This window comes from Pan paniscus, chromosome 1 (assembly GCF_029289425.2).
Source record: "Pan paniscus chromosome 1, NHGRI_mPanPan1-v2.0_pri, whole genome shotgun sequence".
NCBI lineage: Eukaryota > Metazoa > Chordata > Mammalia > Primates > Hominidae > Pan > Pan paniscus.
The window spans coordinates 52,581,040-52,822,261 of record NC_073249.2 but is presented as its reverse complement, the minus strand read 5'-3'; the positions used below and the strand labels follow the sequence as shown (position 1 = coordinate 52,822,261).

The following is a 241,222-nucleotide window of genomic DNA, read 5'->3' as shown; positions in this document are numbered from 1 at the left end:
CAAATTAGAAGAATGGAAGAAATATTCAGCAAAAAAATTGGAAAATAATTGTTGAGTACTGCTTCAAAAAAGAATAGACAAGAGAAGATACTGTTAATTCAACTAAAAATTGGCACTAGCTCTGTGAAAATTAATTCTGTGCTCATAAATAAATGATAACATCCCCTAGATTCAGACAAGCCAGTATTTAAATGTCAGAGAGTTTAGAAGAAGCCATCAAAAGATTGACATGGTGAAGCCTTTCAGACAGAAGAGAAACCAGGAGAATGTGTTGTTCCATAGACCATGTGAAGCAGGTATTTCAAAATGGAAGGATGGGAAACTCATGTGAATTTTTGCTGATTATTCAGTTTCAACCAATGGATTTGATTACAAAGAAGATATTGATGACTGTTACAAGAGAGGTTTAAGTGTAGTGGTGAGAATGAAAAAATGAAATGAGGCAGAAATTGTAGCTAATACATTGGAGTCATTGTATTATAAAATGAGAAGAGAATTGGGAGGTTACTAGAAAGAGATTTGGTTCCACAAAGGATTTTTTGAGCTTTTTTTGTTGTTGTTGCTCTCTAAGATGGAAGATGTTTGGTATTTTTGCATATTGGCAGAAATAATTTGAAAAATGGAGAAATTAATGATACAGTTGAGAGGGAATAATTGAAAGAGCAAAATCCTTGCATAGAAAAGAGGGGATCAAATCTGGTAGAGACCATAACAGGATAGGAGTAAGGATCAACATCCAGTGAAACAGGAGACAATGCAGAAAAGTATGTGTGTGAACAGCAGGTAGTTTTCTTCTGATTGCTTCTATATCTAGATGAAAAAAAATGAATAAAGTCATTAGCAAAGTACAAGGTGAGGACTGATGGTTAAGGAGGGAGATAATAAAACAGAGGAGGAGAAAGGAAGTGTCAAAATCATTTAGGCCCGTGATCATTAATTTAAAGCAAGGCAAGTCAGCACCGTTGCATTTGGTTTTTTTTTTTTCAACTCTTCATAATGTAAACCTTTATTTATTTATTTATCTTTATTATTATGCTTTAAGTTCTAGGATACATGTGCACAATGTGCAAGTTTGCTACATAGGTATAAATGTGCCATGTTGGTTTGCTGCACCCATCAACTCGTCATTTACATTAGGTATTTCTCCTAATGCTATCACTCCCCCTGCCCCTCACCCCATGATAGGCCCTGGTGTGTGATGTCCCCCGCCCTGTGTCTAAGTGTTCTCATTGTTCAATTCCCACCTATGAATGAGAACATGCGGCGTTTGGTTTTCTGTCCTTGTGATAGTTTGCTGGGAATGATGGTTTCCAGTTTCATCCATGTCCCTTCAAAGGACATGAACTCATCCTTTTTATGGCTGCATAGTATTCCATGGTGTATATGTGCCACAGTTTCTTAATCCAGTCTACCATTGATGGACATTTGGGCTAGTTCCAAGTCTTTGCAATTGAGAATAGTGCCACGATAAACATACGTGTGCATGTGTCTTTATGGTAGCATGATTTATAATCCTTTGGGTATATATACCCAGTAATGGGATGGCTGGGTCAAATGGTATTTCTAGTTCTAGATCCTTGAGGAATTGCCACACTGTCTTCCACAATGGTTGAACTAATTTACACTCCTAGCAACAGTGTAAAAGTGTTCCTATTTGTCCACATCCTCTCCAGCATTTGGTGTTTCCTGACTTATTAATGGTCGCCATTCTAAATGGTGTGAGATGGTATCTCATTGCCGTTTTGATTTGCATTTCTCTGATGACCAGTGATGATGAGCATCTTTTCATGTGTCTGTTGGCTGAATAAATATCTTCTTTTGAGAAGAGTCTGTTCTTATCCTTTGCCCACTTTTTGATGGGTTTGTTTTTTTCTTCTAAATTTGTTAAGTTCTTTGTAGATTCTGGCTATCAGCCCTTTATCAGATGGGTAGATTGCAAAAATTTTCTCCCATTCTGTAGGTTGCCCGTTCACCCTGATGGTAGTTTCTTTTGCTGTGCAGAAGTTCTTTAGTGTAATTAGATCCCATTTGTCTATTTTGGCTTTTGTTGCCATTGCTTTTGGTGTTTTAGTGATGAAGTCGTTGCCCGTGTCTATGTCCTGAATGGTATGGCTTAGGTTTTCTTTTTGGGTTTTTATGGTTTTAGGTCTAACATTTAAGTCTTTAATCCATCTTGAATTAATTTTTGTATAAGGTGTAAGGAAGGGATCCAGTTTCAGCTTTCTATATATGGCTAGCCAGTTTTCCCAACACAGTTTAAGAAATAGGAAATCCTTTCTCCATTTCTTGTTTTTCTCAGGTTTGTCAAAGATCAGATGGTTGTAGATGTGTGGTGTTATTTCTGAGGTCTTTGTTCTGGTCCATTGGTCTATATCTCTGTTTTGGTACCGGTACCATGCTGTACCATGCGCTGTTTTGGTTACTGTAGCATAGTTTGAAGTCAGGTAGCGTGAAGCCTCCAGCTTTGTTCTTTTTGCTTAGGATTGCTTTGGTAATGAGGGCTCTTTTTTGGTTCCATATGAACTTTAAAGTAGTTTTGTCCAATTCTGTGAAGAAAGACATTGGTAGCTTGATGGGAATGGCATTGAATCTATAAATCACCTTGGGCAGTATGGCCATTTTCACAATATTGATTCTTCCTATCCATGAGCATGAAATGTTCTTCCATTTGTTTGTGTCCTTTTTTATTTCGTTGAGCAGTGGATCATAGTTCTCCATGAAGAGGTCCTTCACATCCCTTGTGAGTTGGATTCCTAGGTATTTTATTCTCCTTGTAGCAATTGTGAGTGAGAGTTCACTCATGATTTGGCTTTCTGCTTGTCTGTTATTGGTGTGTAGGAAAGCTTGTGATTTTTGCACATTGACTTTGTATCCTGAGACTTTCCTGAAGTTGCTTACCAGCCTAAGGAGATTTTGGGCTGAGACGATGGGGTTTTCTAAATACACAATCATGTCATCTGCTATCAGAGACAATTTGACTTCCTCTTTTCCTAATTGAATACCCTTTATTTCTTTCTCTTGACAGAAATTGCCGGCCAGAACTTCCAAAACTATGTTGAATAGGAGTGGTGAGAGAGGACATCCCTGCCGTGTGTCAGTTTTCAAAGGGAATGCTTCCAGTTTTTGCCCATTTAGAATGATATTCGCTGAGGGTTTGTCATAAATAGCTCTTATTATTTTCAGATACATTCCATCAATACCTAGTTTCCTGAGAGTTTTTAGCATGAAGGGCTGTTGAATTTTGTTGAAGGCCTTTTCTGCATCTATTGAGATAATCATGTGGTTTTTGTCTTTGGTTCTGTTTATGTGGTGGAGTATGTTTATTGATTTGCATATGTTTAACCAGCCTTGCATCCTAGAGATGAGGCCAACTTGATCGTGGTGGATAAGCTTTTTGATGTGCTGCTGGATTCCGTTTGCCAGTATTTTATTGAGGATTTTCGCATCAATATTCATCAGGGATATTGGTCTAAAATTCTATTTTTTTGTTGTGTCTCTGCCAGGTTTTGGTGTCAGGATGATGTTGGCCTCATAAAATGAGTTAGGGAGGAGTCCCACTTTTTCTATTGATTGGAATAGTTTCAGAAGGAATGGTACCAGCTCCTCTTTGTACCTTTGGTAGAATTCAGCTGTAAATCCATCTGCTCCTGGACTTTTTTTGGTTGGTAGGACATTAATTATTGCCTCAATTTCAGAACCTGTTATTGATCTATTCAGACATTCAAATTCTTCCTGGTTTAGTCTTGGGAGGATGTATGTGTTCAGGAATTTATCCATTTCTTCTAGATTGTCTAGTTTATTTGCATAGAGGTGTTTATAGTATTCTCTGATGGTAGTTTGTATTTCTGTGGGATCAGTGGTGATATCCCCTTTATCATTTTTTATTGCATCTATTTGATTCCTTTCTCTTTTCTTCTTTATTAGTATTGCTAGGGGTATATTAATTTTGTTGATTCTTTCAAATTTTCAGCTTTTCTGCTCTGGTTTCTCCCCGTCTTTGTGGTTTTTACCTACCTTTGGTCTTTGATGTTGGTGACCTTCAGATGGGGTTTTGGTGTGGATGTCCTTTTTGTTGATGTTGATGTTATTCCTTTCTGTTTGTTAGTTTTCCTTCTAACAGTCAGGTCCCTCAGCTGCAGGCCAAAACACAGGATGCTTTATGTGAGATCCAAAAACTTCTCCACAAGGAGAAACTGGGTTTTTGAGATTCCTTTTCTAATTGTGTGGTGCAGTGAACAAGGCTGGGGTCCATGCTCCATTGTGTTGCAACTTTTCTTACTTGTTCAATGTGAAGGTTGTCTTTGTTGCCTGGTAAGTAGGAGTCCCTTTACTGGTCTTTCATTTTCTTTCAGGAGGAGTTCATTCATGAATAGATGTTTGTTTAGGACATTCTTGGGTGGAAGAAGAGTCAGGAGCTTCCACTTCTGCCATTTTGCTGACATCACCCCCTACCTAGCTCTTTATTTTACTCCCAGGAAACTAGAGTATTGCAGGTATCGTTAAGTGCTCCTACACAAGCAAGAGAGAAACCAGTACTTTAGGATGCTCCCCCAAAAGCTAGGATGATAGATGCTTAGTTCACTCTTATCTTTCCTCTCTGAGGGAGAAGCAGTCAAAATATATTGGTCTCTGTTTACTTTAGGGGATTGCAGGAGGCTTTGAACTGGTTTCTTGATTTCTCATAAAGGGAATTGTTTCCAGTATCGTCATTGAATCAGTGTGCCTGTGGGGGGAAGGGAGAGTGGTGGCTTCCTATACTGGCATCGTGCTGATGTCACTGCCCTCTTTCATCCTCAATATTGATCATTTTTTAAATCTTGATCACTGTTTTTACTTTGTCCTCAATTTTATTAATATTTTCAAAAACCAATTGTAATGCCTTTAAATTTTCTCCATTTGCTCTGTATTTTTTAGTTTTCTTATATTTTACTGATTTTAGCTTTGCTAATTTTCTCCCATCTCTGTGTTTCTTTGTCCGTTTTCTCTTCTTCACTGATTTTACTGTTTTCTTCCTTCTGATGACTTCAGTTTTAATTTCACTTTTCTCAATCTTAGGGTGAAAAATGAAAACATGGTCATAAACTATCATACTTTGAAAATATAAAACTTTAAAGCTCTATTCTTTTAAGCACTGCTTTAGCTGTGTCCAAAAATGTTACACACGTGTGTGTGTGTATGTTTTATGTGTCGGGAGACAGAGAGAGAGAGTTCATTTTTATTTGATTTGAAATATTTTCTCATTTGTCTTGCGGTTTGTCTGTTGATGATTAATTATATGGAAGTTTATTGTTTAATTTCAAAATATTTGTTTTTTTTCTAGATAAGTGATTTTTGCTGGTTTCTAATTTAATTCTGTTGTGAAAGAATACTGGGAAAATTTCAATATTTTGAAACAGTTTTTTAATTGCTCAGCACATATTCTACCTTGCTGATGGTTCTATTTACAAATAAAAATATGCATAACACTAAATGTAGAATTAGGCTATACTGGGTCACAATGTTCTTTAAATTTATTTGCCATGTCACAAAATGTTAAATAATCTCTTTCTTAATTGTTTACTATCAGAAAATACTTTAAATTAAATAATAATGATTGTGGTACACATTAAAATCAATGGGATACAGCTGAAACAGAGATGTATTTAGCATTATAACATGCATCAGAAAAAAAAATAAAAAAATAAAAGCAACAGGTACTACAATCTAGAAGGTAGACAGGAATGTACACCCAACAAAAATAGAAGGAAAGAATCATTCAAGCATAAATAGTTGACCATTAATCTTAAGAAAAATAAATTGATGAGGATGTTAAAAACATGTCAAAATATTGAAAAACAGAAATAAGCAGAATACTTTTGATAAATATGAAATACTTTATCATAAGCGAAAAAAGAAAACTCGACATTATCAATAACCTTTAATGAAGTTTTATTCACCCAAACGTCTCCCTGAATTGATAACAAAATGTCAGACACTTAAAATCATTGCCATGATTTCCTATAGTATGATTACATAAAGCTTTAGGTGAAGTAGAGCGTACACTATGATAGGAGAAAGGAAAATCAAGGGATTATAGAATGCTGAATGCTCCCAGATGCTTCTAAACTCCCCCATCAGTCAAACAGGACATGCTTCATTTTCATATTATGAAAAAATGAGATATTTCTGATGTATCGCAGTTTAACAGGAGCTTAGCTGTGAGTTTACAAAGGTCTCTTTATATGTGATTATACAACTAAAGCCAGGCTGTGCAATGCATTAAACTGGGTGCATAACATCCATTTAAATATCCCTAAACAGTACAGGTAAGCTAGTAAATAAAAGCTCTAGCGGAGTTTCAAGTTTTAAATAGCACACTATAAATCACTAGTGATTATATTTAATGCTTATATTGGTCAAGTGTCAGTACCAAATTGATTATTAACTACATATAATTCTACTTCTGGCTAATCAGATTCCATTGGCAGAAAATTTGTGAGTGTTTTAATCCAATCCTGATACATTTGATTATAGATATCAATTTTTATTTAATGCATGTAATTAAGAGTGTGTAATTCCATTAAAACATTCTAAAGGCTCAAAATAATTAAAATCAATATTACATAAATTATGCAAATTTATTAAACAAAGAATATATGAAAAAACTACAAGAAAGTCTATGAGAATACAAGCCAAAAGTTCTATTGTTTAATGTAACTGTTACACAGCTGAAAAGTATAATATTTGCATACAAAAACATCATAATTAATGTGATAATTTATGAAACAGTTATTGAGCTTTCTATTTATTCTATTTTAATCATATAAATTATTTTTCATCAAAAAGCCTAATTTTAATATTTTTATTTTTTATTATAAAATTAATTATATTTTTAATATTTTTTAGTGGCACAAATACAATTATGCCCACCTCCACCTCAGATTCCCAATTCTCACAATATGACAACCACACTGAATTATCGGGATGGAGAGAAAGTATCTGTTCTTTGCCAAGAAAATTTTCTAATTCAGGAAGGAGAAGAAATTGCATGCAAAGATGGAAGATGGCAGTCAATACCACTCTGTGTTGGTCAGTAGTGTATAATTTGTTTTACATAATTCTTTCAAATGAGGTTAATATTCTCTTGTGCTTCGTGTAAACAAGAGAGAAGTTCTTTCTCTATGTCTATTACTTTATCCTGACAAAATAAATTAGGACCTAGGCACATTAATCAATCACCGCTCTTTCAGTTTTTTGAACAAAATACAGCCAAAATCTTTGGAATATTATGTAAATGTCAGATAACATTTCCATTCATGCATATTTTAATCCTTATGATGAACAAGACATGAATGAAGATGATTATTGAACAAGAGGATGGTAACATAGATATGGTGGAGGAATATATCTTTGCGAGTTTCTAATATGTTTTTGTTTTTAAATAATTTTATTTGTTCAAATTATACTCACTTTAAAATCCGAAATAGTATTTAGTTTTATATTTCAATTTAAGTATTTTATTTGTTTTTGACCCTTTGATTTTCATTCCTCATTTAGAAAAAATTCCATGTTCACAACCACCTCAGATAGAACACGGAACCATTAATTCATCCAGGTCTTCACAAGAAAGTTATGCACATGGGACTAAATTGAGTTATACTTGTGAGGGTGGTTTCAGGCTATCTGAAGAAAATGAAACAACATGCTACATGGGAAAATGGAGTTCTCCACCTCAGTGTGAAGGTTAGGCCAATATGAATACTCAATTTCTGTTTATAGTAGAATTCATAAAAATAATCTCTTGTTATCAAAGTGAGGGGAAAGAATAATTGAGATTACTGCATATATAAAATAATTTATATATTATACCATTAAAATACTTTTTGCATGATTGAATCTATTCTATTTATGTTAATTTTATTTGTTCATGATAGAGTCACTTTGTATTCCGGCATTAAAAAATAATATCTAGTGAAATTAAACCTATCCGTATTATTCTCATGCTGCCATAAAGAACTGCCCAATACTGGATAATTTATACATACAAAAAAAAGTTTAATTGGCTCACTGTTCTGCATGGCTGAGGAGTTCTTAGGAAACTTACAATCATGGTGGAGGGAGAAGCAAACGCATGATGGCAGGAAGAAGAAGTTCTGACCAAAGAGGGAAAAGGCCCTTATAAAACCATTAGATCTCATGAAAACACACTCACTATCCTGAGAACAGAAGCATGGGGATAATTGCCCCCATTATTCAATTACTTCCTACTGAGACCCTCCCACAAAATGTGGAGATTATGGGAAGTACAATTCAAATTGTTATTTGGTTGGAGATACAGTCAAATCCTATCATTCCACCATGGCCTATCCCAAGTCTATGTCCTCACAATTCAAAACACAATCATGCCTTCCCAACAGTCCTCCAAATCTTAACTTATTCCAGCATTAACTCAAAAGTTCATATCCAAGTTCATGTCTCATCTGAGACAAGGCAAGTCCTCTCTGCTTGTGAGCCTGTAAAATCAAAAGCAAGTTGGTTATTTCCTAGACACAGTGGGGGTACAGGGATTGGGTAAATGTTTCCATTCCAAAAGGGAGGAAATGGCTGAAACAAAGTGGCTATATGCCTGATGGAAGTCTGAAATTTAATAGGGCAGTCATTAAACCTTAAACTTCCAAGATTATCTCCTTTGACTCCATGTCTCACATTCAGGTCATGCTGATGCAAGAGATGGGCTCCCACAGCCTTGGGCAGATGTGGCTTTGTCCCCCTCCTGGTTGCTTTCATGGGCTGGCATTGAGTGTCTGTGGCTTTTCCAGGAACATAGTGCAAGCTATTGATGGATCTACCATTCTGGGGCTTCAATGATTGTGGTCCTGTTCTCACAGCTCCACAAGGCAGTGCCCCAGTGGGGACTCTATGTGAGGGCTCTGACCCCACATTTCCTTTCCTCAATGGCCTAGCAGAGGTTCTCCATGTGGGCTCCCCCCTGCAGCAAACTTCTGCCTGGACATCCAGGTATTTTCATATATCCTCTGCAACCTAGTTGTAGGTTCCCAAACCTCAATTCTTGACTTGTGTGCACCCATAGGCCCAAGACTACGTGTAATCCACCAAGGCTTGGGGTTTCACCCTTTGAGGCAATGGACCAAGCTGTATGTTGGCCCCTTTTAGCCACAGCTGGAGCTGAAGCAGCTGGGATACAGGACACCATGTCCTGAGGCTGCATAGAGCAGCAGGGACCTGATCCAGGTCCATCAAACCATTTTTCCCTCCTGGGCTTCTGGGCCTGTGATGGGTGGGGGTGTCATGAAGGCCTCTGACATGCCCCGGAGATATATTCCCCATTGTCTTGGTGATTAACTTTGGCTCCTTATTATTTTTGCAAATTTCTGCAGCAGGCTTGAATTTCTCCCCAGAAAAACGAAGTTTTATTTTCTACTGCATTTACAAGCTGCACATTTTCCAAACTTTTATGCTCTGCTTCCTCTTGAGCTCTTTGCCACTTACAAGTTTATTCTGCCTGATACCCTAAATCATCTCTCTCAAGTTCAAAGTTCCACAGATCTCTAAGGCAGGGCAATATGCCACCAGTCTCTTTGCATAGCAGGAGTGACCTTTACTCCAGTTTCCAACAAGTTCCTCACCTCATCTTCATCTGAGACCACCCCATCCTGGACTTCATTGTCCATATCACTGTGAGATTTTCGTCAAAGCCATTCAACAAGCCTCTAGGAAGTGCCAAACTTTCCCACACCTTGTCTTCTGAGCTGTCAAACTCCCTAGGAAGTTCCAAACATTTTAACATTCTCCTGTCTTCTTCTGACCCCTCCAAATGGTTCTAACCCCTGCCTGTTACCCAGTTCCAAAGCTGCTTCCACATTTTTGGTTATCTTTACAGCAGCACCCTACTCTCTGCAGTACCAATTTACTGTATTAGTCTGTTATCATGCTGCTATAAAGAACTACCCAAGACTGCCTAATTTATAAAGGAAAGAGGTGTAATTGACTCACAATTCCACATGGCTGGGAGGCCTCAGGAAACTTACAACCCTGGTGGAAGGGTAAGCAAACATGTCCTTCTTCACATGATGACAGGAAGGAGAAGTGCAAAGCAAAGACAGAAAAGCTCCTTATAAAACCATCAGATCTCAGGAGAACTCATGCAGTATCATGAGAACAGCAGCAGAGGAATAACCGCCCTCATGATTCAATTTTCTCCCACCAGGTCCCATCCACAACACGTGAGGATTATGGCAATTGCAATTCACGATGAGATTTGGGTGGGGACACAGCTAAACCTGTTCTGCAAGTTGTCATGTTTGCTTTGCCACTATGTTTTAAAACTTCTTTTACATTCTTCCCACAATGCCCCTTCTGATTTCCTACAATATATTATGTTTTACCTGGAATCGTTAACTCTCAATGTGTATCTTATTATCACTAGTAAGTTTACAGAGGCATTGCTTACCAGGCATAGATGATCTCTTTCTGAAATGTATTGCTATTTTTAGTTTCAAGTCCTTCTTCAGTTGGTGACAGTCCGATAGACAGACAGACACCAGAAGGCTGGTTTTAGGAAACATTTGTGTTACTTCTCTGTGATGTCATAGTAGCTCCTGTATTGTTTATTTTCAAATAAAACTACTTAATATTAAAACAGGCATATAAAATTAAATTTCTGAGTTAGTGAAACCTGAATTCATTCTTTTTTTTTTAGGCCTTCCTTGTAAATCTCCACCTGAGATTTCTCATGGTGTTGTAGCTCACATGTCAGACAGTTATCAGTATGGAGAAGAAGTTACGTACAAATGTTTTGAAGGTTTTGGAATTGATGGGCCTGCAATTGCAAAATGCTTAGGAGAAAAATGGTCTCACCCTCCATCATGCATAAGTATGGTGCATTGAATTTTATTATATGTATGATAAATATTCTTCATTCAAAGTGTAAGTGGTACCAATAAGAAAGTAAACAGGGACTCTAGAAATTCATAAGGTTTTCTTGAATATTCTGGACTGTTGTGGGAAATTATAGCTGTAGTAATTTAAAAATTTGACATTATAAGCCAAATTAGTTCATTTTCGCATCATCTTGTGTGAACTTTAAGCATCCTCTGATGTATATTCTCAGACTTCTCATCTCTGTTCTTAGGGCACAGCTGCCTCTACTCATCAATCTCCACATTATTCAATCTTCTGTCAGTTTATCAACAATCTCCCTATAAGTACATTTTCTGAAATATTTAAAAAAATCATTATAAGTATTTCACATTTGATAGAAGCAAAAAATTTGGAAATACACACACAATATAGGTGGTGTATTATTCCGTTTTCACACTGCTGTAAAGACCTTCCTGAGACTGGGTAATTTATAAAAGAAAAAATTTTAATTGATCACAGTTCCTCATGACTGAGGAGGTGTCATGAAACTTACCATTACCGCTGAAGGGGAAGCAGGCACCTTCTTCACAAGGTGGCAGGAGAGAGAGGAGTGAGTGAAGGAGGAACTTCTAAACAGTTATTAAATCATCATATCTTGTGAGAACTCACTCACCATCATGAGAACAGCATGTGGGAAACTGCCACCATGATCCAATCACTTCCCACCAGGTCTCTCTCTCAACACCTGGAGATTATTATTCAAGATGAGATTTGGGTGAGGACACAAAGCCTAACCATATCAGGTGGCAAGTATGGACAAAAAATAATGTGAACAAAAAAATGTGTAATCTCAATTGCTACGGCTACCAATATCTCTTCAGGCTTCTAATATCATTTCTATCTTGTATTTTTAATAGATTTAGAAGAATTTAATGTAATTAAGACAAAATGGCTAATATATTTTCTCAAGTTATAAGAAAAATGTTGTACAGTATTCATTGATTCTATATATCGCTATTTTAGAATCCATTACATGTATTGTATGTAACCTATTTTTAAAGATTTGCTGAACAAATACATATTTTTCCTATTTCAGAAACAGATTGTCTCAGTTTACCTAGCTTTGAAAATGCCATACCCATGGGAGAGAAGAAGGATTTGTATAAGGCGGGTGAGCAAGTGACTTACACTTGTGCAACATATTACAAAATGGATGGAGCCAGTAATGTAACATGCATTAATAGCAGATGGACAGGAAGGCCAACATGCAGAGGTACTTTGGTGAATTTTTAAAATTTATTTATATAATGTGTGGGCCCAGCCCAGTGGCTGGCGCCTGTAATCCCAGCACTTTGGGAGGCCGAGGTGGGCGGATGACTTGAGGTCAGGAGTTCGAGACCAGCCTGGCCAACATGGTGAAAACCCGTCTCTACTAAAAATACAAAAAAATAGTGGGGCATGGTGACATGCATCTGAAGTCCCAGCTACTCGGGAGACTGAGGCAGGAGAATCGCTTGAACCAGGGAGATGAAGATTGAAGTGGGCCAAGATCATGCCACTGCACTCCACCCAGGGTGACAGAATGAGATTCCGTCTCAAAAAAATAAATAAACCTAAAATAAATGAATATATAAGTACAATTTATTTATATAGAGTGTTTTGGGAATAAAATATAGAATTGTCTCTAACATCATTAAAATGGACATAAATTAAGTTTTTACGGCAGGACAAAGTAGTCGTATGCCTAAAAATAAAAAGATGGAACTGAGTATTTGATGATTAATCTTAGCTCAATAGTTCTCAAAGTGTGGTCGCTAAACCGGTAGCATCATCATCTTCTTGGAGACTGTTTGAAATGAAAATAAAATTCCATAAGCTCATTCTAGACATACAGAATCAAAAGTCTCAAAGTAGAACCCTGAAACTGTTTTACCAACACCTCCAGGGAATTCTATTTACACTTCTGAGTGAGAAGCATTGCTATAGTCTATTCACTACACATGGATATGAAACTCTCTGATGAATTTTGCATTGTTCAGCATAATATCCTTAATCATTGGCAATTAAATTATCTGAGGTTATTTTTATTATTAGAGGCTTTTTAAAAAAATTTTTTCCACATCTCCAATTTGGATCCTTTGATTAACCCTTCTTCCTCTCTTTTAACTTGGGTAATTTTCAAAACGTGTTTTTAATTCTTTGCATATTCGCTAAGAAAATGCCTATTTGTGTTTATTTTTAAGAGGCTAAAATGTATAAGCAGGATGATTGCAAACAAAAATTTGATATCACATAATCTATGCTGACTTTTTGTATTTTATAAATTAATGTTAAATAAATAGAACTAGTAATATTTGTTTACTCAAACTCAAAGAGAGATATCCAGGAAAACTTTCGTTTACACTGGCTTCCAGAAGGGAAAACAAAAAAAGGTCTATCAGTGTTCTAGCGAAGGATGAAGAAGAAATTTAAAACATCAACGCTTGTACCTGACAAAAAATAGTTTCATGTCTTTTCCTCAATATTACATTTAAATTTATTAAAATCAACAAAATATTTGATGAGATTGTCTACTTATTTTAAATTCGTCTTGAAATATATTTGTAACTGTTATCAGTTGATTTGCTACTCAAAATGAACACTAGGTGGAACCACTTCTTTTTTTTCTATTCAGACACTTCCTGTGTGAATCCACCCACAGTACAAAATGCTTATATAGTGTCGAGACAGATGAGTAAATATCCATCTGGTGAGAGAGTACGTTATCAATGTAGGAGCCCTTATGAAATGTTTGGGGATGAAGAAGTGATGTGTTTAAATGGAAACTGGACAGAACCACCTCAATGCAAAGGTAGAGTATTATATTTCTTTTAACATTTTGGGGGAGTATAGCAGGGTTAAAATATGTTGATTTAAATAAAATGAAGTCATTTTTATTAATAGATTTTTCAAATGCAAATAAAATGACTGACGGTGCTTAAAATTCAATTCTTCCTGTGAACAGAACACAAGTAATAGGGTATATTATTTTCGAGAAAGATTCGACCAAATTAAGAGTTGGAACCTGAAAAAAAATACTTTTTAAGCATTACAACACTTAGTTCCTTCTCAGGAATACGTGTAATAAAAGATACATTATGTGCATTTGACAGCCATAAGTGATGTGCATTCTAAGATATGGAATAGGCAGTTGAAGAGAGGTCATAGATTGTGATATAAATGTGGGCATCTTCAGTATATAGATTATATTTAAAGGTGTGTGACTGACTGTATTTATAAAAAGAAGTCCGAGCACATAGTCCTGGGTCATTCTAATATAAAGAGATGAAGTAAGGGAAACCAAAAAAGGAAATTGTATCTTACTCACCTTTATGTTTTAAAATTAATGTTTTTCTGTGGTTCTTTTTTTTTCCACTATTTTACTTAGACTCTACCTATGTTTATTATTGAAGTGAGTTTTTGTAGACAGCATATAGTTGGGTCATGTTTACATATCCATTCATCTTTTCATGGCCTGTTAACTGGTGCACTTGGACCATTTACACTTAAAATAATTACTGATATATAGGACTTAAATCTCTGTCATTTATTTGTTTCTGCCTGTTTCCTCTGGGTTTCAGTCCTATTTCCCTATTCCTCCATTCCCTGTAGGGAAAATTATTAAGGAGATTAATTTCGATTCATATGTATTGTTTTCCATTGTATCTCTTTGTATAGCTTTTCTCCTCCTTTTAAAAAGTTGTTGCTCTAGCTAATACTATATATATGTAATAATATATTACTGTCTACTGGCACTGACATTTAAATCTACAGCTGGAATATGGAAACCTTACTTTCATGTAGATCCATTTATACTCTCCACGTTGTAAGTATAAATGCCACTAGTATTTTTCTCTGCATACATTGAGCACAATATTAAACTCACTTGCTTCAAATATCAAACATAATTGAAAAAACTTATGAGGAAAAAGATATCCTGTTATATTGACTCCTCTGTTTATCCATTCTGTTTTTCTATTTTTTCAGGATCCTAAAGTCTCAAGCTCTTTCTTTTATCTTTCTTATTTTAATTTGAAGAATTCCTTTAGTTAATCTTTAGGCATAGGTCTACTGGAGACAAATTCTCTTGGTATCCCTTTCTCTGAGAATGTCTGTATTTACCCCCTTACTTGTAAAAGATAGTGTTACTGGATATAAAATTTGGAGTTGACAGTTCTTTGAACACTTGAAAACTGTGCCACATGGTTATAGATGAAAAACTCAGCATCACTGGAATTGTTGATCCCCTCGAGGAAAAGCATAGTTTTTGTCTAGTTGCTTTCAAGGTATTTTTTTCTTTTTTTAAAGTAGTTTTATTTTAATGTATATTGGTATAAATTCCAATGTTTTTATCCTCTTTGGAGTTCACTCAGCTTCTTAAATATAAGTTTATGCCTTATGGTCAAAATGGGAAGTTTTCAGGCATCCTTTTATTTATTCATTTTTCCAGCCCAATATCCTTTCTCTTCTTTTTCTGCATCTGCATTATTTGTTGTTGTATTTTTCTGAATGTCTCAGTTCAGTTTTTTGTTTTCAGTCTATTTTCAGAGTGGGTAATTTATATTGCTGTATGTTCAAGTTCATGGATTTATTTGTCTGTCAGCTCCCCATGTATTATTAAGTATATTCAGTGTTTTTAAAAAATTTTTGTCATACTTTTCCATTTTATAATTCCTACGGGATTTTTAAGAACCATCATGAATTTCAAACCCCGTGTCCTCTTAGTGTTACTCCAAAGAATGTTGAATATGAAATAAGAAACTTTCTTTGTCATAGTTTTCTATGTTTAGCATGTATTCATTCGGAAAGATATTTCTTAATCCTGATCTACCATAAGCAGCAATATTTGTTAATGTTTTATGTGTTCTTTCAGTAAGGAGAAAAGAACTTAAATATATTACTTTCAGTTTAAAGGGTTAAAATTTCTTCCAGGACTCATTTCTTTTACCAGAAATCACAAAACTGTTGATATTATATAAAGTGCTGTGTTTGTATTTGCCTTATTTGAACTTGTATTTTGATTTGCTCTCACAATAAATCAAGTGATGAAATGATGTTTTTTAGATTCTACGGGAAAATGTGGGCCCCCTCCACCTATTGACAATGGGGACATTACTTCATTCCCGTTGTCAGTATATGCTCCAGCTTCAACAGTTGAGTACCAATGCCAGAACTTGTATCAACTTGAGGGTAACAAGCGAATAACATGTAGAAATGGACAATGGTCAGAACCACCAAAATGCTTACGTAAGTACTTTAATATTCACGTGGCTGGAAAAATCAGTGTGATGAGTCTGATATTTTGCTGTTGGTAACAAAATAATCACAGATTATTGAACAACCATTCTGCTGAATGCCTGCCTACCAAAAATTTCTTTTAGAAAGTAAAGTTTAGAAATTTTTCTCTTTAGGGCTGGGTGCGGTGGCTCACACCTGTAATCCCAGCACTTTGGGAGGCCGAGGCGGGCAGATCACGAGGTCAGGAGATTGAGACCATCCTGGCTAACACGGTGAAACCCGGTCTCTACTAAAAATACAAAATAATAATAATAACCGGCATGGTGACGGCACCTGTAGTCCCAGCTAGTCGGGAATCTGAGGCAGGAAAATGTCGGGAACCCGGGAGGTGGAGCTTGCAGTGAGCCGAGATCGCGCCACTGCACTCCAGCCTGGGTGACAGAGCGAGACTCCGTCTCAATAAAAACAACAAAAAGAAGTAATTTTTCTCTTTATATTTATATTTTATTTTAAAGCATTTAGTTGACAAATAAAAATATATTTTCATGTTTGACAATATGCTGTTTTGATATATTTATGCTACAATGATTACCACAAATTAATTAGCACATTCTTCATCACCTATGCTTACCATTGGGTGTAGGTGGATGTGTGAGTATGTGTGTGTGTGTTTGTGGTGAGGACACTTAAAATCTGCTTTCTTACCAATTTTCAAATAAACAATACAATATTATTAGCTCTAAATATCACTAGATCTCTATGTTTGATTCCAAGTTCTTATTCATATTATAGCTGAAAGTTTGTACTCTTTGACCAATATCTTAATCAAAAGTAGCAATGATAAGTTCTAAAATGCAGGGATCCTAAAATGACAACTGATGTAATGAATCATTGATAATACACCCCTAATTCTCATACATTAAACATCGAACCTCATTTTCACATCGATTACCATTCTAAGTTTATTCAAATCAATATGATGTTTCTACATAGTTGGTTTGGATAGTGTTTTGAGAAATAATTCCTGAACCATCATATAACATTCTACTTGAAAACCTGAAAGTCTATGAAGATTTGCATACTACTTAATGTTTTATGTTTACTGTTTTGTATTTTCAGATCCGTGTGTAATATCCCGAGAAATTATGGAAAAGTATAACATAGCATTAAGGTGGAAAGCCAAAGAGAAGATTTATTCGAGAACAGGTGAATCAGTTGAATTTATATGTAAAAATGGATATCGTCTTTCACCAAGTTCTCACGCATTGCGAACAGCATGTTGGGATGGGAAACTGGAGTATCCAACTTGTGTAAAAAGATAGAATCAATCATAAAATGCACACCTTTATTCAGAACTTTAGTATTAAATCAGTTCTTAATTTCATTTTTTAAGTATTGTTTTACTCCTTTTTATTCATATGTAAAATTTTGGATTAATTTGTGAAAATGTAATTATAAGCTGAGACCGGTGGCTCTCTTCTTAAAAGCACCATATTAAAACTTGGAAAACTAACGGTTGTGTCCAGTTCATAAAATGTTTGTGGCAAGAAATTAGACGCAATTTTTCAGACTTTATTTCTGTTCATCACTCTTAAATCTCCCAAAGCTTTCTCCACAGCTTCTGAGGCTCACTGTTTTACAGAAAATGGAAAACATATCATTGTCTCTGATTTCAAAATTACATCACTTTACAAAGATGTAAAAACCAAGTCAAGTCTTAACTCACGTTGGTAATGAGATATAAGTAATTACTATTTATCAATATATAAATGCACCAAAAGTGATATCAATACATAAATGCACCAAAACTGATGAAATGTAGATACTTCTACAAGATGTCAATCTAGCACGTGTGATAATGCAAACTAATCATAAAGAGGAGTTAAAACGTAATTGGGTATATAAATATTACAACATAAACATACAAAAAATAAAAACACAGTAACAGTTATAACATACTCACTTGCATGCACTCACTTGCAAACACAGAAACACGATACTTTTGCCCTGAATTAACGTTTATAGAAAAAATATTGCCAGGAAATTCAAAACTATAGATAAATGTGTGTGTGTGTGTGTGTGTGTGTGTGTGTATATACATGTATATGTATGTGAGTGTGTGCGTGTGTGTGTGTGTGTATTTAGAGATACTAGGGGTAAAAGTTAGGGTTTAATTCTTTTGTATATATCGGTATCCTCTGATTTTTCTACCTTTAACATATATCACTTTGGAAACAAAAGCACAATTTATTTTAAAATAATGATGTCTAACAAGCAAGGCGGTGCATGTTGAGAATGATAAAGATTTCATCAGTAATGATCTTAACATCAAATAGCCTCTTAAGTATTTTTGGAGTAGAAGAGTTTTGGAAATTTCAATAGTAAGGTTCTGAAATGTAATTTTTATATTCATTCTTTTTAATTAGCACTAGTTAGGTAAAATCATTTTTGATTAGGAACATTTTAAACTTATAAAGGAGGTGAAGCCATTATGTGAAAAATAAAGATATCAATAATACAACACAAATATTATTTAATGATACCTTATTACTTCTTACTGTATAAAATCAGGTGGCTCATATACTCAGGCTGTCTCCTTGTTAGTGATCCTGATTTAGATAAATTGCTTGAGTTCGGGAAAGCCAGATTTCAAAAATCTAAAGGACATTTGTTATACTTAGCAAGTTATGTTGATAGTAATGTTAACACTTAGGAATATACGTTTATTCCTAAATTGTTTTAGTACATTTGAGCAACTATAAGAAATTTACCATAAACTGGCTAGTTTATAAAAAATAGAAATTTATTTCATACAGTTTTAGAGGCTGAGATTTTCCAGCTTAAGATACCAACTGATTTGATGTCTTGTAAGGGCTTGCTCCCTGTTTTGGTGCCTTCCCACTATGGTGCCTTCCTACTATGTCCTTACAATGTGGAAGGGGCAAGGGAGTTCCATGACTCTTCTTTGTAAAAAGACTAATCCAATGTATTAGCGTGGAATCCTCATGACCTAATCACCTAAAAAGTCCTTACTTCCTGATACTATCACCATAGTGATGAGGATGTAACATACATATTTTGAAAGGGTACTACTATGCAGACCATAGCACAGCATAGGGATAAACAAATATGTTCCATGTAAATGGAAACCAAAAAAAAGCAGGGGGGCCATACTAACATTAACTAAAATTGAATTTTAAGTCAAATCTGTAAAAAGAAACAAGGAAGGTCGTTATACAAAGGAGTCAATTCACAAATAGATTATAACTATTGCAAATATGTATGCACTCAACATGGGAGCAATGAAACTTATAAAGCAAGCATTAATACATCTAAAGGAAGAAATAGACAACAATGCAGTAATAGTAGGGGACTTCAATAACCCACATTCAACAATGGATAGACAGTCTATACAGAAATCAATAAAAACATTGGACTTGAACTCTATGTTAGACCAAATGGACCTATCAGACCTATATAGAACATTCCATTTGACAACAGTAGAATAAATATTCTTCTCAAGCACACAAGATATAATCTCCAATATAGATCATATGTTGGGCCACAAAACAAGTCTTAAAAAATTTTTAAAAGATTGAAATTACATAAATTTTTTTAACATTGTCATATGAAACTAGAAAACAATAGCAGAAGAAATGTTGGGAAATTCACAAATACATGGAAATTAAACAACATGATCCTGAACAACCAATGGGGCAATGAAGAAATTCAAAGGGAAATTCAAAAATATCTTGAGAAAAACAAAAATGGAAAAGCAACATACTAAAAAACATATGGTATGCAACAAAAGCAGTATAAAGGGATGTTTAGAGATATGAATGACTCCATGAAGATCCTAATAAAGCAAGTAACTTTGTATCTGAGGAAACTAGAAAATGAAGAAAAAAATTAACCCAAAGCAACTGGAAAGAAAAAAATAGTAAGGTACAGAACAGAAATAAATAAAACAGACTGGAAAAATAATAGAGGATCCACAAAACTAGAAGTTGGCTTCTGAAAATATAAACAAGATTGACAAACCTTTAGCTGAACTAAAAAAGAGAGAAGGAACAAATAAAATTAGAAATGAAACAGGAAACATTGTATCTGATAGCACAGAAATACAAAAAAACAGAAGAAACCGCTATGAACAGTTATATGCCAACATGTAACTGTTGGATAACCTAATGGAAACAAATATATTCATAGACATCTACAACCTACCAAGATTACTGAAACATAATGAAATACAAAATTAATACAGAACAGTAATGAGTAAGAAAAATGAACAAGTAATAAAAAGTCTCTCATCAAAAAAACAAAACAAAACAAAAAAAAACTCACGGCTTCATGATGGATGGAATCCTACCAAACATTTAAAGAATCAACACTAATCCTTCTCAAATTCTGTCAAAAATTTAAGAGTGAACTCTCAGTTTTATTATATGAGGTCAAAAATCATACCGACACCAAAGCCACACATGGACACTACAAAAAAAATTATAGGTCAATATTCTTCATGAATATAGACGTAAAAATGCTCAACAAAATACTTCCAAAGTGAAGACAACATATTAAAAGAAACATTCGCCATAATGAAAGGTAATGTATATCTGGGATGTAAAGATAGTATATATACACCAATCAATTACTGTTCCACACCGAATTAAAAGAATGAAAAGCAAAAATTGTATATTCATCTCAATAGATACAGAAAAAGCATTTAGCAAAATCAACATCCTTTCATGATAAAAAGTCTCAACAAATTAGCCATAAAAGAAATTACCCCAAGACAATAAAGGCTACATATCACAGGCCCACATTTAACATTATACTCAAGAGTGAAAAGTTGAAACATTTTTGTCTATGATCAGAAAAAAAAAAAAAAAAACAAGGAGGCTCACTCTCACCACTTCTGTTCAACATAGTGCTGGAAATCCTGGCTAGAGCTGTTAGGCATGGAATTTGGAAAAGAAGACAGTTGTCTCTGTTTGCAGATGCCATGATCTCATATACATGGAAAACCCAAGGACTTCACCAAACTTTGCTAAAAGTAATAACCAATTCAGTAAAGTTGCAGGGTACAAGATCTACAGACAGAGCCAGTTACATTTCTATACACTAACAGCAAGCTATTGAAATAAGAAATTGAAAACAAACATCTAATTTACAATAGCATCAAACATAATAAAATACTTGAGACTAAATCAAAGCAAGGAGATGAGAGTTCTGTACTCTGAAAACTATAAAATATTGATGAAAGAAATTGAAGAAAACACAAATAAATGAAAAGATGTCCTGTCTTCAAGGATCAAAAGAATCAATATTATAAAATTGTCTTCAATACCTAAAACTCCAGATTCCATGCAATATTGTCAATACTCTAAACACATCTTTCGCAGAAATGGAAAAAAAATTCTAAAATTAATATAGAACAAGAGACACCAAACAGCAAAAGCAGTCTTACAAGACAAAAAAGGAAGAGACAGCGCACTATCACTATCATGCTCTCTGGTTTCAAATTACACTACAAATCTATAATAATCAGAACAGTTTAGTCCTGATACAAAAAAGATACATAGACAGAATTAAAAGCTCCTAAATAAAATCATGCATATATAAAGGCACTTCCAAATATTCATGGAAAATTGAATTAAAATAAGAAAATTTTAAAGCTACACTTTATTTCTTAACATAAGCTCCATCAAGTTCAACACACTTTTGAAAACAGTGATACAAGCCATTTAGTCCATCCCTAAAGACTCGATGGTTCTGGGAATATAGCCATGTTAAGCAGTCTTTTTCATATAATTAACCGAAACAATGGGTACCCTTTGTAAGATTTTTTAAAATTAGGCAAAAGAAAGAAGTCAGGAGAAGGCAAATCAGGACTGTAATGTAGGAATGCTCAAAGATTTCCCATAAAAATTCTCACAAAATTGTTTCTGTCTGTTGAGAGGAATGAGCAGGAGCATTGTTCTGGTGGACGAGGACCATCTGATGAAGTTTTCCTGGGCATTTCTCTGCTAAAGCTTTGAAAACTTTCTCAAAACATTCTCTTAAGAAGCAAATGTTACTCTTTGGCCTTCCAGAACTCAACTAGTAAAATGCCTTGGCCATCTCACAAACTGTTGCCATGATGTTTTCTCCTGACTGGCCTGCTTTTGCTTTCATTGGACCACTTCCACCTTTGGTATGCCATTGCTTTGATTATGTTTTGTATTCAGGATCATACTGATAAACTCATGTTTCAGCTTTTGTTACAAATCTTTGAAGAAATGTTTCAGGTTCTTATTCCCACTTGTTTAATACACTTTCCGTTAAAAACTATTCCCTTGCTGGCCGGGCGCCGTGGCTGACACCTGTAATCCCAGCACTTTGGGAGGCCGAAGCGTGAGGATCACGAGGTCAGGAGATCGACACTATCCTGGCTAACACGGTGAAATCCCGTCTCTACTAAAAACAAAAAAAAATCTGCGGGCGAGGTGGTGGGCGCCTGTAGTCCCTGCTACTGGGGAGGCTGAGGCAGGAGAATGGCCTGAACTCGGCAGGCGGAGCTTCCAGTGAACTGAGATTGCCCCACAGCACTCCAGCCTGGGCAACGGAGCCAGACTCAGTCTCAAAAACAAAACACTCTTCTCTTGTCTACTACACCTGATCTGAATGCAACGGTCATGGCTCTCATTGAATGGAAATTTTGCTTTAACATTGATTTTCCCATCAGAATTTGTAAGGTGAACTAACTATGGTGTTGACTATTGATTCTGCTCTTAGTCATCAGTCGTCTTTAATCCAGATGTGAGCAAAATTATTTTTTTCTCACAAATTAGTGTGACTAGTCTGCCGCTGTGGGCTTCATCCTTAACATTGTCTTGCCTCTGCCTAAAATGAGTTATCTGTTTCTAAATGGCTGATTTCTTTTGGGGTGTTGTCCCCATAAATTTTTCAATAATTTCACTGAAGCTCCATGACAAGTGTTGGTTAGGATGTGGAAAAAAGGAAACACTTGTACATTATGGGTGGGAATGTAGATTGTTACAGCCATTGTAGAAAACCATATGGAGGTTCCTCAAAATATTAAACATAGAACTATCGTATGACTCAGCAATTCCACTTCTGGGTGTATAAACAAAGAAAACAAAATCAGTATGTCTAAGAAATATCTGCACTCTCATGTTTTTTGCAGGATTGTTCACAATAGCTATGATATGGAAACAACTTATGTTTCTGTCAAAGATGATTGAATAAAGAAAATGTGGTGCATATATACAGTGGAACACATTAAATTCTGCCTTTAAAAAGAAGGCAAATCTGCCTTTTTTAACAACATTGATAAACATGGCAGATATTAAGTAAGTGAAGTAAACCAGACACAGAAAGACAAATGCTGCATGATGTCATTTCTATTTGGAATCTAAAAAACACCTGAGCTCATAGATATGGAGAGTAGAAGTATAGTTACCAGGGGTTGCACAGTGGGAGAAATAGAGAGATATCAGTCAGAGGATACAAGTTATAAGACAAATAATTTCTGGAGACCTAGTGTAAAGCATGATGACTATAGTTATTAATAATATATTATATATTTGAAATTACAAAGACAATAGTTCTTAAGTGTTCTGAGGTCATTCATACAAAAGGTAACAAGGTGAGATATTGGATATTTGATTAGCTTCATTATGATAATCATTATAAAATGTTATGTATATCAAAATAATATGTTGTATAACGTGAATATAAAAATTTGTATTTGCCAATGATACTTTTATAGAGGTGAAAAAATTGATTATTAATCGGTAAAAATGGAAGTTAACGGACCAAAATATTACTTCTAGGTTTTGAAATATAAATCTGTCTTTTTGTAAAAACAGAAAGGTTTTTTGTTTGTTGTAGTTGTTTGTATCACCTTGGAGTCGTGTATTTTGATTTATTCAATCTGGATATCTCTGGAAACTGGCTCCTCATTGCTTCTCATGTGCCCTAATTTTATCTGAGTATTTCTCTCTTTTTTTTCAGCATAACATGTTCTAAGTTCACTTTATATTTCCTCTGCCCAACATTCAAAATCATACACCTTTCCTAGAAAGTCTGATTATTTTTAAAGCAGAATAAAATTTAGAACTCAAGAACCATGAAGTATTGGTAATAGATGGGAATGTCCAATACTTTGGAAATATAATCATTTTCAGGGATTTTTGGTGGTAAAATCTTTGAAATATAAATAAAATATAAAAGTTTGTTGTTCTCACTGGATTTTACAATTCAAATTTAATAATACATCTGTGAAAACAACTTTAGTATATACATGTTTTCGTTTTTGTGAGTATATGGTACGTCTATGTATGTATGAGGTACATAAAATATTTTGATACAGGCATACAAAGTGTAATAATCACATCAGGGTAAATGAGGTATTCATCATCTCTAGCATTTATACTTTCTTTGTGTTACAAACAATCCAATTATCCCTTTTATTTTAAAATGTGCAATAAATTACTTTTGACTATAGTCACCCTGTTGTGCTATCAAATACTAGATCTTATTTATTCTATCTAACTATATGTTTATGCTCATTAAATATATTCTTCTCTCATTTGTCTTTACTGACTCATTCATGAAAATGTCAAAAGTGTAATGAAACATTGCTATTAGTAGTTAAACTACTAAGTGAAAATTAAAATTTCTTTGTATTTATTTTGCCCCTAGATAGTTGACTCTGAGTGTGAATCTTCTTTTCAAAAATGATTTAAATACTTCTTGTCTCTGGTTCACCCTATTACCGAATCCATAGAGTTGTATATTAATTTTCACTTGTTTTCTTCATTCTTAGATTTTGCTTTTTTCTTTCTTATATACTAACAATAAACTGTCTGAAAAAGAAATTTAAAGATCTATTCCTTTTCTGATAACACCAAAAAATAAAATTGGGAGTAAATTTAACCAAGGATCTCAAAAATCTATATATTTTAAACAATACAATATTGATGAAACAAATTGAAGAAGACACACATACACAGAAAAATAGCCCATGTTCAGGGACTGCAAGATTTAATATGGGTAAAATGTTCATATTACACAAAAAGATGTAAGGATTTAATGCAGTCCCCATCAAAATTCTAATGTCATTTTTCACAGAAAAATGAAAAACAGTTCAAAAATATGTATGAAATGACAAGAGATCCCGAAGGTCAAAGTAATTTTCATTAAAAAGAACAAAGCTGGAGGCATTACACTTCTAAATTTTGAATTATGATATAATGCTATTATAGGCAAGATAGCATGACATTGGCATAAAACAAGACACCAATAAAACAGAATAGAATTCAATATATTTTCAATAAAGATGACAAGAACTCACATAGGGAAAATAATAGTCTCTTCAATACATCTTGTTGGGAAAATGGGATATTCACCCATAGAAGAATGTAATTGATCTGCTGTTTCACACTACATAAAACTACTCAGAATATATGTAAGACTGACATGTAAAGCTTGAAACTATAAAACTGCTAGAGGAAAATAAAAGAGAAAAGAATACATGACATTGGTCTGGGCTATGATTTCTTGGATTGGTTCCCCAAGCATAGGCAACAAAAGGAAAAATACACACATTGTATTACATCAAACTAAAAAGCTTCTGCACAGCAAATTAAACAATGCCCAGAGTGAAGAGACAACTCATGAGTTGGAAAAATATTTGCAAGCCATATATCTGAAAAAGCGTTAATATTCAAAATATATAAGGAACTCAACTCAATGGCTAATAAAAAGGAATTAACCAATTTAAAAATAGGCAATTTACCTGAATGGACATTTCTCAAAAGAAGACGTACCAATGGCCAACAAGTATTATTATCAACAATACAAAAAAAATCAAATGTTATCAAACGTGGAGAAAAGGACACACTTGCACATTGTTGATGGAAATGTATATTAGTATAGCCATTATGGAAAATACTATAGAGTTTGTCAAAAATGAAAAACAGAACATATAATCAATCCAGTAATCCTACTACTGAATATATGTACAAAGAAAAAGGAATCAGTATGTCAAAGAGTTATCTGCATTCCCATGTTCATTACAGCATTATTTATAATAGCCAAAATATGGAATCAACTTAAGTATCCATTACAGATGAATAGATAAAGAAAATGTGGTCTATATACACAATGTAATACTATTCAGCTTTGAAAAAAGGAAATCCTGCATTTTCAAGAACATAGAATAAACAGGGAGGACATTAAGTTAGGTGGAATAAGACAGACAAAACCACATGATTGCACTTATACGTGCAATCCGTTGTAAAATATGGTGACTTTAGTTAACAATAATATGTTGTATTCTTGAAAACTACTTAGTGTAGATTTTAAGCAGTCTCACCACACACAAAAATGAGAAGTATGTGAAGTAAAGCATATATTTATTAGCTTGATTTAGCCATTATCTAATGTATACATATTTCAACACAATATGTTTTACATAATAAATATATGCAATTTTATTTGCCAATAAAAAATAAATGAAAATGTTTACAAAAAGAGAATATGTGGTATAGATACACAGTAGAATACTATACAAACTAAAAAGAAGACAATTTTGTCAATAGGGAAAACATGGATGAATCTAGTGGATATTATGCTATCTAAAATAAAGTCAACACAAAGAAAAATCCTGCATGATCTTATTGATATGTGGAATCTAAAAAATTCAAATTTACAGAAGGTGAGAGTAGAGTGGTTGTTACCAGAAGCTGAAGGGATGGCGGTGTTTCTAGGAGGTGTTGGTCAAAGGGTATAAATTTTCAGTTAGACTAGAGGAATACATTTTAATATCTATTTCACAGCATGGTGATCACACTTAATAATAATAAAAGTGATAACAATATATATTTCAATATTGCTGTGAGTACATATATTCTATTTAATATATTTAAGCCTAGCCTTTCTAACTACTACAGAAAGAGCAGCTAAATGTCTGTTGTAAGTATGCTTATCTTACAAAAAATAAGTTCATTTGATATTCATGTAATAAATCTAATCTTTGTTTTATTGATTTTCAGATTAACAAAGACCTTATCTATTTTTTTTTTAATTATACTTTAAGTTTTAGGGTACATGTGCACATTGTGCAGGTTAGTTACATATGTATACATGCAGCGCACCAGCATGGCACATGTATACAAAGACCTTATCTAAATACTCTTTACAACTTTTATGTAAATCTAAAATTATTCCATAGGAGAAATTTTATGTAAAAAAGATAAAAGTATGAAGCATGTTCAGTTTGGGTATTTCACTTTGTATTCACTGAATATTGAAAAAATTAAAATACTATCAAGTAATACATAAAGTCATATAACCTCCTAAATATCCGCTGAGGAACCTACTTACTTTTGTGTGTCATTTTGGATAGTCAAGGTTTTTTGCTATGCTATACTTTAAAAAGTAATTAATGAAGGGGCTGACTTTTTTTGTTAATAGCACACTTAACAATATTAGTGGATTCCTGGTGTTCTTCACTAAGGTCCTTGGTCAGTAATTTCTGATTATATTTTATGCAAAGAACTTTGAAAACACCTTGTGCTGTATTTTAAAGTTTATTATTATCCATATTTCTGACCAATCACAGATGTTGCAAAAGGTTGGGACACTTGGAAAGATAAAATTATTTTCAAAAAGATTATTTTTTTATAGAATTTCAAAAACAACCATCTTTAAAATACTAACAATAGTTTAAAAAATTATAATACTTTTATAAAGTTTTTACAAACACTACTTACAGATAGAGTAAAATTTCATTATAACTGAAAATGTTTTCAGTAACCTGTTATACTTGGCTAAATGTCATTATTCAACTGAAATTCCACCTCTCTTCAACATTTACGTATATATTTTCCTGAAGATTTTTGTCTTATGTTTTGCAGTTATTTTAAAGTTATGGAGGAGGTTTTGCTTATTTTACTATATTTATTATATGGTTTGTCTTTAGCATTATTGATAGATCTTTTTCTTCCAAATATGGGCCAAATTTTCTGCTTCTTTACATATCTAGTAGTGTTTTATTCTACTTTGGTCAATGCCAATAAAACATTGTGATGACAGCCATGGAATATAAAAGTTACCTATGGGTTTGTCATATATGCTATTTATGGTATTGGGGTACTTTTCTTCTATATCTATGTTTTTAAATTTTCATGTGCACATCATAGGTGTACAGTAGGTGTATGTATTGATGGAGTACTAGAATGTTTTGATACAGGCATACAATGTGAAATAAGCACATCATGGAGAATGGGGTATACATGCCCTCAAGTATCTATCCTTTGAGTTCCAACCATCCAATAATACTGTATAAGTTATTTTAAAATGTATAAGTAAGTTATCATTGACTATAGCCAACCGATTGTGCTGTCAAATAGATGGACTTATTTATTTTTTCTATTTTTTTTTTCGTACACATTGACCATCCCCATCTCCCCTCTAGCCCTATACCACCCTTCACAGTCTCTAGTAACCACCCTTCAACTTTCTATGTCCAAGAGTTCAATTGTTTTGATTTTTAGATGCCACAGATAAGTGAGAACATGTGAGGTTTGTATTTCTGTGCCTGGCTAATTTCACTTAAAATAATGATCTCCAGTTCCATCCATGTTGTTGCAAATGATTGGATCTCATTCTTTATTATGGCAAAGTAGTACTCCATTGTGTATGTGTGCCACATTTTATTTATTCATTCATCTGTTGATGGACACTTTGGTGGCTTCCAAATCGTAGCTATTGTATACAGTGAGGCAACAAACATAGGTGTGCAGATATCGCTTCCATACACTGATTTCCGTACACTGCTGGTGTATACACAGCATTAGGATGGCTGGATCATAAGGTAGCTCAATTTTTAGTTTTCTAAGAAACCTCCAAACTGTTCTCCATAGTGGTTGTATTAATTTACATTCCCACCAACAGTGTACAAGATTTCCCTATTCTCCACATCCTCATTAGCGTCTGTTATTTTCTCTCTTTTCCATATAAGCCATTTTTACTGGAGTGAGATGATATCTCACTGTAGTTTTGATTTACATTTCTCTGATGATCAGTTATGTTGATCATCTTTTCACATGTCTGTTTTCCATTTGAATGTATCCTTTTAAGAAATCTATATTCAGATCTTTTGCCCTTTTTTGATCTGATTATTAGATGATTTCTGATAGAGTTGTTTGAGCTCTTTAATTATTCTGGTTATTAATCCCTTGTCAGATGGGTAGTTTGCAATATTTTGTCCCACTCAGTGTTATTTCTTCACTTTGTTCATTGTGTCCTTTGCTGTGCAGAACATTTTTAACTTGATGTGATCTCATTTGTCCATTTCTGCTTTGCTTGCCTGTGCTTGTGAGTTATTGCTGAAGAAATTTTTGCCCAGAACAAAGTCCTTGAGATTTTCCCCAATGTTTTCTGGTAGAAGTTTCATAGTTTGAGGTCTTAGACTTAAGTCTTTATCCATTTGATTTGATTTTTGGATATGGTGAAACATAGAGGTCTAGTTTCATTCTTCTGCATATGAAAATCCAGTTTTCCTAGAAGTGTTCATTGAAGAGACTGTCTTTTCCACAGCGTCCCTTTGTCAAAAATGCATTCACTGTAGATGTGTACATTTGTTTCTGTGTTCTCTATTCTGTTCCATTAGACTGTATGTCTGTTTTTATGCCAGTACTATGCTGTTTTAGTGGCTACAACTCTGTAGTATAATTTGAAGTCAGGTAATGTTATTCCTTCAGTTTTGTTTTTATTGCTTAGGATAGCTTTAGCTATTTTGGGTACCTTTAGCTTTTGTGGTACCATAAAAATTTTAGGATTGTTTTTCTCTATTACTGTGAAGAATGTCCCTGGTATTTTCATAGTGATTTCTTGAATCTGTAGATTGCCTTGGGTAGTATGGACATTATAACAATATTGATCCTTCCAGTCCATGATCATGAAATATCTTTTTTTTTTTTTGGTGTCCTCTTCAACTTCTATTTTTAGTGTTTTACTGTTTTTCTTATAGAGATCTTTGACTTCTTTGGTTAATATCTAATTATTTATTTTTATCTGTGGTTACTGTAAATGGGATTACCTTTAGGATTTTTTTCAGATTGTTTGCTGTCAACATATACAAATGCTACTGGTTTTTTATGTTGATATTATATCTTGCACCTTTACTGGATTTGTTTATCAGTTCTAATAGTTTTCTGGTGATTACCTTACGTTTATTGAAAAAAAGTTATACCATCTGCAAACAAAGATAATTTGGCTTCTTTCTTTTCAGTTTGGATACCTTTATATCCCTCTCTTGTCTAACTGCTGTAGCCAGGACTTCCAGTATTATGTTGAATAACAGTGGTGAAGTGGGTATCCTCGTCATGTTCCAGTACTTTGAGGAAATGATTTCAGACTTTCTCCATTCAGTATGAGAGTAGCTGTGTGTCTGTCAAATGCAGCTTTGATTATGTTTGGGTGTGTTCTTTCTATCTTCAGTTTTCTTTAGTGTTTTATCATGAAGGATTTTGAATTTTATCAAATGCCTTTTTGGAATCAATTGAAATAATCATGTGGTTTATATCCTTCATTGTGTTGGTATGATGTATTACATTGATTGAGTTGTGTATGTCGAGCCATCTTTGCATCTCAAGGATAAATCCCATTTGGTCATGTTGAATGATCTTTCTAGTATGCTGTTAAATTTGTTTGCTATTCTTTTGTTGAGAATTTTTACAATTACATTTGTCAGAGATATTGACCTGTAGTATTCTTTTTTTCATGTGTCTTTGTCTGATTTTCTTTTCAGGGTAATATTAGCCTCACATTGGAAGTATTTGCTCCTCCTCCTCCTCTATTTTTCAAAATAGTTAGAGTAGAATTGGTACTAGTTCTTCTTTAAATGTTAGGGAGAATTCAACAGTGAAGCCAATATGTCCTGAGCTTTGCTTTACTATGAGACTTTTTATTCTGGCTTTGATCTCATTACTTGTATTAATAATTGATCTGTTCAGGTTTTGGATTTCTTTCTGCTTCAATCTTAGTAGGTTTTATGTGTCTAGGAATTTGTCCATTTCTTCTAGATTTTCCAATTTATTGGAATATCATTCCACATAGTGGCCAATAATGATTCTTTGAATTTCTCCAGGATCAGATGTAATGTTTCCTTTTCATTTCTGATTTTATTTATTTGAATTCTCACTCTTTTTCTCTCAGTCTGGATAAAGGTTGATCAGCATGTTTAATATTTTAAAATAACAACTTATGTTTCATTGATCTTTGTATTTTATTCATTTCAATTTCAAGTTTATCTGCTGTGATATTTATTATTTATTTTCTTCTAATAATTTTGGATTTGGATTGCCCTTCCTTTTCTAGTTCTTTAACATAAGTCACCAAATTGTTTATTTGAAGTTTTTCCTTTCTTTTTTATGTAGTCACTTATAGCTATAAATTTTTCTCTTGGTACTAAAACTGCTATATCCCATAGGTTTTGTGTTTCCATTATCATTTGTTTCACAAAATATTTTAATTTCTTCATTGATCCACTGTGCATTCAGGGGCATATTCTTTAATTTCCAGATTCTTTAATTTTTTGTTTCAACTTACCATAAGGATTGCAAATACTATCTTATAACCAGAAAACAACTTAACACTGTTTGCATAAACAAACAAGCCAAAGAAAACTCATAAATACTCTCCACCTTAATTTTCCCTTCTGCTTTCAAACTTTTTGTTGTTTCTATTTTTATCTTATTGTACAGACTATGTCTTGAAAATCTGTAGTTATTATGTTTCATTAGTTCATTATTTAGTCTTTCTACTTAGGATATTAGCTTACACAACCCAGTTGCAGTGTTTTAATATTCTGTATTTTTCTATGTACTTACTATTACCAGTGAGATTCGTGTCTTCAGGTGATTATTTATTGTTCATGAATTTCGTTTTTTGATGGAAATATTCCCTTTAGCATTTCTTGTAGGACAGGTCTGGCATAATAAAATTCCTCACCTTTTCCTTATCTGAGAATGTCTTTATTTCTTCTTTATGTTTAAGGGATATTCTCACCAGATATTCTACTCTAGGATAAACGTTATTTTTCTGTCAGCATGTGTCATATCACTCCTGTAAGGTTTCCTCTAAAAAGCCTGCTACCAGATGTATTGGTGCTCCATTGTATGTTATTTATTTCTTTGTTCTTACTGATTTTAGAATAGTCTCTTTATCCTTGACCTTAGAGAATTTGATTATTAAATGAGTTGAGGTAGTCTTCTTCGGGTTAAATCTGCTTGGCATCCTATAACCTTCTAGTACCTGATATAGATATCATTCTCTATGTTTGGGAAGTTCTTTGTGATTATCCATTTGAATAAACTTTCTACTCCTATCTCATTCTCTACTTCTTCCTTAAGGTGAATACTCTTAGATTTGCTTTTTGGAGGTTACTTTTTAGATCCTGTAGGCATACTTCATTGTTTTTAATTCTTTATTTTTTTGTCTCCTCTGACTGTGTATTTTCACATAGCTTGTCTTCAAGCTCAACAATTCTTTCTTCTGCTTGATCTATTCTGCTATTAAAGAATAGCACGTGTAATATCTTCTTCAGTATGTCAATTGCATGTTTCGGCTCCAGAATCTCCGCTTGATTTTTTAAAATTATTTCAATCTCTTTGTTCAATTTATCTGATAGAGTTCAGAATTCCTTCTCTGTGTTATCTTGATTTTCTTTGAGTTTCTTCAACAAAACTATTTTGAATTCGTTGTTTGAAAGGTGACATAACTCAGTTTCTCTAGGATTGTTCCCTGGTGCTTTGTTTAGTTCATTTGGTGAGGTCAGGTTTTCCTGGATGGCGTTAATGCTAGCAGATATTCTTCTGTGTCTGGGCACTGAAGAGTTAGGTATTTATTGTTTTCTTCACTGTCTGGGCTTAATTGTAACCATCCTTCTTGGCAAGATGTTCTACATGTTTGAAAGGACTTGGGTGTTGTGACCTAAGCTGTAATTTCTTTACAGGGTGTCAAAATCCCAGCAATGCAGTGGTTCTTGCAGACTTCTAGGGGTACTGTATTGATGCTCTTGCACATGATCTGAGAGAATTCAGGGTGATGAGGGCCCCTGGACCAGGGTAGTTTCCAGGGGACCAGTTTCAAAAACCTTAGATGTCTGCTTGATGTTATATGGTACTGTATCTTGGCTGGCAGTCATATTGCAAGTTAAAATGTTGTGGGGTGGGGGGAGGGGAGAGGGGGGAGGGATAGCATTTGGAGATATACCTAATGTTAAATGACGAGTTACTGGGTTCAGCACACCAACATGGCACATGTATACATATGTAACTAACCTGCACGTTGTGCACATGTACCCTAAACCTTAAAGTATAATAATAAAAAAAAATCCTCCTCACTGTTCCCTCCCCTTTCCAAAGTCAGAGGAGCCTCACCCTACGGTCTAACACCACTCCAGGCCATGAGGAGTACTGCCAGACAACTGCTGATGTTCCCTTAAGGTTTAGGTGCTCCTAAGTCAGTTTGTGGTGAATGCTGGCTAGCCTAGGATTCACCCTTCTGGGAACTGGGCTCCCATCTGGTCCACGGTATGTCCAAAAATGCCACCCACCAGTCAAGTCCAGGAACTGGGGACCCTGGGAGCCCAGGTGGTTCTCTACCCCCTGTGGCCATGCTGGTACCTGAAGCCAGCAAGTCTCAGAGGCTCACCTAAGGCCCTCAACATAGTATCTGGGTATCACTGCAGGTTATTGAGGGCCAAGGGCTCTTCAGTTAGGCTGGGTGAATGCTGCCAGGACGGCATCATTTCCTTCAGGGCATTGGGTTCCCTTTTGGTTCAGGGTATGTCAAGAAATGTCATCTGGGAGCTAGGGCTTAAAGCAGGGGCCTCATTCCTTTGACAGTTGCCCTATCCTGCTTTGTCTGAGCTGATATCCAAGATGTAAGACAAAGTCTTCCCCGTTCTTCCCTCTCCTCTCCTCAAGCAGAAGGAAGGGGTTTCTTTTGGAGCTGTGAAATGTGAAGCCTGGGGTTAGGGGTTGGGTGATGCCAGCACGCTCTTGGCTGCCTCAGCTGGTGCAGTTGGTGTCTCTGAATATTCTGTGTCTTCCCCCAATCCATAGTCTCTGAGCCTAGTTCAGCACTAGGACTCACATACGTGTGCAGTCCTTATGTCCTAGACTGTCTTTCTAGTTTATTTAGAGACACAATGCATGGTAGGTAGCCCTAGGTGGCAAGATTTGTGGGAACTTGATTTCAGACCCCTGCGGTCAGCAATACTGTCATGGCTAGCATTGGTTTAAATACTCCCTCCATGGGAAGGGGTTAGCTCAGTTTGGTTTGGTTTTCCTTTCTGCTCTAACAGCACAGCATTTTGTTCAATGCCTCACAATTGCTATGTTCTCCCTCCCTCAGTGCCTAGAGCAAGGCTCTGTACACCATGGCACAGCTGCAAGTGTGGGGAGAGGGGAAAGGGTAGTGTCAGTGACTCAAGATTGTCTTACCTATCTCTTAACGTGCCTCTTTCAGGGATATGAAGTTAAAACCATGTACTATGAGTGCTAATCTGTTAATGTTTTCATTTTATGAGGTTTTTTTTTTTCTGTGTACATAGTTGTTAACTTGGTATCTTTGAAGGGGAATGGTTGGTGTCTCCTATTCCACCATCTGGCTCTGCTCTGCCTAATTTGTGGAGACTCTTTATCATGAAGAAATGTCAAAGTTTCTCAAATGTTTTTAGTACTTCTATGAAAATGATCATATAGTTTTGTTCATTCTGTTATTGTGATATGTTACATCTATTGGTTTGTGTATGTCTACTCATCTTTATTTTATGCATAGTTTGAAAAAAAAATACTACCAGTTTTTTATACTGTTTGGTTGAATTCAGCAGTGAAGATAACAGGTGTTGGGCTTTTTTGATAGGTGAATTTTATTACTGATTTAATCAACTTACTCATTATTTGTTTGTTTTGATTTTCTATTTATTCCTAATACGATCTGTATTAGTAATTCTTATTTAAGCTTGTATTTGATTTTACAAGCTATTTTATTTTTAGCTTGTATTTGTATTTGTAGCTGTATTTGTATTTTAGCTTGCTTCTCCCTTAGATTCCCCCATGAGATGTACCTAAAGAAAACTTGGACCAAGTGAAAGACAAGGCATTATCTGGTAGCAGCTGCTGGTAGCAGCTGAGATCACCAACAGTAGCTTTCCTTGCTTCTGGAAGTTTTCCTAAGAAACATCCACTGCAGTACAATGGATAATTAGTGGGGCATCACTAAGATTCCTGAACTTCGGAATTTTCTGGAAATAGCATTTATGACCTTTGTTCCCTCAGTTCTTCCAGTAGTTGCAGAAGCCTTTCGTTCCCTTTATTGATACTCTCTTTACTCAAAAAATGAGAAATAAAATAAATTAATGTTTTATATTACTTTTGGATTCAGTCCATTACTGTCCCTAAATAATATTTTACAAGTACATTTCAGGGAATCAATTCCACAGATGGTTGTGAAACCACTAACTGGAATTATTGAAGCATTTTGCAAAACTCTCTGAACTTTGATATTTACTAAGTGACCTTAAAGGCCTAGCTTCGTGGTAGTTTCCTCAAATTCGGAATCACACTTGGTAACTAATAATGAAAGATTTCAAACTCCAAACAGTACAACTGAAACTTTTGCATTACTATACTACTGAGAATATCTAACATGTTGTTACTAATTAATGTCATTTTCACCTTGTGGGTTTCCTATGCTAATGGACAAGGTAAATTGAAAGAGATCTAAACACTCAACTCCCATCTTAAATGTAACTTCATGTAATATGTAGCTTCCTATGTCTCCATGTCTACAATTTTTTATGAACCAAAGAGGATTTATTCACTATGCTAGTAGAAATAGCATATTTTGTAAGACTATAACAGAAATTAATTTTATGAAAAATTATCTCATTTTAACTTAAACAATGAATAATATTTTCTTTGTTTTATAAGTTCTACAGTGTAAAAGACATTTAATATTGATTATGGAGATATGTGAATATACTCATGAAACTTTAAGTAGGAAACATGTCACTAGACAGATTCTAACCTTAAAATGTTCAGAAGTTTCTTATTTGTAATGCAAGGCGAGTGACTGATATTTTCATAATCTTACAGATGGTGATTTTTTATAGATTCATATATCAAAACATCAAATAATACATTTTAAATTCTGCAGTTTCTTTTATTTCTATAATACCTTAAGAAAGCTGCTAAAATGAATTAACATTAATATGAACTTAATATTTCAACAAGATTAGCAACATGTAAATCACAACATGAATATAATCAAAAAGTAGACTATATACTTAACTTACTTTTAAATGACAGTAAATTTTGCATTTCTGAGCTCACTAGCAAATGTTCAATAAATAAATACATAATTATTTTTTATAGCTTTATGTTATTGTTCACTGATTTGTTTTCTCCTCAACAGTCATATATTTTCTATACTAACTATCTTTTTGAATGCAGGCCTTGCATATTAAAGAACTATCTCGTAACATTAGCAGTGGAACCACATGGGTCAAAAGTCATGGACAATCAAGGGTGTGTGGCCATTAATGAAGAATACAAATTTTGTAATTATCTAAAACTTCATAATATTTCAACAAATGTAGTGGAGGGTAATACTGGAAATCCAATTATCAATTTATGAGAGTATCTTTTCCCTCAGCCTCTCTTCTCAAAGCTATGCCACTTTATTTGATTCTAGGTAAAGAGCTTTAGGTTTTACAGTATTATCTATCACATGATTTGATAGTTTTATTTGTTGTGCAAAATCAAACTTGATCTGTGCCAAAATGGAAAAAAAAGGAAATTCTCCTGTTATTTCCTTTGTTAACTGAACTGATACAGGTACATTTTTTTCAAATAAAGATTAAATAGATTAAAGTAGAATGAAAAGAATAAAAGTAGTATCATTTTGAAATGACTGGAATTAGAGAAGCATATGCACTATACTTTCTTACTTACTTTCTTAAAAGCACTATAAAAAAGAATGATGACAAATTCTTCCTTATCTGATATTCCAGTTGAAAACTTGTCTCCTCCAATGAACTCTTTGTAAGAGCAAACTTGAGCAAAATGTGTTGTAAATTTGGGTCGCACCTATATTTCTCAAAGGAGAAAGTAACTCATTGGGTTACTTTCAACGTCTTGGTTAGAGAGAAACATCTTTGTGTATTCAGTAGCATTGGCTCAACTGCATCCCGCCAAAATTCATTTGTTAAAGTCCAAATTCCCAGTACCTGAGAATGTGACTGCATTTGGAGAAGGAGTGCTTAAAGATGTAATTAAGTTAAAGGTCAATGATTCAGGTGGGTCCTACTCCAATATAACAGGTGTCTATATAAGAAAAGAAAATAAGAACACACCATATAGAGAAAGATCACGCAAGGCATAGAAAGAATACAACCATTTACAAGGCAAAGGAAGAGGTCTCAGAAGAATCCAATCCTGTTGACAGCTCTATCTCAAACTATTAGCCTCCAGAACAGTGAGAAAATACATTTCTATGAAATCAGTGGTACTTTGTTATGGTAGCTCTAGCAGATGAATACCATGATATTTATACAATTTATTAAAAGAACATTAATAACTAAAAATAATTTTTTACTTTTTACTCAAGAATATATATATATATATATATATATATATATATATATATATATATATGTAGCCACCACACAGATTTTAGAGGCTATTCATCAGAATTTGGTAATTACCTCTTGGGTGTATTTTCCTGCTGATTTTTGTCTTGTTGAATACTTTATGTGTATATTTATCTCTATTCATCTATATTCAGAATCTAGTAAATCAAATCTAAGAAATATTTTTCATATCATTAATGAAGGGCATACTTTGTGAATTGCTTATGCTAATAAAATTTTTTTTTAATGGTAGTTGATATTTCAGTTCTGAACAATAAAATCGGCACACCAATTCTTTTGGAAACCACGCTATTTGAAAGACAAACTTGACAGAAAATTTGTAATTGTAACCTATTATAATGTTCATTGAATTTGTACTGGCCATTATTTCTTCCATCAAGTCATAAGTTATTTACACTTATTTAAAAATAGGTTGTCAAGAACATTATTTTTAATTATGAATATCCTTTCAGAATTGTATAAATTTTATATTCATCTACTAGAGTTGCCATAACAAAGTGTCAAGAGTGACAATTAATATTGTAGAGCAGGGTTGCTTTTAAATCCCTTTTAAACTGATCATTACAGTACCAAATGCATTACAATTAATTGCCATTGTACTTCTTTGGGATGCTCAAATTTGTTTCACATCTCACTAAGAAGATGGCTTCTGTGTATATTTCATGTGCCCCCATTAAGCTTTGGCATAACATAAGAGCCCATTCTTTCCTTGACTTTTCCTACTACAGACTAAGTTTCAATAATTTCTCTATGAAATTCCAGTGCCTTTTAGTGGGAAGAACGATTTTTAGAAACAAACCTAAACCATGAAAAACTCACTTCAGGTTTGAAATTATCGTTGACTAAGAAAAATAATTTTTGGCCGAGCAGGATGGCTCACACATTAATCCCAGCACTTTCGAGGGCCAAGGCGCACAGATCACTTGAGGCCAGGAGTTGGCCAACATGATGAAATGCTGTCTTTACTAAAAGTTAAAAAAATTAGCCGGATGTGGCGGCACACACCTGTAATTCCAGCTTCACAGGAGACTGAGGCAGGAGAATCACTTGAACCCGGGAGATAGAGGTTGACGTGAGCCAATATAGTGCCACTGCACTCTAGCTTTGGAGACAGAGCAAGACTATTAAAAATAAAAATAAAAATAAAGAAAAAAAGAAAGATTTAAATGATTTCCTTTAGTTTATGTCCCTTTCTACCTCGGACTAAATATCCTGCAATCGTAAGAAAATGTAAGAGTATCTCAGGAGGTTACACAGGGCCGGGAAGTTTCGATTTTCCAATACGGAGGAGACACTCAGCAGAAAACTGTGCATCCATGCTTCAGGGACTGGGTCAGAGAAAGTGTCATGCGTCGCCCAACAAGCCTCTGGAGCCAGTTCTGTAACTAGCAAACGCTTCCCTCAAAGTAAAGATGTCACTTCTCTGAACTTAGTCTTCTCATCTGCACACTAAAGCTGTTGTGCCGCTAGCCTCTTTCTAGTTCTCTCTGATTTATGATGATTCAAACTTTTTATTTAATTATATTCTTAAGTTTTCATAACAAATAGAATGTAAATACTATTTTCTATCACTTGTTCCATAATTATAGAGTAAACATAAATGATATGCTATTTAAATTGTGGTGTTGTTCAACATTCTATAGGTATATATACCTATAGAATGTAAGAATATATACATATTTGTACATTCGTCTATGCACTTATTTTGTATGTCAATAATATATCTCATCTGACACATGAATTCTAACTATGGTAAGAATGCATGCCATCGCATACAAACAAAATGCCACAAAACTAAACAAAATGTTTTATATCTGGAGATAATTTGCTACATCTCAGATTTTTTATGTTACAGTCATATTTCTTGTCTCTCTTTTCCAAAAAACAATCATTGCTAATGTGTGCACCCTGAACTGGCAGCTTGAGCTTAACTTGGTATAGTTGTAGATAAGCTCAGTTTAAATTAATGCTGATAAAACCTCCAGAATTGCTGAAGAGACCATACTATGTTAGTAGAAGTAGAGAAAGTGAAATGAGGTTCTTGTCCTGTTAGCTGACTTGAGATCCATTAAAGATTTTAAGTGGAGAAATAAAATGACCAGATGAAAGGTCATTAATTTATACACAGGGAAATAGATTACAAAGATGAGAGGTCAGGATCAGGAAACTAGTTATGATTGCTGTAATCTCAGAAGAAAATGGTTGAGAGACGATGTTTATCAAAGGTTATTGCCAGGGTTTTTTTGCGCCTGTTTGTTTGTTCGTTTTGACAGAAAAAAATTGAGTGAAAGGGAACACCACAATTGCAGAAGTTCAGTTATTATTGAGAGAGGTAATGAGAATGATTGACATGAATTTCCCCCAAAAAATGTTCTGTCAATAATTACTATATTACGAACAAATAGAGCATGGAATATTTTTATAGCTGACTCAGCGAAAATAGCTATTACAGCAAACCTATGTCTATATTGAAATTCATATATACATTCAAAGAATATTACTCTATACCATTTATCTCAAGATAACTAATCTTCAAAGCAAAAGAAATCAGCAACATGTTTTTAATTAAAATTTTAACTTCCTTCAAAAATGTCTTTTTGGCCGGGCGCAGTGGCTCACGCCTGTAATCCCAGCACTTTGGGAGGCCGAGGAGGGCGGATCACGAGGTCAGGAGATCAAGACCATCCTGGCTAACAGGGCGAAACCCCGTCTCTACTAAAAAATATACAAAAAAAATTAGCTGGGCATGGTGGCAGGCGTCTGTAGTCCCAGCTACTCGGGAGGCTGAGGCGGGATTATTGCGTGAATCCAGGAGGCAGAGCTTGCAGTGAGCGGAGATCGAGTCACTGCACTCCAGCCTGGGCAACTGAGCAAGATTCTGTCTCAAAAAAAAAAAAAAAAGTCTTTTTTATTTATCTGTTAAGAACAGATAAATCATTCATGAGGCATTCAAGTCAAAAAAGAATTTTTATTTTTTTGTTGGCAGATTTACTTAGTGGAAACAACATTTGTATTTAGCTTTAAAAGTAAATTAGGTGGAGGAAAATGAAGATTTTCATTAATAACCCTAATATTAATAGACAATGGTGGTACTGAGGAGAACATCTATCTCTTTTAGGCTTCATGAGGAAATGATGTTTTTCAGTGTCAACAAAGTACTCTCAACTGTGTGGTTTGCCCACCAAATATCATGTCTGTAATAATATACCGTACTTAGCCTACCACGTTTTAAAATGATTGGTTTCCAACTATCATGGCATAGAAGAGAATATATAGATAGTTGAAGAGTTAAAGAAATTATAGCATAAGAAGCATGCAAAAAGATAGAGTTATAGCATTATAATGACTGTCTTGAGATATTTCAAAACATTTATGAGGGGGAGTAAGTTAGCTTTTGATGAGGACTGTCACAGTCAGTGAAGCAGGTAACAGTATTATCCAACATCGAATCAGAGGTCAAGTGATTTTCTAAAAGTGTGACCTATACGGATATTGCCATACGTCGGGGGTGGGGGTAGAAGAGTTGATCTCTTCTGAGCCCTCCACGTTTTAAGTTGTATGATTCAAATTTGTACATACAAACCTTGTTTTAATTATACTCTATTTTTAAAAACTGCAGTTAGCTTTTGAGTTAGCTGGGTGTGTTGACACAGGCCTATAGTCCCAGCTACTCTAGAGGATGAGGTGAAAGGATTGCTTGAGCCCAAGAGGTCGAGGATACAGGCAGCCAGGATGGCGCCCCTGCGTTCCAACCGGGCTGACAGAGAGAGACCTCTTCTCAAAAACAAACAAAGGAACAGAAATTCACTTTTTTTTTAAATTTATTTTTATTTTTATTTTTTTAATTTTTAATTTTTAATTTTTTATTTTTTATTATTTTTTTTTAGTATACTTTAAGTTTTAGGGTACATGTGCACATTGTGCAGGTTAGTTACATATGTATACATGTGCCATGCTGGTGCGCTGCACCCGTAGGGACATGGATGAAACTGGAAACCATCATTCTCAGTAAACTATCGCCAGAACAAAAAACCAAACACCGCATATTCTCACTCATAGGTGGGAATTGAACAATGAGATCACATGGACACAGGAAGGGGAATATCACACTCTGGGGACTGTGGTGGGGAGGCGGGGGGGGGAGGGATAGCATTGGGAGAAATTCACTTTTTTGTGTATTTTATTAAGAATTTTAACACCTCTGTTCAACAGGGACATCAGCCTGTAGTTTTCTTTTTGTGTTGTTTCCTTGTTTGGTTTTGGTATCAGGGCAATGCTGGCATGCTACAATAAGTTGGAAAAATTCCATTATCTTTGCTTTTGGCATAGTTTGAGAAAAATTACTCTGAATTTTATTTTTTTAATATTTGGTAGAATTCAGCAGTGACGATAACAGGTTTTGGGCTTTTTTGATGGGTGAATTTTATTACTGATTTAATCAACTTACTCATTATTTGTCTGTTTAGATTTCTATTTATTCCTAATTCAATCTTGGTATGTTGTATGTGTCCAAAAATTTATCCATTTCTTCCAGGTATACCAATTTATTGGCAAACAATTGTTCCTTATAGTTTTTATGATCCTTTGTGTTTCTGTAGAACCAGATGTAATGTCTCCCTTTTCCTCTCTGATTTTATTTATTTGGAGCATCTCCCTTATTTTTCTTAGTCTAAGAAAATGTTTGTCAATTGTTTTTTAAATCTTTGCTTTACTGATTTTGTCATACTTACATTTAGTCTCTGTGTTGTTTGTTTCTGCTCTGATCTTTATTATTTCTTTTTTGACTTGTTTTTAGTAATGTTGTTCTTAAATTTCTAGTTCCTTAAGGTGCAATGTTTGATTGTTTATTTGAGAGATTTATTCTTTTTGATAAGGCATTTATTGCTATAAAATTTCCTCTTAGAACTGGTTTTGCTGTATCTCATCTATTATGGTATGCTGTGTTTCCATTGTCATTTGTCTCAAAAACTTTCCAAATTTTTTTTTAGTTCCTTCATTGAGCCATTGGTTTTAAATGTACATGTTGTTTAATTTCCAAGTGTTTGTAAAGTTTCCAAGTTTTATTCTGATATTAATTGTTGTATACCATTATGATCAGAAAAGATTCTTGATATAATTACTATTTTTTTCAACCTGTTACAACTTGCTTTATGACCTAACTTATGATCTATTCTGGAGGATATTCTATGTGCAGTTAAGGAGAATGTGTTCTGCAGCAGTCGAATTAAGTATTCCGAAAATGTCTGTTAGATCTATTTGGTCTAGAATGTTCTTTAAGTCCAATGTCTTTTTGTTGATTTTCTGTGGGAATTATTTTTCCATTGCTGAAAGTGGGGAGTTGAAAACTCCTACTATCATTGTATTGCAATCTCTCTCTCTCTTTAGACCTATTAATATTTACTCTCTCTCTCTCTCTCTCTCTCTCTATATATATATATAGGTGATCTAATGTTGAGTATATATACATATATATATATATATATATATATATATATATATGTTTACAATTCCCATGGGTATATGCTGATTTGATGCCTTTATCATTATATAATGACTTTCATTGTTTCTTTTTCTGTTTTTAGTTAAAGTCCATTTTATCTGATTTACATATTTCTGCTCCTGCTCTTCTTTTCCAACAGCATGGAATATCTCTTTCTCTCCTTTTACTTTCAGACTATGAGTCCTTAGAGGTATCATGTGTCTCTTGTAGCAAGCATAGAGTTGAGTGTTTTCTTTTTAATCCACTAACCGACTCTATGTCTTTTAATTGAATAATTCAATCCATTGACATTCAAGGTAATTATTGATAGATAAAGATTAACTATTGACATTTGGTAATTATATTCTAGTCATTTGGCAGATTTTTTTTCTTCCTTTCTTCTTCACTCTTTTGTGGTTAAATGATTTTTTTCTATCAGTGTTGTTTGACTCTTCTCTTTTTACTTGTAGTGTAATTATTATGGATTTGTGCTGTGGTTATTCTGAGGCCCACAAAATTCTTATATTTATAACAGCTTATTTTACCATGATAACAACTTGTGATTCACTTTTTAAAAGAAAAAAACAACTCTACATTTTTACTCTACCTTATCACACATTTTGAATTTTCGATGTTACAACTCACAACTTTTTAAATTGCATATTCTCTAACCAATTTTGTAGCTATTATTTTTAATTGTTTGCTATATTATAGCTTCACTTCTAAGTTCTAGGATATTCAGGGTGGTAATCTTGGCTCTCGGTGGTTGCTTTTAAGTTTCTGTAGGAGGGAGAGAGGCTGGAGAACTCCTACACTGCAGTTTTGCTGATGTTATTCTCTCCATGATTCTCTTATTTTAATGAACAGTATCTTAAACCACGGCAAGTATAGTAATGTAAAATAAAGAATAAACAGAAGAAGTCAATGAGAGAACATGTGTGGACTTGAGTTATATTTTTCCAACAAAACAGAAAATTATATATATATATATATATGAATGTATTGTACTAAAAATAAAAAATACCCCAAAACACAACTTTAAAAACATTTAAATATCAAGAATATGCTGAAACTTTTGTACTCAGTATGATCTATTGTGAGTTCTGAAAATCAGTATGCTACTCTAAACACATAAAATTACAGAGAGTGGAATGGGATCCAGACACACCGGTTTGTTTTCATACAACCTTATGTAATTAAGTTGGGTACTGGAAAGCAAAGGACAACAGAAAATTTTAGAGACATGGACCCTGAGAGTTACTCATTAATGATTCATCTGTATGTGGAAGAAACTCACCTATTTTCCAGTGTTTAATTTTAAAATTAGTGTTCTCATTTTAAGAAGAGTATGTGGGATAAGAGTATTTTGACTATTTGTGGGGGAAAAAAAAAAACCGTGCCATGCCAAACAGCAGGATTTTCACGAGATGAGTGTGCCAGATGTTTATTTTCAACTTGAAATCAACCCAGTTCCTATCTTCATTTTCTTCTGCATTGCAGAAGATCAGCCTGAAACTACAGTTTCTGAAGTTCCTTTCTCCATAGCTTGCTTCTCCCTTAGATTCCCCCATGAGATGTACTTAAAGAAGACCTGGAAGAAGAGAAAGACAAGGCATTATCTGGTAGCAGCTGCTGGTAGCAGCTGAGATCACCAACAGTAGCTTTCTTTGATTCTGGACGTTTTGCTGAGAAACATCCACTGCAGCACCATAGATAATTAGTGAGGGCATCACTAAGACTCTTGAACATCAGAATTTTCTGGAAATAGCATTTTTGACCTTTGTTCCCTCAGTTCTTCCAATAGTTGCAGAAGCCTTTCGTTCCCTTTATGGAAACTCTCTTTACTCAAAAAATGAGAAATAAAGTAAATTAATGTTTTATATTACTTTTGGATTCAGTCCATTACTGTGCCTAAATAAAATTGTACCAGTACATATCAGGCAATCAAATCCACAGATGATTGTGAAACCACGAACTGGAATTATTGAAGCATTTTGTAAAACTCTCTGAACTTTGATATTTACTAAGTGACCTTAAAGCCCCTAGCTTCATGGTAGTGCACTTAAATTCAGAACCACACGTGGTAACTAATAATGAAAGATTTCAAACCCCAAACAGTGCAACTGAAACTTTTGTATTAGCATACTACTGAGAATATCTAACATGTTGTTACTAATCAATGTCATTCTGACCTTGTGGGTTTCCTGTGCTAATGGACAAGGTAAGTTAAAAGAGACCTAAACACTCAGCTTCCCTCTTAAATGTAACTTCATGTAATATCTAGCTTTGTATGTCTATAATTATTTTATGAACCAAAGAGGATTTATTCACTATGCTAGTAGAAGTGACATATTTTGTGAGAGTATAACATAAATTAATTTTATAAAAAATTATCTCTTTAACTTAAAGAAAAAATGAATAATGTTTTATTTGTTTTCTAAGTTCTACAGTGTAAAAGGCATTTAATATTGATTATGGAGATATGTGAATATACTCATGAAACTTTAAGTGGGAAACATGTCATTAGACAGATTCTAAGCTTAAAATGTTCAGAATTTTCCTATACGTAATACAAGGGGAACATTGGGAGTGACTGATGTTTTCATAATCTTACCTATGGTGATTTTTATAGATTTATATATCAAAAAATCAAATAATACATTTTAAATTATGCAGTTTCTTATATTTCTATTATAGCTTAAGAAAGCTGCTAAAACTAATTAACATTAATATCAACTTACTATTTCAACAAAATTAGCAACATACATATATAATGAAAAAATAGAATATAAACTTACATTGGAATGACAGTAAGTTTTGATTGGCATTTCTGAGTTCACTAGCAAATGTTCAATAAGTAAATATACAGAAAATACTTTTCATAGCGTTATGTCATTGTTCACTGATTTCTCCTTGAAAGTCATATATTTTCTGTATTAATTATCTTTTTGAATGCAGGCCTTGCATATTAAAGAACTATATCATAACATTAGCAGTGGAACCACATGGGTCAAAAATCATGGACAATCAAGGGTGTGTGTCCATTAATGAAGAATACAAATTTTGTAATTATCCAAAACTTCATATTTCAGCCAATGTAATGGAGGGTAATACTGGAAATCCCATTATCAATTTATGAGACTATCTTTTCCCTCAACCACTCTTCGCAAAGCTATGCCACTTTATTTGATTCTAGGGAAAGAGCTTTAAGTTTTATAGTATTATCTATCACATGATTTGCTAGTTATATTTGTTGCGCAAAATCAAACTTGATCTGTGCCAAAATGGAAAAAAAAGGAATTTCACCAGTTATTTCCTTTTTTAACTGAACTGTTACAGGTACATTTCTTCAAATAAAGACTAAATAGATTAAAGTAGAATGCAAAGAAGAAAATACTACTATTTTGAAATGACTGGAATTAGAGAAGCATATGCACTATATTTTCTTACTTACTTTCTTAAAAGCACCATAGAAAAGAATGATGACAAATTCTTTCTTATCTGATATTCCAGTGGAAAACTTGCCTCCTCCAATGAACTCTTTGTAAGAGTAAACTTGAGCAAAATGTCTTGTAAATTTGGGTCGCACCTATATTTCTCAAAGGAGAAAGTAACTTATTTAGTGGAATAACATCTTGGTTAGAGAGAAACATCTTTGTGAATTCAGTAGCATTGGCTCAACTGCATCCCGCCAAAATTCATTTGTTAAAGTCCAAATTCCCAATACCTGAGAATGTGACTGCATTTGGAGAAGGAGTGCTTAAAGATGTAATTAAGTTAAAGGTCAATGATTCAGGTGGGTCCTACTCCAATATAACTGGTGTCCATATAAGAAGAGAAAATAAGAACACACCATATAGAGAAAGATCACGCAAGGCATAGAGAGAAAACAACCATTTACAAGGCAAAGGAGGAGGTCTCAGAAGCATCCAATCCTGTTGACAGCTCTATCTCAAACTAGTAGCCTCCAGAACTGTGAGAAAATAAATTTCTATGAAATCAGTAGTACTTTGTTATGGTAGCTCTAGCAGATGAACACCATGATATTTACACAATGTATTAAAAGAATATTAATAATTAAAAATAACTTTTTACTTTTTACTCAAGGATATATATATATATATATATATATACCCACCAACACAGATTTTAGAGGGTATTCATCAGAATTGGGTAATTATATCTTGGGTGTATTGTCCTTGCTGATTTTTGTCTTGTTGAATACTTTATGTTTACATATTATCTGTATTCATCTATATTCAGAATCTAGTAAATCAGATCAGCAAATATTTTTCATATGATTAATGAAGGATATACTTTGTGAGTTGCTTATGCTAAGAATTTTTTTTTAATGGTGGTTGATGTTTCAGTTCTGAACAATAAAATCAGCACACCAATTCTTTTGGAAGCCACGCTATTTGAAAGATAAACTTGACAGAAAATTTGTAATTGCAACCTATTATAATGTTCATTGAATTTGTATTGACCAATATTTCTTCCATCAACTCATAAGTTATTTACACTTATTTAAAAACAGGTTGTCAGGAAAATTATTTTTATTCATGAATATCCTTTCAGAATTGTATAAACTTTATATTCATCTACTAGAGTTGCCATAACAAAGTGTCAAGGGTGACAATTAGTAATGTAGAGCAGGGTTGCCTCTAAATCCCTTTTAAACTGATCATTTTCAGTACCCAATGCATTACAATTAATTGCCATTGTACTTCTTTGGGACGCTCAAATTTATTTCAAGTTTAACTAAGAAGCTGGCTTCTGTGTATATTTCACGTGTCCCCATTACACTCTGGCATAACAAAAGGTCCCAGGATTTCCTTGACTTTTCCTACTACAGACCAAGTTCGAATAATTTCCCTATGAAATTCCAGTGCCTTTTAGTGGGAGAAACGATTTTCAGAAACAAACCTAAACTATGAAAAACTCACTACAGTTTTGAAATTATCACTGACTAAGAAAAGTAATTTTTGGTCGAGCCGGGGGGCTCCTGCCTTAATCCCAGCACTTTCGGGGGCCAAGGCGCGCGGATCACTTGAGGTCAGGAGTTGGAGACCAGCCCGGCCAACATGATGGAACGCTGTCTCTACTAACAATTCAAAAAATTAGCCGGAGTGGCGGCACGCACCTGCAATCCCAGCTACTCAGGAGACTGAGGCAGGAGAATAACTTGAACCTGGGAGGCAGAGGTTGCAGTGAGCCGAGATGGTGCCACTGTACTCTAGCCTTGGTGACAGAACAAGACTGTTAAAAAAAAAAAAAAAGAGAAGAAAGAAAAATTAAAATGATTTCCTTTAATATATGTCCCTTTCTTCCTCAGACTAAATAGCCTGCAATCTTAAGAAAATGTAAGAGTATCTCAGGAGGTTACACAGTGCAGGGAGATTTAGATTTTCCAATATGGAGGAGACACTCAGCAGAAAACTGTGCATCCATGCTTGAGGGACTGGGTCAGAGAAGCTGTCATGTGTCACCCAACAAGCCTCTGGAGCCAGTTCTGTAACTAGCAAACACTTCCCACAAAGTAAAGATGTCACTTCTCTGAACTTAGTCTTCTCATCTGCACATTAAAGCTGTTGTGCCGCTAGCCTCCTTCCCATTCTCTCTGATTTATGATGATTCAAACTTAAAGATTTTTCCTTAGTGATATTCTTAAGTTTTCCCAATAAATAGGTTGTAAATATTATTTTCTATCACTTGTTCCAGAATTATAGAAGAAACATAAATTATATGCTATTTAAATTATGGTATTGGTCAACATTCTATATGTCTACATACATATAGAATGTAAGAATATATATATATATTTGAACATTCGTGTATGCACCTATTTTTTTTATGTCAATAATATATCTCATCCGATACATGAATTCTAACTATGGTAAGAATGCATGCCATCGAATACAAACAAAATGCCACAAAACTCAAGAAAATGTTTTATTTCTGGAGATAATTGGTGCATTTCTGATTTTTTGTTAATGTTTAGAGTCATATTTCTTGTTTCTCTTTTCCAAAAAACAATTATTGGTAATGTGTGCACCCTGAACTGACAGCTTTAGCATAACTTGGTATAGTTCTAGATAAGCTCAGTTCAAATTAATGTTGATAAAACCTCCAGAATTGCTAAAGAGACCATACTACATTAGTAGAAGTAGAGAAAGTAGAATGAGGTTCTTCTCGTCCTGTTAGCTGATTTGGGATCCATTAAGGATTTTAAGTGTAGAAATAAAATGACCAGATGAAGGGTTATTAATTTATACCCAGGAAAACAGATTATAAAGATGAGAGGTCAGGATCAGGAAACTAGTTATGGTTGCTGTAATTCCACAAGAAAATGTTTGAGAGAAGGTGATATCAAAATTTATCTCTAATATGATTTATTACAGTAAAAATTATTTATACTTTTTTGTTTGTTTTTTATTGCAAGTGAAGCCTTGTGATTTTCCAGACATTAAACATGGAGGTCTATTTCATGAGAATATGCGTAGACCACACTTTCCAGTAGCTGTAGGAAAATATTACTCCTATTACTGTGATGAACGTTTTGAGACTCCTTCAGGAAGTTACTGGGATTACATTCATTGCACACAAAATGGGTGGTCGCCAGCAGTACCATGTCTCAGTAAGTAAACCTCTGAACTGCTACACATGTATAAAACTTTAAAAGATTAAAGAGAGGAGAGCACGTAATTGATTACTCTTGTCTTATGTAACAGAAATAGGGCCAAGAAATGAGTTGTTCAAGCAAAATGACCAAAATAGATCTTTTCTATTATGAGTTCTTGAAAATCATATGAAAAATAAATATAGAGACTTTATGAGAATATCTATATAGTTTATACATATTTTAATTATGAAAACTAAAGAGAAGTAATATTAAATATTGACATTTCCTCTTGTACAACCTTTGTTAGTAATTTTAGTTCATACTAAGTTGTACATTATTTTTGGATGTTTATGCGATCTTATTTAAATATGGTAACAATAATTTTAATATACTTTTTGTGCAAATTTATGTTTCTCATTTACTTTATTTATTTATCATTGCTATGGTCCTTAGGAAAATGTTATTTTCCTTATTTGGAAAATGGATATAATCAAAATTATGGAAAAAAGTTTGTACAGGGTAACTCTACAGAAGTTGCCTGCCATCCTGGCTACCGTCTTCCAAAAGCACAGACCACAGTTACATGTACGGAGAAAGGCTGGTCTCCTACTCCCAGATGCATCCGTGTCAGTAAGTACACCGCTATGAGATCCCAGCATGTTCATGTCTTTCTAAGTAACACGGATGACAATCTCAGACTTGTCTATATTAACTGTGGCAAAATGTTGTTGTCAACTTGTTTTGCCAACGGACCTATTTAGTTTTACTTTTTTAATTGTGTGAATATACAAATTTCTTGATAAGTACATAGCAAAATAAATGCTCCTATTAATGGGCATTAGTCAAGAATACAGTAAAAGAATTAGAACACAATACTTGTTGGTTAAATAAAGTCATATTGAAGCGGCATCAATGTCTCGGGTAAATACCCGAGGTTCGTCATCTTGAACCAAGAAGATTAAGTACAAATGGGTATTCTGGGATCTTGTACATATTCTACTCTAGAAGGTTTCCTACAGTATTTATTCGAATATACATTTATATAAACAGTTCCTTCTTTTTTCACATGTTGCTAATGATTGGTGATGTCACATTTTAATATTTACAAGTTGAGTGGCTATAAAATGGTATAGCATTGTAATGTAAATTTGCATTTCTTTTACTACCAGCTGGATTTAGAATACATGTTCACAGTTTAATTGGTATTTAATGATTCTAAAATTTGGAAATGCAGTTTGATTTCTTTTATTTATCTTTTTGGGAGTTTTGGTCGTTATTAGTTGGAATCATCTTAATAATTCTGAATGTAAAATCTCTTTTAATTATATGTAATGCAAATGCATTCTCTTTGTGGCTAGTATTGTTCTTTCCTTTTTTTCTGCATTATGAACAAGTTGCTCATTTTACTAAATAATTGTCAATCTTTTTTCATGATGAATATTTTTTGGTTCTTTTTTTATATTTTATTATTATATTTTAAGTTTTAGGGTACATGTGCACAATGTGCAGGTTAGTTACATATGAATACATGTGCCATGCTGGTGTGCTGCACCCATTAACTCATCATTTAGCATTAGGTATATCTCCTAATACTATCCCTCCCCCCTCCCCCGACCCCACAACAGTCCCCAGAGTGTGATGTTCCCCTTCCTGTGTCCATGTGTTCTCGTTGTTCTGTTCCCACCTATGAGTGAGAACATGCGGTGTTTGGTTTTTTGTCCTTGCGATAGTTTACTGAGAATGGTGATTTCCAGTTTCATCCATGTCCCTACAAAGGACATGAACTCATCATTTTTTATGGCTGCATAGAATTCCATGGTGTATATGTGCCACATTTTCTTAATCCAGTCTATCATTGTTGGACGTTTGGGTTGGTTCCAAATCTTTGCTATTGTGAATAATGCCGCAATAAGCATACGTGTGCATGTGTCTTCATAGCAGCATAATTTATAGTCCTTTGGGTATATACCCATTAATGGGATGGCTGGATCAAATGGTATTTCTAGTTCTGGATCCCTGAGGAATTGCCACACTGTCTTACACAATGGTTGAACTAGTTTACAGTCCCTCCAATGGTGTAAAAGTGTTCCTATTTCTCCACATCCTCTCCAGCACCTGTTGTTTCCTGACTTTTTAATGATTGCCATCCTAACTGGTGTGAGATGGTATCTCATTGTGGTTTTGATTTGCATTTCTCTGATGGCCAGTGATGGTGAGCATTTTTTCATGTGTCTTTTGGCTGCATAAATGTCTTCTTTTGAGAAGCATCTGTTCATGTCCTTCGCCCACTTTTTGATGGGGTTGTTTGTTGTTTTCTTGTAAATTTGTTTGAGTTCATTGTGGATTCTGGATATTAGCCCTTTGTCAGATGAGTAGGTTGCAAAAATTTTCTCCCATTTTGTAGGTTGCCTGTTCACTCTGATGGTAGTTTCTTTTGCTGTGCAGAAGCTCTTTAGTTTAATTAGATCCCATTTGTCAATTTTGGCTTTTGTTGCCATTGCTTTTGGTGTTTTAGACATGAAGTCCTTGCCCATGCCTATGTCCTGAATGGTAATGCCTAGGTTTTCTTTTCGGGTTTTTATGGTGTTAGGTCCATCGTTTAAGTCTTTAATCCATCTTGAATTAATTTTTGTATAAGGTGGAAGGAAGGGATCCAGTTTCAGCTTTCTACATATGGCTAGCCTGTTTTCCCAGCAACATTTATTAAATAGGGAATCCTCTCCCCATTTCTTGTTTTTCTCAGGTTTGTCAAAGATCAGATAGTTGTAGATATGCGGCGTTATTTCTGAGGGCTCTGTTCTGTTCCATTGATCTATATCTCTGTTTTGGCAGCAGTACCATGCTGTTTTGGTTACTGTAGCCTTGTAGTATAGTTTGAAGTCAGGTAGTGTGATGCCTCCAGCTTTGTTCTTTTGGCTTAGGATTGACTTGGTGATGCGGGCTCTTTTTTGGTTCCATATGAACTTTAAAGTAGTTTTTTCCACTTTGGTGAAGAAAGTCATTGGTAGCTTGATGGGGATGGCATTGAATCTATAAATTACCTTGGGCAGTATGGCCATTTTCATGATATTGATTCTTCCTACCCATGAGCATGGAATGTTCTTCCATTTTTTGTATCCTCTTTTATTTCCTTGAGCAGTGGTTTGTAGTTCTCCTTGAAGAGGTCCTTCCCATCCCTTATAAGTTGGATTCCTAGGTATTTTATTCTCTTTGAAGCAATTGTGAATGGGAGTTCACTCATGATTTGGCTCTCTGTTTCTCTCTTATTGGTGTATAAGAATGCTTGTGATTTTTGTACATTGATTTTGTATCCTGAGACTTTGCTGAAGTTCCTTATCAGTTTTAGGAGATTTTGGGCTGAGATAATGGGGATTTCTAGATATACAATCATGTCATCTGCAAACAAGGACAATTTGACTTCCTCTTTTCCTAATTGAATACCCTTTATTTCTTTCTCTTGAAGGAAATCCCTGGCCAGAACTTCCAACACTATGTTGAATAGGAGTGGTGAGAGAGGGCATCCCTGTCTTGTGCTGATTTTCAAAGGAATGCTTCCAGTTTTTGCCCATTCAGTATGATATTGGCTGTGGGTTTGTCATAGATAGCTCTTATTATTTTGAGATATGTCCCATCAATATCTAATTTATTGAGAGTTTTTGGCATGAAGTGTTGTTGAATTTTGTCAAAGGCCTTTTCTGCATCTATTGAGATAATCATGTGGTTTTTGTCTTTGGTTCTGTCTATATGCTGGATTACATTTATTGATTTGCATATATTGAACTAGCCTCGCATCCCCGGGATGAAGCCCACTTGATCATGGTGGATAAGCTTTTGGATGTGCTGCTGGATTCGGTTTGCCAGTATTTTATTGAGGATTTTTGCATCAATGTTAATCAAGGATATTGGTCCAAAATTATCTTTTTTGGTTGTGTCTCTGGCCGGCTTTGGTATCAGGATGATGCTGGCCTCATAAAATGAGTTAGGGAGGATTCCCTCTTTTTCTATTGATTGGAATAGTTTCAGAAGGAATGGTACCAGTCCCTCCTTGTACCTCTGGTAGAATTCGGCTGTGAATCCATCTGGTCCTGGACTCTTTTTGGTTGGTAAGCTATTGATTATTGCCACAATTTCAGAGCCTGTTATTGGTCTATTCAGAGATTCAACTTCTTCCTGGTTTAGTCTTGGGAGGGTGCATGTGTCAAGGAATTTATCCATTTCTTCTAGGTTTTCTAGTTTATTTGCGTAGAGGTGTTTGTAGTATTCTCTGATGGTAGTTTGTATTTCTGTGGGATCGGTGGTGATATCCCCTTTATCATTTTTCATTGTGTCTATTTGATTCTTCTCTCTTTTTTTCTTTATTAGTCTTGCTAGCGGTCTATCGATTTTGTTGATCCTTTCAATAAACCAGCTCCTGGATTCATTAATTTTTTGACGGGTTTTTTGTGCCTCTATTTCCTTCAGTTCTGCTCTGATTTTAGTTATTTCTTGCCTTCTGCTAGCTTTTGAATGTGTTTGCTCTTGCTTTTCTAGTTCTTTTAATTGTGATGTTAGGGTGTCAATTTTGGATCTTTCCTGCTTTCTCTTGTGGGCATTTAGTGCTATAAATTTCCCTCTACACACTGCTTTGAATGTGTCCCATAGATTCTGGTATGTTGTGTCTTTGTTCTCGTTGGTTTCAAAGAACATCTTTATTTCTGCCTTCATTTCGTTATGTACCCAGTAGTCATTCAGGAGCAGTTTGTTCAGTTTCCATGTAGTTGAGCAGTTTTGAGTGAGTTTCTTAATCCTGAGTTCTAGTTTGATTGCACTGTGGTCTGAGAGACAGTTTGTTATAATTTCTGTTCTTTTACATTTGCTGAGGAGAGCTTTACTTCCAACTATGTGGTCAATTTTGGAATAGGTGTGGTGTGGTGCTGAAAAAAATGTATATTCTGTCGATTTGGGGTGGAGAGTTCTGTAGATGTCTATTAGGTCCGCTTGGTGCAGAGCTGAGTTCGATTCCTGGATATCCTTGACTTTCCGTCTCATTGATCTGTCTAATGTTGACAGTGGTGTGTTAAAGTCTCCCACTATTATTGTGTGGGAGTCTAAGTCTCTTTGTAGGTCACTCAGGACTTGCTTTATGAATCTGGGTGCTCCTGTATTGGGTGCATATATATCTAGGATAGTTAGCTCTTCTTGTTGAATTGATCCCTTTACCATTATGTAATGGCCTTCTTTGTTTCTTTTGATCTTTGTTGGTTTAAAGTTTGTTTCATCAGAGACTAGGATTGCAACCCCTGCCTTTTTTTGTTTTCCATTTGCTTGGTAGATCTTCCTCCATCCTTTTATTTTGAGCCTATGTGTGTCTCTGCACGTGAGATGGGTTTCCTGAATACAGCACACTGATGGGTCTTGACTCTTTATCCAATTTGCCAGTCTGTGTCTTTTAATTGGAGCATTTAGTCCATTTACATTTAAAGTTAATATTGTTATGTGTGAATTTGATCCTGTCATTATGATGTTAGCTGGTTATTTTGCTCGTTAGCTGATGCGGTTTCTTCCTAGTCTCGATGGTCTTTACATTTTGGCATGATTTTGCAGTGGCTGATACCAGTTGTTCCTTTCCATGTTTAGCGCTTCCTTCAGGAGCTCTTCTACGGCAGGCCTGGTGGTGACAAAATCTCTCAGCATTTGCTTGTCTGTAAAGCATTTTATTTCTCCTCCACTTATGAAGCTTAGTTTGGCTGGATATGAAATTCTGGGTTTAAAATTCTTTTCTTTAAGAATGTTGAATATTGGCCCCCACTCTCTTCTGGCTTGTAGAGTTTCTGCTGAGAGATCTGCTATTAGTCTGATGGGCTTTCCTTTGTGGGTAACCCGACCTTTCTCTCTGGCTGCCCTTAACATTTTTTCCTTCATTTCAACTTTGGTGAATCTGACAATTATGTGTCTTGGAGTTGCTATTCTCTAGGAGTATCTTTTTGGCGTTCTCTGTATTTCCTGAATCTGAATGTTGGCCTGCCTTGCTAGATTGGGGAAGTTCTCCTGGATAATATCCTGCAGAGTGTTTTCCAACTTGGTTCCATTCTCCGCATCACTTTCAGGTACACCAATCAGACGTATATTTGGTCTTTTCACATAGTCCCATATTTCTTGGAGGTTTTGTTCATTTCTTTTTGTTCTTTTTTCTCTAAACTTCCCTTCTCGCTTCATTTCCTTCATTTCATCTTCCATCACTGATACCCTTTCTTCCAGTTGATCACATCGGCTCCTGAGGCTTCTGTATTCTTCACGTAGTTCTCGAGCCTTGGCTTTCAGCTCCACCAGCTCCTTTAAGCACTTCTCTGTATTGGTTATTCTACTTATACATTCGTCTAAATTTTTTTCAAATTTTTAACTTCTTTGCCTTTGGTTTGAATTTCCTCCTGTAGCTCGGAGTAGTTTGATCATCTGAAGCCTTCTTCTCTCAACTCGTCAAAGTCATTCTCCGTCCAGCTTTGTTCCGTTGCTGGTGAGGAACTGCATTCCTTTGGAGGAGGAGAGGTGCTCTGCTTTTAGAGTTTCCAGTTTTTCTGCTCTGTTTTTTCCCCATCTTTGTGGTTTTATCTACTTTTGGTCTTTGATGATGGTGATGTACAGATGGGTTTTTGGTGTGGATGTCCTTTCTGTTTGTTAGTTTTCCTTCTAACAGACAGGACCCTCAGCTGCAGGTCTGTTGGAGTTTGCTAGAGGTCCACTCCAGACCCTGTTTTCCTGGGTATCCACAGCAGTGGCTGCAGAACAGCGGATTTTCATGAACTGCGAATGCTGCTGTATGATGGTTCCTCTGGAAGTTTTGTCTCAGAGGAGTACCTGGCCGTGTGAGGTGTCAGTCTGCCCCTACTGGGGGGTGCCTCCCAGTTAGGCTGCTCGTGGGTCGGGGTCAGGGACCCACTTGAGGAGGCAGTCTGCCCATTCTCAGATCTCCAGCTGCGGGCTGGGAGAACCACTGCTCTCTTCAAAGCTGTCAGACAGGGACATTTAAGTCTGCAGAGGTTACTGCTGTCTTTTTGTTTGTCTGTGCCCTGCCCCCAGAGGTGGAGCCTACAGAGGCAGGCAGGCCTCCTTGAGCTGTGGTGGGCTCCACCCAGTTCGAGCTTCCCGGCTGCTTTGTTTACCTAAGCAAGCCTGGGCAATGGCGGGTGCCCCTCCCCCAGCCTCGCTGCCACCTTGCAGTTTGATCTCAGACTGCTATGCTAGCAATCAGAGAGACTCCGTGGGCATAGGACCCTCCGAGCCAGGTGCACGATATAATCTCCTGGTGTGCCGTTTCTTAAGCCCGTGGGAAAAGCGCAGTATTAGGGTGGGAGTGACCCGATTTTCCAGGTGCCGTCTGTCACCCCTTTCTTTGACTAGGAAAGGGAACTCCCTGACCCCTTGTGCCTCCCAAGTGAGGCAATGCCTTCCCCTGCTTTGGCTCACGCACGGTGCGCTGCACCCATTGTCCTGCGCCCACTGTCTGGCACTCCCTAGTGAGATGAACCCGGAACCTCAGATGGAAATGCAGAAATCACCCTTCTTCTGCGTCGCTCATGCTGGGAGCTGTAGACCGGACCTGTTCCTATTTGGCCATCTTGGCTGCCCTCTATGATATCTATTTTTATAGTTAGTGCTCTGTTGCTTTAAATTAAGGCTCATCTTCAGTTACAGCTGACTTTTACTTTTTAAGTAAAGGGGACTCTGAAAGTTGTTTGTGTGTATTGTTTGCAATTTACAAAACATTCCATTATAGAAACCGCATGATAATTATGGAATAATTGAGACGTAAGATAATGGGAATCTTCCTACAACATTATAGGAGCAACTGTCTTCAACAATAGCCTAGGCCCCTGAAAGAAAAGTCCCTTTTTCTCCTGCCATAGGCACCAACTCTATCATTAATCCACCTAATAAATATTGTTGTGTGTCAAGCACTTTGTAGATATTGAAAATAAAGCTGTTTACAATAGAAACTGAACACTGTAGTTTAGACGCTGGAGGAGATTAATAGGAAAGTAGGCAAGAATAGATCAGAAAACTCATGATTATGACAAATGCTATATTATAAATATGCATCATCTTTAACATGATTTCTTTTTCTTTCAGATAGTGAAATTGGTCCATTTACATTTGTTTTCTAATTACTAATTAGAAAAGAACATATTAAAGAACATATACATTACTAATATCTTAAAACATATACATTACTAAAATAAGTACTACCTTGTACGTATACCCATTAGTAATGTATAGAACACATACGTTACTAATATATAAAGAACAAATACATTGCTAATATATTAGAACTTATTTTTGCTATCTTGTTTGCTTTCTTTTTTCTGCTTACATTTCCACATGCCTCTCAAACACCACGTCTATATGGGTTTAAGCACCCACTTAAGATGACAACCACTTTAAATTCTTGGAGACAAAGGATTTACAAAATTACTTTCTTGCCTATGGTAGCAGTGTGTATCATATCTTTGCCTGGGAAATGGCATTTGACTTAATGAGGTTTAAGACCCCTTAATAGTACCAAAAATACTCAGGCTGTTGCAAAGTAGCCAGAAAGTCTTCCAAAATTTCATTAGGGACTTGAGAGTCTCCTAGATCTGCATTCCTCAAGGCCTGCCAGAGCTCTGTTGACAGTCTCAAGGATTCTTTGCTTTCATTTTGCCCTTCCCTGTGTTCAACATTTCCTTCAGAAATTCGTGGTTTCCTTTAAGAACACGGATGTCTAGGAAACTTCCAGTTTTGCTGTTTTCAACTCATTAACAAATGTTTCATTGTTTTGCCATATTGCCATGTTTTTACTTGTTCCCTCCTATAAAAGAACTACTCAACAAATATTTACTTTTTTCTCTACTTTTTCTATTTTAGGAACATGCTCAAAATCAGATATAGAAATTGAAAATGGATTCATTTCTGAATCTTCCTCTATTTACATTTTAAATAAAGAAATACAATATAAATGTAAACCAGGATATGCAACAGCAGATGGAAATTCTTCAGGATCAATTACATGTTTGCAAAATGGATGGTCAACACAACCAATTTGCATTAGTAAGTGATTTACATATTCCCATTCAGTTTCTGTCAACTTCGTTCCTCTCTTTGAGATGATAGTGTTTTACTTAAAATTATAGAAAACAATTTTAGGAGTAAAGAGATACAAATACTTCTAAAACCATTCAACACTCTGTGCCAAATTAAGTCTTTTGCATGTTTAGAGTAATGGCTACTTGGGAAGATGATCATTTCATCTCTTACAACTCAATCTGCCTTTACATAAAAGCAATCTTATCATGTACAGACTAGTTAGGGAGCTGCATGAGAATATCAGCAAAATATGTTAGTTGCCAATAAAAACTTTGTTGTCTTCCCTTTCTTTGTATTTCAAAATTATCAGCTGCTTGTATTGCATTCCGTGCTCACGCTCAGAAAAGTTGTACATGTCGGGGGAGAAATGAATGCTTAATTCTGAATTTCTGCTAGTGTCAGGAGAATCAGACCTTAAGAATTTGTATCAATGATGCTACTGAGGATATCCAATCAAAAAATTATCTCTACCCTATTGTTTACTACAGAGAAAACAAGTAAAGGAAAAGGGTAGGTGGGTGGGCTGAATGTTTACAAACCTCCTACCTGCCAATGGATTCTTTACATGTAAAGTTCTCTGAACATGCTCGACCTTTACTTAGTATGATAAAGAGATTGCATAATGAACAAAGGAAATCTTTCAGTGGCAAAAGTTGATTTTTTTTCTTTCCTCTTTATATATTCACAAAGAGTTTTAAAGACAAATTGCTGAATGTATTTTTAACCCAGATACTGTTGTATAATTTACATACTCCCAAATCCACTTCATTTTCAAGGGTACAATTCAACTATTTTTAGTCATGAGATAATATGGAACCTTGATACATAATACAACATGGAAGACTCTCAAAAATATTAAGCTAAGTGAGAAAAAAGATACACTTACAAAGTGATTATCTCAATGTTATCATGAGTTTTGGGGGTTATATGAATTCCTACATTTCTAGAATACTGTTTTCAATTTCTATACTTATCACGGGCTCTGTGTAAAGAAAAAGGTGTATACTTCAATTTTACTCAGCTTTGATAAATGATCCACTTTAAAACTTGTGAAATAAAAGACAGGATGCTTCATAAATTTTATAGAACTTATATCCAATTAATATAATTTTTATCTAATATATACACCCTTACTGTTAGTAAATCGTTACATAACTACATAAATGGTTACATTAACCTTTAAATTCACAAAATGTTATCGTCTTTAAAATAATATATTGTAGCATCATATTAGTAGACTTTAATAACAGCCAATGAGATTTTTCACAAATAAAAATAGGTCTGACCAAATGTTTCCAATATATTTTCACAGGATTTGAATGATAAGAAAGAATATACAGAGAGAAATATATTTAACTATTGTAATTATTATAGCACAAAAAGCACTGATTGTCAGACTGTTTTGAATAGTACTTAATTTATTAGCACACACTGATTGGTAAATTTTATCCCTACAATGGGTCTTTCTTAGTTGAGTTGTGCATCGCATGGCATAGAAAAGCAACCCTCAATTTTATTTTGTTTCAGAATTTTGTGATATGCCTGTTTTTGAGAATTCCAGAGCCAAGAGTAATGGCGTGCGGTTTAAGCTCCATGACACATTGGACTACGAATGCTACGATGGATATGAAATCAGTTATGGAAACACCACAGGTTCCATAGTGTGTGGTGAAGATGGGTGGTCCCATTTGCCAACATGTTATAGTAAGTATTTTATTCAAGTATTTTTTATTAGAATTAAATAAAATAATAGACACCTACATATGTATACGTACACATATGTGTGTACATATATGTACATACATATGTAGTCCTCCTATGAGTGTGAATTATCTTGAGACTTTAAAAAAAAAAACAAGGTTGAAAATGCAAATGTCTTCCTAAGAAATCAAATAAGATACAGTTAAGAGTATATAAAAAGCTTTATTTAGAAAGTTTCCAATAAGACTATTGATTTTTCCCCACATATAAAGTATTTTTTTTTCAGATTCTTCAGAAAAGTGTGGGCCTCCTCCACCTATTAGCAATGGGGGTACCACCTCCTTTCTACTAAAATTGTATGTGCCACAGTCAAGAGTCGAGTACCAATGCCAGTCCTACTATGAACTTCAGGGTTCTAATTATGTAACATGTAGTAATGGAGAGTGGTCGGAACCACCAAGATGCATACGTAAGTTCTTAAAATTCTAGATCCGGAGAAAATCAGAGTAATAAGTTTGATATTTGCTTTTTTATACTAGAATTTTTATGGGTTATTACCCTAGAACTGTGTTCACAAATAGCTATTCTGCTGAATATTTGCCTTTCAGATCTTAATATACAAGTGTATAAGCTTGGAAAATTCCATGTAAACAATGACCAAGTTTCTTTTTTAAAACAGGAATGTCGGCCTGGGGTGGTGGCTCACGCCTGTAGTCCCAGCACTTTGGAAGGCCGAGGCAGGCAGATCATGAGGTCAGGAGTTCGAGATCAGCCTGACCAACATGGTGAACCCTGTCTCTACAAAAAATACAAAAATTAGCCAGGCATGCTGGCATATGCCTGTAATCCCAGCTACTCAGGAGGGTGAGCCAGGAGAATCATCTGAACCCGGGAGGCAGAGGTTGCAGTGAGTGGAGATTGCGCCATTGCCCTCCAGCCTGGGTGACAGAGGGAGACTCCGTCTCCAAAAATAAAAAAAATAAAAAATAAAAAATAAATAAATAAAACAGAAGAAGAAGAAAAGAAAAAGAGAAAAAGAAAAAACCAAGAATGTTCAGAGTCTTCAATTTGTTAATGGATACAATGAGTCTTCAAGAATGACATCCATTTATTGCGCACATATGAAATATGGCATCTCAGCTTAACACCAGTAATCATTTTCACATTATTAACACTGAGATAAAGAGTTTTCAAACAGTTCTGAAAACATTGTTTCAAAAAACCACTAACTGGTAAACCCTACTTGAAAACATGAAATTTTTCCTGATAGAACACATAGCTGGTTAACACTGAGAAGTTCTTTCTCTGATTATTATTCTTACTTATATTTTATCAGTATTCCTAGCAAGAAAGAAAGAAATTAACGAAACTTCAGCCATTTCCATAACCCATTGCTTTTCCATTTTTACCTTATTCTCCTCTTCCCTTACACCAGAACCAAAATGAATACACTAAAAACCCCTCAAGCCGGTAATATAGGTATACTTCCAGAATTTTGTCCCCCAAGTACTATGAACTTGAAGCAACACAATTCAAAAAATATAAGCCACAATGATTATGGCAACAACAAGAAAACCTAAAAGAAAATTTGCCACAAGTTTCTACTAGCCTATGAGGTAGAGCCCTGGGATACCCATCAGTCCCTGCATGTCAGATAACCTATTCCTATCACAGCTCTTAAACTATAAGTTCATGAGTTTTTCAAGTGCTCAAGTTCCTAAGTACAGGATGATACAAGCAGTTCTTTTCTGTGACGTGACTCATTTCCTTTATTTTGATGCTATGCTACCTTTTACCTTTCATATTGACTGATGACGCTGATATTTTGGCTGATCTTACAATGGGCTAAACCTTAATTACTGTCCCCTACTTAAGTATCCACTTCTGTAGATGATCATGTCCAAGTTTGAGCTCCAAACTATGCAAGTGGCAAGACTGAAGAAGAAATTAGTATCCTCAAATCAAAATAGTTTACAAGTATCTTCAAACTTGATTTCATAGAAAAGTGTTAGGTTTCAGAGATAAATTCTGAGTCTCAAATTTGATTGAATGAGGAGATGGACACTCCTAAGATGGGTTTCACAGCAAAAGCATTACCTCTTCTCACAATCAAGAACAGGAAAGGATTATAATTATCTGAAGATATAAGATCAGTTCTATGATACAAGCAAGACTTTCAGTCTTCAAAACTAAGGAAGCAAAGAGCATTCAAGCACAGAATTCTAGGGAAAAAGGCAACCTTATGGAAAATATTACATATACATATGGCATATTAAAGCAATGAGGAAAACTTTCCCAGGCAGCAGGAAACTTTAGAAAGTTTTGGAAAATATGTTTGGAGAAGTATTTACAGTTCAAATAATATTTATTTTTGAATTGTAAACAGCCCCTGAATGTATTGAAGAGATCTTAAAAATTTTTGGATTTCAAAAGTGATATGTACTATGTTAAGAAATTTATTTAAGTAAGTACTTGAAAGATGTATTAAAATATGATTGGGGAAATTTCTAAAGAAATGCTAATGCTAATAAGGGCTAAACGAGAATGCAGAATACTTGAGTCAAAAGAAGAGATAGGTGAGTGAATGATATCATCAAAAATGAAAAGCTTGCTATGTAAGAACTGACACTTTTATCATGTAAGAATTAGGCTTAATACCTAGGGTATGGGTTGATAGGTACAGCAAACCACCATGGCACACATTTACCTATGGAACAAACCTGCACATCCTGCACATGTACCCTGGAACTTAAAAAAAAATTATAAATTTTTTTACAAAAGAATTTTATAAAAGAAAACCCATATGTGGAAGTAACATTATCTTACTGATTTTACAGATGAAGGCATAGTGAGATAGAGTAATTTGTCCATAATCATGTAGGGATTCATATTTACTCTGTGTGCTTATCCTTGCCTCTCTTTAAAATAGAAAATGAAGATGACAGGGATAGATGATGGTGATAGAGAGAGAGATAACTGATAGATATTGAGGTATATGTATGTATGTATGTATGTATGTATATATAGTTTCATTTTAATAGATGACTATTAGAAAGATTATACCTTTCTACAGTTCTGTTTCTACATTGTGGGCATAAGAGAAAAATACAAACATAGAATTAAATTAGCAAAATGTGAGTACATTTGGAGTGCTTGTAGTCACGGCTTGTCGAATGGGGGAAAGGAGGATAAGTAACCATGACTCCAATGGAACATGTTAGCATAATCCTTTTTGATATGAAGTCACTAGGGTGGACACAACATGTTTTAGGGAAGAAGAGTTCAGCCTCTAGAGAAAGACTGCCAGGGTTCACGTTTATCACCTCACCTGATGATCTCTGCTGTGACGTTGGGGAAGTGCAACTGAACTTATTATATTTGTGAAATGCTAAAGTCAGTATGTAGCACAAGTTAATAACTATTAACTATTTGGATTATTTTATAATTTTATTTTATCCTAAACTACTCATTAGGATGCATTTTATTTGCTCATGAAAGAGAAGATTATGATTGTTAATTGTTTTTTTCTGCTTTCAGATCCATGTATAATAACTGAAAAAAACATGAATAAAAATAACATAAAGTTAAAAGGAAGAAATGACAGAAAATATTATGCAAAAACAGGGGATACCATTGAATTTATGTGTAAATTGGGATATAATGCAAATACATCAATTCTATCATTTCAAGCAGTGTGTCGGGAAGGGATAGTGGAATACCCCAGATGCGAATAAGGCAACATTGGTACCCTAAATGTATGTCCAACTTCCACTTCTTCCACTTCTCAGTCTTATGGTCTCAAAGCTTGCAAAGATAGCTTCTGATATTGTTGTAATTTCTACTTTATTTCAAAGAAAATTAATATAAGAGTTTCAATTTGCAACTTAATATGTTCTCAAAAATATATTAAAACAAACTAAATTATTGCTTATGCTTGTACTAAAATAATAAAAACTACTCTTATATTGGACTTCTTATCAATGAATTAGTAAGTATAGTAAGTAAGTAAGGCAGACAGCTGAATGGCTTTCTGCATATTGTATAGTATACCTAGACATAGAAACAAAATGACTTGGATTTTATTTGGGGAAGTAATAATACCATAAAATTAGATATTAAAATTAGATATTAAAAAAAAGTGAAAATAAACACACTATAGTATTCCCTTATTGCAGCCATGGTCCTCTAGACGCAGTTAACCAAATAGGGTCATTTTTATTAAAAGTAGTGTTTCCTGCCAAACACTGACATTACATCATTATCATGATTTAAAGGAAATAGTACTAAAGAAGGTGAATTATTATCATTTTCCTGTGAAAAAAGAAAAGAGGTTTTGCTAACCCTTTCAGAGCATTGGGAACACAGCCAGAAGTGCATTAAATGTATATATTAACTTGGGCCATGTTGACACTTTAGGATGCTGAAGCCAGGTGCAGTGGCACACGCCTGTAATCCCAGCACTTTGAGAGGCCAAGCTGGGAATCATCAGAGGTCAAAAGTTCAAGACCAGCCTGGTCAACACGGTGAAACCCTGTCTCTACTAAAAACAGAAAAACTAGCTGGGCATGATGGCGTGCACCTGTAGTCCCAGCTACTCAGGAGGCTGAGGTGGGAGAATCACTTTAACCAGTGGGGCAGAGGTTGAACTGAGCCAAGATAGTGCCACTGCACTCCAGCCTGGGCAACAGACTGAGACTCTGTCTTAAAAAGAAATAAATAGGATGCTGAAAATTCCTATTTAAGGAAATAATTCTTTTTCTGATTTGTTTAAGGCTACATTTGTATTTTCTTAATACAAATATTTTGAAAGTTTCTTCATATATGGTTTTTGCATTTCTTATTAAGTTTTGCTTCAGATTTTTTTTTTGTCTTTTCTCCTGTTAATTGCCTTCACTCTCTGTTCTGTACTTTTCTTTGTATATAAGGAGTTTTTGAAAAGATTGTATATCCCTGTTAACAAATTGAAATCCCTATTCACTTTAATAGATTTTTACCCCCAGTTAGCATATGGTTAGTGAGAAGTTGCAGGGTAAGAAGAAAACAATGTTCCCTTTCCCAACACTTTTCCTGATTATAGAGAAAAAAGCATGAACTTGTATAATGATCTAGTCCTGTACAGAATGAGAAATATTAATTGCTAGACTGAGAATGTTTTGGTGACTAAAGCTAGGAATAACTTTTTAAGACTGAAGAATGATATAAGCTATCAAATCTAACTCAGTTTTCAAATAACAGGTTTGCAGAGACTGGAGAATAAAAAGTAAAAAATTGTTTTATTAATTCCAGTGACTAATTCTACTTCATCAACATATATCATAAATAAAATTTCAAAAATAATTGCTGATATGGTTTGACTGTGTCCCCACCCAATTCTCACCTTGAATTATATAATCCCCATGCATCAAAGGTGCAAGCCAGGTGGAGATAATGGAATCATGGGAGCAGTTTCCCATACCCCACTCATGGTAGTAAATACGTCTCATGAGATCTAATGGTTTTATAAATGAAAGTTCCCCTGGACAAGTTCTCTTGCCTGCCACCATGTAAGATGTACCTTTGCTACTCATTCACCTTCTGCCATGATGGTGAGGCCTTCCCAGCAATGTGGAACTGTGAGTCCATTAAACCTCTTTCCTTTATAAATTACCTAGTCTCAAGTATGTTTTTATTAGCAGTGTGAGAATCAACTAATACAGTAAATTGGTATTACACAGTAGAGTGGGGTGCTGCTGTAAAGATAACCAAAAATGTAGAGTGACTTTGGAACTGGGGAACAGACAGAGGTTGGAACAGTTTGGAGGACTCAGAAGAAGGCAGGAAGATGTGGGGAAGTTTGGAACTTCTTAGAGAGACTTGTGAAATGGCTTTGACCAAAATGCTGATAGTGATTTGGAAAATGCAATCTAGGCTGAGGTGGTCTCAGCTAGAGATGAGAAACTTGTTGGGAACAGGAACAAGGTGATTGTCACTATGTTATAGCTCAGAGACTGGTGGCATTTTGCCACTTCCCTAGAGATGCGGAACTTTGAACTTGAGAGAGATGATTTAAGGCATCTGGTGGAAAAAATTTCTGAGCAGCAAAGCGTTCAAGAGATGACTTGGGTGCTGTTAAAAGCATTCAATTTTATATATTCACAAATATATGGTTTGGAATTGGAAATTATGTTCAAAGGGAAGCAGAGCATAAAAGTTCAGAAAATTTGCAGCCTGATGATTTGATAGAAAAGAAAAACCCATTTTCTGGGGAGCAATTTAAGCTGGCTGCAGAAATTTGCACAAGTAATGAGAAGCCAAATGTTAATCACCAAGACAATGGGGAAAATGTCTCCAGGGCATGTCAGAGGTCTCCAGGGCATGTCAGAGGTCTTCAGGGCAACCCCACCCATCACAGGCCCAGAGGCCTAGGAGAAAAAAATGGTTTTGTGAGTAGGGCCCAGGACCATGCTGCTTTTTGCAGTTTCAGGAGTTGGTGCCCTGCATCCCAGCAGGGGCTAAAAGGGGTCAACATAGAGCTCAGACCATTGCTTTGGATGGTGCAAGCCCCAAGCCTTGGTAGCTCCCATGTGATGTTGAGATTGTGGTGCACAGAAGTCAAGAATTAAGGTTTGGGAACCTCTGCTTAGATTTCAGAAGATGTATGGAAATGCCTGGATGTCCAGCAAATGTTTGCTGCAGGGGTGGGGTCCTCATGGAGAACCTCTGCTATGGCAGTGCAGAAGGAAAATGTGGGGTGGGAGCCCCCACACAGAGTCCCCACTGGGGCACTGCTTAGCGGAGCTGTGAGAAGAGGCCCACTGTACTCCAGACCCCAGAATGGTAGTTCCACCGACAGTTAGCATCGTGCACCTGGAAAAGATGCAGACACTCAATGCCATCCCATGGAAGCAGTCAGGAGGGAAGTTGTACCCTGCAAAGCCACAGGGGTGGAGTTGCCTAAGACCATGGGAACCCACCTGTTGCATCAGCGTGACCTGGATGTGAGACATGGAGTCAAATGAGATCATTTTTGAGCTTTAAGATTTGACTGCCCTGCTGGATTTTGTACTTGCATGAGATCTGTAGCCCCTTTGTTTTGGCCAATTTCTCCCATTTGGAACAGGTTTACTTACCCATTGTCTGCACCATTGTCTGTACCATTGTATCTAGGAAATAACTAATTTGCTTTTGATTTTACAAAGGGACTTGCCTTGTCTCAGATGAGACTTGAGACTGTGGACTTTTGAGTTAATGCTGAAATGAGTTAAGACTTTGAGAGGCTTTTGGGAAGGCATAATTGGTTCTGAAATGCGAGGACATGATATTTGGGAGGGGTCATGGTGGAATGATATAGTTTGACTCTGTGTCTCTGCTCAAATCTTACCCCATGTTAAGGGCAGGGCCATGTGGAGATAATTGAATCATGGGGACTATTTCCCCATATTGCTCTCATGGTAGTGAGTAAGTCTCACAAGATCTGATGGTTTTATAAATGGGAGTTCCCCTGCACAAGCCCTCTTGCATGTCACCATGTAAGATGTGACTTTGCTCCTCATTTACCTTCCACCATGATTGTGAGGCCTCCCCAGCCATGTGGAACTGTGAGTCAATTAAACCTCTTGTTTTAATAAATTACCTAGTCTCAGGTATGTCTTTATTAGCAGCATGAGAACAGACTAATATGATTGCCTTAGTTTCCTAAAATGGTACAAAAATAAATGGCAGGAAACCACAACTGTAGGAGCAACAAGCAATATCATCAGGAAGAGGAAAATAAAATGTGATATAAAAGCATCAGTGGGGTTATTAAAGAGAAGAGTATGCACCTAGCAAAGTGAATTGGTGTGATAGATAAGAAATTTGGTGTAGTGGGTTTTCAAAGGGAAACCATAGAGAAATGAATGATTACAGAGATTATTAATCTGGAGAATAAACCATAAAAATCTAAGTCTAGGGAAGAAACCAGTACAATTGCAATAAGTACAATCTTCGAAATGTTCTTACATTCCTTTCTAAACAATTATTCCTAGTGTATAGCTTAATGTGGTTCCAGGCAAAGTGAGAGATAAAATCTCACAGAAACATAATCTAGCCAATTGTTTTTTAATTATAAGACTAATGAACAAATCTTACAAATCTTTAGGCAGGAAAATAAAAATGACTGAAAATGAAATCTTAGGGAAAATAGAATGATTGTTATATTAAAATGTAAATATAGTGGGTGTGATATTTATCAAGCAAAATAGCTATTTATGGGCCAGACATAGTGGATCATCCTGTAATCCCAGCACTTTGGGATGCTGAGGTGAAAGGGTTGCTTGAGGTCAGGAGTTTGTGATCAGCCTGGGAATCACAGCAAGATCCTGTCTATAAAAACAAAGAAAACTAATTAGCTGGGCGTGGTGGTGCATGCCTGTAGTCCCAGCTACTAGAGGAGGATGAGGTGGGGCAATTGTGCCACTGCACTCCAACCCAGCGACAGAGCCAGTCCCTGTCTCAAAAAGAAAATAAAACAAACCCCCCCATTTATTATTCATTAATTTGTGCCTAGAAATCAATTGTTTTAACACACCCATTAAGAATCATTATATGCCAAGTCTTTTATCTAGATAGGAAGCACATTTTGAATTTGAAAATACTATTGCTTGATATGAAGTTAATTATAACTTCTTTGAAGATACAATGCAAACACAAAATTCAGAATACAAAAATATGTAGACAGTATGTTGTTAACAATAAGGGAAGAAAATATAGTGGGGAGATTGGCAGGAAAAACAAGACATTTTGATTTTATCACTTTGAGGTTTCTTCTACTTAGCAGTTATTTTATTTATTTATTTATTTTTAATTTTGTGGGTACACAGTAGGTATATATATTTATGGGGTGTATGAGGTATTTTGATACAGGCATGCAATGTGAGATAAGCACATCATGGAGAATAGGGTATCCATCCCCTCAAGCATTTATCCTTTGAGTTACAAACAACCCAATTACACTAAGTTATATTTAAGGTATACTATTAAATTATTGTTGACTATAGTAGCCTTATTGTGCTATCAATTAGTAGGTCTTATTCATTCTTCTAATTATTTATTTGTACCTATTGAAAATAGGTACCCACCTCCTCCCTGACACCCCCAACCACTGCCTTCCACCACTAGCCCCTTGCCTCTGGTAATAACCATTCATCTACTGTCTATGTCCATGAGTTCAATTCTTCTTATTTTTAGATCCCACAAATAAGTGAGAATATGTGAAGTTTGTCTTTCTGTGCCTGGCTTATTTCACTTAACATAATGATCTCCAGTTCCATCCATGTTGCTATAAATAACTAGATCTTATTCTTTTTTATGGCAGAATACTACTCCATTGTATATACGTACCACATTTTCTTGATCCATTCATCTGTTGATGGACACTTAGGCTGCTTACAAACCTTAGCTATTGTAAACAGTGCAGCAACAAACATAGGGATGTAGATGTCTCTTCCATATACTGATTTCCTTTCTTTTCAGTATATGCCCTGCAGTGGGATTGCTGGATCATATGGTAGCTCAATGTTTAGTTTTCTGAGGAACCTCCAAACTGTTCTCCATAGTGGTTATGCTAACTTGCATTCCCACCAACAGTGTACGAGTGTTCCCTTTTCTCCATATCCTCCCAAGCATTTATTACTGATTTTTGGATATAAGCCATATTAATTGGAGTTAGATGACATCACACTGTAGTTTTGATTGGCATTTCTCTGATAATCAATGATATTGAGTACCTTTTCATATGCTTGTTTGCCATTTATATGTCTTTCTTTGAGAAATGTCTATTCAAATCTTTTGCACGTTTTTAATTGGATTATTAGAATCTTTCCTATAGAGTTGTTTGAGCTCCTTATATATTGCGGTTATTCATGCCCTGTCAGATGGGTACTTCACGAATATTTTCTCCTGTTCTGTGGGTTGTCGCTTCTCTTTGTTGTTTCTTTTACTGTGCAGAAGAAGATTTTTAACTTTATGTAATCCCATTTGTTCATTTTTGTTTAGGTTTCCTGTGCTTATGGGATATTGCCCCCAAAATTTTTGAACAGACCTATATCCTGGAGATTCTCTGCAATGTTTTCTTGTAGTAGTTTCATAGTTTGAGGTCTTAGATTTAAGTCTGTAATCTACATTGATTTTTTTTTATATGGTGAGACATAGGGGTCTAGTTACATTCTTCTGCATATGAACATCCTGTTTTCCCAGCACCATTTATTGAAAGACAGTCTTTTCCCCACTGTACATTCTTGGCACTCTTGTCAGAAATGAGTTCACTGTAGGTGTGTGGATTTACTTCTGTGTTCTCTATTCTGTTCCATTGGTCTATGTGTCTGTTTTTATGCCACTATTATGCTGTTTTGATTACTATAGTTGTGTAGTATAATTTGAAGTCAGGTAATATGATTCCTCTAGTTTTGTTCTTATTGCTTAGGATAGCTTTGGCTATTCTGGGTCTTTTGTGGTTCCATATACATTTTAGAATTGTTTTTTCCTACGTCTGTGAAGCATGTTATTGGTATTTTGACAGTGATTGCACTGAATCTGTAGATTGCTTTAGGTAGTATGGACATTTTAACAATGTTGATTCTTCCAATCCATAAACATAAAATATCTTTCCATCTTTTTGTATCCTTTTCAATTTCTTTCATCAGTCTTTTATAGTTTTCATTACAGAGCTCTTTAACTTCTTTATTTAATTCCTAAGTATTTCACTTTATGTGTGGCTACTGTAAATGGGACTACTTTCTTGATTTCTTTTTCACATTGTTCACTGTTGACGTATAGAAATGCTACTGATTTCTGTATGTTGATTTCATACCCAGCAAATTTATCAAATTTATCAGTTCTAATAGTTTTCTGGTTGAGTCTTTAGGTTTTTCCAAATATAAGATCATATCATCTGCAAACAAGGATAACTTGGTTTCTTCCTTCCCAACTTGGATGCCCTTTGTATTCTTCTCTTGCCTGATTGCTGTAGCTAGGACTTCCTGTATTATGTTGAATAACTATGTAACAGTGGGCATCCTTTTCAAGTTCCAGTCCTTTGAGGAAAGGATTTCAGTTTTTCTCCATTCAGTATGATACTAACTGTGTATCTGTTGAATACAGCTTTTGTTACTTTGAGGTGTGTTCCTTCTATCCCCAGTATTTGAGGGTTTTCATCATGAAGGATATTGAATTTTATCGAATGCTTTTTCAGCATCAACTGAAATGATCATATGGTTTTTATCCTTCATTCTGTTAATATGATGTATCACATTGATTGACTTGTGTATACTGCACCATCCTTGCATCCCACAGGTAAACCCCATTTGGTCATGATGAATGATCTTTCTAATGTATTGCTTAATTCAGTTTGCTAGTATTTTGTTGAGGATTTTTGTATCGATATTTATTAGAGATTTTAACCTGTAATTTTCTTTCTCTTTTTTGGGTGTGTCTTTGTCTAATTTTGGCATCAGGGTAATACTGGCCCCATATATTCCGCCAGCATCTGCCATACCTCAGTACCATATCAGAAAGAAGGAGCCTAGAGTATTATTCTGTTTCTCTGGGATGTTCTCTCACATACATGCATTCCCTCATCATTGGTCACACTTTTTGCCATTTTCTGTTTACTATCAATCTTAACCAAGCTTAGCATCTGTGGATGGAAGTCCATAGGGGAGCTATAATACCCACCCATAGAGTGCAGCAATAGCCCCTTGCATCAATAGCCTTTCCAGAACTTCCCTCTATGAACATTCCCAATAAGAAAAAGTACAGTTACAAATATAAAATATGGAAGGAGTATCTCTACCACTAGTCAGGGGGCAGCATCTAGGCAGTCTTAGTTTAGTGAGAGAAATAATCATTCCTCAGCCCATTGTCCCTTTAGTAATGTACACTTAAATTCAGAGGACTTGAAGTAATGTTTTCAGCTGCAATGACTTCTTGTGGTAAAATCTGCAGCTGTAATTCTAAATTGGTAAAAATGGATCTGGCAAAACAGAAACAGTTTACGGGGTTGGAAATATGTAAGATCTGACCATTCATGGCATTTGCCATAATCCATGTGTCTGTACATCTCTAAGCATTGCCTTTGGGATAACCACTCAATTCTTTCAAACTTCCAGATATATTGCCTTCAATGTTATTTACCATGAATCTTGCCTTGTAATCTAGATTTTATTATCTACAAGGTGATTGCTTCACTCAAATTGGGACGTGCTGTCAGAAAAACGGGCAGATTGCTTTGCACAAGGAGAAGAAGAATCACAGAGTTTAGACCATTTCAAAAAAGGAGCCAGAAGTTCTTTTGTGGATTATATCATTGGTCAAAAATGCTGGCTGCAAATTGCTTATGAATGTAACATACACCAAGAGCAACCACCAGTGGAGAGCTGCTGCATGTGTCATTTCCATATTATTAGTTTTTCTAAACTGTTCCATGCTAATTGGAATGTTTGTCTGATATTACCTATGAAATAATAGGCATTTTGAGTTTTAGATTTATTAACCACAATGGTGAGGGCTATCTTCATCAAAGCTCGGTAATGAACAAGGAATTGTCTTTTAATCCCCCTTTAAAAATTCACAAATAATAACCATACATATTTATGGGGTGCATAGTAATGTGTGTGTGTGTGTGTGTGTGAGTGTGTGTATATATATACAAACACACATATATATACACACACATATATACACACACACATATATATACATATATATATACACATATATATATAATGTATAGTAGTCAGAGTAATTAGCATCTCCATTATCTCAAACATTGATCATTTCTTTCTGTTGGGAACACTGAATATTCTCCTTCCAGCTAGTTGGTACTATAAAGTATATTCCTGGTAACTGAAAAAAAATTACATCTAAGTGTTAACCTCAGGTATCTTGAAATGCCAACTCCTAACAGTCATAGCCTGGGAGTTCATGTTAGCCTTCTTGCAACTATGCGTATCCACATAATTAATCAAAATCATTTGTGTTTTGGTGAGAATTAGCATCTGCAATGGTGAGTTTTATGTGTCCGCTTAGCTAGGCTATCAATCCAAGTTATTTAATCAAATATTAATCTAATTGTTGCTGTGAACAAGGTATTTTATAGATGGAGTTAATAACATCTACAATAAGTTGCCTTTAAGTAAAGATTACCCTTGATAATATGGGTGGGTCACATTCAATCAATTGAAGCAATAAGAGTCAAAACTTCGGCTTCTCAAAGAAGAAATTCTACCTTAAGACTGTAACATCAACCCTTGTCTGAGTTTCTACTCTATTAACCTGCCCTATGAATTTTGGACTTGCTTATACTCACAAATCAAGTAAACCAATTGCATAAAACAAATCTCTATCTCATCTATCTATACACACCTCACACTACACATTCTGTTTCTCTGGAAAACACTAATACATCATCTTACCACTTCACATTTTTAAGCAATTAAAATCTCTCACTATCTTCCCAAGATTTGGTATTACTTAATCTTCACTAGAGAGGCTGGTTTGACTGATTATAAAATTCCCATTTAACAAGAACAACTAAGACCAGGTGAAGAGAGCCCTTTTCCAAAATCTGACTATAAGTCGGTAATTGAATTCACTACCAAATTACAAACCATTTATTTCAAGGACTCTGTGGAAAGATTAACCCGGCAGGCACCAATACTTTTCTGTTTTGCAAAACAGACCACATATTTAATGTTATTTCTCTAGTATTGATGGTCATCTGGTCTTTAAATCCTGGCGCTTGGAAGGTAGGATCTGTTGATGAAGGGTCAGAGTGAAGGAGTGCCATGATTTAACCTGTATCTCCCCAAGTCTCCATCAAAACCTTTGTCACACATGAAGCCAATTATATTTGGTTCAGATATTTATCTCAATATTGCTGGGGTTGATTGTTCATTTGCTTTACTTTCCACCATGAGATGTTTTAATATCACCGAACTTGCTAGCAGCAACCAAGAAAATGTATTTCTAGTAATTTCTCCATCATTTTGTATCACATTCTAAATACATACATATATATATATATATATATATGTATATAACAAACTCTTGAGTCAAAGTCATATACTCCAAACTACACTCCTACGATTCATTCCAGATAATCTTCCTCTGAGGATTTTCCCTTCAGACAAAGAGTGGATTGGTAACACCCTGGCAATAAACGTTTGTCGGACCCTTCATCCTATCCTGCTTAAATTTCATGGTGCCTTTGCCATATCATGAAGAAGGAAAGAAGCTCAGTGTCCACTTCTGATACCACTCTGCCACTCCTACACTGCTAAGCTAACAGCAGTGATCTTGCTTTCAGAACTAGCAATTCACATTTTTACCTATCATTATGTTAACTGTTGAAAATTATTTAACACAGCATTAACGTCAAAAGCATAGTGAGAATTGTGACTCATGTGTAGTGTCTGATTATCCTAATCTTCACCTTGAATTCATATGTTTAAGGGAGATGACTCAATGAGTGTCTGTGACCTCTGAAGTTCTTCCATCTCCTTTCCTTTATTAGTTGATGAGCTCCCTCAGCTGCATCTTATGAAATCCAGTTATTTATTATACTTATTTTAGATGAACAACCTAAAAAATGTGATTTGAGCACTTAACTCAGATTCTTATTTATCTTCAATCTGGTGTACACCTAAAGATTCTCTTGCAAGAATTTTAACAAGGGTCAAATTATCAGTCTTCTATGAAATTACAGAAAATATCACAGACTTGTTTTTAAAACTTTTCTTAAAGAAACAGGCAGAAAACTGTCAAAAACATGGGTGAGCACTACCTAGGTAGAGAAATAAAACATTACTCTTTCATTAGATACAATTAAACTTTGAAAACACATTTAAATATGATTTCTAAAATAGTTAAGACTTGGTTACATTTGATGACATCAATAAAGATGAACTAGGTAAGTAATCATAATGGAGTACATTCTTAAATGCAATTATTTTTATGACACATACGTACCTCAGAGTGGAGATAAATTAAAATATTAGTATGTAATGTATCATAGTTACTATGTTTTGCAGATTAAAGATGTCCACAAATAATTTGAAAATCCTCTGATTAAGTGACCTATTTCCCCATCATCTTGAACTTGTGCTAACCCATGACTTTTCTGACCAATAGGATATGGTATAAGTATCTCTATGCCAGTTACGGATGTAAGCTTTAAAAAAATAGCAGCTTCTGCCTTGGTGTCTTGTAGCTTCTAATCAGCATGAGAGAATTCTGGGTACCCTGTAGAGAGGCCCTGAGAGTGACAGGAGTCACCTGAACCCCAAATTTCACTTGTTGCTGGCAAAGCACCAAATATGTGACTGAAGACATATTGAACCCTCCACCGCAGAATATTAACCAGATGAATAACAATGAATGTCTCCATTAATACACAGAAAACAAAAGATTTATCCATTTGAACCCCACAAAAATTCTATGCCCCATAGAATTGTGAGATGTCATTAAATGGCATATTAGAAAAGAAGAAATATCTCAAAACACTAACCTAAGTTCCAACTTAAGAAGGTAGGAAATCATGAATATTAGTGTATAAATCAATGAAGCAAGTGCAATATAGAAAAAACTGTTTTCTTAATCTTCTCAAAGAATGAATAAAACCAATCAAAGTTAGTTCTTTGAGAAGAATAAATGATATATTTCTAGCAAGAACAATGAAGAAAAAAAGAAGAAACAAATTACCTGTCATTTGGCATAGTATAGGGCATTGATTGAAATGGTTCCAATAATTGAAGGGTATACAATTATTTTAACTTTTGAAATGTCCAAAGTGTCAGGGTTTTGTCTGAAAAACACACCAAAAAAAAGAGAATACCCAAAAGAGTTCCATTATTAAATGGAAATTTTATATGAAGGAAAATTCTACAAGAAGGTACAGCAATGGCCTTGGTCATATTCATGAGTAAATACCTCCTCTTTTTCTGGGACTCACTCTAGAGACTGCTGAAGCTCTGTCTTAGGCTACTGAAGGAAGAGTTTAAAGGGATTCTCCATTAGAACACCTGCTGCCAGAGGCTAGATGATTATCCTGTCTTTCTGATGGCAGTTCATAAATGAATGGTTACTACTCTACCTGGAAAGTTGTGGCAGATCCTCATGGGAAAATATAAGACTAAAGGAATTCAATAGGGTAAACTTTAATGTGTTTTCTCAGCTATTATGGAAGACATTGAGGACATAAAAGGCCAGATCACATGGGTTGATACCAATTCATGACCAGTGATTAATTAATGCAAAAATAGTTGATTCAAGTACTTGTTGCCTGAGATACTACCTTTATGGGAATTAAAAAGACAAATCAAACTGGGACAAGCTGATGCCCACCAAAATAAAAACTCTACCAGGATTGGAAAGCGACTGGAGTCAACAAATAGGTATTTCGGTTCCTTACCTAGAAGCAACTACTTATATACATGAAAGGAATGGTCACAGAAGGACCTAAACCAACAGAAGCATCAGAAAAGGTATAAATTGTTTACCATAATGGTCCAGTTTCTTAGCAAGATAGGTAAGATTTAAAAATTCATTAGGACATATCCACTGGGGTAATGGCCCAGCATACAGCTAGTAAATAGATTATATTTGATGTTCGTTCTTAACACCAGGAAGATTTAAGCAAGCTTTGAAGGCCACTGAAACGTATTTGAGACTTGGTTTTTTTCATGGAAGTTAAATCTAACGTACGGAAATTAAATAATCTGAATTGTTTTTGCCCACCAAGTTACATTCTTCTGATCAAGGAAGCTATTTTACAGCACGTGATATACAACAATGGGCAAATAAACACCACATCGAATATATATATCATATCCTTTATCTTCTGCAGAGTAGTGGAAATATTTGAAATCATTAATTGAAATACCTGCCAAAAAAAAAAAAGACTGGGGTAGATAGGTCAGTAATAAAGGATGAAAGAGCTGGTTTACTTGTTTTCAAGTTGTGCATTAAAATTAAACATGAGATAATCATGTGGTTTTGTTTTTAGTTCTGGTTTATGTGATGAATAACATTTATTGATTCATGTTTGTTGAGCCAACCTTGCACCACAGGAATAAAGCCTACTTGATTGTGGTGTATTAGCGTTTTGATATGCTGCCAGATTCAGTTTGATCAGATTTTGTTGACTATTTTTGCATCTATGTTCATCAAGGATATTGACCAGAAGTTTTCCTTTTCAGCTGTGTCTCTGCCAGGTTTTGGCATTAGGTGATGCTGGCCTCATAGAATGATTTAGGAAGGAGTCCCTCCTCCTCAATTTTTTGGAATAGTTTCAGTAGGAATGATACCAGCTCTTCCTTGCATATCTGGTAGAATTTGCCTGTGAATCCGTCTGGTCCTGGGCTTTTGCTGGTTGGTAGGCTTTTAATTACTGATTCAATTTTGGAACTCATTTTTGCTTGGCTTGGAGATTGAATCTAAATGTCCATCAACGGTAGATTGGATTTTTAAAATGTGGTACACATTTACCATGGAATACTGTGCAGCCGTAAAATATAGTGAGATAATGTCCTTTGCATGAACAGAGATGGAGCTGGAGGCCGTTATCTAAGCAAACTAACACAGGAACAGAAAACCAAATACCATATGTTGTCACTTATAAGTGAAAGCTAAACACTGAGTACATATGGATACAAAGAAGAGAACAACAGATACTTGAGGGTGGAGGATGGGAGGAGAGTGAAGATTTAACAAGCCACCTTTTGAGTACTATGCTTATTACCTAAGTGACAAAATAATTTGCACACCAAACCCCTCTGACATGCCATTTACCTATGTAGCAAACCTGCACATGTGCTCCCGAATCTAAAATAAAAGTAAAACATAAAATTAAAATAAAAAGTTAAACATGGGAGAAACCAAAGATGATTTACTATTAGATAAATTTCCTAGATAGAGTGGTAGAAGTAAGAACGATTTGGGGATGAAACCGGCACTTATCTACAAGTCTTTTCAAACACAGCACAATTTTCTTCTTTTCTGCCTTACCCCATAATTTCTGAGTCCAGTTTAAAATGAACAGTTCTTGACGCATCACTCATATTTGAACAGGAGTTACTGCCTATAGTTTTTAACTTAAATGAATTCAGAAGGGATTGGTGGGCCAGATGAAAGACTGGCAAATGACAGTCATGGGGAACTGTGGCCTGCTGCCTATTTTTGTAGGGCTCTGACTACAATGGTTTTTACATTTTGACATCTTTTTAAAATTAAAGTAAGAAAAATCATTTGATAATTAAAATATTCATAAAACTTGTATGAAATTTACATATTTGTGTCCATAAAGTTTTATTGGAACACAACCATGTTCACTAGTTTACGTATTCCCCATGGCTGTTTTTACACTATCAGGGCCAACAGAGTAGTTGCAACAGAGATCACAGAAGCTAGAATGTCCCGTCCTCTCACCTGGCCTAACTGGGCCTTCAGGTGGAAATGCTTTGTTACCAAGTAGAGGTAACAGGCCAGTAAGTTTGTACATTTCTAATCCTATCCCATGTGAATGAAAATAAACCAAGAAAGAAGCCTTAGCAAGATTGTTATTTCCAGTGAATAGGTTAACTCCATGGTCAAACCTGATATTTCTTTTTGGAGAGGAAAGTTTGGGTTAAAATAAGTGATAGATAAAAAGAAGGTGACATAATTGCCTAAATAAGAGATCTAACAAATATACTATTTAAAGGGAAAAATCAAACATAACTTTGCTTCTAGACAGTCTTAGAGCAAAAAAATAATTTTCTCTCTTACCTTTTAGTCTGATGTCTGTTAGAGTGAAATACCTCGTCTCACAAAGACCCTCCTGAGAGGCGACAGTGTGCTGGCAGCCCTCGCAGCCCTCGCTCGCTTTTGGCGCCTCCTCGGCCTCGGCGCCCACTCTGGCCGCTATTGAGGAGCCCTTCAGCCCGCTGCACTGTGGGAGCCCCTTTCTGGGCTGGCTGAGGCCAGAGCTGGCTCCCTCAGCTTGCGGGGAGGTGTGGAGTGAGAGGCCTGGAGGGAGAGGCGTGGGCGGGAACCCGGGCTGCCCACAGAACTTGTGGGCCAGGAGGACTTCCAGGTGGGCGAGGGATCTGCAGGCCCACACTTGGAATGGCCGGCCAGCACAGCCAGCCCGGGCAGTGAGGGGCTTAGCACCCAGGCCAGCAGCTGCAGAGGGTGATCCGGGTCCCCCAGCAGTGCCAGCAGACCAGCGCAGAGCTCAAACTCTCGCCAGGCCTCAGCTGCCTCCCTGTGGGGCAGGGCTTGGGACCTGCAGCCAGCCATGCCTGAGCCACCCCGCTGTCCTGGGCTCCTGTGCAGCCAGAGCCTTCCTGACGAGCACCGCCCGCTGCTCCACAGTGCCCGTTCCCATTAACCGCCCAAGGGCTGAGGAGTGCGGGTGCAGGGTGCAGGACTGGCAGGCAGCTCCGCCTGCAGCCAGGTGTGGGATCCACTAGGTGAAGCCAGCTGGGCTCCTGAGTCTAGTGGGGACTTGGCGAACCTTTATGTCTGGCTAAGGGATTGTAGATACACCAATCAGCCCTGTGTGTCCAGCTCAAGGTTTGTAAATGCACCAAGCAGCACTCTGTGTCTGGCTCCAGGTTTGTGAATGCACCAATCAGCACTCTGTATGTGGCTAATCCGGTGGGGACTTGGAGAACCTTTATGTCTGCTAAGGGATTGTAAATAAACCAATCAGCACTCTGTGTCTAGCTCAAGGTAAACGCACCAATCAGCACCCTGTCAAAACAGACCAATCAGCTCTCTGGAAAACAGACCAATCAGCTTTCTGTAAAATGGACCAATCAGCAGGATGTGCGTGGGGCCAGATAAGGGATAAACGCAGGCTGCCCCAGCCAGCCGTGGCAACCCTCGGGGGTCCCGTTGTGCACTGTTCTTTCCCTCTTTGCAATAAATCTTGCTGCTGCTCACTCTTTGGTTCCACACTGCATTTATGAGCTGTAACACTCACTGCGAAGGTCTGCAGCTTCACTCTTGAGGCCAGCCAGTGAGACCACGAACCCACTGAGAGGAACAAACAACTCCAGATGGGAGGAACGAACAACACCAGACATCCCACCTTAAGAGCTGTGACACTCACTGTGAAGGTCTGCAGCTTCACTCCTGAAGCCAGTGAGACCACGAACCCACCAGAAGGAAGAAGCTCCAAACGTGTGAACATCAGAAGGAACAAACTCCAGACGCATCACCTTTAAGAACTGTAACACTCACCGCGAGGGTCCGCGGCTTCATTCTTGAAGTCAGTGAGACCAAGAACCCACTAATTCCAGACACACTACCATTACTAAAACAAAATGCCATGGATCTGGGAAGCAGCAGGCTTGAGCAACATCATTACTGGAGTGATGTATAGCATATGCTTCAGTGAAACAAAGGAAATTCAGGTTTCTCACACACACACATGCCGATGTGGTTTGTATCTAGAAAAAATGCATCCTGTATGACCCAGTGGTGGTAAGACAAAGAAGTCTGTGTGTGAGTTCTATGGATGGATCCCTCAACGAACAACCCTCTCCTACTGCTGCTGTGCCCTTTGCCTGTGATACAGCCTTTTTGTGAGCATAAGTTGTTTGAGTCCTGTGAATTCCTTCAGCAATCCAACACCAACATTCTTACCACCTGGTAAGACTAAACAACTTAATATATACAAAAGCAAATAAAATACTTCTACATGAAAACTATCCCAATAAATGTCTATGTCTTTCATTAAATACTGCTTCAGTCATTAAATAATGTATATTTGTAGGAGTTCATCTGCATCTCTTGAGTTTCATCTGCAAAATGGAGATGACATTTTTGAAATCAGAATTTAATTCACAAATGTATGTAAATAGGTTTCAGTATACTGGGCATTTAACAATACTTATAACCATATAGTAAGTATTCAATAAATCAAAGCTACTGTTATCATTTATATTACTCAAAGGAAAACAGAGTTGGTCAGTAGAAACCTACTTTTTCTTTTTGCATCAGCCTATGTAACAAGAAATTTTTTCTCCTGCAACTTGATCACACAGGTCAGCAGCAGTGAGTTAAAGGCAGCTTATAGATATAACAGATACAAAATCCCACATATAAAAACTATAACAATATAATAAGCACATTAATAGAAAAAGATGAAAGACACTACAAGAATTTAGACAAAAAATAAACACCCTCTTGGAGGCCAGGAAATAGATCTGAAAGGAGATGATATTTCATGTGAGGTTCAAACTTGCATATAGTTTTGGTAGGTAGATGCGGAGAAAATCAATACTTAGGAGAAACAGAATGTGAAAGACCAACAACAAGATAAAGAAAAAACATAATTGGGAAGTTTCAAAAAGTTAGCATGACTAAAACTCAGGGTATTCACTGTGATGAGTGATGTGAGGTATGGAATCAGAAAAGATTTTAAGATTTTATAGACCTGACAAGGAGACTGAACTTTACTCAGAGAGTGATCAGGGAGCCATTGATGGATTTTAAGCAAGTGAGATGCATAGACAGACGGACCACGGTTTCATGAGCGTGGAGACTGAATTACAGTCAGGAAGTCAGGAGTTAACAATATAGAATGTTCAGATAGGAGCAGCACTATTTGAGACATCAGTTTCTACCGTGTGTGATTTGTAATATCCAGTACAATATCTATGCAAAATGAATTTGACATTTATTGAGACATAAGAAATACTTTTTTTAAGTATCAGGTTTCTTACTTCATAAAGGTGAAATACTAAAATATTTGAGAATACAAAAATGGGCATTTGTAGCCCCAATAAACATCAAATTCAAGAAGAAAATTAATTGGAAATTCCATGCAAATCATGTACAATAAAAAATTATATTATTAAAAACTGATTCAATTTACTGAGAAAATCAGTGATGTTCCAGTAGAAAGGTACAGGCATAAATAATTCATATAGTTAAAGCAAAATAGTAAACAAGTAAATGGAAAGTGTTCAAAAAATGTAAATACTTTTGTAAAAAACAGTAGAATGTTTTATTCTAAAATTAGTAAGATTAAATATTTAAGCCTATACAGTTATGGTAGAAACAGTTTACATATACATAGTTTGAGTCAGCATAAACAGATATGTATAGGTTTATAAACAACATGCTAGGGTTTAACCAGAACCTAAAAAATGCACCAATATTTTGTCTTTTCCTTCCCACTACTCAAAATTTACGTAAATAACTTATTAAAATATTATTTACAAACAATTTTTCTGCAACTTCACTATAACCAGAAAAACTGAGAGCACTCTTATTACCCAAAAAGAAATATTAAACTATATGACAGGAGTTGTAAATACTTAAGCTTACATTGAAATAAAATCATATTAATGGTTTTAAATATAACATGAAATGTAAAATCTCTATACTGTTCTTAAATGATTTTAAAACTATCCACAAATATGCAAGAAAATAGAAAATCCTTGAGAGTGGTTGACAGACAAACAAGAAAGATACTGAAGTGTAAAGCTTGACTGTTTTGGGAACAAAAAGTTATCCTGATTGAGTTGAAAAAAGGCTGAAGAAGGAAATGAAGGTGTTTTCCATTAGCAACCATTCATAAATTACTTTCAGGGCACCAAACATGATATAAAACATCTGAGAGCATTTTTAGTAAACTTGCACAATTCTGCTATGAGACATATATTTCTAAAATGGTTTGGTCTTGAGCATCAGTAGGAAGAATATGTCCTGTAAGTAAAGGATGGGATGTATAGGAAGGACTTTATGGAGTACAGCTGGAGAATGCTGGAGCTCTTAGCAACGGAGGAAGCTATGGATTAGGTAAACTCTTGCATGATCAGCTTACATGATCCCTGGAGGAAAATAGCATGAGTAGGACATCACAACCTGTTCTCATTTCTTTGCTCAGTTAGTAGGTAAAAGTCAAGTCATTATCCATTAAAACTTATCAACTGATGGAACACAACGGACACCAAAAACAGAGAACACAAAACAAATAAAAAAGATGAAAATAAAATGTGTTGAAGTTTGTAAAATTATACAGGATGTTAGAAATAAATTAATGTTTGTACTTTATATGTGCATAAATAAATCAATTAAAAGTTTTTCAGTTTTTTTTGAGACAGGGTCTCACTCTGTGCTGATGTCAATTCCCTGGTCTCAGTTATTGTACTTGATAATGCATGGGAGGGCATAATCTACTGAAATTACTTAAAATAAGAAACAGAAAAACAAAAGGAAAATCTAAGTTTTCAAATTAGAAGAATGGAAGAAATATTCAGCAAAAAAATTGGAAAATAATTGTTGAGTACTGCTTCAAAAAAGAATAGACAAGAGAAGATACTGTTAATTCAACTAAAAATTGGCACTAGCTCTGTGAAAATTAATTCTGTGCTCATAAATAAATGATAACATCCCCTAGATTCAGACAAGCCAGTATTTAAATGTCAGAGAGTTTAGAAGAAGCCATCAAAAGATTGACATGGTGAAGCCTTTCAGACAGAAGAGAAACCAGGAGAATGTGTTGTTCCATAGACCATGTGAAGCAGGTATTTCAAAATGGAAGGATGGGAAACTCATGTGAATTTTTGCTGATTATTCAGTTTCAACCAATGGATTTGATTACAAAGAAGATATTGATGACTGTTACAAGAGAGGTTTAAGTGTAGTGGTGAGAATGAAAAAATGAAATGAGGCAGAAATTGTAGCTAATACATTGGAGTCATTGTATTATAAAATGAGAAGAGAATTGGGAGGTTACTAGAAAGAGATTTGGTTCCACAAAGGATTTTTTGAGCTTTTTTTGTTGTTGTTGCTCTCTAAGATGGAAGATGTTTGGTATTTTTGCATATTGGCAGAAATAATTTGAAAAATGGAGAAATTAATGATACAGTTGAGAGGGAATAATTGAAAGAGCAAAATCCTTGCATAGAAAAGAGGGGATCAAATCTGGTAGAGACCATAACAGGATAGGAGTAAGGATCAACATCCAGTGAAACAGGAGACAATGCAGAAAAGTATGTGTGTGAACAGCAGGTAGTTTTCTTCTGATTGCTTCTATATCTAGATGAAAAAAAATGAATAAAGTCATTAGCAAAGTACAAGGTGAGGACTGATGGTTAAGGAGGGAGATAATAAAACAGAGGAGGAGAAAGGAAGTGTCAAAATCATTTAGGCCCGTGATCATTAATTTAAAGCAAGGCAAGTCAGCACCGTTGCATTTGGTTTTTTTTTTTTCAACTCTTCATAATGTAAACCTTTATTTATTTATTTATCTTTATTATTATGCTTTAAGTTCTAGGATACATGTGCACAATGTGCAAGTTTGCTACATAGGTATAAATGTGCCATGTTGGTTTGCTGCACCCATCAACTCGTCATTTACATTAGGTATTTCTCCTAATGCTATCACTCCCCCTGCCCCTCACCCCATGATAGGCCCTGGTGTGTGATGTCCCCCGCCCTGTGTCTAAGTGTTCTCATTGTTCAATTCCCACCTATGAATGAGAACATGCGGCGTTTGGTTTTCTGTCCTTGTGATAGTTTGCTGGGAATGATGGTTTCCAGTTTCATCCATGTCCCTTCAAAGGACATGAACTCATCCTTTTTATGGCTGCATAGTATTCCATGGTGTATATGTGCCACAGTTTCTTAATCCAGTCTACCATTGATGGACATTTGGGCTAGTTCCAAGTCTTTGCAATTGAGAATAGTGCCACGATAAACATACGTGTGCATGTGTCTTTATGGTAGCATGATTTATAATCCTTTGGGTATATATACCCAGTAATGGGATGGCTGGGTCAAATGGTATTTCTAGTTCTAGATCCTTGAGGAATTGCCACACTGTCTTCCACAATGGTTGAACTAATTTACACTCCTAGCAACAGTGTAAAAGTGTTCCTATTTGTCCACATCCTCTCCAGCATTTGGTGTTTCCTGACTTATTAATGGTCGCCATTCTAAATGGTGTGAGATGGTATCTCATTGCCGTTTTGATTTGCATTTCTCTGATGACCAGTGATGATGAGCATCTTTTCATGTGTCTGTTGGCTGAATAAATATCTTCTTTTGAGAAGAGTCTGTTCTTATCCTTTGCCCACTTTTTGATGGGTTTGTTTTTTTCTTCTAAATTTGTTAAGTTCTTTGTAGATTCTGGCTATCAGCCCTTTATCAGATGGGTAGATTGCAAAAATTTTCTCCCATTCTGTAGGTTGCCCGTTCACCCTGATGGTAGTTTCTTTTGCTGTGCAGAAGTTCTTTAGTGTAATTAGATCCCATTTGTCTATTTTGGCTTTTGTTGCCATTGCTTTTGGTGTTTTAGTGATGAAGTCGTTGCCCGTGTCTATGTCCTGAATGGTATGGCTTAGGTTTTCTTTTTGGGTTTTTATGGTTTTAGGTCTAACATTTAAGTCTTTAATCCATCTTGAATTAATTTTTGTATAAGGTGTAAGGAAGGGATCCAGTTTCAGCTTTCTATATATGGCTAGCCAGTTTTCCCAACACAGTTTAAGAAATAGGAAATCCTTTCTCCATTTCTTGTTTTTCTCAGGTTTGTCAAAGATCAGATGGTTGTAGATGTGTGGTGTTATTTCTGAGGTCTTTGTTCTGGTCCATTGGTCTATATCTCTGTTTTGGTACCGGTACCATGCTGTACCATGCGCTGTTTTGGTTACTGTAGCATAGTTTGAAGTCAGGTAGCGTGAAGCCTCCAGCTTTGTTCTTTTTGCTTAGGATTGCTTTGGTAATGAGGGCTCTTTTTTGGTTCCATATGAACTTTAAAGTAGTTTTGTCCAATTCTGTGAAGAAAGACATTGGTAGCTTGATGGGAATGGCATTGAATCTATAAATCACCTTGGGCAGTATGGCCATTTTCACAATATTGATTCTTCCTATCCATGAGCATGAAATGTTCTTCCATTTGTTTGTGTCCTTTTTTATTTCGTTGAGCAGTGGATCATAGTTCTCCATGAAGAGGTCCTTCACATCCCTTGTGAGTTGGATTCCTAGGTATTTTATTCTCCTTGTAGCAATTGTGAGTGAGAGTTCACTCATGATTTGGCTTTCTGCTTGTCTGTTATTGGTGTGTAGGAAAGCTTGTGATTTTTGCACATTGACTTTGTATCCTGAGACTTTCCTGAAGTTGCTTACCAGCCTAAGGAGATTTTGGGCTGAGACGATGGGGTTTTCTAAATACACAATCATGTCATCTGCTATCAGAGACAATTTGACTTCCTCTTTTCCTAATTGAATACCCTTTATTTCTTTCTCTTGACAGAAATTGCCGGCCAGAACTTCCAAAACTATGTTGAATAGGAGTGGTGAGAGAGGACATCCCTGCCGTGTGTCAGTTTTCAAAGGGAATGCTTCCAGTTTTTGCCCATTTAGAATGATATTCGCTGAGGGTTTGTCATAAATAGCTCTTATTATTTTCAGATACATTCCATCAATACCTAGTTTCCTGAGAGTTTTTAGCATGAAGGGCTGTTGAATTTTGTTGAAGGCCTTTTCTGCATCTATTGAGATAATCATGTGGTTTTTGTCTTTGGTTCTGTTTATGTGGTGGAGTATGTTTATTGATTTGCATATGTTTAACCAGCCTTGCATCCTAGAGATGAGGCCAACTTGATCGTGGTGGATAAGCTTTTTGATGTGCTGCTGGATTCCGTTTGCCAGTATTTTATTGAGGATTTTCGCATCAATATTCATCAGGGATATTGGTCTAAAATTCTATTTTTTTGTTGTGTCTCTGCCAGGTTTTGGTGTCAAGATGATGTTGGCCTCATAAAATGAGTTAGGGAGGAGTCCCACTTTTTCTATTGATTGGAATAGTTTCAGAAGGAATGGTACCAGCTCCTCTTTGTACCTTTGGTAGAATTCAGCTGTAAATCCATCTGCTCCTGGACTTTTTTTGGTTGGTAGGACATTAATTAGTGCCTCAATTTCAGAACCTGTTATTGATCTATTCAGACATTCAAATTCTTCCTGGTTTAGTCTTGGGAGGATGTATGTGTTCAGGAATTTATCCATTTCTTCTAGATTGTCTAGTTTATTTGCATAGAGGTGTTTATAGTATTCTCTGATGGTAGTTTGTATTTCTGTGGGATCAGTGGTGATATCCCCTTTATCATTTTTTATTGCATCTATTTGATTCCTTTCTCTTTTCTTCTTTATTAGTATTGCTAGGGGTATATTAATTTTGTTGATTCTTTCAAATTTTCAGCTTTTCTGCTCTGGTTTCTCCCCGTCTTTGTGGTTTTTACCTACCTTTGGTCTTTGATGTTGGTGACCTTCAGATGGGGTTTTGGTGTGGATGTCCTTTTTGTTGATGTTGATGTTATTCCTTTCTGTTTGTTAGTTTTCCTTCTAACAGTCAGGTCCCTCAGCTGCAGGCCAAAACACAGGATGCTTTATGTGAGATCCAAAAACTTCTCCACAAGGAGAAACTGGGTTTTTGAGATTCCTTTTCTAATTGTGTGGTGCAGTGAACAAGGCTGGGGTCCATGCTCCATTGTGTTGCAACTTTTCTTACTTGTTCAATGTGAAGGTTGTCTTTGTTGCCTGGTAAGTAGGAGTCCCTTTACTGGTCTTTCATTTTCTTTCAGGAGGAGTTCATTCATGAATAGATGTTTGTTTAGGACATTCTTGGGTGGAAGAAGAGTCAGGAGCTTCCACTTCTGCCATTTTGCTGACATCACCCCCTACCTAGCTCTTTATTTTACTCCCAGGAAACTAGAGTATTGCAGGTATCGTTAAGTGCTCCTACACAAGCAAGAGAGAAACCAGTACTTTAGGATGCTCCCCCAAAAGCTAGGATGATAGATGCTTAGTTCACTCTTATCTTTCCTCTCTGAGGGAGAAGCAGTCAAAATATATTGGTCTCTGTTTACTTTAGGGGATTGCAGGAGGCTTTGAACTGGTTTCTTGATTTCTCATAAAGGGAATTGTTTCCAGTATCGTCATTGAATCAGTGTGCCTGTGGGGGGAAGGGAGAGTGGTGGCTTCCTATACTGGCATCGTGCTGATGTCACTGCCCTCTTTCATCCTCAATATTGATCATTTTTTAAATCTTGATCACTGTTTTTACTTTGTCCTCAATTTTATTAATATTTTCAAAAACCAATTGTAATGCCTTTAAATTTTCTCCATTTGCTCTGTATTTTTTAGTTTTCTTATATTTTACTGATTTTAGCTTTGCTAATTTTCTCCCATCTCTGTGTTTCTTTGTCCGTTTTCTCTTCTTCACTGATTTTACTGTTTTCTTCCTTCTGATGACTTCAGTTTTAATTTCACTTTTCTCAATCTTAGGGTGAAAAATGAAAACATGGTCATAAACTATCATACTTTGAAAATATAAAACTTTAAAGCTCTATTCTTTTAAGCACTGCTTTAGCTGTGTCCAAAAATGTTACACACGTGTGTGTGTGTATGTTTTATGTGTCGGGAGACAGAGAGAGAGAGTTCATTTTTATTTGATTTGAAATATTTTCTCATTTGTCTTGCGGTTTGTCTGTTGATGATTAATTATATGGAAGTTTATTGTTTAATTTCAAAATATTTGTTTTTTTTCTAGATAAGTGATTTTTGCTGGTTTCTAATTTAATTCTGTTGTGAAAGAATACTGGGAAAATTTCAATATTTTGAAACAGTTTTTTAATTGCTCAGCACATATTCTACCTTGCTGATGGTTCTATTTACAAATAAAAATATGCATAACACTAAATGTAGAATTAGGCTATACTGGGTCACAATGTTCTTTAAATTTATTTGCCATGTCACAAAATGTTAAATAATCTCTTTCTTAATTGTTTACTATCAGAAAATACTTTAAATTAAATAATAATGATTGTGGTACACATTAAAATCAATGGGATACAGCTGAAACAGAGATGTATTTAGCATTATAACATGCATCAGAAAAAAAAATAAAAAAATAAAAGCAACAGGTACTACAATCTAGAAGGTAGACAGGAATGTACACCCAACAAAAATAGAAGGAAAGAATCATTCAAGCATAAATAGTTGACCATTAATCTTAAGAAAAATAAATTGATGAGGATGTTAAAAACATGTCAAAATATTGAAAAACAGAAATAAGCAGAATACTTTTGATAAATATGAAATACTTTATCATAAGCGAAAAAAGAAAACTCGACATTATCAATAACCTTTAATGAAGTTTTATTCACCCAAACGTCTCCCTGAATTGATAACAAAATGTCAGACACTTAAAATCATTGCCATGATTTCCTATAGTATGATTACATAAAGCTTTAGGTGAAGTAGAGCGTACACTATGATAGGAGAAAGGAAAATCAAGGGATTATAGAATGCTGAATGCTCCCAGATGCTTCTAAACTCCCCCATCAGTCAAACAGGACATGCTTCATTTTCATATTATGAAAAAATGAGATATTTCTGATGTATCGCAGTTTAACAGGAGCTTAGCTGTGAGTTTACAAAGGTCTCTTTATATGTGATTATACAACTAAAGCCAGGCTGTGCAATGCATTAAACTGGGTGCATAACATCCATTTAAATATCCCTAAACAGTACAGGTAAGCTAGTAAATAAAAGCTCTAGCGGAGTTTCAAGTTTTAAATAGCACACTATAAATCACTAGTGATTATATTTAATGCTTATATTGGTCAAGTGTCAGTACCAAATTGATTATTAACTACATATAATTCTACTTCTGGCTAATCAGATTCCATTGGCAGAAAATTTGTGAGTGTTTTAATCCAATCCTGATACATTTGATTATAGATATCAATTTTTATTTAATGCATGTAATTAAGAGTGTGTAATTCCATTAAAACATTCTAAAGGCTCAAAATAATTAAAATCAATATTACATAAATTATGCAAATTTATTAAACAAAGAATATATGAAAAAACTACAAGAAAGTCTATGAGAATACAAGCCAAAAGTTCTATTGTTTAATGTAACTGTTACACAGCTGAAAAGTATAATATTTGCATACAAAAACATCATAATTAATGTGATAATTTATGAAACAGTTATTGAGCTTTCTATTTATTCTATTTTAATCATATAAATTATTTTTCATCAAAAAGCCTAATTTTAATATTTTTATTTTTTATTATAAAATTAATTATATTTTTAATATTTTTTAGTGGCACAAATACAATTATGCCCACCTCCACCTCAGATTCCCAATTCTCACAATATGACAACCACACTGAATTATCGGGATGGAGAGAAAGTATCTGTTCTTTGCCAAGAAAATTTTCTAATTCAGGAAGGAGAAGAAATTGCATGCAAAGATGGAAGATGGCAGTCAATACCACTCTGTGTTGGTCAGTAGTGTATAATTTGTTTTACATAATTCTTTCAAATGAGGTTAATATTCTCTTGTGCTTCGTGTAAACAAGAGAGAAGTTCTTTCTCTATGTCTATTACTTTATCCTGACAAAATAAATTAGGACCTAGGCACATTAATCAATCACCGCTCTTTCAGTTTTTTGAACAAAATACAGCCAAAATCTTTGGAATATTATGTAAATGTCAGATAACATTTCCATTCATGCATATTTTAATCCTTATGATGAACAAGACATGAATGAAGATGATTATTGAACAAGAGGATGGTAACATAGATATGGTGGAGGAATATATCTTTGCGAGTTTCTAATATGTTTTTGTTTTTAAATAATTTTATTTGTTCAAATTATACTCACTTTAAAATCCGAAATAGTATTTAGTTTTATATTTCAATTTAAGTATTTTATTTGTTTTTGACCCTTTGATTTTCATTCCTCATTTAGAAAAAATTCCATGTTCACAACCACCTCAGATAGAACACGGAACCATTAATTCATCCAGGTCTTCACAAGAAAGTTATGCACATGGGACTAAATTGAGTTATACTTGTGAGGGTGGTTTCAGGCTATCTGAAGAAAATGAAACAACATGCTACATGGGAAAATGGAGTTCTCCACCTCAGTGTGAAGGTTAGGCCAATATGAATACTCAATTTCTGTTTATAGTAGAATTCATAAAAATAATCTCTTGTTATCAAAGTGAGGGGAAAGAATAATTGAGATTACTGCATATATAAAATAATTTATATATTATACCATTAAAATACTTTTTGCATGATTGAATCTATTCTATTTATGTTAATTTTATTTGTTCATGATAGAGTCACTTTGTATTCCGGCATTAAAAAATAATATCTAGTGAAATTAAACCTATCCGTATTATTCTCATGCTGCCATAAAGAACTGCCCAATACTGGATAATTTATACATACAAAAAAAAGTTTAATTGGCTCACTGTTCTGCATGGCTGAGGAGTTCTTAGGAAACTTACAATCATGGTGGAGGGAGAAGCAAACGCATGATGGCAGGAAGAAGAAGTTCTGACCAAAGAGGGAAAAGGCCCTTATAAAACCATTAGATCTCATGAAAACACACTCACTATCCTGAGAACAGAAGCATGGGGATAATTGCCCCCATTATTCAATTACTTCCTACTGAGACCCTCCCACAAAATGTGGAGATTATGGGAAGTACAATTCAAATTGTTATTTGGTTGGAGATACAGTCAAATCCTATCATTCCACCATGGCCTATCCCAAGTCTATGTCCTCACAATTCAAAACACAATCATGCCTTCCCAACAGTCCTCCAAATCTTAACTTATTCCAGCATTAACTCAAAAGTTCATATCCAAGTTCATGTCTCATCTGAGACAAGGCAAGTCCTCTCTGCTTGTGAGCCTGTAAAATCAAAAGCAAGTTGGTTATTTCCTAGACACAGTGGGGGTACAGGGATTGGGTAAATGTTTCCATTCCAAAAGGGAGGAAATGGCTGAAACAAAGTGGCTATATGCCTGATGGAAGTCTGAAATTTAATAGGGCAGTCATTAAACCTTAAACTTCCAAGATTATCTCCTTTGACTCCATGTCTCACATTCAGGTCATGCTGATGCAAGAGATGGGCTCCCACAGCCTTGGGCAGATGTGGCTTTGTCCCCCTCCTGGTTGCTTTCATGGGCTGGCATTGAGTGTCTGTGGCTTTTCCAGGAACATAGTGCAAGCTATTGATGGATCTACCATTCTGGGGCTTCAATGATTGTGGTCCTGTTCTCACAGCTCCACAAGGCAGTGCCCCAGTGGGGACTCTATGTGAGGGCTCTGACCCCACATTTCCTTTCCTCAATGGCCTAGCAGAGGTTCTCCATGTGGGCTCCCCCCTGCAGCAAACTTCTGCCTGGACATCCAGGTATTTTCATATATCCTCTGCAACCTAGTTGTAGGTTCCCAAACCTCAATTCTTGACTTGTGTGCACCCATAGGCCCAAGACTACGTGTAATCCACCAAGGCTTGGGGTTTCACCCTTTGAGGCAATGGACCAAGCTGTATGTTGGCCCCTTTTAGCCACAGCTGGAGCTGAAGCAGCTGGGATACAGGACACCATGTCCTGAGGCTGCATAGAGCAGCAGGGACCTGATCCAGGTCCATCAAACCATTTTTCCCTCCTGGGCTTCTGGGCCTGTGATGGGTGGGGGTGTCATGAAGGCCTCTGACATGCCCCGGAGATATATTCCCCATTGTCTTGGTGATTAACTTTGGCTCCTTATTATTTTTGCAAATTTCTGCAGCAGGCTTGAATTTCTCCCCAGAAAAACGAAGTTTTATTTTCTACTGCATTTACAAGCTGCACATTTTCCAAACTTTTATGCTCTGCTTCCTCTTGAGCTCTTTGCCACTTACAAGTTTATTCTGCCTGATACCCTAAATCATCTCTCTCAAGTTCAAAGTTCCACAGATCTCTAAGGCAGGGCAATATGCCACCAGTCTCTTTGCATAGCAGGAGTGACCTTTACTCCAGTTTCCAACAAGTTCCTCACCTCATCTTCATCTGAGACCACCCCATCCTGGACTTCATTGTCCATATCACTGTGAGATTTTCGTCAAAGCCATTCAACAAGCCTCTAGGAAGTGCCAAACTTTCCCACACCTTGTCTTCTGAGCTGTCAAACTCCCTAGGAAGTTCCAAACATTTTAACATTCTCCTGTCTTCTTCTGACCCCTCCAAATGGTTCTAACCCCTGCCTGTTACCCAGTTCCAAAGCTGCTTCCACATTTTTGGTTATCTTTACAGCAGCACCCTACTCTCTGCAGTACCAATTTACTGTATTAGTCTGTTATCATGCTGCTATAAAGAACTACCCAAGACTGCCTAATTTATAAAGGAAAGAGGTGTAATTGACTCACAATTCCACATGGCTGGGAGGCCTCAGGAAACTTACAACCCTGGTGGAAGGGTAAGCAAACATGTCCTTCTTCACATGATGACAGGAAGGAGAAGTGCAAAGCAAAGACAGAAAAGCTCCTTATAAAACCATCAGATCTCAGGAGAACTCATGCAGTATCATGAGAACAGCAGCAGAGGAATAACCGCCCTCATGATTCAATTTTCTCCCACCAGGTCCCATCCACAACACGTGAGGATTATGGCAATTGCAATTCACGATGAGATTTGGGTGGGGACACAGCTAAACCTGTTCTGCAAGTTGTCATGTTTGCTTTGCCACTATGTTTTAAAACTTCTTTTACATTCTTCCCACAATGCCCCTTCTGATTTCCTACAATATATTATGTTTTACCTGGAATCGTTAACTCTCAATGTGTATCTTATTATCACTAGTAAGTTTACAGAGGCATTGCTTACCAGGCATAGATGATCTCTTTCTGAAATGTATTGCTATTTTTAGTTTCAAGTCCTTCTTCAGTTGGTGACAGTCCGATAGACAGACAGACACCAGAAGGCTGGTTTTAGGAAACATTTGTGTTACTTCTCTGTGATGTCATAGTAGCTCCTGTATTGTTTATTTTCAAATAAAACTACTTAATATTAAAACAGGCATATAAAATTAAATTTCTGAGTTAGTGAAACCTGAATTCATTCTTTTTTTTTTAGGCCTTCCTTGTAAATCTCCACCTGAGATTTCTCATGGTGTTGTAGCTCACATGTCAGACAGTTATCAGTATGGAGAAGAAGTTACGTACAAATGTTTTGAAGGTTTTGGAATTGATGGGCCTGCAATTGCAAAATGCTTAGGAGAAAAATGGTCTCACCCTCCATCATGCATAAGTATGGTGCATTGAATTTTATTATATGTATGATAAATATTCTTCATTCAAAGTGTAAGTGGTACCAATAAGAAAGTAAACAGGGACTCTAGAAATTCATAAGGTTTTCTTGAATATTCTGGACTGTTGTGGGAAATTATAGCTGTAGTAATTTAAAAATTTGACATTATAAGCCAAATTAGTTCATTTTCGCATCATCTTGTGTGAACTTTAAGCATCCTCTGATGTATATTCTCAGACTTCTCATCTCTGTTCTTAGGGCACAGCTGCCTCTACTCATCAATCTCCACATTATTCAATCTTCTGTCAGTTTATCAACAATCTCCCTATAAGTACATTTTCTGAAATATTTAAAAAAATCATTATAAGTATTTCACATTTGATAGAAGCAAAAAATTTGGAAATACACACACAATATAGGTGGTGTATTATTCCGTTTTCACACTGCTGTAAAGACCTTCCTGAGACTGGGTAATTTATAAAAGAAAAAATTTTAATTGATCACAGTTCCTCATGACTGAGGAGGTGTCATGAAACTTACCATTACCGCTGAAGGGGAAGCAGGCACCTTCTTCACAAGGTGGCAGGAGAGAGAGGAGTGAGTGAAGGAGGAACTTCTAAACAGTTATTAAATCATCATATCTTGTGAGAACTCACTCACCATCATGAGAACAGCATGTGGGAAACTGCCACCATGATCCAATCACTTCCCACCAGGTCTCTCTCTCAACACCTGGAGATTATTATTCAAGATGAGATTTGGGTGAGGACACAAAGCCTAACCATATCAGGTGGCAAGTATGGACAAAAAATAATGTGAACAAAAAAATGTGTAATCTCAATTGCTACGGCTACCAATATCTCTTCAGGCTTCTAATATCATTTCTATCTTGTATTTTTAATAGATTTAGAAGAATTTAATGTAATTAAGACAAAATGGCTAATATATTTTCTCAAGTTATAAGAAAAATGTTGTACAGTATTCATTGATTCTATATATCGCTATTTTAGAATCCATTACATGTATTGTATGTAACCTATTTTTAAAGATTTGCTGAACAAATACATATTTTTCCTATTTCAGAAACAGATTGTCTCAGTTTACCTAGCTTTGAAAATGCCATACCCATGGGAGAGAAGAAGGATTTGTATAAGGCGGGTGAGCAAGTGACTTACACTTGTGCAACATATTACAAAATGGATGGAGCCAGTAATGTAACATGCATTAATAGCAGATGGACAGGAAGGCCAACATGCAGAGGTACTTTGGTGAATTTTTAAAATTTATTTATATAATGTGTGGGCCCAGCCCAGTGGCTGGCGCCTGTAATCCCAGCACTTTGGGAGGCCGAGGTGGGCGGATGACTTGAGGTCAGGAGTTCGAGACCAGCCTGGCCAACATGGTGAAAACCCGTCTCTACTAAAAATACAAAAAAATAGTGGGGCATGGTGACATGCATCTGAAGTCCCAGCTACTCGGGAGACTGAGGCAGGAGAATCGCTTGAACCAGGGAGATGAAGATTGAAGTGGGCCAAGATCATGCCACTGCACTCCACCCAGGGTGACAGAATGAGATTCCGTCTCAAAAAAATAAATAAACCTAAAATAAATGAATATATAAGTACAATTTATTTATATAGAGTGTTTTGGGAATAAAATATAGAATTGTCTCTAACATCATTAAAATGGACATAAATTAAGTTTTTACGGCAGGACAAAGTAGTCGTATGCCTAAAAATAAAAAGATGGAACTGAGTATTTGATGATTAATCTTAGCTCAATAGTTCTCAAAGTGTGGTCGCTAAACCGGTAGCATCATCATCTTCTTGGAGACTGTTTGAAATGAAAATAAAATTCCATAAGCTCATTCTAGACATACAGAATCAAAAGTCTCAAAGTAGAACCCTGAAACTGTTTTACCAACACCTCCAGGGAATTCTATTTACACTTCTGAGTGAGAAGCATTGCTATAGTCTATTCACTACACATGGATATGAAACTCTCTGATGAATTTTGCATTGTTCAGCATAATATCCTTAATCATTGGCAATTAAATTATCTGAGGTTATTTTTATTATTAGAGGCTTTTTAAAAAAATTTTTTCCACATCTCCAATTTGGATCCTTTGATTAACCCTTCTTCCTCTCTTTTAACTTGGGTAATTTTCAAAACGTGTTTTTAATTCTTTGCATATTCGCTAAGAAAATGCCTATTTGTGTTTATTTTTAAGAGGCTAAAATGTATAAGCAGGATGATTGCAAACAAAAATTTGATATCACATAATCTATGCTGACTTTTTGTATTTTATAAATTAATGTTAAATAAATAGAACTAGTAATATTTGTTTACTCAAACTCAAAGAGAGATATCCAGGAAAACTTTCGTTTACACTGGCTTCCAGAAGGGAAAACAAAAAAAGGTCTATCAGTGTTCTAGCGAAGGATGAAGAAGAAATTTAAAACATCAACGCTTGTACCTGACAAAAAATAGTTTCATGTCTTTTCCTCAATATTACATTTAAATTTATTAAAATCAACAAAATATTTGATGAGATTGTCTACTTATTTTAAATTCGTCTTGAAATATATTTGTAACTGTTATCAGTTGATTTGCTACTCAAAATGAACACTAGGTGGAACCACTTCTTTTTTTTCTATTCAGACACTTCCTGTGTGAATCCACCCACAGTACAAAATGCTTATATAGTGTCGAGACAGATGAGTAAATATCCATCTGGTGAGAGAGTACGTTATCAATGTAGGAGCCCTTATGAAATGTTTGGGGATGAAGAAGTGATGTGTTTAAATGGAAACTGGACAGAACCACCTCAATGCAAAGGTAGAGTATTATATTTCTTTTAACATTTTGGGGGAGTATAGCAGGGTTAAAATATGTTGATTTAAATAAAATGAAGTCATTTTTATTAATAGATTTTTCAAATGCAAATAAAATGACTGACGGTGCTTAAAATTCAATTCTTCCTGTGAACAGAACACAAGTAATAGGGTATATTATTTTCGAGAAAGATTCGACCAAATTAAGAGTTGGAACCTGAAAAAAAATACTTTTTAAGCATTACAACACTTAGTTCCTTCTCAGGAATACGTGTAATAAAAGATACATTATGTGCATTTGACAGCCATAAGTGATGTGCATTCTAAGATATGGAATAGGCAGTTGAAGAGAGGTCATAGATTGTGATATAAATGTGGGCATCTTCAGTATATAGATTATATTTAAAGGTGTGTGACTGACTGTATTTATAAAAAGAAGTCCGAGCACATAGTCCTGGGTCATTCTAATATAAAGAGATGAAGTAAGGGAAACCAAAAAAGGAAATTGTATCTTACTCACCTTTATGTTTTAAAATTAATGTTTTTCTGTGGTTCTTTTTTTTTTCACTATTTTACTTAGACTCTACCTATGTTTATTATTGAAGTGAGTTTTTGTAGACAGCATATAGTTGGGTCATGTTTACATATCCATTCATCTTTTCATGGCCTGTTAACTGGTGCACTTGGACCATTTACACTTAAAATAATTACTGATATATAGGACTTAAATCTCTGTCATTTATTTGTTTCTGCCTGTTTCCTCTGGGTTTCAGTCCTATTTCCCTATTCCTCCATTCCCTGTAGGGAAAATTATTAAGGAGATTAATTTCGATTCATATGTATTGTTTTCCATTGTATCTCTTTGTATAGCTTTTCTCCTCCTTTTAAAAAGTTGTTGCTCTAGCTAATACTATATATATGTAATAATATATTACTGTCTACTGGCACTGACATTTAAATCTACAGCTGGAATATGGAAACCTTACTTTCATGTAGATCCATTTATACTCTCCACGTTGTAAGTATAAATGCCACTAGTATTTTTCTCTGCATACATTGAGCACAATATTAAACTCACTTGCTTCAAATATCAAACATAATTGAAAAAACTTATGAGGAAAAAGATATCCTGTTATATTGACTCCTCTGTTTATCCATTCTGTTTTTCTATTTTTTCAGGATCCTAAAGTCTCAAGCTCTTTCTTTTATCTTTCTTATTTTAATTTGAAGAATTCCTTTAGTTAATCTTTAGGCATAGGTCTACTGGAGACAAATTCTCTTGGTATCCCTTTCTCTGAGAATGTCTGTATTTACCCCCTTACTTGTAAAAGATAGTGTTACTGGATATAAAATTTGGAGTTGACAGTTCTTTGAACACTTGAAAACTGTGCCACATGGTTATAGATGAAAAACTCAGCATCACTGGAATTGTTGATCCCCTCGAGGAAAAGCATAGTTTTTGTCTAGTTGCTTTCAAGGTATTTTTTTCTTTTTTTAAAGTAGTTTTATTTTAATGTATATTGGTATAAATTCCAATGTTTTTATCCTCTTTGGAGTTCACTCAGCTTCTTAAATATAAGTTTATGCCTTATGGTCAAAATGGGAAGTTTTCAGGCATCCTTTTATTTATTCATTTTTCCAGCCCAATATCCTTTCTCTTCTTTTTCTGCATCTGCATTATTTGTTGTTGTATTTTTCTGAATGTCTCAGTTCAGTTTTTTGTTTTCAGTCTATTTTCAGAGTGGGTAATTTATATTGCTGTATGTTCAAGTTCATGGATTTATTTGTCTGTCAGCTCCCCATGTATTATTAAGTATATTCAGTGTTTTTAAAAAATTTTTGTCATACTTTTCCATTTTATAATTCCTACGGGATTTTTAAGAACCATCATGAATTTCAAACCCCGTGTCCTCTTAGTGTTACTCCAAAGAATGTTGAATATGAAATAAGAAACTTTCTTTGTCATAGTTTTCTATGTTTAGCATGTATTCATTCGGAAAGATATTTCTTAATCCTGATCTACCATAAGCAGCAATATTTGTTAATGTTTTATGTGTTCTTTCAGTAAGGAGAAAAGAACTTAAATATATTACTTTCAGTTTAAAGGGTTAAAATTTCTTCCAGGACTCATTTCTTTTACCAGAAATCACAAAACTGTTGATATTATATAAAGTGCTGTGTTTGTATTTGCCTTATTTGAACTTGTATTTTGATTTGCTCTCACAATAAATCAAGTGATGAAATGATGTTTTTTAGATTCTACGGGAAAATGTGGGCCCCCTCCACCTATTGACAATGGGGACATTACTTCATTCCCGTTGTCAGTATATGCTCCAGCTTCAACAGTTGAGTACCAATGCCAGAACTTGTATCAACTTGAGGGTAACAAGCGAATAACATGTAGAAATGGACAATGGTCAGAACCACCAAAATGCTTACGTAAGTACTTTAATATTCACGTGGCTGGAAAAATCAGTGTGATGAGTCTGATATTTTGCTGTTGGTAACAAAATAATCACAGATTATTGAACAACCATTCTGCTGAATGCCTGCCTACCAAAAATTTCTTTTAGAAAGTAAAGTTTAGAAATTTTTCTCTTTAGGGCTGGGTGCGGTGGCTCACACCTGTAATCCCAGCACTTTGGGAGGCCGAGGCGGGCAGATCACGAGGTCAGGAGATTGAGACCATCCTGGCTAACACGGTGAAACCCGGTCTCTACTAAAAATACAAAATAATAATAATAACCGGCATGGTGACGGCACCTGTAGTCCCAGCTAGTCGGGAATCTGAGGCAGGAAAATGTCGGGAACCCGGGAGGTGGAGCTTGCAGTGAGCCGAGATCGCGCCACTGCACTCCAGCCTGGGTGACAGAGCGAGACTCCGTCTCAATAAAAACAACAAAAAGAAGTAATTTTTCTCTTTATATTTATATTTTATTTTAAAGCATTTAGTTGACAAATAAAAATATATTTTCATGTTTGACAATATGCTGTTTTGATATATTTATGCTACAATGATTACCACAAATTAATTAGCACATTCTTCATCACCTATGCTTACCATTGGGTGTAGGTGGATGTGTGAGTATGTGTGTGTGTGTTTGTGGTGAGGACACTTAAAATCTGCTTTCTTACCAATTTTCAAATAAACAATACAATATTATTAGCTCTAAATATCACTAGATCTCTATGTTTGATTCCAAGTTCTTATTCATATTATAGCTGAAAGTTTGTACTCTTTGACCAATATCTTAATCAAAAGTAGCAATGATAAGTTCTAAAATGCAGGGATCCTAAAATGACAACTGATGTAATGAATCATTGATAATACACCCCTAATTCTCATACATTAAACATCGAACCTCATTTTCACATCGATTACCATTCTAAGTTTATTCAAATCAATATGATGTTTCTACATAGTTGGTTTGGATAGTGTTTTGAGAAATAATTCCTGAACCATCATATAACATTCTACTTGAAAACCTGAAAGTCTATGAAGATTTGCATACTACTTAATGTTTTATGTTTACTGTTTTGTATTTTCAGATCCGTGTGTAATATCCCGAGAAATTATGGAAAAGTATAACATAGCATTAAGGTGGAAAGCCAAAGAGAAGATTTATTCGAGAACAGGTGAATCAGTTGAATTTATATGTAAAAATGGATATCGTCTTTCACCAAGTTCTCACGCATTGCGAACAGCATGTTGGGATGGGAAACTGGAGTATCCAACTTGTGTAAAAAGATAGAATCAATCATAAAATGCACACCTTTATTCAGAACTTTAGTATTAAATCAGTTCTTAATTTCATTTTTTAAGTATTGTTTTACTCCTTTTTATTCATATGTAAAATTTTGGATTAATTTGTGAAAATGTAATTATAAGCTGAGACCGGTGGCTCTCTTCTTAAAAGCACCATATTAAAACTTGGAAAACTAACGGTTGTGTCCAGTTCATAAAATGTTTGTGGCAAGAAATTAGACGCAATTTTTCAGACTTTATTTCTGTTCATCACTCTTAAATCTCCCAAAGCTTTCTCCACAGCTTCTGAGGCTCACTGTTTTACAGAAAATGGAAAACATATCATTGTCTCTGATTTCAAAATTACATCACTTTACAAAGATGTAAAAACCAAGTCAAGTCTTAACTCACGTTGGTAATGAGATATAAGTAATTACTATTTATCAATATATAAATGCACCAAAAGTGATATCAATACATAAATGCACCAAAACTGATGAAATGTAGATACTTCTACAAGATGTCAATCTAGCACGTGTGATAATGCAAACTAATCATAAAGAGGAGTTAAAACGTAATTGGGTATATAAATATTACAACATAAACATACAAAAAATAAAAACACAGTAACAGTTATAACATACTCACTTGCATGCACTCACTTGCAAACACAGAAACACGATACTTTTGCCCTGAATTAACGTTTATAGAAAAAATATTGCCAGGAAATTCAAAACTATAGATAAATGTGTGTGTGTGTGTGTGTGTGTGTGTGTGTGTATATACATGTATATGTATGTGAGTGTGTGCGTGTGTGTGTGTGTGTATTTAGAGATACTAGGGGTAAAAGTTAGGGTTTAATTCTTTTGTATATATCGGTATCCTCTGATTTTTCTACCTTTAACATATATCACTTTGGAAACAAAAGCACAATTTATTTTAAAATAATGATGTCTAACAAGCAAGGCGGTGCATGTTGAGAATGATAAAGATTTCATCAGTAATGATCTTAACATCAAATAGCCTCTTAAGTATTTTTGGAGTAGAAGAGTTTTGGAAATTTCAATAGTAAGGTTCTGAAATGTAATTTTTATATTCATTCTTTTTAATTAGCACTAGTTAGGTAAAATCATTTTTGATTAGGAACATTTTAAACTTATAAAGGAGGTGAAGCCATTATGTGAAAAATAAAGATATCAATAATACAACACAAATATTATTTAATGATACCTTATTACTTCTTACTGTATAAAATCAGGTGGCTCATATACTCAGGCTGTCTCCTTGTTAGTGATCCTGATTTAGATAAATTGCTTGAGTTCGGGAAAGCCAGATTTCAAAAATCTAAAGGACATTTGTTATACTTAGCAAGTTATGTTGATAGTAATGTTAACACTTAGGAATATACGTTTATTCCTAAATTGTTTTAGTACATTTGAGCAACTATAAGAAATTTACCATAAACTGGCTAGTTTATAAAAAATAGAAATTTATTTCATACAGTTTTAGAGGCTGAGATTTTCCAGCTTAAGATACCAACTGATTTGATGTCTTGTAAGGGCTTGCTCCCTGTTTTGGTGCCTTCCCACTATGGTGCCTTCCTACTATGTCCTTACAATGTGGAAGGGGCAAGGGAGTTCCATGACTCTTCTTTGTAAAAAGACTAATCCAATGTATTAGCGTGGAATCCTCATGACCTAATCACCTAAAAAGTCCTTACTTCCTGATACTATCACCATAGTGATGAGGATGTAACATACATATTTTGAAAGGGTACTACTATGCAGACCATAGCACAGCATAGGGATAAACAAATATGTTCCATGTAAATGGAAACCAAAAAAAAGCAGGGGGGCCATACTAACATTAACTAAAATTGAATTTTAAGTCAAATCTGTAAAAAGAAACAAGGAAGGTCGTTATACAAAGGAGTCAATTCACAAATAGATTATAACTATTGCAAATATGTATGCACTCAACATGGGAGCAATGAAACTTATAAAGCAAGCATTAATACATCTAAAGGAAGAAATAGACAACAATGCAGTAATAGTAGGGGACTTCAATAACCCACATTCAACAATGGATAGACAGTCTATACAGAAATCAATAAAAACATTGGACTTGAACTCTATGTTAGACCAAATGGACCTATCAGACCTATATAGAACATTCCATTTGACAACAGTAGAATAAATATTCTTCTCAAGCACACAAGATATAATCTCCAATATAGATCATATGTTGGGCCACAAAACAAGTCTTAAAAAATTTTTAAAAGATTGAAATTACATAAATTTTTTTAACATTGTCATATGAAACTAGAAAACAATAGCAGAAGAAATGTTGGGAAATTCACAAATACATGGAAATTAAACAACATGATCCTGAACAACCAATGGGGCAATGAAGAAATTCAAAGGGAAATTCAAAAATATCTTGAGAAAAACAAAAATGGAAAAGCAACATACTAAAAAACATATGGTATGCAACAAAAGCAGTATAAAGGGATGTTTAGAGATATGAATGACTCCATGAAGATCCTAATAAAGCAAGTAACTTTGTATCTGAGGAAACTAGAAAATGAAGAAAAAAATTAACCCAAAGCAACTGGAAAGAAAAAAATAGTAAGGTACAGAACAGAAATAAATAAAACAGACTGGAAAAATAATAGAGGATCCACAAAACTAGAAGTTGGCTTCTGAAAATATAAACAAGATTGACAAACCTTTAGCTGAACTAAAAAAGAGAGAAGGAACAAATAAAATTAGAAATGAAACAGGAAACATTGTATCTGATAGCACAGAAATACAAAAAAACAGAAGAAACCGCTATGAACAGTTATATGCCAACATGTAACTGTTGGATAACCTAATGGAAACAAATATATTCATAGACATCTACAACCTACCAAGATTACTGAAACATAATGAAATACAAAATTAATACAGAACAGTAATGAGTAAGAAAAATGAACAAGTAATAAAAAGTCTCTCATCAAAAAAACAAAACAAAACAAAAAAAAACTCATGGCTTCATGATGGATGGAATCCTACCAAACATTTAAAGAATCAACACTAATCCTTCTCAAATTCTGTCAAAAATTTAAGAGTGAACTCTCAGTTTTATTATATGAGGTCAAAAATCATACCGACACCAAAGCCACACATGGACACTACAAAAAAAATTATAGGTCAATATTCTTCATGAATATAGACGTAAAAATGCTCAACAAAATACTTCCAAAGTGAAGACAACATATTAAAAGAAACATTCGCCATAATGAAAGGTAATGTATATCTGGGATGTAAAGATAGTATATATACACCAATCAATTACTGTTCCACACCGAATTAAAAGAATGAAAAGCAAAAATTGTATATTCATCTCAATAGATACAGAAAAAGCATTTAGCAAAATCAACATCCTTTCATGATAAAAAGTCTCAACAAATTAGCCATAAAAGAAATTACCCCAAGACAATAAAGGCTACATATCACAGGCCCACATTTAACATTATACTCAAGAGTGAAAAGTTGAAACATTTTTGTCTATGATCAGAAAAAAAAAAAAAAAAACAAGGAGGCTCACTCTCACCACTTCTGTTCAACATAGTGCTGGAAATCCTGGCTAGAGCTGTTAGGCATGGAATTTGGAAAAGAAGACAGTTGTCTCTGTTTGCAGATGCCATGATCTCATATACATGGAAAACCCAAGGACTTCACCAAACTTTGCTAAAAGTAATAACCAATTCAGTAAAGTTGCAGGGTACAAGATCTACAGACAGAGCCAGTTACATTTCTATACACTAACAGCAAGCTATTGAAATAAGAAATTGAAAACAAACATCTAATTTACAATAGCATCAAACATAATAAAATACTTGAGACTAAATCAAAGCAAGGAGATGAGAGTTCTGTACTCTGAAAACTATAAAATATTGATGAAAGAAATTGAAGAAAACACAAATAAATGAAAAGATGTCCTGTCTTCAAGGATCAAAAGAATCAATATTATAAAATTGTCTTCAATACCTAAAACTCCAGATTCCATGCAATATTGTCAATACTCTAAACACATCTTTCGCAGAAATGGAAAAAAAATTCTAAAATTAATATAGAACAAGAGACACCAAACAGCAAAAGCAGTCTTACAAGACAAAAAAGGAAGAGACAGCGCACTATCACTATCATGCTCTCTGGTTTCAAATTACACTACAAATCTATAATAATCAGAACAGTTTAGTCCTGATACAAAAAAGATACATAGACAGAATTAAAAGCTCCTAAATAAAATCATGCATATATAAAGGCACTTCCAAATATTCATGGAAAATTGAATTAAAATAAGAAAATTTTAAAGCTACACTTTATTTCTTAACATAAGCTCCATCAAGTTCAACACACTTTTGAAAACAGTGATACAAGCCATTTAGTCCATCCCTAAAGACTCGATGGTTCTGGGAATATAGCCATGTTAAGCAGTCTTTTTCATATAATTAACCGAAACAATGGGTACCCTTTGTAAGATTTTTTAAAATTAGGCAAAAGAAAGAAGTCAGGAGAAGGCAAATCAGGACTGTAATGTAGGAATGCTCAAAGATTTCCCATAAAAATTCTCACAAAATTGTTTCTGTCTGTTGAGAGGAATGAGCAGGAGCATTGTTCTGGTGGACGAGGACCATCTGATGAAGTTTTCCTGGGCATTTCTCTGCTAAAGCTTTGAAAACTTTCTCAAAACATTCTCTTAAGAAGCAAATGTTACTCTTTGGCCTTCCAGAACTCAACTAGTAAAATGCCTTGGCCATCTCACAAACTGTTGCCATGATGTTTTCTCCTGACTGGCCTGCTTTTGCTTTCATTGGACCACTTCCACCTTTGGTATGCCATTGCTTTGATTATGTTTTGTATTCAGGATCATACTGATAAACTCATGTTTCAGCTTTTGTTACAAATCTTTGAAGAAATGTTTCAGGTTCTTATTCCCACTTGTTTAATACACTTTCCGTTAAAAACTATTCCCTTGCTGGCCGGGCGCCGTGGCTGACACCTGTAATCCCAGCACTTTGGGAGGCCGAAGCGTGAGGATCACGAGGTCAGGAGATCGACACTATCCTGGCTAACACGGTGAAATCCCGTCTCTACTAAAAATAAAAAAAAAATCTGCGGGCGAGGTGGTGGGCGCCTGTAGTCCCTGCTACTGGGGAGGCTGAGGCAGGAGAATGGCCTGAACTCGGCAGGCGGAGCTTCCAGTGAACTGAGATTGCCCCACAGCACTCCAGCCTGGGCAACGGAGCCAGACTCAGTCTCAAAAACAAAACACTCTTCTCTTGTCTACTACACCTGATCTGAATGCAACGGTCATGGCTCTCATTGAATGGAAATTTTGCTTTAACATTGATTTTCCCATCAGAATTTGTAAGGTGAACTAACTATGGTGTTGACTATTGATTCTGCTCTTAGTCATCAGTCGTCTTTAATCCAGATGTGAGCAAAATTATTTTTTTCTCACAAATTAGTGTGACTAGTCTGCCGCTGTGGGCTTCATCCTTAACATTGTCTTGCCTCTGCCTAAAATGAGTTATCTGTTTCTAAATGGCTGATTTCTTTTGGGGTGTTGTCCCCATAAATTTTTCAATAATTTCACTGAAGCTCCATGACAAGTGTTGGTTAGGATGTGGAAAAAAGGAAACACTTGTACATTATGGGTGGGAATGTAGATTGTTACAGCCATTGTAGAAAACCATATGGAGGTTCCTCAAAATATTAAACATAGAACTATCGTATGACTCAGCAATTCCACTTCTGGGTGTATAAACAAAGAAAACAAAATCAGTATGTCTAAGAAATATCTGCACTCTCATGTTTTTTGCAGGATTGTTCACAATAGCTATGATATGGAAACAACTTATGTTTCTGTCAAAGATGATTGAATAAAGAAAATGTGGTGCATATATACAGTGGAACACATTAAATTCTGCCTTTAAAAAGAAGGCAAATCTGCCTTTTTTAACAACATTGATAAACATGGCAGATATTAAGTAAGTGAAGTAAACCAGACACAGAAAGACAAATGCTGCATGATGTCATTTCTATTTGGAATCTAAAAAACACCTGAGCTCATAGATATGGAGAGTAGAAGTATAGTTACCAGGGGTTGCACAGTGGGAGAAATAGAGAGATATCAGTCAGAGGATACAAGTTATAAGACAAATAATTTCTGGAGACCTAGTGTAAAGCATGATGACTATAGTTATTAATAATATATTATATATTTGAAATTACAAAGACAATAGTTCTTAAGTGTTCTGAGGTCATTCATACAAAAGGTAACAAGGTGAGATATTGGATATTTGATTAGCTTCATTATGATAATCATTATAAAATGTTATGTATATCAAAATAATATGTTGTATAACGTGAATATAAAAATTTGTATTTGCCAATGATACTTTTATAGAGGTGAAAAAATTGATTATTAATCGGTAAAAATGGAAGTTAACGGACCAAAATATTACTTCTAGGTTTTGAAATATAAATCTGTCTTTTTGTAAAAACAGAAAGGTTTTTTGTTTGTTGTAGTTGTTTGTATCACCTTGGAGTCGTGTATTTTGATTTATTCAATCTGGATATCTCTGGAAACTGGCTCCTCATTGCTTCTCATGTGCCCTAATTTTATCTGAGTATTTCTCTCTTTTTTTTCAGCATAACATGTTCTAAGTTCACTTTATATTTCCTCTGCCCAACATTCAAAATCATACACCTTTCCTAGAAAGTCTGATTATTTTTAAAGCAGAATAAAATTTAGAACTCAAGAACCATGAAGTATTGGTAATAGATGGGAATGTCCAATACTTTGGAAATATAATCATTTTCAGGGATTTTTGGTGGTAAAATCTTTGAAATATAAATAAAATATAAAAGTTTGTTGTTCTCACTGGATTTTACAATTCAAATTTAATAATACATCTGTGAAAACAACTTTAGTATATACATGTTTTCGTTTTTGTGAGTATATGGTACGTCTATGTATGTATGAGGTACATAAAATATTTTGATACAGGCATACAAAGTGTAATAATCACATCAGGGTAAATGAGGTATTCATCATCTCTAGCATTTATACTTTCTTTGTGTTACAAACAATCCAATTATCCCTTTTATTTTAAAATGTGCAATAAATTACTTTTGACTATAGTCACCCTGTTGTGCTATCAAATACTAGATCTTATTTATTCTATCTAACTATATGTTTATGCTCATTAAATATATTCTTCTCTCATTTGTCTTTACTGACTCATTCATGAAAATGTCAAAAGTGTAATGAAACATTGCTATTAGTAGTTAAACTACTAAGTGAAAATTAAAATTTCTTTGTATTTATTTTGCCCCTAGATAGTTGACTCTGAGTGTGAATCTTCTTTTCAAAAATGATTTAAATACTTCTTGTCTCTGGTTCACCCTATTACCGAATCCATAGAGTTGTATATTAATTTTCACTTGTTTTCTTCATTCTTAGATTTTGCTTTTTTCTTTCTTATATACTAACAATAAACTGTCTGAAAAAGAAATTTAAAGATCTATTCCTTTTCTGATAACACCAAAAAATAAAATTGGGAGTAAATTTAACCAAGGATCTCAAAAATCTATATATTTTAAACAATACAATATTGATGAAACAAATTGAAGAAGACACACATACACAGAAAAATAGCCCATGTTCAGGGACTGCAAGATTTAATATGGGTAAAATGTTCATATTACACAAAAAGATGTAAGGATTTAATGCAGTCCCCATCAAAATTCTAATGTCATTTTTCACAGAAAAATGAAAAACAGTTCAAAAATATGTATGAAATGACAAGAGATCCCGAAGGTCAAAGTAATTTTCATTAAAAAGAACAAAGCTGGAGGCATTACACTTCTAAATTTTGAATTATGATATAATGCTATTATAGGCAAGATAGCATGACATTGGCATAAAACAAGACACCAATAAAACAGAATAGAATTCAATATATTTTCAATAAAGATGACAAGAACTCACATAGGGAAAATAATAGTCTCTTCAATACATCTTGTTGGGAAAATGGGATATTCACCCATAGAAGAATGTAATTGATCTGCTGTTTCACACTACATAAAACTACTCAGAATATATGTAAGACTGACATGTAAAGCTTGAAACTATAAAACTGCTAGAGGAAAATAAAAGAGAAAAGAATACATGACATTGGTCTGGGCTATGATTTCTTGGATTGGTTCCCCAAGCATAGGCAACAAAAGGAAAAATACACACATTGTATTACATCAAACTAAAAAGCTTCTGCACAGCAAATTAAACAATGCCCAGAGTGAAGAGACAACTCATGAGTTGGAAAAATATTTGCAAGCCATATATCTGAAAAAGCGTTAATATTCAAAATATATAAGGAACTCAACTCAATGGCTAATAAAAAGGAATTAACCAATTTAAAAATAGGCAATTTACCTGAATGGACATTTCTCAAAAGAAGACGTACCAATGGCCAACAAGTATTATTATCAACAATACAAAAAAAATCAAATGTTATCAAACGTGGAGAAAAGGACACACTTGCACATTGTTGATGGAAATGTATATTAGTATAGCCATTATGGAAAATACTATAGAGTTTGTCAAAAATGAAAAACAGAACATATAATCAATCCAGTAATCCTACTACTGAATATATGTACAAAGAAAAAGGAATCAGTATGTCAAAGAGTTATCTGCATTCCCATGTTCATTACAGCATTATTTATAATAGCCAAAATATGGAATCAACTTAAGTATCCATTACAGATGAATAGATAAAGAAAATGTGGTCTATATACACAATGTAATACTATTCAGCTTTGAAAAAAGGAAATCCTGCATTTTCAAGAACATAGAATAAACAGGGAGGACATTAAGTTAGGTGGAATAAGACAGACAAAACCACATGATTGCACTTATACGTGCAATCCGTTGTAAAATATGGTGACTTTAGTTAACAATAATATGTTGTATTCTTGAAAACTACTTAGTGTAGATTTTAAGCAGTCTCACCACACACAAAAATGAGAAGTATGTGAAGTAAAGCATATATTTATTAGCTTGATTTAGCCATTATCTAATGTATACATATTTCAACACAATATGTTTTACATAATAAATATATGCAATTTTATTTGCCAATAAAAAATAAATGAAAATGTTTACAAAAAGAGAATATGTGGTATAGATACACAGTAGAATACTATACAAACTAAAAAGAAGACAATTTTGTCAATAGGGAAAACATGGATGAATCTAGTGGATATTATGCTATCTAAAATAAAGTCAACACAAAGAAAAATCCTGCATGATCTTATTGATATGTGGAATCTAAAAAATTCAAATTTACAGAAGGTGAGAGTAGAGTGGTTGTTACCAGAAGCTGAAGGGATGGCGGTGTTTCTAGGAGGTGTTGGTCAAAGGGTATAAATTTTCAGTTAGACTAGAGGAATACATTTTAATATCTATTTCACAGCATGGTGATCACACTTAATAATAATAAAAGTGATAACAATATATATTTCAATATTGCTGTGAGTACATATATTCTATTTAATATATTTAAGCCTAGCCTTTCTAACTACTACAGAAAGAGCAGCTAAATGTCTGTTGTAAGTATGCTTATCTTACAAAAAATAAGTTCATTTGATATTCATGTAATAAATCTAATCTTTGTTTTATTGATTTTCAGATTAACAAAGACCTTATCTATTTTTTTTTTAATTATACTTTAAGTTTTAGGGTACATGTGCACATTGTGCAGGTTAGTTACATATGTATACATGCAGCGCACCAGCATGGCACATGTATACAAAGACCTTATCTAAATACTCTTTACAACTTTTATGTAAATCTAAAATTATTCCATAGGAGAAATTTTATGTAAAAAAGATAAAAGTATGAAGCATGTTCAGTTTGGGTATTTCACTTTGTATTCACTGAATATTGAAAAAATTAAAATACTATCAAGTAATACATAAAGTCATATAACCTCCTAAATATCCGCTGAGGAACCTACTTACTTTTGTGTGTCATTTTGGATAGTCAAGGTTTTTTGCTATGCTATACTTTAAAAAGTAATTAATGAAGGGGCTGACTTTTTTTGTTAATAGCACACTTAACAATATTAGTGGATTCCTGGTGTTCTTCACTAAGGTCCTTGGTCAGTAATTTCTGATTATATTTTATGCAAAGAACTTTGAAAACACCTTGTGCTGTATTTTAAAGTTTATTATTATCCATATTTCTGACCAATCACAGATGTTGCAAAAGGTTGGGACACTTGGAAAGATAAAATTATTTTCAAAAAGATTATTTTTTTATAGAATTTCAAAAACAACCATCTTTAAAATACTAACAATAGTTTAAAAAATTATAATACTTTTATAAAGTTTTTACAAACACTACTTACAGATAGAGTAAAATTTCATTATAACTGAAAATGTTTTCAGTAACCTGTTATACTTGGCTAAATGTCATTATTCAACTGAAATTCCACCTCTCTTCAACATTTACGTATATATTTTCCTGAAGATTTTTGTCTTATGTTTTGCAGTTATTTTAAAGTTATGGAGGAGGTTTTGCTTATTTTACTATATTTATTATATGGTTTGTCTTTAGCATTATTGATAGATCTTTTTCTTCCAAATATGGGCCAAATTTTCTGCTTCTTTACATATCTAGTAGTGTTTTATTCTACTTTGGTCAATGCCAATAAAACATTGTGATGACAGCCATGGAATATAAAAGTTACCTATGGGTTTGTCATATATGCTATTTATGGTATTGGGGTACTTTTCTTCTATATCTATGTTTTTAAATTTTCATGTGCACATCATAGGTGTACAGTAGGTGTATGTATTGATGGAGTACTAGAATGTTTTGATACAGGCATACAATGTGAAATAAGCACATCATGGAGAATGGGGTATACATGCCCTCAAGTATCTATCCTTTGAGTTCCAACCATCCAATAATACTGTATAAGTTATTTTAAAATGTATAAGTAAGTTATCATTGACTATAGCCAACCGATTGTGCTGTCAAATAGATGGACTTATTTATTTTTTCTATTTTTTTTTTCGTACACATTGACCATCCCCATCTCCCCTCTAGCCCTATACCACCCTTCACAGTCTCTAGTAACCACCCTTCAACTTTCTATGTCCAAGAGTTCAATTGTTTTGATTTTTAGATGCCACAGATAAGTGAGAACATGTGAGGTTTGTATTTCTGTGCCTGGCTAATTTCACTTAAAATAATGATCTCCAGTTCCATCCATGTTGTTGCAAATGATTGGATCTCATTCTTTATTATGGCAAAGTAGTACTCCATTGTGTATGTGTGCCACATTTTATTTATTCATTCATCTGTTGATGGACACTTTGGTGGCTTCCAAATCGTAGCTATTGTATACAGTGAGGCAACAAACATAGGTGTGCAGATATCGCTTCCATACACTGATTTCCGTACACTGCTGGTGTATACACAGCATTAGGATGGCTGGATCATAAGGTAGCTCAATTTTTAGTTTTCTAAGAAACCTCCAAACTGTTCTCCATAGTGGTTGTATTAATTTACATTCCCACCAACAGTGTACAAGATTTCCCTATTCTCCACATCCTCATTAGCGTCTGTTATTTTCTCTCTTTTCCATATAAGCCATTTTTACTGGAGTGAGATGATATCTCACTGTAGTTTTGATTTACATTTCTCTGATGATCAGTTATGTTGATCATCTTTTCACATGTCTGTTTTCCATTTGAATGTATCCTTTTAAGAAATCTATATTCAGATCTTTTGCCCTTTTTTGATCTGATTATTAGATGATTTCTGATAGAGTTGTTTGAGCTCTTTAATTATTCTGGTTATTAATCCCTTGTCAGATGGGTAGTTTGCAATATTTTGTCCCACTCAGTGTTATTTCTTCACTTTGTTCATTGTGTCCTTTGCTGTGCAGAACATTTTTAACTTGATGTGATCTCATTTGTCCATTTCTGCTTTGCTTGCCTGTGCTTGTGAGTTATTGCTGAAGAAATTTTTGCCCAGAACAAAGTCCTTGAGATTTTCCCCAATGTTTTCTGGTAGAAGTTTCATAGTTTGAGGTCTTAGACTTAAGTCTTTATCCATTTGATTTGATTTTTGGATATGGTGAAACATAGAGGTCTAGTTTCATTCTTCTGCATATGAAAATCCAGTTTTCCTAGAAGTGTTCATTGAAGAGACTGTCTTTTCCACAGCGTCCCTTTGTCAAAAATGCATTCACTGTAGATGTGTACATTTGTTTCTGTGTTCTCTATTCTGTTCCATTAGACTGTATGTCTGTTTTTATGCCAGTACTATGCTGTTTTAGTGGCTACAACTCTGTAGTATAATTTGAAGTCAGGTAATGTTATTCCTTCAGTTTTGTTTTTATTGCTTAGGATAGCTTTAGCTATTTTGGGTACCTTTAGCTTTTGTGGTACCATAAAAATTTTAGGATTGTTTTTCTCTATTACTGTGAAGAATGTCCCTGGTATTTTCATAGTGATTTCTTGAATCTGTAGATTGCCTTGGGTAGTATGGACATTATAACAATATTGATCCTTCCAGTCCATGATCATGAAATATCTTTTTTTTTTTTTGGTGTCCTCTTCAACTTCTATTTTTAGTGTTTTACTGTTTTTCTTATAGAGATCTTTGACTTCTTTGGTTAATATCTAATTATTTATTTTTATCTGTGGTTACTGTAAATGGGATTACCTTTAGGATTTTTTTCAGATTGTTTGCTGTCAACATATACAAATGCTACTGGTTTTTTATGTTGATATTATATCTTGCACCTTTACTGGATTTGTTTATCAGTTCTAATAGTTTTCTGGTGATTACCTTACGTTTATTGAAAAAAAGTTATACCATCTGCAAACAAAGATAATTTGGCTTCTTTCTTTTCAGTTTGGATACCTTTATATCCCTCTCTTGTCTAACTGCTGTAGCCAGGACTTCCAGTATTATGTTGAATAACAGTGGTGAAGTGGGTATCCTCGTCATGTTCCAGTACTTTGAGGAAATGATTTCAGACTTTCTCCATTCAGTATGAGAGTAGCTGTGTGTCTGTCAAATGCAGCTTTGATTATGTTTGGGTGTGTTCTTTCTATCTTCAGTTTTCTTTAGTGTTTTATCATGAAGGATTTTGAATTTTATCAAATGCCTTTTTGGAATCAATTGAAATAATCATGTGGTTTATATCCTTCATTGTGTTGGTATGATGTATTACATTGATTGAGTTGTGTATGTCGAGCCATCTTTGCATCTCAAGGATAAATCCCATTTGGTCATGTTGAATGATCTTTCTAGTATGCTGTTAAATTTGTTTGCTATTCTTTTGTTGAGAATTTTTACAATTACATTTGTCAGAGATATTGACCTGTAGTATTCTTTTTTTCATGTGTCTTTGTCTGATTTTCTTTTCAGGGTAATATTAGCCTCACATTGGAAGTATTTGCTCCTCCTCCTCCTCTATTTTTCAAAATAGTTAGAGTAGAATTGGTACTAGTTCTTCTTTAAATGTTAGGGAGAATTCAACAGTGAAGCCAATATGTCCTGAGCTTTGCTTTACTATGAGACTTTTTATTCTGGCTTTGATCTCATTACTTGTATTAATAATTGATCTGTTCAGGTTTTGGATTTCTTTCTGCTTCAATCTTAGTAGGTTTTATGTGTCTAGGAATTTGTCCATTTCTTCTAGATTTTCCAATTTATTGGAATATCATTCCACATAGTGGCCAATAATGATTCTTTGAATTTCTCCAGGATCAGATGTAATGTTTCCTTTTCATTTCTGATTTTATTTATTTGAATTCTCACTCTTTTTCTCTCAGTCTGGATAAAGGTTGATCAGCATGTTTAATATTTTAAAATAACAACTTATGTTTCATTGATCTTTGTATTTTATTCATTTCAATTTCAAGTTTATCTGCTGTGATATTTATTATTTATTTTCTTCTAATAATTTTGGATTTGGATTGCCCTTCCTTTTCTAGTTCTTTAACATAAGTCACCAAATTGTTTATTTGAAGTTTTTCCTTTCTTTTTTATGTAGTCACTTATAGCTATAAATTTTTCTCTTGGTACTAAAACTGCTATATCCCATAGGTTTTGTGTTTCCATTATCATTTGTTTCACAAAATATTTTAATTTCTTCATTGATCCACTGTGCATTCAGGGGCATATTCTTTAATTTCCAGATTCTTTAATTTTTTGTTTCAACTTACCATAAGGATTGCAAATACTATCTTATAACCAGAAAACAACTTAACACTGTTTGCATAAACAAACAAGCCAAAGAAAACTCATAAATACTCTCCACCTTAATTTTCCCTTCTGCTTTCAAACTTTTTGTTGTTTCTATTTTTATCTTATTGTACAGACTATGTCTTGAAAATCTGTAGTTATTATGTTTCATTAGTTCATTATTTAGTCTTTCTACTTAGGATATTAGCTTACACAACCCAGTTGCAGTGTTTTAATATTCTGTATTTTTCTATGTACTTACTATTACCAGTGAGATTCGTGTCTTCAGGTGATTATTTATTGTTCATGAATTTCGTTTTTTGATGGAAATATTCCCTTTAGCATTTCTTGTAGGACAGGTCTGGCATAATAAAATTCCTCACCTTTTCCTTATCTGAGAATGTCTTTATTTCTTCTTTATGTTTAAGGGATATTCTCACCAGATATTCTACGCTAGGATAAACGTTATTTTTCTGTCAGCATGTGTCATATCACTCCTGTAAGGTTTCCTCTAAAAAGCCTGCTACCAGATGTATTGGTGCTCCATTGTATGTTATTTATTTCTTTGTTCTTACTGATTTTAGAATAGTCTCTTTATCCTTGACCTTAGAGAATTTGATTATTAAATGAGTTGAGGTAGTCTTCTTCGGGTTAAATCTGCTTGGCATCCTATAACCTTCTAGTACCTGATATAGATATCATTCTCTATGTTTGGGAAGTTCTTTGTGATTATCCATTTGAATAAACTTTCTACTCCTATCTCATTCTCTACTTCTTCCTTAAGGTGAATACTCTTAGATTTGCTTTTTGGAGGTTACTTTTTAGATCCTGTAGGCATACTTCATTGTTTTTAATTCTTTATTTTTTTGTCTCCTCTGACTGTGTATTTTCACATAGCTTGTCTTCAAGCTCAACAATTCTTTCTTCTGCTTGATCTATTCTGCTATTAAAGAATAGCACGTGTAATATCTTCTTCAGTATGTCAATTGCATGTTTCGGCTCCAGAATCTCCGCTTGATTTTTTAAAATTATTTCAATCTCTTTGTTCAATTTATCTGATAGAGTTCAGAATTCCTTCTCTGTGTTATCTTGATTTTCTTTGAGTTTCTTCAACAAAACTATTTTGAATTCGTTGTTTGAAAGGTGACATAACTCAGTTTCTCTAGGATTGTTCCCTGGTGCTTTGTTTAGTTCATTTGGTGAGGTCAGGTTTTCCTGGATGGCGTTAATGCTAGCAGATATTCTTCTGTGTCTGGGCACTGAAGAGTTAGGTATTTATTGTTTTCTTCACTGTCTGGGCTTAATTGTAACCATCCTTCTTGGCAAGATGTTCTACATGTTTGAAAGGACTTGGGTGTTGTGACCTAAGCTGTAATTTCTTTACAGGGTGTCAAAATCCCAGCAATGCAGTGGTTCTTGCAGACTTCTAGGGGTACTGTATTGATGCTCTTGCACATGATCTGAGAGAATTCAGGGTGATGAGGGCCCCTGGACCAGGGTAGTTTCCAGGGGACCAGTTTCAAAAACCTTAGATGTCTGCTTGATGTTATATGGTACTGTATCTTGGCTGGCAGTCATATTGCAAGTTAAAATGTTGTGGGGTGGGGGGAGGGGAGAGGGGGGAGGGATAGCATTTGGAGATATACCTAATGTTAAATGACGAGTTACTGGGTTCAGCACACCAACATGGCACATGTATACATATGTAACTAACCTGCACGTTGTGCACATGTACCCTAAACCTTAAAGTATAATAATAAAAAAAAATCCTCCTCACTGTTCCCTCCCCTTTCCAAAGTCAGAGGAGCCTCACCCTACAGTCTAACACCACTCCAGGCCATGAGGAGTACTGCCAGACAACTGCTGATGTTCCCTTAAGGTTTAGGTGCTCCTAAGTCAGTTTGTGGTGAATGCTGGCTAGCCTAGGATTCACCCTTCTGGGAACTGGGCTCCCATCTGGTCCACGGTATGTCCAAAAATGCCACCCACCAGTCAAGTCCAGGAACTGGGGACCCTGGGAGCCCAGGTGGTTCTCTACCCCCTGTGGCCATGCTGGTACCTGAAGCCAGCAAGTCTCAGAGGCTCACCTAAGGCCCTCAACATAGTATCTGGGTATCACTGCAGGTTATTGAGGGCCAAGGGCTCTTCAGTTAGGCTGGGTGAATGCTGCCAGGACGGCATCATTTCCTTCAGGGCATTGGGTTCCCTTTTGGTTCAGGGTATGTCAAGAAATGTCATCTGGGAGCTAGGGCTTAAAGCAGGGGCCTCATTCCTTTGACAGTTGCCCTATCCTGCTTTGTCTGAGCTGATATCCAAGATGTAAGACAAAGTCTTCCCCGTTCTTCCCTCTCCTCTCCTCAAGCAGAAGGAAGGGGTTTCTTTTGGAGCTGTGAAATGTGAAGCCTGGGGTTAGGGGTTGGGTGATGCCAGCACGCTCTTGGCTGCCTCAGCTGGTGCAGTTGGTGTCTCTGAATATTCTGTGTCTTCCCCCAATCCATAGTCTCTGAGCCTAGTTCAGCACTAGGACTCACATACGTGTGCAGTCCTTATGTCCTAGACTGTCTTTCTAGTTTATTTAGAGACACAATGCATGGTAGGTAGCCCTAGGTGGCAAGATTTGTGGGAACTTGATTTCAGACCCCTGCGGTCAGCAATACTGTCATGGCTAGCATTGGTTTAAATACTCCCTCCATGGGAAGGGGTTAGCTCAGTTTGGTTTGGTTTTCCTTTCTGCTCTAACAGCACAGCATTTTGTTCAATGCCTCACAATTGCTATGTTCTCCCTCCCTCAGTGCCTAGAGCAAGGCTCTGTACACCATGGCACAGCTGCAAGTGTGGGGAGAGGGGAAAGGGTAGTGTCAGTGACTCAAGATTGTCTTACCTATCTCTTAACGTGCCTCTTTCAGGGATATGAAGTTAAAACCATGTACTATGAGTGCTAATCTGTTAATGTTTTCATTTTATGAGGTTTTTTTTTTTCTGTGTACATAGTTGTTAACTTGGTATCTTTGAAGGGGAATGGTTGGTGTCTCCTATTCCACCATCTGGCTCTGCTCTGCCTAATTTGTGGAGACTCTTTATCATGAAGAAATGTCAAAGTTTCTCAAATGTTTTTAGTACTTCTATGAAAATGATCATATAGTTTTGTTCATTCTGTTATTGTGATATGTTACATCTATTGGTTTGTGTATGTCTACTCATCTTTATTTTATGCATAGTTTGAAAAAAAAATACTACCAGTTTTTTATACTGTTTGGTTGAATTCAGCAGTGAAGATAACAGGTGTTGGGCTTTTTTGATAGGTGAATTTTATTACTGATTTAATCAACTTACTCATTATTTGTTTGTTTTGATTTTCTATTTATTCCTAATACGATCTGTATTAGTAATTCTTATTTAAGCTTGTATTTGATTTTACAAGCTATTTTATTTTTAGCTTGTATTTGTATTTGTAGCTGTATTTGTATTTTAGCTTGCTTCTCCCTTAGATTCCCCCATGAGATGTACCTAAAGAAAACTTGGACCAAGTGAAAGACAAGGCATTATCTGGTAGCAGCTGCTGGTAGCAGCTGAGATCACCAACAGTAGCTTTCCTTGCTTCTGGAAGTTTTCCTAAGAAACATCCACTGCAGTACAATGGATAATTAGTGGGGCATCACTAAGATTCCTGAACTTCGGAATTTTCTGGAAATAGCATTTATGACCTTTGTTCCCTCAGTTCTTCCAGTAGTTGCAGAAGCCTTTCGTTCCCTTTATTGATACTCTCTTTACTCAAAAAATGAGAAATAAAATAAATTAATGTTTTATATTACTTTTGGATTCAGTCCATTACTGTCCCTAAATAATATTTTACAAGTACATTTCAGGGAATCAATTCCACAGATGGTTGTGAAACCACTAACTGGAATTATTGAAGCATTTTGCAAAACTCTCTGAACTTTGATATTTACTAAGTGACCTTAAAGGCCTAGCTTCGTGGTAGTTTCCTCAAATTCGGAATCACACTTGGTAACTAATAATGAAAGATTTCAAACTCCAAACAGTACAACTGAAACTTTTGCATTACTATACTACTGAGAATATCTAACATGTTGTTACTAATTAATGTCATTTTCACCTTGTGGGTTTCCTATGCTAATGGACAAGGTAAATTGAAAGAGATCTAAACACTCAACTCCCATCTTAAATGTAACTTCATGTAATATGTAGCTTCCTATGTCTCCATGTCTACAATTTTTTATGAACCAAAGAGGATTTATTCACTATGCTAGTAGAAATAGCATATTTTGTAAGACTATAACAGAAATTAATTTTATGAAAAATTATCTCATTTTAACTTAAACAATGAATAATATTTTCTTTGTTTTATAAGTTCTACAGTGTAAAAGACATTTAATATTGATTATGGAGATATGTGAATATACTCATGAAACTTTAAGTAGGAAACATGTCACTAGACAGATTCTAACCTTAAAATGTTCAGAAGTTTCTTATTTGTAATGCAAGGCGAGTGACTGATATTTTCATAATCTTACAGATGGTGATTTTTTATAGATTCATATATCAAAACATCAAATAATACATTTTAAATTCTGCAGTTTCTTTTATTTCTATAATACCTTAAGAAAGCTGCTAAAATGAATTAACATTAATATGAACTTAATATTTCAACAAGATTAGCAACATGTAAATCACAACATGAATATAATCAAAAAGTAGACTATATACTTAACTTACTTTTAAATGACAGTAAATTTTGCATTTCTGAGCTCACTAGCAAATGTTCAATAAATAAATACATAATTATTTTTTATAGCTTTATGTTATTGTTCACTGATTTGTTTTCTCCTCAACAGTCATATATTTTCTATACTAACTATCTTTTTGAATGCAGGCCTTGCATATTAAAGAACTATCTCGTAACATTAGCAGTGGAACCACATGGGTCAAAAGTCATGGACAATCAAGGGTGTGTGGCCATTAATGAAGAATACAAATTTTGTAATTATCTAAAACTTCATAATATTTCAACAAATGTAGTGGAGGGTAATACTGGAAATCCAATTATCAATTTATGAGAGTATCTTTTCCCTCAGCCTCTCTTCTCAAAGCTATGCCACTTTATTTGATTCTAGGTAAAGAGCTTTAGGTTTTACAGTATTATCTATCACATGATTTGATAGTTTTATTTGTTGTGCAAAATCAAACTTGATCTGTGCCAAAATGGAAAAAAAAGGAAATTCTCCTGTTATTTCCTTTGTTAACTGAACTGATACAGGTACATTTTTTTCAAATAAAGATTAAATAGATTAAAGTAGAATGAAAAGAATAAAAGTAGTATCATTTTGAAATGACTGGAATTAGAGAAGCATATGCACTATACTTTCTTACTTACTTTCTTAAAAGCACTATAAAAAAGAATGATGACAAATTCTTCCTTATCTGATATTCCAGTTGAAAACTTGTCTCCTCCAATGAACTCTTTGTAAGAGCAAACTTGAGCAAAATGTGTTGTAAATTTGGGTCGCACCTATATTTCTCAAAGGAGAAAGTAACTCATTGGGTTACTTTCAACGTCTTGGTTAGAGAGAAACATCTTTGTGTATTCAGTAGCATTGGCTCAACTGCATCCCGCCAAAATTCATTTGTTAAAGTCCAAATTCCCAGTACCTGAGAATGTGACTGCATTTGGAGAAGGAGTGCTTAAAGATGTAATTAAGTTAAAGGTCAATGATTCAGGTGGGTCCTACTCCAATATAACAGGTGTCTATATAAGAAAAGAAAATAAGAACACACCATATAGAGAAAGATCACGCAAGGCATAGAAAGAATACAACCATTTACAAGGCAAAGGAAGAGGTCTCAGAAGAATCCAATCCTGTTGACAGCTCTATCTCAAACTATTAGCCTCCAGAACAGTGAGAAAATACATTTCTATGAAATCAGTGGTACTTTGTTATGGTAGCTCTAGCAGATGAATACCATGATATTTATACAATTTATTAAAAGAACATTAATAACTAAAAATAATTTTTTACTTTTTACTCAAGAATATATATATATATATATATATATATATATATATATATATATATATATATATGTAGCCACCACACAGATTTTAGAGGCTATTCATCAGAATTTGGTAATTACCTCTTGGGTGTATTTTCCTGCTGATTTTTGTCTTGTTGAATACTTTATGTGTATATTTATCTCTATTCATCTATATTCAGAATCTAGTAAATCAAATCTAAGAAATATTTTTCATATCATTAATGAAGGGCATACTTTGTGAATTGCTTATGCTAATAAAATTTTTTTTTAATGGTAGTTGATATTTCAGTTCTGAACAATAAAATCGGCACACCAATTCTTTTGGAAACCACGCTATTTGAAAGACAAACTTGACAGAAAATTTGTAATTGTAACCTATTATAATGTTCATTGAATTTGTACTGGCCATTATTTCTTCCATCAAGTCATAAGTTATTTACACTTATTTAAAAATAGGTTGTCAAGAACATTATTTTTAATTATGAATATCCTTTCAGAATTGTATAAATTTTATATTCATCTACTAGAGTTGCCATAACAAAGTGTCAAGAGTGACAATTAATATTGTAGAGCAGGGTTGCTTTTAAATCCCTTTTAAACTGATCATTACAGTACCAAATGCATTACAATTAATTGCCATTGTACTTCTTTGGGATGCTCAAATTTGTTTCACATCTCACTAAGAAGATGGCTTCTGTGTATATTTCATGTGCCCCCATTAAGCTTTGGCATAACATAAGAGCCCATTCTTTCCTTGACTTTTCCTACTACAGACTAAGTTTCAATAATTTCTCTATGAAATTCCAGTGCCTTTTAGTGGGAAGAACGATTTTTAGAAACAAACCTAAACCATGAAAAACTCACTTCAGGTTTGAAATTATCGTTGACTAAGAAAAATAATTTTTGGCCGAGCAGGATGGCTCACACATTAATCCCAGCACTTTCGAGGGCCAAGGCGCACAGATCACTTGAGGCCAGGAGTTGGCCAACATGATGAAATGCTGTCTTTACTAAAAGTTAAAAAAATTAGCCGGATGTGGCGGCACACACCTGTAATTCCAGCTTCACAGGAGACTGAGGCAGGAGAATCACTTGAACCCGGGAGATAGAGGTTGACGTGAGCCAATATAGTGCCACTGCACTCTAGCTTTGGAGACAGAGCAAGACTATTAAAAATAAAAATAAAAATAAAGAAAAAAAGAAAGATTTAAATGATTTCCTTTAGTTTATGTCCCTTTCTACCTCGGACTAAATATCCTGCAATCGTAAGAAAATGTAAGAGTATCTCAGGAGGTTACACAGGGCCGGGAAGTTTCGATTTTCCAATACGGAGGAGACACTCAGCAGAAAACTGTGCATCCATGCTTCAGGGACTGGGTCAGAGAAAGTGTCATGCGTCGCCCAACAAGCCTCTGGAGCCAGTTCTGTAACTAGCAAACGCTTCCCTCAAAGTAAAGATGTCACTTCTCTGAACTTAGTCTTCTCATCTGCACACTAAAGCTGTTGTGCCGCTAGCCTCTTTCTAGTTCTCTCTGATTTATGATGATTCAAACTTTTTATTTAATTATATTCTTAAGTTTTCATAACAAATAGAATGTAAATACTATTTTCTATCACTTGTTCCATAATTATAGAGTAAACATAAATGATATGCTATTTAAATTGTGGTGTTGTTCAACATTCTATAGGTATATATACCTATAGAATGTAAGAATATATACATATTTGTACATTCGTCTATGCACTTATTTTGTATGTCAATAATATATCTCATCTGACACATGAATTCTAACTATGGTAAGAATGCATGCCATCGCATACAAACAAAATGCCACAAAACTAAACAAAATGTTTTATATCTGGAGATAATTTGCTACATCTCAGATTTTTTATGTTACAGTCATATTTCTTGTCTCTCTTTTCCAAAAAACAATCATTGCTAATGTGTGCACCCTGAACTGGCAGCTTGAGCTTAACTTGGTATAGTTGTAGATAAGCTCAGTTTAAATTAATGCTGATAAAACCTCCAGAATTGCTGAAGAGACCATACTATGTTAGTAGAAGTAGAGAAAGTGAAATGAGGTTCTTGTCCTGTTAGCTGACTTGAGATCCATTAAAGATTTTAAGTGGAGAAATAAAATGACCAGATGAAAGGTCATTAATTTATACACAGGGAAATAGATTACAAAGATGAGAGGTCAGGATCAGGAAACTAGTTATGATTGCTGTAATCTCAGAAGAAAATGGTTGAGAGACGATGTTTATCAAAGGTTATTGCCAGGGTTTTTTTGCGCCTGTTTGTTTGTTCGTTTTGACAGAAAAAAATTGAGTGAAAGGGAACACCACAATTGCAGAAGTTCAGTTATTATTGAGAGAGGTAATGAGAATGATTGACATGAATTTCCCCCAAAAAATGTTCTGTCAATAATTACTATATTACGAACAAATAGAGCATGGAATATTTTTATAGCTGACTCAGCGAAAATAGCTATTACAGCAAACCTATGTCTATATTGAAATTCATATATACATTCAAAGAATATTACTCTATACCATTTATCTCAAGATAACTAATCTTCAAAGCAAAAGAAATCAGCAACATGTTTTTAATTAAAATTTTAACTTCCTTCAAAAATGTCTTTTTGGCCGGGCGCAGTGGCTCACGCCTGTAATCCCAGCACTTTGGGAGGCCGAGGAGGGCGGATCACGAGGTCAGGAGATCAAGACCATCCTGGCTAACAGGGCGAAACCCCGTCTCTACTAAAAAATATACAAAAAAAATTAGCTGGGCATGGTGGCAGGCGTCTGTAGTCCCAGCTACTCGGGAGGCTGAGGCGGGATTATTGCGTGAATCCAGGAGGCAGAGCTTGCAGTGAGCGGAGATCGAGTCACTGCACTCCAGCCTGGGCAACTGAGCAAGATTCTGTCTCAAAAAAAAAAAAAAAGTCTTTTTTATTTATCTGTTAAGAACAGATAAATCATTCATGAGGCATTCAAGTCAAAAAAGAATTTTTATTTTTTTGTTGGCAGATTTACTTAGTGGAAACAACATTTGTATTTAGCTTTAAAAGTAAATTAGGTGGAGGAAAATGAAGATTTTCATTAATAACCCTAATATTAATAGACAATGGTGGTACTGAGGAGAACATCTATCTCTTTTAGGCTTCATGAGGAAATGATGTTTTTCAGTGTCAACAAAGTACTCTCAACTGTGTGGTTTGCCCACCAAATATCATGTCTGTAATAATATACCGTACTTAGCCTACCACGTTTTAAAATGATTGGTTTCCAACTATCATGGCATAGAAGAGAATATATAGATAGTTGAAGAGTTAAAGAAATTATAGCATAAGAAGCATGCAAAAAGATAGAGTTATAGCATTATAATGACTGTCTTGAGATATTTCAAAACATTTATGAGGGGGAGTAAGTTAGCTTTTGATGAGGACTGTCACAGTCAGTGAAGCAGGTAACAGTATTATCCAACATCGAATCAGAGGTCAAGTGATTTTCTAAAAGTGTGACCTATACGGATATTGCCATACGTCGGGGGTGGGGGTAGAAGAGTTGATCTCTTCTGAGCCCTCCACGTTTTAAGTTGTATGATTCAAATTTGTACATACAAACCTTGTTTTAATTATACTCTATTTTTAAAAACTGCAGTTAGCTTTTGAGTTAGCTGGGTGTGTTGACACAGGCCTATAGTCCCAGCTACTCTAGAGGATGAGGTGAAAGGATTGCTTGAGCCCAAGAGGTCGAGGATACAGGCAGCCAGGATGGCGCCCCTGCGTTCCAACCGGGCTGACAGAGAGAGACCTCTTCTCAAAAACAAACAAAGGAACAGAAATTCACTTTTTTTTTAAATTTATTTTTATTTTTATTTTTTTAATTTTTAATTTTTAATTTTTTATTTTTTATTATTTTTTTTTAGTATACTTTAAGTTTTAGGGTACATGTGCACATTGTGCAGGTTAGTTACATATGTATACATGTGCCATGCTGGTGCGCTGCACCCGTAGGGACATGGATGAAACTGGAAACCATCATTCTCAGTAAACTATCGCCAGAACAAAAAACCAAACACCGCATATTCTCACTCATAGGTGGGAATTGAACAATGAGATCACATGGACACAGGAAGGGGAATATCACACTCTGGGGACTGTGGTGGGGAGGCGGGGGGGGGAGGGATAGCATTGGGAGAAATTCACTTTTTTGTGTATTTTATTAAGAATTTTAACACCTCTGTTCAACAGGGACATCAGCCTGTAGTTTTCTTTTTGTGTTGTTTCCTTGTTTGGTTTTGGTATCAGGGCAATGCTGGCATGCTACAATAAGTTGGAAAAATTCCATTATCTTTGCTTTTGGCATAGTTTGAGAAAAATTACTCTGAATTTTATTTTTTTAATATTTGGTAGAATTCAGCAGTGACGATAACAGGTTTTGGGCTTTTTTGATGGGTGAATTTTATTACTGATTTAATCAACTTACTCATTATTTGTCTGTTTAGATTTCTATTTATTCCTAATTCAATCTTGGTATGTTGTATGTGTCCAAAAATTTATCCATTTCTTCCAGGTATACCAATTTATTGGCAAACAATTGTTCCTTATAGTTTTTATGATCCTTTGTGTTTCTGTAGAACCAGATGTAATGTCTCCCTTTTCCTCTCTGATTTTATTTATTTGGAGCATCTCCCTTATTTTTCTTAGTCTAAGAAAATGTTTGTCAATTGTTTTTTAAATCTTTGCTTTACTGATTTTGTCATACTTACATTTAGTCTCTGTGTTGTTTGTTTCTGCTCTGATCTTTATTATTTCTTTTTTGACTTGTTTTTAGTAATGTTGTTCTTAAATTTCTAGTTCCTTAAGGTGCAATGTTTGATTGTTTATTTGAGAGATTTATTCTTTTTGATAAGGCATTTATTGCTATAAAATTTCCTCTTAGAACTGGTTTTGCTGTATCTCATCTATTATGGTATGCTGTGTTTCCATTGTCATTTGTCTCAAAAACTTTCCAAATTTTTTTTTAGTTCCTTCATTGAGCCATTGGTTTTAAATGTACATGTTGTTTAATTTCCAAGTGTTTGTAAAGTTTCCAAGTTTTATTCTGATATTAATTGTTGTATACCATTATGATCAGAAAAGATTCTTGATATAATTACTATTTTTTTCAACCTGTTACAACTTGCTTTATGACCTAACTTATGATCTATTCTGGAGGATATTCTATGTGCAGTTAAGGAGAATGTGTTCTGCAGCAGTCGAATTAAGTATTCCGAAAATGTCTGTTAGATCTATTTGGTCTAGAATGTTCTTTAAGTCCAATGTCTTTTTGTTGATTTTCTGTGGGAATTATTTTTCCATTGCTGAAAGTGGGGAGTTGAAAACTCCTACTATCATTGTATTGCAATCTCTCTCTCTCTTTAGACCTATTAATATTTACTCTCTCTCTCTCTCTCTCTCTCTCTATATATATATATATAGGTGATCTAATGTTGAGTATATATACATATATATATATATATATATATATATATATATGTTTACAATTCCCATGGGTATATGCTGATTTGATGCCTTTATCATTATATAATGACTTTCATTGTTTCTTTTTCTGTTTTTAGTTAAAGTCCATTTTATCTGATTTACATATTTCTGCTCCTGCTCTTCTTTTCCAACAGCATGGAATATCTCTTTCTCTCCTTTTACTTTCAGACTATGAGTCCTTAGAGGTATCATGTGTCTCTTGTAGCAAGCATAGAGTTGAGTGTTTTCTTTTTAATCCACTAACCGACTCTATGTCTTTTAATTGAATAATTCAATCCATTGACATTCAAGGTAATTATTGATAGATAAAGATTAACTATTGACATTTGGTAATTATATTCTAGTCATTTGGCAGATTTTTTTTCTTCCTTTCTTCTTCACTCTTTTGTGGTTAAATGATTTTTTTCTATCAGTGTTGTTTGACTCTTCTCTTTTTACTTGTAGTGTAATTATTATGGATTTGTGCTGTGGTTATTCTGAGGCCCACAAAATTCTTATATTTATAACAGCTTATTTTACCATGATAACAACTTGTGATTCACTTTTTAAAAGAAAAAAACAACTCTACATTTTTACTCTACCTTATCACACATTTTGAATTTTCGATGTTACAACTCACAACTTTTTAAATTGCATATTCTCTAACCAATTTTGTAGCTATTATTTTTAATTGTTTGCTATATTATAGCTTCACTTCTAAGTTCTAGGATATTCAGGGTGGTAATCTTGGCTCTCGGTGGTTGCTTTTAAGTTTCTGTAGGAGGGAGAGAGGCTGGAGAACTCCTACACTGCAGTTTTGCTGATGTTATTCTCTCCATGATTCTCTTATTTTAATGAACAGTATCTTAAACCACGGCAAGTATAGTAATGTAAAATAAAGAATAAACAGAAGAAGTCAATGAGAGAACATGTGTGGACTTGAGTTATATTTTTCCAACAAAACAGAAAATTATATATATATATATATATATGAATGTATTGTACTAAAAATAAAAAATACCCCAAAACACAACTTTAAAAACATTTAAATATCAAGAATATGCTGAAACTTTTGTACTCAGTATGATCTATTGTGAGTTCTGAAAATCAGTATGCTACTCTAAACACATAAAATTACAGAGAGTGGAATGGGATCCAGACACACCGGTTTGTTTTCATACAACCTTATGTAATTAAGTTGGGTACTGGAAAGCAAAGGACAACAGAAAATTTTAGAGACATGGACCCTGAGAGTTACTCATTAATGATTCATCTGTATGTGGAAGAAACTCACCTATTTTCCAGTGTTTAATTTTAAAATTAGTGTTCTCATTTTAAGAAGAGTATGTGGGATAAGAGTATTTTGACTATTTGTGGGGGGAAAAAAAAAACCGTGCCATGCCAAACAGCAGGATTTTCACGAGATGAGTGTGCCAGATGTTTATTTTCAACTTGAAATCAACCCAGTTCCTATCTTCATTTTCTTCTGCATTGCAGAAGATCAGCCTGAAACTACAGTTTCTGAAGTTCCTTTCTCCATAGCTTGCTTCTCCCTTAGATTCCCCCATGAGATGTACTTAAAGAAGACCTGGAAGAAGAGAAAGACAAGGCATTATCTGGTAGCAGCTGCTGGTAGCAGCTGAGATCACCAACAGTAGCTTTCTTTGATTCTGGACGTTTTGCTGAGAAACATCCACTGCAGCACCATAGATAATTAGTGAGGGCATCACTAAGACTCTTGAACATCAGAATTTTCTGGAAATAGCATTTTTGACCTTTGTTCCCTCAGTTCTTCCAATAGTTGCAGAAGCCTTTCGTTCCCTTTATGGAAACTCTCTTTACTCAAAAAATGAGAAATAAAGTAAATTAATGTTTTATATTACTTTTGGATTCAGTCCATTACTGTGCCTAAATAAAATTGTACCAGTACATATCAGGCAATCAAATCCACAGATGATTGTGAAACCACGAACTGGAATTATTGAAGCATTTTGTAAAACTCTCTGAACTTTGATATTTACTAAGTGACCTTAAAGCCCCTAGCTTCATGGTAGTGCACTTAAATTCAGAACCACACGTGGTAACTAATAATGAAAGATTTCAAACCCCAAACAGTGCAACTGAAACTTTTGTATTAGCATACTACTGAGAATATCTAACATGTTGTTACTAATCAATGTCATTCTGACCTTGTGGGTTTCCTGTGCTAATGGACAAGGTAAGTTAAAAGAGACCTAAACACTCAGCTTCCCTCTTAAATGTAACTTCATGTAATATCTAGCTTTGTATGTCTATAATTATTTTATGAACCAAAGAGGATTTATTCACTATGCTAGTAGAAGTGACATATTTTGTGAGAGTATAACATAAATTAATTTTATAAAAAATTATCTCTTTAACTTAAAGAAAAAATGAATAATGTTTTATTTGTTTTCTAAGTTCTACAGTGTAAAAGGCATTTAATATTGATTATGGAGATATGTGAATATACTCATGAAACTTTAAGTGGGAAACATGTCATTAGACAGATTCTAAGCTTAAAATGTTCAGAATTTTCCTATACGTAATACAAGGGGAACATTGGGAGTGACTGATGTTTTCATAATCTTACCTATGGTGATTTTTATAGATTTATATATCAAAAAATCAAATAATACATTTTAAATTATGCAGTTTCTTATATTTCTATTATAGCTTAAGAAAGCTGCTAAAACTAATTAACATTAATATCAACTTACTATTTCAACAAAATTAGCAACATACATATATAATGAAAAAATAGAATATAAACTTACATTGGAATGACAGTAAGTTTTGATTGGCATTTCTGAGTTCACTAGCAAATGTTCAATAAGTAAATATACAGAAAATACTTTTCATAGCGTTATGTCATTGTTCACTGATTTCTCCTTGAAAGTCATATATTTTCTGTATTAATTATCTTTTTGAATGCAGGCCTTGCATATTAAAGAACTATATCATAACATTAGCAGTGGAACCACATGGGTCAAAAATCATGGACAATCAAGGGTGTGTGTCCATTAATGAAGAATACAAATTTTGTAATTATCCAAAACTTCATATTTCAGCCAATGTAATGGAGGGTAATACTGGAAATCCCATTATCAATTTATGAGACTATCTTTTCCCTCAACCACTCTTCGCAAAGCTATGCCACTTTATTTGATTCTAGGGAAAGAGCTTTAAGTTTTATAGTATTATCTATCACATGATTTGCTAGTTATATTTGTTGCGCAAAATCAAACTTGATCTGTGCCAAAATGGAAAAAAAAGGAATTTCACCAGTTATTTCCTTTTTTAACTGAACTGTTACAGGTACATTTCTTCAAATAAAGACTAAATAGATTAAAGTAGAATGCAAAGAAGAAAATACTACTATTTTGAAATGACTGGAATTAGAGAAGCATATGCACTATATTTTCTTACTTACTTTCTTAAAAGCACCATAGAAAAGAATGATGACAAATTCTTTCTTATCTGATATTCCAGTGGAAAACTTGCCTCCTCCAATGAACTCTTTGTAAGAGTAAACTTGAGCAAAATGTCTTGTAAATTTGGGTCGCACCTATATTTCTCAAAGGAGAAAGTAACTTATTTAGTGGAATAACATCTTGGTTAGAGAGAAACATCTTTGTGAATTCAGTAGCATTGGCTCAACTGCATCCCGCCAAAATTCATTTGTTAAAGTCCAAATTCCCAATACCTGAGAATGTGACTGCATTTGGAGAAGGAGTGCTTAAAGATGTAATTAAGTTAAAGGTCAATGATTCAGGTGGGTCCTACTCCAATATAACTGGTGTCCATATAAGAAGAGAAAATAAGAACACACCATATAGAGAAAGATCACGCAAGGCATAGAGAGAAAACAACCATTTACAAGGCAAAGGAGGAGGTCTCAGAAGCATCCAATCCTGTTGACAGCTCTATCTCAAACTAGTAGCCTCCAGAACTGTGAGAAAATAAATTTCTATGAAATCAGTAGTACTTTGTTATGGTAGCTCTAGCAGATGAACACCATGATATTTACACAATGTATTAAAAGAATATTAATAATTAAAAATAACTTTTTACTTTTTACTCAAGGATATATATATATATATATATATATATATATATATATATATATATATATATATATACCCACCAACACAGATTTTAGAGGGTATTCATCAGAATTGGGTAATTATATCTTGGGTGTATTGTCCTTGCTGATTTTTGTCTTGTTGAATACTTTATGTTTACATATTATCTGTATTCATCTATATTCAGAATCTAGTAAATCAGATCAGCAAATATTTTTCATATGATTAATGAAGGATATACTTTGTGAGTTGCTTATGCTAAGAATTTTTTTTTAATGGTGGTTGATGTTTCAGTTCTGAACAATAAAATCAGCACACCAATTCTTTTGGAAGCCACGCTATTTGAAAGATAAACTTGACAGAAAATTTGTAATTGCAACCTATTATAATGTTCATTGAATTTGTATTGACCAATATTTCTTCCATCAACTCATAAGTTATTTACACTTATTTAAAAACAGGTTGTCAGGAAAATTATTTTTATTCATGAATATCCTTTCAGAATTGTATAAACTTTATATTCATCTACTAGAGTTGCCATAACAAAGTGTCAAGGGTGACAATTAGTAATGTAGAGCAGGGTTGCCTCTAAATCCCTTTTAAACTGATCATTTTCAGTACCCAATGCATTACAATTAATTGCCATTGTACTTCTTTGGGACGCTCAAATTTATTTCAAGTTTAACTAAGAAGCTGGCTTCTGTGTATATTTCACGTGTCCCCATTACACTCTGGCATAACAAAAGGTCCCAGGATTTCCTTGACTTTTCCTACTACAGACCAAGTTCGAATAATTTCCCTATGAAATTCCAGTGCCTTTTAGTGGGAGAAACGATTTTCAGAAACAAACCTAAACTATGAAAAACTCACTACAGTTTTGAAATTATCACTGACTAAGAAAAGTAATTTTTGGTCGAGCCGGGGGGCTCCTGCCTTAATCCCAGCACTTTCGGGGGCCAAGGCGCGCGGATCACTTGAGGTCAGGAGTTGGAGACCAGCCCGGCCAACATGATGGAACGCTGTCTCTACTAACAATTCAAAAAATTAGCCGGAGTGGCGGCACGCACCTGCAATCCCAGCTACTCAGGAGACTGAGGCAGGAGAATAACTTGAACCTGGGAGGCAGAGGTTGCAGTGAGCCGAGATGGTGCCACTGTACTCTAGCCTTGGTGACAGAACAAGACTGTTAAAAAAAAAAAAAAAGAGAAGAAAGAAAAATTAAAATGATTTCCTTTAATATATGTCCCTTTCTTCCTCAGACTAAATAGCCTGCAATCTTAAGAAAATGTAAGAGTATCTCAGGAGGTTACACAGTGCAGGGAGATTTAGATTTTCCAATATGGAGGAGACACTCAGCAGAAAACTGTGCATCCATGCTTGAGGGACTGGGTCAGAGAAGCTGTCATGTGTCACCCAACAAGCCTCTGGAGCCAGTTCTGTAACTAGCAAACACTTCCCACAAAGTAAAGATGTCACTTCTCTGAACTTAGTCTTCTCATCTGCACATTAAAGCTGTTGTGCCGCTAGCCTCCTTCCCATTCTCTCTGATTTATGATGATTCAAACTTAAAGATTTTTCCTTAGTGATATTCTTAAGTTTTCCCAATAAATAGGTTGTAAATATTATTTTCTATCACTTGTTCCAGAATTATAGAAGAAACATAAATTATATGCTATTTAAATTATGGTATTGGTCAACATTCTATATGTCTACATACATATAGAATGTAAGAATATATATATATATTTGAACATTCGTGTATGCACCTATTTTTTTTATGTCAATAATATATCTCATCCGATACATGAATTCTAACTATGGTAAGAATGCATGCCATCGAATACAAACAAAATGCCACAAAACTCAAGAAAATGTTTTATTTCTGGAGATAATTGGTGCATTTCTGATTTTTTGTTAATGTTTAGAGTCATATTTCTTGTTTCTCTTTTCCAAAAAACAATTATTGGTAATGTGTGCACCCTGAACTGACAGCTTTAGCATAACTTGGTATAGTTCTAGATAAGCTCAGTTCAAATTAATGTTGATAAAACCTCCAGAATTGCTAAAGAGACCATACTACATTAGTAGAAGTAGAGAAAGTAGAATGAGGTTCTTCTCGTCCTGTTAGCTGATTTGGGATCCATTAAGGATTTTAAGTGTAGAAATAAAATGACCAGATGAAGGGTTATTAATTTATACCCAGGAAAACAGATTATAAAGATGAGAGGTCAGGATCAGGAAACTAGTTATGGTTGCTGTAATTCCACAAGAAAATGTTTGAGAGAAGGTGATATCAAAATTTATCTCTAATATGATTTATTACAGTAAAAATTATTTATACTTTTTTGTTTGTTTTTTATTGCAAGTGAAGCCTTGTGATTTTCCAGACATTAAACATGGAGGTCTATTTCATGAGAATATGCGTAGACCACACTTTCCAGTAGCTGTAGGAAAATATTACTCCTATTACTGTGATGAACGTTTTGAGACTCCTTCAGGAAGTTACTGGGATTACATTCATTGCACACAAAATGGGTGGTCGCCAGCAGTACCATGTCTCAGTAAGTAAACCTCTGAACTGCTACACATGTATAAAACTTTAAAAGATTAAAGAGAGGAGAGCACGTAATTGATTACTCTTGTCTTATGTAACAGAAATAGGGCCAAGAAATGAGTTGTTCAAGCAAAATGACCAAAATAGATCTTTTCTATTATGAGTTCTTGAAAATCATATGAAAAATAAATATAGAGACTTTATGAGAATATCTATATAGTTTATACATATTTTAATTATGAAAACTAAAGAGAAGTAATATTAAATATTGACATTTCCTCTTGTACAACCTTTGTTAGTAATTTTAGTTCATACTAAGTTGTACATTATTTTTGGATGTTTATGCGATCTTATTTAAATATGGTAACAATAATTTTAATATACTTTTTGTGCAAATTTATGTTTCTCATTTACTTTATTTATTTATCATTGCTATGGTCCTTAGGAAAATGTTATTTTCCTTATTTGGAAAATGGATATAATCAAAATTATGGAAAAAAGTTTGTACAGGGTAACTCTACAGAAGTTGCCTGCCATCCTGGCTACCGTCTTCCAAAAGCACAGACCACAGTTACATGTACGGAGAAAGGCTGGTCTCCTACTCCCAGATGCATCCGTGTCAGTAAGTACACCGCTATGAGATCCCAGCATGTTCATGTCTTTCTAAGTAACACGGATGACAATCTCAGACTTGTCTATATTAACTGTGGCAAAATGTTGTTGTCAACTTGTTTTGCCAACGGACCTATTTAGTTTTACTTTTTTAATTGTGTGAATATACAAATTTCTTGATAAGTACATAGCAAAATAAATGCTCCTATTAATGGGCATTAGTCAAGAATACAGTAAAAGAATTAGAACACAATACTTGTTGGTTAAATAAAGTCATATTGAAGCGGCATCAATGTCTCGGGTAAATACCCGAGGTTCGTCATCTTGAACCAAGAAGATTAAGTACAAATGGGTATTCTGGGATCTTGTACATATTCTACTCTAGAAGGTTTCCTACAGTATTTATTCGAATATACATTTATATAAACAGTTCCTTCTTTTTTCACATGTTGCTAATGATTGGTGATGTCACATTTTAATATTTACAAGTTGAGTGGCTATAAAATGGTATAGCATTGTAATGTAAATTTGCATTTCTTTTACTACCAGCTGGATTTAGAATACATGTTCACAGTTTAATTGGTATTTAATGATTCTAAAATTTGGAAATGCAGTTTGATTTCTTTTATTTATCTTTTTGGGAGTTTTGGTCGTTATTAGTTGGAATCATCTTAATAATTCTGAATGTAAAATCTCTTTTAATTATATGTAATGCAAATGCATTCTCTTTGTGGCTAGTATTGTTCTTTCCTTTTTTTCTGCATTATGAACAAGTTGCTCATTTTACTAAATAATTGTCAATCTTTTTTCATGATGAATATTTTTTGGTTCTTTTTTTATATTTTATTATTATATTTTAAGTTTTAGGGTACATGTGCACAATGTGCAGGTTAGTTACATATGAATACATGTGCCATGCTGGTGTGCTGCACCCATTAACTCATCATTTAGCATTAGGTATATCTCCTAATACTATCCCTCCCCCCTCCCCCGACCCCACAACAGTCCCCAGAGTGTGATGTTCCCCTTCCTGTGTCCATGTGTTCTCGTTGTTCTGTTCCCACCTATGAGTGAGAACATGCGGTGTTTGGTTTTTTGTCCTTGCGATAGTTTACTGAGAATGGTGATTTCCAGTTTCATCCATGTCCCTACAAAGGACATGAACTCATCATTTTTTATGGCTGCATAGAATTCCATGGTGTATATGTGCCACATTTTCTTAATCCAGTCTATCATTGTTGGACGTTTGGGTTGGTTCCAAATCTTTGCTATTGTGAATAATGCCGCAATAAGCATACGTGTGCATGTGTCTTCATAGCAGCATAATTTATAGTCCTTTGGGTATATACCCATTAATGGGATGGCTGGATCAAATGGTATTTCTAGTTCTGGATCCCTGAGGAATTGCCACACTGTCTTACACAATGGTTGAACTAGTTTACAGTCCCTCCAATGGTGTAAAAGTGTTCCTATTTCTCCACATCCTCTCCAGCACCTGTTGTTTCCTGACTTTTTAATGATTGCCATCCTAACTGGTGTGAGATGGTATCTCATTGTGGTTTTGATTTGCATTTCTCTGATGGCCAGTGATGGTGAGCATTTTTTCATGTGTCTTTTGGCTGCATAAATGTCTTCTTTTGAGAAGCATCTGTTCATGTCCTTCGCCCACTTTTTGATGGGGTTGTTTGTTGTTTTCTTGTAAATTTGTTTGAGTTCATTGTGGATTCTGGATATTAGCCCTTTGTCAGATGAGTAGGTTGCAAAAATTTTCTCCCATTTTGTAGGTTGCCTGTTCACTCTGATGGTAGTTTCTTTTGCTGTGCAGAAGCTCTTTAGTTTAATTAGATCCCATTTGTCAATTTTGGCTTTTGTTGCCATTGCTTTTGGTGTTTTAGACATGAAGTCCTTGCCCATGCCTATGTCCTGAATGGTAATGCCTAGGTTTTCTTTTCGGGTTTTTATGGTGTTAGGTCCATCGTTTAAGTCTTTAATCCATCTTGAATTAATTTTTGTATAAGGTGGAAGGAAGGGATCCAGTTTCAGCTTTCTACATATGGCTAGCCTGTTTTCCCAGCAACATTTATTAAATAGGGAATCCTCTCCCCATTTCTTGTTTTTCTCAGGTTTGTCAAAGATCAGATAGTTGTAGATATGCGGCGTTATTTCTGAGGGCTCTGTTCTGTTCCATTGATCTATATCTCTGTTTTGGCAGCAGTACCATGCTGTTTTGGTTACTGTAGCCTTGTAGTATAGTTTGAAGTCAGGTAGTGTGATGCCTCCAGCTTTGTTCTTTTGGCTTAGGATTGACTTGGTGATGCGGGCTCTTTTTTGGTTCCATATGAACTTTAAAGTAGTTTTTTCCACTTTGGTGAAGAAAGTCATTGGTAGCTTGATGGGGATGGCATTGAATCTATAAATTACCTTGGGCAGTATGGCCATTTTCATGATATTGATTCTTCCTACCCATGAGCATGGAATGTTCTTCCATTTTTTGTATCCTCTTTTATTTCCTTGAGCAGTGGTTTGTAGTTCTCCTTGAAGAGGTCCTTCCCATCCCTTATAAGTTGGATTCCTAGGTATTTTATTCTCTTTGAAGCAATTGTGAATGGGAGTTCACTCATGATTTGGCTCTCTGTTTCTCTCTTATTGGTGTATAAGAATGCTTGTGATTTTTGTACATTGATTTTGTATCCTGAGACTTTGCTGAAGTTCCTTATCAGTTTTAGGAGATTTTGGGCTGAGATAATGGGGATTTCTAGATATACAATCATGTCATCTGCAAACAAGGACAATTTGACTTCCTCTTTTCCTAATTGAATACCCTTTATTTCTTTCTCTTGAAGGAAATCCCTGGCCAGAACTTCCAACACTATGTTGAATAGGAGTGGTGAGAGAGGGCATCCCTGTCTTGTGCTGATTTTCAAAGGAATGCTTCCAGTTTTTGCCCATTCAGTATGATATTGGCTGTGGGTTTGTCATAGATAGCTCTTATTATTTTGAGATATGTCCCATCAATATCTAATTTATTGAGAGTTTTTGGCATGAAGTGTTGTTGAATTTTGTCAAAGGCCTTTTCTGCATCTATTGAGATAATCATGTGGTTTTTGTCTTTGGTTCTGTCTATATGCTGGATTACATTTATTGATTTGCATATATTGAACTAGCCTCGCATCCCCGGGATGAAGCCCACTTGATCATGGTGGATAAGCTTTTGGATGTGCTGCTGGATTCGGTTTGCCAGTATTTTATTGAGGATTTTTGCATCAATGTTAATCAAGGATATTGGTCCAAAATTATCTTTTTTGGTTGTGTCTCTGGCCGGCTTTGGTATCAGGATGATGCTGGCCTCATAAAATGAGTTAGGGAGGATTCCCTCTTTTTCTATTGATTGGAATAGTTTCAGAAGGAATGGTACCAGTCCCTCCTTGTACCTCTGGTAGAATTCGGCTGTGAATCCATCTGGTCCTGGACTCTTTTTGGTTGGTAAGCTATTGATTATTGCCACAATTTCAGAGCCTGTTATTGGTCTATTCAGAGATTCAACTTCTTCCTGGTTTAGTCTTGGGAGGGTGCATGTGTCAAGGAATTTATCCATTTCTTCTAGGTTTTCTAGTTTATTTGCGTAGAGGTGTTTGTAGTATTCTCTGATGGTAGTTTGTATTTCTGTGGGATCGGTGGTGATATCCCCTTTATCATTTTTTATTGTGTCTATTTGATTCTTCTCTCTTTTTTTCTTTATTAGTCTTGCTAGCGGTCTATCGATTTTGTTGATCCTTTCAATAAACCAGCTCCTGGATTCATTAATTTTTTGACGGGTTTTTTGTGCCTCTATTTCCTTCAGTTCTGCTCTGATTTTAGTTATTTCTTGCCTTCTGCTAGCTTTTGAATGTGTTTGCTCTTGCTTTTCTAGTTCTTTTAATTGTGATGTTAGGGTGTCAATTTTGGATCTTTCCTGCTTTCTCTTGTGGGCATTTAGTGCTATAAATTTCCCTCTACACACTGCTTTGAATGTGTCCCATAGATTCTGGTATGTTGTGTCTTTGTTCTCGTTGGTTTCAAAGAACATCTTTATTTCTGCCTTCATTTCGTTATGTACCCAGTAGTCATTCAGGAGCAGTTTGTTCAGTTTCCATGTAGTTGAGCAGTTTTGAGTGAGTTTCTTAATCCTGAGTTCTAGTTTGATTGCACTGTGGTCTGAGAGACAGTTTGTTATAATTTCTGTTCTTTTACATTTGCTGAGGAGAGCTTTACTTCCAACTATGTGGTCAATTTTGGAATAGGTGTGGTGTGGTGCTGAAAAAAATGTATATTCTGTCGATTTGGGGTGGAGAGTTCTGTAGATGTCTATTAGGTCCGCTTGGTGCAGAGCTGAGTTCGATTCCTGGATATCCTTGACTTTCCGTCTCATTGATCTGTCTAATGTTGACAGTGGTGTGTTAAAGTCTCCCACTATTATTGTGTGGGAGTCTAAGTCTCTTTGTAGGTCACTCAGGACTTGCTTTATGAATCTGGGTGCTCCTGTATTGGGTGCATATATATCTAGGATAGTTAGCTCTTCTTGTTGAATTGATCCCTTTACCATTATGTAATGGCCTTCTTTGTTTCTTTTGATCTTTGTTGGTTTAAAGTTTGTTTCATCAGAGACTAGGATTGCAACCCCTGCCTTTTTTTGTTTTCCATTTGCTTGGTAGATCTTCCTCCATCCTTTTATTTTGAGCCTATGTGTGTCTCTGCACGTGAGATGGGTTTCCTGAATACAGCACACTGATGGGTCTTGACTCTTTATCCAATTTGCCAGTCTGTGTCTTTTAATTGGAGCATTTAGTCCATTTACATTTAAAGTTAATATTGTTATGTGTGAATTTGATCCTGTCATTATGATGTTAGCTGGTTATTTTGCTCGTTAGCTGATGCGGTTTCTTCCTAGTCTCGATGGTCTTTACATTTTGGCATGATTTTGCAGTGGCTGATACCAGTTGTTCCTTTCCATGTTTAGCGCTTCCTTCAGGAGCTCTTCTACGGCAGGCCTGGTGGTGACAAAATCTCTCAGCATTTGCTTGTCTGTAAAGCATTTTATTTCTCCTCCACTTATGAAGCTTAGTTTGGCTGGATATGAAATTCTGGGTTTAAAATTCTTTTCTTTAAGAATGTTGAATATTGGCCCCCACTCTCTTCTGGCTTGTAGAGTTTCTGCTGAGAGATCTGCTATTAGTCTGATGGGCTTTCCTTTGTGGGTAACCCGACCTTTCTCTCTGGCTGCCCTTAACATTTTTTCCTTCATTTCAACTTTGGTGAATCTGACAATTATGTGTCTTGGAGTTGCTATTCTCTAGGAGTATCTTTTTGGCGTTCTCTGTATTTCCTGAATCTGAATGTTGGCCTGCCTTGCTAGATTGGGGAAGTTCTCCTGGATAATATCCTGCAGAGTGTTTTCCAACTTGGTTCCATTCTCCGCATCACTTTCAGGTACACCAATCAGACGTATATTTGGTCTTTTCACATAGTCCCATATTTCTTGGAGGTTTTGTTCATTTCTTTTTGTTCTTTTTTCTCTAAACTTCCCTTCTCGCTTCATTTCCTTCATTTCATCTTCCATCACTGATACCCTTTCTTCCAGTTGATCACATCGGCTCCTGAGGCTTCTGTATTCTTCACGTAGTTCTCGAGCCTTGGCTTTCAGCTCCACCAGCTCCTTTAAGCACTTCTCTGTATTGGTTATTCTACTTATACATTCGTCTAAATTTTTTTCAAATTTTTAACTTCTTTGCCTTTGGTTTGAATTTCCTCCTGTAGCTCGGAGTAGTTTGATCATCTGAAGCCTTCTTCTCTCAACTCGTCAAAGTCATTCTCCGTCCAGCTTTGTTCCGTTGCTGGTGAGGAACTGCATTCCTTTGGAGGAGGAGAGGTGCTCTGCTTTTAGAGTTTCCAGTTTTTCTGCTCTGTTTTTTCCCCATCTTTGTGGTTTTATCTACTTTTGGTCTTTGATGATGGTGATGTACAGATGGGTTTTTGGTGTGGATGTCCTTTCTGTTTGTTAGTTTTCCTTCTAACAGACAGGACCCTCAGCTGCAGGTCTGTTGGAGTTTGCTAGAGGTCCACTCCAGACCCTGTTTTCCTGGGTATCCACAGCAGTGGCTGCAGAACAGCGGATTTTCATGAACTGCGAATGCTGCTGTATGATGGTTCCTCTGGAAGTTTTGTCTCAGAGGAGTACCTGGCCGTGTGAGGTGTCAGTCTGCCCCTACTGGGGGGTGCCTCCCAGTTAGGCTGCTCGTGGGTCGGGGTCAGGGACCCACTTGAGGAGGCAGTCTGCCCATTCTCAGATCTCCAGCTGCGGGCTGGGAGAACCACTGCTCTCTTCAAAGCTGTCAGACAGGGACATTTAAGTCTGCAGAGGTTACTGCTGTCTTTTTGTTTGTCTGTGCCCTGCCCCCAGAGGTGGAGCCTACAGAGGCAGGCAGGCCTCCTTGAGCTGTGGTGGGCTCCACCCAGTTCGAGCTTCCCGGCTGCTTTGTTTACCTAAGCAAGCCTGGGCAATGGCGGGTGCCCCTCCCCCAGCCTCGCTGCCACCTTGCAGTTTGATCTCAGACTGCTATGCTAGCAATCAGAGAGACTCCGTGGGCATAGGACCCTCCGAGCCAGGTGCACGATATAATCTCCTGGTGTGCCGTTTCTTAAGCCCGTGGGAAAAGCGCAGTATTAGGGTGGGAGTGACCCGATTTTCCAGGTGCCGTCTGTCACCCCTTTCTTTGACTAGGAAAGGGAACTCCCTGACCCCTTGTGCCTCCCAAGTGAGGCAATGCCTTCCCCTGCTTTGGCTCACGCACGGTGCGCTGCACCCATTGTCCTGCGCCCACTGTCTGGCACTCCCTAGTGAGATGAACCCGGAACCTCAGATGGAAATGCAGAAATCACCCTTCTTCTGCGTCGCTCATGCTGGGAGCTGTAGACCGGACCTGTTCCTATTTGGCCATCTTGGCTGCCCTCTATGATATCTATTTTTATAGTTAGTGCTCTGTTGCTTTAAATTAAGGCTCATCTTCAGTTACAGCTGACTTTTACTTTTTAAGTAAAGGGGACTCTGAAAGTTGTTTGTGTGTATTGTTTGCAATTTACAAAACATTCCATTATAGAAACCGCATGATAATTATGGAATAATTGAGACGTAAGATAATGGGAATCTTCCTACAACATTATAGGAGCAACTGTCTTCAACAATAGCCTAGGCCCCTGAAAGAAAAGTCCCTTTTTCTCCTGCCATAGGCACCAACTCTATCATTAATCCACCTAATAAATATTGTTGTGTGTCAAGCACTTTGTAGATATTGAAAATAAAGCTGTTTACAATAGAAACTGAACACTGTAGTTTAGACGCTGGAGGAGATTAATAGGAAAGTAGGCAAGAATAGATCAGAAAACTCATGATTATGACAAATGCTATATTATAAATATGCATCATCTTTAACATGATTTCTTTTTCTTTCAGATAGTGAAATTGGTCCATTTACATTTGTTTTCTAATTACTAATTAGAAAAGAACATATTAAAGAACATATACATTACTAATATCTTAAAACATATACATTACTAAAATAAGTACTACCTTGTACGTATACCCATTAGTAATGTATAGAACACATACGTTACTAATATATAAAGAACAAATACATTGCTAATATATTAGAACTTATTTTTGCTATCTTGTTTGCTTTCTTTTTTCTGCTTACATTTCCACATGCCTCTCAAACACCACGTCTATATGGGTTTAAGCACCCACTTAAGATGACAACCACTTTAAATTCTTGGAGACAAAGGATTTACAAAATTACTTTCTTGCCTATGGTAGCAGTGTGTATCATATCTTTGCCTGGGAAATGGCATTTGACTTAATGAGGTTTAAGACCCCTTAATAGTACCAAAAATACTCAGGCTGTTGCAAAGTAGCCAGAAAGTCTTCCAAAATTTCATTAGGGACTTGAGAGTCTCCTAGATCTGCATTCCTCAAGGCCTGCCAGAGCTCTGTTGACAGTCTCAAGGATTCTTTGCTTTCATTTTGCCCTTCCCTGTGTTCAACATTTCCTTCAGAAATTCGTGGTTTCCTTTAAGAACACGGATGTCTAGGAAACTTCCAGTTTTGCTGTTTTCAACTCATTAACAAATGTTTCATTGTTTTGCCATATTGCCATGTTTTTACTTGTTCCCTCCTATAAAAGAACTACTCAACAAATATTTACTTTTTTCTCTACTTTTTCTATTTTAGGAACATGCTCAAAATCAGATATAGAAATTGAAAATGGATTCATTTCTGAATCTTCCTCTATTTACATTTTAAATAAAGAAATACAATATAAATGTAAACCAGGATATGCAACAGCAGATGGAAATTCTTCAGGATCAATTACATGTTTGCAAAATGGATGGTCAACACAACCAATTTGCATTAGTAAGTGATTTACATATTCCCATTCAGTTTCTGTCAACTTCGTTCCTCTCTTTGAGATGATAGTGTTTTACTTAAAATTATAGAAAACAATTTTAGGAGTAAAGAGATACAAATACTTCTAAAACCATTCAACACTCTGTGCCAAATTAAGTCTTTTGCATGTTTAGAGTAATGGCTACTTGGGAAGATGATCATTTCATCTCTTACAACTCAATCTGCCTTTACATAAAAGCAATCTTATCATGTACAGACTAGTTAGGGAGCTGCATGAGAATATCAGCAAAATATGTTAGTTGCCAATAAAAACTTTGTTGTCTTCCCTTTCTTTGTATTTCAAAATTATCAGCTGCTTGTATTGCATTCCGTGCTCACGCTCAGAAAAGTTGTACATGTCGGGGGAGAAATGAATGCTTAATTCTGAATTTCTGCTAGTGTCAGGAGAATCAGACCTTAAGAATTTGTATCAATGATGCTACTGAGGATATCCAATCAAAAAATTATCTCTACCCTATTGTTTACTACAGAGAAAACAAGTAAAGGAAAAGGGTAGGTGGGTGGGCTGAATGTTTACAAACCTCCTACCTGCCAATGGATTCTTTACATGTAAAGTTCTCTGAACATGCTCGACCTTTACTTAGTATGATAAAGAGATTGCATAATGAACAAAGGAAATCTTTCAGTGGCAAAAGTTGATTTTTTTTCTTTCCTCTTTATATATTCACAAAGAGTTTTAAAGACAAATTGCTGAATGTATTTTTAACCCAGATACTGTTGTATAATTTACATACTCCCAAATCCACTTCATTTTCAAGGGTACAATTCAACTATTTTTAGTCATGAGATAATATGGAACCTTGATACATAATACAACATGGAAGACTCTCAAAAATATTAAGCTAAGTGAGAAAAAAGATACACTTACAAAGTGATTATCTCAATGTTATCATGAGTTTTGGGGGTTATATGAATTCCTACATTTCTAGAATACTGTTTTCAATTTCTATACTTATCACGGGCTCTGTGTAAAGAAAAAGGTGTATACTTCAATTTTACTCAGCTTTGATAAATGATCCACTTTAAAACTTCTGAAATAAAAGACAGGATGCTTCATAAATTTTATAGAACTTATATCCAATTAATATAATTTTTATCTAATATATACACCCTTACTGTTAGTAAATCGTTACATAACTACATAAATGGTTACATTAACCTTTAAATTCACAAAATGTTATCGTCTTTAAAATAATATATTGTAGCATCATATTAGTAGACTTTAATAACAGCCAATGAGATTTTTCACAAATAAAAATAGGTCTGACCAAATGTTTCCAATATATTTTCACAGGATTTGAATGATAAGAAAGAATATACAGAGAGAAATATATTTAACTATTGTAATTATTATAGCACAAAAAGCACTGATTGTCAGACTGTTTTGAATAGTACTTAATTTATTAGCACACACTGATTGGTAAATTTTATCCCTACAATGGGTCTTTCTTAGTTGAGTTGTGCATCGCATGGCATAGAAAAGCAACCCTCAATTTTATTTTGTTTCAGAATTTTGTGATATGCCTGTTTTTGAGAATTCCAGAGCCAAGAGTAATGGCGTGCGGTTTAAGCTCCATGACACATTGGACTACGAATGCTACGATGGATATGAAATCAGTTATGGAAACACCACAGGTTCCATAGTGTGTGGTGAAGATGGGTGGTCCCATTTGCCAACATGTTATAGTAAGTATTTTATTCAAGTATTTTTTATTAGAATTAAATAAAATAATAGACACCTACATATGTATATGTACACATATGTGTGTACATATATGTACATATATATGTAGTCCTCCTATGAGTGTGAATTATCTTGAGACTTTAAAAAAAAAAACAAGGTTGAAAATGCAAATGTCTTCCTAAGAAATCAAATAAGATACAGTTAAGAGTATATAAAAAGCTTTATTTAGAAAGTTTCCAATAAGACTATTGATTTTTCCCCACATATAAAGTATTTTTTTTTCAGATTCTTCAGAAAAGTGTGGGCCTCCTCCACCTATTAGCAATGGGGGTACCACCTCCTTTCTACTAAAATTGTATGTGCCACAGTCAAGAGTCGAGTACCAATGCCAGTCCTACTATGAACTTCAGGGTTCTAATTATGTAACATGTAGTAATGGAGAGTGGTCGGAACCACCAAGATGCATACGTAAGTTCTTAAAATTCTAGATCCGGAGAAAATCAGAGTAATAAGTTTGATATTTGCTTTTTTATACTAGAATTTTTATGGGTTATTACCCTAGAACTGTGTTCACAAATAGCTATTCTGCTGAATATTTGCCTTTCAGATCTTAATATACAAGTGTATAAGCTTGGAAAATTCCATGTAAACAATGACCAAGTTTCTTTTTTAAAACAGGAATGTCGGCCTGGGGTGGTGGCTCACGCCTGTAGTCCCAGCACTTTGGAAGGCCGAGGCAGGCAGATCATGAGGTCAGGAGTTCGAGATCAGCCTGACCAACATGGTGAACCCTGTCTCTACAAAAAATACAAAAATTAGCCAGGCATGCTGGCATATGCCTGTAATCCCAGCTACTCAGGAGGGTGAGCCAGGAGAATCATCTGAACCCGGGAGGCAGAGGTTGCAGTGAGTGGAGATTGCGCCATTGCCCTCCAGCCTGGGTGACAGAGGGAGACTCCGTCTCCAAAAATAAAAAAAATAAAAAATAAAAAATAAATAAATAAAACAGAAGAAGAAGAAAAGAAAAAGAGAAAAAGAAAAAACCAAGAATGTTCAGAGTCTTCAATTTGTTAATGGATACAATGAGTCTTCAAGAATGACATCCATTTATTGCGCACATATGAAATATGGCATCTCAGCTTAACACCAGTAATCATTTTCACATTATTAACACTGAGATAAAGAGTTTTCAAACAGTTCTGAAAACATTGTTTCAAAAAACCACTAACTGGTAAACCCTACTTGAAAACATGAAATTTTTCCTGATAGAACACATAGCTGGTTAACACTGAGAAGTTCTTTCTCTGATTATTATTCTTACTTATATTTTATCAGTATTCCTAGCAAGAAAGAAAGAAATTAACGAAACTTCAGCCATTTCCATAACCCATTGCTTTTCCATTTTTACCTTATTCTCCTCTTCCCTTACACCAGAACCAAAATGAATACACTAAAAACCCCTCAAGCCGGTAATATAGGTATACTTCCAGAATTTTGTCCCCCAAGTACTATGAACTTGAAGCAACACAATTCAAAAAATATAAGCCACAATGATTATGGCAACAACAAGAAAACCTAAAAGAAAATTTGCCACAAGTTTCTACTAGCCTATGAGGTAGAGCCCTGGGATACCCATCAGTCCCTGCATGTCAGATAACCTATTCCTATCACAGCTCTTAAACTATAAGTTCATGAGTTTTTCAAGTGCTCAAGTTCCTAAGTACAGGATGATACAAGCAGTTCTTTTCTGTGACGTGACTCATTTCCTTTATTTTGATGCTATGCTACCTTTTACCTTTCATATTGACTGATGACGCTGATATTTTGGCTGATCTTACAATGGGCTAAACCTTAATTACTGTCCCCTACTTAAGTATCCACTTCTGTAGATGATCATGTCCAAGTTTGAGCTCCAAACTATGCAAGTGGCAAGACTGAAGAAGAAATTAGTATCCTCAAATCAAAATAGTTTACAAGTATCTTCAAACTTGATTTCATAGAAAAGTGTTAGGTTTCAGAGATAAATTCTGAGTCTCAAATTTGATTGAATGAGGAGATGGACACTCCTAAGATGGGTTTCACAGCAAAAGCATTACCTCTTCTCACAATCAAGAACAGGAAAGGATTATAATTATCTGAAGATATAAGATCAGTTCTATGATACAAGCAAGACTTTCAGTCTTCAAAACTAAGGAAGCAAAGAGCATTCAAGCACAGAATTCTAGGGAAAAAGGCAACCTTATGGAAAATATTACATATACATATGGCATATTAAAGCAATGAGGAAAACTTTCCCAGGCAGCAGGAAACTTTAGAAAGTTTTGGAAAATATGTTTGGAGAAGTATTTACAGTTCAAATAATATTTATTTTTGAATTGTAAACAGCCCCTGAATGTATTGAAGAGACCTTAAAAATTTTTGGATTTCAAAAGTGATATGTACTATGTTAAGAAATTTATTTAAGTAAGTACTTGAAAGATGTATTAAAATATGATTGGGGAAATTTCTAAAGAAATGCTAATGCTAATAAGGGCTAAACGAGAATGCAGAATACTTGAGTCAAAAGAAGAGATAGGTGAGTGAATGATATCATCAAAAATGAAAAGCTTGCTATGTAAGAACTGACACTTTTATCATGTAAGAATTAGGCTTAATACCTAGGGTATGGGTTGATAGGTACAGCAAACCACCATGGCACACATTTACCTATGGAACAAACCTGCACATCCTGCACATGTACCCTGGAACTTAAAAAAAAATTATAAATTTTTTTACAAAAGAATTTTATAAAAGAAAACCCATATGTGGAAGTAACATTATCTTACTGATTTTACAGATGAAGGCATAGTGAGATAGAGTAATTTGTCCATAATCATGTAGGGATTCATATTTACTCTGTGTGCTTATCCTTGCCTCTCTTTAAAATAGAAAATGAAGATGACAGGGATAGATGATGGTGATAGAGAGAGAGATAACTGATAGATATTGAGGTATATGTATGTATGTATGTATGTATGTATATATAGTTTCATTTTAATAGATGACTATTAGAAAGATTATACCTTTCTACAGTTCTGTTTCTACATTGTGGGCATAAGAGAAAAATACAAACATAGAATTAAATTAGCAAAATGTGAGTACATTTGGAGTGCTTGTAGTCACGGCTTGTCGAATGGGGGAAAGGAGGATAAGTAACCATGACTCCAATGGAACATGTTAGCATAATCCTTTTTGATATGAAGTCACTAGGGTGGACACAACATGTTTTAGGGAAGAAGAGTTCAGCCTCTAGAGAAAGACTGCCAGGGTTCACGTTTATCACCTCACCTGATGATCTCTGCTGTGACGTTGGGGAAGTGCAACTGAACTTATTATATTTGTGAAATGCTAAAGTCAGTATGTAGCACAAGTTAATAACTATTAACTATTTGGATTATTTTATAATTTTATTTTATCCTAAACTACTCATTAGGATGCATTTTATTTGCTCATGAAAGAGAAGATTATGATTGTTAATTGTTTTTTTCTGCTTTCAGATCCATGTATAATAACTGAAAAAAACATGAATAAAAATAACATAAAGTTAAAAGGAAGAAATGACAGAAAATATTATGCAAAAACAGGGGATACCATTGAATTTATGTGTAAATTGGGATATAATGCAAATACATCAATTCTATCATTTCAAGCAGTGTGTCGGGAAGGGATAGTGGAATACCCCAGATGCGAATAAGGCAACATTGGTACCCTAAATGTATGTCCAACTTCCACTTCTTCCACTTCTCAGTCTTATGGTCTCAAAGCTTGCAAAGATAGCTTCTGATATTGTTGTAATTTCTACTTTATTTCAAAGAAAATTAATATAAGAGTTTCAATTTGCAACTTAATATGTTCTCAAAAATATATTAAAACAAACTAAATTATTGCTTATGCTTGTACTAAAATAATAAAAACTACTCTTATATTGGACTTCTTATCAATGAATTAGTAAGTATAGTAAGTAAGTAAGGCAGACAGCTGAATGGCTTTCTGCATATTGTATAGTATACCTAGACATAGAAACAAAATGACTTGGATTTTATTTGGGGAAGTAATAATACCATAAAATTAGATATTAAAATTAGATATTAAAAAAAAGTGAAAATAAACACACTATAGTATTCCCTTATTGCAGCCATGGTCCTCTAGATGCAGTTAACCAAATAGGGTCATTTTTATTAAAAGTAGTGTTTCCTGCCAAACACTGACATTACATCATTATCATGATTTAAAGGAAATAGTACTAAAGAAGGTGAATTATTATCATTTTCCTGTGAAAAAAGAAAAGAGGTTTTGCTAACCCTTTCAGAGCATTGGGAACACAGCCAGAAGTGCATTAAATGTATATATTAACTTGGGCCATGTTGACACTTTAGGATGCTGAAGCCAGGTGCAGTGGCACACGCCTGTAATCCCAGCACTTTGAGAGGCCAAGCTGGGAATCATCAGAGGTCAAAAGTTCAAGACCAGCCTGGTCAACACGGTGAAACCCTGTCTCTACTAAAAACAGAAAAACTAGCTGGGCATGATGGCGTGCACCTGTAGTCCCAGCTACTCAGGAGGCTGAGGTGGGAGAATCACTTTAACCAGTGGGGCAGAGGTTGAACTGAGCCAAGATAGTGCCACTGCACTCCAGCCTGGGCAACAGACTGAGACTCTGTCTTAAAAAGAAATAAATAGGATGCTGAAAATTCCTATTTAAGGAAATAATTCTTTTTCTGATTTGTTTAAGGCTACATTTGTATTTTCTTAATACAAATATTTTGAAAGTTTCTTCATATATGGTTTTTGCATTTCTTATTAAGTTTTGCTTCAGATTTTTTTTTGTCTTTTCTCCTGTTAATTGCCTTCACTCTCTGTTCTGTACTTTTCTTTGTATATAAGGAGTTTTTGAAAAGATTGTATATCCCTGTTAACAAATTGAAATCCCTATTCACTTTAATAGATTTTTACCCCCAGTTAGCATATGGTTAGTGAGAAGTTGCAGGGTAAGAAGAAAACAATGTTCCCTTTCCCAACACTTTTCCTGATTATAGAGAAAAAAGCATGAACTTGTATAATGATCTAGTCCTGTACAGAATGAGAAATATTAATTGCTAGACTGAGAATGTTTTGGTGACTAAAGCTAGGAATAACTTTTTAAGACTGAAGAATGATATAAGCTATCAAATCTAACTCAGTTTTCAAATAACAGGTTTGCAGAGACTGGAGAATAAAAAGTAAAAAATTGTTTTATTAATTCCAGTGACTAATTCTACTTCATCAACATATATCATAAATAAAATTTCAAAAATAATTGCTGATATGGTTTGACTGTGTCCCCACCCAATTCTCACCTTGAATTATATAATCCCCATGCATCAAAGGTGCAAGCCAGGTGGAGATAATGGAATCATGGGAGCAGTTTCCCATACCCCACTCATGGTAGTAAATACGTCTCATGAGATCTAATGGTTTTATAAATGAAAGTTCCCCTGGACAAGTTCTCTTGCCTGCCACCATGTAAGATGTACCTTTGCTACTCATTCACCTTCTGCCATGATGGTGAGGCCTTCCCAGCAATGTGGAACTGTGAGTCCATTAAACCTCTTTCCTTTATAAATTACCTAGTCTCAAGTATGTTTTTATTAGCAGTGTGAGAATCAACTAATACAGTAAATTGGTATTACACAGTAGAGTGGGGTGCTGCTGTAAAGATAACCAAAAATGTAGAGTGACTTTGGAACTGGGGAACAGACAGAGGTTGGAACAGTTTGGAGGACTCAGAAGAAGGCAGGAAGATGTGGGGAAGTTTGGAACTTCTTAGAGAGACTTGTGAAATGGCTTTGACCAAAATGCTGATAGTGATTTGGAAAATGCAATCTAGGCTGAGGTGGTCTCAGCTAGAGATGAGAAACTTGTTGGGAACAGGAACAAGGTGATTGTCACTATGTTATAGCTCAGAGACTGGTGGCATTTTGCCACTTCCCTAGAGATGCGGAACTTTGAACTTGAGAGAGATGATTTAAGGCATCTGGTGGAAAAAATTTCTGAGCAGCAAAGCGTTCAAGAGATGACTTGGGTGCTGTTAAAAGCATTCAATTTTATATATTCACAAATATATGGTTTGGAATTGGAAATTATGTTCAAAGGGAAGCAGAGCATAAAAGTTCAGAAAATTTGCAGCCTGATGATTTGATAGAAAAGAAAAACCCATTTTCTGGGGAGCAATTTAAGCTGGCTGCAGAAATTTGCACAAGTAATGAGAAGCCAAATGTTAATCACCAAGACAATGGGGAAAATGTCTCCAGGGCATGTCAGAGGTCTCCAGGGCATGTCAGAGGTCTTCAGGGCAACCCCACCCATCACAGGCCCAGAGGCCTAGGAGAAAAAAATGGTTTTGTGAGTAGGGCCCAGGACCATGCTGCTTTTTGCAGTTTCAGGAGTTGGTGCCCTGCATCCCAGCAGGGGCTAAAAGGGGTCAACATAGAGCTCAGACCATTGCTTTGGATGGTGCAAGCCCCAAGCCTTGGTAGCTCCCATGTGATGTTGAGATTGTGGTGCACAGAAGTCAAGAATTAAGGTTTGGGAACCTCTGCTTAGATTTCAGAAGATGTATGGAAATGCCTGGATGTCCAGCAAATGTTTGCTGCAGGGGTGGGGTCCTCATGGAGAACCTCTGCTATGGCAGTGCAGAAGGAAAATGTGGGGTGGGAGCCCCCACACAGAGTCCCCACTGGGGCACTGCTTAGCGGAGCTGTGAGAAGAGGCCCACTGTACTCCAGACCCCAGAATGGTAGTTCCACCGACAGTTAGCATCGTGCACCTGGAAAAGATGCAGACACTCAATGCCATCCCATGGAAGCAGTCAGGAGGGAAGTTGTACCCTGCAAAGCCACAGGGGTGGAGTTGCCTAAGACCATGGGAACCCACCTGTTGCATCAGCGTGACCTGGATGTGAGACATGGAGTCAAATGAGATCATTTTTGAGCTTTAAGATTTGACTGCCCTGCTGGATTTTGTACTTGCATGAGATCTGTAGCCCCTTTGTTTTGGCCAATTTCTCCCATTTGGAACAGGTTTACTTACCCATTGTCTGCACCATTGTCTGTACCATTGTATCTAGGAAATAACTAATTTGCTTTTGATTTTACAAAGGGACTTGCCTTGTCTCAGATGAGACTTGAGACTGTGGACTTTTGAGTTAATGCTGAAATGAGTTAAGACTTTGAGAGGCTTTTGGGAAGGCATAATTGGTTCTGAAATGCGAGGACATGATATTTGGGAGGGGTCATGGTGGAATGATATAGTTTGACTCTGTGTCTCTGCTCAAATCTTACCCCATGTTAAGGGCAGGGCCATGTGGAGATAATTGAATCATGGGGACTATTTCCCCATATTGCTCTCATGGTAGTGAGTAAGTCTCACAAGATCTGATGGTTTTATAAATGGGAGTTCCCCTGCACAAGCCCTCTTGCATGTCACCATGTAAGATGTGACTTTGCTCCTCATTTACCTTCCACCATGATTGTGAGGCCTCCCCAGCCATGTGGAACTGTGAGTCAATTAAACCTCTTGTTTTAATAAATTACCTAGTCTCAGGTATGTCTTTATTAGCAGCATGAGAACAGACTAATATGATTGCCTTAGTTTCCTAAAATGGTACAAAAATAAATGGCAGGAAACCACAACTGTAGGAGCAACAAGCAATATCATCAGGAAGAGGAAAATAAAATGTGATATAAAAGCATCAGTGGGGTTATTAAAGAGAAGAGTATGCACCTAGCAAAGTGAATTGGTGTGATAGATAAGAAATTTGGTGTAGTGGGTTTTCAAAGGGAAACCATAGAGAAATGAATGATTACAGAGATTATTAATCTGGAGAATAAACCATAAAAATCTAAGTCTAGGGAAGAAACCAGTACAATTGCAATAAGTACAATCTTCGAAATGTTCTTACATTCCTTTCTAAACAATTATTCCTAGTGTATAGCTTAATGTGGTTCCAGGCAAAGTGAGAGATAAAATCTCACAGAAACATAATCTAGCCAATTGTTTTTTAATTATAAGACTAATGAACAAATCTTACAAATCTTTAGGCAGGAAAATAAAAATGACTGAAAATGAAATCTTAGGGAAAATAGAATGATTGTTATATTAAAATGTAAATATAGTGGGTGTGATATTTATCAAGCAAAATAGCTATTTATGGGCCAGACATAGTGGATCATCCTGTAATCCCAGCACTTTGGGATGCTGAGGTGAAAGGGTTGCTTGAGGTCAGGAGTTTGTGATCAGCCTGGGAATCACAGCAAGATCCTGTCTATAAAAACAAAGAAAACTAATTAGCTGGGCGTGGTGGTGCATGCCTGTAGTCCCAGCTACTAGAGGAGGATGAGGTGGGGCAATTGTGCCACTGCACTCCAACCCAGCGACAGAGCCAGTCCCTGTCTCAAAAAGAAAATAAAACAAACCCCCCCATTTATTATTCATTAATTTGTGCCTAGAAATCAATTGTTTTAACACACCCATTAAGAATCATTATATGCCAAGTCTTTTATCTAGATAGGAAGCACATTTTGAATTTGAAAATACTATTGCTTGATATGAAGTTAATTATAACTTCTTTGAAGATACAATGCAAACACAAAATTCAGAATACAAAAATATGTAGACAGTATGTTGTTAACAATAAGGGAAGAAAATATAGTGGGGAGATTGGCAGGAAAAACAAGACATTTTGATTTTATCACTTTGAGGTTTCTTCTACTTAGCAGTTATTTTATTTATTTATTTATTTTTAATTTTGTGGGTACACAGTAGGTATATATATTTATGGGGTGTATGAGGTATTTTGATACAGGCATGCAATGTGAGATAAGCACATCATGGAGAATAGGGTATCCATCCCCTCAAGCATTTATCCTTTGAGTTACAAACAACCCAATTACACTAAGTTATATTTAAGGTATACTATTAAATTATTGTTGACTATAGTAGCCTTATTGTGCTATCAATTAGTAGGTCTTATTCATTCTTCTAATTATTTATTTGTACCTATTGAAAATAGGTACCCACCTCCTCCCTGACACCCCCAACCACTGCCTTCCACCACTAGCCCCTTGCCTCTGGTAATAACCATTCATCTACTGTCTATGTCCATGAGTTCAATTCTTCTTATTTTTAGATCCCACAAATAAGTGAGAATATGTGAAGTTTGTCTTTCTGTGCCTGGCTTATTTCACTTAACATAATGATCTCCAGTTCCATCCATGTTGCTATAAATAACTAGATCTTATTCTTTTTTATGGCAGAATACTACTCCATTGTATATACGTACCACATTTTCTTGATCCATTCATCTGTTGATGGACACTTAGGCTGCTTACAAACCTTAGCTATTGTAAACAGTGCAGCAACAAACATAGGGATGTAGATGTCTCTTCCATATACTGATTTCCTTTCTTTTCAGTATATGCCCTGCAGTGGGATTGCTGGATCATATGGTAGCTCAATGTTTAGTTTTCTGAGGAACCTCCAAACTGTTCTCCATAGTGGTTATGCTAACTTGCATTCCCACCAACAGTGTACGAGTGTTCCCTTTTCTCCATATCCTCCCAAGCATTTATTACTGATTTTTGGATATAAGCCATATTAATTGGAGTTAGATGACATCACACTGTAGTTTTGATTGGCATTTCTCTGATAATCAATGATATTGAGTACCTTTTCATATGCTTGTTTGCCATTTATATGTCTTTCTTTGAGAAATGTCTATTCAAATCTTTTGCACGTTTTTAATTGGATTATTAGAATCTTTCCTATAGAGTTGTTTGAGCTCCTTATATATTGCGGTTATTCATGCCCTGTCAGATGGGTACTTCACGAATATTTTCTCCTGTTCTGTGGGTTGTCGCTTCTCTTTGTTGTTTCTTTTACTGTGCAGAAGAAGATTTTTAACTTTATGTAATCCCATTTGTTCATTTTTGTTTAGGTTTCCTGTGCTTATGGGATATTGCCCCCAAAATTTTTGAACAGACCTATATCCTGGAGATTCTCTGCAATGTTTTCTTGTAGTAGTTTCATAGTTTGAGGTCTTAGATTTAAGTCTGTAATCTACATTGATTTTTTTTATATGGTGAGACATAGGGGTCTAGTTACATTCTTCTGCATATGAACATCCTGTTTTCCCAGCACCATTTATTGAAAGACAGTCTTTTCCCCACTGTACATTCTTGGCACTCTTGTCAGAAATGAGTTCACTGTAGGTGTGTGGATTTACTTCTGTGTTCTCTATTCTGTTCCATTGGTCTATGTGTCTGTTTTTATGCCACTATTATGCTGTTTTGATTACTATAGTTGTGTAGTATAATTTGAAGTCAGGTAATATGATTCCTCTAGTTTTGTTCTTATTGCTTAGGATAGCTTTGGCTATTCTGGGTCTTTTGTGGTTCCATATACATTTTAGAATTGTTTTTTCCTACGTCTGTGAAGCATGTTATTGGTATTTTGACAGTGATTGCACTGAATCTGTAGATTGCTTTAGGTAGTATGGACATTTTAACAATGTTGATTCTTCCAATCCATAAACATAAAATATCTTTCCATCTTTTTGTATCCTTTTCAATTTCTTTCATCAGTCTTTTATAGTTTTCATTACAGAGCTCTTTAACTTCTTTATTTAATTCCTAAGTATTTCACTTTATGTGTGGCTACTGTAAATGGGACTACTTTCTTGATTTCTTTTTCACATTGTTCACTGTTGACGTATAGAAATGCTACTGATTTCTGTATGTTGATTTCATACCCAGCAAATTTATCAAATTTATCAGTTCTAATAGTTTTCTGGTTGAGTCTTTAGGTTTTTCCAAATATAAGATCATATCATCTGCAAACAAGGATAACTTGGTTTCTTCCTTCCCAACTTGGATGCCCTTTGTATTCTTCTCTTGCCTGATTGCTGTAGCTAGGACTTCCTGTATTATGTTGAATAACTATGTAACAGTGGGCATCCTTTTCAAGTTCCAGTCCTTTGAGGAAAGGATTTCAGTTTTTCTCCATTCAGTATGATACTAACTGTGTATCTGTTGAATACAGCTTTTGTTACTTTGAGGTGTGTTCCTTCTATCCCCAGTATTTGAGGGTTTTCATCATGAAGGATATTGAATTTTATCGAATGCTTTTTCAGCATCAACTGAAATGATCATATGGTTTTTATCCTTCATTCTGTTAATATGATGTATCACATTGATTGACTTGTGTATACTGCACCATCCTTGCATCCCACAGGTAAACCCCATTTGGTCATGATGAATGATCTTTCTAATGTATTGCTTAATTCAGTTTGCTAGTATTTTGTTGAGGATTTTTGTATCGATATTTATTAGAGATTTTAACCTGTAATTTTCTTTCTCTTTTTTGGGTGTGTCTTTGTCTAATTTTGGCATCAGGGTAATACTGGCCCCATATATTCCGCCAGCATCTGCCATACCTCAGTACCATATCAGAAAGAAGGAGCCTAGAGTATTATTCTGTTTCTCTGGGATGTTCTCTCACATACATGCATTCCCTCATCATTGGTCACACTTTTTGCCATTTTCTGTTTACTATCAATCTTAACCAAGCTTAGCATCTGTGGATGGAAGTCCACAGGGGAGCTATAATACCCACCCATAGAGTGCAGCAATAGCCCCTTGCATCAATAGCCTTTCCAGAACTTCCCTCTATGAACATTCCCAATAAGAAAAAGTACAGTTACAAATATAAAATATGGAAGGAGTATCTCTACCACTAGTCAGGGGGCAGCATCTAGGCAGTCTTAGTTTAGTGAGAGAAATAATCATTCCTCAGCCCATTGTCCCTTTAGTAATGTACACTTAAATTCAGAGGACTTGAAGTAATGTTTTCAGCTGCAATGACTTCTTGTGGTAAAATCTGCAGCTGTAATTCTAAATTGGTAAAAATGGATCTGGCAAAACAGAAACAGTTTACGGGGTTGGAAATATGTAAGATCTGACCATTCATGGCATTTGCCATAATCCATGTGTCTGTACATCTCTAAGCATTGCCTTTGGGATAACCACTCAATTCTTTCAAACTTCCAGATATATTGCCTTCAATGTTATTTACCATGAATCTTGCCTTGTAATCTAGATTTTATTATCTACAAGGTGATTGCTTCACTCAAATTGGGACGTGCTGTCAGAAAAACGGGCAGATTGCTTTGCACAAGGAGAAGAAGAATCACAGAGTTTAGACCATTTCAAAAAAGGAGCCAGAAGTTCTTTTGTGGATTATATCATTGGTCAAAAATGCTGGCTGCAAATTGCTTATGAATGTAACATACACCAAGAGCAACCACCAGTGGAGAGCTGCTGCATGTGTCATTTCCATATTATTAGTTTTTCTAAACTGTTCCATGCTAATTGGAATGTTTGTCTGATATTACCTATGAAATAATAGGCATTTTGAGTTTTAGATTTATTAACCACAATGGTGAGGGCTATCTTCATCAAAGCTCAGTAATGAACAAGGAATTGTCTTTTAATCCCCCTTTAAAAATTCACAAATAATAACCATACATATTTATGGGGTGCATAGTAATGTGTGTGTGTGTGTGTGTGTGAGTGTGTGTATATATATACAAACACACATATATATACACACACATATATACACACACACATATATATACATATATATATACACATATATATAATGTATAGTAGTCAGAGTAATTAGCATCTCCATTATCTCAAACATTGATCATTTCTTTCTGTTGGGAACACTGAATATTCTCCTTCCAGCTAGTTGGTACTATAAAGTATATTCCTGGTAACTGAAAAAAAATTACATCTAAGTGTTAACCTCAGGTATCTTGAAATGCCAACTCCTAACAGTCATAGCCTGGGAGTTCATGTTAGCCTTCTTGCAACTATGCGTATCCACATAATTAATCAAAATCATTTGTGTTTTGGTGAGAATTAGCATCTGCAATGGTGAGTTTTATGTGTCCGCTTAGCTAGGCTATCAATCCAAGTTATTTAATCAAATATTAATCTAATTGTTGCTGTGAACAAGGTATTTTATAGATGGAGTTAATAACATCTACAATAAGTTGCCTTTAAGTAAAGATTACCCTTGATAATATGGGTGGGTCACATTCAATCAATTGAAGCAATAAGAGTCAAAACTTCGGCTTCTCAAAGAAGAAATTCTACCTTAAGACTGTAACATCAACCCTTGTCTGAGTTTCTACTCTATTAACCTGCCCTATGAATTTTGGACTTGCTTATACTCACAAATCAAGTAAACCAATTGCATAAAACAAATCTCTATCTCATCTATCTATACACACCTCACACTACACATTCTGTTTCTCTGGAAAACACTAATACATCATCTTACCACTTCACATTTTTAAGCAATTAAAATCTCTCACTATCTTCCCAAGATTTGGTATTACTTAATCTTCACTAGAGAGGCTGGTTTGACTGATTATAAAATTCCCATTTAACAAGAACAACTAAGACCAGGTGAAGAGAGCCCTTTTCCAAAATCTGACTATAAGTCGGTAATTGAATTCACTACCAAATTACAAACCATTTATTTCAAGGACTCTGTGGAAAGATTAACCCGGCAGGCACCAATACTTTTCTGTTTTGCAAAACAGACCACATATTTAATGTTATTTCTCTAGTATTGATGGTCATCTGGTCTTTAAATCCTGGCGCTTGGAAGGTAGGATCTGTTGATGAAGGGTCAGAGTGAAGGAGTGCCATGATTTAACCTGTATCTCCCCAAGTCTCCATCAAAACCTTTGTCACACATGAAGCCAATTATATTTGGTTCAGATATTTATCTCAATATTGCTGGGGTTGATTGTTCATTTGCTTTACTTTCCACCATGAGATGTTTTAATATCACCGAACTTGCTAGCAGCAACCAAGAAAATGTATTTCTAGTAATTTCTCCATCATTTTGTATCACATTCTAAATACATACATATATATATATATATATATATGTATATAACAAACTCTTGAGTCAAAGTCATATACTCCAAACTACACTCCTACGATTCATTCCAGATAATCTTCCTCTGAGGATTTTCCCTTCAGACAAAGAGTGGATTGGTAACACCCTGGCAATAAACGTTTGTCGGACCCTTCATCCTATCCTGCTTAAATTTCATGGTGCCTTTGCCATATCATGAAGAAGGAAAGAAGCTCAGTGTCCACTTCTGATACCACTCTGCCACTCCTACACTGCTAAGCTAACAGCAGTGATCTTGCTTTCAGAACTAGCAATTCACATTTTTACCTATCATTATGTTAACTGTTGAAAATTATTTAACACAGCATTAACGTCAAAAGCATAGTGAGAATTGTGACTCATGTGTAGTGTCTGATTATCCTAATCTTCACCTTGAATTCATATGTTTAAGGGAGATGACTCAATGAGTGTCTGTGACCTCTGAAGTTCTTCCATCTCCTTTCCTTTATTAGTTGATGAGCTCCCTCAGCTGCATCTTATGAAATCCAGTTATTTATTATACTTATTTTAGATGAACAACCTAAAAAATGTGATTTGAGCACTTAACTCAGATTCTTATTTATCTTCAATCTGGTGTACACCTAAAGATTCTCTTGCAAGAATTTTAACAAGGGTCAAATTATCAGTCTTCTATGAAATTACAGAAAATATCACAGACTTGTTTTTAAAACTTTTCTTAAAGAAACAGGCAGAAAACTGTCAAAAACATGGGTGAGCACTACCTAGGTAGAGAAATAAAACATTACTCTTTCATTAGATACAATTAAACTTTGAAAACACATTTAAATATGATTTCTAAAATAGTTAAGACTTGGTTACATTTGATGACATCACTAAAGATGAACTAGGTAAGTAATCATAATGGAGTACATTCTTAAATGCAATTATTTTTATGACACATACGTACCTCAGAGTGGAGATAAATTAAAATATTAGTATGTAATGTATCATAGTTACTATGTTTTGCAGATTAAAGATGTCCACAAATAATTTGAAAATCCTCTGATTAAGTGACCTATTTCCCCATCATCTTGAACTTGTGCTAACCCATGACTTTTCTGACCAATAGGATATGGTATAAGTATCTCTATGCCAGTTACGGATGTAAGCTTTAAAAAAATAGCAGCTTCTGCCTTGGTGTCTTGTAGCTTCTAATCAGCATGAGAGAATTCTGGGTACCCTGTAGAGAGGCCCTGAGAGTGACAGGAGTCACCTGAACCCCAAATTTCACTTGTTGCTGGCAAAGCACCAAATATGTGACTGAAGACATATTGAACCCTCCACCGCAGAATATTAACCAGATGAATAACAATGAATGTCTCCATTAATACACAGAAAACAAAAGATTTATCCATTTGAACCCCACAAAAATTCTATGCCCCATAGAATTGTGAGATGTCATTAAATGGCATATTAGAAAAGAAGAAATATCTCAAAACACTAACCTAAGTTCCAACTTAAGAAGGTAGGAAATCATGAATATTAGTGTATAAATCAATGAAGCAAGTGCAATATAGAAAAAACTGTTTTCTTAATCTTCTCAAAGAATGAATAAAACCAATCAAAGTTAGTTCTTTGAGAAGAATAAATGATATATTTCTAGCAAGAACAATGAAGAAAAAAAGAAGAAACAAATTACCTGTCATTTGGCATAGTATAGGGCATTGATTGAAATGGTTCCAATAATTGAAGGGTATACAATTATTTTAACTTTTGAAATGTCCAAAGTGTCAGGGTTTTGTCTGAAAAACACACCAAAAAAAAGAGAATACCCAAAAGAGTTCCATTATTAAATGGAAATTTTATATGAAGGAAAATTCTACAAGAAGGTACAGCAATGGCCTTGGTCATATTCATGAGTAAATACCTCCTCTTTTTCTGGGACTCACTCTAGAGACTGCTGAAGCTCTGTCTTAGGCTACTGAAGGAAGAGTTTAAAGGGATTCTCCATTAGAACACCTGCTGCCAGAGGCTAGATGATTATCCTGTCTTTCTGATGGCAGTTCATAAATGAATGGTTACTACTCTACCTGGAAAGTTGTGGCAGATCCTCATGGGAAAATATAAGACTAAAGGAATTCAATAGGGTAAACTTTAATGTGTTTTCTCAGCTATTATGGAAGACATTGAGGACATAAAAGGCCAGATCACATGGGTTGATACCAATTCATGACCAGTGATTAATTAATGCAAAAATAGTTGATTCAAGTACTTGTTGCCTGAGATACTACCTTTATGGGAATTAAAAAGACAAATCAAACTGGGACAAGCTGATGCCCACCAAAATAAAAACTCTACCAGGATTGGAAAGCGACTGGAGTCAACAAATAGGTATTTCGGTTCCTTACCTAGAAGCAACTACTTATATACATGAAAGGAATGGTCACAGAAGGACCTAAACCAACAGAAGCATCAGAAAAGGTATAAATTGTTTACCATAATGGTCCAGTTTCTTAGCAAGATAGGTAAGATTTAAAAATTCATTAGGACATATCCACTGGGGTAATGGCCCAGCATACAGCTAGTAAATAGATTATATTTGATGTTCGTTCTTAACACCAGGAAGATTTAAGCAAGCTTTGAAGGCCACTGAAACGTATTTGAGACTTGGTTTTTTTCATGGAAGTTAAATCTAACGTACGGAAATTAAATAATCTGAATTGTTTTTGCCCACCAAGTTACATTCTTCTGATCAAGGAAGCTATTTTACAGCACGTGATATACAACAATGGGCAAATAAACACCACATCGAATATATATATCATATCCTTTATCTTCTGCAGAGTAGTGGAAATATTTGAAATCATTAATTGAAATACCTGCCAAAAAAAAAAAAGACTGGGGTAGATAGGTCAGTAATAAAGGATGAAAGAGCTGGTTTACTTGTTTTCAAGTTGTGCATTAAAATTAAACATGAGATAATCATGTGGTTTTGTTTTTAGTTCTGGTTTATGTGATGAATAACATTTATTGATTCATGTTTGTTGAGCCAACCTTGCACCACAGGAATAAAGCCTACTTGATTGTGGTGTATTAGCGTTTTGATATGCTGCCAGATTCAGTTTGATCAGATTTTGTTGACTATTTTTGCATCTATGTTCATCAAGGATATTGACCAGAAGTTTTCCTTTTCAGCTGTGTCTCTGCCAGGTTTTGGCATTAGGTGATGCTGGCCTCATAGAATGATTTAGGAAGGAGTCCCTCCTCCTCAATTTTTTGGAATAGTTTCAGTAGGAATGATACCAGCTCTTCCTTGCATATCTGGTAGAATTTGCCTGTGAATCCGTCTGGTCCTGGGCTTTTGCTGGTTGGTAGGCTTTTAATTACTGATTCAATTTTGGAACTCATTTTTGCTTGGCTTGGAGATTGAATCTAAATGTCCATCAACGGTAGATTGGATTTTTAAAATGTGGTACACATTTACCATGGAATACTGTGCAGCCGTAAAATATAGTGAGATAATGTCCTTTGCATGAACAGAGATGGAGCTGGAGGCCGTTATCTAAGCAAACTAACACAGGAACAGAAAACCAAATACCATATGTTGTCACTTATAAGTGAAAGCTAAACACTGAGTACATATGGATACAAAGAAGAGAACAACAGATACTTGAGGGTGGAGGATGGGAGGAGAGTGAAGATTTAACAAGCCACCTTTTGAGTACCATGCTTATTACCTAAGTGACAAAATAATTTGCACACCAAACCCCTCTGACATGCCATTTACCTATGTAGCAAACCTGCACATGTGCTCCCGAATCTAAAATAAAAGTAAAACATAAAATTAAAATAAAAAGTTAAACATGGGAGAAACCAAAGATGATTTACTATTAGATAAATTTCCTAGATAGAGTGGTAGAAGTAAGAACGATTTGGGGATGAAACCGGCACTTATCTACAAGTCTTTTCAAACACAGCACAATTTTCTTCTTTTCTGCCTTACCCCATAATTTCTGAGTCCAGTTTAAAATGAACAGTTCTTGACGCATCACTCATATTTGAACAGGAGTTACTGCCTATAGTTTTTAACTTAAATGAATTCAGAAGGGATTGGTGGGCCAGATGAAAGACTGGCAAATGACAGTCATGGGGAACTGTGGCCTGCTGCCTATTTTTGTAGGGCTCTGACTACAATGGTTTTTACATTTTGACATCTTTTTAAAATTAAAGTAAGAAAAATCATTTGATAATTAAAATATTCATAAAACTTGTATGAAATTTACATATTTGTGTCCATAAAGTTTTATTGGAACACAACCATGTTCACTAGTTTACGTATTCCCCATGGCTGTTTTTACACTATCAGGGCCAACAGAGTAGTTGCAACAGAGATCACAGAAGCTAGAATGTCCCGTCCTCTCACCTGGCCTAACTGGGCCTTCAGGTGGAAATGCTTTGTTACCAAGTAGAGGTAACAGGCCAGTAAGTTTGTACATTTCTAATCCTATCCCATGTGAATGAAAATAAACCAAGAAAGAAGCCTTAGCAAGATTGTTATTTCCAGTGAATAGGTTAACTCCATGGTCAAACCTGATATTTCTTTTTGGAGAGGAAAGTTTGGGTTAAAATAAGTGATAGATAAAAAGAAGGTGACATAATTGCCTAAATAAGAGATCTAACAAATATACTATTTAAAGGGAAAAATCAAACATAACTTTGCTTCTAGACAGTCTTAGAGCAAAAAAATAATTTTCTCTCTTACCTTTTAGTCTGATGTCTGTTAGAGTGAAATACCTTGTCTCACAAAGACCCTCCTGAGAGGCGACAGTGTGCTGGCAGCCCTCGCAGCCCTCGCTCGCTTTTGGCGCCTCCTCGGCCTCGGCGCCCACTCTGGCCGCTATTGAGGAGCCCTTCAGCCCGCTGCACTGTGGGAGCCCCTTTCTGGGCTGGCTGAGGCCAGAGCTGGCTCCCTCAGCTTGCGGGGAGGTGTGGAGTGAGAGGCCTGGAGGGAGAGGCGTGGGCGGGAACCCGGGCTGCCCACAGAACTTGTGGGCCAGGAGGACTTCCAGGTGGGCGAGGGATCTGCAGGCCCACACTTGGAATGGCCGGCCAGCACAGCCAGCCCGGGCAGTGAGGGGCTTAGCACCCAGGCCAGCAGCTGCAGAGGGTGATCCGGGTCCCCCAGCAGTGCCAGCAGACCAGCGCAGAGCTCAAACTCTCGCCAGGCCTCAGCTGCCTCCCTGTGGGGCAGGGCTTGGGACCTGCAGCCAGCCATGCCTGAGCCACCCCGCTGTCCTGGGCTCCTGTGCAGCCAGAGCCTTCCTGACGAGCACCGCCCGCTGCTCCACAGTGCCCGTTCCCATTAACCGCCCAAGGGCTGAGGAGTGCGGGTGCAGGGTGCAGGACTGGCAGGCAGCTCCGCCTGCAGCCAGGTGTGGGATCCACTAGGTGAAGCCAGCTGGGCTCCTGAGTCTAGTGGGGACTTGGCGAACCTTTATGTCTGGCTAAGGGATTGTAGATACACCAATCAGCCCTGTGTGTCCAGCTCAAGGTTTGTAAATGCACCAAGCAGCACTCTGTGTCTGGCTCCAGGTTTGTGAATGCACCAATCAGCACTCTGTATGTGGCTAATCCGGTGGGGACTTGGAGAACCTTTATGTCTGCTAAGGGATTGTAAATAAACCAATCAGCACTCTGTGTCTAGCTCAAGGTAAACGCACCAATCAGCACCCTGTCAAAACAGACCAATCAGCTCTCTGGAAAACAGACCAATCAGCTTTCTGTAAAATGGACCAATCAGCAGGATGTGCGTGGGGCCAGATAAGGGATAAACGCAGGCTGCCCCAGCCAGCCGTGGCAACCCTCGGGGGTCCCGTTGTGCACTGTTCTTTCCCTCTTTGCAATAAATCTTGCTGCTGCTCACTCTTTGGTTCCACACTGCATTTATGAGCTGTAACACTCACTGCGAAGGTCTGCAGCTTCACTCTTGAGGCCAGCCAGTGAGACCACGAACCCACTGAGAGGAACAAACAACTCCAGATGGGAGGAACGAACAACACCAGACATCCCACCTTAAGAGCTGTGACACTCACTGTGAAGGTCTGCAGCTTCACTCCTGAAGCCAGTGAGACCACGAACCCACCAGAAGGAAGAAGCTCCAAACGTGTGAACATCAGAAGGAACAAACTCCAGACGCATCACCTTTAAGAACTGTAACACTCACCGCGAGGGTCCGCGGCTTCATTCTTGAAGTCAGTGAGACCAAGAACCCACTAATTCCAGACACACTACCATTACTAAAACAAAATGCCATGGATCTGGGAAGCAGCAGGCTTGAGCAACATCATTACTGGAGTGATGTATAGCATATGCTTCAGTGAAACAAAGGAAATTCAGGTTTCTCACACACACACATGCCGATGTGGTTTGTATCTAGAAAAAATGCATCCTGTATGACCCAGTGGTGGTAAGACAAAGAAGTCTGTGTGTGAGTTCTATGGATGGATCCCTCAACGAACAACCCTCTCCTACTGCTGCTGTGCCCTTTGCCTGTGATACAGCCTTTTTGTGAGCATAAGTTGTTTGAGTCCTGTGAATTCCTTCAGCAATCCAACACCAACATTCTTACCACCTGGTAAGACTAAACAACTTAATATATACAAAAGCAAATAAAATACTTCTACATGAAAACTATCCCAATAAATGTCTATGTCTTTCATTAAATACTGCTTCAGTCATTAAATAATGTATATTTGTAGGAGTTCATCTGCATCTCTTGAGTTTCATCTGCAAAATGGAGATGACATTTTTGAAATCAGAATTTAATTCACAAATGTATGTAAATAGGTTTCAGTATACTGGGCATTTAACAATACTTATAACCATATAGTAAGTATTCAATAAATCAAAGCTACTGTTATCATTTATATTACTCAAAGGAAAACAGAGTTGGTCAGTAGAAACCTACTTTTTCTTTTTGCATCAGCCTATGTAACAAGAAATTTTTTCTCCTGCAACTTGATCACACAGGTCAGCAGCAGTGAGTTAAAGGCAGCTTATAGATATAACAGATACAAAATCCCACATATAAAAACTATAACAATATAATAAGCACATTAATAGAAAAAGATGAAAGACACTACAAGAATTTAGACAAAAAATAAACACCCTCTTGGAGGCCAGGAAATAGATCTGAAAGGAGATGATATTTCATGTGAGGTTCAAACTTGCATATAGTTTTGGTAGGTAGATGCGGAGAAAATCAATACTTAGGAGAAACAGAATGTGAAAGACCAACAACAAGATAAAGAAAAAACATAATTGGGAAGTTTCAAAAAGTTAGCATGACTAAAACTCAGGGTATTCACTGTGATGAGTGATGTGAGGTATGGAATCAGAAAAGATTTTAAGATTTTATAGACCTGACAAGGAGACTGAACTTTACTCAGAGAGTGATCAGGGAGCCATTGATGGATTTTAAGCAAGTGAGATGCATAGACAGACGGACCACGGTTTCATGAGCGTGGAGACTGAATTACAGTCAGGAAGTCAGGAGTTAACAATATAGAATGTTCAGATAGGAGCAGCACTATTTGAGACATCAGTTTCTACCGTGTGTGATTTGTAATATCCAGTACAATATCTATGCAAAATGAATTTGACATTTATTGAGACATAAGAAATACTTTTTTTAAGTATCAGGTTTCTTACTTCATAAAGGTGAAATACTAAAATATTTGAGAATACAAAAATGGGCATTTGTAGCCCCAATAAACATCAAATTCAAGAAGAAAATTAATTGGAAATTCCATGCAAATCATGTACAATAAAAAATTATATTATTAAAAACTGATTCAATTTACTGAGAAAATCAGTGATGTTCCAGTAGAAAGGTACAGGCATAAATAATTCATATAGTTAAAGCAAAATAGTAAACAAGTAAATGGAAAGTGTTCAAAAAATGTAAATACTTTTGTAAAAAACAGTAGAATGTTTTATTCTAAAATTAGTAAGATTAAATATTTAAGCCTATACAGTTATGGTAGAAACAGTTTACATATACATAGTTTGAGTCAGCATAAACAGATATGTATAGGTTTATAAACAACATGCTAGGGTTTAACCAGAACCTAAAAAATGCACCAATATTTTGTCTTTTCCTTCCCACTACTCAAAATTTACGTAAATAACTTATTAAAATATTATTTACAAACAATTTTTCTGCAACTTCACTATAACCAGAAAAACTGAGAGCACTCTTATTACCCAAAAAGAAATATTAAACTATATGACAGGAGTTGTAAATACTTAAGCTTACATTGAAATAAAATCATATTAATGGTTTTAAATATAACATGAAATGTAAAATCTCTATACTGTTCTTAAATGATTTTAAAACTATCCACAAATATGCAAGAAAATAGAAAATCCTTGAGAGTGGTTGACAGACAAACAAGAAAGATACTGAAGTGTAAAGCTTGACTGTTTTGGGAACAAAAAGTTATCCTGATTGAGTTGAAAAAAGGCTGAAGAAGGAAATGAAGGTGTTTTCCATTAGCAACCATTCATAAATTACTTTCAGGGCACCAAACATGATATAAAACATCTGAGAGCATTTTTAGTAAACTTGCACAATTCTGCTATGAGACATATATTTCTAAAATGGTTTGGTCTTGAGCATCAGTAGGAAGAATATGTCCTGTAAGTAAAGGATGGGATGTATAGGAAGGACTTTATGGAGTACAGCTGGAGAATGCTGGAGCTCTTAGCAACGGAGGAAGCTATGGATTAGGTAAACTCTTGCATGATCAGCTTACATGATCCCTGGAGGAAAATAGCATGAGTAGGACATCACAACCTGTTCTCATTTCTTTGCTCAGTTAGTAGGTAAAAGTCAAGTCATTATCCATTAAAACTTATCAACTGATGGAACACAACGGACACCAAAAACAGAGAACACAAAACAAATAAAAAAGATGAAAATAAAATGTGTTGAAGTTTGTAAAATTATACAGGATGTTAGAAATAAATTAATGTTTGTACTTTATATGTGCATAAATAAATCAATTAAAAGTTTTTCAGTTTTTTTTGAGACAGGGTCTCACTCTGTGCTGATGTCAATTCCCTGGTCTCAGTTATTGTACTTGATAATGCATGGGAGGGCATAATCTACTGAAATTACTTAAAATAAGAAACAGAAAAACAAAAGGAAAATCTAAGTTTTCAAATTAGAAGAATGGAAGAAATATTCAGCAAAAAAATTGGAAAATAATTGTTGAGTACTGCTTCAAAAAAGAATAGACAAGAGAAGATACTGTTAATTCAACTAAAAATTGGCACTAGCTCTGTGAAAATTAATTCTGTGCTCATAAATAAATGATAACATCCCCTAGATTCAGACAAGCCAGTATTTAAATGTCAGAGAGTTTAGAAGAAGCCATCAAAAGATTGACATGGTGAAGCCTTTCAGACAGAAGAGAAACCAGGAGAATGTGTTGTTCCATAGACCATGTGAAGCAGGTATTTCAAAATGGAAGGATGGGAAACTCATGTGAATTTTTGCTGATTATTCAGTTTCAACCAATGGATTTGATTACAAAGAAGATATTGATGACTGTTACAAGAGAGGTTTAAGTGTAGTGGTGAGAATGAAAAAATGAAATGAGGCAGAAATTGTAGCTAATACATTGGAGTCATTGTATTATAAAATGAGAAGAGAATTGGGAGGTTACTAGAAAGAGATTTGGTTCCACAAAGGATTTTTTGAGCTTTTTTTGTTGTTGTTGCTCTCTAAGATGGAAGATGTTTGGTATTTTTGCATATTGGCAGAAATAATTTGAAAAATGGAGAAATTAATGATACAGTTGAGAGGGAATAATTGAAAGAGCAAAATCCTTGCATAGAAAAGAGGGGATCAAATCTGGTAGAGACCATAACAGGATAGGAGTAAGGATCAACATCCAGTGAAACAGGAGACAATGCAGAAAAGTATGTGTGTGAACAGCAGGTAGTTTTCTTCTGATTGCTTCTATATCTAGATGAAAAAAAATGAATAAAGTCATTAGCAAAGTACAAGGTGAGGACTGATGGTTAAGGAGGGAGATAATAAAACAGAGGAGGAGAAAGGAAGTGTCAAAATCATTTAGGCCCGTGATCATTAATTTAAAGCAAGGCAAGTCAGCACCGTTGCATTTGGTTTTTTTTTTTTCAACTCTTCATAATGTAAACCTTTATTTATTTATTTATCTTTATTATTATGCTTTAAGTTCTAGGATACATGTGCACAATGTGCAAGTTTGCTACATAGGTATAAATGTGCCATGTTGGTTTGCTGCACCCATCAACTCGTCATTTACATTAGGTATTTCTCCTAATGCTATCACTCCCCCTGCCCCTCACCCCATGATAGGCCCTGGTGTGTGATGTCCCCCGCCCTGTGTCTAAGTGTTCTCATTGTTCAATTCCCACCTATGAATGAGAACATGCGGCGTTTGGTTTTCTGTCCTTGTGATAGTTTGCTGGGAATGATGGTTTCCAGTTTCATCCATGTCCCTTCAAAGGACATGAACTCATCCTTTTTATGGCTGCATAGTATTCCATGGTGTATATGTGCCACAGTTTCTTAATCCAGTCTACCATTGATGGACATTTGGGCTAGTTCCAAGTCTTTGCAATTGAGAATAGTGCCACGATAAACATACGTGTGCATGTGTCTTTATGGTAGCATGATTTATAATCCTTTGGGTATATATACCCAGTAATGGGATGGCTGGGTCAAATGGTATTTCTAGTTCTAGATCCTTGAGGAATTGCCACACTGTCTTCCACAATGGTTGAACTAATTTACACTCCTAGCAACAGTGTAAAAGTGTTCCTATTTGTCCACATCCTCTCCAGCATTTGGTGTTTCCTGACTTATTAATGGTCGCCATTCTAAATGGTGTGAGATGGTATCTCATTGCCGTTTTGATTTGCATTTCTCTGATGACCAGTGATGATGAGCATCTTTTCATGTGTCTGTTGGCTGAATAAATATCTTCTTTTGAGAAGAGTCTGTTCTTATCCTTTGCCCACTTTTTGATGGGTTTGTTTTTTTCTTCTAAATTTGTTAAGTTCTTTGTAGATTCTGGCTATCAGCCCTTTATCAGATGGGTAGATTGCAAAAATTTTCTCCCATTCTGTAGGTTGCCCGTTCACCCTGATGGTAGTTTCTTTTGCTGTGCAGAAGTTCTTTAGTGTAATTAGATCCCATTTGTCTATTTTGGCTTTTGTTGCCATTGCTTTTGGTGTTTTAGTGATGAAGTCGTTGCCCGTGTCTATGTCCTGAATGGTATGGCTTAGGTTTTCTTTTTGGGTTTTTATGGTTTTAGGTCTAACATTTAAGTCTTTAATCCATCTTGAATTAATTTTTGTATAAGGTGTAAGGAAGGGATCCAGTTTCAGCTTTCTATATATGGCTAGCCAGTTTTCCCAACACAGTTTAAGAAATAGGAAATCCTTTCTCCATTTCTTGTTTTTCTCAGGTTTGTCAAAGATCAGATGGTTGTAGATGTGTGGTGTTATTTCTGAGGTCTTTGTTCTGGTCCATTGGTCTATATCTCTGTTTTGGTACCGGTACCATGCTGTACCATGCGCTGTTTTGGTTACTGTAGCATAGTTTGAAGTCAGGTAGCGTGAAGCCTCCAGCTTTGTTCTTTTTGCTTAGGATTGCTTTGGTAATGAGGGCTCTTTTTTGGTTCCATATGAACTTTAAAGTAGTTTTGTCCAATTCTGTGAAGAAAGACATTGGTAGCTTGATGGGAATGGCATTGAATCTATAAATCACCTTGGGCAGTATGGCCATTTTCACAATATTGATTCTTCCTATCCATGAGCATGAAATGTTCTTCCATTTGTTTGTGTCCTTTTTTATTTCGTTGAGCAGTGGATCATAGTTCTCCATGAAGAGGTCCTTCACATCCCTTGTGAGTTGGATTCCTAGGTATTTTATTCTCCTTGTAGCAATTGTGAGTGAGAGTTCACTCATGATTTGGCTTTCTGCTTGTCTGTTATTGGTGTGTAGGAAAGCTTGTGATTTTTGCACATTGACTTTGTATCCTGAGACTTTCCTGAAGTTGCTTACCAGCCTAAGGAGATTTTGGGCTGAGACGATGGGGTTTTCTAAATACACAATCATGTCATCTGCTATCAGAGACAATTTGACTTCCTCTTTTCCTAATTGAATACCCTTTATTTCTTTCTCTTGACAGAAATTGCCGGCCAGAACTTCCAAAACTATGTTGAATAGGAGTGGTGAGAGAGGACATCCCTGCCGTGTGTCAGTTTTCAAAGGGAATGCTTCCAGTTTTTGCCCATTTAGAATGATATTCGCTGAGGGTTTGTCATAAATAGCTCTTATTATTTTCAGATACATTCCATCAATACCTAGTTTCCTGAGAGTTTTTAGCATGAAGGGCTGTTGAATTTTGTTGAAGGCCTTTTCTGCATCTATTGAGATAATCATGTGGTTTTTGTCTTTGGTTCTGTTTATGTGGTGGAGTATGTTTATTGATTTGCATATGTTTAACCAGCCTTGCATCCTAGAGATGAGGCCAACTTGATCGTGGTGGATAAGCTTTTTGATGTGCTGCTGGATTCCGTTTGCCAGTATTTTATTGAGGATTTTCGCATCAATATTCATCAGGGATATTGGTCTAAAATTCTATTTTTTTGTTGTGTCTCTGCCAGGTTTTGGTGTCAGGATGATGTTGGCCTCATAAAATGAGTTAGGGAGGAGTCCCACTTTTTCTATTGATTGGAATAGTTTCAGAAGGAATGGTACCAGCTCCTCTTTGTACCTTTGGTAGAATTCAGCTGTAAATCCATCTGCTCCTGGACTTTTTTTGGTTGGTAGGACATTAATTATTGCCTCAATTTCAGAACCTGTTATTGATCTATTCAGACATTCAAATTCTTCCTGGTTTAGTCTTGGGAGGATGTATGTGTTCAGGAATTTATCCATTTCTTCTAGATTGTCTAGTTTATTTGCATAGAGGTGTTTATAGTATTCTCTGATGGTAGTTTGTATTTCTGTGGGATCAGTGGTGATATCCCCTTTATCATTTTTTATTGCATCTATTTGATTCCTTTCTCTTTTCTTCTTTATTAGTATTGCTAGGGGTATATTAATTTTGTTGATTCTTTCAAATTTTCAGCTTTTCTGCTCTGGTTTCTCCCCGTCTTTGTGGTTTTTACCTACCTTTGGTCTTTGATGTTGGTGACCTTCAGATGGGGTTTTGGTGTGGATGTCCTTTTTGTTGATGTTGATGTTATTCCTTTCTGTTTGTTAGTTTTCCTTCTAACAGTCAGGTCCCTCAGCTGCAGGTCTGTTGGATTTTGCTGGAGGTCCACTCCAGACCCTGTTTGCCTGGGTATCACCAGCAGAGGCTGCAGAATAGCAAATATTGCAGAACAGCAAATATTGCTGCCTGATCCTTCCTCTGGAAGCTTTGTCCCAGAGGGGCACTTGCCTGTATGAGGTGTAAGTTGTACCCTACTGGGAGGTTGTCTCCCAGTTACGCTACATGGGGGTCAGGGACCCACTTGAGGAGGCAGTCTGTCTGTTCTCAGAGCTCAAATGCCATGCTGGGAGAACCACCTCTCTCTTCAGAGCTGTCAGACAGGGACGTTTAAAGTCTGCAGAAGTTTCTGCTGCCTTTTGTTTAGCTATGCCCTGCCCCCAGAGATGGGGTCTACAGAGGCAGCAGGCCTAGCTGTGCTGCAGTGGGCTCCACCCAGTTCAAGCTTCCAGGCCGCTTTGTTTACCTACTCAAGCCTCAGCAATAGCGGATGCCCCTCCCCCCACCAGGCTGTTGCCTCACAGGTTGATCTCAGACTGCTGCACTAGCAGTCAGCAAGGCTCCGTGGGTGTGGGACCTGCCGAGCCAGGAGCAGGAGAGTGTCTCCTGGTCTGCCGTTTACTAAGACCCTCGGAAAAGTGCAGTATTTGGGCAGGAATGTCCCATTTTTCCCAGGTGCAGTCTGCCATGGCTTCCCTTGGCTAGGAAAGGGAAATCCCCTGACCCCTTTCACTTCCAGGGTGAGGCGATGCCCCGCCCAGTTTCGGCTCCCCCTCCATGTGCAGCACCCACTGTCCAACCAGTCCCAATGAGATGAACCAGGTACCTGAGTTGGAAATACAGAAATCTCCCATCTTCTGCGCTGATCACGCTGGGAGCTGCAGACCAGAGCTGTTCCTATTCAGCCATCTTGGAGCGGTGACCGCATTTGTTTTTCTTGTAGACACACTCTGCTGCTTCAGTTCAGAGACAGGGCAGGCAGAGAATTTATTTGCAAAGGTTTGAGGTTTTCTAAACTTGGATTACAGATAGAAAGAAAGGAATGGGCAGGAGAGTGTGTGCAAGGGATTGACTTACAGTGATGAACCATTGAATCTAATTTGGTTATGGTGGGAAGAGAGATAGTGAAGGGAAAAGAATAGTGAAAAAGCGTCAGTGTCATTGAATGGTTGGAACAAATTTAGTAGAGTAAGTGAGCTAAAGAGATTGTTGAAATGATCTAGAGTGTGACACTTAATATTTAGATAATTTAGGTAGTTTAATTGGAAATGATAAGGTTTAGATTGACTAGAATCAATAGTGGAGACTAGTAGCTCACAGAGACTTCTCTGGTTTCTTGATTGAACATAGCTATATGCATTCCCATTGACTTCTGAACCACCATCAGTAAGTTTCATCTTAGTGGAAGTCCTTAGGCTGTCCCTTTCTCCAAATTTTGCCATTAAATTTTTGACTGACTGGCCACTTTGTTGCTTGCCCCAGCTAATATCCTCTACACATACTAATCTTCTCTACTTGCTTCCCACTGTAACCTCTTTATATTCAATAGGATCCTTGGGCAGGGACTTTTCCATGCTATAAAGTCACTCCCCTCCAGTGGGGCAGCAGAGCTTCCAGTCCACACAGACTGCTTGCCTACCCAGGGTTCAACTTGAGCCACAGAACTGGGCTGTGAGACAAAGGTGGATAAAAGCAGCCACTCTTTTTTACTGAGATTTATGTGGACTTTCTGGAATAAATATTTCCCAACAGTATGCTCTTTGGCCAATTTCTAGAGATTATTTTTATAATTTTATCCAGTTTTATTGCTGCCTTTTGGTGGTGAGTGAATATACCAAGACCCAGAAATACCCATTCTCAAAGTCCCATCGGAACAAAATTATTTTGAAGTAAAATTTGTTCAACAATTTTGGGAACCATTACATACCAAAAATTATTCTTGATTTGACTTTTTATAGTCTAAAAATATGAAAACTATTAAGAAGTTACCTCATTCTTTTTTTTTTTGAGACGGAGTCTCGCTCTGTCACCCTGGCTGGAGGGGAGTGGTGTGATCTCAGCTCACTGTGAACTCCGCCTCCCGAGTTCACACCATTCTCCTGCCTCAGCCTCCCAAGTAGCTGGGACTACAGGCGCCTACCACCACGCCCAGCTAATTTTTGTATTTTTAGTAGAGTTGGGGTTTCACCATGTTAGCCAGGATGGTCTGAAGTTACCTCATTCTTAATACCAGTTTCAAGTGGAATTTATAACTAGAACAGTGATGCTGTTATGTTAAGATGAGGACTGATCACCTTCACTTGCTTGCCTATTGATGTAGCTGAACTCTTGGCTAGAAAAAAGAAGGGGCTTCCTCTTTCCTCTTCAATGGCCCATTTCTGAATATTCCAAACTCAGAGACTCAGGGACCACAACAAGGAAATTGAACAGCTTTTATTTTGCTCAAGTTAATATTACATGATAAACTCAGAGTATTATTGTGAAAACACTGATTAGACACTATTTGCTTATTTTGCACAACCCTCCATGAACTTTGATGTTGACCACAAAGGACTTTACTAAACTAGCTTCCAGTTAGTACACTGAAATTCAAAGTCATGCTCATAACTGTTAATGAAAGCAGATTCAAAGCAACACCACCACCACTGAAGTATTTTTAGTTATATACGATTGGAACTACCAAGCATGTGGCTCATGGTCAGTGTAATTCTAATCTCACGGATATCCTCTGTTGGGGGAGAAGGTAAGTTCAAAACAGACCTGAATATTTAGTTCCTTTTTCAGATACATTTATCGGTTTTTGTGTGTATGCTTACATATTTTTAAATGAATAAATGGATGAAAATATTTTAAATGAGTTATAATATTTATGTATTTTATGGAAATACTTTCTAACATGCAATTAGCAGGAAAATAGAATAAAATTAGTTCTCTCCATCCTCTAAGTTGCAAAGGTAAATGGCCACCAAATAGAGAATGTAAAGAGGAATTAAATGAGGGAAAACCTGCTATACTAACGGTGGCAAGGTGAATTATTAGTGTAATTCTGCATACACTCTGCAATGCCACTAACTAGAACAATCAATCTCAAAAAGATTTGGCCACCTTCAAAATGCTTTTTGGATTTTATTTTCCTAGATTTGATCATTTAAATTTTAAAGGTCATTAAAATGGAGGAATTCCCATTTCAATCTAATTATCCTTCAACAAACATAGAGTAAAATCCTTCTATATTTTACTGAAACAATAGAAAATATCATTTATATATAAACCAGTGAACTGTCAAGAAATTGCTTCTTCTGAGCTCTTAAATGTTGAGAATGAAGTAATGTATCACCTCTTTATTAATACTACAAACTGCTTCTTATGATATTTTATAAACGGTCCCATTTTATTTCATGTTGAAATTAAGGCCACCATATCAAAGGAATTGCAAACAAAATCTCTACCAAGGTCTAGGATACTAATTAAACTATGTCTGTACATGGAGTTTCGATCATTATGCTTTACCCTTTGATTTCCAAAAAGTTTTTACTTTACTGTTTGGCTGTTTCCTAATGTTTACAGACCTTTGAAGTTTTATTTGAACAGTTTCTCATCAGTCCTGACATAACAGAACAACATGAACAATAAAATGCTTTCCTTTCCATATTTGCCCTTAGAAATGTTGCAAAATGTTATTTCTATTGCTTGAAATTCATTTTTTTTTGAGATGGACTTTCACTCTTGTTTCCCAGGCTGGAGTGCAATGGTGTGATTTCGGCTCACCACAACTTCCATCCCCTGGGTTCAAGCAATTCTCCTGCGTCAGCCTCCCAAGTGGCTAGGATTACAGGCATGCACCACCACGCCTGGCTAATTTTGTATTTTTAGTAGAGATGGGGTTTCTCCATGTTGGTCAGGCTGGTCTCGAACTCCCGACCTCAGGTGATCTGCCCGCCTCGGCCTCCCACAGTGTTGGGATTGCAGGCATAAGCCACCACGCCTGGCCCTTGAAATTCATTTTATTTTGTTTTCACTTTTAGTGCTGAGTTGTAATCACAGGAGTGTGATTGTATGAGTGTATTTGATTTTTCTTAAGTCTGTGTTTATGGTATTTATTAAGTGGCTTATAGACCCATTACACATGGCATTACAGGAGGATTTCTAAATAGGGGGGAAGCAGAGGAAGATAAGTGAAAAATATGAGAGAAATATGTAGAATTTTGACAATTCCTAACCCTCCTCCCACCAAAAAAACGTTCAAGCTTAAATCCAGTCTCTGAGAGAAACTTCAGTGAAATTCTATCTAAAGGTTGCCTAGATGTTAAGTGATCTGTAAATGTGTGTTACACTGTCGTTTAGGTGTCTATTGAGAGACCTGCCAAACAGCAAAAACAGCACACTGAAGCAACACATTTGTATACATAGAAAACTGCATGCTTCCAGTAGCAAAATATTTATCAAGCACTATGTTGTGCTTCATGTAGCAAAGAAGCTGGAAGAAAATGACAACCCTAACCACACCTCACTGCAACTTACAGTGTCCTAAAGAAAAGCAAAATGTAAATAGGCAAATAAATTGCAAGGCTATATATAGGTGACTGTGATTGTGTGTGTGTGTGTGTGTATATAAACAGTCATGCATCACTTAATGATAGGGACACGTTCTGAGAAGTGCGTCCTTAGGGGATTTCCTTCTTATTCAAACATTATAGAGTGGACTTACACAAACCTAGGTTTTATAGCCTACTACGTAACTAGGCCATATGGTATAGCCTGTCGCTCCTAGGCTGCAAACCTGTACAGCATGTTACTGTACTGAACACTGTGGGCAACTGTAGCACAATTATAAGTATATGTTTATCTCAATATAGAAAAGTACAATAAAAATACAGTATAAAATATTAAAAACGGCAGACTTGTATAGGGCTTTTACCATGAATAGGGTGTGCAGGACTGAAAGTTGCTCTCAGTAAGTCATTACATGAGTGGTGAGTGAATGTGATGGCTTAGAACATCACCATACACGACTAGAGGTGGTATAAACACTGTATACTTAGGCTAAACTAATTTATTTTATTTATTTATTTACTTCAATAGTTTTGGGGGAGCAGGTGGTTTTTGGTTACATGGATAAGTTCTTCAGTGCTAATTACTGAGCTTTTGATGCACCCAGGATAGACTAAATTTATTTTAAACTTTTCTTCGATAATAAATTAACCTTAATTTATGTTAACCTTTTTACTTCATCAACTTTAATTTTTGTGTCTTTTGAGATAATATTTAGCTTAAAAAACATCGTAGAGATGTACAAAAGATTTTTTCTTTCTGTTCTTGTGCTATAAGCTTTTATCTTTTAAATATCTTACTTATTTATTTACTTTTTAAACCTTTTTGTTAAAAACAGACACAAACACACACATTAACCTCGGCCTACAAAGGGTCAGGATCATCAGTATCACTGTCTTCTTCCCCGCTCTTGTCCCACTAGAAGGTCTTCACGGCAGTAACACGCATGGAGCTGTCCTCTCCTATGATAACAAAGGTTTCTTCTAGAATAGTTCCTGAAGGACCTGCCTCAGGAAACATTAACTGTTTTACAGTTAATTTTTTTAATCAATAGAAGAAGTTAACTATAAAATACTGATAACAATTATACTATATGAAATACATTAACCAGTAACACTTCTATATTATCATCATCAAGTATTACGTACTGTACAAAATTGTGTGTGGCATATTTTTATGTGACTGGCAATGCTGTAGGTTTGTTTACCCCCGGCATTGCCACAAACATGTGAGTAATATATTGCACTGCAATGTTACGATGGCTATTAGGTGATAGGAATTTTTCAGCTACACTATAATCTTATGGGTCCACTGTCATATAAGTGATCAGTCATTGACCAAAATGTCATTACGTGGTGAATAACTGTATGACTGTATATATATATTTATATATATATATGTGTGTGTGTGTCTGTGTGTGTGTGTATATATATATGTCCCAGAAGAAATATATTCACAATATTCTATCAAAATATTGAGACAATAAAAATTATTTTCTACTTTTGAAATTGGTGGTTGTGTAAAGGAGGCTTGCAAGAAGACATTAACACTCCTAGCTAGCACCACTGCAGATATGCACAATGAATACTTGATGAATGTCATAGAATTCGTTCTGAAGCATAGGTACAATATAACTGGGTGATGAAAACCAAGTTATTCTGGATAGCAAAGAATATGTAGGTACAAATGTGTGAAAATAAACTACTATAATTTTGGAGGAGTGAAGGATAATTGAAAGAGTTATGGTAGGTTAATACTATCAAGACGGGAGTCTTTCCCTCAATACCTTTACCAAAACTATCTAATGTCAAATTTTAAACAGTTAGATAATCAATTTCAGGTTTCACAAGGTGAAAATATTTCAAATATTGTGCAACATTAAACATTACTTCTAGATAGATGAAAAAGAGAAATTTCTCTTGATTTGTCAGCTTAATTTCTGCACACATCTTCCAAATAAGGTGAAAAATAAAATTATTTCTTATGCAGCAGTACTATATTGCAAAAATATCTTGACATAAAAACAAAGAGCAGTATTATATTGAGGAAATATCTTGAGCTAAATACGTACTCAAAGATAAAGCATATCAAACCCATAGAACGTACAACATCAAGAGTGAACCCCAACATAAACTATGAACTTTGGGTGGTAATTATATTGACAGTGAGGGAGGTTATGCATGTGGTAGGGAAGAGGAAGTGGTATATAGGAAATCTCTACCTTCCACTCAATCCTGCTGTGAAAAACCTGTAAATAAAGTATAAAGTCTAATAAAAAATATGTGTGTATATATATGTATGTGTACACAAAAAAAGAGTAAAAAGTATGAAGATTTCACCCATTTTCTACATTGTTTTAATATATCTTGCACCATAGTGCATATGGATGTATTTATACATATATACAGTACTCCTTTAGCATCCTCAAGAAATTGGTTCCAGGACGCTACCCACCCCCAGCAGATACCAAAATCCAAGGATACTCAAGTGTCTAAGAGAGAATGGTGTAGTATTTGTACATAACCTGTGCATATCCTCCCATACATTTTATTTTATTTTATTTTAATTTTTTTTTTGAGGTGGAGTCTTGCTCTGGCGCCCCCAGGCTCGAGTTTAGTGGCATGATCTCGGTTCACTGCAACCTCCCCCTCCTGGGTTCAAGTGATTCTTCTGCCTCAGCCTCCCAGGTAGCTGGGATTACAGGCGTGCACCACCACACCTGGCTAATTTTTGTATTTTTAGTAGAGATGGGGTTTCACCATGTTGGCCAGGCTGGTCTCAAATTCCTGACCTCAAGTGACCCACCCACCTCAGCCTCCCAAAGTGCTGGGATTACAGGCATGAGCTACCACACTCAGCCCTCTCATACAATTTAAGGAATCTCTAGAGTATTTATAATACCTAATACAATGTAAATGCTGTAAAAATAGTTGTTATATTGTATTTTTAATTGCATTATTTTTATTGTTTTATTATCTTTATTGTTTTTTTCAAATATTTTTGATCTGCAGTTGGTTGAATCAGAGGAAATGAAACGAGTGGGGCTGACTGTATATATATATATATATGTGCGTGTGTGTGTGTGTTCACAAGTATAAATATATAAATACAAATATACAAATACATATTTGTATATACAACATTAACCAGAATTTAGCTCTAACTTTATCTTGATTGAGTTGTTCTTAGTGATTTGCTTATATTCCCTAAATTATTTCCACTGAAACTATATTAACTTTGTAACCAGAAAATATTCAAAATGATATTATTAAACAAAAAACAAAACTACATATCCAACATCTTTACTGCACCAGAAAACAAAATAGGACAGAGTTTCTGGCAGAGACACCTATGGCAGTCAATGAGAATAGAGAAAATAAGTAAATTGAGAGCTAAGAACAACCCTATCACTTCTCTACTGTATACTATGTAGATCAGGAAGATTTGCTACTCTTACACTCTGTCTTCATTCTTAAATTGTTGTGTGTGGGTTTTCTTCTTGAAGACATTGCAGGAGAGTTCATATTTCATATCACTCCAAAATATAAATTTTATATTCATTAACAATTACCTCCTCAAATACTCATCTACTCCTAGTTAGTGATGTCTTTTCATTCCTAATTTGTACACTGGAAAGCATTTAAGCTAAAGGCATTTAAGCTAAATGAAAGAAAAACACTATAAGTGAGATGATTAAGATATAATCTAGTGATTTATTTATGTAACTTATTATGTAATTCTTCAGTTTTATGTTATTTTCCCAGCAACATTTTGTGATTTTCCAAAAATAAACCATGGAATTCTATATGATGAAGAAAAATATAAGCCATTTTCCCAGGTTCCTACAGGGGAAGTTTTCTATTACTCCTGTGAATATAATTTTGTGTCTCCTTCAAAATCCTTTTGGACTCGCATAACATGCACAGAAGAAGGATGGTCACCAACACCAAAGTGTCTCAGTGAGTAAATGCTCTGTTCATTAAATGGATGTCATTCAGTGAATAGAGAAGGATATGCCAGACAAGATCATAAGGTCTTGATAATCACAGGGACAGTGACCAAAGGAGCTGGAAAGATGGGAGACGTAGTCCCCCTATTTTGAGATGCCTCCTATAAGAATCAATGAAGAATAAATATGTCAACTGTCTTGTGTTACCTGGAAATGCTCTACATGTTGAAATATATTAATTTTTTTAAACTGACCTTTAATATATTTGACTGCTAATATTTCTTTACTAATATTCATTTTGCAGCAGCCTGATCAAAGTTTTCCTTTTAAATGTCATTTTTATACATATTCTGTTTTGAATTTACCATTCTTTAGCATATTGAAAGGAGGTTTAGCATTTTCACTTTTATATTTCAATAAATAATTTCTTTGGTCCTTCACAGTGTAGCTATATTAATTCTCCAATAAATGTAGAGAGCAGACTCCAATGATAACAGCTGTATTAAAAGAAAAAAAATTGGGAGCCAGATACATGAGGCAAAAAAGGAGATAGCAATGATCTTTCTCCTAAGAAACATTTATGAGAGTTAAGAGAGAAATAGATATATGAAGAGGTTCTTTTGTCCCTAAAAGGTTGACAAACATAAAATATTTCATTATAAAAACCATAGAGCAAGAAAATGAAATATTTTCTTCTATATATACATGTAAAATAACCAAAAATATATTTCATCATATATATAGTAGCATGAGTTAACTTCTTTTGAAAGTGTTTCTATTTGATTTCAGCTTTGAAAGCTTTCCTTTTTAATTTTTTTGTTCGTTTGTTTGTTTTGTTCTGTTTTTGAGCCATCTCAACTCACTGCTACCTCTGCCTTCTGGATTCAAGTGATTCTCCTGTCTCAGCCTCCAGAGTAGCTGGAATTACAAGTGCGCACCACTATGCCCGCTAATTTTTGTTTTTTAGTAGAAACAGGGTTTCACCATGTTGGCCAGACAGGTCTCGAACTCCTGGCCTCAAGTGATCCACTCGCCTCAGCCTCCCAAAGCTCAGGGATTACCAGAGTGAGCCACTTCACCCGGTTTATTAAAATATTTTAAAATGCAGTTGTACTTTTTCTTTGCTGCTTCCATCTTGTATATTAATCCATTTTTGGTCCTTAGGACTGTGTTTCTTTCCTTTTGTGGAAAATGGTCATTCTGAATCTTCAGGACAAACACATCTGGAAGGTGATACTGTGCAAATTATTTGCAACACAGGATACAGACTTCAAAACAATGAGAACAACATTTCATGTGTAGAACGGGGCTGGTCCACTCCTCCCAAATGCAGGTCCACTGGTAAGTACAATGCTGTTCTCTCATATGCTGTTATCTATTATAAAGTTTAAGGGAAATAAATCTTTTTTACAGGTTAAATATAGGTTTTACCACATACTTTTATCATTATTCATTTGATTTTCAGTTCCAATTGTGTCCAAGTGGATGTTGAATAACATAGTTTGCCCACCTATATAAATCAAATGTTCTCAAAGTGTGGTCGCTAAACCGGTAGCATCATCATCTTCTTGGAGATTGTTTGAAATGAAAATACAATTCCATAAGCTCATTCTAGACACACGGAATCAAAAATGTCGAAATAGAACCCTGAATCTGTTTTACCAACCCCTCCAGGGAATTCTATGCACACTTCTGTGTGAGAAGCATTGCTATAGTCTATTATCACTACACATGGACCTGAAACTCTCTGATGAATTTTGCATTGTTCAGCATAGTATCCTTAATCATTGGCAATTAAATTATCTGAAGTTATTTTTATTATTATAGACTTATTTTCTTTTATTTTTCCACATCTCCAATTTAGATCCTTTGATTAACCATTCTTCTTCTCTACTAACTTGGGTAATTTTCAAAATGTGTTTTTAAATCTTTGCTTATTCACTAAGAAAATGCCTATTTGTGTTTATTTTTAAGAGGCTAAAATGTATAAGCAGGATGATTGCAAACAAAAATCTGGTATCACATAATCTATTTATGCTGACTTTTTGCATTTTATAAATTAATGTTAAATAAATAGAACTGGTAATATTTGTTCTACTCAAACTCAAAGAGAGATATCCAGGAAAACTTTCGTTTTTACACTGGCTTCCAGAAGGGAAAAATAAAGGTCTATCAGTGTTCTAGCGAAGGATGAAGAAGAAATTTAAAACATCAAAGCTTGTACCTGACAAAAAATAGTTTCATGTCTTTTCCTCAATATTACATTTAAATTTATTAAAATCAACAAAATATTTGATGGGATTGTCTACTTATTTTAAATTCGTCTTGAAATATATTTGTAACTGTATTAGTTGATTTGCTACTCAAAATGAACACTAGGTGGAACCACTTCTTTTTTTCTATTCAGACACTTCCTGTGTGAATCCGCCCACAGTACAAAATGCTCATATACTGTCGAGACAGATGAGTAAATATCCATCTGGTGAGAGAGTACGTTATCAATGTAGGAGCCCTTATGAAATGTTTGGGGATGAAGAAGTGATGTGTTTAAATGGATACTGGACAGAACCACCTCAATGCAAAGGTAGAGTATTATATTTCTTTTAACATTTTGGGGGAGTATAGCAGGGTTAAAATATGTTGATTTAAATAAAATGAAGTCATTTTTATTAATAGATTTTTCAAATGCAAATAAAATGATTGATGGTGCTTAAAAGTCAATTCTTCCTGTGAACAGAACACAAGTAATAGGGTATATTATTTTTGAGAAAGATTCGACCAAATTAAAAGAGTTGGAACCTGAAAAAAAATACTTTTTAAGCATTACAACACTTAGTTCCTTCTCAGGAATACGTGTAATAAAAGATACATTATGTGCATTTGACAGCCATAAGTGATGTGCATTCTAAGATATGGAATAGGCAGTTGAAGAGAGATCATAGATTGTGATATAAATGGGGGATCTTCAGTATATGGATTATATTTAAAGGTGTGTGACTGACTGTATTTATAAAAAGAAGTCCGAGCACATAGTCCTGCGTCATTCTAATATATAGAGATGGAGTAAGGGAAACCAGAAAAGGAAATTGTATCTTACTCACCTTTATGTTTTAAAATTAATGTTGTCCTGTGTTTTTTTTTTCACTATGTTACTTAGACTCTACCTATGTTTATTATTGAAGTGAGTTTTTGTAGACAGCATATAGTTGGGTCTTGTTTACATATCCATTCATCCTTTCATGGCCTGTTAACTGGTGCACTTGGACCAATTACACTTAACATAATTATTGATATATAGGACTTAAACCTCTGTCATTTATTTGTTTCTGTCTGTTCCCTCTGGGTTTCAGTCCTATTTCCCTATTCCTCCATTCCCTGTAGGGAAAATTATTAAGGAGATTAATTTTGATTCATATGTATTGTTTTCCATTGTATCTCTTTGCATAGCTTTTCTCCTCCTTTTAAAAAGTTGTTGCTCTAGCTAATACTATATATATGTAATAATATATTACTGTCTACTGGCACTGACATTTAAATCAACAACTGGAATATGGAAAGCTTACTTTCATGTAGATCCATTTATACTCTCCACATTGTAAGTATAAATGCCAGTCGTATTTTCTCTGCATGCATTGAGCACCATATTAAACTCATTTGCTTCAAATATCAAACATAATTGAAAAAACTTATGAGGAAAAAGATATCGTGTTATATTGACTCCTCTTTTTATCCATTATGTCGTTCTATTTTTTCAGGATCCTAAAGTCTCAAGCTCTTTCTTTTATCTGTTTTATTTTAATTTGAAGAATTCCTTTAGTTAATCTTTAGGCATAGGTCTACTGGAGACATATTCTCTTGGTTTCCCTTTCTCTGAGAATGTCTATATTTACCCCTTTACTTGTAAAAGATCGTGTCACTGGATATAAAATTTGGAGTTGACAGTTCTTTGAACACTTGAAAACTGTGCCACATGGTTATAGATGAAAAACTTACTATCATTTGAATTGTTGATCCCCTCAAGGAAATGCATAGTTTTTGTCTAGTTGCTTTCAAGGTATTTTTTTCTTTTTTTAAAGTAGTTTTATTTTAATGTATATTGGTATAAATTCCAATGTTTTTATCCTCTTTGGAGTTCACTCAGCTTCTTAAATATAAGTTTATGCCTTATGGTCAAAATGGGAAGTTTTCAGGCATCCTTTTATTTATTCATTTTTCCAGCCCAATATCCTTTCTCTTCTTTTTCTGCATCTGCATTATTTGTTGTTGTATTTTTCTGAATGTCTCAGTTCAGTTTTTTGTTTTCAGTCTATTTTCAGAGTGGGTAATTTATATTGCTGTATGTTCAAGTTCATGGATTTATTTGTCTGTCAGCTCCCCATGTATTATTAAGTATATTCAGTGTTTTTAAAAAATTTTTGTCATACTTTTCCATTTTATAATTCCTACGGGATTTTTAAGAACCATCATGAATTTCAAACCCCGTGTCCTCTTAGTGTTACTCCAAAGAATGTTGAATATGAAATAAGAAACTTTCTTTGTCATAGTTTTCTATGTTTAGCATGTATTCATTCGGAAAGATATTTCTTAATCCTGATCTACCATAAGCAGCAATATTTGTTAATGTTTTATGTGTTCTTTCAGTAAGGAGAAAAGAACTTAAATATATTACTTTCAGTTTAAAGGGTTAAAATTTCTTCCAGGACTCATTTCTTTTACCAGAAATCACAAAACTGTTGATATTATATAAAGTGCTGTGTTTGTATTTGCCTTATTTGAACTTGTATTTTGATTTGCTCTCACAATAAATCAAGTGATGAAATGATGTTTTTTAGATTCTACGGGAAAATGTGGGCCCCCTCCACCTATTGACAATGGGGACATTACTTCATTCCCGTTGTCAGTATATGCTCCAGCTTCAACAGTTGAGTACCAATGCCAGAACTTGTATCAACTTGAGGGTAACAAGCGAATAACATGTAGAAATGGACAATGGTCAGAACCACCAAAATGCTTACGTAAGTACTTTAATATTCACGTGGCTGGAAAAATCAGTGTGATGAGTCTGATATTTTGCTGTTGGTAACAAAATAATCACAGATTATTGAACAACCATTCTGCTGAATGCCTGCTTACCAAAAATTTCTTTTAGAAAGTAAAGTTTAGAAATTTTTCTCTTTAGGGATGGGTGCGGTGGCTCACACCTGTAATCCCAGCACTTTGGGAGGCCGAGGCGGGCAGATCACGAGGTCAGGAGATTGAGACCATCCTGGCTAACACGGTGAAACCCCGTCTCTACTAAAAATACAAAATAATAATAATAACCGGCATGGTGACGGGCACCTGTAGTCCCAGCTAGTCGGGAGTCTGAGGCAGGAAAATGGCGGGAACCCGGGAGACGGAGGTTGCAGTGAGCCGAGTTCGCGCCACTGCACTCCAGCCTGGGCGACAGAGCGAGACTCCGTCTCAATAAAAACAACACAAAAAAGTAATTTTTCTCTTAATATTGATATTTTATTTTGAAGAATTTAGTTGATAAATAAAAATATACTTTCATGTTTGACAATATGCTGTTTTGATATATTTATGCTACAATGATTACCACAAATTAATTAGCACATTCTTCATCACCTATGCTTACCATTGGGTGTAGGTGGGTGTGTGAGTATGTGTGTGTGTGTTTGTGGTGAGGACACTTAAAATCTGCTTTCTTACCAATTTTCAGATAAACAATACAATATTATTAGCTCTAAATATCACTAGATCTCTATGTTTGATTCCAAGTTCTTATTCACATTATAACTGAAAGTTTGTACTCTTTGACCAATATCTTAATCAAACAAAAGCAGCAATGATAAGTTCTAAAATGCAGGGATCCTAAAATGACAACTGATGTAATGAATCATTGATAATACACCCCTAATTCTCATACATTAAACATAAAACATCATTTTCACATCGATTACCATTTTAAGTTTATTTAAATCAATATGATGTTTTTACATAGTCGGTTTGGACAGTGTTTTGAGAAATAATTCCTGAACCATCATATAACATTCTACTTGAAAACCTGAAAGTCTATGAAGATTTGCATACTACTTAATGTTTTATGTTTACTGTTTTGTATTTTCAGATCCGTGTGTAATATCCCGAGAAATTATGGAAAAGTATAACATAGCATTAAGGTGGACAGCCAGACAGAAACTTTATTTGAGAACAGGTGAATCAGTTGAATTTGTGTGTAAATATGGATATCGTCTTTCACCAAGTTCTCACACATTGCGAACAACATGTTGGGATGGGAAACTGGAGTATCCAACTTGTGTAAAAAGATAGAATCAATCATAAAATGCACAGCTTTATTCAGAACTTTAGTATTAAATCAGTTCTTAATTTCATTTTTAAGTATTGTTGTACTCCTTTTTATTCATACGTAAAATTTTGGATTAATTTGTGAAAATATAATTATAAGCTGAGACCGGTGGCTCTCTTCTTAAAAGCACCATATTAAAACTTGGAAAACTAACTGTTGTGTCCAGTTCATAAAATGTTTGTGGCAAGAAATTAGATGCAATTTTTCAGACTTTATTTCTGTTCATCACTCTTAAATCTCTCAAAGCTTTCTCCACAGCTTCTGAGGCTCATTATTTTACAGTAAACGGAAAACATATTATTGTCTCTGATTTCAAAATTATATCACTTTACAAAGATGTAAAAACCAAGGCAAGTCTTAACTCATGTTGATAATGAGATATAAGTAATTACAATTTATCAATACATAAATGCACCAAAAGTGATATCAATACATTAATGCACCAAAACTGATGAAATGTAGATACTTCTAAAAGATGTCAATCTAGCACACATGATAATGCAAACTAATCATAAAGAAGAATTAAAATGTAATTGGGTATATAAATATTACAACATAAACATACAAAAACTAAACATACAGTATCAGTTATAACATGCTCACTTACATGCACTCACTTGCAAACACAGAAACATGATACTTTTGCCCTGATTTAATATTTATAGAAAAAATATTTCCAGGAAATTCAAAACTATAGATAAATGTGTGTGTGTATATATATATTTATATGTATGTGTATGTGTGTGTGTATGTGTGTGCGTGTGTGTGTGTGTGTTTAGAGATAGTCGGGGTAAAAGTTATGGTTTAATTCTTTTGTATATATCAGTATCCTCTGATTTTTCTACCTTTAACATGTATCACTTTGGAAACAAAAGCACAATTTATTTTAAAATAATGATGTTTAACAAGCAAGGCGGTGCAAGTTGAGAATGATAAAGATTTCATCAGTAATGATCTTAACATCAAATAGCCTCTTAAGTATTTTTGGAGTAGAAGAGTTTTGGAAATTTCAATAGTAAGGTTCTGAAATGTAATTTTTATATTCATTCTTTTTAATCAGCACTTGTTAGGTAAAATCATTTTTGATTAGGAACATTTTAAACTCATAAAGGAGGTGAAGCCATTATGTGAAAAATAAAGATATCAATAATACAACACAAATATTATTTAATGATACCTTATTACTTCTTACTGTATAAAATCAGGTGGCTTATATACTCAGGCTGTCCCCTTGTTAGTGATCCTGACTTAGATAAATTGCTTGAGTTGAGGAAAGCCAGATTTCAAAAATCTAAAGGACATTTGTTATAATTAGCAAGTTATGTTGATAGAAATGTTAACATTTAGGAATATATGTTTATTCCTAAATTGTTTTAGTACATTTGGGCCTCTATAAGAAATTACCATAAACTGGCTAGTTTATAAAAAATAGAAATTTATTTCATACAGTTTTAGAGGCTGAGATTTTCCAGCTTAAGATACCAACTGATTTGATGTCTTGTAAGGGCTTGCTCCCTGTTTTGGTGCCTTCCCACTATGGTGCCTTCCTACTATGTCCTTACAATGTGGAAGGGGCAAGAGAGTTCCATGACTCTTCTTTGTAAAAAGACTAATCCAATGTATTAGGGTGGAATCCTCATGACCTAATCACCTAAAAAGTCCTTACTTTCTGATATTATCACCATAGTGATGAGGATGTAACATACAAATTTTGAAAGGGTACTACTATGCAGACCACAGCACAGCATAATGATAAACAAATATGTTCCATGTAAATGGAAACCAAAAGAAAGCAGGGGGGCTATACTAACATTAACTAAAATTGAATTTTAAGTCAAATCTGTAAAAAGAAACAAGGAAGGCCATTATATAGTAATAAAGGAGTCAATTCACAAATAGATTATAACTATTGCAAATATATATGCACTCAACATGGGAGCAATGAAACTTATAAAGCAAGCATTAATACATCTAAAGGAAGAAATAGACAACAATGCAGTAATAGTAGGGGACTTCAATAACCCACATTCAACAATGGATAGACAGTCTATACAGAAATCAATAAAAACATTGGACTTGAGCTCTATGTTAGACCAAATGGACCTATCAGACCTATATAGAACATTCCATTTGACAACAGTAGAATAAACATTCTTCTCAAGCACACAAGGTATAATCTCCAATATAGATCATATGTTGGGCCACAAAACAAGTCTTAAAAAATTTTTAAAAGATTGAAATTACATAAAATTTTTTAACATTGTCATATGAAACTAGAAAACAATAGCAGAAGAAATGTTAGGAAATTCACAAATACATGGAAATTAAACAACATGATCCTGAACAACCAATGGGGCAATGAAGAAATTCAAAGGGAAATTTAAAAATATCTTGAGAAAAACAAAAATGGAAAAGCAACATACTAAAAAACATGTGGTATGCAACAAAAGCAGTATAAAGGGATGTTTAGAGATATGAATGACTCCATGAAGATCCTAATAAAGCAAGTAACTTTGTATCTCTGGAAACTAGAAAATGAAGAAAAAAATTAACCCAAAGCTAGTGGAAAGAAAAAAATAGTAAGGTACAGAACAGAAATAAATAAAACAGACTGGAAAAATAATAGAGGATCCACAAAACTAGAAGTTGGCTTTGAAAATATAAACAAGATTGACAAACCTTTAGCTGAACTAAAAAAGAGAGAAGGAACAAATAAAATTAGAAATGAAACAGGAAACATTGTATCTGATAGCACAGAAATACAAAAAAACAGAAGAGACCGCTATAAACAGTTATATGCCAACATATAACTGTTGGATAACCTAATGGAAACAGATACATTCATAGACATCTACAACCTACCAAGATTACTGAAACATAATGAAATACAAAATTAATACAGAACAGTAATGAGTAAGAAAAATGAACAAGTAATAAAAAGTCTCTCATCAAAAAAACAAAACAAAACAAAACAAAAAAAACTCGTGGCTTCATGACAGATGGAATCCTACCAAACATTTAAAGAATCAATACTAATTCTTCCCAAATTCTGTCAAAAATTTAAGAGTGAACTCTCAGTTTTATTATATGAGGTCAAAAATCATACTGACACCAAAGCCACACATGGATACTAAAAAAAACAATTACAGGTCAGTATTCTTCATGAATATAGAGGCAAAAATGCTCAACAAAATACCTCCAAAGTGAACACAACACATTAAAAGAATCATTCGCCATAATGAAAGGGGATGTATATCTGGGATGTAAAGATAGTATACATACACCAATCAATTACTGTTCCACACCGAATTAAAAGAATGAAAAGCAAAAATTGTATATTCATCTCAATAGATACAGAAAAAGCATTTAGCAAAATCAACATCCTTTCATGATAAAAAGTCTCAACAAATTAGCCATAAAAGAAATTACCCCAAGACAATAAAGGCTACATATCACAAGCTCACATTCAACATTATACTCAAGAGTGAAAAGTTGAAACATTTTTGTCCATGAACAGAAAAAAAAAAAAAACAAGGAGGCTCACTCTCACCACTTCTGTTCAACATAGTGCTGGAAATCCTGGCTAGAGCTATTAGGCATGGAATTTGGAAAAGAAGACAGTTGTCTCTGTTTGCAGATGACATGATCTCATTATATACATGGAAAACCCAAGGACTTCACCAAACTTTGCTAAAAGTAATAACCAATTCAGTAAAGTTGCAGGGTACAAGATCTACAGACAGAGCCAGTTACATTTCTATACACTAACAGCAAGCTATTGAAATAAGAAATTGAAAACAAACATCTAATTTACAATATCATCAAAAATGATAAAATACTTGAGACTAAATCAAAGCAAGGAGATGAGAGTTCTGTACACTGAAAACTATAAAATATTGATGAAAGAAATGGAAGAAAACACAAATAAATGAAAAGATGTCCTGTCTTCAAGGATCAAAAGAATCAATATTATAAAATTGTCTTCAATACCTAAAACTCCAGATTCCATGCAATATTGTCAATATTCTAAACACATCTTTCGCAGAAATGGAAAAAAAATTCTAAAAATAGTATAGAACAAGAGACACCAAATAGCTAAAGCAGTCTTACAAGACAAAAAAGGAAGAGACAGCACACTATCATGCTCTCTGCTTTTAAATTACACTACAAATCTATAATAATCAGAACAGTTTAGTCCTGATACAAAAAAGATACACAGACAGAATTAAAAGCTCCTAAATAAAATCATGCATATATAAAGGCACTTCCAAATATTCATGGAAAATTGAATTAAAATAAGAAAATTTTAAAACTACACTTTATTTCTTAACATAAGCTCCATCAAGTTCAACACACTTTTGAAAACAGTGATACAAGCCATTTAGTCCATCCCTAAAGACTCGATGGTTCTGGGACTATATCCATGTTAAGCAGTCTTTTTCACATAATTAACTGAAACAATGGGTACCCTTTGTAAGATTTTTTAAAATTAGGCAAAAGAAAGAAGTCAGGAGAAGGCAAATCAGGACTGTAATGTAGGAATGCTCAAAGATTTCCCGTAAAAATTCTCACAAAATTGTTTTTGTCTGTTGAGAGGAATGAGCAGGAGCATTGTTCTGGTGGAGGAGGACTCTCTGATGAAGTTTTCCTGGGCATTTTTCTGCTAAAGCTTTGAAAACTTTCTCAAAACATTCTCTTAAGAAGCAAATGTTACTCTTTGGCCTTCCAGAACTCAACTAGTAAAATGCCTTGGCCATCTCACAAACTGTTGCCATGATGTTTTCTCCTGACTGGCCTGCTTTTGCTTTCATTGGACCACTTCCACCTTTGGTATGCCATTGCTTTGATTATGTTTTGTATTCAGGATCATACTGATAAACTCATGTTTCAGCTTTTGTTACAAATCTTTGAAGAAATGTTTCAGGTTCTTATTCCCACTTGTTTAATACACTTTCCGTTAAAAACTATTCCCTTGCTGGCCGGGCGCCGTGGCTGACGCCTGTAATCCCAGCACTTTGGGAGGCTGAAGCGTGCGGATCACGAGGTGAGGAGATCGAGACTATCCTGGCTAACACGGTGAAATCCCGTCTCTACTAAAAACAAAAAAAAATCTGCGGGCGAGGTGGTGGGCGCCTGTAGTCCCAGCTACTGGGGAGGCTGAGGCAGGAGAATGGCCTGAACCCGGCAGGCGGAGCTTCCAGTGAACTGAGATTGCCCCACAGCACTCCAGCCTGGGCAACGGAGCCAGACTCAGTCTCAAAAACAACAACTCTTCTCTTGTCTACTACACCTGATCTGAATGCAATGGTCTTGGCTCTCATTGAATGGAAATTTTGCTTTAACATTGATTTTTCCATCAGAATTTGTAAGGTGAACTAATTATCGTGTTGAATATTGATTCTGCTCTTAGTCATCAGTCGTCTTTAATCCAGATGTGAGCAAAATTATTTTTTTCTCACAAATTAGTGTGGCTAGTCTGCCGCCGTGGGCTTCATCCTTAACATTGTCTTGTCTCTGCCTAAAATGAGTTATCTGTTTCTAAATGGCTGATTTCTTTTGGGGTGTTGTCCCCATAAATTTTTCAATAATTTCACTGAAGCTCCATGACAAGTGTTGGTTAGGATGTGGAAAAAAGGAAACACTTGTACATTATGGGTGGGAATGTAGATTGTTACAGCCATTGTAGAAAACCATATGGAGGTTCCTCAAAATATTAAACATAGAACTATCGTATGACTCAGCAATTCCACTTCTGGGTGTATAAACAAAGAAAACAAAATCAGTATGTCTAAGAAGTATCTTCACTCTCATGTTTTTTGCAGGATTGTTTACAATAGCTATGATATGGAAACAACTTATGTTTCTGTCAAAGATGATTGAATAAAGAAAATGTGGTGCATATATACAGTGGAACACATTAAATTCTGCCTTTAAAAAGAAGGCAAATCTGCCTTTTTTAACAACACTGATAAACATGGCAGATATTAAGTAAGTGAAGTAAACCAGACACAGAAAGACAAATTCTGCATGATGTCATTTATATTTGGAATCTAAAAAACACCTGAGCTCATAGATATGGAGAGTAGAAGTATAGTTACCAGGGGTTGCACAGTGGGAGAAATAGAGAGATGTCAGTCAGAGGATACAAGGTATAAGACAAATAATTTCTGGAGACCTAGTGTAAAGCATGATGACTATAGTTATTAATAATATATTATATATTTGAAATTACAAAGACAATAGTTCTTAAGTGTTCTGATGTCATTCATACAAAAGGTAACACGGTGAGATATTGGATATTTTATTAGCTTCATTATGATAATCATTATAAAATGTTATGTATATCAAAATAATATGTTGTATAACGTGAATATAAAAATTTGTATTTGCCAATGATACTTTTATAGAGGTGAAAAAATTGATTACATTAATTAGTAAAAATGGAAGTTAATGGACCAAAATATTACTTCTAGGTTTTGAAATATAAATCTGTCTTTTTGTAAAAACAGAAAGGTTTTTTGTTTGTTGTAGTTGTTTGTATCACCTTGGAGTCGTGTATTTTGATTTATTCAATCTGGATATCTCTGGAAACTGGCTCCTCAATGCTTCTCATGTGCCCTAATTTTATCTGAGTATTTCTGTCTTTTTTTTTCAGCATAACATGTTCTAAGTTCACTTTATATTTCCTCTGCCCAACATTCAAAATCATACACCTTTCCTAGAAAGTCTGATTATTTTCAAAGCAGATAAAATTTAGAACTCAAGAACCATGAAGTATTGGTAATAGATGGGAATGTCCAATACTTTGGAAATATAATTATTTTCAGGGATTTTTGGTGGTAAAATCTTTGAAATATAAATAAAATATAAAAGTTTGTTGTTCTCACTGGATTTTATAATTCAAATTTAATAATACATCTGTGAAAACAACTTTATACATGTTTTCATTTTTGTGAGTATATGGTACGTCTATGTATGTATGAGGTACATAAAATATTTTGATACAGGCATACAAGGGGTAATAATCATATCAGGGTAAATGAGGTATTCATCATCTCTAGCATTTATACTTTCTTTGTGTTACAAACAATCCAATTATCCCTTTTATTTTAAAATGTGCAATAAATTACTTTTGACTATAGTCACCCTGTTGTGCTATCAAATACTAGATCTTATTTATTCTATCTAACTACATGTTTATGCTCATTAAATATATTCTTCTCTCATTTGTCTTTACTGACTCATTCATGAAAATGTCAAAAGTGTAATGAAACGTTGCTATTACTAGTTAAACTACTAAGTGAAAATTAAAATTTCTTTGTGTTTATTTTGCCCCTAGATAGTTGACTCTGAGTGTGAATCTTCTTTACAAAAATGATTTAAATACTTCTTATCTCTGGTTCACCCTATTACCGAATCCATAGAGTTGCATATTAATTTTCACTTGTTTTCTTCATTCTTAGATTTTGCTTTTTTCTTTCTTATATACTAACAATAAACTGTCTGAAAAAGAAATTTAAAGATCTATTCCTTTTCTGATAACACCAAAAAAATAAAATTAGGAGTAAATTTAACCAATGATCTCAAAAATCTATATATTTTAAACAATACAATATTGATGAAACAAATTGAAGAAGACACACATAAACAGAAAAATAGCCCACGTTCATGGACTGCAAGATTTAATATGGGTAAAATGTTCATATTACACAAAAAGATGTAAGGATTCAATGCAGTCCCCATCAAAATTCTAATGTCATTTTTCACAGAAAAATGAAAAACAGTTCAAAAATATGTATGAAATGACAAGAGATCCCGAAGGTCAAAGTAATTTTCATTAAAAAGAACAAAGCTGGAGGCATTACACTTCTAAATTTTGAATTATGATATAATGCTATTATAGGCAAGACAGCATGACATTGGCATAAAACAAGACACCAATAAAACAGAATAGAATTCAATATATTTTCAATAAAGATGACAAGAACTCACATAGGGAAAATAATAGTCTCTTCAATACATCTTGCTGGGAAAATCGGATATTCACATATAGAAGAATGTAATTGATCCGCTGTTTCACACTACCTAAAACTACTCAGAATATATGTAAGACTGACATGTAAAGCTTGAAACTATAAAACTGCTAGAGGAAAATAAAAGAGAAAAAAATACATGACATTGGTCTGGGCTATGATTTCTTGGATTGGTTCCCCAAGCATAGGCAACAAAAGGAAAAATACACACATTGTATTACATCAAACTAAAAAACTTCTGCACAGCAAATTAAACAATGCCCAGAGTGAAGAGACAACTCATGAGTTGGAAAAATATTTGCAAGCCATATATCTGATAAAGCGTTAATATTCAAAGTATATAAGGAACTCAACTCAATGGCTAATAAAAAGGAATTAACCAATTTAAAAACAGGCAATGTACCTGAATGGACATTTCTCAAAAGAAGACGTACCGATGGCCAACAAGTATTATTATCAACAATACAAAAAAAAATCAAGTGTTATCAAACATGTGGAGAAAAGGACACACTTGCACATTGTTGATGGAAATGTATATTAGTACAGCCATTATGGAAAATACTACAGAGTTTGTCAAAAATGAAAAGCAGAACATATAATCAATCCAGTAATCCTACTACTGAATATATGTACAAAGAAAAAGGAATCAGTATGTCAAAGAGTTATCTGCATTCCCATGTTCATTACAGCATTATTTATAATAGCCAAAATATGGAATCAACTTAAGTATCCATTACAGATGAATAGATAAAGAAAATGTGGTCTATATACACAATGTAATACTATTCAGCTTTGAAAAAAGGAAATCCTGCATTTTCAAGAACATAGAATAAACAGGGAGGACATTAAGTTAGGTGGAATAAGACAGACAAAACCACATGATTGCACTTATACGTGCAATCCGTTGTAAAATATGGTGACTTTAGTTAACAATAATATGTTGTATTCTTGAAAACTACTTAGTGTAGATTTTAAGCAGTCTCACCACACACAAAAATGAGAAGTATGTGAAGTAAAGCATATATTTATTAGCTTGATTTAGCCATTATCTAATGTATACATATTTCAACACAATATGTTTTACATAATAAATATATGCAATTTTATTTGCCAATAAAAAATAAATGAAAATGTTTACAAAAAGAGAATATGTGATATAGATACACAGTAGAATACTATACAAACTAAAAAGAAGACAATTTTGTCAATAGGGAAAACGTGGATGAATCTAGTGGATATTATGCTATCTAAAATAAAGTCAACACAAAGAAAAATCCTGCATGATCTTATTGTTATGTGGAATCTAAAAAATTCAAATTTACAGAAGGTAAGAGTAGAGTGGTGGTTACCAGAAGCTGAAGGGATGGCGGTGTTTCTAGGAGGTGTTGGTCAAAGGGTATAAATTTTCAGTTAGACTAGAGGAATACATTTTACTATCTATTTCACAGCATGGTGATCACACTTAATAATAATAAAAGTGATAATATTATATATTTCAATATTGCTGTGAGTACATATATTCTATTTAATATATTTAAGCCTAGCCTTTCTAACTACTACAGAAAGAGAAGCTAAATGTCTGTTGTAAGTATGCTTATCTTACAAAAAATAAGTTCATTTGATATTCATGCAATAAATCTAATCTTTGTTTTACTGATTTTCAGATTAACAAATACCTTATCTAAATACTCTTTACAACTTTTATGTAAATCTAAAATTATTCCATAGGAGAAATTTTATGTAAAAAAAGATAAAAGTATGAAGCATGTTTCAGTTTGGGTATTTCACTTTGTATTCACTGAATATTGAAAAAATTAAAATACTATCAACTAACACATAAAGTCATATAGCCTCCTAAATATCCACTGAGGAACCTACTTACTTTTGTGTGTCATTTTGAATAGTCAAGGTTTTTTGCTATGCTATACTTTAAAAAGTAATTAATGAAGGGGCTGACTCTTTTTCTGTTAATAGCACACTTAACAATATTAGTGGATTCCTGGTGTTCTTCACTAAGGTCCTTGGTCAGTAATTTCTGATTATATTTTATGCAAAGAACTTTGAAAACACCTTGTGCTGTATTTTAAAGTTTATTATTATCCATATTTCTGACCAATCACAGATGTTGCAAAAGGTTGGGACACTTGGAAAGATAAAATTATTTTCAAAAAGATTATTTTTTTATAGAATTTCAAAAACAACCATCTTTAAAATACTAACAATAGTTTAAAAAATTATAATACTTTTATAAAGTTTTTACAAACACTACTTACAGATAGAGTAAAATTTCATTATAACTGAAAATGTTTTCAGTAACCTGTTATACTTGGCTAAATGTCATTATTCAACTGAAATTCCACCTCTCTTCAACATTTACGTATATATTTTCCTGAAGATTTTTGTCTTATGTTTTGCAGTTATTTTAAAGTTATGGAGGAGGTTTTGCTTATTTTACTATATTTATTATATGGTTTGTCTTTAGCATTATTGATAGATCTTTTTCTTCTAAATGTGGGCCAAATTTTCTGCTTCTTTACATATCTAGTAGTGTTTTATTCTACTCTGGTCAATGCCAATAACACATTGTGATGACAGCCATGGAATATAAAAGTTACCTATGGGTTTGTCATATATGCTATTTATGGTATTGGGGTACATTTCTTCTATATCTATGTTTTTAAATTTTCATGTGCACATCATAGGTGTACAGTAGGTGTATGTATTGATGGAGTACTAGAATGTTTTGATACAGGCATACAATGTGAAATAAGCACATCATGGAGAATGGGGTATACATGCCCTCAAGTATCTATCCTTTGAGTTCCAACCATCCAATAATACTGTATAAGTTATTTTAAAATGTATAAGTAAGTTATCATTGACTATAGCCAACTGATTGTGCTGTCAAATAGATGGACTTATTTATTTTTTCTATTTTTTTTTCGTACACATTGACCATCCCCATCTCCCCTCTAGCCCTATACCACCCTTCACAGTCTCTAGTAACCATCCTTCAACTTTCTATGTCCAAGAGTCCAATTGTTTTGATTTTTAGATGCCACAGATAAGTGAGAACATGTGAGGTTTGTATTTCTGTGCCTGGCTAATTTCACTTAAAATAATGATCTCCAGTTCCATCCATGTTGTTGCAAATGATTGGATCTCATTCTTTATTATGGCAAAGTAGTACTCCATTGTGTATGTGTGCCACATTTTATTTATTCATTCATCTGTTGATGGACACTTTGGTGGCTTCCAAATCGTAGCTATTGTATACAGTGAGGCAACAAACATAGGTGTGCAGATATCGCTTCCATACACTGATTTCCGTACACTGCTGGTGTATACACAGCATTAGGATGGCTGGATCATAAGGTAGCTCAATTTTTAGTTTTCTAAGAAACCTCCAAACTGTTCTCCATAGTGGTTGTATTAATTTACATTCCCACCAACAGTGTACAAGATTTCCCTATTCTCCACATCCTCATTAGCGTCTGTTATTTTCTCTCTTTTCCATATAAGCCATTTTTACTGGAGTGAGATGATATCTCACTGTAGTTTTGATTTACATTTCTCTGATGATCAGTTATGTTGATCATCTTTTCACATGTCTGTTTTCCATTTGAATGTATCCTTTTAAGAAATCTATATTCAGATCTTTTGCCCTTTTTTGATCTGATTATTAGATGATTTCTGATAGAGTTGTTTGAGCTCTTTAATTATTCTGGTTATTAATCCCTTGTCAGATGGGTAGTTTGCAATATTTTGTCCCACTCAGTGTTATTTCTTCACTTTGTTCATTGTGTCCTTTGCTGTGCAGAACATTTTTAACTTGATGTGATCTCATTTGTCCATTCCTGCTTTGCTTGCCTGTGCTTGTGAGTTATTGCTGAAGAAATTTTTGCCCAGAACAAAGTCCTTGAGATTTTCCCCAATGTTTTCTGGTAGAAGTTTCATAGTTTGAGGTCTTAGACTTAAGCCTTTATCTATTTGATTTGATTTTTGGATATGGTGAAACATAGAGGTCTAGTTTCATTCTTCTGCATATGAAAATCCAGTTTTCCTAGAAGTGTTCATTGAAGAGACTGTCTTTTCCACAGCGTCCCTTTGTCAAAAATGCATTCACTGTAGATGTGTACATTTGTTTCTGTGTTCTCTATTCTGTTCCATTAGACTGTATGTCTGTTTTTATGCCAGGACTATGCTGTTTTAGTGACTACAACTCTGTAGTATAATTTGAAGTCAGGTAATGTTATTCCTTCAGTTTTGTTTTTATTGCTTAGGATAGCTTTAGCTATTTTGGGTACCTTTAGCTTTTGTGGTACCATAAAAATTTTAGGATTGTTTTTCTCTATTACTGTGAAGAATGTCCCTGGTATTTTCATAGTGATTTCTTGAATCTGTAGATTGCCTTGGGTAGTATGGACATTATAACAATATTGATCCTTCCAGTCCGTGATCATGAAATATCTTTTTTTTTTGGTGTCCTCTTCAACTTCTATTTTTAGTGTTTTACTGTTTTTCTTATAGAGATCTTTGACTTCTTTGGTTAATATCTAATTATTTATTTTTATCTGTGGTTACTGTAAATGGGATTACCTTTAGGATTTTTTTCAGATTGTTTGCTGTCAACATATACAAATGCTACTGGTTTTTTATGTTGATATTATATCTTGCACCTTTACTGGATTTGTTTATCAGTTCTAATAGTTTTCTGGTGATTACCTTATGTTTATTGAAAAAAAGTTATACCATCTGCAAACAAAGATAATTTGGCTTCTTTCTTTTCAGTTTGGATACCTTTATATCCCTCTCTTGTCTAACTGCTGTAGCCAGGACTTCCAGTATTATATTGAATAACAGTGGTGAAGTGGGTATCCTCGTCATGTTCCAGTACTTTGAGGAAATGATTTCAGACTTTCTCCATTCAGTATGAGAGTAGCTGTGTGTCTGTCAAATGCAGCTTTGATTATGTTTGGGTGTGTTCCTTCTATCTTCAGTTTTCTTTAGTGTTTTATCATGAAGGATTTTGAATTTTATCAAATGCCTTTTTGGAATCAATTGAAATAATCATGTGGTTTATATCCTTCATTGTGTTGGTATGATGTATTACATTGATTGAGTTGTGTATGTCGAGCCATCTTTGCATCTCAAGGATAAATCCCATTTGGTCATGTTGAATGATCTTTCTAGTATGCTGTTAAATTTGTTTGCTATTCTTTTGTTGAGAATTTTTACAATTACATTTGTTGGAGATATTGACCTGTGGTATTCTTTTTTTCATGTGTCTTTGTCTGATTTTCTTTTCAGGGTAATATTAGCCTCACATTGGAAGTATTTGCTCCTCCTCCTCCTCTATTTTTCAAAATAGTTAGAGTAGAATTGGTACTAGTTCTTCTTTAAATGTTAGGGAGAATTCAACAGTGAAGCCAATATGTCCTGAGCTTTGCTTTACTATGAAACTTTTTATTCTGGCTTTGATCTCATTACTTGTATTAATAATTGATCTGTTCAGGTTTTGGATTTCTTTCTGCTTCAATCTTAGTAGGTTTTATGTGTCTAGGAATTTGTCCATTTCTTCTAGATTTTCGAATTTATTGGAATATCATTCCACATAGTGGCTAATAATGATTCTTTGAATTTCTCCAGGATCAGATGTAATGTTTCCTTTTCATTTCTGATTTTATTTATTTGAATTCTCACTCTTTTTCTCTTAGTCTGGATAAAGGTTGATCAGCATGTTTAATATTTTAAAATAACAACTTATGTTTCATTGATCTTTGTATTTTATTCATTTCAATTTCAAGTTTATCTGCTGTGATATTTATTATTTATTTTCTTCTAATAATTTTGGGTTTGGATTGCCCTTCCTTTTCTAATTCTTTAACATAAATCACCAAATTGTTTATTTGAAGTTTTTCCTTTCTTTTTTATGTAGTCACTTATAGCTATAAATTTTTCTCTTGGTACTAAAACTGCTATATCCCATAGGTTTTGTGTTTCCATTATCATTTGTTTCACAAAATATTTTAATTTCTTCATTGATCCACTGTGCATTCAGGGGCATATTCTTTAATTTCCAGATTCTTTAATTTTTTGTTTCAACTTACCATAAGGATTGCAAGTACTATCTTATAACCAGAAAACAACTTAACACTGTTTGCATAAACAAACAAGCCAAAGAAAACTCATAAATACTCTCCACCTTAATTTTCCCTTCTGCTTTCAAACTTTTTGTTGTTTCTATTTTTATCTTATTGTACAGACTATGTCTTGAAAATCTGTAGTTATTATGTTTCATTAGTTCATTATTTAGTCTTTCTACTTAGGATATTAGCTTACACAACCCAGTTGCAGTGTTTTAATATTCTGTATTTTTCTATGTACTTACTATTACCAGTGAGATTTGTGTCTTCAGGTGATTATTTATTGTTCATGAATTTCATTTTTTGATGGAAATATTCCCTTTAGCATTTCTTGTAGGACAGGTCTGGCATAATAAAATTCCTCACCTTTTCCTTATCTGAGAATGTCTTTATTTCTTCTTTACGTTTAAGGGATATTTTCACCAGATATTCTACTCTAGGATAAACGTTATTTTTCTGTCAGCATGTGTCATATCACTCCTGTAAGGTTTCCTTTAAAAAGCCTGCTACCAGATGTATTGGTGCTCCATTATATGTCATTTATTTCTTTGTTCTTACTGATTTTAGAATAGTCTCTTTATCCTTGACCTTAGAGAATTTGATTATTAAATGAGTTGAGGTAGTCTTCTTTGGGTTAAATCTGCTTGGCATCCTATAACCATTTAGTACCTGATATAGATATCATTCTCTAGGTTTGGGAAGTTCTTTGTGATTATCCATTTGAATAAACTTTCTACTCCTATCTTGTTCTCTACTTCTTCCTTAAGGTGAATACTCTTAGATTTGCTTTTTGGAGGTTATTTTTTAGATACTGTAGGCATACTTCATTGTTTTTAATTCTTTATTTTTTTGTCTCCTCTGACTGTGTATTTTCACATAGCTTGTCTTCAAGCTCAACAATTCTTTCTTCTGCTTGATCTATTCTGCTATTAAAGAATAGCACGTGTAATATCTTCTTCAGTATGTCAATTGCATGTTTCGGCTCCAGAATCTCCGCTTGATTTTTTAAAATTATTTCAATCTCTTTGTTCAATTTATCTGATAGAGTTCAGAATTCCTTCTCTGTGTTATCTTGATTTGCTTTGAGTTTCTTCAACAAAACTATTTTGAATTCGTTGTTTGAAAGGTGACATATCTCAGTTTCTCTAGGATTGTTCCCTGGTGCTTTGTTTAGTTCATTTGGTGAGGTCGGGTTTTCCTGGATGGTGTTAATGCTAGCAGATATTCTTCTGTGTCTGGGCACTGAAGAGTTAGGTATTTATTGTTTTCTTCACTGTCTGGGCTTAATTGTAACCATCCTTCTTGGCAAGATGTTCCACATGTTTGAAAGGACTTGGGTGTTGTGACCTAAGCTGTTTCTTCTTTACAGGGTGTCAAAATCCCAGCAATTCAGTGGTTCTTGCAGACTTCTAGGGGTACTGTATTGATGCTCTTGCACATGATCTGAGAGAATTCAGGGTGATGAGGGCCCCTGGACCAGGGTAGTTTCCAGGGGACCAGTTTCAAAAACCTTAGATGTCTGCTTGATGTTATGTGGTACTGTATCGGGCTGGCAGTCATATTGCAAGTTAAAATGTTGTGGGGTGGTGGGGGGGGAGGGGGGAGGGATAGCATTTGGAGATATACCTAATGTTAAATGACAAGTTACTGGGTTCAGCACACCAACATGGCACATGTATACATATGTAACTAACCTGCACGTTGTGCACATGTACCCTAAACCTTAAAGTATAATAATAAAAAAAAATCCTCCTCACTGTTCCCTCCCCTTTCCAAAGTCAGAGGAGCCTCACCCTACAGTCTAACACCACTCCAGGCCATGAGGAGTACTGCCAGACAACTGCTGATGTTCCCTTAAGGTTTAGGTGCTCCTAAGTCAGTTTGTGGTGAATGCTGGCTAGCCTAGGATTCACCCTTCTGGGAACTGGGCTCCCATCTGGTCCACGGTATGTCCAAAAATGCCACCCACCAGTCAAGTCCAGGAACTGGGGACCCTGGGAGCCCAGGTGGTTCTCTACCCCCTGTGGCCATGCTGGTACCTGAAGCCAGCAGGTCTCAGAGGCTCACCTAAGGCCCTCAACATAGTATCTGGGTATCACTGCAGGTTATTGAAGGCCAAGGGCTCTTCAGTTAGGCTGGGTGAATGCTGCCAGGACGGCATCATTTCCTTCAGGGCATTGGGTTCCCTTTTGGTTCAGGGTATGTCAAGAAATGTCATCTGGGAGCTAGGGCTTAAAGCAGGGGCCTCATTCCTTTGACAGTTGCCCTATCCTGCTTTGTCTGAACTGATATCCAAGATGTAAGACAAAGTCTTCCCCGTTCTTCCCTCTCCTCTCCTCAAGCAGAGGGAAGGGGTTTCTTTTGGAGCTGTGAAATGTGAAGCCTGGGGTTAGGGGTTGGGTGATGCTAGCATGATCTTGGCTGCCTCAGCTGCTGCAGTTGGTGTCTCTGAATATTCTGTGTCTTCCCCCAATCCATAGTCTCTGAGCCTAGTTCAGCACTAGGACTCACATACGTGTGCAGTCCTTATGTCCTAGACTGTCTTTCTAGTTTATTTAGAGACACAATGCATGGTAGGTAGCCCTAGGTGGCAAGATTTGTGGGAACTTGATTTCAGACCCCTGCGGTCAGCAATACTGTCATGGCTAGCATTGGTTTAAATACTCCCTCCATGGGAAGGGGTTAGCTCAGTTTGGTTTGGTTTTCCTTTCTGCTCTAACAGCACAGCATTTTGTTCAATGCCTCACAATTGCTATGTTCTCCCTCCCTCAGTGCCTAGAGCAAGGCTCTGTACACCATGGCACAGCTGCAAGTGTGGGGAGAGGGGAAAGGGTAGTGTCAGTGACTCAAGATTTTCTGACCTATCTCTTACGTGCCTCTTTCAGGGATATGAAGTTAAAACCATGTACTATGAGTGCTAATCTGATAATGTTTTCATTTTATGAAGGTGTTTTTTTTTTTTTTTTTCTGTGTACATAGTTGTTAACTTGGTATCTTTGAAGGGGAATGGTTGGTGTCTCCTATTCCACCATCTGGCTCTGCTCTGCCTAATTTGTGGAGACTCTTTATCATGAAGAAATGTCAAAGTTTCTCAAATGTTTTTAGTACTTCTATGAAAATGATCATATACTTTTGTTCATTCTGTTATTGTGATATGTTACATCTATTGGTTTGTGTATGTCTACCCATCTTTATTTTATGCATAGTTTGAAAAACAATACTACTAGTTTTTTATACTGTTTGGTTGAATTCAGCAGTGAAGATAACAGGTGTTGGGCTTTTTTGATAGGTGAATTTTATTACTGATTTAATCAACTTACTCATTATTTGTTTGTTTTGATTTTCTATTTATTCCTAATACGATCTGTATTAGGAATTTTTATTTTAGCTTGTATTTGTATTTTACAAGCTATTTTATTTTTAGCTTGTATTTGTATTTGTAGCTGTATTTGTATTTTAGCTTGCTTCTCCCTTAGATTCCCCCATGGGATGTACCTAAAGAAAACTTGGACCAAGTGAAAGACAAGGCATTATCTGGTAGCAGCTGCTGGTAGCAGCTGAGATCACCAACAGTAGCTTTCCTTGCTTCTGGAAGTTTTCCTAAAAAACATCCACTGCAGTACAATGGATAATTAGTGGGGCATCACTAAGATTCCTGAACTTTGGAATTTTCTGGAAATAGCATTTTTGACCTTTGTTCCCTCAGTTCTTCCAATAGTTGCAGAAGCCTTTCGTTCCCTTTATTGATACTCTCTTTACTCAAAAAATGAGAAATAAAATAAATTAATGTTTTATATTACTTTTGGATTCAGTCCATTACTGTCCCTAAATAATATTTTACAAGTACATTTCAGGGAATCAATTCCACAGATGGTTGTGAAACCACTAACTGGAATTATTGAAGCATTTTGCAAAACTCTCTGAACTTTGATATTTACTAAGTGACCTCAAATGCCTAGCTTCGTGGTAGTTTCCTCAAATTCGGAATCACCCTTGGTAACTAATAATGAAAGATTTCAAACTCCAAACAGTACAACTGAAACTTTTGCATTACTATACTACTGAGAATATCTAACATGTTGTTACTAATTAATGTCATTTTCACCTTGTGGGTTTCCTATGCTAATGGACAAGGTAAATTGAAAGAGATCTAAACACTCAGCTCCCTTCTTAAATGTAACTTCATGTAATATCTAGCTTCCTGTCTCCATGTCTACAATTTTTTATGAACTAAAGAGGATTTATTCACTGTGCTAGTAGAAATAGCATATTTTGTAAGACTATAACAGAAATTAATTTTATGAAAAATTATCTCATTTTAACTTAAACAATGAATAATATTTTCTTTGTTTTATAAGTTCTACAGTGTAAAAGACATTTAATATTGATTATGGAGATATGTGAATATACTCATGAAACTTTAAGTAGGAAACATGTCACTAGACAGATTCTAACCTTAAAATGTTCAGAAGTTTCTTATTTGTAATGCAAGGGGAGTGACTGATATTTTCATAATCTTACAGATGGTGATTTTTTATAGATTCATATATCAAAACATCAAATAATACATTTTAAATTCTGCAGTTTCTTTTATTTCTATAATACCTTAAGAAAGCTGCTAAAACGAATTAACATTAATATGAACTTAATATTTCAACAAGATTAGCAACATGTTAATCACAACATGAATATAATCAAAAAGTAGACTATATACTTAACTTACTTTTAAATGACAGTAAATTTTGCATTTCTGAGCTCACTAGCAAATGTTCAATAAATAAATACATAAATAATTATTTTTTATAGCTTTATGTTATTGTTCACTGATTTGTTTTCTCCTCAACAGTCATATATTTTCTATATTAACTATCTTTTTGAATGCAGGCCTTGCATATTAAAGAACTATATCGTAACATTAGCAGTGGAACCACATGGGTCAAAAATCATGGACAATCAAGGGTTTGTGGCCATTAATGAAGAATATAAATTTTGTAATTATCCAAAACTTCATAATATTTCAACAAATGTAGTGGAGGGTAATACTGGAAATCCAATTATCAATTTATGAGAGTATCTTTTCCCTCAGCCTCTCTTCTCAAATCTATGCCACTTTATTTGATTCTAGGTAAAGAGCTTTAGGTTTTACAGTGTTATCTATCACATGATTTGCTAGTTTTATTTGTTGTGCAAAATCAAACTTGATCTGTGCCAAAATGGAAAGAAAAGGAAATTCTCCTGTTATTTCCTTTGTGAACTGAACTGATACAGGTACATTTTTTTCAAATAAAGATTAAATACATTAAAGTAGAATGAAAAGAAGAAAAGTAGTACCATTTTGAAATGACTGGAATTAGAGAAGCATATGCACTATAATTTCTTACTTACTTTCTTAAAAGCACTATAAAAAAAGAATGATGACAAATTCTTCCTTATCTGATATTCCAGTTGAAAACTTGTCTCCTCCAATGAACTTTTTGTAAGAGTAAACTTGAGCAAAATGTCTTGTAAATTTGGGTCGCTCCTATATTTCTCAAAGGAGAAAGTAACTCATTGGGTTACTTTCAACGTCTTGGTTAGAGAGAAACATCTTTGTGTATTCAGTAGCATTGGCTCAACTGCATCCCGCCAAAATTCATTTGTTAAAGTCCAAATTCCCAATACCTGAGAATGTGACTGCATTTGGAGAAGGAGTGCTTAAAGATGTAATTAAGTTAAAGGTCAATGATTCAGGTGGGTCCTACTCCAATGTAACTGGTGTCTATATAAGAAGAGAAAATAAGAACACACCATATAGAGAAAGATCATGCAAGGCATAGAAAGAATACAACCATTTACAAGGCAAAGGAAGAGGTCTCAGAAGAATCCAATCCTGTTGACAGCTCTATCTCAAACTATTAGCCTCCAGAACTGTGAGAAAATAAATTTCTATGAAATCAGTGGTACTTTGTTATGGTAGCTCTAGCAGATGAATACCACGATATTTACACAATTTATTAAAAGAACATTAATAACTAAAAATAACTTTTTACTTTTTACTCAAGAGTATATATATATATGTAGCCACCACACAGATTTTAGAGGCTATTCATCAGAATTTGGTAATTACATCTTGGGTGTATTTTCCTGCTGATGTTTGTCTTCTTGAATACTTTATGTGTATATATATCTGTATTCATCTATATTCAGAATCTAGTAAATCAAATCTAAGAAATATTTTTCATATCATTAATGAAGGACATACTTTGTGAATTGCTTATGCTAATACAATTTTTTTTAATGGTAGTTGATATTTCAGTTCTGAACAATAAAATCGGCACACCAATTCTTTTGGAAACCACACTATTTGAAAGACAAACTCGACAGAAAATTTGTAATTGTAACCTATTATAATGTTCATTGAATTTGTATTGGCCATTATTTCTTCCATTAAGTCATAAGTTATTTATACTTATTTAAAGATAGGTTTTCAAGAACGTTATTTTTAATTATGAATATCCTTTCAGAATTGTATAAATTTTATATTCATCTACTAGAGTTGCCATAACAAAGTGTCAAGGGTGACAATTAGTAATGTAGAGCAGGGTTGCTTCTAAATCCCTTTTAAACCGATCATTTTCAGTACCCAATGCATTACAATTAATTGCCATTGTACTTACTTTGGGATGCTCAAATGTGTTTCAAATCTCACTAAGAAGCTGGCTTTTGTGTATATTTCATGTGCCCCCATTAAGCTTTGGCATAACAAAAAGTCCCATGCTTTCCTTGACTTTTCCTACTACAGACTAACTTTCAATAATTTCTGTATGAAAATCCAGTGCCTTTTAGTGGGAAAAACGATTTTTAGAAACAAACCTAAACTATGAAAAACTCACTTCAGGTTTGAAATTATCGTTGACTAAGAAAAATAATTTTTGGCCGGGTGGGGTGGCTCACACCTTCATCCCAGCACTTTGGAGGGCCAAGGCGCGCAGATCACTTGAGACCGGGAGTTGGAGACCAACCTGGCCAACATGATGAAATGCTTTCTCTACTAAAAATTCAAAAAATTAGCCGGATGTAGTGGCACACACCTGTAATTCCAGCTTCTCAGGAGACTGAGGCAGGAGTATCACTTGAACCCGGGAAGCAGAGGTTGAAGTGAGCTGAGATCGCGCCACTGCACTCTAGCCTTGGCGATAGAGCAAGACTGTTAAAAATAAAAATAAAGAAAGATTTAAATGATTTCCTTTAATTAATGTCCCTTTCTTCCTCGGACTAAATATCCTGCAATCATAAGAAAATGTAAGAGTATCTCAGGAGGTTACACAGGGCACGGAAGTTTCAATTTTCCAATACGGAGGAGACAGCAGAAAACTGTGCAGCCATGCTTGAGGGGCTGGGTCAGACAAACTGTCATGCGTCACCTAGCAAGCCTCTAGGGCCAGTTCTGTAACTAGCAAACGCTTCCCTCAAAGTAAAGATGTCACATCTCTGAACTTAGTCTTCTCATCTGCACACTAAAGCTGTTGTGCCACTAGCTTCCTTCCCGTTCTCTCTGATTTATGATGATTTAAACTTAAATATTTTTCTTTAGTTATATTCTTAAGTTCTCATAACAAATAGAATGTAAATACTATTTTCTATCACTTGTTCCATAATTATAGAAGAAACATAAATTATATGCTATTTAAATTGTGGTGTTGTTCAACATTCTATAGGTATATATACCTATAGAATATAAGAATATATATATATATATTTGTACATTCGTCTATGCACCTATTTTTTATGTCAATAATATGTCTCATCTGATACATGAATTCTAACTATGGTTAGAATGCATGCCATCGCATACAAACAAAATGCCACAAAACTAAACAAAATGTTTTATATCTGGAGATAATTTGCTACATTTCAGATTTTTTTATGCTACAGTCATATTTCTTGTCTCTCTTTTCCAAAACACAATCATTGCTGATGTGTGCACCCTAAACTGACAGCTTGAGCTTAACTTGGTATAGTTGTAGATAAGTTCAGTTTAAATTAATGCTGATAAAACCTCCAGAATTGCTGAAGAGACCATACTATGTTAGTAGAAGTAGAGAAAGTGAGATGAGCTTCTTGTCCTGTTAGCTGACTTGAGTTCCATTAAAGATTTTAAGTGGAGAAATAAAATGACCAGATGAAAGGTCATTAATTTATACACAGGAAAATAGATTATAAAGATGAGAGGTCAGGATCAGGAAACTAGTTACGGTTGCTGTAATCCCAGAAGAATTTGGTTGAGAGACGATGATATCAAAGGTTATTGCCAGGGTTTTTTTGTGCCTGTTGTGTTTATTTGTTTGTTTGTTTTGATAGAAAAAAATTGAGTGAAAGGGAACACCACAATTGCAGAAGTTCAGTTATTATTGAGAGAGGTAATGAGAATGATTGACATGAATTTCCCCCAAAAAATGTTCTGTCAATAATTACTATATTACGAATAAATAGAGCATGGAATATTTTTACAGCTGACTCAGAGAAAATAGCTATTACAGCAAACCTATGTCTATATTGAAATTCATATATACATTCAAAGAATATTACTCTATACCATTTATCTCAAGATAACTAATCTTCAAAGCAAAAGAAATCAGCAACATGTTTTTAATTAAAATTTTAACTTCCTTCAAAAATGTCTTTTGGGCCAGGCACGGTGGCTCACGCCTGTAATCCCAACACTTTGGGAGGCTGAGGAGGGCGGATCACGAGGTCAGGAGATTGAGACTATCCTGGCTAACGTGGTGAAACCCCGTCTCTACTAAAAAATATACAAAAAAAATTAGCTGGGCATGGTGGCGGGTGCCTGTAGTCCCAGCTACTCGAGAGGCTAAGGCTGGAGAATTGCGTGAATCCAGGAGGCAGAGCTTGCAGTGAGCGGAGATCGAGCCACTGCACTCCAGCCTGGGCGACTGAGCAAGACTCTGTCTCAAAAAAAAAAAAAAAAAAAAGTCTTTTTTATTTATCTGTTAAGAACAGATAAATCATTCATGCAGCATTCAAGTCAAAAAAGAATTTTTTTTTGTTGGCAGATTTACCTAGTGGAAACAACATTTGTATTTAGCTTCTAAAGTAAATTAAGTGGAGGAAAATGAAGATTTTCATTAATAACCTTAATATTAATAGACAATGGTGGTACTGAGGAGAACATCTATCTCTTTTAGGCTTCATGAGGAAATGATGTTTTTCAGTGTCAACAAAGTACTCTCAACTGTGTGGTTTGCCCACCAAATATCATGTCTGTAATAATATTACAGACTTAGCCTACCACGTTTTAAAATGATTGGTTTCCAACTATCATGTCATAGAAGAGAATATATAGATAGTTGAAGAGTTAAAGAAATTATAGCATAAGAAGCATGCAAAAAGATAGAGTTATAGCATTACAATAACTGTCTTGAGATATTTCAAAACATTTATGAGGGGGATTAAGTTAGCTTTTGATGAGGACTGTCACAGTCAGTGAAGCAGGTAACAGTATTATCCAACATCGAATCAGAGGTCAAGTGATTTTCTAAAAGTGTGACCTATACGGATATTGCCATATGTCGGGGGTGGGGGTAGAAGAGTTGATCTCTTCTGAGCCCTCCACGTTTTAAGTTGTATGATTCAAAATTATACATACAAACCTTGTTTTTATTACACTCTATTTTAAAAACTGCAGTTATCTTTTGAGTTGATTTTATAATTTATTTTTGTTTTAATTGCTGATGAGCTCAGAAGCAGTTCCTTGGAAAATATATTTCACTACACAATTCAGATATCTTCACTTGTAAGCACTGTTAAGAAAAATATGTTAGACAGAAGTTAATGAGGTTAAAGAGTCACCACTTTCTTTCTCCAGGCTGTGTAGATGACATCTATGAAATGCGTTTGCCTTGCAGTTCCCTGTCAAATTTCTTCCATGTGGAGCCGCCTCCCTCAGCTCAAAACACACATTTCAGCTCTCCTGCTCTCTCCTACAGGAACACTGCTGTTCTGTGTAAAGAGGAGGTAGGGCCTTGTCTTTCACGCAAGCCTGGCTCAATTGGGCACCTCACCACTGGGGTTGCAGCCACCCCTAATCCCCCTAGAATGTCTGTCCTCTGGTGTGTCTGCACCAGTCTCCTTTGCGAATGACCACAGCTATGTCCACAGAATTGGGTGCAGGGGAGATGTCCCCCTCTCTACATCTGTGCCCAAGCACTGGGGCCACTTGTCTCCTAGGATGGATCTATACTCCCTTGCAAGGCAAGCACGGTGCCTGTGTGCCTGCTGAAAGTGGTCTAGTCACTTTCAGCCCACAAGCAGGTTTCTCTTGCACACAGGAAAGTGGAATGAACAAAATTACGAATCAACAAAAAAAGTTTATCATAATCTTAACTATTTGGATATTAAGAAATATTCCTAGTCTATTTCTGTGGTTTAATAAACACTGGAAATCTTGGCTCAGTGACTTCTTTGAGGCGTGAATTAGCTGTGTTATTTTTCTGTGCAGTATTATCAAAGAAAAATTTTTGTGTTCCTCAATATGTTTATATTGTCCAGTAATTAGAAAAGAGCCTAGTGAATTTATTTGTTTTTTATTTTTATTTTTATTTTTTGAGATGGAGTCTCGCTCTGTCACCCAGACTGGAGTGGAATGGCGCAATCTCAATTCACTGCAAACTCTGCCTCCTGGGTTCAAGCGATTCTCCTGCCTCTGCCTCCTAAGTAGCTGGAATTACCAGGGCGCACCACCAGGCCCAGCTAATTTTTTTTGTATTTTTAGTAGAAACGGGTTTCATCATGTTGGCCAGGCTGGTCTCGAAGTCCTGACCTCAAGTGATCTGCCTGCCTCAACCTCCCAAAGTGCTGGGATTATAGGCATGAGCCACCGTGCACAGCCCATGAATTTAATCCAAAACAATAAAAACCTTAAATCTCTCAAAATACTACCTCCTTACATTGAATTTTTCTGAGAAGAAAATACAGGGCTCTGTTTACTGATGACAGTAGAAAAGAAAAAAAAAAGGAATACCTGAGCTAAGTGATAAAATTGGCATATTTCTCAACCAAAAAGCTCATTTAATTAGCCAGAGGTAGGGTATAGGTACTCAAGGGGAATACATTAAATAGGTTTGTACGTTTTTCCTTCTAGAGAGCCTTCCTACAAATTTATGCATCACGTGATCCACAAGACATAATCTCATCTTCATTAGCAAAGACCTTCTCGTCACATATCTTAGTCATCTGAGTTCTATCATTTGTTTTGACCTAGAAACCTTAATGGAATGTGTAATTATTCTAAGAAGAGAATATAATTCAGTGATAAAAAAATTTATCTCTAATATGATTATTTATTACAGTAAAAAGTATTCATACTTTTTTTTGTTTTTTATTGCAAGTGAAATCTTGTGATTTTCCAGACATTAAACATGGAGGTCTATATTATGAAAGTATGTGTAGACCATACTTTCCAGTAGCTGTAGAAAAATCTTACTCCTATTACTGTGATGAATCTTTTGAGACTCCTTCAGGAAGTTACTAGGATTACATTTATTGCACACAAGATGGATGGTCGCCAGCAGTACCATGTCTCAGTAAGTAAACCTCTGGACAGCCATATATGTATAAAACTTTCAAAGATTGAAGAGAGGAGAGCACATAAGTGATTACACTTGACTTATATAACAGAAATAGGGCCAAGAAAAGAGTTGTTCAAGCAAAATGACCAAAATAGATCTTTTCTATTATGAGTTCTTGAAAATCACGAGAAATAAATATAGAGACTTTATGAGAATATCTACATAATTGATACATATTTTAATTATAAAAACTTAAGTAGTATTAAATATTGATATTTCTTTTTGTACAAACCTTTGTTAGTAATTTTAGTTCACATTCAGTTATACATTGTTTTTGGATGTTTATGCAATCTTATTTAAATATTTTAAAAATAATTGTAATATACTATTTTGAGCACATTTTTGTGTCTCATTTACTTTATTCATTTATCATTGTTATCGTCCTTAGGAAAACGTTATTTTCCTTATTTGGAAAATGGACATGATGAAAATTACGGAAGAAAGTTTGTACAGGGTAACTCTATAGAAGTTGCCTTCCTTCCTGGCTATGGTCTTCCAAATGATCAGACCACAGTTACGTGTATGGAGAATGGCTGGTCTCCTCCTTGCAGATGCATCCGTGTCACTAAGTACACTACTCTGAGATCCCAGCAAGTTCATGTCTTTCTAAGTAACACAGATGACATGCTAAGACTCATCTATATTAACTGCGGCAAAATATTTATGTCAACTTGTTTCGCCATCGGACCTATTTAGTTTTATTTTTTCAATTCTGTATAAACAAATATACACATTTCTTGATAAGTTCATAGTAAAATAAATGCTCCTATTATTGGGCATTAGTCAAGAATACAGTAAAAGAGTTTGAAAACAATACTTGTTGGTTAAATTAAGACATATTGAAATGGCATCATTGTCTGGAGTAAATACCCGAGGTTTCTCATCTGGCACTGAGAAGATTAAGGACATGGACACACACAAGGAGTGAGCGTAGGATCGCAGGTTTAATAGGCAAAAGAAAGAGAAAGGAGAACAGCTCTGTCTCTTGTGAGAGAGAGGGGCACCCAAAAGTGAATTCTGGCCCCGGCTGGGGTGCACTGGATTTTATAAACAGGCTTGAGGAAGCAGTGTCTGATTTACATAGGGCCCAAAGATTGATTGGACCAGGTGTGACATTTATATAATGTGCTAGGAAGCTGGCCTCCCCACCCTAATCTTATTATGCAAATGGGATCTTTGTCTGGCCAGCGCCATGTTGCCTTTTCCTTAATGTACACGTGGCTGGCAAAGAGAAGGGAAGATGGAGTTGCCATATGAACATGCCTAGTCCCAGGTAGCCTTTTCCTATTGGCACAACTGCTGCCATTCACCTTGCAAGCTTCCAACTTGCTTGTCTATGTTTACATCTCTGTTTTACAGGTTCCACTTTGTTAGAAAAAGAAATGATTTGGGGGCTCCTATTATTAAAAGGAAAACTTTAACAACGACTCCTGTACCCTCATTATCTGCCTAAATAATTTCTTCTTAACTCGTGTATCAATATTAATATGTACTTTGGAATCAATCATTTGACTCAAAATAATTATACATTTATAGTTTAAAATAGAAAGTGAGCACAATGATAGCCAATAATGTCATTCATACATTCAAACAGTCATAGGTCACTTTTACAATAAAGTTATCTAACTTTCTCTATTATATGTAAGTACAAATGGATTTTCTGGGATATTGTGCATATTCGACTCTAGAAGGTTTCCTATATTATTTATTCCAATACACATTTATATCAACAGTTCCTTCTTACTTAGGTGTTTTACATGTTAATGATTGGTGATGTCACATTTTAATATTTACAAATTGAGTGGCTATAAAATGTTTTACCATTGTAGTGTAAATTTGCATTTCCTTTATTACTAATTGGGTTTGGAATATATATTCACAGTTTAATTGGTATTTGATTGTTCTAATCTTTGAAAATGCAGGTTTTTTGACTTACCTTTTTGGGAGTTTTGGTATTTATTAGTTGGAATCATCTTACTAATTCTGAATATAAAATCTCTTTTAATTATATGTAATCCAAATGCATTCTTTTTTGTGGCTAGTATTTTTCTTTCCTTTTTTGTGTATTATGAATATAAGTTGCTCGTTTTACTAAATAATCATCAATCTTTTCTTATGATGAATATTTTTTGTTTCTATTTAAAGGAATACTTCAAAAACACAGAGCCATTATACTATTCTTTATTGTAAAAAGTTACGTTACCTTTTTTCATATTTTAAAACTGTGTGTTGATTTTATTCATGATAATAGCTATATTTTATTTTTAAATAAAATATGGCAAACTCAACATTTCCCTAACAATTTTTATAGTACCTTTCTCATACAGTATATGCTATATTGTATATTTTGTCCCCTCCCTTCCCCTCCTATCTTCTTTTTCTCTTTCACAGTGTGTCCCCTCCCCTCCCCTTCCCTCTTCTTTTTCTTTCTTTCTTTTTTCTTTCTTTCCTTCCTTCCTTCCTTTCTTTTCTTCCTTCCTTCTTTCCTTCCTTCTCTCTTTCTTTCCTTCTTTCTTTTTCTTTCTTTCTCTCTCTTCCTCTCTCTTTCTTTTTTTCTTTCTTCCTTTTTGTTCTCTTTTTTCTCTTCCTTTCTTTCCTTTCTTTCTTTCTTTTGTTTTTTCTCTTTCTTTCTTTCTGCTGTTAAGAGTGAACTACTTTTTTCCCCTTTCCTTTCCTTTCCATTCTTTTCTTTCTTTCTCTTTCTTCTTTCTTTCTTTCTCCTTCCTTCCTTTCTTTTTTCTTTCTTCTGGCTAATAATATGCTTTGATTGAATATGCAATTTCTCCTGATATCAAACAACTCAATCAAGGTTTATGCCTCTTGTTTTGGATTTGGAGTTGTTTGAAGAATCAACTACTTATTTTCTTTCTTTCTTTCTTTCTTTCTTTCTTTCTTTTCCTTTCTTTCCTTTCTTTTCTTTCTTTCTGTCTTTCTTTCTGTCTTTCCTTCCTTCCTTCATTCCTTTCTTTCTTTTTTTTCTTTTCTTTCCATTCTCTTCCTTTCTTCCTTCCTTTCCTTTCTTTATTTCTTTCACTATCCCAAGTGTGCCTGGCTCAAGTTATTCTTGAGAATGTTACTGTTTTACTCTTCATGCTAGACCCTGTACTTTAGTCAAGTTATTTAGCTACTTTATGGTGGTCATATAATTAACAAGTCTTAGCTTCATCTTCAGATTGCGATATCAACATTGTATTTTCAATGTACAGTCAATTGTCAGTGAATCACAGTACTTTTCAACTTAATAAAATCTAAATTCCTCATAACCATGTTGTGAAAATAAGCAGAAAAATTTAAATATACTTGAGCGAGTACAGTAGACATATATTGGAGTGTGTCCTGCATGAGTGCAAACTGGCTGTGGTTTCCTTTAAAATAGTCATTTAAAGAAAACATTTGCCAAATACATCACAGAATATCAATTTTTCTGGACTTGTAAAACTTGAAATACTGGTGCCTTCTGAATGATTCTTCTGAAGTTAGAGTAGTCTGTCCTTATCTGTGGGAGACAAAAGCTGCATTAGTCTCTCTTATCCACGTGGGGTATGTTCCAAGCCCCCCAGTAGATGCCTGAAACAGTTAATACTATAAAACCCAAGTAAGCTACATTTTTCCATCTGATAACTGTGAAGACTACTAAGTGACTAACAGGTGGGAAGTATAAACTGTGTCTACACTAGACAAAGGGAGGATTCATGCTCTGGGCAGGATAGAGTTGAATGGCAAAGGATTTCATCACACTACCCAGAATATTTTTTTTTATTGCTAAGTATTATTCCATTGTATCATAGGTCACAGACTGTTAACCCATTCACTTGTTGAAAGGCATTTGCATAGTTTTTGGCATTTGTGAATCATGCTGGTAAGAAAAATATTCACCTACAGTTTTTATATAAACACAAATTTATTCCTCATGGCTTCATATCTAGGAGTGGCTTTGTTGGATAGATGGTATGTCTCTGTGTGTGCTTTTTTTATTACTATACTTTAAGTTCTGGTTTATATGTGCAGAATCTGCAGATTTGTTACATAGGTATATATACATGTGCCATAGTGGTTTGCGGCACCCATCAACCCGTAATCTAGGTTGTAAGCTCCGCATGCATTAGCTATTTGTCCTACTGTTATCTCTCCCCTTGCCTCCCATGTCCCAATAGGCCCCAGTGTGTGATGTTCTTCTCCCTGTGTCCATGTGTTCTCATTGTTCAACTCCCCCTTATGAGTGAGAACATGCAGCATTTGGCTTTCTGTTCCTGTGTTAGTGTGCTGAAGATGATGGTTTCCAGCTTCATCCATGCCCTGCAAGGGACGTGAACTCATTCTTTTTTATGGCTGCATGGTATTCTATGGTGTATATTTGCCACATTTTCTTTATCCAGTCTATCATTGATGGGCATTTAGGTTGGTTCCAAGTCTTTGCTGTTGTAAATAGTGCTGCAATAAACATGCGTGCATGTATCTTTATAGTAGAATGATTTATAACACTTTGTGTATATATTCAGTAACGGGATTGGTGGGTCAAATGGTATTTCTGGTTCTGGATGCTTGAGGAATTGCCACTCTGTCTTCCACAATGGTTGAACTAATTTGCACTCCCACAGACAGTGTAAAAGTATTCCTATCTCTCCACACCCTCGACAGCATGTGTTGTTTACAGACGTTTTTACAATCACCATTCTAACTAGTGTGAGATGGTATCTCATTGTGGTTTTGATTTGCATTTCTCTAATGACCAGTGATGATGAGCTCTTTTTCATGTATTTGTTGGCTGCATAAATGTCTTCTTTTGAGAACTATCTGTTCATATCCTTGACTACTTTTTGATGGGGTTGTTTTTTTCTTATAAATCTGTTTAAGGTCCTTGTAGATTCTGGATATTAGCCCTTTGTCAGATGGATAGATTGCAAAAATTTTCTCCCATCCTGTAGATTGCCCATTCACTCTGATGATGGTTTTTTGTTTTTTTGTGTGTGTGTGTGCTGTGCAGAAGTTCTTTAGTTTAATTAGATCCTATTTGTCAATTTTGGCTTGTGCAGCAATTGCTTTTGGTGTTTTAGTCATGAAGTCTTTGCCTGTGCCTATGTCCTGAATGGTACTGCCTAGGTTTTCTTCTAGGGGTTTTATGGTTTTAGGTCTTAAAACCATCTCGTGTTAATTTTTGTATTAGGTGTAAGGAAGGGGCCCAGTTTCAATTTTCTGCATATGGCTAGCCAATTTTCCTAACACCATTTATCCAACAGGGAATCCCTTCAACATGGCTTGTTTTTGTCAGGTTTGTCAAAGTTCAGATCGTTGTAGATGTGTGGTGTTATTTCTGAGGCCTCTGTTCTGTTCCATTGGTCTATACATTTGTTTTGGTACCAGTACCATGCTGTTTTAGTTACTGTAGCCTTGTAGTATAGTTTGAAGCCAGGTAGCATGATGTTTTCAGCTTTGTGCTTTTTGCTTAGGATTGTCTTGGCTATATGGGATCTTTTTTGGTTCCATATGAAATTTAAAGTAGTTCCTTCTAGTTCTGTGAAGAAAGTTAATGATACCTTGATGGGAATAGCTTTGAATTTATAAATTACTTTGGGCAGTATAGCCATTTTCACGATATTGATTTTTGCTATCCATGAGAATGGAATGTTTTCTCATTTGTTTGTGTCCTCTCTAATTTCCTTGATCAGTGGTTTGTAGTCCCCCTTGGAGAGGTCCTTCACATCCTGTGTAAGTTGTATTCCTTGGTATTTTATTTTCTTTGTAACAATTGTGAATGGAAATTCACTCATGATTTGACTCTCTGTTTGTCTATTATTGGTGTATAGGAATGCTCGTGATTTTTGCACATTGATTTTGTGTCCTGAGACTTTGCTGAAGTTGCTTAAGAACTTAAGGAATTTTTGGGCTGAGACGATCAGGTTTTCTAAATGTAGAATCATGTCATCTGCAAACAGAGACAATTTGACTTCCTTTCTTCCTATTTGAATACGTTTTATTTCTTTCTTTTGTCTGATTGCCCAGGCCAGAATTTCCAATACTATATCAATACTAGACAGATCGACAAGACAGAAAATTATCAAGGATATTCAGGACTTGGACTCAGCTCTGGACCAGGTGGACCTAATAGATATCTAGAGAACTCTCCACCCCAAATCAACAGAATATACATTCTTCTCAGCACCACATAGCACTTATTCTAAAATCAACCTCCTAATTGGAAGTAAAAAACTCCTCAGCAAATGCAAAAGAATGGAAATAATAACAAACCTTCTCTCAGACCACAGTGCAATAAAATTAGAACTCAGGATTAAGAAACTTACTCAAAACCACACAACTACATGGAAACTGAACAACCTGCTCCTGAATAACTAATGGGTAAATAACAAAATTAAGGCAGAAGTAAATAAGTTCCCTGAAACCAGTGAGAAGGAAGACACGACATACCTGAATCTCTGGGACACAGCAAAAGCAGTGTTTAGAGAGCAATTTACAGCACTAAATGCCACATCAGAAAGTTGGAACGTTCGAAAATCGACCCCTAACATCACAATTAAAAGAACTAGAGAAGCAAGAGCAAACAAATTCAAAAGCTAGCAGAAGATAAGAAGTAACTAAGAACAGTGCAGACCTGAAGGAGACAGAGACACGAAAAACCCTTCAAAAATCAATGCATCCAGGAGCTGGTTTTTTGAAGATTAACACAATAGATAGACAACTAGCCATACCAAAAAAGAAAAAAAGAGAGAAGAATCAAATAGACACAATAAAAAATGATAAAGAGGATATCACCACTGATTCCACAGAAATACAAACTACCATCAGAGAATATTATAAACACCTCTACACAAATAAACTAGAAAATCTGGAAGAAATGGATAAGTTCCTGGACACGTACACCCTCCCAAGACTAAACCAGGAGGAAGTCGAATCCTTGAATAGCCCAACCACAAGTTCTAAATCTGAAGCAGTAATTAATAGCCTACCAACTGACAATAGCCCAGGTCCAGATGGATTCACAGACAAATTCTATCAGAGGTACAAAGAGGAGCTGGTACCATTCCTTCTGAAACTAATCCAAACAATAGAAAAAGAAGGATTCCTCCTTATTTTATGAGGCCACCATCATCCTGATACCAAAACCTGACAGAGACACAACAGAAAAAGAAACTTTTAGGCCAATATCCCTGATGAACATCGATGCGAAAATCCTCAATAAAATACTGGCAAACTGAATCCAGCAGCACATCAAAAAGCTTGTCCACCACGATCATCCTTGGGATGCAAACTGGCTTTATCCCTGGGATGAAAACTGGTTCAACATGCAAATCAATAAATGTAATCCACCGCATAAATCAAACCCATGACAAAACCACATGATTATCTCAATAGATACAGAAAAGGCTTTCGATAAAATTCAACACCACTTCATGCTAAAAACACTCAATAAACTAGGTATGGATGAAACATATCTCAAAATAGTAAGAGCTATTTATGACAAACCCATAGACAATATCATACTGAATGTGTGTGTTTATTTTTATAAGAAATAGACAAACTGTTTTCCTGAGTGATCATATATTCTACCTTCACATACTCAGTGTATGCGAGTTCCAATTGTTCTACAACCTCACCAGCCTTTGAGATAGTGGTTGTTTTTCCATTAAGTTATCCATTCTAATATGCGTGTAATGGTATCACATTCCCTAGTGACTAATGCTGCTGAGCACCTCCTTTAGTCCAAATTTTTTGCCCATTTTTCATTGGGTTGTTTGATTCTTTACTGAATTTTGAGACAACTTAATATATTGTGGCTACAAGTCCTTCACTGAGTAAATATTTTAGAAATATTTTTCTTGCATCTCTAGCTTTACTTTTATTTCTCTTAGCAGTCTCTTTCAATGAGCAAATGTATTTAATTTTGATGTTATCCAGTATATCAAATATTTCATTTATGGATTATGCTCTTTGTACCATCTAAAATTTCTTTGGCCTAAACCAAGGCCATGTACAGTTCTAGAAGTTAACATTTTACACATAGTTATATGATCAGTTTTGAGTTAATTTTTGTATGAGGTATGAGAAATATGTTGAGGGTTTTTATTTTGCATTTGGATGCCTTACTATTCTAGTATCCCTTGTTTAAAGGATTGTGTTTTCTTTATTGAATTGCCTTTGCTCCACTATTAAATTGGAAACATCTTCAAGAAAATCTTGTAAAAACAGTTAAAGAGGAAAAAGTGAAATTCAATTAGGCTTGTTGGACAATCCATGGTAGTCATTAGGCTAGCTTTCCCACTGGCCCATTTCCTTATAGCTTGTCACTGATTACTAGTACAGGATAACATAATCTTTGTCACTAGAATCTTTGTTCCTTTTCTGTTCTTTAGATAAAATGTAAGACACTACGCGATGACAATCTTTCCATTTGAGTTTCTCCTTTAGGTTCTGCATACTAACAAAACTACTGATGCCAGCCATTCTGAAAGTCTCGGCAAGAAACTCACTTAGGGAGGACTGTAGTTTCCATATCCTGATGATTTCAGTCCCTGACCTGAATCAATTGATGACCTCAATTTCCAGCCCCTCACCCTTCAAAGACTCTTGCCCAGAAACCCTTAATGAAATGGGTTTGAGTTTTGAGAATTCTTCCCAAGTCCTTGCTTGGTGACCTTGCAATTAGTAAGTTCTTTCTCTGTTGCAAACCCCACAGTCTCGGTGTATTGTTCTGTAGCTGCGCAGCCGGCATAGAAACCTGACAGTCTTGTAAAAATTCATGGCAAGTGGCCAGGTATGGTGGCTCACACCTATAATCCCAGCACTGTGGGAGGCCAAGGTGGGCGGATCACTTGAGGTCAGGAATTTATGACCAGCCTGGCTAACATGGCGAAACCCTGTCTCTACTAGAAATACAAAAATGTATCTATGCATGATGGCATATGCCTGTAATCCCAGCTTCTCAGGAGGCTGAGGCTGGAGAATTACTTGAACCTGGGAGGCGGAGGTTGCAGTGAGTTGAGGTCGTGCCACTGCACTCCAGCCAGGGAGACAGAGTGAGACTCCGGCTCAAAAAATAAATAAATAAATAAAAATCATGGCAAGTCACTCTCCTTGTGGTTATTTATCTACAGTCCAGTGCCCCCCATGCCACTGGGGCTGACCCAGAGACAAGCCCAGGCAGCTGCTTAGCTATGATGAACTAAGGGCCTTTGCTGGGGCCTTCTGTGTTGGCAGGGCAGTGCTGACTTTCAGCACATAAACTTGTCTGCAGCAGAGAAACCATTTGTGGTCTAAGAAGAAGTCTCAGGTGAGTTTTCTCAGAGCAGCTGGCACCCCATTTCCTTCTGTTTTTTTTTTGTTGTTGTTGTTGTTTGTTTTTGTTTTTGTTTTTTCATCTTAGAGGCCTTGTGACCTATTTTGAGGTCTTGTTGATCCTCCCTAAGTCATAGGTAGGGCCTTATTTGAGGAGACCTCCCCTCAGATGGAAGGAGACTAGAGGGCATTGCTTGGGAGAAATGCTCTTGGATTTTGGAATCTGAAACTTTATATTTAAAGGTCTTTTGTTTGTGTTTGTCTTGTTATAGGTATTTATGTTTGTGGAGGCGTTCTCTGAAGAAATTACTACTGGAAGAAATTACTAACTCAGGAAACTCTTCTTGTTTGTCTGGTCATTTATATTCACTTAGTCCTGAAGGAGTTGCTAGTGGAATCTCAGCAAGTCTAACTCAGGGTAACCGTCTGCTCTTCAATCCTTCCCAGAGTCCACCCACTGAACTCCTGACTGAAGGTCATCCCTCTCCAGCTTGAGTAGATCAAATATGATGAGGGCTAATGGAACCAAGTTTGAGCCTTGCCAGGTCAATACTTGGGTTCTGAGTACGGTGACTAGTATCTATGTTTGGTTACATGTATATAATTCCAGCCAGAATGGGAAATGTTAATTCAGTTCCTCCCTGCAGCCCAGTGTGGGCTGGTGGCTTTGAGATTATTACTCTTTCTCTGCTGCAAATCCCACTGTCTCAGTGTATTGTTCTGTTGCTGTGCTGCAGGCATACAAATCTGACAGTCTTGTAACTATTTGTGGCAAGCCAGGTCGAGGTTACTCTCCTCGAGGGCATTTACTCACAGCCTAGTGCCCCCTTGCCACTGGAGCAGACCCAGAGACAAGCACTAGCAGCTGCTTAGTAGTTCTGATGAACTAATGGCTGTCCTTTAGTTCTCCCCATGTAACCCACACTGTAATTTTGATGGGCTGCATCTTCCAAAATTGAAAAGCCTTTGTCTATCGTTCCATAAAGCAAAACAAGATTATCTTATTTTTTAACATGGCTTGACCTCAATATCCACGGGGTTTGGGAGAACAGTGGCCACTGCATGGTTCTCATACTTACAGTACCATCCTGTAGCTAGATTTGTTATGTATGAAGGAAGAGAAATGGGACAAAATCTCTTATGTATAATGTTTTATGTTGCTTTGGTAAAGTAGATCAATGTAGAAAAAACGGAAAAATTATGAACTAGCAAGAAATTAAAACCTGTTTGGATTGATTTACAAGAGAAAGAACTTATGGGGGAGCTGCAGCAGTACTACTGGCACCTAAGCCAGAGTCCCCACCACCAAAAAGTCACAAACCCAGAGCAACAGGAATTTTTTTTTTTTTTGATGGAGTCTTGCTCTGTCGCTCAAGCTGGAGTGCAGTGGCATGATCTTGCTCACTACAACCTCAACCGCCTGTGTTCAAGAGATTCTCCTACCTCAGCTTCCCGAGCAGCTGGGACTACAGACACATGCCACCAAGTCCAGCTCATTTTTGTATTTTTAGTAGAGATGGGGTTTCACCATATTGGCGAGCCTGGTCTCGAACTCCTGACCTCAGGTGAACCACCCCCCCCTTGGCCTCCCAAAGTGCTGGGATTACAAGCGTGAGCCACCGTGCCCGGCCTTTATCTCTGCTTCTTCTACCCAACAGGTGACTCCTTTTAGCTAGAGTATCACTTATACCTAACAGGGGACTCAATTTAGCCAGGATTTCACTCTGGCTCTGAAAGGCAGTTTCCCCTATAACAACTACCTATAGGAGGTGATGCTGCCACAGCCCAGCCTATAGGATTTATGTGGGTTTATTCTCTGTTCTCCACTTCCCACCTATTTAATTAGAAAAATAATATGCCTATTTATTGAGAAGACCTAAAGTTTATGGAAGAAAAAGGATAAAAAAAAAAGATCCAAAGCATATGGAGAATCTATTCTCCTCTGTATTTGCCACCCACAATCCTACCTGAGCAGATACCTAAAATTTGCTCAATATTTTGTTGAGTTCAGAGAAGCAAAGAATGGTTTTAGAAAAAGCTAAGGAAAAGGCTGATCTTATTCACACTGACTCTCCCAGTAATCCAGTAAGAGCAGCTGCTCAGATTGCAGTTCCCACCTCTGTCCTGGGATGGAATATAAACACTGGAGATAGATCTAACCTCGAACACTATCAAAACTGCATTTTGGCCAGCCTCTGCAAGGGAGTGCCCAAGGAAAGCGGCCTCAGTAAGGTCCAGGAGATCAAGCAGAAGCCTAATGAGTGTGCCTTTGGAATTTTTAGAACAAGTCTTTGAAGCTTTCAGACAATAAATGGATATTGACTCAGAAGCCTCAGAAAATTTAAAGTTAGCTAATACGATGTTTATCCAACAAAGTGCCCCAGCTATGCAGGGAAAGTTACAAAATGTAGATGAGGCTTTGGACATGTTTATGTCTCAATTAGTGAAGTTTGTTTTTAATGTATTTACTGATCACAATTTTAAAAAGTGAAAAATAAAAACACAAGGAATAATGAAGAGAAAAGCTGACTTGTTAGCTGTGTCTCTGACCCTAGTAGTCCCTGGACCACAACAAGGGCCCTCATCAGATGCTCCATCTAAGGTAGGACCACCTGGGCCCCCAAAAGCCAAAAAAAAGGGACATCCCATTGCAGGTCCCAAGCAGTGTGCTTACTGCAACAGGGGGGACACTGAAAGGAAAATTGCCCATGCCTTACAAAGCCTGATGTTAAACACAGTCAGTCTTCTGCCCACCAAATGCCTGGGATAGCTGGGGAGCTTGAGAGAGATACTGAAGAAAAAGACCAGAAATGATGGCACCCAGGGGCTTATCCTGACTCAAACAACACCCTCCATATTTCCCACATGGGGCTTGAGATCCTGATGATGGTGAGAAATCAGCTTCTGGACTTTCTAGTAGACATGGTGCCACCTATTTGGTGTTAAATATCTGGTTGTCTAAACTTTCCTCAGAAACTATGAAGGTGACTGAAATCTCAGGAAAAATACTGATGAGATCATTCCTCCCAATTTTGGATTCTCAGCTAGAGCAAGGTAATTTAAAGCAGTTTTTCTATACATGTGTGAATGTCCCATCCCTTTGTTGGGGCAAGTCCTCTTAACAAAACTAAATGCTAAGATTACTTTTTCTCTGAGATGATTGGACATCCAGGTGCCTTCAAACCAAGCATGTGCTCTGCAGGCCACATTATTACAACTGGAAGTCCTTGAAAGTGCCCTAATCCCTGAAGAGATACTCCAAAATGTTAGTCCGGGAGCATGGGAAATGGAAGGCCAGGGAAAACAAAAACTGCATCTCCAGTACAAGTCAAGTTTTGTGCAGGAGTAGCGCTGCCAAATCTAAAACAGTATCCTTTGAGAGAAAAGGCACAGCAATGCATTTAGCCTCTGCTAATGGCCTTCCTGCAATACAGGAAGACTTCATCATTCCCCATGTAATGTCCTAAAGACACAGTTCTGGGTCAATTGAAGGGTGGCATGCCTGCCATACTGTGTGGTATCATGTACGTGTTTGATGATATCTGTCGTGAGATACTTGGGTACCAGAACCTTTTCTTCTGTGTTACATATCTACTCAGGAATATTGATTCGTACAGGATTTGAGGGCTACTAGCCAAATTTTCAAAGTCATTTATCTGGTGGTACCCGATGCTTATACATTATTCATGACTTTAACCAGTGAGTTGTACTGGTGTTCAGTCTTGGATTTGAAAGATGCCTTCATCTGTATTCCTCTGAGTCCAGAGTCCCGTGAAGTGTTTGCCTTTGAATACGAAGACACTGACACTAAAGCAAACCAACAGTATTGCTGGACAATGCTTCCTCAAGGCTTCAAAAACTCACTAATTGGTTGGGAGGAAATACGTGCTAAGGAGTTTGGGACCTTCGATTGAAAAGTGGGACTTTGTTTATTTATGTTGATGACATATCCATAGCCCCCAAAACTAAGGCAAACTGACCAGAATACTATACTGACTTTACATTTCTTGTCTGAATTGGGATCCAAGGTATCCAAGAAAAAGGCACAAATCTTGAAACCCTCAGTTATATATCTTGGATTTGAACTTTCTCAGGAGCAGAGCAATCTGCTTTCGGACTGCAGAGAAGCTCTTGTCAGGGTGGCCAGACTCAGGACATGGCAGCAGCTGTGAGGGGTTTTTAGGTATGGCTGGATGTTGCCTTATTTGATTTTCTTATTTTGGGCTTATAGCAAAATCTCTCTATAAAGCCCTAAGACCAGACAGTTGACTTCTGGAATGGACCAAGGAATGTCAAAAGGCCTTTCTAACCATTAAATAAAAATTGTTAATGGCTCTGGCTACTGGTACCCCCTGAACTAAGAAAGCCATTTAATTTGTTCATATATGAGAGAGAAGGGGTGAGTTTAGGAGTACTAACCCAAGACTTGGGGAATATCATGAGGCCTGTAGCCTACTTTTCAAAACAGCTGGACATTGTCCAAAACTGGGTTGGACTTCTTGCCTCTGAGCCATTGGTACCACTTGTGATCTTCTCCAGGAGGCAGAAGAGTTCACTTTGGGTTAACCTAGCACAGTACACACCCCACACTATGTATGCTCTTTGTCAGAGCAGAAGTGGAGCTACTGACTTAATTCTAGAAGACTGAATAGATATCAGGCCATCTTCCTGCATAATCCCAGTGTTACTCTGAGAGCTGTTTCTACTCTAAATCCTGCTAACTAAATCTATACATGATTGCTTATAAAGTATTGAGCAAGTTTATTATATTCAACCAGACTTGACCAAAATTCCCTTTAAAAACCTGGACTTAGAAATATTCACTGAGGAAAGCAGCTTTATGAACCACAGACAACAGAAGGCTGAGTATGCTATGGTAACCCTGTGACAGATCCTAGATGCAGAGACACTCACTCTGGGTTCATCAGCACAAAAGGCAGAACTTAGAGTCCTAAACAGGGCATCCCAACTATGTAAAGACTCCTGAGTCACCATTTACTCTTATTCCAGGTATGCTTTTATTGTTGTCCATGCTTATGGGGCTACTGGAAAGAAAGGGGATTCTTAACTTTTGGTGATTAAAAAAAATGATTAAGCATGCTAAAGAATCTTAGCCTGACTAAAGACAGTCTTGGTACCCAAGAAAGTAGCTATACTACACCACCCTGGACATCAGTGGATGGACAATTTGGTAGCAAGAAAAAAAAATCACCAGGCAGACCAGGCCACTAAAGGGATGACCAGAGAAAAAATATCCAAAGCCTTGCTAATGCCATTAATCCCTGAAATAAACTTCAGCCTAAAATCTATACCTATTTGGAAGAAGATCTAAAAGCACTTGATTGAGGCTTTGACTCCAAAGAACCCAAAATGAGTAGATATGTAACACAGAAGAAAAGGTTCTTGTACCCAAGTATCTTACGACAGATATCATCAAACACATACATGATACCACGCAGTATGACAGGCATGCCATCCTTCAATTGATCCAGGACTACGTCTTTGGGACACACTTAAAGAAGGCTATCCAACAAATAATTCTAAAATACCTACTTTGTGCCCAGAACAATCTTAAGACTGGTCCTCCACCCCCAGTTCCAGGGATTCAAGCAAGAGGTGCAGGGCAAATAGAGGACTGGCAAATTGATTTTAACGTGATGCCAAGGGTAGCAGGAAATTTTAAATACTTGCTGATATTTGTAGATAGATTTTCAAGATAAATGAAAGCATTCCCCTGCAAGACCAAGAGAATGTATGAGGTTATAAAAGACTTGTTAGAGAAGATTACCCTCAGGTTTAGATGGCCTGTCTTCATCCAGTGTGACTATAGTGCAACTTTTGTAGCCTAGGACACCATATATTCCAGGCCCTCAGCATAATCTGGAATCTTCATACAGCCTGGAGACTGAAGTCTACTGAGAAAACTGAAAAGTTAAATCATACTATAAAAAACAAAACAAACTTTCGCTAAGATTTGCCAAGAAACTAACAACCTGGAATAAAATTCTCCCTGCTCAGAGTAAGGGTGGTCCCTAAAAGTGGGCTTAAATAAGCCCTTTATAAATTTTATATGGGAGATTATTCTTCTGTTCTCTTCTCAGACTAAGGAATGCCAATAATATACACATAAAGAAATTAGATATTATCAAATATATACAATCTTTAGGTCACACTTTAATTACTATTCATGAGTTTGTGGTTCCAGCAGATTGTGGTATCCAACTGACATTCTCTTGCGTCGCATCCAACCAAGAGACTGGATTCTGCTCAAGACCAGGAAAAGTCACCATCCTGAGGACCACTTGAAAACACAGTGAAAGAGGCCATACAATGCATGACTGTTGACTCATTCCTCTGTTCGGGTGAAGGACTTAGACCCTGGATTCACCACAGCCATAAAAAACCCACCCGCCAGACTCTAGTGCTATCAAGAAATGTAGAAAGGCCAACCCTATCTGAATGGATAAGTACATCTTTGATGGGCCTCAAATATCTTTTGAAGAAAAATATCATATAAATAACTAACTTAAAGAAAATTAGACAAAACACATGTCCTCTTGACAGCTACAATAGTTACTTTGAGCATAATAGGAATTTTTGTTATAATTATTTTACATAAAAAGGTGAGATACCTTCCTGTCTATTCCGTGCCTTACTGAATGCTTAACCCATAGATTTACCTGGTCATTATAATTGCCTTGGTCATTACAATTGCTACACTTATAGATTTTACTTCACAATTGCCTTGGTCATTACAATTGCTAGACTTACAGATTTTCCAGACATCCTATACCATGCTGACTTAGTCTCCTGCCTCCCATTATTTGGACATTCTAAAATTTAGAAATGGTCACTCTTGTTTTAAAACTTCTAATAAATTTCCTTTTACTGCAATGCCTAGACAGGGATAACAACACTGTAGTTAAACTGCTTCAAGGTATTGCCACTGAAGAAACCTACCAGAATGATGGATCTGTCAGTAACTCCCTCAAACGATTCAAAATAAGCATTTTCTGTTAGTCATACTTGTCACTGACTTTCTGTCCCAAGTACGACTACCTATCAGCAACAGCTTCTTTCCATGGCTAATTTCCAGGTCCAACTGGTAGTACACCAAGAAATCACCACCCCACATCTCAATCTCTCTCTCTATATCATAAATGGAAAGTCATTCCATAACATAGGCCCTCCATGGCCCATGGCATAATGGGTAGACAAATGCAGCCAGGAGAAGGGAAATAAAATTAAAAGTTTCTCTTTGCTGTGCCAAAAATATTTACAGTGGGGAATATCACACAAATTTTGGGGAGCCTGTAGAAAAAGATCCACAGTTCAATTCCATTTGTCTATATTCCCCATGAAAAAAACCATCAATACGTGCATCTTTGAGGGCTTCACTTGTGTGTTCCCTTGGCAAATGTTTATTTGTGACACAGGATCAGAACCTCCTCTGTTAGGACAAGCTCACTGGTGTCTCAATAACCTGTATATTGAGGGCTCTTACTTATTGGGACACTGGTCAGTCCATCCTAATGACTAAAGATTCTGCCCATTTTCCCACGGACTCCAAAAGCCACTGCCAGGCATATATCAATATATCCGGTGACAGGGCCTTCTTGGGCATCACAATTCCTAGCTATGAAGTATACACTAACTGGGCCATGATCAGAAACTTACCGGCAACTTTAGAAATAATTGCAAAAGAGGCTGCTAAGAACATTAAGGCTGAGAAAACTCTTTAAATTTACTTACCCAGATAGTTCTTAACAATGGAGCTACACTTGATTTTCTCTTGGCTTTACCCAGGGGAGTCTGTACAGTGATCAATACCACCTGTTATACTTATATCAATGCTTCTGGTAAAATAAAAACCAAGCTAAAGAAAATATTTCAGCAGTCTCGCTGGAGACCGTATGTCTATACCACAGACCCTAAGTCTGACTAGTTTTTTGAGCTTTTCCCCTCGATACTCCACGTTTTCCAGTCCATTTTCCAAGGGCTCTTAAAGTTCAAGCTCACAATTCTGTTTATAGGGCTTACAGTTTACATCATAGGCTGCTATTAAATTAAATACTACAATAAAACCGTAGACTGAAGTACTAACATGTTCATGCAGCACCTTCAGCTGGGTGTAACGACTTGCAGGTTGTTACAATACGGTTTCATTCCTCTAATCCCGACTCATTCTCTGACTGTGCCCCTTGTCAGCAAAAAGAAGCTAGAGTTGTCATTGCCTGTTTCCCACCATATTAGCTGTTACACCTCAAGATTAAGAAGGGATCAAGCCTGGGAGGAACTGAAACTGTCCCTAAGAAAATTACATAAAATTGATTAAGGGGGGAAAATTCATCTACGCTTTCAGGACAAGCAGCAGTAATCATTAGGCCAGCTTTCCCTTTGTCCTACGTCTTTGTAGCTGGTCATGGATTACTACCACCCCAGGATAATGTAGCCCTTGTCACAAGACCTTTTGGTCCTTTTCTTTTCTACAGATAAAATCCAAGACATTGTGAGACTATAATCTTTCTGCATGAGTTTCTCCTTTAGGTTCGGCATACCAAAAAACCTATCAACATACTCGTCAACAAGGCAAAACCACATTTTCACAAAAAATTAAAGAAATTAGGCCAGGCATCATGGCACAGGTCTGTAGTACCAGCTGCTCAGGAGATCTGAGGTGGGAGGACCACTTGAGCCTGGGAGGCAGAAGTTGCAGTGAGCTGAGGTCACGCTACTGCAGTGAGGTCACGCTACTGAAATCCAGTTGGGCAACAGAGCAAGACCATGTCTCAAAAACAAAAAACAAATATACATACACACACATACACACACACACACACACACACACACACACACACACAAATCAGCTGGTCTAAAGAGCCCAGCAAAAAGCTGACTCATGAAATAATGCAGGTTCCACATCCTACATCCCGGTGATTTCATCCCCCTTACCCTGACCAATTGACAACCCAAATTTTCTAGCCCCTCACCCTCCATGATCCGCTTAAAGTCCCTTGCCCAGAACCCCTTCACAGAACAGATTTGGGGCTTGAGAATCCTCCCATTTCCTTGTTTGGTGCCCTTGCATTGATTAAAGTTTTTCTTTGCTGCAAACTCTACTGTCTCAGTGTATTGGTCTATTGCTAAAAAGTGGGCATGTGAACCTGATAGTGTTATAACAAAATAGAATAGAAGCTATTTATAAAATCGATCCATGCATGTGAGTCTATTTCTGGACACCATTTTCTCTTCTATTCTTCTGTGTGTTTATCCTTTCGCCAGTGTCAGGAGATCCTTTTACTCACTGTAGCTTTTTCTAAGTCTTAAAATTTGGTAATGTGAGCTTTTCAACTTCTCTTATCTTTTGAAGAATTGTTTAGCTATTTTAGTCCCTTTGCCTTTCTGTATGACTTTAGAATCAGCATGTCCATATGTGCAAAACGTTGTGCTTGGTTATTCACTAGAACTGGGACACACTCATAGATGAATCTGGGGAGAACTGACATGTAACAGTATTAAATTGTTCAGTCCAGGCCGGCCGCGGTGGCTCACGCCTGTAATCCTAGCACTTTGGGAGGCCGAGTCGGGTCGATCACGAGGTCAGGAGATCGATCGAGACCATTCTGGCTAACGCGGTGAAACCCCGTCTCTACTAAAAATACAAAAAATTAGCCAGGGGTAGTGGCGGGCGCCTGTAGTCCCAGCTACTCGGGAGGCTGAGGCAGGAGAATGGCGTGAACCCGAGAGGCGGAGCTTGCAGTGAGCCGAGATTGCGCCACTGCACTCCACCCTGGGCAACAGAGCGAGACTCCGCCTCAAAAAAAAAAAAAAAATTCAGTCCATGAACATTATATATCCTTTGATTTAGTAAGATCATACATTCTTACACTAGTTTTTTTGTGTGATTTTCAGCATACAGATCCTGTATTTTATTAGATTTATCACTAAATATTTTGTTTTTCATGCTTCAACTACAAATTCAATTTGTTTAATAGATATAATTTATTAATGCTACCTAATCCTTCTTCAGTGAGCTGTGACAGTTTGTGGCTTTAGTAAGTTTCTAGTTCATTCAAGTTATTGAATTTATTGACATGGCATTATTCAGAATATTTCTTTATTTTTCTTTTAATATATGTAAAAACCATAATGATGTCATTTCTGTCATTGCTGTTATAAGCAATTTGTGTCATCTTTTTTTCTGATTCAGTCTGTCTAAGGTTTCTCAATTATAGAGATCTAAAATAACAAGCTTTTGGTTTCCTTGTTTATATACATATTTACTTATTATTTCATCTCTGATCTTTATTGTATTATTTCTTCTGCTTACTTTGAGATTAATTTTTTCTACTTTTTCTAATATCTAATGGTAGAGGCTAAGGTTACTGAAGTGGAACACTGCCATTTTCTGTCCCAGGTATTTAGTGACACCAATTTATTTCATACTGCTCTAGTGTCATTCCACAACTTTTGATATGTAGTTTGGCTGGAGTAGGGAGTTTGGCTGGAGTAGGGTGTTTGGCTGGAGTAGGGTGAGTATACCATAAAAGATTTACTGTGTTTTTTGGAGGCAGGTGGGGAGAGGGAATTATTGCCAAAAGGTGGGTTATTTTATGTATTTATTTTTTTAACTCCACTCTGTATTTTAGCTAAGAGAAGCAGCTTTGGAACTTCTGAAGTCTGTACATCTCTGTGGCCCCCAAGGATTACTTGTTTTAAATTTTGTTTTAATAGTCTAAGTTTATCATGGGTCAACTTGATTCTTTCAAGGCTTATTTTTAAGCTTTTAAAAGGCTGGTTTAGCGGCTGCCTGGAGCGGAGCGCTGCGAGAGCTGCGCGGCGCGCCCAGGTTCCAGCCGGCTCCGCTCCGGGTCCCCCAGTGCTCGCTGGCTCCCCGCTCGAGTCAGCCCGCCCGCCCAGCGCTAGGGGCCAAGTAGCGAACCGCACCTGCGATCCGATTGTCCGGGGCACGCCGTAGAGGATGGGAGGACCCATGAGGCGCTAGCCTGCGAAGGTGGCGGTGCTGCTGCTCCGGCTGCTCTTGGAGTTGCATGTGCACGACGTGGCAGACTTTCCAATGGGAGGATTGTGGATTCTGATGACATAGGAAACTGCATCTTCCAGACATTGCCACAGAAAGCACACAGACTTTGGAAACCAGCAGACCTGAAGTCAAATGTCGACTTTCAGCTTGCTCCTGTGTCACCTTTGTAAGTTAATTCACCTCTCTGAGACTTAAGTTTGCTCATTTATAAACCACCTAACTCCCAGGGTTCTTATGATGTTAAGTGAGATTTCATATGAAAAGCACCTAGTGGATTACAGGCATTCCATGTATGGCAACTACTGTTTTTGCCTTCTGAATGAGCTGGAATTAAAAGAGTCTCTACATCATTGGACATTTAGGGAAATGCCAATTAAAATCACGATGAGCTACCAGTACAGCATCAGATGGCTAATATCAAAAAACAGATAATAAGTGTTAGTGACGATGTAGAGAGACCGGAGCCCTCTTACATTGTTGATGGGAATGTAAAGTAGTGCAGCTGCCTTGGAAAACAGTTTGACAGCCTCTCCACAAGTTACGTAAGGAGTTACCGTGTGACCTGGCAGTTCCACTCCAGGTCTTGGAGTGGTCTTGGAGTGGAATGTACCCATTCTGCTTTTCTTGGTATGTACCCAAGAAATTAAGACATTTGTCCATGCGAAGATCTGTATGCAAATGGATGTAGCAGCCTTATACATAATAGCCAAAATGCAGTATCAACCCAGATATCCATGAGCTGGTGAATGGATAAACAAAATGTGGTGTCTTCATAGAATATTGCTCAACACTAGAAAGGAATGAATTTCTGGTATATGCAGCAACATACAATCCAGACATAAGAGACTATAAGTTGTATGATTTTCTTTAATTGAACCAGATAGCAAAGGCAAGACTATGGATAAAGATACAAAGCAGATCAGTATTGCTTGGGGGCTGGGATAGGAGTTGGAATTGACTGCAGAACAACATGAGGGAACTCTGTGAAGTGAAGGAAGGGTTCTGAAGTTGGATTGGGGTGTTGGAGGCGCAGCTGTATACATTTCCTAAAACACATCAAACTATACCTTGAAAATGGGTGGTTTTAGAGTGTATAAAGTAAACTGAGCTAGAACTTGGATCACCTGATCCAAGTATCATAAATTGTGATTTATATTGATAATTATGTTTAAAAGATACCATGGTTTTCAGAATGCTTGTGCTCAGTGGGCATGAGTAGGAGCTCCTGAGTGCCCGTGTGTGTTGGCTATTGCAGTGAATCCAGTCCTTTGCACTCATTGAGGACTCTTACGTGTCCCTTGTCTCTTGCCACAACAGCCTCTATCACCAGAAATGAAGGCTTCAGTAGAGAGATATTTTAAAAAGAAATCACACCATCCAAATACAACACTGTGAATTTAGGCTTATGCTGTTACATTCTTTCTCCTATGAATATGTTTATTTTGACGTGGTTGAAATTAAATATACATAATGTGTTTTAAATTAACTATATGCAATAAACATTTTCCAGGATGTTAAAAAAATAAAAATATATTGATTCTTCCTATCCAAGAGCATGGAATGTTCTTTCATTTGTTTGTGTCCTCTTTTATTTTGTTGAGCAGTGGTTTGTAGTTCTCCTTGAAGAGGTCCTTCACGTCCCTTGTAAGTTGGATTCCTAGGTATTTTATTCTCTTTGAAGCAATTGTGAATGGGAGTTCACTCATGATTTGGCTCTCTGTTTGTCTGTTATTGGTGTATAAGAATACTTGTGATTTTTGCACATTGATTTTGTATCCTGAGACTTTGCTGAAGTTGTTTATCAACCTAAGGAGATTTTGGGCTGAGACGATGGGGTTTTCTAGATATACAATCATATCATCTGCAAACAGGGACAATTTGACTTCCTCTTTTCCTAATTGAATACCCTTGATTTCTTTCTCCTGCCTGATTGCCCTGGCCAGAACTTCCAACACTATGCTGAATAGAAGTGGTGAAAGAGGGCATTCCTGTCTTGTGCCAGTTTTCAAAGGGAATGCTTCCAGTTTTTGCCCATTCAGTATGATATTGGCTGTGGGTTTGTCATGAATAGCTCTTACTATTTTTAGATACGTCCTATCAATACCTAATTTATTGAGAGTTTTTAGCATGAAGGGTTGTTGAATTTTGTCAAAGGCCTTTTCTGCATCTATGAGATAATCATGTGGTTTTTGTCTTTGGTTCTGTTTATATGATGGATTACGTTTATTGATTTGCGTATGTTGAAACAGCCTTGCATCCCAGGGATGAAGCCCACTTGATCATGGTGGATAAGCTTTTTGATGTACTGCTGGATTCGGTTGGCCAGTATTTTATTGAGGATTTTTGCATGGATGTTCATCAGGGATATTGGTCTAAAATTCTCTTTTTTTGTTGTGTCTCTGCCAGGCTTTGGTACCAGGATGATGCGGGCCTCAAAAAATGAGTGAGGGAGGATTCCCTCTTTTTCTATTGATTGGAATAGTTTCAGAAGGAATGGTACCAGCTCCTCCTTGTACCTCTGGTAGAATTCGGCTGTGAATCCGTCTGGTCCTGGACTTTTTTTGGTTGGTAAGCCATTAATTATTGCCTCAATTTCAGAGCCTGTTATTGGCCTATTAAGACACTCAATTTCTTCCTGGTTTAGTCTTGGGAGGGTGTATGTGTCGAGGAATTTATCCATTTCTTCTAGATTTTCTAGTTTATTTGCATAGAGGTGTTTATAGTATTCTCTGATGGTAGTTTCTATTTCTGTGGGATTGGTGGTGATATCCCCTTTATCATTTTTTATTGCATCTATTTGATTCTTCTCTCTTTTCTTCTTTATTAGTCTTGCTAGCGGTCTATCAATTTTGTTGATCTTTTCAAAAAACCAGCTCCTGGATTCATTGATTTTTTGAAGGGTTTTTTTGTGTCTCTATCTCCTTCAGTTCTGCTCTGATCTTAGTTATTTCTTGCCTTCTCCTAGCTTTTGAATGTGTTTGCTATTGCTTCTCTAATTCTTTTAATTGTGATGTTAGGGTGTCAATTTTAGATCTTTCCTGCTTTCTCTTGTGGGCATTTAGTGCTATAAATTTCCCTCTCCACTGCTTTAAATGTCTCCCAGAGATTCTGCTACATTGTGTCTTTGTTCTCATTGGTTTCAAAGAACGTCTTTATTTCTGCCTTCATTTCATTATGTACCCAGTAGTCATTCAGGAGCAGGTTGTTCAGTTTCCATGTAGTTGAGCGGTTTTGAGTGAGTTTCTTAATCCTGAGTTCTAGTTTGATTGCACTGTGGTCTGAGAGACAGTTTGTTGTAATTTCAGTTCTTTTACATTTGCTGAGGAGTGCTTTACTTCCAACTATGTGGTCAATTTTGGAATAGGTGCAGTGTGGTGCTGAGGAGAATGTATATTCTGTTGATTTTGGCCATAATGCCCAAGGTAAATTATAGATTCAATGCCATCCCCATCAAGCTACCAATGACTTTCTTCACAGAATTGGAAAAAATTACTTTAAAGTTCACATGGAACCAAAAAAAATCCCGCATTTCCTAGTCAATCCTAAGACAAAAGAACAAAGCTGGAGGCATCACGCTACCTGACTTTAAACTATACTACAATGCTACAGTAACCAAAACAGCATGGTACTGGTACCAAAACAGAGATACAGACCAATGGAACAGAACAGAGGCCTCAGAAATAATACCACACATCTACAACTATCTGATCTTTGACAAACCTGACAAAAACAAGAAATGGGGGAAGGATTCCCTATTTAATAAATGGTGCTGGGAAAACTGGCTAGCCATATGTAGAAAGCTGAAACTGGATCCCTTCCTTACACCTTATACAAAAATTAATTCAAGATGGATTAAAGACTTAAATGTTAGACCTAAAAACCATAAAAACCCTAGAAGAAAACCTAGGCGATACCATTCAGGACATAGGCATGGGCAAGGACTTCATGTCTAAAACACCAAAAGCAATGGCAACAAAAGCCAAAATTGGCAAATGGGATCTAATTAAACTAAAGAGCTTCTGCACTGCCAAAGAAACTACCATCAGAGTGAACAGGCAACCTACAGAATGGGAAAAAATTTTTGCAATCTACTCATCTGACAAAGGGCTAATATCCAGAATCTACAAAGAACTCAAACAAATTTACAAGAGAAAAACTACCCCATCAAAAAGTGGGCAAAGGATATGAACAGACACTTCTCAAAAGAAGACATTTATGCAGCCAACAGACACATGAAAAAATGCTCATCATCACTAGCCATAAGAGAAATGCAAATCAAAACCACAATGAGATATCATCTCACACCAGTTAGAATGGGGATCTTTAAAAAGTCAGGAAATAACAAGTGCTGGAGAGGATGTGGAGAAATAGAAACACTTTTACACTGTTGGTGGGACTGTAAACTAGTTCAACAATTGTGGAGGACAGTGTGGTGATTCCTCAGGGATCTAGAACTAGAAATACCATTTGACCTATCCATCCCATTATTGGGTATATACCCAAAGGTGTGAAGAGGGTATTATTGCCAAAATGTGGATTTTTTTTTTTTTTAACTACACTCTGTATTTTGGCTAAGAGAAGCAGCTTTGGAACTTCTCAAGTCTGTACATCTGTAAGACCCCAAGGATTACTTGTTTTAATTTTTTTTTTAAGTCTAAGTTTGTTATGGGTCAACTTAGTTCTTTCAAGGCTTATTTTTAAGCTTTTAAAAAGCTGGTTTAGGGAGGCTAGAACCGTGTCCCAGTTGTAGCCTCTGGGTAAACTGCAGAGATAGTTTGTTCAGAATATTAAGCTGCTTCTGATGTCTCTACTAAATGACCTAGATGTTCAAACGAGTCTTTCTACTCCGATTGATTCCATTTAAATGTCTCCCTGTGTTGTGTGTGCTCTGCGAATCCTTTACCTTTTTGTTCTCTGGTAGTGTTCTTCATCTGATAGGTATCCTTGGCCCATTCTTGGGGAGTTTTACTCTACTCTCCAGAGTGTCAATATTCATCCAAATAATCTAGGGAGTTGCTGTGGAAATTTGTAGAGCCCTTTCACTCCATAGTTTCTTCTTTTCCAACTCTCTTTCCTGCAGATTCTAGTGACCTCATCTTCTTTGGGAACATTGAGTTTTGTTTCTTCTACTCAGCAAGTCTGCCATTTTCTGCTTGAATTCTCCTTCTCCGTGCGGCTGTTTGGAAATTTTCTCCCAGCATAAAGTCACTTTGATGGTGGAATTCATCTCATTGTCACTTTTTATCTGGAATTAGGTGCTTCCTGCTTTCCAATGTCTGAAAATGTTATTTTCATCTATTCGGTTCCATTTTCTTATTTGTGGCTGGAACTCTGTTTTACTTGATTATTCTTGCCTGAGCTTTTACCTTTTTAAATTGTCTCTACTGTTTGTTTTCTATTTGATTTCTACTTATATTTGAATTTGTTTCAAAAATTATACTCATGCTGTATTTTGTTTGCTTTCTTTGTTATAATTTATTATAAATAATAATTTATTTTCAGTTTTACTCTTTTCTTTTATAGCTATGTAATGATAAATTTCCCTCTAAGCACTATTTGAGTGTCATCTCACCAAGTTTTATTTAATATGTTTTTATTATCATTCAGTTCAAAATATTTGATGTTTCCTCTTCTGATTTTCTCCTTATCCATGAGTTATTTATAAATGAAGCTGATTTCTGGGAGGCAACCTAGGAACCAACAGTAATTTCTATCATCAGTTTACAGAGACAGTAACGTCCACTCTTTCAAATTAAGTTCTACATAATTTGAGGAATCATCATTTTGGCCTTTCAAGATAAATAAATCTGTTACTGTCTCTCATCTTCTTTGAACTCCACATGTCCATTTACTTTGAAGCACACAGTAAGAATGGCATTTCAAATTCTTGGAGCCAAAGGCTATGACAATTATTTTGGCAGATTTTCTAAGATCATCACGGGATCTCAGATACTCCAATTGGTTAAATGAGTTTTGGATTTGCCTAAAAGATCTAAAATAGGCAAGATTAAAAAGTCTTAAGAAATAATACTCATTGTCCATTGAGTTCTGACATGCTGTAGAATTCCAAATCCATTAGACCAACAGATTTCCAATAATTTCTTAGAAATAATTTTAAGAGTCTTAAATAATGCCTTGTTTTAGAAAATGATGGAGAGTCTTGATGTAATGTCTTTGGCAACTCAGAACTTATTTTCTTTGACTTAAGTATCTGAATGCTTATGATTATCCAAGTTTTCACATACAAATGACTCATTATTTTTTAAATTTGCATATTATTTACATTCTTATAAAATGTTATTGAACATATGCTTGTCTTTTTCTTATTCTCTTTCTTTTTAGAAACATGTTCCAAATCAAGTATCGATATTGAGAATGGGTTTATTTCTGAATCTCAGTATATATATGACTTACATAAACAAGCAAAATATCAATGCAAACTAGGATATATAACAGCAGATGGTGAAACATCAGGATCAATTACATGTCAGAAAAATGGATGGTCAGCTCAACCCACATGCGTTAGTAATTTATTATGTTTGTATTGATTATCCAGATGATACACAAAAGTTTACTAACTTTAGTCTTTTTATGGGGGCTGATATAATTTCATTTGAAAACATAAGAAAAAAACTTTGAGGAACAAAGCAGACATCAATTTTTTTTTCCTTTTCACATTAATTACTCAAATATTAGTGTGCTTTTCCATTCAGGCTTTTCCCACTCTAAAGCATTCTGTGTTACAGAGACGAGTTAGGGAGCTTTATGTGTATTCTGGTTTAAACTTATTTCTTTTTAGCTGAGACCTTTATAACTGTTGTATATACCTGTTTTATGTGATTAGCCTTCTATATCAAAGTCTTTCTCCTAGATATAAAAGTAATGTTTTTAATGAAGATATGGAGGCATAGTGCATAATATCAAAATAATTTAAACTCTATAATTTGTAGATTTGGCACTGTAGGATATGTCCAATTCTGAATATCTTCCCCCTTAGAAATTTTTTGCAAATATATAGGTAGTAGAGAGACAAAATATTTCTAGATGGTACCAATTTCTGCTCTATTGAAAGATTTCCCTACCTTACTATCTAAATATTTATGAAGATTTTCTAGGAACAGTTGGCTCAGTTTGTGCTATTTTTGCAAAGCCACTCGGTAATATATGTGTATTTATATATATATATAATATATATAAAGATATATATATTATATATTTATATTTATATATATAATATATATAAAGATATATATATAATATATATAGAGAGAGAGAGAGGGAGGGAGAGAGAGAGAGAGAGTCTTGCTCTGTCATCGTTCAGGATGGAGCACATTGGCATGATCTTGGCTCACTGCAACTTCCGCCTTCTGTGTTCAAGCAATTCTCCTGCCTCAACCTCCTGAATAGCTGGGATTACAGGCACCTGCCATCTTACACCCACCTAATTTTTGTATTTTTAGTAGAGACAGGGTTTTGCCATGTTAGCCAGGCTGGTCTTGAACTCCTGACCTCCAGTGATCTGCCTGCCTCTCAGTAATATTTGTGAAGTAATGTTTAATTTGCTCACATTAAGTGAAGTTTATATTTAGGATATTCATGCATACTGTTTTCATTTCTTTTTTAAATGTCTATGCTTAATATGAGGTCTAGTTTACAAAAATGTTACTCATCATAAAAAAACTTAGTAAATTTTTATTAATTATTCTTTTAAGATTTTCTTATTATGAAAGAGAAAATGTCTTGTATAACAAAGGAATTCATCTTTTTAATCCTTTTTTTCCCTTTTTACATATGTCTCAACTACAAATTAGCCTGGACTCTTAATGTACAAAATTCTTGTATGATTTTCTTTAAAATGTAATATACACCTGTAGTGACCTGTTTTATTACTAGCATTGTCATAAATGCTTTAGTATAAATGAATTAAGAAAAATGCTCTTAAAATAGATTTTGGGGCTTATTGGGGGAATCCAGCCCCTGGCAATTCAATGTAGGTTCTTTTCTATTTCCCTAAGTGTCAGCTGGTCTGAGAAATAAAGG

General features: G+C 35.6%; 3 protein-coding genes across 13 annotated transcripts; all 3 read left to right on the top strand.

Annotated features, from left to right (window-relative positions):
• Positions 1-6,868: 6,868 nt before the first annotated feature.
• On the top strand, positions 6,869-17,644 carry LOC134729391 (complement factor H-like). Its single transcript, XM_063598170.1, has 7 exons — positions 6,869-7,068; positions 7,537-7,722; positions 10,700-10,873; positions 11,957-12,133; positions 13,535-13,711; positions 15,964-16,146; positions 17,257-17,644. Exons 1-7 carry the CDS (start codon positions 6,939-6,941, stop codon positions 17,457-17,459), a joined length of 1,230 nt encoding a protein of 409 aa, XP_063454240.1. The 5' UTR covers positions 6,869-6,938; the 3' UTR covers positions 17,460-17,644.
• A 27,868-nt stretch (positions 17,645-45,512) lies between these two features.
• LOC134728364 (complement factor H-related protein 3) lies at positions 45,513-187,197 on the top strand. Of its 11 annotated transcripts, XM_063598070.1 has the most exons (11): positions 45,513-45,570; positions 47,503-47,505; positions 49,792-49,986; positions 58,852-59,034; positions 60,598-60,774; positions 61,058-61,240; positions 133,844-134,038; positions 142,904-143,086; positions 144,650-144,826; positions 145,110-145,292; positions 148,361-148,557. In XM_063598070.1, the coding sequence occupies exons 1-11, from the start codon at positions 45,513-45,515 to the stop codon at positions 148,555-148,557; spliced, it is 1,734 nt and encodes a 577-aa protein (XP_063454140.1). The 11 variants fall into 11 exon arrangements, with proteins under 11 accessions (XP_063454140.1, XP_063454135.1, XP_063454152.1 ...); XM_063598065.1 differs by lacking the exon at positions 47,503-47,505; XM_063598082.1 differs by lacking the exons at positions 133,844-134,038; positions 142,904-143,086; positions 144,650-144,826; positions 145,110-145,292; positions 148,361-148,557 and adding an exon at positions 64,309-64,505.
• Positions 187,198-205,299: 18,102 nt separating this feature from the next.
• On the top strand, positions 205,300-239,996 carry LOC117975341 (complement factor H-related protein 3). Its single transcript, XM_034935146.1, is given in 6 exon segments — positions 205,300-205,357; positions 212,611-212,805; positions 213,239-213,411; positions 237,606-237,609; positions 239,525-239,703; positions 239,982-239,996. Coding segments are annotated over 6 exon segments (624 nt in total).
• The last annotated feature ends 1,226 nt before the right edge of the window (positions 239,997-241,222 follow it).

Bases quoted from the DNA above. Each gene is read 5' to 3' on its own strand.
- LOC134728364 (XM_063598070.1), top strand. From the start codon at position 45,513: ATGTTGTTACTAATCAATGTCATTCTGACCTTGTGGGTTTCCTGTGCT. The intron at 134,039-142,903 runs GTAAGTAAACCT...TTTCTATTTTAG, and splicing joins GCCAGCAGTACCATGTCTCA to GAACATGCTCAAAATCAGAT. The intron at 143,087-144,649 runs GTAAGTGATTTA...ATTTTGTTTCAG, and splicing joins AACACAACCAATTTGCATTA to AATTTTGTGATATGCCTGTT.
- LOC134729391 (XM_063598170.1), top strand. From the start codon at position 6,939: ATGACAACCACACTGAATTATCGGGATGGAGAGAAAGTATCTGTTCTT. The intron at 7,723-10,699 runs GTTAGGCCAATA...TTTTTTTTTTAG, and splicing joins TTCTCCACCTCAGTGTGAAG to GCCTTCCTTGTAAATCTCCA. The intron at 13,712-15,963 runs GTAGAGTATTAT...GATGTTTTTTAG, and splicing joins AGAACCACCTCAATGCAAAG to ATTCTACGGGAAAATGTGGG.